At 33.5% G+C, this 228,683-nt stretch overlaps 5 protein-coding genes and 3 pseudogenes across 5 annotated transcripts; 7 read left to right on the forward strand and 1 right to left on the reverse strand.

Annotated features, from left to right (window-relative positions):
- Positions 1–7,978: 7,978 nt before the first annotated feature.
- LOC133205653 (uncharacterized) lies at positions 7,979–14,663 on the forward strand. Its single transcript, XM_061341499.1, has 5 exons — positions 7,979–8,587; positions 9,253–9,396; positions 10,041–10,158; positions 13,553–13,747; positions 14,419–14,663. The coding sequence occupies exons 1-5, from the start codon at positions 8,073–8,075 to the stop codon at positions 14,599–14,601; spliced, it is 1,155 nt and encodes a 384-aa protein (XP_061197483.1). The 5' UTR covers positions 7,979–8,072; the 3' UTR covers positions 14,602–14,663.
- Positions 14,664–23,030: 8,367 nt separating this feature from the next.
- Positions 23,031–45,071, forward strand: LOC133172403 (telomere repeats-binding bouquet formation protein 1-like). The gene is made up of 18 exons (XM_061307279.1): positions 23,031–23,058; positions 23,182–23,292; positions 24,707–24,835; positions 25,055–25,183; positions 25,861–25,921; positions 26,145–26,287; positions 26,713–26,838; positions 28,127–28,276; positions 31,488–31,619; positions 32,881–33,009; positions 34,049–34,097; positions 37,106–37,433; positions 37,683–38,196; positions 38,416–38,625; positions 38,734–38,796; positions 39,548–39,786; positions 41,747–41,968; positions 44,809–45,071. Exons 1-18 carry the CDS (start codon positions 23,031–23,033, stop codon positions 44,998–45,000), a joined length of 2,955 nt encoding a protein of 984 aa, XP_061163263.1. The 3' UTR covers positions 45,001–45,071.
- An 8,167-nt stretch (positions 45,072–53,238) lies between these two features.
- On the forward strand, positions 53,239–98,959 carry LOC133171800 (sodium- and chloride-dependent glycine transporter 2-like). The gene is made up of 14 exons (XM_061306603.1): positions 53,239–53,342; positions 86,082–86,283; positions 87,989–88,120; positions 88,752–89,097; positions 93,879–94,011; positions 94,187–94,321; positions 94,473–94,576; positions 94,839–94,969; positions 95,060–95,172; positions 95,333–95,464; positions 95,996–96,095; positions 96,198–96,298; positions 96,913–97,080; positions 98,381–98,959. The coding sequence occupies exons 2-14, from the start codon at positions 86,109–86,111 to the stop codon at positions 98,534–98,536; spliced, it is 1,926 nt and encodes a 641-aa protein (XP_061162587.1). The 5' UTR covers positions 53,239–53,342; positions 86,082–86,108; the 3' UTR covers positions 98,537–98,959.
- A 1,648-nt stretch (positions 98,960–100,607) lies between these two features.
- Positions 100,608–101,910, reverse strand: LOC133171701 (uncharacterized). The gene is made up of 2 exons (XM_061306489.1): positions 101,589–101,910; positions 100,608–101,435 (listed from the first exon to the last, which is right to left on the reverse strand). The coding sequence occupies exons 1-2, from the start codon at positions 101,899–101,901 to the stop codon at positions 100,633–100,635; spliced, it is 1,116 nt and encodes a 371-aa protein (XP_061162473.1). The 5' UTR covers positions 101,902–101,910; the 3' UTR covers positions 100,608–100,632.
- Positions 101,911–128,028: 26,118 nt separating this feature from the next.
- LOC133171802 (sodium- and chloride-dependent glycine transporter 2-like) lies at positions 128,029–141,010 on the forward strand (annotated as a pseudogene).
- A 14,614-nt stretch (positions 141,011–155,624) lies between these two features.
- Positions 155,625–161,858, forward strand: LOC133172412 (sodium- and chloride-dependent glycine transporter 2-like). Its single transcript, XM_061307291.1, has 9 exons — positions 155,625–155,659; positions 159,664–159,796; positions 159,984–160,118; positions 160,270–160,373; positions 160,644–160,774; positions 160,864–160,976; positions 161,138–161,269; positions 161,566–161,665; positions 161,797–161,858. Exons 1-9 carry the CDS (start codon positions 155,625–155,627, stop codon positions 161,856–161,858), a joined length of 945 nt encoding a protein of 314 aa, XP_061163275.1.
- A 19,924-nt stretch (positions 161,859–181,782) lies between these two features.
- LOC133172415 (sodium-dependent proline transporter-like) lies at positions 181,783–195,719 on the forward strand (annotated as a pseudogene).
- Positions 195,720–211,052: 15,333 nt separating this feature from the next.
- On the forward strand, positions 211,053–224,812 carry LOC133171801 (sodium-dependent proline transporter-like; annotated as a pseudogene).
- The last annotated feature ends 3,871 nt before the right edge of the window (positions 224,813–228,683 follow it).

Below are 228,683 nucleotides of genomic sequence, written 5' to 3' on the forward strand. Positions count from 1 at the left end.
AAGTGTGAATTAAATAGCCATTTTTGTAGATGTGATTCGTACAAAAATAATTCCGTAATTCTTGGAAAAGAGTATTAGGTATAAGTTATGCTTTTCGATATTTTTTGTCTATATTTATCGTTTGTATTCTAAATTTCGACCGTATCTGAAGATGATCACTATGTGTGGTTTTCCACTGAAGCAGCCATTTGCTGGCTCATTAGGTGTCTGCCACGAACAGTGGGTACATGTATATCGTACACTCCTTGACTAAGAATTTGTAACAATCATTCATGTAGATGTCACATCTAATTAATCAAAAACCTTGATCAAGTCCAATGTTCCTCAGCATAGAGTTTAGATCAAGGTACGAGATGGATCAGAGTTTTGCTGTATGATTATAGATTTTTCCACTACACTGAATATTACGGTGGTACATTTAGGACACGTAATTATTTTTTTTTTAAGATACCAGGAAATATTTATCTCGTGAAAGCGAAAAATTATCTCATGAAAACGACATAATATCTCGTGAAAACGACTTATTTTCTAGTTTTAACGACATAATATCTCGTTTTAACGACATAATATCTCGTGAAAATAACATAATATCTCGTGAAAACGACTTATTTTCTCGTTTTAACGACATAATATCTCGTGAAAACAACATATTAACTTGTGAAAACGACTTATTATCTCGTGAAAACGAAATAATATTTTGTGAAATCGACTTATTTTCTCCTTTTCACGAGATATTATCTCGTGAAAACGAGATATAATGTCATGAAAACGACTTATTATCTCGTGGAAACGAGAAATTATCTCGTGAAAACGAGATATAATCTTGTGTGAATTAAATTTTAGAAAATCACATTATTTCCCAAAATTGATTATTTTTCCCCAATTTCACTTACATACTTATAATATATGGATCGTGCTTTCTTTCATAACCAAGTATTTTTCTGCAGCTAGATTTGAGAAACTATTTCTACTGGTATATTGTATTGTTAGCTACATTAATCAATATCCTTCTGACAAGACAATGTGCTATCCTGAAATACTTATTATTGCCTTTTCAAATCTATTTGTTAGTGATTGAGATAGATGACAATAAATATGTTAATATAATGTTATATATTATCAAATAAAAGTTGCATTGAGCATGTACTAAGTTACACATCCATAGTTACATTAAAATTATACATTATTATATTGTATAACCCTGTACAACTTCAATCAAAATTTCCCCTATACCTGAGCTTAAGATACAGGTCAAGTTTGAGTTTCATTCCTGTTGATCAAATTAAAAAGAGTTATGACCATATTTGCCATTTTTTTTCAAACTGTTTTACATAACATACATTTGCTGAATATCAACGTTGGTTTGGATCTAGTCTCCTTAATGCGACATTTTTTTTTATCTAGGAGCTGTAGTTTTTGTATTCTAAAATTTCTAAATGTTTTTTAAATGATCTTTGAAACCAAAATGAAAGCATTCCTTAATGACATCCTCTCTTGTACACTCTTCATCCGTATTTGACAACGAATAGCAAAATACTAAATCAGGTTGTTTAATGTATGTAAAAAAATTTAAAGTCGAAAAAATATGTCGTTTTCACGAGATAATATGTCGTTTTCACGAGATAATATGTCGTTTTTACGAGATATTACCTCGTTTTCACGAGATAATATGTCGTTTTCACGACATAATATCTCGTTTTCACGAGATAATATCTCGTGAAAACGACATATTATCTCGTGAAAACGAGATAATATCTCGTGAAAACGACATATTATCTCGTGAAAACGAGATAATATGTCGTTTTCACGAGATAATATGTCGTTTTCACGAGATAATAAGTCGTTTTCACGAGATAAAAAAAATTTTCCTGGTATATTCAAAAAAATAATTACGTGTCCTAAAAGTACCACCGTAGAATGTGAAAAACCCGATTCTTCATAAAAAAGGATAATTTGTAAAAATATGTCGACATTAGTATGAAGATGTTTATGAGGTTACCAGGTTCCCTTTTAAAGCTTTGTTCCGGTCTGTCGTCTTGTCTGAAGCTACTGAAGTAATTTGATGTAGTGTGTCTTGCCCGGGTAAAGAAAACAAAATTTGTTTATCTATCAGAAGGTGTCATTCATACAGAGGTTTGAACTGGGTGAACTTCCATGCGGAAAAGTACACGAAAATTGCAGGCGTAGGAAAATAATGAGCGTATCAATAATTATTCAATTATAAGATCATTAATCGAATCATGAATATGTTGAAGATATTGCTTATTAAATTGTTGTTTCTCTCTCTAAAAAAAAGATTTAATTATTGAATCAACAATGTCATTTATTCAATTGAAGGGAGGAATAATTAATTATTTATTGAGCGCATTAATTGAAAAGACGCGCACAATTTATTTCAATTTAAGAGCGTAATAATTTATTTGATGCGCGCAATAAATGAATGAATTGCTGTCTTCGATGGAATTAGTGGGTATTAATACAATTGTTATCATTAATTTAATTAATGGGAGCATGTGCGCATCAATTAAGGATTGTAGATGTCATTAATTATTGAAGAGGTATTGGTATTCAATTGAATTGCGCGCTTCAAACGAATTGAGGATATCTTCAAATAATCAAAGATATGTTCAATTTATTTCAATTATTCAAGTTTACATTAATTTGGCACTTCGTTTATCCATACGAGAAATACCTGAAGTTTTAATCAAATACATACAAGGTACAATGTATATGTTGTAGTAGTTATAAATTATTGCAGGACTAGTACAGTTATTGCTCCCTTATTGTTTTAGATTTCAGACACCTTCCGTGTAGTTATTTCTTTGAAAATCAAACAAAGAAACTGTAATTATTTTCTCGAAAGTTCAATTGCCCCTTGTTGTATTCATGAAATGTGACCATGCTCAAAAGGCAATTTAAACAATACAAATTGTGAGCAGAATAAATACGACCTCTAAAAATAGAAGTGAGATCCGGAGCCTAGAGAGGTAAGAATCCCCTGTCGACTGATCACATCTGCCGTGTGCTCGTCGATCGTCATTGTATCGACCATAGAACTTGCGATATGATGTCTTTAAACGAGACTGTTGGTATTCTTGTTTCATCAACTTGTTTGTTGATAGCTTGCCTCGTTTTGTTCGGACGTAGAGCATGCTCTTGCATATTAAATATCAACTGGGAGACATAAACAGATGTGCAGTTGATATAATAAGCATAAAATTGCTACTTAAGTAAGGGAAGTTGAAAACAGAAAGTTGAAGTCATCACGTTTATCATAAAGTTTAGTTGTAAGTTTGTCATCAGTATCCAAATAGGAAACAGTTTTGTCTGTCTTTGGCGTCCATTATTTCAAAGGGAAACATCGAATCAACGTAGGAATGAAAATAGATATTGTTAAATTGATAAAATCGTCGATATATCTAAATGTCGAATTGAAGGCCACAGCAAGGAACTTCTTCTCTTAATGTTGAAGTTTTTAAATAAATTCTGCTTCAGAAGTTTGCTAATAATGGGACACAATTAGAACCCATGGGAAATCCAACAGATAGTTGGAAGACCTGTTCCCCGAAAACTACATAGATATTGCCAATGAGAAACTCAAAGATCTTTTTTTCAACCTCGGAGCACTTGTGTGTATAGAATCTGAATGTTTTTAACAAAATAAATTTGCAGATGACCTATAACAAGGTATGCAAATTTACGAGTTCCATTTTTATTGAAGAAGCAGATGACAAAGAGCCTGACCTTTAATCTATCGTTGGAAAGCTTGTGTAAAATGTTGAAAAGCCGCACGTTTAGATGGTAATGATTTTGGTAAATTTTTGCGATTTCAAATTTTCTAAACGTTCCTTTGAGTTTTTTTTAAATGTACATCTGATTAACATTATTTTTCGAATAAATTGTTGTACAGTACTTCTCAAGTTATATGATTTGTTATGTTAGAAATATGACACATTTGGTGAAACACATATTGAAATGCTGAATTAGAAAAGATAAATTAGAGGTAACCTCTAGAAGTAAAATATTGCGATGCAATAATTTGTCTGATTTTTTTCCTTTTATCAAATCTTCCTTGGAAGACGGTTAACAGAGTTGAAGTATTTTATAGTCTTCGAACTATGCACTTCCTCTCTTTTGTGATTGGTAGAAATTGCATGATGTAAACATTTTCAGTTATTTCATTGGTTGAAATGCTGTTCAGAGCAAAGAAAATAATTTTCTGTGATCTAATTTTCTACGACTTAACAATTTTTCAAGATTTTCAATCTTAAAAAAAAATTCAACAGAACGAACCGAGGAAAATGGCAATTATTGAGTCTAAATAACACTTTAATTTATAGAGCAATTATTATAAAGCGTTTCTATATTTTTATTGTAATCAGAAACGTTCTTTATCACATGCAAGCATTACAGCTTCAGTGTATTATTGTTTCACACCGTCTGTCTATTTTCGTTCAACTAGACACTTGGCTGTCTCCGTAAACCAGCAGAGTCAGAGTTTACGAGACAGCCCAGCGTCTGATTGAACGATACTAGTCTTTCCTATGGTTGGGCTAATGTCGGTAAAAAGCTGAAGGAGAAATACAAAGCCAAGAAATGCTCAAGAATTCGGCCTGATAGGTGTAGGTCAAATTCGTGTTTAAGGTTGTTGCAAAAGACGGCAAAGCTTTTTGAAAAAGCACTGCTTGTTAATAATCTTTACTCCAGTTTGCTATAAACCGTCTTCTTTTGAATTGTAGTATTAAAACTTTTTTAACTTGTCCAATTGTTATTTTGTTATTTCTAAATTCATTTCAAATCTTATATATCATTAGTTTGAAGAAAAACGTCATTAAGCTATCACTTGCATAAGATGTTTATGTCTCCCAACTTACTCATTATTCAAGAACATGTCTGAGTATGATCAATTTTAAAACTAAGGCAGGCTACTGACAAATAAATTGATGTTACAGGCATTTCAACAAGCTCGTTTAAAGTCAGCATTTCGTAAATTCTATGGTCGATATAATGACCTTGTCAGCAAATACAATCTAATTAAAGTAGATGTTTCGAATCCGCAAACGCCTCTCAAACAGGCGCTTGGTAGCGGATTCGGAACATCTAATTTTAATTAGATTGTAGCAAATGTAACCTATTATTTGGTTGTATTTTTTCTGACATAGTTCATACCAATTGTTAAGCCTTTGTTTTTATAAATTTAAATATTCCATCTACCTGATCAATACATATAGGGCTCACGCCGGGTGTGATCGATCGACACTGGATGCTTACTCCTCCTTATGCTCCTAGGCACCTGATACCACCCCCGGGGTTTTATGCTCTATTCACAGATTCGTATTGTTGTAGATTTTTTTGTTTGTTATTTTTACCTTTTTCACAGTACCAAAGTAAATTTATCAGAAAAACATCCAGGGTCAACATGGAGCCACGAAGGGTAACACCGTCGCAAGCCACAAGTCTTTTTGTCCATTCTGTTTGTGGAAATGATAAATATGGACACAGAAAACCTTCGCTGGCTACGATGAGTAACACTGTTGTAACACCATTTGGTCTAGAGTGGCATAGGAAATAATGTAGTGAATCAAGACCATTCCTTCAATATTATGCCTAAATTAGTTAAAGTTTATTTCATTGTTGGTATTTATTAGTAGAAACGTTCGTTCCTCCAGTCTATTATAAAGAACAAGGAACATTCCTATAATTCATCTGCCATATTATACCACCTACAATATTATACCATCTACTATATTATACCATCTACCATATTAAACCAGCAGTTGGGATCCTCAGGATAAGAGTTTCGGTCCAAAAATATTATTTTGAATAACCTTAATCATACATTAAAATTACATACCACTGTGAGTTATATCATGTAAATTTTGAATTTACTACGTGCATGGAGGTAAATGCAAAATTTACAACATGACAATTAGTTATCATGTTGTAAATGTTGTATTTACCTCCGTGCAACTAGTGAATTCAAAATTTACAATCTCTACCAAGAGTTATCGTTCCCGCTCCGCTCCACTTGTAGCGAAGCGTAATACGCCATCTGGTGAGAGATTGCAAAATTTACAGCATAATAGTTATATGGCTACCAAAAGTTTAACCTTTGCTATAAGTTGCCATACGGGGACATGTTTTGTTTTGGTTTTTTGCTGAATGTAGACGTTAATCACTCTCTACCATCGGCTCATACATTCACCTCTGTCGTTGACTCGCGTATATCACAGTGATAAGCACGAGAAATAGTGCATGCGTTTGTTTTAATTCATTATAATTAAATGCCTGCACTAATGTTCCTCTTTTAAGGTAGATATTTACTAAGTATATCTAGAACTATTAATTAAATTTGAAATAATCCTTTGAATGTCATGTTTTTTTACGTTATGTCAAAAATCTTGACGTGTATTGCAGAGGTGTCTGAGAGAGGAACGAACGACAACTCTGCATAGGAGATTGGACGTTAATGACAAACTTACAAACAAACGGGGTGATTTCTGCTTTTCGTCCCCCCCCCCCTCACATATTTATGTACATGTAATATTCCACTATCACATGCATATGGTGTCTATATGTTCCTAAATGGTTCGGTAATTAAACAGAAGCATGTTCAGTTTTTGTAACCGAAGCATGAGGCTATCTGTACCTTTACAGTTCAACATTAAAAAAATGTTAAAGATTAATTGTTAAGATATGTACCTTTCAAACACTCTTGTTTTAGCAATTTCGCAATTTTATGACCTTATAATTAATATAGTTTACAAATACAGTCTATTGTAGGGTCGAATTTTGAATGGCTTGTTTCATACCAATTGTTACATGTATGCCATTAATTGTTTTCCAATTTTAACTACTGTAACAGATTACTCCATTTACACGAGTACTCACAGCGGGATGCTTACTTGTCCTTGATCACCTGATCCCACCTTTGGTGTTTTCAGTGTTCTGTGTATTTCCTTGGTCTCCATTTGTATTTCTTATATATGAATTATGAAATCGGAGACATAAATATTATTGTCTCTGATGAAAATGATCACTGTGCATTCGAGGATCTAGAAAGGGGAGGGGTCCGGACCCCCCCCCTCCCCCGAATTGCACAATTGACCCATGAGATCAAGCATACTCAGTAATTGTAAAATACAAGCAGGGGTCTATACTAGTATATAGGTCCCTAATAGTAAATTACCATGTAATGAAATAATTATGAAAATGTGTTATACATTTAAATGAACAAAAATATACTCTGTATAAAGTCATTTACCCCATAGGCACTCCCCATCTTAATTGTTAAAAAATATACATCAACTATATTATAAACAGTAGATATATATTTTTTAACAATTAAGCTGGGGAGTGCCTATGATTTACCCGAGGATGACCCACTAATAGATGAGCATGTTAAGGCAGCACTAGCGTTTTGATATAAATAAAGATAAATTAAAATAAAAATTAAATAAGTCAAGAAATGTTTTATAAAAACTAATAGTATAAAAGCACATTTTCAGACATTGATCTCTTTTCGGAAAATGAGTTATTCTATGTAAAAATAACGAAAAAAACCGACCTTGGAACCTCCCCCCCCCCCCCCCAGGCACTCCCCATCTTAATTGTTAAAAAATATATATCTACTATATTATAAACATAACAAGTTTCATGCCTTGTTATGTTTATAGTATAGTAGATATATATTTTTTAATGTTCAATTAAGCTGGGGAGTGTCTATGTCCCCCCCCCCCTACCCCGGAAAAACGGACCCCTCTTAAAATTGTATCTGAAGAAAATTGACTAAGAAGTTTGTCAGCATTAAACACCATCTCCTATGAATATTTTTTTGTTTTGTTTTGTTTTTGCTTGTCAAAAAAAAAAGTTAAGAAGAATATTTATCAATAATATACATCGGGATCGAAAGCCAGAAAATTAAAAGAACAAAAACAAAAAGTGAAAAACAAAACACGCAGATTCGACAGTCGGACAGAAGCGACAGTTATTTTCGCAGAAACTAAAGAAGATGTAGGCCTATTCAAATAAAGTGAGTTCTTCTGGATAATTTTATTCTCCATCTAATCAAGATGGCAAACAAAGAAGCGGGTGTTACTTCTTCAACAAATGTTGGATCTCTGAAAAGAAAATTTAGCAATTCGGAGGAGGAATGTAATAATAAACGGGAAGGTGAACCGAGTCTATCTATTTTGAACTTAGATATTCCGTCAATTTCAAAAGACTGGGATGATCAGCTTTTACTGAACTTGCATGTAGAGGTGGTTCCGGGGGTTTTCACACCGTATGTTGTTTTTTCATCATATCCCGATTTCCTGGAAAATCAGAAGAACAAAAGAAGTGAACTTATAGCCATGATGAACGACGCACTCTCGGAGCGGAAAATTTTGCTAGATTGCTATAATCATGCAATGGAAAATATAATAAATCTTGATTATGAACATATTGACCATGTTCCAGTCTACAGAGTAAAGGAACTATATGAAAACACAAAGACCCTGAATAAATTGGCATGGAGGGATTGGAAGAAGCAGTTGACAGAGAGTGATTTTAAAACCATCAGGGGATTAAAAGAAAAATGTAGAAGGTGATCTTCGGTTGTAACTGTCCTCAGAGTCTTAACGCATCTTTTAATCCTGGCCCCACCCCACCCCAAAAAAAAATATTCTCAAGAAACCAAATACATATTTTACAATTTTAAAGGTACATTGAAAATTCAATTAAGAAATAATTCCTGCATCAAAGCAAGGCCATAACTAGACTAAAATTTTTAGTGAGACAAGAGATCTGGGACCACCCAAGTCACAATTGGGTCCAGGGAAGTGTCCTGATGGTGCTTCTTAGGGGGAGGGGGTCTAGAAACCTGGGTTTTAGCGAATCAAAAACTTAATATTTGAAAGTTTTCATGTTTTGAATTATCTTTACATGTCTTCGAAACAATAATGAAACACCCGGTGAAATGATTGATTTACAGAAATTGAAACGAAAGTTGAACAGTTATTGAAAGCATTAATTTATTACAAAGACACATATAATGAATTAAAGATCAAAGTAAAACTTTATAACTTTCCAGAAAACTCTAAAATTTTAGTGAGGCATTTGCCTCACTTGCCTTAATGGTAGTTAAGGCCTTGCAAAGGAATTTACCCCAATAGTTGAGATTTTGTTGGCAAATAAAAACCGAGTCTGAGGGCAAGGTTTTTATTTGCCAAAAAAATCACAAGATTGAGGGGCCTCTTGTTTTTAATTCAGACTACAGCAAAAAGTGAATGATTTTCTATGGCAGCTCCTGTACATAGTAGATAGAAGACAGCTTCCAGAGCCAGAAGAATTATCAGAGGGAATGTTTCAAGAGCTTTTTATGAGATTTGCTAGAATATTTGAATTGGGTCTAGTGTAAGTCATGAAAATTACTTAAATACTTAAGGACATTAGCAAGGTTCCTGGTTTTCCTATAGCATTTTTCAAGAACTCTTGAGTAGGTGTAATGGTAATAAACATGTTATATTCTGGTACATGTAACCCACTAAGCCACCCTGTCTTTTTAAATTTTGTCAAATCAATGTTTTCACTGTACAATGCTAAATGCATTTCCTATGTAAAATGTTTATAAAAAGGAGTTACATAATTTTTCATCATAAGATTTCTCTAAAACCCATTTATTTCATAAAGTTTATGTATATATTATTGTATCCTCATTTCCTATGACATGTACTGACTTTATTGGTTTTCACAGTGTAGAGAATTCTTCACTGGAGATCACTCTTAATCACAGTTTTATAAGTGAAAGAACCCATGAATTAAGCCTCTTTTCTCCGGATAACCGTGACTTGCCAATGTCCTTAAGATGAGAAGCCATATTCTTTGCATACAAAACTGGTATAAAGTACCTTCATTGACAGCATATTGCTATTATATATGATAATAATTATATAAATTTATCTTTTTTTACTTTACCATACATTTATTTACATCTGATATGATTTCATGTTTTTCTCCTGATTTTGTTGTAAATATTCACATGATTTATTTGTGTCTAGAGGTGCACCGAATGTTGGATGTTACACTTTTAAAGTCAATGGTAAAGAGATTTCCTCAGTCCCTGATGCTTTGGTCATCAATCCGTGTAAAAAGAATTCACTGCTGGCAGTTGTTAAGGTACCACATAACATCCAAATAAAAATCTTTAAATGATCTTATAGTGATAATATCACTAATACATTGATTCTTTGAAAATCTTCTTCTCTGCTCCTGGGTATTTAGCAGACAAACAATTAAGTGCATGGATCTTATAAGCAATGTGTTTCTTCCAAAACTGTGAAATCCATGGCCCCAGGGTCAGGGGATAGGCTTTAATATGATCCTGAATGTAAATTTTACTCTGCTTTAAGAAAAGTTATTCCCCTTGGTAATTTACCTCTGATTGTAATTAATGTAATTGATAGGTACATGTAAATTGAATAAAATAATTATTTCTGAGGGAGAGGAGGGTGATGGGATTGCTGATTATATATTATCACCAGACTATTGAACTGTTATTTAGTTAGTCTGTCCTCATTGTCTTATATTTTCATCTATCAGTTTATTTTGTTTTATTTAAAAGCAAATGTTGTATAAATTGTCATTCCATGGATCCTATACAGGATTGTATTATACTCAGGTGACCGTAAAGAACCTTGGGCCTCTTGTCTTCAATATCATGAAATAAGTAGATATTGTTATGATTTGTCTTTGTTATGGTGTCCGGATAGGGCCATTTGCAAAAGCTCAGCAGCACATTCAGAAAAACATGCCATCTCGCTAACACACAACACGCCATCACAATTATACAAAACACGTCATCGCACTTATACACAACACGCCGTCGCTCTAACACGCCATCATGCTAACGCAACTTAACACGCTGTCGCACAACTCACTAACACAACTTTGTGACAGCGCGATGGCGAGTCATGTGTTAGCACGACGGCATGTTGTGTGTTAGCCCGACAGCATGTCATGCGAACTTGTGCTAGCGTGTCGGTGTGTTGTTCAATGATGTGTTAGCGCAATGGCATGTTGTGTGTTAGCGTGACGGAGTGTTGTGTGTCAGTACGCGCTTTTGAGCTTTTGCAAATGGCCCTATCAGGACACCATACTTTGTTTATGTAGTTTTATTAGATTTATTTTGAAAATGATAGAAGTTACATTGAAAGAAATTTCATTATCTTGTGTGTTTTTAGCTCACCTGAGCCGAAGGCTCAAGTGAGCTTTTCTGATCAAAGAGTGTCCGGAGTCCGTTTGTCGTCTGTAAACTATACATTTTTGACTTCTTCTCAAGAACCACAGGGCCAATTTTAACCAAACTTACCGTAAAGCATCCTTGGGTGAAGGGGATTTAAATTTGTTGACAGGAAGTGCTTCGCCCTCTTTCAAGGGAAGATAATTAAGAATTTGTGAGAATTTGGTGGCATTTTTAAAAAATCTTCTTTTCAAGAACCATTGGGCAAGAAAAGAAACTGATGTGGAAGCTTCATTACATACTCTAGATTCAAGTTTGTTCATATCATAACCCCTGGGGGCAGGGTGGGGCAACAAGAGGGTGTCGAAGTTTTACATAGGAATATATAGGAAATGTCTTTAAAAATCTTCTTCTCGAGAATAGCAAAGCCATGATTAGTCATAATATAAAAGAAGTATCCTCAGGTAGTGTAGATTCAAGTTTGTTCCAATCATGACCCCTGGGGGTAGGGCAGGATCACAACAGGGGGGTCAAAGTTTACCGTAGGAAATATCTTTAAAAATCTTCTTTTCAAGAACAGCTAAGTCATTATTAGACATATTAATAAAGAAGTATCCTCAAGTAGTGTAGATTCAATTTTGTTCAAATCATGACCCCTGGGGGTAGGACGGGGCCACAACAGTGAGTCAAGGTTTACATAGGAATATATAGGTGTAATGATTAAAGGGTATTTGAGTATAATGCATTGAAGACTTCAAATAGTGGAATGACCTGACAACTCTTAGAATGGACTAGCCTAAGGGAATATATGGCAAAGCTTTGGGAAAGTCAGGCATTTAGAAGGTAGCTGAAGAAGTTGGATAGTGACTCAGCAATAAAGAAGTTAAGGTATTCCATCCTAATAGCAAAAGATTCAGTGAAATTGAATACATAACAGATGTGTAGGTGTTGAATACTGAGTATATTTAGACATAATTCCCATTTATTACTATTAGCATGTAAGGTCTGATGTGTCCTAATTTATGACCTTGAATTTTGGTAAGAGTAATCTCCTGTTTTTAATTATTAAAAAAAAAATAAATTTTAAAAAACTTATCTGTTAAAAAAAAATTGTTTTCAATTGTCATTCTATTTCTAATGTGTTTTAGTGCATTTTTCCACTACAGTATTTATTGATATTCTTATTTGAATTTTTATTTTTAAAACATTGCTCTATAGACTTCAATGCAATCTTTATCAAGTACTTATTGCGTAGTTAATTACATTTTTGAAACTTTTTCTTAGTAAATCCTTTTCAACTGTAAATATCAGAGTATTATGTATGTGATGGACATTTAAGGATAGAGGATGGAAAACCTTAAGGGTAAAAGCAAAATAAAAGTATGAAAGTTATAAACACCAGTGACAAGTATCTTAGGGAATTGATGTTAAGCTCTGGATGTAGTAAATCTGAAGAAGATTAAGATGACTCGTTCTTATCTATCAATGGGAACCTAGGGGAGAAACACGGTGCAAGCAGTACCTTACCCATTCCCCATCTCCAGATAGAGAAAATTTAAATATTGTGTGATATACCCTCGGACAGAGCTGTCTTAATAATCATTCAAATCATTAACTTGGACAGAGTAAAAGGAAAACCTATATATCCCTTGTAAGAATCTGATCATACACGTTACTTGGGAAATTTATGTCTTTGAAATCTTCTTCTCAAGAACAATTAAGCCATTATTAGTCATATTTATACAGAAGCAATTGTAGAATTAAGTTTGTTCAAATTATGGGCCCCCAGGGGTTAGGGGCACAACAGAGGGTCAAAGTTTTGCATAATAATATCTTGAAAAAATCTTCTGTTCAAGAGCAGCAAAGCTTTGATTAGTCATATTATTATAGAATCATCATCAGGTAGTTTAGATTCAGATTTGTTCAAACTTACGGTGGATAGGGCGGGGCCACATTTAGCAATCAGAGATTTACATAGGAATACATAGGGAAAACAATCTTTGAAATTCTTCTGTTTAAGAACAGCAAAGCCATGATTAGTAATATTGATACAGAAGCCTCCTGAGGTAGTGTAAATTTAAGTCCCCCCTTTAAAACTTTTCAATACTGAACTGAGTTCTGCTTCTTCCTAACCACTGTGCTCAGGCGAGCTTTGTGGCCAATGGGCCTTTTTGTTTTTTGTCTTTGACCAATACAAGTCTGAATACAATATATGTAAATAAGTTACTAAGATGTGTAAAATTCTTGTCTCAACCAAGGTTGTACCTTCGTCATTGATTAAGTATATGTAAACTTCTATCTGTTTATGTTGATTTTCAAAATTCATTGAAGGTTACAAAGACTTATAAGAAAGAAATTGATTTAGAAGCACAGAAAAAGATGAGAAAGGTCATCAAAGTGCAAAACCCAACTGAGCATGTGGACACTAATTTGAAATGCCAGCACATTGGAGATATACTCTCAGTTCTACGGTGTTCCTTGTTTGGACCAACTGGAATGTTTGGTTTTGTAGTTCAAGCAACAGAAGTTAGTTAATATAATTCCACTTTTTTTTCAACTTTATACAGTTTGGTACCAATAGTTGCTTTATACAAAGAGTTAATTAAAAGATTGAAGACACAAGTTGTGAAAAAAAGAACAGTTTGCTTAATTTTATATGGATAACCCCCCCTCCCCCCAAAGAAAAGGGGGTAAACTGTTTAACCCTTGTGTGTCTGTCTATCTGTCCCTAACAAATTTTTGTCACAGATTTCTCAGCAACTACACATATTCTTTGTAGATGCTTGAAACTCTTTGTTTTGGCATGCCATGTGATGGGATTAATTTTTGTATGAATCAGATGTCAAATTCCTGTTCATCTCTTTCTGTACATTTTTGTTCACAGTTTTCTCAGCAAATACTCTGAAATCGCAGATGCTTGAAATTTTAGCACACTCTTTCTGTAGGCATGCCATGTGGCGGGATTCATCTTTGTACGAATCCAATGTCAACTTCCTGCATCTGTCCATACAAAATTTCCCTCACAGTTTTCTCAGCAACTACTCATGCTTGAAATTTTAGCACACTCTTTGTTTAGGTGACTGAACTGGTGTATATTCACATGAGAATGTATATTCACATCAGAGTGGGGGTATTACTAGAAAGCATTGGCTCACAGTCTTCTTGTTACATAATCTTTTTTATCTGTTTATTTACAGGTAACTGTTGTAGCTTTTGCGACAGATAAAAATTACATCCAGTATATCAAAACAGGACTATTCCCTGAACAAGACTGTGCCACAGTAAAATACAGTGAGAAGTGTAATATTTTGTCAAAGAAAGGAAGACATAAACTTGTGAAGACTTTTCTTGATATGGCAACTCTGATGAAATACATGTAAATTATTGCCTGTGGTTTATTTACAATTACTATAATGTTCAACATACCACTTTTATTAAATTTCAATGTGATATAAAACTGTTTTTATGCATTAATCCAAAGTGATCTTACAAACCTGCTAAGGAAACGTGTGATTCAATATTGGATCATAACAGGAGCTACAGAAGATAAACCCATTCATGTCAGAATTCCATTGTATCCGACTACCTGATGTTGTGCCTTTATATTCCTATGTTGAATTATGCCCCCCTTCAAAGAAGGGAGTGCATATTGCTTTGCTGCTGTCTGCCGGTCTGTTTGTTGGTCCACCAACAGTTTCCGTTCATTTTCTTCACAGAGGTTGCACATACTGATATAAAATTTGGTCAAGTTATGGTCTACTCATGTTTTCTCACTTTGACCTTGATGAAGAAAGGGGTCAAGGTCAAAATTTTGGTGCAGTGCATCTTGTATCAATGTCTTCTTACTATGTTCCAAGTTTGAAATCCTAATATTAAAGGGTTCTCAGGTTATGGCTTGGACTCTATTTTGATGTAAAGGATTGACCTTGACCTTATAAATTGGATCAAAGCCAAAAGTTTTGGTGGTGTGCATCCCTCCTTCATACCACCTCTGCATACTCCAAGTTTGAAGTCTTTATAAAAAGGATTCTTAAGTTATCAATCTGTTGATAATTCTGATAATCAGTTATGAAAAAATTCTGATTGCCTATCACTAATATATACTGTATAGCAGGATTTTTTTAGCAGGGTGCTAATTAAAGCTTATTTATTTGGTTTTGAAGCAGTCACCTAAAATTTTAATCAGTAAATTTGCACCCTTAAGTTATGGATGGGTATTGCCAAAAATTTTGTATCGTGATATATCACAATTTTTTCACGAATATCACGATAATATTGTGATATTTCTACACTGAATTTTTACTACAATTTCAAATGAATTTTAATAATATTTCTTACAAATACGCTGTAAAACATAACTTCACTTTTTTTCATTTTTATTTATATAATATAAATCATGTATGGATGCTGTAGTTTCACTTTTTTCAACATTTTTTAGACTTCCTGTAAGTTTTATTTAATAGTTCAAAGAAAGAAATGAATAATTTCTGGAATTTATAATTATGTACCAAATACGGGTATTTTAGTCTCTGTACCTCCGTATCACGCAATAAAAAATCACGATTTACCGGTATACCGATATAATTTAATTTTGTTTGTATTCTAGCCTCTGATTGGTTAATATCCAAAAGGAACACAAATTATTTCTGTATAACCTGGTTTGGTATGGGGACACACCCCCTTGACAATCAGCTGAATCATCTGTATCCATACAATCCTCTCGTTTCCAGTCCTCGGGATTCATGGAAAATTCCAGATTTAATAAATGTACCTTTAATTTCAAACAATGATTCGATCTTACCACATGTAACCAAACAACATGGCTGCTAGGCCTATGTATCAGTTTTTACCTCCCCTCGATTCCCATCACTTCCGTTACTTCCGTTACTATGGTTGTATTATTGAGCGGCAAATTTGAACTAATAAAAAGTAACGAAATTTTACACCCATAGTTATTTAATGATTTTAAAATTAAATTATAAGGAATGACTCTAATTCTTGGCCAAATTATTCGAGTATAACCTGGTTTGGGTCAGTTTACGCTGTTTTATAATCCGCTTAACGAAAAGTTAACTTTGATCTGTATGCTGTTTAACAATGTATCTTTCAACTGGTATTAATTTTACTCAAACTTTTGTGTGAATTGGTATCAAATGTAGATTACACGTACTGAAAACTCATCTAAAAGATGAACTTTCTTTCTTTTAAAACATCATTGAACTGTGTGTCCGCCAAAAAAAAAGTTCAGAAAAAATTATTGACATACCTTTGAGCAAGCAAAATGCCAAATTTGCCACTATATGATATATATATATATATATATATATATATATATATATATATATATATATATATATATATATATATATATATATATATATATATATATATTGAACTTCGGTATTTGGAACACTGATATCTTGTATACCCTGGATTGGAAGTCCCAACCCCTTATCTTTTAAGTATTTTAACCTGGATATCTCGGAGTTTTTTCTCGGTCAAATTGAGTTTGAGATAACAAGGTTTGACTTTATATACTAATCCATGTATTCTTCTTTTTTGGTATCATTTGTCCTTCACATTATCTATGATTTAAAGGGGATTGTCAATTGCTTCCATCTCGAATCTCCAATTTGATAATTAGCAAATAATTTAAAAGTCCCATAACGATAAAAATTTCAATCGATTAAATTTTTGAAAAATAATCTCACTTCAGATTATTCTCTTTGGCAATTTCTAGTTTGTGTTGTAGCAACTTCAAAACATATGATGCATTTATCTACCTTTATATTTAATCTCGCTGTTTAACCTATAACGAATTCAGAAGTTACCACTGAGATTTTTAAGAACTATAGTAGTTTATAAACATGCATAACTAATAATGAAATAACAAAGAGGAAAACTTTATTGTAAACTTAACCTTGTCCAAATGTACTTAATGAAGAAAACCATGTATATTAAATCTTTTTAAATCTGTTGAAAACTTATCTAAGAGTACTGGGGTACATACAAACTAGATCAAAATAGGTAGCAATAGTGTAACTGCCAATGTAATTAACACAAAAAACCGAATAAAAATTACTTCATTTCATAAAATACAAGCATTGTTATTCTAAAAGTCATCAGATTCATTATAAAATTCCAGTATCACTCCATATTTGAATTAGTTCACTTATTGGCCATCTTTGTACAGAAGGGAATCAGTAGCACAATCTTTCAGAGACTTTGAATATACATCCCATTTACTTGCAACAAGTTGTCTAAAATTTGATTGACACCTTTCAAATAAGTAAGATTTTGCCTTATTAAATCCAGAACAAAACATTCTGTAATGTAACACCATCCAAAGTATGCACTATTACCCCGGGTATGAGTTTCACCCAGGAGAGTTATCTGGACAATCTAAATTGAATTTAAAAAAAATTGGATTGCTACAGAGAAGAATATCGTTATCTGAGTCAGACATTATTATCTGAACCTTTTCTGGAGAAATCACAATATTTAGCACCAAGTGGTTCGAAAACTCGGGTGTCCAATGAAAAAACAATCGTCTGTGCAATGGCTCGAGTGAACGCGTGCGCTGGTGTTTCTAGTTGGAGTTCCATTTTCCCATCAGGAGATTCATCATCACTCTGGATATCTAAAATTATATAAGATACAAACTGGTCAAAAGTTATATACATGTACATGCATGTTTAATAATAAAATGAAACAGAAAATGATCATGTGTTACATTTATATCACTCTTGGAAAATCTAAACTAATAAAACTTTTATTTCAAACCCTCAGTTTAAAGAAACAAGGATACTGAATACAGAAATGCTTTGAAAAAGAAGGAGAGAAATCAATGCATCTGAAAAATGACAGGAAATAAAGCTGGGAATTTCAGTTATCTTCAAATTTAATTGTTCTAGTGAAGAGATGATCATCAAAATCAACTAGAGGACATCATTAACACTGTGGTAAAATGAAGTCTGATAAAGATATAGACTCTTCTGATTAGAATATGATAAAGAGCTACATGTGATATTTGCCCCCACAAAAGTCAAATTTTAAAAATTTCTTGAAATGTGCTGAATTGTATGTATGTATATATTGTTTGAAAAATCTAAATTAACAAAAAATATTATAGTTTCGAAGTAGGTTATTGACAATTTTTGTTTCTGTGATGTCACAATGTATTATTTTTTGAGGAAGGGGAAAAATGGACAATTTTTTTTTTTTAAATTTTTACTATAAAATTTATAGAGCATAGATCTACTCCAGAACAATTTTCACACATTTCATTGATATTATCATTCTACACATTATATTAAAACATCATGCGCGGATCTAGAAGGGGGGGGGAGGTCCGGACCCCCCCCCCCCCGGAATTTGCAGAGGTATTGAAAGTATATCCCCCACCCCCGGAAAAACGTGGACCCCACCATCACGAAATAGACATTTTTCACGTCGGGAAAAAGGATCCCCCTTTTTTCTTGCTTGTCAAGAAATTTTGTGTGGTTTGAAACGTTCGGGGAAGTAGTTTAGGTTTTTTTGTTTTTGTTTTTCTGCTTGTCATTAATTTCTTTCATAAGAGAAATCTAAAATGGCTTCCTGTCTAGGGTTGGATACCGTTAAGGATGAAACGGTACGATACCATACCGGTATTTTTAAAACGATACGGTATTTTTAACGATACGGTACTATACCTCGATGAATGAGAATGAGGGCTCGTTTTATAACAAATGTGCTTTCACCAATCTTCAACCATTCAATGATATAATCTAAAATGAGCCTATAAACTATGTTATATTTCAATCTTTTAATAAATCATCAACAAAACAATTAATTGAATCTCAAACAAATTAATCTAACTAGATACAGCTGACCGCTTCACCCGGTTGCCACTTGCCAGGACTAGTTTGATCGCACTTTACGACAAAACATTAAAAATGGATAGAGATGCACATCACATTTTTGCGACATTTTGCATTTTCTATTTACAATTATTATCAGTTTTTATAAATGAAATTAAAACACGATTAATGTGAATGTTTTTTTTTTATTTTTAAATACACTAGACAAAATTGCTAACGCACCACCTAAATAAATTAACATTTTTCTTTTCAAAACTTGTTTATGAGGTTTTTGATATATAATTATGTTACTTTAGTATAAAATGAGACATTTAAATCCTTTAACTGATAAATAACAACAATGTTTACTGAAGCGTAACCACTTCATAGAAAAAATTAAAATCACATTCATACTTATTTGGTGGAATTAATTTCAATTTTTTTCTTTGTGGTTGTGTTCTTTATGTTTGTACTAATTAAAAACTCAGAAAAAAGTTACACCGTATGCGGCGTTTGACTCTAGAAGAGCGTGCTAAGGCAGCCAGTATGGTGTCTGCAGGGGGGTCCTTTGAAGAAATTTGTAAAAAATTAAAAGAATTAAATGATTATGAATTTCTCTGGTGAAAAATTGTTGAAAATGAATTAACGATCATAAAAATGTTTAAAATAGATATCGACGGCATTAAGTGAGCACCACACAATAATATCAAGATTGTTCCACAAAATTGGGGCAACCGGAAGTTGGGTGGATTTGGTAGGGACACCAAGGCACTGGATGACTACTAAGCGATATGGTTGTCAATCAGGGTATATCATTTGATTTTTAAGTGGAAACTGCTCCCATCGCAACGTCACGGACCACCATCGGAAATCACCAACTTCATATCTTGGCAAAAACGGTGCCAAGTACACGTCGGGAAATTGGTTTTCGGACAAGAAGGTCCTTTAAGGTCTTGACATGACACCAAGACATTTTTCAGTCCAACTGTTTTGGAAAAGATGGCATATTTTATATACTAGTACCAATCAGGAAAATGATCAATTCACAAATAAGAATAATAAGTGGTGCGTTAGCAATTTTGTCTAGTGTATATGTATTGATTTACCTCGAATATCGGCAGTCAAAAGCAAGTATCGTACTAAGCATCCATTTCGTTAAATAGCCTACCCTTTCAATGCGCGGAGAATTTTATTTTAGCGAGTCTGGAATCTCTTTCTTAAAAATCATTTTGAATGTATTAAAATGTTTCAAAGATTGAGAAATACCGTTATTAGTACCGGTATTAAATGAAACGGTATTTTACCGGTATTTTTGAAGTAACTATTCGGTACGGTATTGGTACCGAGTACCGGTATCCAACCCTATTCCTGTCTGATATGCGCGATATACATCTTTCGAACGATAGAGACAGGCAATACCAGTCTAAAGAGAAATCCCGTCCTTTAACACGGTCTTCGTTTTCTTTTATATCTTAGAACTTCATATCGACAAAGACGTCTGTAAGTGAAAAGCTCTGTGTCCCATTGCATATTCTCTAGCTTGAGCAAGGCGTCAAATAATATATATAGATAACATACGCCAACAGTAGGCTGTAACATACGGAAGCGTATTAGGGCTGCAGCAGTATCTTTTATTAATTTGTTTTAACAAATTACTAATTTGTTATAATAAATTATCAATTTGTTATAACAAATTATCAATTTGTTATAACAAATTATCAATTTGTTAAAACAAATTACTAATTTGTTGTAACAGATTACTAATTTGTTATAACAAATTATCAATTTGATATAACAAATAATCAATTTGATATAACAAATTATCAATTTGATATAACAAATAACTAATTTGTTATAACAGATTAGTAATTTGTTATAACAGATTAGTAATTTGTTATAACAAATTAATAATTTGATATAACAAATTATCAATTTGATATAACAAATTATTAATTTGATAAAACAAATTATTAATTTGTTATAACAGATTACTAATTTGATCTAACAGATTAATGATTTGTTTTAACAAATTAATAATTTGATATAACAAATTGGTAATTTTATATAAATTTAGTAATTTGTTATAACAAATAAGTAATTTGATTTAACAAATTACTATTTTTGACAAAATATGAAGGTGTATACAGATCTACGGAAGCCAGATCAGATCAGAAATCTTATTTTTATTTGGTTTTATGTAAACGTAAAGCATAAGCTTTGGAGAGCTTTTGATCACTATATTAATATGGATTTAGATCAATTAGCAACTTAGATTAAAGCACTTTATTTTTGGTTTTATTCTTACCGAAATTGCAGGGTTTTTTTTTTAAATTTTGTTTTGTTTTGTTGTTGCTTTTTGAATAAATGTCTCTGGTAGACAATTAAAAGAAATGGTTGCATCCCAGAGATTATGTAGAGGAAATACAGAATGTTGGATCCTTCATATTGAGAAAAAATTGAAGTTCCGGACAATTAAATATGATTTCAACGTCGTCCATTCAAATTAACACTTTTTTCCAAAGTCAACGAAGGGGTCAAAAGGGGAGATGACCTATTTTTTTCCTTCTTTACACGTGAAATATTTTGTGTGTATTGTTATAACAAATTATATTGCTTAACGATTTCTTGTAAAATACATGAGTAGTCCCACATAAGGCAACCAGGATACAAATTACAAATGTATTTGAAGAAACAACTGTCAAAGTTTTCAGCCAATAATAAGTTATGAAGGCTTAAGTGGGACTTCAACGGCTTTTTCCAAAAGGCACGTATTTTGATTATAAAAATTACATACATACATGAAAAAAATAACACAAATTATCTGATTCCAAATTTTAGCAAGTACTACCCACTCAAGAATATTGTTTATTTTCGCTCTCAGAGAAGGATATTACAGAGTGTTTATCATTTTTTTCTGTGATAAATCTACAAATTCATTTTTGTCAATGTTGCCCTTACTGCCCCCATGTAAACTGGGGCCAAGGAGGTTCACCAGAGGAGCAGATTCAGGTTTTTGTATTAGGAACGATGGTTTAGTTTAAAATGTATTGATTATAAATAAACTGGATTGAACAGTAGGCATAAATGCCTATAATACTCTCCCCATTTGTCCAAGTACATATATGCATAAAATGTAATGGTACATTCAAAAATTGAAAAGCAGTACGTAAAGTAGATCATCATTTGGTACATGTATATAATGAATCGAGGGGGGGGGGGGCACGGAAGGACAAAATTCAATTAGAGCTCCTAAGAATAAGCAATGAGGAACCAAAGAATTTGATACATTGTATCTTTATAACAATAATGTTTGACAGTGAAAACTCAAAGTGCAAAAAGATGTAAATCCAGTTTAACATATTAGCCAAAAGCTGTAGCTGCAGAGCTTATATATTTATTGTTTTCAAAAATCCAACTTATAATAAGATTTCTGATCTGATCTGGCTTCCATAGATCTGTATACACCTTCACTTTATCAAAAATAGTAATTTGTAAAAACAAATTACTAATTTGTTATAACAAATTAGTAATCTGTTATAACAAATTACTAATCTGTTATATCAAATTATTAATTTGTTATAACAAATTGATAATTTGTTTAAACAAATTAAAAAAAGATACTGCTGCGGCCTTAATACGCTTCCGTAGTAACATGATTGACCTGTGAGACAATATGCCAGAGATCGAGTGAGACCGCGCTCACATCTACTTTCAGTTTCTATTTCGAAACAACAGTCGTAACTTCTCGGGCATTTAGTTAAACAGATTATGTCGTCTGCAGTTGATTTGTTTGTACATAATAAAGCGATTTAGATTTATGTGAATATTGCCACTCTTTAACGCTAACATATTTTCTGCCTCTCCATACTCATTATATTTAATAACTTTTCATAACGAGGTTTCTTTTTCATTAATCTTATTCAAACTAATGCGTAATTTTTTTCCCCCACTGCATTTTCCAGACGAAGAATATGATGGACGAAGGGCGTCACGAAAACGGCAAGTATTGTACAATTCAAGTGAAATGCTTCTTTGTTGTTTCATCACGGATTTTATTTATTTATTATTTTATCATTTAGCTTTATTGATTTTGTGAGTGATCATCTATGATTTGTTTCACAGAAGTCAGAACTGATGTGAAGTTACTGCTAGACTGTTTGAAATGCCAAGTCAACAATCCTACTGCAGTAAAACAGGCCCTTCTAACACTTTCTTCGATTTTCAGTGCTTGTGGTAAGTATACACCCAATCTATTCTGCACTGGAAAACAAAGCCGGAATCGGATCTAGAGACTTTTCCAGTAGTGGGAGCTGGTACTCAACTAACTCAAAAAGAAAAGAAAAATAAAGACAAAAAATGCTCTTGTTTGTAATGGAAGGGGGTGGGGGTTTGGATCAGTCTTATTGCATGTTATACAAAATAACCTCCTTCCTTCATTTGCATGTTCCTCCCTCATATGCAAATTCCTCTCAACTTATTTCTAGAAGGTCCAGAATCATTCTTAGGTTTACTTGGATAGTGTATATAAAAATTGATAAAAATGAAAATCTTTTAAGAAGGTTGGTCTAGACTCCCCACCCCACCCCACCCCAACCCAACAAGGATTAATTGGCTTAATTATGGAAAATCCTTTAATTTTGATATGTGTTTTCTATATGCATGCCTTTTGACATGGGTTTGAATAATGAGTGCAAGGATGTAAAGTCAGCCCATGATTTTGTCAATGAAGGTTTAATGAAATAAAAGTGCCTAAAGTACAAAAAAGATCCAGCAGGCTCCTTTCAAATTTCAAGGTCACATGTATTGATTAACAAAGTAAACAAATGTCAAACTAAACTTTGGATCCCCTCCCCTAGGAATTATAGTGATCATTCCCTCCTAAGGTCTGAAAAAAAAATAATACCTACATCAAGTAATTAAAGATGTTTTTTCTTGGTGAATGATGTCCAAAAGCTTTTTGTATAGCATACATGTAAAAAAAAATTTTTTTAGCTTTTTTATACCCCCACTTGAAAAGGGGAGTATATAGTGATGGGGTGTTCCTCCGTCTGTATGAGCATCTGTCTGTCCATCTAGCTGTTTGTCTGTCCTCCATCTGTCTGTCCATTACACTTTGGGGACCCATGTCTTATCTGCAGCTCCTCCTATACCACTGAATAAAATTTTAGACATTCACAGAATCTTAATTACAATCATAATACAATTGTGCACCTCTTATTTTACTTTTTGACACATTTCTGGAGTTTCCCATAGCAAAACATGACACTGCCATTCTTTCTATAGAATTGGGGGTACCCATCTCTTATTTGCTACTCTCCCTATACCACTGATTAAAATCTAATGAAACTTTCACAGAATCCTTATTACATAGTGTCATTGCATGTGCACATCCTTTTTACATTTTGACTGGACAGATATTTGAGCTTTCTCATAGCAAAATATGGACTTTGCCATTATACTGATGTTGGAGCGGGGTGTATCATTTTGCGAGTTCAGTGCTCACATACAGTGCCTCTACTTTAATTTGTGAATTACAGTGTATACTATAAATACTTATTTGTTTGCTAGTACAGTATATTGTAAAAGTAAATGTTCACAAGGATGTTCACAAGATTTGAAATTTAAGATAAATGTTAATTTTTTTCAGATTTTATCAAAGAATATTTTAAAGACATTGGGGGTCTTACATTCCTCATAGATCTTCTCACATCCATAGAAAATCCTGAAGTTCAGGAAAGAGCATTCTTTTGTCTTGGCTGTGCAATTGAAAGAAATGGTAAATCTGATCTTGCATTAATTTTCAAAAGAATGAAAGAATTTTATTCTTGTATGATTATAATAATAATCATAATTTTTAACTCTGTTGAATTCACCATTTTTCTTCCAAAAATTGTATATCAGAATAATAGGTACCAAAATATTTCAGTTAATAATTGGTTATTAAACATTACATGTAGTTCTAATATTCATGAAATATTTTGAACCTTCCTTTCAGTTTTTTGTCAGAAATCAGTTACTTCCAGCACTGTTTTCAAATTCATTCAGACAATATTGTCAAGAGGTTCTACTGCCAAATTAAAGCAAACAGCAACATTCTTTCTCATAAATCTTGTGGCAAATAATGGTAAGTTTAAAATTATATTGCACATTTAAATTTTGATTAAATCATAATTATAAGATTGTTAAAATATTGATATACAACTTTTTCTTGTAAAACACTTGCATGACTTTTCAGCTGATTCTGCATGGAATTCTTCAGATGCTTCTTTATGACATTTTACAGAGGCAAATTTAGAAATGTCTTAGTCTTCTTACACTTAATTTGCCATTTCTGACTAGTACACCTGCAGATTGATTTGGGGGGGGGGGCATAATTTTGCTACTGGTTAGGAAAATATCAGGGTTTTTTTATTAAATGAAAAAAAAAAAATCTCAGAAAATTTCAGATTTACATTAAATTTTTATCCCTTGTGATATTTATAAGGATTTACAAATTTATAATCCACCCGAGTGATGGGAAATTGTTTTCCAACTTTAAAAAGCCTTTTTGAGGAAGGAAAAAAACTTAACAGCTTTTCCAGTTAACAGTTTGGTTAAGGGCAAATAAGTTTAAATTCATTGTAACATATAAACATAAGGGGAAAAAATAGGTTGAAAATTTTCTAATATGCTTTAAAATCATGATGGGCAATACTGAGTTTCATTTCTGGCTCATTTCATTGTAACAGCAATATGATACGAAGACATTGTTACTCTTGAGATTGAATTGTTGTAAATACATTTCATATATATATATTTCAGGGGAAGGCCAAGTCTTGGTGAAACAAAGTCAGTGCCTTTCTACTCTAATGGATTTATTATGGTACATGTAAAAAGATATCTTTTCTGTATGTTGCAGATTCTGAAGTGACCTTGGGCAACTATTTATTGCATACCAATTTTTATTACATCTGCTTGTTAATATATAAAATTTTAATTGGTTTAGAATAACTCAAAAGAAAAAAAATTCAGAGTTGATTGTGTCAGAGAATAGGTATTTCAACCTAAGAATCCTAAATTTTGAGTTTTGCTTTGGATATTTGTAGTAAAGCATTGCCAAAAGATATGAGAGCTGAAGGCAGAGATGAGACTGGTTTTGATTGGTTTGATGATTCAGGACCTACTAGCATAGAATTGTGGACCAGTGTGGTCAACGCATTATGTGTCAGTATCAACAATCCACAGAATGGTAAATATACATACATAGCAGTAACATTGTGAGATATTAATCTAGCATTTTTATGTTTGCTCTTTAGTACATGGCAATAGTACAGAGATATTTCAGTTTTGTCCATCTTGGGCCACTATTTGAAATTTTCTATTGTGAAAAACGCATGAATTTTCACATTACTGATTTGAATTTAATGACGTCTTTGGCATGTGCTTGCCTAATTAAAAAGCTATCGTAATTAATTTAAGATGCTAAGGTATGCAAACAAACAGAAAGTGTTCTGATTTGCTGGTGACACATAAAGATATAATAAAAAAAGTAAACAGGAAAAAACACCGAACAGTTTTGATAGGATATTTACTTAAGTAGTTCAATATTGATTGATTATAGTGAAAAATTAATTGGTCTCACATATTTTAAATTTCATACATTTTTATCTTCAGAGGAAAACCAGAAAGCATGTGGTTTGCAAGTTCCATTCATTTTTAAACTTCTTAAGCAGAATAGAGGGATTCCTTCTCTGACAAGACCTTTGATGTTCCTTCTTGGATTCATTGTGTCTAACAATAGTGAGTGTCAAATTACTGTATTTCTTCTTCTACTTTGTAATTAATTAATGTAAAAGTCTTTGACAAAGGTGAGATTAAAAAGACTTGTACTTGTGAGCAACTTAAGATTTTAGTTTTTTTTCTTCAAAATCGTATCATAAACAATGACACCACATCCTTTTTTATTTGTAATCAATATTTATTTGAATTTTATCAACATACAATATGAAATTGATCAGATCTGCGGGTAATGCAAGCATAGCAGGGAATGCTTACGTTAATGCAACTGGTCCTAAGCTCCATAGCAGTTTTATGTGTTCCCGATTCTTGCACTGATTTTTTTTCCTATTTTATTTACTAGTTCCTATCAATACTATGTAGTTATGCATGATTTTTGATGAAATATACAGTGTATCTTCTAATAGTTTCTTTTAAACTGAACTTAAAACAATTTGAAGAATTCAAAGAATTTCAAAGTCATAGGGATGGTTAAAGTCAGAAAAAATCAGAAAATCATAACACAGTTGAATTCTTTTTGCCAATATTTTTGTTTTGTAAAGTTTGATCAAAATATCTTGAAAAAACGAGTCAAGGTCACAGGGAAGGTCAAGGCCAGAAAATTTTGTAAAGTGGAATAGTTCTCATCAATATATATCAATGGATGAGTTTAGGAGAAAAGCAAGGTCAAGGTCATTGGGCAGGTAGTTCTTACCAATATGTATCTTTTTATAAAGTTTGATTTAAAATATCTTGAAAAAAAAATGAAACCAAGATCAAAGGGAAGGTCAAAGAAAATATTGACAAAGTTGTTCTCTTCAATGTATCAGTGTATGAAATTGATAAATATACACATGTATCATGAAGAGTTATTTAAGGTCATAGGGAAGGTCAAGGTAAGAAAATTTTTAACATAATTGAATAGTTCTGATCAATATAAGTTTTAATAAAAAAATATCTTAAAAAATTTCTTTGAAACTGAGCTAAACATGAATTGAGAAAAAGTGGGGTAAAGGTTGTGGGGATGGTCAAAGTCACAAAATCTTGACAAATTTGAGTTGTTTTTATTAATATATATCAGTGTATGAGTTTTGGAATGTCGGTAAAAAATTATGACAGTTGAATAGCTCTCACCAATATGTATCAGTGTATGAAGTTTGTATCTTGTATCTTTCTTTGAAACTGAGCTAACCCCATGAAAAGTGTGACAGATTAAAAGAGAGAAGGATGGAAAGATGAGTTGAAGATGGACATGACAAACACTCTATGCCCTGGCCATATTCACTGCAAATTTTTTAAAAATATTTTCAAGGGTCCAACCAGGATCAAGTACGCAGATGTGGGGGACTTGATGTTTTGTGCCTAGAGCTACAGGATCAGTATTATCATTCAAATGATCCAGAACTATTAAAGGATGTTATTCAGATTATCACTACCATAGATTCCTGCATTGCTGATAATGGTAATTTATGGCACGCCAATTTCACAAAAATTAGCGAAACTTAGTTTCACAGTTGATAAACTAGGTTTATCGACTGTAAATTATAGTTTACAAACCGTAAACTATAGTAAACGATTCGTTAACTATAGTTTTCATCTGTAAAACTATATTTAACGGTTGTTAACTATAGTTTACGAATGCTAATCTAAGTTTATCTGTCTGTAATTAAACGTTAACAATAGATTTTGTTGATAAACATAGATTCACATCTGTAAACTATAATTTACAATCGTGAACTATAGTTAAGAGTTGTTAATCATAGTTTCACAAATCGTGAAACTATATTTATCAGATAAACTATGTTTTACATTCAAGTTAACCATAGATTTCGGTTGTAAACTATAGTTAACTGTCATTTATACTCACAAACTATATTTAACAGACGTAAACTATACTTATCGATCGTAAACTATAGTTTTGAGAGCTAAACTATGATTCACATTTGCCAATCATAGTTTATCGTAATAAACTATAATTCACACTCGTAAACTATAGTTAAGAGTTGTTAAATATAGTTTATGTATCTAAACACCTGTTAACTGTTAACGATAGTTTTCAATTCGAAATTTCGCGTCACCAATCGCGAGAAGCAATAATGAGGTATAGGTTTTATCAGTGCGGAGAATATTAAGGACACGTGTTGGGCATTATCTAAAGCAAAGACCGAGTTATATATAATCAATATTACTTTCTCTATTTAAGGACACACGCAACGTAGTTTGAACTTTATTGTCTTTTTCCCTGGAGTTGAAGAGTTCCAATGCTTAAAGGAACTGTGTGCTACATTTTAATGTCTATATATGCTGCTGTACACTTCCTCTAAAACAAGTTTGAATGAACAAAACATCTAGAATATATGTTTAGTAATTTTTGTATATTTTTCTTTGAATTATATAAGAATTTTCATTAATAAATATCTTTTCAAAACCCCTGGTAATGCATGCTGATTTTTTGTCTACGAACATCTGATGGCTCTATAATCTTAAATTAAGAATATCTTGAAAAATTATCAGTAGGTAAGGTACGTTGCGTATGTCCTTAAACAGGATTAATTGTATTTATTTTAAAATGTCATGTATATATACATTTCCTATGGGGAAATTTTTAGAAATATGATAAAAGTTTAATTTTTTAAAAGACAGAATATTACAAGATTTTTGCTCAAGCAGAGGAGGGTGAAGCGCGTTTTACAATGTGCCAAGCATCTTCCCGCCACATCTCATCACCAAAACAAAGAAACTGAAAGAGAGGAAATGCAGTGGTGGATATAGATAGGGTTGTGGGGGTTTCAACGTCCTCCTTTGAATTTAAGAGAGAGAGAATGAGAGAGAAGTCCCAAATATTTGTTGTGTTTGTTCCTTGAAAGGCCACTTTTATTTATGTATGAAGAAAATTCGGTTGTTGAAAAATAAATTCCGCGCCTGCAATGTTACATGTACTGTGTTATGTCTTTATTTACAGATGAATATAAGATATACATGTATTTCATTAATGACAGATCACGCATTTCGGTCTCTATTTTTCTCTTTTAAATCAAAAAAATAAAATTTTAATCAATAATTTTCCAGTCATTTTTCTTTTTATTTCCAACTAGATTTGCTTTAAAATAATAGAACATTTACTTATAACGCCAACAAGAAATATACATGCATTATATTTAACAACAATTGTCGTTACATAGCAAAATCTTATAATGCTGTAACTAGGATTAGCCGATCTATAATTTACAAAAAAAAAATATTGTTAACTATAGTTTTGATCGTAAACTATGGTTTAGAGTCGTAAAATCTAGTTTCACAGAAAATTGTGCATCTCCGATACAAAATAAGAGATTCTGTTCCTAAACTGTGTTTCTCAAGTGTAAAACTATGTTTATCGCATTTTTGTGAATTTGGCGCTTCGTATGTCTGTAAAGTATACTTTACAAAGGCTAAACTATAATTTACATTTGTTAAGTATAGTTTAGAGTTGTAAATCATAGTTTACAAATCGTGAAACTATATTTATCAGATAAACTATATTTTGCAGTAGCAAATGATTGTTTTCCGTGTTAATTATAGTTTACGCTTGTGAAACATAGATTATCGTGTAAACTATAGTTTACATATGTGAAATATAGATTATCATCATTAACTATAGTTTACGGTCTGTAAACTATAGTTTACAGTCGATAACCCTAGTTTATCAACTGTGAAACTATGATTAGCTCATTTTTGTGAATTTGGCGTGCCATAGTAATTTAAGCTATGCGATGAAAATATTTTCACTTAAAAAAGGGAAGAAAATTTCTGAACAGGAAGATTTGCCTGCATTTAATATTTAAAAATGGATTGGTATAATGGAATGCAAGCATTTTTGTCAATGAACAAATTATATACCTGCCTTTCAGCTACATACCACCCCCCCCCCCCCCCTAAAAAAAAGGAAAGAAGAAAGGAAAAAAAACCTTAATTGATCTGCATATTTAGCCATAAATTTATTTTTCATCAATGTTACTTTGATATACTGCCCATAATATTGCATAAATATTGCATGTAGTTGAGTGTAACATTGAAAATTTTCACCCCAAGAAAACCTTTGTCAACCAAGACGCAGCCGAGGTTGACAATGAGTTTCGAGGGGTGAAAATTTTTAATGTTACACTCAACTACATGCAATATTTAATATACAGGGTTGTCCCTAAGTATTGAAAAAGCAGGGAATATATAAAAAGTAGAAGGGGATTTTGGGTTCCATCCCTAACATAGTTTTGAGGGGGAATAACAGAATAACCGGGGGTTCGTCATTATAGGCGGGGAAATTCCCCGGCCCCCGGGTCTTAGGGACAACCCTGTTATATTATGCTGAATGTTTTCTACAAATACAAATAACAGTGAGTCTTGTGCACATAAATTCTGCGCAGGCAATATTTTTTGGAATATCACCCGTTGTCAAGCTATGTTGACTGTTGCTATGCTGGAGGGCGTGGCTTCATCATTGAGCGGGTAATAGTGTTTTTTAACAAGTGTTTCTCAACAAATCAGATTCAACTAATTTACATGAAAGTATAATATCTACATATATAGATATTATATAGATACTACATATATATACATATATATCTATATACACACATGTATATATATCTTTTTGTGTATTTGTTTAAGTAATATTTTTGAATTTGTTTCTGTAGAAGAAAGTGCAAAAGAGCTAGGACAAGCAGGAGTCATTCAAATTTTAGCAGGTGTCATACATAATGAAAAATTGGGTATTGGAGAAAGAATTAAAGTGACTATAACTCTAGGTCATGCAATTGAACACTCAGGTAAATAAAAATGCATATTTCTAAACAAACACTTGCATTTTTGAACCCACCTCAGTGAAGTTGGGGGGAGCTTATATAATACCCAAAGCGTCAGTGTCGGCCTCCCAGGTTAGAGTTTTGAAGCAGATTTCTTTTCAAATATACTTCTATGTCCTATATTAATCAGAGATGCATGGACGATGCATTTAGTATGTTTCATTGCACCAGTCAAGGTTTAAGATGCTGCAATTTTGGCTAAAGAATGACCTGATTAATGTTTTGGAGCAGGTTAAAGTTTTTGGAGCAGGTCTCGTTTCCAGTTAAGAGTACGCCCTACATTGACCAAATATGCATGGATGATACATCTAGGGATGCACACTACCAGGCTTGCTTTTGATGCTGGATCTGACCTACATTTTCCAGATGAGTTACCAAGTTTTATGTTTTTGGAGTAGGTTCATTCTGAAGTACTTGTAACAGTACATTGACCAAACTTGCATGAATGATACATCTAAGGATGCAAAACTAGTGGAGATGCTTCTGATGCTGGATCTGACATACATTTTCCGGGCAAAGTTTTCAGAGCAGTTTCATTCTAAGGTTACTACTATTAGGCCCATATATGTATATGCTAACCAACTTTGCATTGATAATACATTTATTGATGCACACTACCAGAGTTACTTTGGATGTGGGATTTGACCTAGCTACTTTTTCCAAATGAGTGACTACCCAGTAGGTTAAAGTTCTTGGAGCAGGTCCATTATCAAGAGACTATAAGACCTACCTGAACCAAACTTGCATGGATGATGCATCAAAGGGATGCAGACTACCAGAGTGACTTCAGATGCAGGATTTGATCTACATTTCCCTGAGTGATTAGGTTAAAGTTTTTGGAGCAGGTCCATTACTAAGAAATGCTGGATTTGACTTACATTTTCCAGATGACTGACCAGGTCAAAGTTTTTGGAGCAGACTTATTCCATTGTAACTTCAAGCCCTAGATAGACCAAACTTGCTTCAGATGCTGGGTTTGACTTACATTTTCTGGATGAGTGACTAGTTTTAAGTTTTTAGATTCCATTCCCAAGTAACTGCAAGCTCTCCCAGACCAAAATTGCATATTGCATCTAGGGTGTTGAGGTGAGCTCTGTAATCTATGATTGCCTATGCTATATATTGTGATTGCTACCACTTCTTAGAATACTTCATGAAGTCACTAGCTAATTAGTTTTGCAAAATACACAAGTTGGCCCAATCTTATAATTTACTTCTTTTTCAGTATCAAATAGAAGTCTTTTCCTTGAAGCTAAAAATGGTCTCCAGGACTTAATTCATATTTTAACTACATGTGAAAATGAAGAACTGACGAAGGCAATAAAATATGTGTTGCAGGTTACTGTCCAGAAAGGTATTTACAAGTATATCATTGTTTCTTATACATTTAATGATTTTAACAATTAACATCCAACATTGAGCCCTTACTGTGGCCCTTAGTCAAGCTTTCCCCAAGAAGCCATTTTCTTAATAAAATTAAATACATGAGGATTAGCCCTTATGCATCTTAATTTGACAGTTTTTTTTTTAGAATTGTGTCTTTAAAAAATCCACTTTAAATTGTTTTCCTTCTGTATTTTCTGTAATTCAAAGTGTAATCCCTTTTAGTGCATCATCAGTTCCCTTGGGTCATATTTTATATTATCGTACATACGTGCATGTATTTTGTGTTAAAAAAGAATTCTTGAAGAAAGTACACGTTTGTGCATTCCAAGCAAAATTTCTCTACTTCTTAAAAATGTAATTTATCTTTTGAGGTTTTTTGCACAGTCAATCCTAAACAGTTAGCAAGCATTCCTACATGTATATATATGGTTTAGGTTATACTGGGCAATGACTTCACCAAATATGTAAAATTCCTGTCCATTGGTAACAGTGAATTTAGGGTAGGGCTAAATTAATTGACATACAGTTGAAGAAGAGAAGATTACCCCCGGCTTTGTAACAAAACTTTATGTGATTATAAGCAGTGTTTTATTTTTCTGTTCGAGACTTCAGATCTGTTTTGTGGCTTTATGTAGGCACTTTAGATAATGGTTTTAACAAACTGTGACTAATAATAGGTAGGAGGAAATTTTTTCTTAAAAAGAGAGAATTTCTGAAGAGCAGTCAAGCTACAAGTTGTTAAACTTTTTTCTACAATATCTGTATCAATTAATTGTGAATTCAAAATTGTTCATATTATGGACCTTTCGGTTGGATATGGATATGTTAACTTTAAGCTTTACAAAGAAGTAGATAAGAAAAAAGATTAGATGACATGCCTCATAACAGATAATCAGGAGACTGTTAAGGCTCTGTGGCCTCTACCATATGCCCCTGGAGGTATTCATCCTGTACATACATCTCATAACTATTGTCACCACTAAAAATTTTTTTTGGTTTCCTTTTAGACACCAATTCAGATGAAGAGGAATGGAATCAAGAAATAACGAACAAAAAGTAAGTGTAAGAGTTTATCAAACTTATAAAATTAATATTTTGTAATGCTTAAAGTAGGTCATATTTAAACTACTGGTAATACCCATGTTACAACTCTGATGTAATGGAAAGCAAGGAAGGTATATCAAGGGAAACACCTAATTCAATTTCTAACATAATTAACCATAAGAAAAATAGATCGTGTGAGGAAGATGTACCAAAAACTGATTGAAAAGGCAAACTAGAATGGTAAATGCAGAGAAGCTAGTAACAACTTGCAATATCATTAACAAAATATGAAAGGAAATTCTTTAGCTCCTCTTGACCAAATGGAAATGTCAGAGCTTACTGTGAAATCACAAATTTTTTACGGTGGGGGGTGGGGGGTGGAGGGGGGTCCTTGTTTCTGTTGTATGAAGAAATGAACTAATTCATGTCTTCTATAAAATGTTGGAATTTTAAACTAATGTTTTATATTTCTTCATCAGCCAATAAATCAAATTCCCTCAAATCAATATTTTTTTCTCAAACCCCACAAAAATTGGCCATCCAAGTTTAATTTTAGGAGCAAGTCTTATTGATAATTCTGTTGAAGATAGACAAGGCTCCGGCCAAGACCATCAACTGAGAGTAGACTTAAGTCAAAATTAATATCTGAAATTTAGATTTCAATTTCTTAATCTTTATTTAACAAATATCTTCAAGAAGTTTCATGTTTGATAAATATTCTAGTAAAAATATGTTAAAATTTTTGTTCCATTTTAGAAATTATTTCAAAAATATACTAATTTGAAATTTTGACTTTCTTAGTTCTCAGTTTATGGTCCTGCGGCCAGGTTAAATTTTTTGGAGCAGGTCCATTCCCCATTAATTTATTAATTATCCCTACCATGTTAGACCAAATTCATGGATGATGCATCTAGGGATGCATATCACCAGACACGTTTCAGATGCTCGATCTGACCTACATTTTCAGATGATTGAATAGGTTCAAGTTATAGAGATCCATCATCAAGTAAATTTAAGCTCTTTCTTAAAAGAACAAAAATCTCACAAGGGTGATGTATCGAGGAATCCATATTACCAGACATCCTTCATATGCTGCATGTGACTGACCTACAGTGTCTGCATATTTTAAAGATCAAGTTTGTTTTAGAGCAGGTTTATTATCAAGTAACTGTAAGTCTTATATCTATGCCACATTTAAGCCGATGATCGGATGACCAAATTTTTCTTGTCGGCTGAAAAACATGGCCGACACTGGTATTAGAAGACACAGAGCAGTCACATTAATTCATAGGAACACTGATGATTTAAAAGTTTAAATATTTATAAGCCAGCCAATCATCATTCCAACATTGAGCGCTAAGCCACAGTTTAATTTTCATCATTGGCAGATGTTTAGAAAACCAATACCTAAATGTTGACCAACCGACTTAACAAACTGTGGATGGTTGGACAATGATTGATGGTTGGGCGATCTATCCCATATTGCTTCAACTGAAGAAATTGGCCACCAACGCAGAAAAAAAATTATAACTGGGCCCTATGGACACAAAATTGGTCGACTAATGAAAAAGGAGGTCAAAATCATGCAGGCAAGACAATAGCTCCTGAACTGCTGACTGTCACCTGAAGAATCTTATTTTACTTCAGAACACTTTGACTGGTCCTCTTTGGAAATATGACTTGGGTTTTACCTGGTCCAAACTTTCATTTTATGATGTTTATCAAAGGTGTAAGTGTTCAAAAGAAAAAAAAAGGGAAGGGATATGAAATCAGTTGACCTTTCTCTTATACCACATGAATGTCGGGTTTAGGCCTTAGAAAAAAATATGTTATTTTACTATTACATTCTAAAGAAAAATGAGTTGGGTAGGTAGGATTTTATTTTTATTTTCATTTTCACATTTGCCCACTTGTGAAGTTCAATTTTTCTTGCTGCATAATCCTTCTTTTCCATCTACCCCACAGCTCTTGCTAAGTTGTAGGGAACATAGTAGGTATAAAATGTAAGGAAAAGGTATGGGGATGCAATTTCTGAATTGTATGTCAAAAAGAAGCATTTGGGTGAGTGCATAGATTTAGGGTTGGTCAGGTAAACATTTATGCCCCCTTGAAAAAAGGGGCCATATTGCTTTGCACCTGTCAGTTGGTACACCAAATGATCACTCAATAACTTCAGAACCCTTTGCTTGATGGACACCAAACTTGGTACACAGGTCTCCCTGAGGAGTATATGAGCATCCTATTGATTTTGAAATCTCAAGGTCAAAAGTCAAGGGTCAAATTACTCTCGACATAGGCAAATGTCCATTCAATGTCTTGAATACCTTTTGCTTGATAGACATTAATCTTAATACATTGTACATTGGTTCCCCTTAAAAAAGTTAATGACCTATATTAATTTTGAGGTTACAAGGTCAAAGATCAAGGTCAAACTGGACAAAGGTAGATATTAACTACTCAATATTTTGAAAACCCTTTGCTTGGCAGACATGAGACTTGGTACATTGGTTTCCCTTAAGTATTAGATGATGCCTATTGATTATGAGGTTACTAGGTCAATGGTCAAGGATCAAACAACATAGAAAAATACTGTCAGCTCAGTATATTGAGAATCGCTTGCTTTTTGTCAAATGGTACTCTTTTAGAAGTAACGGTAACCTACCCCTAATTATATTGAGGCCTGATAGTCACAGAGATCGAACTCAGTATTACCAGGTTTGTTTGCCCCAGATTAGTAGATAACTAATTTTTTTCCCTATCATACAGACATTCCAAGTTTAAAGTGGTATTTTTAACAGTGCCACATGAGGGTTGGGGATGTATATGTTTCTCAAACATTTCTTGCTTTTCTTAGGCCTTAACACCTGAAACCCATTTATCAATTGAACAAATATTTAATGCTGATATCTGATTGTTTTTATAGCTTAAAAAAGAAGTCCAGCAAGAAAACTTTTATTTGAAAAATTGTCAGTTTTATAATGCATTTTTTTATTCATGATTTTTTTTTTTCATTTTTACAGAAGTATAGGAGAAAATATACTGAAAACAGTAAATGAATTAGCAAATCATCTGAAATCCATAGAAAAAGAGAAGGAGCTTGGTGGACATCTTCCTACAATAATCCACACAGCCCAATATAACAAAAACTTTGATGAATGTCCATCAACTCAAGATTTTGTTTATACCCAACCAACACTGACATTTCAGAATCCTAATCTTCTTTATCTTGGCAACAGTGTATGCAAAGATGCGAACAATAATTCAAGTGCATTTCAAATATCAGATGATTGGAAGCAGCAGCTCAGCTTAACTCCTTTTGAAAAACATTTGATTTCTGAGCTTCAAAAGGTAACATTCACAAGCATGAATAGACAATAAATATTTCATGTAACCATTTTCAATGTATTTATAGGGAGTGTCCTCAAGGGGTAGAAATCCTATTAGGACAGTTCTAGTTGAATACAGTGTCCTATACCATGTTTTGTGATAATAAGTTGAGAAAGGTTTCTCTGCTGTTCGAAAGGTAACATATATTAATCTTTAAATGGAAGAAGTGGTTATTTTTATTTCAATAAATAGTTTGTAACACTTTCACAGGAAAGATTAAAGAACTCTGACCAGACTATAAGGAACCACATTGCATGTGAACCAGACAAACAAAAGTTGGTATTTGAAAGAAAGGAGCAAGTTCATGAAGCATGCACATGTACAGCATTGGAAGCAGAACCAGGAACCCACAATTACCATAATGATGACACAGAACATAGGAATTCTGGTTGTACTTCCAAAATTCATGTTTCAAATACTAGATCATTATCATCAAACTCTTCTACAAAAAGTTATGATGTGGACCTAACCAAAATGACTGATGGTAAAGAAACTAAATGTACTACAGTTGATGGGAAAATTCCATTGAGCGAAGGGATTTTCAAAGTTCCAACATGCCCCCCACCAAAAACGCAAGCTAGGTGCTTTAGACAGGTTCAATCTGAACCTCTCTGTTTTCCTGAGGCTCAAGGTGATACAAGTTTTGTAGAGAGTGATGCTGGATTCTCTGATATCCAGTCAGAGTTTGACTGTAAACTTTTATCTGGAGCTGCAGATCATAAAGGTATAAAATCAGTGTCAAATCTTACAGTGTGTTTTAGGTATAACATCATGATGAATGTTTACTGATAATGCAATACAAATGTATTTCTAATTCTCCATGTTGCCCTACCTGAGTAAATCAAAAATGTGTTATGAATACACATGTACTTTAACTAACATCTTATATTATCTCATATATTTGAAGTTGTTGAGAAATAATCTGTAATTGATATATCCTTAGATGGAAGAATGAACCCTCAGGCAACACCTGTGAGACAGATTTCTGTGTTTCCAGTTGAAAGATCAAATCAGCAGGCATATAAAACACCCGAGTACCAGTACTCTCAGAGAAATACAAGCAACTGTAGTAGAAACTTTCTTACAACACCTACATGTAGTGTCAAATCAGTCAGAAGTACATTATCTAGTTTAAAGCAAGACAAAACATCAGGTAACATCAGAGCATATTTTTTGTAATACTTTACATTCTGAGGTACCCGGTACTTCAATCTGTATTGCAATTATAAAGGTTAAAAATTAAAAACTTTTTTACTTGCAGGAACTGATTGTAGTAGACAAATACTACACTCCAAAAATTCCAGATTAAAGATGAGTTGCATAGGTTAGTGAGTGAAATAAATCATACTAATGAAGGTATACATTGTGCATGAATTTAATTTCAAGTAGAAGTTTTCAACTCAGGAAAATGCCAGTGGGTGTTATATTTCACCTCACATCTTGTTTTAAGATCATTTGAATATGGTGTGATCAGCTTGTTATCATTTTTCACAGAGACATATATCCATAAACTTTTGTACATCTTTGACATATGTTCTCAAGAAACACCAATTTAGCTAAACTTGCCTCAAATCATCTTTGGTTTGGGGAAATTTATAAATTTGTTCATGTGAAGGGTCTAGCCCCTTTTCAAACAGATATAAGTAAGAAAGAAAATAGAGTTGAATTACTTTAGAACTCTTTCTAGAACTACTAAACTAAGAATTTAAAAACAATATGTTCAAGCTTCAATACATATTTTGTGGACTAAAATCTGTTCAACCATGGTCAAGTCGTGATAGGTATGAGATATGTATTGTTGCAATGGACAGTCTTCAAATTTATTTTTCATAACTGCAAGTCTACAGATAATCAGATATATGTAAAGCTTATTGTAGACACATGTAGTGTAGTTTCAAGATTGTTTTCAACATTGTTCAGAACATGGCCTGTGAGGCTGGATGGGGCTATTAATTAGGCTCATATAGGAAGAAAACCAAAACTTGTTTGAAAGAAGTTGGCACATACTGATACTCAGTTGACTGTTAAGGCCCTTGAGTCTCTTGCCTAAACAAAGAATATGATATAACTTCCAGGGTGTACTGGAACTGATTGCAGTGATGATACACTGCTGAACAGCAGAACACTCAACATTGTACTAGAGACTAATCCATACACCTGTCAGGTTCACCGCCAGGTACGGAATATTGAGAGAAGTTATATACAGAAAGTCAAACAGCAACAGAGAGAAAGACCAATCTACAGTTATAATAAACAGGATCATCCAACAAATGAGAAACCATCCTATGATTTCAGCAGTGAATCTGAGGCAGAGGTACTTCAGTATTAATTAGAGACTTGGAGATAATCACAGAATTGTCAGTTATATATTTGGTTACAATTAAGATGAAAGAGCCTCTACCAAAATTATGAAATTAATGAGCACACTGACAGGATCTAGGGTTCACGCACTGGATTTAGGCTTTGAGTATGAGGGGGAGGGTGGGGGAAAATGCATCATGTTTTATAAAATCTATCAGGCAGAAACATTTTGCATAATTGTTGTAAGTGAGTGAGGAGGAAGCTTTCTACCGAAACTGAAATTCATGACCTGTTGGCCAATGATTCAGGCCATAGGATTGGGCTAAGTTGATCACGCATTAAAAATGCATTATATTTTTTACAAATTTTTTATGTAGTAGACAAACTGTTGACATGATTACACTAATTTACACATAGTTTTTGAAGTTCAGGGTTGGGGTTTCGGGCTTTGTGGTTGTTCTAAGTTGATCTTGTTTGGAAATGTGTATTTATATATGTCTTTGAAATTCCTTCTTCCAGACATCTAGCAAAATGTTTTCCTTCTGTTGTAAGCCCTAAAATTGAACTATCATGATGTAAAATAATAATGGAAAGACTTACCTTTTACTTTCCAAAAAGCATTGAATTATTAACCTGGTATTGTATAAACAATTGTATTAAATTGATAAACCCAACCTTCCTGCAAATGGTATTAGAGGAATTTGGTAATCTTAGAAGAATTGAAGGTCATTTGAACATGAGAAGGTCACTGATAGGAAAAAAAAATGAATTTTGAGGGGTTATAACTCAGTAACACCAAAAACTTCTGAAATATATTGTGATAAAAAAAAATTGCAATTTTTTTTGCCATAAATTTGTAAGAGAACAACATGTATATAAAAATATTAGTGGTTTATGAAAATAGGATACTCAGATGACCACCATGATCCATGGATCTCTTGATTATTATACTTCCCACTTGTAAAATGGGGTGGGCTGGGGGATGGGATAGGATGGGGTATAGTGATGGGTGTGTCTGTCCATCCGTCCTTCCTTTACGCTTTGGAGTGCCCATCTCTTATCCACAACTCCTTATAGACCACTGAATGAGACTTTCACAGAATCTTTACTATATTTTACTTTTTGATTGGACACATATTTCAGGTTTCCCATAGCCAAACATTGACACTGCCACTCTTTCCATAATATAGGGGGTATCCACTATATCTCTTATCCACAACTCCTCCTATACCACTGAATAAAACATAACAATACTTTCACAGAATCTTTATTACATAGTGCCATTGTTCCTTTCCTAATTTACTTTTTCATTGGACACATATTTTTTATGTTTCCAATAGCAAAACAGGACACTACCATTCTTTCTATATTATTGGGGGTACCTATTTCTTATCTGCAACTCCTGTACCACTGATTAAAATTTAATGAAATTTTCACAGAATCTTTATTATATCAGGGGCTGACAAATAGATTTTTAGGCACTTGTCCAAGGGCAAGTGCATGGTCAAAATTCATCTGCCCTACATGAATATTTGCTTGCCCCACCATCAAGACCATAAAGTAATACTGTATATATTTATATATAGTTTGAAAAATAGGAAGACAAATACTGAGTAGATCATGCAAGCCCCTGTGTCTAGCTTTATTTCTATGACTTACATATGGATTCAATTATTTAAAGTCACTTGTCCACAGGCAAGTGGTTGATAAAATTTCACTTGCCCACCCTTAAAATTCACTAGTCCCAGGCGTCGGGCAATGGGATTTGTCATCCCCTGATTATATATTGCCATTGTGTACCTCCTACTTATGTTTCGATGGGACAGATATTTAAGCTTTCTCATAGTAAAAATTGGACTTTACCATTTTACTCATATTGGAGTGTGGGTATATATTTTTGTGAGTTCACTGCTCACAATGCTTCTAGTTTTACCTGGACTTGCTTGTCAGATTTCATTTTGTTTTGTTGATAGGTGTCAGCTCCAGATACAATCGAGAGCAGGAACAGTATTGTACAGACTCTAAAGCCGGTAAGAAAAAGAAGACACAGGGTGCCTTACAGTGCAGAAGAAGTCAATAACTTGCTCGAAGGAGTAGACAAGATAGGAAAATTTTGGGGACAAATTCTTGCAACGTACAAATTTCATCCTTCCAGGACTGCAGTGGATTTAATGGAAAAATTCAAAAGAGTATCAGTAAGGTTCCCTTCACACTGGATTAAGACTCTGCAAAGCTTTCCATGACCTCCAAAATCTATTTTATTGTGAAGGAAATGTGGAAAAATTAGAAAAAAAAACCTTCCTGTACTAATTAAGGCAATCATGACACTGCTCCATCTTAATATGTTGGAAATGGGGGGGGGGGGGGGTCTCCATGTTTTATACATTTTAAGGATATTTTCCTGTGCTTGAGTCACATTCTGTATAATAATAGCTGGTACATTCCCACTACAATGTCACTTATAATGAACATGCCTTGCACTGAGACTGCAATTGAGTAACCTTGTACAACCTTTAATCAGAATTGTTGTAGCTCTTCCACTATCTATCACACAAAATGGTCATCCCAGCTAGTGCATTCTTAATACAATCCTGAACACCTCTCCAGGACTCTGAAAGACCTTTGAAATTTGTGATCTAGCTAGAGTTTAAAGTTTTAGCACATTTTAGTATTACTGGTATATTTTATTTCATTACCACAGTAAAATTTCACAACATTCTTTATGTACATTGTTTATAGAAAAAATGAAGGACTATACATCCTGGTTAAGTTACACCAGATAAACCTTAAGGTCTGATGACACGTTGCTCAAATATCTGTTTTGTACCTCTTCATAATATACAATAATTTATCATAATTATCATTATTTTGTGATTTACACTGTTTTCAAAATGTCTAAGTAGATAAAGACACCAAAAAATTGTGATATGGGCAATGTTAGAGATCTCCAAAAAGGATTATTTAGTAAATAACATTCTCTGTTATCTTGCACAAATACCTGGTAAGGTACCTTAATTTTTTGTGAGGAAACTTATTAAAGTAGCAATACTTCAATGACAAATTCTTGGAAAAAATTATTGAGGATCATGTCGTCTGACCTTAAGCAGCTTAGTTTACAATATATATTTTAATACATACATGTAATTTTATTCACAAAAAGTGAATGGGATTTGGCAGCAGCTAGGGAAAGCCTATTTTAGTCCTCTCCCTAACAATATTTAATCCATCTTGTGTCCAAATGACAATTTTTATTGTTACAGTAGTGAACTCCACCACATGACTTTATTGTAATATAATGATGATGCCACAATTGAATCTGTCTTAAGTTAACCCACTATAAGTTTATGAGTTTACCTAATCCTTTATGAACCACAAACTAAGTTAACCCATATTTACCTTTTGTAGCCTTAATCTTTATCAAGGGACTTGTTCTAGCAATATATTATCTAAAGTATGTCTTGCACAATAAGTTCAGAAGTTTTCTTCTTGAGGATAACTGTCATTTATATGAGGGATGATTTGAAAGTTTCGAGACTGTCTTCATTCTATTAAAAATGATGTATTTTTAGTTCACCTGAGCCAAATTGAGACTCAAATGAGCCACAGGAGTTCGCGTACCCATCAATTTTACTAAAACTTTCAGTAAAATAAAAAAAAAAAGTATGTAACACCTATATTAATAACAAAAGGGTGTATAACACAAGGATGTTATTATTATAGGTGTTACATACTTTTTTTATTTACTGAAAATTTCAGTGAAATTGATAGTACGCGAACTCCGGTGAATGAGCTTACATGTATCTGATTGAAATTTGTCCATTGTATGTGGTGTTGTAAACTTTTCACATTTTTGACTTCATCAGAACCACTAGGTTCAATTTTAAACAAATTTGCCACAAAGCTTCCTTGGGCGAAGGGGACTCAAGTTTGTTCAAATGAAAAGCCTTGTACTCTTTCAAGGGGAGATTATCAAGGATTCATGGAATTTGGGTTTGTTGTTAAAAAATCTTCTCAAGATCCACTGGGCCAGAAAAGATGAAACACTCGGGTAACCTATTGCTATCTTTTCAGCCGTCTTCATGGGATGTATATCATGCAATAACATTTGAACATTTTCAGCTTCTTCTCTTGAACCACTGTACCAATTTAAATTAATTTTGGCACATTAGCATGTATGGGTGAAGGGGAACAAAAATTGCGAATTTCATGGTCCCTGCCCCCTTGAGCCTAAGGGCTAAAACCATCAAAATTAATGCAATCTTTTAAAATCTTCTTTACTCCTGGACATCTAGCAGACAAACTGTTGTCATGATTGTAATAAGCATTGAGTCCTTAACCAATATTGTGAAATTATTGGCTCCAGGTTCAGGGGTTCTGGTGTTAGAGTGCTGTATAGACCATATAATGAAAATGAATAAATTCTTTAAAAATCTTCCTCTCTCTCCCTGTATATTTTGCACACAAACTTAGTTCATAGATATGAGCAAGGGTGAGCGTGGAGTTAAGGAATTAAGATAGGGCTCTATTAATTTTATAGTGAAAATACATTAATTCAGTTTAAAATCTTTTTCTTTTCTTTTGAGTACATGTATTTAGCAGAGAAACCAGTTCTTTTTTTTCAAATTATATGAACCCATGGATTAAGGTTGGGCTAAAAAATTCTACATAAAGTATGTATGCAGGGAAAAAATCTCTTCCAGAATAGCAAACCCATGTTAATATATTGATATTGAAGCATCCCAGTCTTGTTTGGATTGAACTTTGATTAAATCATAGCCCCTTATGGGGTAGTTTTTGGTCCACAATTTTAAAGAAATTAAAGAGGGAAATCTAAAAAAAAAAATCTGCTGATGAAGAACAACAGGGCCAAAATGACTCGGGTGAGCACTGTGGCCTATGGGCCAGTTGTTTCTGTTTTATAACAAAATTTAGGAACATGAATAAATGGTAGAAAGTTTGAGCAATATTTGACATTTCAATTATAGTATAATTGAATCAGCTGCACCAAAAATACATTAAATATTATGATTTTCAGAAATCGAAAGAATTTTCAAAGAACAAAGGGAGTTTAAGGAAATTTCCATTTTCAATGTGTGAAGAAAGAAGGCTTCTAAAAGGTGTCAAACAATTTGGGTACAGTTGGAAGACCATCCTTCAATCCTACAAATTTGCAAGTTTTAGAACAACAGAGGACTTACGAAACAAATGGAGAACTTTAAATGCATAACCTCTATTGCAATTACTCCATCTTTTACTGCTTACCAGCAATAAATGTAGGTATAGTATTGGTGACTACAATTTGGACATTTATATGTATTGTCTTTGTGTCACACAAACTATTTATTTACATGTTGTTATTTATTTTATTGAACAACGTTATCTATATGTTGTAAAATAAAAAAATGCAGAAATATATTTAATTTTTTTATCTTTAGAAAAGTTATGAAAAAATATTTATTGACCAGTTGTTTTAATTTTTAAAATTACATGGCAGATGACTCCAGTCATTTGAAGGATCACATACTGGAATGTTAGTTTACAATCAGTGGCAAATTGTACATTGTATATACCCGGGAAACGAAAGTGTTTATTAACCAAACAACATTACAGACGTTCAGATCGACAAAGCATGAAGTTGCACAAGGCAGGCCCGTAGAACGCGGGGGGTGGGGTTGTTATGACTTTATAGTAAATCTTCATTTAGATGCTGGTTCCCTCTTTTTTTGATGTCGTAAGGTCAAGCACTGGCAAATTGCAGGATTTTGATACACCCTACAGAATAGGATTTTGGAGTTTGGTGGACAGTTCACGTTTTTTTTTTTTAGTTTCTTTTTCTTGTTTTTGGTTTTTTGTTTGTTTTTGTTTTTTTAGGCAGATTTTTTTTAAAGGTTGCCCCCCCCCCCCTTTAAAACCGTCGCTACGGGCCTATAAGGGGAGGATTTAACCTTATCCAAAATTTGGGAATACTATTCAAAAGAAAAAAAAAGGTCAGGTAATCTTTGTAACTAATAATATTAATAAAAAGTTAATTCATGAACGTTAAAATCTAATAAATTTATTCTGATTCACCCCTCCCCTTGGAATTTTCAGAGTTATCAATGGTGTAACTAAAAAAATCACTAGAAAAATGCTGTAAAAAGAAATGGATTGTTATATCGAGAGTTGGCAAGATCTTCTCAAAGCGTTTAATGTCGCTCATTAGTGATGAAGATTGTGTAGATTCAGCGGTTATGTAGTTCTCCTTCCTATGAAACTTCTGAATGATCAGGAGAGCGAAGTATCTTTAGAACGTTAAGGTATCAGCAGTTAAGAAATTAAAAAATTACAAATGCCCACAAAAATGTCTTTAAATTCACAAAGCAATGAACATTTACCCATGATATTTCTTCAGAAGTAATCATAGTTAATCATATTATATAGGGAAAATTATCAAAACTCAAATATATTTCAGGAAATGCGAATGAAAGCACAAGCTATGCATGTTCTAATTGCGAATTATCAACAAATATATTTTAGAAAAAAATATTGGTGTCCAGGCATTCAGAGAAAATTGCATGTTTTTTAGTTCTTTTATTTACATCAATTCTTATATAACGTATAGTGCAAAAAATCTTGAGCTAGTTTTCTAATACAAAATCATATCATGCTTAAAAGCATCGGTATCTAAGGTTAGATTAAAGGAATTTTGACTTCTCTAAAATGTATTGATTTTTGTACTTTTATGGGGTACAAATGTCAATTTTTAACAGCACAGTTTATAAGACTTCAAAGAACCTTGAATCATCTTGAGATGAATTAAATGAGAATTGTTGCATGAAAACATTTCAATTTCAAGCTTCATTTCGAGACTTATAAAATAAAATAGTATTGAATTTTAAGTTATTCTTCCTGGCTGAGTAGTGGATTTCCTCAATTGATTTCCGAATTAATGAGTTGCAGTCGATTTATTTGGTTCAGTATGCCTCAGTCATATTTTAACCTATGATTTTTTTGTTGTTTGATGGACCGAAAAACATGCTCGGTCGACATGAAAATCGAGCAACACACAGCAGCTGTCAAAGAACCGATGATCTTTGACGAAGTAAAAGTTTACAAATCGGTCTATCAAAGTCCCAGTCATCCAGCGCCGGGCCGCTGACTGTTTTCGTTGTCAATTGATAATGAGTTGGGCAACCATTGATAGACTGTTCTCAACTGACCATTGACTAAATGTCTAATTTTTGTGTTGGTTTCTTTTTTTCCCCCTTTTTTTTGGGGGGGGGGGGGTATATTCTTCCACCATTTTGTAAAGTTTGTACGATTGTTTACCTCAGAGGAAGCCCCCCCCCCCCCCCCCCCCGAAAAAATGTGAATAAGGACCATGCCTAGAAAAACTATTTCAGTAGAGGTTAGAGAAAAACTGGCCACTATACCTCCTTAAAAAATGAGAGAAAGTGCAAATATGGAAGCATTCCAGAAAGTCATCACTGGAATTTACACAAGAGGCCCACAGGCCTTCACGGTCACCGGAGTATGATTCAACTTGGTCATGTAATGACAATTTAACCATTAGAAGATGTTTAAGAAAAAAAATTCATATATTCATTTTCACTACTAGTATATGATAAATAGAACCCGGCCCTAATCCAAGAACCCCGATCGAGGGGGCATAAATTTTAAAATTTTGAAAAAAGGCACACATGCTCATTATAACTAAGCGCTTAGTTAGTCTGCTAAAATAAAAGCAGAGAAACAAATTTTTAAAGAATCCCTGCATTTTCACAACATGATCAATCGAGCCCCGCCCTAACTGCAGAACCATAGAGGAAGGGACCATAAATCTCACAGTTTTGGAAAAGGCATCCTTGTTTATCATGGCCATTTACTTAGTTTGTCTGTTAAGTACCCAGAATAGGAAAATAATTTCTATGATATAATACATGTTCATCACATGATCAATAGAACCCTGCCCTTACTGCAGAACCCCTAATAAAGGGGCCAAATTTTGAAAGGGGTACCCTTGCTCATCATAACCATGAATTTAGTTTGCTAAATATTCTAGTGCAGAGAAGAATTTCAGAGAATTAATTCATTTTCACTGTAAGATTAAAAGCGCTACCCTAACTCCAGAATCTCTGACCCAGAATTTATGAATTTCACAGTTTTGGAATAGCAACCTTGCTCATAACTATGCACTTAGTTTGTCTGCTAAATTCCCAGAAGCTGAGAAAGTTTTCAAAGAATTAATGTATTTTCACTATATGATTAGTAGAACCCCACGCTAAACACCAAATCCCTGACCCAGGGGCCATTAATTACAATAGGATCTACAAGAGCTCCACCCAAAATATCAAGACCCCTGATCCTGGGGCAATGAATTTCACAATTTTGATAGAGGGCTTAATGCTTATTTTTGAAGATTGCATTAATTTTGATTGTTTTGTCCCCACCCCTCAGGGGGCAGAGACCATGAAATTCACAATTTTTCCCCTTTGCCCATGGATGCTATATACCAAATTGGTTTAGCGGTTCTGGAGAAGCTTAAAATGTTCAAATGTAAACAGACGACAAACGAAAGCAGATAGCAATATGTCTCCTGAGTGGTGACGTATACTGAAATGTAATGGTTGCTGATGCAGTCAGCCTGGCGAGAAGCGGGTGCTTCTCAAACGATAGACGGTAGATTGTCGATGCAATCGTGTTACTGTAAGCTGACAGTCGGTCAATAAATTACAATTGCTCAATAGATCGGCGGACTTATGCCCGACTTTCGGCCGATCATCGGTGTCTGTCATTCGATGTTTAGGAGCCTCAAACATCTAAAAAGTTGGCTGACTCACCGGACTGTCTGTCGATTGTCGTGCTGTGAATAGTTGTCAGTCGCTAGACTTTATACAAACGATCATCACAACTCAAGATATCAGACACCGATGGGAAAAAAAATTATAATTTTGGCCCGACGAACACACAAATGGTCGGTTGACAGGAAAAAAATCCGAAAGCGGCCAAGACGACAGCCGACGGTCTCCAGAAAGTGGCATGAAAAGTCCCATTTTTGCCTCCAAAACCATCGGCCACTGGTTGGTTTTGGAAATGTGACAGAGGCATTATCCTCAGGACAAAGGAAATAGGTACATTCTTTTTCTTGCAGAGTCAAATCGGTAACAAGAAACCATAGCATTGCCAAGCATAGAGACAGAAAGAGTCACAGACTTGTTGATAGAAATCTCCTGGTTAGGAATACCGGGAGAAATGTTAACGTCTCCCATGAAAGATGTATATATGTAAGTATAATTTCATTTCTATGAAGCAGTGGACAACTACACTTTACCCACATTTTTTAATTGATTAGTTAAAATATTTAATTGCACATAAAAGCATATCTTGAAATAACTTTTTGCAGAGAAGCTTTAAGACTGGAATAAGTGTCGAAATGCTGTTCTCTTTCCTTAACAGAGATTCCACAGGAAAGCCTGGATTTTTCTCTTGAATTAGTCTATAGAAAGTTAGTACGAGGTCCTACAATGTATGTCTATTTAAAAAGAATTTTGTATCAAGGAAATGGGGATTCCTGTAGTATAAACAACGTACCAGTATGTGTTAAATCTAAAAGATATATTACAGTCAATGGTTCAACTGGCATAAGAAAACCTTGAAAAATCTGCTTCCACATACAAGAATTACGACAAGAAATACAAAGGAATCTGTAAAGGTAGGTGAACCTGCCCTTATTTTAATGCCTACAGACAACATAAAATAGCCGCCAATGGAAAAGTCCTTTTGAAGACTGAGGATTTGAAGAAAAATAAATCGCTTAGACTATCAGATGAAAATGATGATGCTACACTGACTATAGACATGTATGATGTATCCAACAATTGATGGAGAAATATTAAATTTGTCGCTATGATACTTAGCAAATGCGAAACTAAGATATGCTGCCTTTTTAGCTGGAAATCAGTATATGCAGTAGGGCTTAGTAGAATGTCTGTATCCAGAGGGACCCCAAGAAATAACATAGGTGGGATTAAGTGTCTAGGATTAGTAAGCAGAAATGTAGAGTAATGTAATATATATATATATATATATATATATATATATATATATATATATATATATATATATATATATATATACCCCCAAACATTTGGTATGAAACACGTCAATCAAATACGACCCAAGGACAGGTTGTTTTTGCAAACAAGGTCATTATTGCTACCATAGAATTATACATATGTATGTATATATACCAAAGCCCTAACAATTGGTATGAAATGTCAATCAAAATACGACCCTAGGACAGCTGCAGGTTGTTTTTTCAAACAAGGTCATTATTGCTACCAAAGAATTGCGAAATGCTGACTTTGAATGCGAGTATTGAAAGCCTGTTCCTGTTTAAAAATTGATCGTACTCGGAACATGCTCTTGCGTAAGTTGACGATGGAAAAACTTAAGTAAACATGTAAGTCGTTTGTTCTATAGGCCTAGTTTAGTTTTTAGTTGGCCATTGAAACGTTTATAGACAGTAAAACATCCAAATATAAAACAGATGTACCAGACTCTGTAGTGTCTTTTATTTGAATTCACTGCCTTTGAGTCTATGACTCAAGTGCGCTTTTCAGATCAAAGAATGTCCAGCATCCGTCTGTGTGTCTGTACACTTTCCAATTTTCGACTTATTCTCAAGAACCACTGAGCCAATTCCAACCAAACATGCTACAAAGCATCCTTTGGTAAAGGGGATTCAAGTGTATTCAAATGAAGGAATATCCCCTATTTCAAGAAGAAATAATGAAAAATTAATGAAAATTTAGTGACATCTTTTAAAAATCTCCTTTTTAAGAACCACTGTGCCAGAAAATATGAAAATGTTTGTGAAAGTTCCATTACATAGTGTAGCTTCATGTTTGTTCAATCATTACCTCTGGGAGTAGGGTGGAGCCAATAGGAGTTCAAAGTTTAACATAGGAATATAGAAGAAAAAATCTTCTCAAGAACAGCAGAAGATAATGAAAAATTAATAAAAATTTAGTGGCATCTTTTAAAAATCTTCTTTTTAAGAACAAGTGGGCCAGAAAATACGAAAATTTTTGTGAAAGTTCCATTACATAGTGTAGCTTCAAGTTTGTTCAAATCAACACTTCCGGAAGTAGGGTGGAGCCACAATACGAGTTCAAAGTTTAACATAGGAATATAGAGGAAAAATCTTCTCAAGAACAGCAAAACCAGGATTAGTCATATTTATATGGAATCATCCCAGGAGTGTAGATTCAGATTTGTTCAAATCATGGCTGGGGGAGGGGGGGGGGGAGGAAATCAAAGTTTCATAGGAATATATAGGAAAAGATCTTTAAAAATCTTCTTCTCCAGAACAGCAAAGTCTTGATTAATCTTATTAATGGACAAGCGTTCTCTCAGGTAGTGTAGATTCAAATCATGTCCCGGAGAAAGGGGAGGGGGAGCAACAATAGGCGTTCAAAGTTTTACATAGGAATATAAAGAAAAAGACCGTAAAAAAATTCTGATTAAAAGCAAAATCATTATTAGTCATATTTACATGACTATGTAAGCATCCTTTGGTTCAAGTTCAGATCAGGATCCTCAGGAATACATGTAGGCTGAGGCTATAATAGGGGATCAAAGTTTTACAAGAGAGTGTATTTCTAGAGTGGCAAGAGTACTGTTTAATAGGCTTAGGCTACAATAGGAAGATTTTTTGAGAGTGGCAAGACCACACAAAATCATATTTATGGAAAAAACATTCTTTTGTTCTGTGGAATCATTTTTTTTTAAATATGAGCCCTGGGGTTAGGGTAGGACCGATCCATATTTTATAGAATGCATTTGACCGGAAAAAAATCTATCTCCAGGTTGGAAGGACCATGTTGATTGTGTTGCATTCCAATGTTGTGTGAATTAAACATTGATTAAATCATAGCTCCATAGGGCTAGCTTTTGGTCCACAATATGGAGTCAAATTTTTCATAAAACTAAAGAGGGGATTTTTGATTGAAAAATCTGCTGAAGAACAGAGCCAAAGTGACTCTGTGAGCGTTCTGGCCCATGGGCCTCTTGTTATTGAAGATGCAGTTGTCTATGATGTCAATATGTCTTGTCTTTAATTTTTCATGAGGAACAGTTATATAAAGCGTACAAAAGCGCACAAAAACCATACGTTTTGGTGCTTTTGATTTTGTGATTCAAAATTTTCTTAAAGTTCTTTGAAGTATTTTAGTATCAGCATTTGATTTACACCACTTCTTGATTATTTTGTAGAGCAGTGCGTCTAAAGTTTCTCTTCACAACCATGATGAGTAAAGATAGGGGCTTCGAGGACCATTTACTTGATCCTGCAAAGTATCTTTGTAAGGATTTTTATGAAGCGTTTGAATCCAGTATAGGTACAGTAATTCAAATCCACATCCACTATTATTATCATGGTTCGTTTTGGTTCTGTTCACAGTGTCTGATTTCCTCTTTGCATGACTTTCGGCAAGTTGTTCTGGACGCCCGAACTGACGTTTGCCCTGTGGGTTTTCTGGGGGTGTGTCCAATCCATCGCCACTTCCTACGGGATATTTGCTGAGATATTGTTTCTTGGTTTGTTGCTTTCCACATGTTTTTGTTGTTTATCATTTATTTCTGGCCACCTGATGTTTATCATGTGGCGGAGACAGCTGATTGTGAAGGATAAGTTTCAAATCCGCTGTCGTTGATATGAATGTTCAAAGTATTTAAAACCGAAACCAGATTTTGAAGAATTTCATCCTATGTAAGGTAACTGTGAGAAAAAGTTAGAGTTCCAGATTTTTGGATGAAAGCCAAATTCTTCTGAAAATGCGCCTCACAAACAAAGACTATATTGTAACGGGCTTTAACACCTGGACCATAACATATTGTTCAGGTAGTCTGTCTAAGTCTTTAATCACTTCCAGTTTACTGAAAACGAAAGGATAGATGGTTTGCATTTTGCCTTTTAATCGTTTAATTATCTTGAGAGTGCGATGGTTACGGTCCGCACACGGTTTTGTGACAAACACTAGAGAAACAGACAGCAGAACATGTTTCTACACAATATCATATTATAGTCTGACATGATTAATAGGCAAATATTATTATGCATATCAAATTGAGTAATCTCGGTTCACCTGTGATATTCATTTTCAAAAGATTTTAAAACGAAGATTAGCCACAGTGTAGATATAACCTTTTAGCATCGTCGGATACCCACGGCTGATCTCGTGTTTTATTCATCAGATGATGTATGTAAAAGACTAAATCAGCCGTGTGTATCCGATAATGGCATTTTGATTGTGTTTATTTAAATTGTTCTTAACCTGTTCTTTTTTTACAACATAAAATATGTATGGCATGTTTCTGCACGTCTCTTTGTACATATAGTACTAACTTTTTCATGACCTCTATTTTTTTTACAACAAGATTCTAAAGCATGTTTCTGCACGTCTCTTTGTACCTAAGAGGGATGATGTGAAGTGCTTTGATTTTAGTGCTCATACGCATAAAAATAGTCACCGTTCATTAATAGCTATAGGAATTCTTTTAATTCTCATAGCGTAGTACCACCGAAAGGTAAGTGGAAAATTGTTTCCTGATTGTTCCAATTAAATTTTGTGAGACAACATGTGCATAATGTGTTTTAGGGAAGATTTTGCATTCATTAATTTTTGCTCTCGACGTCGTAATGTAAGATACAAGTATTCTAATTAATCATAACAAACACATCATTTACCTTACTAAGCTTTGGTAAATTACTTTAAAACTGTGAAATTATTTTGAAGTGTGTTTGGTCAAAATTGAAATAAGTACCAACCCCACGCGAAAAGCTGTCTGCGATTTTTGTAATTAAAAAAAACTATGTGCAGTGAAAACTAAGATATCGCCAGTAGTGTATGCTACGCATGATTCATATTCATTTCATTATGCATTATTTTTAGCATGCATGTTTTGATGATTAACTTTTTGGCTCACCTGAGCCGAAGGCTCAAGTGAGCTTTTCTGATCAAAGAGTGTCCGGTGTCCGTCTGTAGTCCGTAAACTTTTCACATTTTCGTCTTCCTCTCAAGAACCACTGGGCCAATTTCAACCACACTTGCCACAAAGCATCCTTGGGTGAAGCGGATTTAAGTTTGTTCACAGGAAGTGCCGCGCCCTCTTTCAAGGGGAGACAATTAAGAATTCGTGAAAATTTGGTGGCATTTAAAACTCTTCTTCTCAAGAACCATTGGGCAAGAAAAGATGAAACTTATGTGAAAGCTTCATTTCATACTCTAGATTCAAGTTTGTTCATATCATGACCCCCGGGGGTAGGGCGGGACCGCAAGAAGGGGTCGAAATTTTACATATAAATAATAGGAAATGTCTTTAAAATCTTCTTCTCTAGAACAGCAAAGTCATGATTAGTCATATTATAATAGAAATATCCTCATGTATTGTAGATTCAAGTTTGTTCAAATCATGACCCCTGAGGGTAGGGCGGGGCCACAACAGTGGGTCAAAGTTTTACATAGGAATATATAGATGTAATGGTCAAGGGACATTTGAGTAAATCGCATTGAAGACCTCTAATAATGGAATGACCTGACAACCCTTGGAATGGACTAGCCAAACCAAAGGGCTTTGGAAAAGTCAGGCATTCAGAAACTAGCTGAAGAAGTTGGATTTTGAATCAGCAATAAAGAAGGTATTCCATACCTAATAGCAACAGATTCAATTAAATTGAATACGTAACAGATGTGAAGGTGTTGAATACTCAGTGTATATAGACATAATTCAAATTTATTACAATTAGCATGTACTGGCGGGATGTGTCCTAATTTATGACCTTGAATTTTGGTAAGAGTTATCTCCCTCTGTTTAATTAATTAAAAAAAATCAATTTTAGAAAAAAACTTACCTGGTAAAAGAAATCGTTTTCAATATTGTCATTCTATTTCTAATGTTTAATGCATCTTTCCACCGCAGTATTTATTGATATTCTTATTATTTGAATTTTTTTTTTTAAAATTCGCTTGTCCCCATAGACTTCAATGCAATCTTTGTTAATTAATTACTGCTAAGTTAATTACATTTTGGAAACTTTTTCTTGGTAAATCATTTTCTACTGTAAAATGCCTTTACATAAGAAATGTCTGTAAAATCTTCTTCTCAAGAACAATAAAGCCATTATTAGTCATATTTATGCAGAAGCAACCTTAGGTATTGTAGAACCAAGCTTGTTCAAATCATGGGGGCACAACAGAGGGTCAAAGTTTTGCATAAGAAAATAGAAGAATGATTGTTTGATTTGTTTTACATCCCGTTCGAGAATTTTTCACTCATAAAAGGACTTCACCATATACCGGTGAAGGGCTTCAAACTTAGACCTTTACTCGGCACTCAGGGCCATTGAGTTGTGAGGGTTCTTTATCGTGCCAACGCCTACCGTGACACGGGGCCTGGGTTTTTAAGGTTTCATCCGAAGGACCCGCAACTTTCACTTCAAAGTGTCGAGCGCTTGGCGAAGGAACAGTTGCTACCTATTTTTTATCGACTTGGGTCAGTCGCGGCCGTGATTTGAACACACGACCTTCCGATCACGGAGCAAGTGCTCTACGACTGAACTACTATGACCTTGGAAACATAGGGAAAATCTTTAAAATTCTTCTGTATAGTACAGCAAAGCCATGATTAGTAATATTGATATGGAAGCATCCTGAGGTAGTGTAACCCCCCTTCAATACTGAACTGATTTCTGCTTCTCCCTGAGCTCAAGGGAGTGATGTGGCCCATGGACCTCTTGTTTAAATTGTACATTTTCAATTAACAGTATTATAAAAATAATGTAAAAACTGGTTCAAATACATAATATACAAACAACATAATTGTGATGCTGAAAGTTCCAAAATATTTGCTTCTTTATAAATATGTTTGAATTGTGAATATCAGGGAAACCATTTTACATTAGAAGTACAATAAGGAAAAAGCCTGAATATACATACATGAGAAAGAGTTATTGCCCTTAGCAACACTTTTTAAAGATTGAATAATTGATTAAATAAAAGAAAATATTCAAATTTTTTTTATTCTTTTACTAAGCAATATTTGTTATTACAACCATTGAAAGACATTCTTCTAAAAGATATGTGTCAATTGGGTATGGATTTAAGGATGTACAATACACCTACCCCAAAAATTTCCTGTCGTTTCATTTTCGTTATTTTTGTATATCTTATACATGACGATATCTACTATGTGTATGTACATTTTGGTCAAAATCGTTCGAGCCGAATTTGGACAGGAAGTTCCTAAAATTACCCCCCTTTGGCTGATCACGAGTACAAAAAAATTTCAACCAACTAACTATAAAATCCCTTATTTTAAAATATTTAACGTTAGCCTAGCTGTGAAAATTTGCCGAATCGTTCGTTTAACTATTAAACACACAAACAAAGTGAATTTGTAGAGGTACACTTCGAGAAAAACGATTTTGAAGAATTTAAACTGAAAAACTATGGTTCATTTTTGCATTGAAAATGGGTGATTTTCAAATGAAATATTTTTTAAAAGAAAAAATCTGTCGTTTAATTTTGAAAGAAATAATTACTTCTTGTAACTGGTGATCAAAATGTTCTTGATAATTTTTTGAAAATTTTTTAAACGACGCGTTTTGAATTTATAGCGGAAAATATCTCCTCCCCCTCTCTCCGTAAGTTAAGGTTCTCACAGCGTCTTTCAGACTTGAGACGAAAGCAGTGCTATGAATCTACAAATACAGATAAAAATTCCCAGCTGGAAAATATCTTTTACTTTAAAAATGTAATGTACGTTATATTTATCACAAATATAAAACTTTACATCTGCATTTAAATGAAGATGAATAAGCAATTTATGAAATTTTAAGACCCCCCCCTCCTCCATTATTCTCTGCAATGCAGGACATTCGAGCTTGAACATCGGTTACGTCTGCATAATAAATATATATAATTGGAATATTGAACTCCTAAAGTAATTTCCTTCATTCCTGTATACAGAATAAATATTGACTACTAATATTTTTTGTTATTATAAATATTTTTTTTTTTATATTTATATTTAGTAAAACTATTTTTTCTATGGACCACGTGTCCGGTTTGGAGTTCATGCATACAGGTGCAGATTCAAACCTTTATATGACTTCTACTTGCATTGAATATTATTTTTTAAGTGAACCAACAGTGGTGTATGTACAACTCTCTTGTAATGAAAATGGAATATAGGTACGTATAGGTTTTAAATTATTTCTGTTTTCAAACGAGAGTGTGCCCCCCCCCCCCCCGATACTGTATCCTTCTGTTGTTTCAATAAATGGAAATGATGTATTCGTCCATATTAACTTCAGTTGTACCAAACTGTAAATTATTTATCAATATAAAAATTATTCATGTGCGTGAATCATCTACAATGGTATCATCTACATTGGTATCAATCGTTTTGTTTTGAAATGCGAACTGAAACTGTTTACAGTAAAAGATTTTCTCAATGGGGTGCAACCGTTGTATTAATTTCAATAAATAATTTTTCACTGTTGATACTTACTTTAATTTGTATAAACTTCAGTTCTTGTGTTCCTTGCAACACACTGTAAATGTATCTGTGTATTTGTGAGGGACCCCCCCCCCCCCCATAATTCTTCGGAAAACAGGAGGAATAACTCAGCTCAGGGGAGGAAAGACATACACCTCTACATTTTTAGAGTTGTTTCTCTTTGATCAGTGACCTTCTGAAAACGGTTACTCTTTTTCATTTTTTTTTCAAAGAGAAGAAAAGCAAGAAAATGTTTATTTTCGTAATATGATAATATTGAGACATACCGGTAATATTTATTCTCAATGTTATGCGGTCGATTGTAACGGGAAAAAGCAATGTAGAGTAGCATTAGCATTTTTAGATTAAAACATTGCCTTTGTGTATATCATAAATACAATATTAAAGAATTAATTAACTAAATTGAAATTAAAGTAGGAACCTGTCTTTTTTTCTTTTTTATGGAGGGGGAGATTTATTGCAATTGCGCAAATGATCAAGGATAGAATTTGGTATTCCTAAAGAAACCACAATAAAAACCTTTATTCTATTTATTTTACATTAATTACATCGGGATCGTATCGCTCATCATTTTGACGCTTCGTAATTAACGTTAAATTTAACGTTATGTTAAACGTTTTATTGAAATCCCAGGAGTTATCTCCCCCAATGTGTTGTACGTCTTTAAATTAACTAGTGCTAATTGTAACCGGAACCGTTACAGATGTTCCCCAAACGGCTCCCCAATCCCTTATGATGCCCCATTCCCTACAAGCTTCAATAAATTAGACAATACTTTTGTAATATAGATGGACACTTTATTTTTAAGGGTATTTCATTGGAAAACTACTCCGATATAGCCATATGGGTATAAGCCAATCAAATTTCAGCGCATGTGCTTGCACATGTTTTCTACATTTTTCACATTAATTTTCTTATAGTGTCTCACAATACATACATTTGTGTTAAATATCAAAGAATCTCATTGAAAAATAAGAGAGATGTAACCCTTTAAGTATTAGCCAATCAGAATTCAGCATATGAGCATGCATGGCCTTGCATTCAATTTTGATAGTATCATAATGTAGGAGCTCTATGTGCCTGTCCATGTCGTAAATTTCATCCTGTTTTGTTGAAAACCAAGGGAGTTATAGACATTTAAAGTTTCAACCAATCAGATTGCAGCACACCTGCATGCGCGTGTTTTCAAGAAATATCCTATATAACATGTTGTACCACCTTATAGTATATACTTATATTCTAAATTTCAAAGTATTTTGTCAAAAAAAAAAGGAAATTATTGAGATTTTTGTATCAGCCAATCAGAGAAGAGCTCACGTTCATGCGCATGAGTTCACGCTAATTTGACCATGTTATCTTGTCTAGACTACTAATATATCTTTATTTTGAGTTTCAAAGTAATTCATCAAGAAATATAAAAGTTACGGCTTCATCAAGTATATCAGTCATTTCACTCATTGCACGCGCTCGCACGTGCATGCATGTGCGCGCAAAATGACCTTCGTTCCGAACACCTACACAACATGCCTATTAACCCTAAAAAGGTTTCATGTCAATCGGATGAGTGGTTCTATGAGAACACTCCCGGACAAAAAAGTACCGGAGAAGAAAGTAGAAAAAAAGAATAATAATAATAACTAGAAACTCATTGCGAGCAATGAGAGGTCTTCCGTCCGATTTTGAAAATAAAAATGTAAATTCAAGCTGAAAAAGTGACACTCTGGAGATTTAACCCTGGTCGTCAGCGTGAGATTCCAACGTGCTAACCATTACGCCATTTCAACTCCCACTTCAAAGTGAAATTGACAAATATCAAGAGTTTGGATTTATCAGTTCGAAAACAAAATATTTATTTAGTATTTTGAAAGGAGGCTCTCTTAACACTACAAATAATACAGAAAAATATTGAAGTTGAAAAATTTTATTTTTTAAATTCACTTCCGGAAGCGACCCGAACTAACGACGACGCATGAAAAGGTCCCTTCGCCAATCTAGAAATCATGTTCTATCATCTCTAACAAAAAAAAACACCACTCAACATCATTTATAAAGTTGAAAACGTAAATTTAAGCAAACAAATTCGGGATTAAACCCAGATCAATATGGAAGACACTACACCAGTGCAATTTTACCAGCCATCATCGATGTTTACTTTGTATCATTGCCTGAAGTAACGAGCGTCGGGGAGGTTAAAAGTTTTTTTTTATATAGTGCGGAATTATAAAATGAGAGCTAGCTAGCCAAACGAAGAGTCACGATACATTATGTCACGAGTAAATCTTCACGCCTTTTCTTTGAAATGTATGTTCTATTGAATGGTCTCCATTCTCATATATATTATTGTATGTACCGTGCAAATTACTCATTTTATTGCATTTGGAGGTCAGATTATTTATGTTTTCAATGACAGATTATCCATTTCATAACCTGAAAGATCCAAAAATTCCTTCATATTTCATTGATCCTTATGGTAGTTTCGTTCAACAAGACGCTCGGATGTCTCCGTAAACTCCAACCTGCCAATCGGCAATCCTCGACTGACTCCGCTACGCTCCATACAAACCTCGGAAGTGATTGGTGGAGAAATATGCATCATATCGATTACATTTCTCCGCCGGAAACTGCCTTGTAACTCATTTTCTATTTTACTTTGCATAACGTTCTTCAAACATTTTTTTCTCTTGTCTAATTCTTCCTTGAATATTGGCTTTGATCACAGCATCATGTAAGTAGTCTTTGAAAGCAAAACATAGTGTTGGGCGTGCTTGAAAGTAACTCAGACTTCAAAGGTAAAACATTTGGAGGAATTTCAAATAAGATCCCATGACTGTATCAGCAACATGGTAGAACACCATTGACGTCCGAGGTTAGTGTGCGAGGAACGAGCCAACCGAGAAGCTCCGAGTGCCGACCTGCTCGTCGCAGTTTGCGAAGACAGCCGCCATTTTGGACCCGCTTCAAATTTTAAAATGCGAATATCTAGAGTTTAGATTGATCAATTTGAAAACAAATTATATATTAAGCATTTTCAGAAGTGCCTCTATTAACACTACTACTATCACAGGAAAATATTGAAAATCAAAAAAGTTTTAAAAAATCAACTTTTTAAATTTGCATCTGGTAACGACCGGAAGTAATGACGACGAACGAAAAGTCACGTCCTGGCAAGTATTTATCACGATCTATAATCCCTGAAAGTTTCACATTGAGATCTTTTACCGTTCTTGAGATTATCCGTGGACAAAATGTCATTTTTAAATTCAGAAAATGGTCCGTAACTTGGCACCGGAAGTAAATTTCCAAATTTTCTCTCGGATAAAATAACTTCAGTTTACAACACATTGTTCCTGCAAATTTCATGTAAATCCATCAAGTAGTCTTCGAGAAATCGCGTGCACAAAATTAGATGGGCGGAAAAATAATAATAACTAGAAACTCATTACTAGTAATGAGAAGGTCTTCCGTTATACTACTTCCTGTTTGCATCAACATGTCTTTTCCAACGTCGGTATTAGCCTAAAACTTATGTAGAAACAAAATAACTTAAAAAAATTACTTTTTTGCTTCGTTTCATGTCACGACCGGAAGTAATGACGACACACGATTTTTACACGATGCAAATGAACTGATGACTGACTATAAGTCCTGAAATTTTTAGACTTCAGTCTATTATTGTTGCCGAACAATTGTGAGAACAAATTCTAATTTTGAGGACAAGAAAACACATGACCGGAAGTGAACTGAATAAAAATCTCTGAATTTTCTCTTGACTTTTGCAGTATCTACAACATATGTAAAAATTATTTCAAATACTTATATATAAGTGATATTTATGAGAAAGTTAAACCACGAAAAAACGTAGTTTATCTCTTAAGACCGGAAGTTTAAAGTTTTTGTTTCCGGTAGAATCTAACATATTTCAAAACAGCAAAAGATTAGCAATAAAGTGATGCAAGTTTTAATTTTAAAAGTAAAAGTTGAAATTTTCGATTTCTTTGATCACTTCCTGTGACGACCGGAAGTGACGGCTTACGCGTTTAACCCTATTTGTTTTGCCTACTCACCAAGGTTTATTACTCCTATTAGTTTAGTGTCTTAATCTCATGCCGTTTCTGAGATCTCTCTGAAATAATTTTTACTTTTGAGGACAAGAAAACACGCGACCGGAAGTGAATTTTACTAAGATATTTCACGTCACACTAGACATCTGCAGTCTCAATAACATATATTAAAATCATTTAAAGAATTCTATCTATAGGTGATATGTATGGGAAAAATTAAAAACACTATTATGTAGTTTTTCTCATATAACCGGAAGTTGTCGTTTTTTGTTTCCGGTGAGACCAACACATATCGTAACTGTGAAAAAGATACAATTATATGATTCAAGTCTTATTCCAAAAGAGAAAAGTTGAAAATTTTGATTTCTTTGATCACTTCCTGTGACGACCGGAAGTGACGGATGACGCTCTTAACCCAAATGGTTTTGTCTACTCCTCAAGGTCTAATACTCCTATAAGTTTGGTGTCTAAATCTCTTACCGTTTCTGAGATATCACTGGGACAAATTCTCATTTTGCGGACATTTAAACGCGCGACCGGAAGTGAATTTTACAAAGATATTTGACGTTACTCTAGACATTTGCAGTCTTGATAACATATTCAAAAATCAGTTCAAATACATTATCTATAAAAAATATTTATGGGAAAGTAAAATACTCAAATTATGCAGTTTTTCGCTTATAGCCGGAAGTTGACGTTTTTGTTTCCGGTGGGACCAACATATTTCGAAACTACAAATAAGATGCAATAATGTGATGCAAAAAAAGATTCAAAAAAGAAAAGTTAAAAATTTCGATTTCTTTAATCACTTCCTGTGACGACCGGAAGTGACGGCTGACGCTCTTAACCCAAATGGATTTGCCTACTCCTCAAGATCTATTACTCATATAAGTTTGGTGTCTTAATCTTTTACCGTTTCTGAGATATGACTCGGACAAAATATTTTTGAAAAAAAAGGAAATCGGACATATCTGACGACCGGAAGTGAATTTTGAAAAATATAAAACATGATTTTATAGGTATTTTCATTCTCTATCATCCCTGTAAATTTCAAGAAAATCCGTCCAGCCATCTCTGAGAAATCGTGAAAAATAGAAAAGGAAAAAAAAAAAAATAATAATAATAAAAAGAAAAAACAGTAGAATCACTATAAGGTCTTCCGTCTGAAACGGAAGACCTTAATAAAAAGAAAAAACAGTAGAATCACTATAAGGTCTTCCGTCTGAAACGGAAGACCTTAATAATAAACAGTACAATCACTATAAGGTCTTCCGTCTGAAACGGAAGACCTTAATAACAGAATGCCGTATAAGGTTCACGTCAAAACATGGCTGACGCAAAACAATTCCTGAATTTTCCCCTTCAATTCGAGCATTTCTGCGTTGGACAGGGCTGATGGTTGTTTATGAGATGATAAACTATGTGTAAACTTTCTTAGTTTAGCGGAATCATGAACATTTTCGGCGTGATGAATAATTTGTTTACAGTAGTGATGAGGCTTTCGCGCACCTGCAGGAGCGGATCCAAGGATTTACAAATTAATAAAATTTAATAGAAATGAAGTTTTAATACTTTTAAATATTATTTAATGAAATTATTAATATGCAAGTAATAGATATACAAGAAGACGGCTAATGAATGCAGCTGACAATCACTACTTTCTAAAGATAAATTAATTCTAAATAAAATAATTATAAATTCTATAGACAAAACAGAAGAAGAATGAATGGTAGCAAAATATCAAACCACATCAGGGGAACTGAATTTTATTAATGAACCTCTTAAGAAGTTCCTTATAAGTTGTATATTTTATATCTGCCTATTCCACCTGGCTACTTCGAGGGGGGGGGGGGGGGTCTTGAACATAAACATGTAAATGCCCTTTATTTTGTACAAAGAATTAAGCCTTATCATTTTGAAAACTTCAAGAAGAGTTGCTTGTGATATGAAGGTCAAGGTCATTTTATTTAGAATCCAAAACATAAAAGCGAAATTTGCATTCATTACAATAAAAGAGAAGGGGGGGGGGGTCTGTAAAGATGACAATGGGGCAGATAAAATGCACACACATGATATATATCATATACAACCAGTTTTATTTAATATAAACTCATTTCCATGGCAACAGGAAGGTTTTTCTGGCCTATCCCAATCACCAGGTAGGTGTTACCTCTACACCTTCTCCTACGTGAATGAGCTCTGAGCAGTCCCCGCAAACTATATATACCGGGAAAAAGTCAATATTTCGTAGTGTTTAAGAAACGTTGGTCCTACGTTTACGGAATTTCTAAGGTATTTAAAGATATTAAATTCCTTCTTAATCCTATCAAGAAACTGGTAATACGTAAAAGCTTCAAAGAGGGGACTTTACGTACCCTATGAATATTACTGAAAAAAGAAGTTAGAAAGACGAAGAAATTGAAAAAATCGATTTTTTAATCCACTTTCTGTGACGACCGGAAGTATTGACGACGGAAAAAATGTTCATGGTGACATCTACAAGTCATTATCTATGATATCTGACAGAGTTAACTTTCATATGTTAAGCTGTTCTAAAGAAATGGAGCGGACAAAGTCCTATACAAAATTTCGTCTATACAATAATATTAAGAATACTAGAAACTCATTACTAGTAATGAGAAGGTCTTCCGTTATACTACTTCCTGTTTGCATCAACATGTCTTTTCCAACGTCGGTATTAGCCTAAAATTTATGTAGAAACAAACTAACTGAAAAAATTAATTTTTTGCTTCGTTTCCTGTCACGACCGGAAGTAATGACGACACACGATATTTACACGATGCAAATGAACTGATGACTGACTATAAGTCCTGAAAGTTTTAGACTTCAGTCTATTATTGTTGCCGAACAAATGTGAGAACAAATTCTAATTTTGAGGACAGGAAAACACACGACCAGAAGTGAACTGAATAAAAATCTCTGAATTTTCTCTTGACTTTTGCAGTATCTACAGTATATGTAAAAAACATTTCAAATACTTATATTTAAGTGATATTTATGAGAAAGTTAAACCACGAAAAAACGTAGTTTATCTCTTAAGACCGGAAGTTTTACGTTTTTGTTTCCGATAGAATCTAACATATTTCAAAACAGCGAAAGAGAAGCAATAAAGTGATGCAAGTTTTAATTTAAAAAAAAAAGTTGAAATGTTTGATCACTTCCTGTGACGACCGGATGTGACGGCTTACGCGTTTAACCCTATTTGTTTTGCCTACTCACCAAGGTTTATTACTCCTATAAGTTTAGTGTCTTAATCTCATGTCGTTTCCGAGATCTTTCTGAAATAAGTTTTCATTTTGAGGACAAGAAAACACGCGACCGGAAGTGAATTTTACTAAGATATTTCACGTCACTCTAGACATCTGCAGTCTCAATAACATATATAAAAATCATTTAAAGAACTTTATCTATAGGCGATATGAATGGGAAAATTAAATACCCTTTTATGTAGTTTTTTCTCTTATAACCGGAAGTTGTCGTTTTTGTTTCCGGTGGGACCAACACATATCGTAACTGTGAAAAAGATACAATTATATGATGCAAATCTTATTCCAAAAGAGAAAAGTTGAAATTTTTTATTTCTTTGATCACTTCCTGTGACGACCGGAAGTGACGACTGACGCTCTTAACCCAAATGGTTTTGTCTACTCCTCAAGGTCTAATACTCCTATAAGTTTGGTGTCTAAATCTCTTACCGTTTTTGAGATATCACTGGGACAAGTTCTCATTTTGCGGACATTTAAACGCGCGACCGGAAGTGAATTTTACAAAGATATTTGACGTTACTCTAGACATTTGCAGTCTTGATAACATATTCAAAAATCAGTTCAAATACATTACCTATAAAAAATATTTATGGGAAAGTAAAATACTCAAATTATGCAGTTTTTCGCTTATAGCCGGAAGTTGACGTTTTTGTTTCCGGTGGGACCAACATATTTCGAAACTACAAATAAGATGCAATAATGTGATGCAAAAAAAGATTCAAAAAAGAAAAGTTGAAATTTTCGATTTCTTTGATCACTTCCTGTGACAACCGGAAGTGACGGCTGACGCTCTTAACCCAAATGGATTTGCCTACTCCTCAAGATCTATTACTCATGTAAGTTTGGTGTCTTAATCTCTTACCGTTTCTGAGATATGACTCGGACAAAATATTTCTGAAAAAAACGGAAATCGGACATATCTGACGACCGGAAGTGAATTTTGAAAAAATTCAAAGATACATTTGTAGGTATTTTCATTCTCTATTATCCCTGAAAATTTCAAGAAAATCCGTCCAGCCATCTCTGAGAAATCGTGAAAAATAGAAAAGGAAAAAAAAAAAAAATAATAATAATAATAAAAAGAAAAAACAGTAGAATCACTATAAGGTCTTCCGACTGAAACGGAAGACCTTAATGAGAAACAGTAGAATCACTATAAGGTCTTCCGTGAAGACGGAAGACCTTAACTAGAAACTCATTGCGAGCAATGAGAGGTCTTCCGTCCGATTTTGAAAATAAAAACATAAATTCAAGCTGAAAAAGTGAAAGAAATTCAGACACTCTGGAGATTTAACCCTGGTCGACAGCGTGAAAATCCAACGCGCTGACCATTAACCATTCACTTTTTTGCATCACTTCCTGTCACGACAACAAGATTTTCTCGTGATTCAAATAAACTGATGACTGACTATCAGTCTTGAAGTTTAAGACTTCAGTCGTTTACTGTTCCTGAGCAATATTGTGAGAACAAATTCTAATTTTGAGGACAGGTAAACACGCGACCGGAAGTGAATTTTATAAAAAATCTCTGACGTTTCTCTGTACATTTGCAGTATCTACAAAATGCATAAAAACATTTCAAGACCTTTATCGATAAGCAATATTTATGAGAAAGTTAAATATCGAAATAACGTAGTTTATCACCTAAAACCGGAAGTTGACGTTTTTGTTTCCGGTGGAATCTAACATGTTTCAAAACAGCGAAAGAGATGCAATAAAGTGATGCAAACTTTGATTTAAAAAAGAAAAATTAAAATTTTTTGATTTCTTTGATCACTTCCTGTGACGACCGGATGTTACGACGGACGCGTTTTACCAAAATGGTTTTGCCTACTCCTCAAGGTCTGCTACTCATAAGAATTTGGTGTTTTAATCTTGTACCTGTTTTTGAGATCTCGCTCAGACATTTTTCATTTTGAGGACAGAAAAACACGCGACCGGAAGTGAATTTTTGAAAGATATCTAAGATTACTCTAGACCTTTGCAGTCTGAATAACATATTTAAAATTCATTTCAAATACGTTATCTATAAAGAATATTTTTAGGAAAGTAAAATACTCAAATTTTGTAGTTTTTCTCTTATAACCGGAAGTTGTCGTTTTTGTTTCCGGTGGGACCAACATCTTTGGAATCTGCGAAAAAGATGCAATAAAGTGTTGCAATATTTAATCTAAAAAAGAAAAGTTGAAATTTTCGATTTCTTTGATCACTTCCTGTGACGACCGGAAGTGACGGCTGACGCTCTGAACCCAAGTGGTTTTTGCTACATCTTAAGGTCTGTTGCTCATTTAAGTTTGGTGTCTTAATCCCTTACCGTTTCCGAGATCTTGCTCCGACAACTTCTCATTTTGAGGACAAAAAAACACGCAACCGGAAGTGAATTTTACAAAAATATTTGACGTTACTCTAGACATTTGCAGTCTGAATAACATGTTTAAAATTCATTTCAAATACTTTATCTACAAAAGATATTAATTGGAAAGAAAAATACTCAAATTATGTAGTTTTTCTCTTATAACCGGAAGTTGACGTTTTTTTTCCGGTGGGACCAACATATTTCGAAACTACACAAAAGATACAATAATGTGATATAGGAATTAATTCAAAAAAGGAAAGTTGAAATTTTACGATTTTTTCGATCACTTCTGTACACGACCGGAAGTGCCGACGACGAACGAAAAGGTGCCCTCTCCAATCTAGAAATCATGTTCTATCATCTCTAACAAGTCTCCAGTTCATATCTTTAGCCATTCTTGAGAACACTCACGGACAAAATTGCATTTTAAAATCAGGAAATTGCCCATAACTTGGAACTGGAACCGAATTTACCAAAAACGGAATTTTATATAAAATTCATATCAAGACCTTTTACCCCTGAAAATTTCAAAGAAATTCATTGAATAGTTTTCGAGAAATCGCGTGCACAAAATTTTGTCTAAAAAAAAAAAAAGAATAATAATAATAACTAGAAACTCATTGCGAGCAATGAGAGGTCTTCCGTCCGATTTTGAAAGTAAAAACGTAAATTCAAGCTAAAAAGGTGATAAAAGAAATTCAGACACTCTGGAGATTTAACCCTGGTTGTCAGGGTGAAAATCCAACGTGCTAATCATTAACCATTCACTTTTTTGCATCACTTCCTGTCACGACCGGAAGTAACGGCGATACAAGATTTCCTCGCAATTCAATTAAACTGATGACTGACTATCAGTTCTGAAAGTTTTAGACTTCAGTCGTTTACTGTTGCCGAGCAATATTGTGAGAATAAATTCTAATTCTGAGGACAGGTAAACACGCGACCGGAAGTGAATTTTATAAAAAAATCTCTGACGTTTCTCTGTACATTTGCAGTATCTACAAAATGCATAAAAACATTTCAAGACCTTTATCGATAAGCAATATTTATGAGAAAGTTAAATATCGAAATAACGTAGTTTATCACCTAAAACCGGAAGTTGACGTTTTTGTTTCCGGTGGAATCTAACATGTTTCAAAACAGCGAAAGAGATGCAATAAAGTGATGCAAACTTTGATTTAAAAAAGAAAAATTAAAATTTTTTGATTTCTTTGATCACTTCCTGTGACGACCGGATGTTACGACGGACGCGTTTTACCAAAATGGTTTTGCCTACTCCTCAAGGTCTGCTACTCATAAGAATTTGGTGTTTTAATCTTGTACCTGTTTTTGAGATCTCGCTCAGACATTTTTCATTTTGAGGACAGAAAAACACGCGACCGGAAGTGAATTTTTGAAAGATATCTAAGATTACTCTAGACCTTTGCAGTCTGAATAACATATTTAAAATTCATTTCAAATACGTTATCTATAAAGAATATTTTTAGGAAAGTAAAATACTCAAATTTTGTAGTTTTTCTCTTATAACCGGAAGTTGTCGTTTTTGTTTCCGGTGGGACCAACATCTTTGGAATCTGCGAAAAAGATGCAATAAAGTGTTGCAATATTTAATCTAAAAAAGAAAAGTTGAAATTTTCGATTTCTTTGATCACTTCCTGTGACGACCGGAAGTGACGGCTGACGCTCTGAACCCAAGTGGTTTTTGCTACATCTTAAGGTCTGTTGCTCATTTAAGTTTGGTGTCTTAATCCCTTACCGTTTCCGAGATCTTGCTCCGACAACTTCTCATTTTGAGGACAAAAAAACACGCAACCGGAAGTGAATTTTACAAAAATATTTGACGTTACTCTAGACATTTGCAGTCTGAATAACATGTTTAAAATTCATTTCAAATACTTTATCTACAAAAGATATTAATTGGAAAGAAAAATACTCAAATTATGTAGTTTTTCTCTTATAACCGGAAGTTGACGTTTTTTTTCCGGTGGGACCAACATATTTCGAAACTACACAAAAGATACAATAATGTGATATAGGAATTAATTCAAAAAAGGAAAGTTGAAATTTTACGATTTTTTCGATCACTTCTGTACACGACCGGAAGTGCCGACGACGAACGAAAAGGCGATTCCACAAATTTAGAAGTCACGTTCTATGCTCTCCAATAAGTCTCCAGTTCATATCTTTAACCATTCTTGAGAACATTCGCGGACAACATTCCATTTAAAAATCAGGAAATTGCCCGTGACTTGGAACCAGAATGGAATTTTCCAAATTTTCCTTGTGATGAACAAACTTCATACAATGACTAATTTTTCCTGAAAGTTTCACGTAAAACCACTGAATAGTTTTCGAGAAAACGCCTGCACAAAATGTGGTAAAAAAAATAATATAATAATAATAATAACTAGATGCGTTTCTTGTTGCTAGGGCAACAAGTGGTCTTCCGACCGAACTTTTCTCCAGATCGCTGTGCTACCTCAGTTCATTTAATACTTTATTGAAGGTATTTTTGTCTGCGTTTATGTAACACAGTCTTTCAACATAGATCATGCTTATTAAAGGATTTCTGTAGAATCTCTGTTAAAAAAGCTTTAAAAAATAAGCAAAACTATCATACATGTCTTCACAGAGAAAAATATCATTTACGACTGAAAAAAGAGAGAAACAATCTCCCGCCCGAGCATGATTCGAACCCGCAACAATACGTGAAAGTTTGGATCGGTCATATCTTTGCAATAAATGCATCAATCAAAATGATAAAAACATACATAGAACTCTTAGAAGACTCTCTATTAACCCTGTAAATCCCAGAGAAAAATATTGAAAAACAAAGAAGTTACAAATTTAATATTTTTGAATTCACTTCCGCTTGCGACCGGAAGTACGAACGACGAAAAATAATGGTCGATCAACATATCTACATTTGATGCTCTATCACCTCAGCAAGTTTCATATTCACATCTTATCATATATATCGAAAGACCTTAATAATAACTACATGTAGTAAACTAATTGTTCAGAGAACAATTAGAGGCCTTTCCTCCTTTTTAAGTGTTTTCATGTCATTTAGGCTGAAAAAAAAGAAAAATGCAAAAAAAAAAAAAAAAAAAAAAAAAAAAAAAAAATCCTCCTCCAGCTGGGATCGAACTCAAAACCCTTGGTTTGAAAGGCAGGTGCGCTAACCACTGCGCTACACATTCCGATAAAATTGGGTAAGTTAATTGTTTAAGACTATATAATAAATACAATAATAATAAATATTTTTAGAATCGGTAGGGGAAGAAAGAAGTTCCGTAAAAGGAAATAGTTCCCGAACTTGCAAGAAGTATATAAAATAACAAGGGACGGGCTGCGTGAGAAAACGTTAACACTGTTCCCTAATGAAAATGTATTAATGGACTGTAGCCCGATTCATCGATATTGTGAGCATGCTGAATTTTTTGAAAATAGCTTTGTTGTAAGCTTAAAAGATCGGGTTCGGATTTTAACATTTCAGTCGGATTTTAACATTTCTGACTGAATATCCTGAAATAAATACGAAACATTTAAATAAGTATTTCTTTTGGTTAAATTAAATATGTGTAGCACAAATTAAACTCCCAACATGCATTTTTAGAAGGGAAACACGACAATGAAAGCGAGAATTGTTTTTAATATACCGAAAATCGCTATTTCTGGAAACTGATTAATTCTAAATAAAAATCAAATAAATTCCAAATGTAAAAGAAAGAGAGAATGCTTGGTATTAAAATGTCGTATCATATCAGGAAAATCGAATGCTATTAACGACATCTGAAGAAATAGCCGATAAAAGGTTTAGATCATTTCTTCGTTCACCTGCACTGTAATTTCAAACACAACAGAACTTGTAGTTTTTGCCGTGAAAATTCATGACTTCTATAAACTTATAAGACTCACCGTAAAACTCTCAAGAAAGTTTCTCTGAGGTCTATACTACATTTGTACCAAATATGGTGTCGATCCGAGGTCTGGTTTAAATTTTACAGAAATATTCTACGTTGTTGTTGATGTGATTTTTTTTTTAAGGAGGGAGGGGGGTGAATTATTTATTTTATGCCTCTTTTAAACTGAGAATTTTAACTACTTCCACATCTGTAAGCCTGATTGTGACCTTTGGGTCAAGGTCAAAGGTCAAGGTCATTACCAAAAAAAAAAAACAACAACAACAAACAAACAAAAACAAAAACAAAACAAACAAAAAAAACAGTAAATCTTTACTTTCTATGTTTTTAACTGATACTGGAGCTGGATGTATGTCCTTACTTTTCATTTGACCCAATGTCAAAGTCAAAGGTCAAGGTCAAAGTTCAAGGTCATTTGGTAAATTGCTATATTTTACACATATATAAGGAATTTCTTATGTTTTTAAATGACCTTGACCTTTGACCTTGACCTATATTTCAAGGTCAAAGTCAAATATGCCGATGCAGTTGGTCCCATGTCTCTAGGATACACCGTTTTAAAAAAAAAGTTCATTAAATGTAAGCAGCGTAAACTTTCAGGGGCAGTAACTCATACAAGGGACCAAAGAATGCTTTTGCAATGATAGAATGAAGAGAGTGCTAAATGAGTCGAAAACACCGATGAAGGTTTGGAATCTCTACGGTTTACGGTTTCGGAGGAGTAGCGATAACAAGGTTTTATTGCAAAAGGGGTGACAACTTTTGAATGGGTCGAGCTTTGGGGACAAGTATGAAATCCTTAAAATAGTTTTAGAAGGACATATTAAAGATGCAAAGATATTCAGTATATGTCGAAAGGTTTTCTACAGAATCTCTGAAAAAAAGCTTTTAAAAATCAGCAAAAACTACCATACATGTTTTCAAAGAGAGAGAGAGAAGTCATTAGCAACTGAAAAAAGAGAGAAACAAAGAAAAAAAATTAACTGCCTCCAGCAGGATTCGAACCCCAGACAGTGGGACAAAGTTTAGATCGGTCATATCTTTGCAATAAATGCACGCATCAAAATATTGAATACATATTTAGAATTCTTGTAAGACACTCTATAAACCCTGTAAATCCTAAAGAAAAATATTGAAAAACAAAAAAGTTGCAAATTTAACATTTTTGAATTCACTTCCGTTCGCGACCGGAAGTATGAACGACGAAAAATAAAGGTCGATCACCATATCTCCATTTGATGTTCTATCAAGTCAGTGAGTTTCAATTTCATATCTTTAGCAGTTCTCGAGAAAATTAACGGACAAAATTCCATTTTAAAAAAATACAATTTTCCCCAAAAATCGCGAAGGGAAGTGAATTTCAAAAAAGTGAGGGACACCCCTGGAGATATATTCATGATGCATCTTCCTTGCAAAAATCTTTTAAATTGAACTATGCATAGCTGAGATATGGCCTGTACTATGAAAAAAAGAATAATAATAATAATAGAAAACAGACGGAAAACAATAAGGTCTTCCGAAGGAAGTCGGAAGACCTTAACTAGAAACTCATTGCGAGCAATGAGAGGTCTTCCGTCCGATTTTGAAAAAAAAAATCGTAAATTCAAGCTGAAAAAGTGATTTAAAAAAATCAGACACTCTGAAGATTTAACCCTGGTCGTCAGCGTGAAAATCCAACGCGCTAACAATTATGCCATATGGACTCCCGCTTCAAAATGAAAATGACGAATATCTAGAGTTTGGATTTATCAATTCGAAAACAAATTATATATTAAGTATTTTGAAAAGAGGCTCTCTTAATCCTACAAATATTAAAGAAAAATATTGAAGTTGAAAAAATCGATTTTTAAAATTCGCTTCAGGTAGCGACCGGAACTAACGACGACGCACAAAAGGCCCCTTCGCCAATCTAGAAATCATGTTCTATTATCTCTTACAAGTTTCCAGCTCATATCTTTAGCCATTCTTGAGAACACTCACGGAAAAAGATACATTTTAAAATCTCCGCTATTAGAGAAATTGATTCCTCACTCATAACACTATCTGTATTACGTTGTGCATTCCTTTTAACTCCTCCATACATTAAATACTATAAAACGTAAATTGTTTGTAAAAATATATTGCGTAATTCGAACAGAAAATTATACCAGATATCATTTCAAAGATACAGTATTATATTTCAGCTAAAAAATGGTACAAAAAAATTAAGACTTTTTTGGGATTGAGTTCAGGTCGCCCGCGTGAAAATTGAACACGCTTACCATTACGCTAGTGAGACCATTTTTTATAAGAGTCTCTATTATCCCTAGTAAAATCATTAAAAAATATTGAGAAACAAAAAAGTTGAAATAATCGACTTTTTTAATTCGCTTCCGGTAGCGACCGGAACTATTGACGACGCACAAAAAGGCAATTCTGCAAATCTAGAAGTCACGTTATACGCTCTCCAATAAGTCTCCAGTTCATATCTTTAGCCGTTCTTTAGATATACTGCGAAAAAATTCCATTTAAAAATCAGGAAATTGCCCTTAACATGGAACCGGAAGTGAATTTTTCCAAAATTCTTTCAAATGTAACAATGACTTTTTAAAACACATTATCCCTGAAAGTTTGACGAAAAACCACTGAATAGTTCTCGAGATATCGTGTGCACAATACTTGTCTAGAAATATTAAAAATAATTGTAATATTTATTATCAATTTTCAAACAAATTATATATTATGCATTCTGAAAAGAGTCTCTATTAAACCCTACTAATATCATTGAAATATATTGAAAAACAAAAAAGTTGAAAAATTCGACTTTTTTAATTCGCTTCCTGTAGCGACCGGAAGTAGTGACGACGCACGAAAGGGTGATTCTGGTAATTTAAGAGACATGTTCTATAATCTCTAATAAGTCTCCAGTTCATACCTTTAGTCGTTCTTTAGATACGCCGCGGACAAAATTCCATTTAAAAATCAGGAATTTGCCCATAATTTGGAACCGGAAGCGAATTTTCCAAATTTTACTTGTGATGAATAAAGTTCATATGATGACTCATTTTTTGTGAAAGTTTCATTGAAAACTACTGAATAGTTCTCGAGATATGTCGTGCACAATATTTGTCTAAAAAATATTAAAAATAATTCTGATATTTATTATCAATTTTCAAACTAATTATATATTATGCATTCTGAAAAGAGTCTCTATTAACCCTACAAATATCATCGAAATATATTGAAAAACAAAAAAGTTGAAAAATTCGACTTTTTTAATTCGCTTCCGGTAGCGACCGGAAGTAGTGACGACGCACGAAAGGGCGATTCTGGTAATCTAAGACACATGTTCTATAATCTCTAATAAGTCTCCAGTTCATACCTTTAGTCGTTTTCAAGATACGCCGCGGACAAAATTCCATTTAAAAATCAGGAATTTGCCCATAATTTGGAACCGGAAGCGAATTTTCCAAATTTTACTTGTGATGAACAAAGTTTATATGATAACTCATTTTTTATGAAAGTTTCATTGAAAACTACTGAATACTTTTTGAGAAATCGCGTGCACAAAATTTGGTCAAAAAAAAAAGAATAATAATAACTAGAAACTCATTACTAGTAATGAGAAGGTCTTCCGTTATACGACTTCCTGTTTGCATCAACATGTCTTTTCCAACGTCGGTATTAGCCTAAAACTTATGTAGAAACAAAATAATTAAAAAAATTACTTTTTTGCTTCGTTTCCTGTCACAACCGGAAGTAATGACGACACATGATCTTTACACGATGCAAATGAACTGATGACTGACTATAAGTCCTGAAAGTTTTAGACTTCAGTATATTATTGTTGCCGAACAAATGTGAGAACAAATTCTAATTTTGAGGACAGGAAAACACACGACCGGAAGTGAACTGAATAAAAATCTCTGAATTTTCTCTTGACGTTTGCAGTATCTACAACATATGTTAAAAAACATTTCAAATACTTATATATAAGTGATATTTATGAGAAAGTTAAACCACGAAATAACGTAGCTTATCTCTTAAGACCGGAAGTTTAAAGTTTTCGTTTCCGATAGAATCTAACATATTTCAAAACAGCGAAAGAGAAGCAATAAAGTGATGCAAGTTTTAATTTTAAAAAGAAAAGTTGAATTTTTTTATTTCTTTGATCACTTCCTGTGACGACCGGAAGTGACGGCTTACGCGTTTAACCCTATATGTTTTGCCTACTCACCAAGGTTTATTACTCCTGTAAGTTTAGTGTCTTTAATCTCATGTCGTTTCCGAGATCTTTCTGAAATAAGTTTTCATTTTGAGGACAAGAAAACACGCGACCGGAAGTGAATTTTACTAAGATATTTCACGTCACTCTAGACATCTGTAGTCTCAATAACATATATAAAAATCATTTAAAGAACTCTATCTATAGGCGATATGTATGGGAAAATTAAATACTCTTTTATGTAGTTTTTCTCTTATAACCGGAAGTTGTCGTTTTTGTTTCCGGTGGGACTAAAACATATCAAAACTGTGAGAAAGATACAATTACATGATGCAAGTTTCATTCCAAAAGAGAAAAGTTGAAATTTTTTATTTCTTTGATCACTTCCTGTGACGACCGGAAGTGACGAATGACGCTCTTAACCCAAATGGTTTTGTCTACTCCTTAAGGTCTAATACTCCTATAAGTTTGGTGTCTAAATCTCTTACCCTTTCTTAGATCTCACTCGGACAAGTTCTCATTTTGCGGACATTTAAACGCGCGACCGGAAGTGAATTTTACAAAGATATTTGACGTTACTCTAGATTTTTGCAGTCTTGATAGCATATTCAAAACTCATTTCAAATACTTTATCTATAAAAAATATCTATGGGAAAGTAAAATACTCAAATTATGCAGTTTTTTGCTTATAGCCGGAAGTTGACGTTTTTGTTTCCGGTGGGATCAACATATTTCGAATCTACAAATAAGATGCAACAATGTGATCAAAGAAAAAAATCAAAAAAGAAAAGTTGAAAATTTCGATTTCTTTGATCACTTCCTGTGACGACCGGAAGTGATGGCTGACGCTCTTAACCCAAATGGATTTGTCTACTCCTCAAGATCTATTACTCATATAAGTTTGGTGTCTTAATCTTTTACCGTTTTTGAGATATGACTCGGACAAAATATTTTTGAAAAAAACGGAAATCGGACATATCTGACGACCGGACGACCGAAATGAAAGATACATTTGTAGGTATTTTCATTCTCTAATATCCCTGAAAATTTCAAGAAAATCCGTCCAGCCATCTCTGAGAAATCGTCCGAAAAGAAAAGGAGAAAAAAATAATAATAATAAAAAGAAAAAGAAGAAACAGTAGAATCACTATAAGGTCTTCCGTCTGAAACGGAAGACCTTAATAAGAAACAGTAGAATCACTATAAGGTCTTCCGTGAAGACGGAAGACCTTAACTAGAAACTCATTACTAGTAATGAAAAGGTCTTCCGTTATACCACTTCCTGTTTGCATCAACATGTCTTTTCCAACGTCGGTATTAGCCTGAAACTTATGTAAAAACAAAATAACTTAAAAAATACTTTTTTGCTTCGTTTCTTGTCACGACCGGAAGTAATGACGACACACGATTTTTACACGAAGCAAATGAACTGATGACTGACTATAAGTCCTGAAAGTTATAGACTTCAGTCTTTTACTGTTGCCGAACAATTGTGAGAAAAAATTCTAATTTTGAGGACAAGAAAACACACGACCGGAAGTGAACTGAATAAAAATCTCTGAATTTTCTCTTGACTTTTGCAGTATCTACAGCATATGTAAAAAACATTTCAAATACTTACTCGTATCTATAAGTGATATTTATGAGAAAGTTAAACCAAGAAATAACGTAGTTTATCTCCTAAAACCGGAAGTTTAAAGTTTTTTTTTCCGGTGGAATCTAACATATTTCAAAACAGCGAAAGGGAAGCAAGAAAGTGAGGAAAGTTTTAATTTTAAAAAGAAAAGTTGAAATTTTCGATTTCTTCGGTCACTTCCTGTGATGACCGGAAGTGACGGCTGGCGCTTTTAACCCTATGTGTTTTGCCTTCTCACCAAGTTTTATTACTCCTATAAGTTTAGTGTCTTACTTTCATGCCGTTTCCGAGATATCGCTGAAATAACTTTTCATTTTGAGGACAAGAAAACACGAGACCGGAAGTGAACTTTACTAAGATATTTCACGTCACTCTAGACATCTGCAGTCTCAATAACATATATAAAAATCATTTAAAGAACTCTATCTATAAGCGATATGTTGGGGAAAATTCAAAACCCCTATTATGTAGTTTTTCTCTTATAACCGGAAGTTGTCGTTTTTTGTTTCCGGTGGGACCAACACATATCGTAACTGTGAAAAAGATACAGTTATATGATGCAAGTCTTATTCCAAAAGAGAAAAGTTGAAATTTTTTATTTCTTTGATCACTTCCTGTGACGACCGGAAGTGACGAATGACGCTCTTAACCCAAATGGTTTTGTCTTCTCCTCAAGGTCTAATACTCCTATAAGTTTGGTGTCTTAATCTCTTACAATTTCTGAGATCTCACTCGGACAAGTTCTCATTTTGCGGACATTTAATCGCGCGACCGGAAGTGAATTTTACAAAGATATTTGACGTTACTCTAGACATTTGCAGTCTTGATAACATATTCAAAAATCAGTTCAAATACGTTATATATAAAAAATAATTTTGGGAAAGTAAAATACTCAAATTATGCAGTTTTTCGCTTATAGCTGGAAGTTGACATTTTTGTTTCCGGTGGGACCAAAATATTTCGATTCTACACATAAGATGCAACAATGTGATGAAAGAAAAAAAATCAAAAAAAAGAAAGTTGAAAATTTTGATTTCTTTGATCTCTTCCTGTGACGACCGGAAGTGACGACTGACGGATTTAAACATATTCTGCAAACATACTTGTCATGATCTATTACCCTGAAAGTTTGAGGTTTTAATCTTTTACCGTTTCTGAGATATCGTCCGGACATGATCTCTTTTGAAAAAACGGAAATAGGACATATCTGACGACCGGAAGTGACTTTTGCAAAATCCTTAAAAATGTTTTTAGTTTATTTTATTTGTCATAATCCCTGAAAGTTTCAAGAAAATCCATTGAGCCATCTCTGAGAAATCGCTTGGACAAAAAAACGGGAAAAAAATAATAATAATAAACAATACAATCACTATAAGGTCTTCCGACTGAAACGGAAGACCTTAACTAAAAACTCATTGCGAGCAATGAGAGGTCTTCCGTCCGATTTTGAAAATAAAAACGTAAATTCAATTAAGCTGAAAAGGTGATAAAAAATATTCAGACACTCTAGAGATTTAACCCTGGTTGTCAGCGTGAAAATCCAACGTGCTTACCATTAAACATTCACTTTTTTGCATCACTTCCTGTCACGACCGGAAGTAACGGCGATATAAGATTTCCTCGCGATTCAAATAAACTGATGACTGACTACCAGTTCTGAAAGTTTTAGACTTCAGTCGTTTACTGTTGCCGAGCAATATTGTGAGAACTAATTATAATTCTGAGGACAGGTAAACACGCGACCGGAAGTGAATTTTATAAAAAAAAAATCTCTGAAGTTTCTCTATACATTTGCAGTATCTACAAAATGCATTAAAACATTTCAAGTACTTTATCGATAAGCAATATTCATGAGAAAGTTAAATATCGAAATAACGTAGTTTATCACCTAAAACCGGAAGTTGACGTTTTTGTTTCCGGTGGAATCTTACATATTTCAAAACAGCAAAAGAGATGCAATTAAGTGATGCAAACTGTAATTTAAGAAAGAGAAGTTAAAATTTTTGATTTCTTTGATCACTTCCTGTGACGACCGGAAGTTACGACGGACGCGTTTAACCAAAATGGTTTTGCCTACTCCTCAAGGTCTGCTACTCATAAAAATTTGGTGTTTTAATCTTTTACCTGTTTTTGAGATCTCGCTCAGACAATTTTTCATTTTGAGGACAGAAAAACACGTGACCGGAAGTGAATTTTTGAAAGATATTTGAGGTTACTTCAGACCTTTGCAGTCTAAATAACATATTTAAAATTCATTTCAAATACGTCATCTATAAAGAATATTTATAGGAAAGCAAAATACTCAAATTTTGTAGTTTTTCTCTTATAACCGGAAGTTGTCGTTTTTGTTTCCGGTGGGACCAACATCTTTCGAATCTGCGAAAAAGATGCGATAAAGTGATGCAATTTTTAAATAAAAAAAGAAAAGTTGAAATTTTCGATTTCTTTTATCACTTCCTGTGACGACCGGAAGTGACGGCTGACGCTCTGAACCCAAGTGGTTTTGGCTACATCTTAAGGTCTGTTGCTCATATAAGTCTGGTGTCTTAATCTCTTACCGTTTCCGAGCTATTGATCAGGCAACTTCTCATTTTGAGGACAGGAAAACACGCGACCGGAAGTGAATTTTTGAAAGATATTTGACGTTACTCTAGATATTTTAAAATCATTCCAAATACTTTATCTACAAAAGATATTAATGGGAAAGAAAAATACTCAAATTATGTAGTTTTTCTCTTATAACCGAAAGTTGACGTTTCTGTTTCCGGTGGGACGAACATATTTCAAAACTACAAAAGAGATGCCATAATGTGATGTAAGAATTGATTTAAAAAAGGAAAGTTGAAATTTAACGATTTCTTTGATCACTTCCGTAAGCGACCGGAAGTGCCGACGACGAACGAAAAGGTCCCCTCTCCAATCTAGAAATCATGTTCTATCATCTCTAACAAGTCTCCAGTTAATATCTTAAGCCATTCTTGAGAACACTCAAGGACAAAATTTCATTTTAAAATCAGGAAATTGTCCATAACTTGGAACTGGAACCGAATTTACCAAAAAACGGAATTTTATATAAAATTCATATAAAGACCTTTTATCCCTGAAAATTTCAAGGAAATTCATTGAATAGTTTTCGAGAAATCGCGTGCACAAAATTTTGTCTTAAAAAAAAGAATAATAATAATAACTAGATGAGACCTCGTTGCGAGCAACGAGTAGATCTTCCGTTAGATTTGGGAAATTTTGATTACAAGAAAGTAGAATAACTTCAAATGAAAAAAATATTCATATCAATTCTTCAAAATATGCTTAACAACACATGAAAGAGTAAAATCTATCAATTTCAAACAACTTCCGGTCTTTTATATTCACTTCCGATATGACCGGAAGTACTCAAAATGACTTTTAACTCCTCACTGAGTGTGGAGGAGTCATCCCTCAAAGTTTCGAAGAAAAATGAGCATTTTCTCGTCTACTTCCGGTTTGGAAGAAATAACTTCCGATGGAAATAGTATGACTTGAAACAGTCTATTTGTCTCTATTATCTCTATTGTAAGCATTTAAAAAATAAAAAAATAAAAATTTGCCTTTTTTTAAACTACTTCCGGTGGACAACGGACGTCACGGCAACATACACTAATCAAAAAATTCAAATTTACTTGTCACAATCTATCATCCCTGAAAGTTTCAAGACTCAATCTCAAAGCGTTTTTGAGAACACTTTCGGACAAAATGCAACTTTAAAAAAAGAAAATTGGCCGTATATCGCGACCGGAAGTGACGACGGCAAAATAAAAAAAAAACACCCTAAGATCAGATGATTTGCCATCATTGCTGAAAGTTTCATGAAAATGTATGGAGGCGTTCTCGAGAAATCGTCTGCACAAAATCGGTAAGAAAAAAAAAATAATAGTGGAAAAGAAACAACAGAATCAGTAGAAGGTCTTCCGTTGGAAACGGAAAACCTTAATAAGAAACAATAGAATCACTATAAGGTCTTCCGTGGAGACGGAAGACCTTAATAAGAAACAATAGAATCACTATAAGGTCTTCCGTGGAGACGGAAGACCTTAATAATAAGAAGAAACAGAGGAAAAACAATATGTTCCCAAACTTCGTTTGGGGAACATAATAACAGTTTTTGCAAAAACCTATGACATCACAGGAGGGTGGAAAGACCTTAAACAGATGCACAGAATTTCGTTAAACTTTGCAGATATTTAGGACACAGTGTGTAGATGTGCGTATTGCCAGGAAATTCGAATTCCCTTGTTTTTGCCCTTAGAGTTTTGGCTATTATTGAAGAAACTTTCCAGCTAGGTAATAAGGAAATCCACTGGAATTAGCTTTTTAAATGAAATTTTATGTGAAATATTTTATGACCTTAAAAGACCCCTATTGATTGTGAGATCAAAATATTAATGATTCAACACACGCACAAAAGAAATCTTGGAAAGAAGTACACAAGAAGTTCTCAACACCCCTTTTCCTCCCCTACACTTCAAATTAGTGCTTTGCCTTAAATAATTTTATAAGTACAGTATATAAACAAATTTATATGACTGCATCCTAATTTTGTTTCCATCAATAATTGTCATACGTTGGACATGGACTTACACTCATTAACAAATCGAAATCACTGAGGAAATTAATTAACAGTTTGTCAGCGTAATTTCTGCACTGAATTTTCTGAAACTCTGTAGGTATTAATTCAGACATAATGTGTAGATTTGTATATTACCAAGAAATTTTGATTCCATTATTTATCTAGAAACTTCAGCCCAATTACATTTGTAACATATAAAGAACTGAATGTCCTTATTTTCAAGAATTTTTTATGTGATGATTTTTGCAAGTAATGCCCCTTTTTGAATAAAGTGGCAAGTTGTCGAGGCAACTTAAATGGTGGCATATTTTGCTCACTAATTTTATATTATTATGTCGTCACAGCATGCATATTATAACTTCCAACTTAACGAAATGAAATATGTCGATATACAATTTATTTATGTAGACATGCAGTTAACATTCAACTTATTTTAGGCCAGTTTGTCAATAGTATGTAATGGGGGGAAGACTTCATTGATTGATTGATTGTATGTTGTTTAACGTCCCATCCGATAATTTTCACTCATATAGGACGTCACAGTATGCCGTGAAGGGCTTCAAATTTAGACCTATACTCAGCACTTAGGGCCATTGAGCAGTGAGGATTCCTTATCGTGCCAAGCCTACTGTGACACGGGACCTCCGTTTTTAAGGTCTCATCCGAAAGACCTGTGGCTTTCACTTCTAGTGCAATCGATATTATTATTTATTTATTTATTTATTATTTATACATCCTATCGCATTTCATGTATAACATATAATACAAAATATTACTTAATGGCATTGTATGGCGGTTTTTATAGATTACATATATCAAGTACAATATAATAATTATAATGACTTCATGGAGAATTACCATATTAGAAAAAGCTTTTTCTCAATTTAAAAGCATAATGGGTATATTTCCCTAAATTACAGAGTTCATGGACATTGTGAACACCTAATAATTGTACAAATTTAAAAACAGATGGCTTTTGCCAGTAATATATCTTGATATATTTTTTTTCGAAGCTTTTTCAAAATGTGGACAAATTAAAAGAAAGGGATATTCATCCTCTACTTCACTTTTACACATTCTACACATTCTACTCTCCCTAAGTATTTTTTATGTCTTTCTGTCTAAATTTCCAGATTATGAGATAAAAGCCTAAGAAAAACTGTCTATTATATGTTTGTAAATATTACATTTTGATTAATAATTGATTTCTTCCATTAGATTTTGAACACACATGTCAGTCAATCTTTGTTTTATAATTAAGAGAAAAATTCTACAACTTGCTCTATCTTGTTCACATCACAGATATCCTAACCCAATTTCATACAATTTTTGTTTAATAAAAAAGATTCAATTTTTCTTACTGCTTTTCATTCTGTCACAGTTATCACATAGTTCATAATAACAGTTTTTTATTATACAATTTTCAGTAACTAAAACCTTGAACTAGAATTTGAACACACACAATCGAGTAATTTTCATAGGTAGCCTTCCAGTTTTTAAATACAGTGAAGAAGAGTTTGTGTTTTTCCTCACACCTAAAACAGATTTTATAAACTCCAACTGCACTTTTTCTACGTCGCTAGCATTATGACTATCCAAACCTCACAACCATAGTTTAAAATAATTGTTACATAGGTGTCAAAAAGTGACAAAATGGTTTCTGTATTAAGACACATACTTTTAACTTTTGATTTTAATGCAAACATGGCCTTCCATCCTTGGGATGCTAGTTGCTTTTGTGTACAATTGTAATTACCATTAGTATTCAGTAACACACCCAGGTGAACAAACTTATCAACAAGTTCAATTGGGTGCCCATTAATATTCCATTTTTCTGTTGGCTTGATTTTACCTCCGTTTCTAAAAATAACAATTTTTGTTTTCTACACTAACAGAAAGATACCTGCGAGTTGTGTATTCGTATAATGTATCAGTTACTACCTATGTTTACGTCTTAGGTTTGACGCGGCGCGGCGAAAGCTTGAAGTTTTGGGCTTATTACCGGAGAAAACGTCTCCTGTCTACTAATAATTTTCCTCTTATCTTGTAACGATTTCTGTGAGCATTTTCACGTACTTAACTGCCTATTTTCAGAACCTGAGGATTGGATTACCATAAATTTTCTATCATCTTCGTATGTAACGATATATATATATATATATATATATATATATATATATATATATATATATATATATATATATATATATATATATATATATATATGGGATATATACGAGATAATCAAGTAATTTACACATTTGTTCTGAAATTGAGCCCTTTACAATATTAATTACAGACTAATTCCATCAGATACTCATTCAATGTTCAATTAAATTTATTTTGATAAGTCTTGTAAGTTTTGTACTCTTCACGCCTTTTAGCATCCTCGCAAGCCAGGGGTCCTGAGTCAACACGTTGCCGTTGGACCTCTGGCATATTTCATTCAATATTTGTGGGCTGACTGTAGCGGCGTCTTCCGGAAAAATTACAAATCTTGATTGTTTTTCTTATCTCTCAACCAATCACATTAAGCCATTCTATGATAAACAACTTGTAACACGTGCATTTGATGTGTCAACTGAATCCTTGTCTAAGTATTTATGAAAGCTCATCATTTGATCGGTGCTTCTCAATGAGAGAAGCAAGCCCACGATTATTGAATGAAATATGCCAGGGGTCCAACGGCAACGTGTTGACTCAGGACCCCTGGCTTGCGAGGATGGCCTTTTAGACATTCTTAGAAGGTTTTCATTTAATCTAAATTTATTAATCACAGTACTTCTTTTTATGAAATCTGTAAAACACCGAATATTCGAATCTTATATATATATATATATATATATATATATATATATATATATATATATATATATATATATATATATATATATATATATATATATATATATATATATATATATATATCTATCTATCTATCTATCTATCTATCTATCTATATATATATATATAGTGAATATAAATAAGTTTCATCATTTCAACAAAAAAGTTAATAAGTATGTTGTATGTGAAGAATCCTTTACACCCCAGATTTTGTAACATACAAAATACTGTTAATACACTTAAGTTTACCGAAATTATTTCATCCTCAAATTTTAAATCTTTAAAGTCTCTGTAAGTCAATATAAAAAATAAACGATGCAGTCTGTCCTCCATAATTTTTATGTCTTCATTTCTTTCCTTTCTGTTTTCATTGCATGTTTGTTGATATATATTATGCCTCTCTTTTAAGTTATTGTATCATATATTTAGCATGTATTCATTTTTTCACGTTTGAACTATGACGACTTATTATATAAACTGTACCTCGTGTACCATTGGTTTTGGTATGAGTATAATGAATGAACTTGAAGAAAAAAAAGTTGCTTGACAACATACACAAGTGATTTGTTAACATAAATAAAGTGCATGCCAACTTAGTTAATATGATTTAAGTTGCTTGTCAAACACTTAGAAATTGAATCTTGTGAATTTATTTTATATTTATTTATTTTTGATTTTCTTTATTATTATTGTTTTTTTTTTAATTTCAGAAGAAAAATTCAAGAGTGGCGAAAATACTTTTGCTATTCTCTTGCTATACCCTTCAACTCAACATTTAGATACATCGACTACATTTTATCAATTAGCAATAATTACTTTAATTTAATCAGTATTTTATTATGAAAAGTCAATTTATTATAATACAAGCAAAATCTGCTGTGTGCTGTTTGTCATGATCGGTAATACAATAATTACTTTCATTCATATGTCCACTCGATATTTCCCAGTGAACTCGAAATAAAAGACAGTATAGAATCTACCACATCTGTTTTACATTTGGAGTTTTACTGACTATAGATGAATGGGAAACTAATAATTGTATGATAAACGATATGACTTCAGCTTTTCCATCGTCAACTTCCCTTATTTATGTAGCATTTCATCAACTTTATTTGGTGTTTTTATCTCCCAACTGATTTAATACGCTAGAACATGCTCTGAATTTGATCAATTTTTAATACGAGGCAATTAAAGCTACTGACAAATAAGTCGATGTTACATTGATTTCAACAACCCTGTTTTAAGTCAGCTTTTTGCAAATTCTACGGTCGTTATAATGACCTTGTTTGTAAATACATCCTATCGTTGGGTCGTATTTTGTCTCACATGTTTCGAACATTTGTTACGTCATTGTCTTTGTACTAAATTTGACTACGATTACAACGTCTACACGCTCAATGGGATATATCGAATGAAATATAAATGAAAATAATTATTGATAATTGATAAAGCGTCATCAAAATACCTAATTATCGAAATGAAGGCCACAACAAGAGATTCTTTTTCTGCTTCATATGAATACACAAAAAAGGTCTGCTTATAATTAATGGGGCACAATTAGTACTAATGGGATTTCAAATAGATCATTGGAAAACTTCGTCCCCAAGACTACATAGATTTTATCAAACATCTTTTTGTAATTGAATTTTTTATTTAATCAAAAACAACGATATCAAATTTGTATGATATAAAATCTTTGTAAACACAGTACATAGAGTAAATACTCTAATTCAAATCATTATTATATTATATGTTCGAACAGCTTTTGCCAAAAACTTTATAAGCAATAGGTCTTTGTTGCTATAAATCTTACTTTATATCATCAGGCCATACACGAAGAAAATTTTGCCATCATGGATATACAAGACAATCCGTCGTCATTATTAGAATCAGAAGCGGATGATTCTAGTTCCCAGGACCGACCGGTTTGGAGTCGAAAAATAGAATACCTTTTATCTCTATTAGGTTACAGCGTGGGACTGGGTAATATCTGGAGATTCCCATATCTTTGTATGAGAAATGGAGGAGGTATGTATTCTATGCATGTAAGAAACCACTGGTCGTAATCTTCACCTTTTTCATGCTCAAAGAGAAACTTCATTCCCCTCAAAAAGTTTAATGAAATAATGGAATCACCTTGTCTGTCCGTCTATATGACATCGAAGGGAAGTTATGTTCAGTGTCCAGCTTATTTCCAGGGATGTCCATTCCAAACTGCCGTCTTCCCGCAACTAGGAGTACGTAGTTTGAAGCATGCTGTAAATGCTTCATCTGACCTACAACATTTGCTTTACTGACTTTGCTTAAGCTAGTCTTTTTCTTTTTTTCTGCAAGTGGTATCCAAAATACATTTAATTATATAGTCCATTTACGGATCTGTTTTTCGATATAAAAACCAAGCATATACACTTAATTTCCATCGGATTGAAACGTTCAACTTTCATTTATATATGACGGTAAAAGGTGTGGTTGATGATTTTAAAGAATTTGACTGTGTGAAAGTGGACGAGACTTTTTCTTTTTTGGGGGTGGGGATGGGGGGTTGCCTCCCTTCCCTTTTTGATAAAGGTTGCTACGGGTCTGTCTTGTGTTTATTATTATATCTCTCCACTATGATCCTCGAGAAAATAAATCACTTGTCACTGACTGTGTACAGAAATATTTCTGGCTGAATAATTTCTGCCTTGCCGCTTTAAGATTGATCGACCCAATATATTTCTGTAGACATTCAGTAACAAAGTTAATAAGTAAAACTGGTGTTTGTATATGGTATGATTAGAGGCTAATATCACTCAGACATTTTATGCTAAAATTGATTGATTGATTTAATTAAGGACATTTTTTGGACACATTTCTAGCTTAGGCCAATTTAAAATAATGTTTGTTTTCCCTCACCCGACTTAGGATGAAAAAATTGGGTCGGTAGGTAGGTGGGAAATGTTTTTCTCCAGAAAATTTCAACATCAATGCTAGATTTTCAAAATATATTTTGCGGAATGCATAAAAAATGTTTCCTGGAGATTGAAAAAATTTTTAAGTCGGGCCATTTGTAGCCAGTCGGTCGGGAGAGGGCAACAAAACGATTTTTTAAAGGTGGCCTTATCCCAAGTGATAAAAAAAACCTTCTCACTGTCTTTAAATGTTTTTCACCGTTTGCTTGCATTGGATACTTCATCTGACTATATTTTAAGTGACTCGGATGAAGGATCTTTACAGAACTTAATTTTTTATTTTAACGAAATTAATGTTGGTCTGTTGATGTTTTGATCATGTTGGAGTTATTAGTTCTCCAAGGGCAACTCTATTTTTTAACTTATTTAAAAGTTATCAATTGACATATAAAACTAATGCGTCTGTCATAAAAAAAGTGTAATAAAAGTTTCTGAACAGGAAAATCTTAGCTCAATTCTTCGTGATTGTGATTAAGCATTAAGATAATATTACAATACATATAAGAACTGTAAAACAACTTTTCTTTGGAGTGCGACTAAATTCTGCGAAAACTGGGAGATTGTAAGAGTTGCTAGTTTTAAAGTATTAAAACGAATGTTTCCTGCTTAGTAGTGAAGCTATTAAAAATTTTAACATGCAAATCTTCGTTGACGTGTGACGAAATGGCGAACAAAGAAGCTCTGAAAGAACTAAAAAAAAAAAAATAAATAAACAGAAAACACATGTGAAAAGCGATAAAATAATACAATAGTACATGTATATTGCAATTTGTAAATTTCAGGTGCCTTTTTGGTTCCGTTTTTTATCTTGCTGTTCACCAGCGGAGTTCCTCTTTACTTCTTGGAAGTGTCTCTTGGTCAGTTTACTGGAAAAAGCCCCATTGTAGTATGGTCCATCTCTCCCTTATTCAAAGGTACTGTTACATTTTTATGTTTCAATTCAAAAGATCCACATTTTCATGTTTTAATATTGCTCAGCATCTATCTGTCAATGCTTAAAGCATTCTAGTGAAATTAATTTGACTCTCCTCAAGAACGATGACCTGTTTTTTTAGTGAGAAATTATATTCTGAAGAAAGATCGGGCAGCTTTACTATTAATATCTCCTATGTGGAAACGTTCCAAATTTCTTTTTTATACAGTAAATTTTCCAACCAATACATATAGTGTCTGTGTTGTTCTTATCAATAGTGAAAATTACTAGTACTTTATATAAAATAAAATCAGAGAAGCATATTGAATGAATCAAAAGTTAAAAAAAATAATTTTCCTTTGATCTTTAAAACAAACAAATGTACCATAGAGTTTTTCATTGTTCTTTCAATATATTGATAGCTTTTTCGTTATACCAGTTTTTCCCTTGAAGTATGTTTATGGTCAATCATAAGATCTTTTAAGAGCGAAGGACCCTATCGTCACTTTTCTGTAAAGATAATTTTCTACCAAAAGATGAAGATAAAAATTAAAATTCAAAGTAGATTTAAAAAGCAAATCATTGTTAAGATATTGATTTTATAAAGGAAAGTTTGAGACTTTGTATTTCAGGGCTTGGATGGCTGATGATGACGATCTCCTTTTTGGTGGCTTGGTACTTCAACTTAGTCATTGCTTGGGTTCTCTATTATTTTGTCCATGCTTTCTTCCCCAAGATCCCATGGGCTACGTGTGATAATTGGTGGAACACAGAGCAATGCATCGTCAGCCACAAAGATAGACTTAGAATAAACAATTCTTTTACAACAACGAACCAATCCACAACATCGGCTATTTTCAATGAAACTGAATCCCTTTCCACTGTTAATACTTCCTATGGTGGTCAGAATTTAACATACAACACGACGTCTGGTGGTCAGAATTTAACATATAATACGGCAGCATATGAATTTTGGCAGTATGTTCACGATTGTGTTCAATATTAATGTCAATATTAATGCGAGTCGATATCAAACGCTTATTATATGGTGATAGAACCAAAAATGTTCTCATTTCAGTTTTGTGTACAACATGTGAGTATCAACGAAAACTTTAAAAAAATCCAACATTTTTATGAATGCATCTTGTTGACCTAGAACACTAGTCTATACCATCTTCTCTATATAAACTATCTTGAGATATTTGCAGCTAAGGTGTCGATTGCAGTATTTTGCAGCGACAAAATTACCCGTTCTCTCCCAGGACTGTGCAATCAGAAGCTTTAGTGCTGTTCTGGAGAAAAATCCAAAAGTATGAAATCATAAACTCGTGGCATATTCTAGAAGTGGTGTTAATCAGATATGGATTCTCAAAAACACTCCAAAGAACTTTCAGATAATTTAAAATATTTAAAATCACCTAATTTTTCAAAAGTCAGTTAACATCAAAACATAGGACTTTTCTTCACTTAATACGACCAATCCTCACGATAAATTAAAAACTGGGCGTTTTGATGTTATAGACAACTGCTTTTTCAATAAAAACGAACTCAGAAATTTTATCTTGTGATTGGTAATAAACAAAATTACTTTGTTAAAAATCACTCTGATTCTACACACCAGTGCTCTGAAGTTGATATTAAAAAGATACCGGAGATCCTCATTGACAACATCTATGTAATCATCGGAGACCAAGTCTTCCAACAAACTTTGGAAATTGTGATAGCCACTAATTGTGGGTCCTTTGTAACCAGTCGGTTTTTTAAAGAAGATTTATTAAAAAAACTCCTAAATGAGAAGAGGAAAACACTTGCTGTGGTCTTCAACTACACATTCAGATATATCGACGACGTTTTATCAATTAACAATAGTTAACAATAGTCACTCCATTGATATTCCAATCGATATATCCCAGTAAACTCGAAATAAAAGATATCACAGAGTCTGCCACACCTGTTCAATATTAGGATATTTTACTGACTATAGACGATAAGGGCCAACTAACAACTAAATTGTATGACAAACGAGATGACTTCAGCTTTTCCATGATCAACTTTCCTTATTTATGTAATTATATTCCGCTATCACATGTATATGGTGTTTAAGTCTCCCAACTTATTAGAAAACAAATTTTTAAACCAAGGCAGACTATTGATAAATAGGTTGATGTGACAGGGATTTCAACAACATAGTTGAAAGTTAACATTTGGTAAATTCTACAGTCGTTATATAATGACCTTGTTAGCAAACATAACAATACTTACGTCATATTTTGGCTGACATGATTCATACAAATTGTTAGGTCTTCGTTTTAAATTTGACTAAGGAATATTACGTCTGCCTGATCAATACATAAGGCTCACGGCGGTCGACATGGAAAACTTTCTTCTCCTAGGCACATGATCCTACTTCTGAAATCTACGGGGGTCCGTGTTTTATGCCCAGCTCACAGATTTGAATTGTTTGTAGATTTATTTAGATCGATCACTGTTCGTTATCTTAACCTTTTCACCTCAATCAATTAAAGGGCTATATCTATAATTCTGGAAGACCTATAGTTTAAATATAAGCTTCCTGTAATAGGTACAATTCTTGAGAAGCATAATTATCAGTTTTTAAATAAAATGTTATATGCTATTATGAAAGTAGTCCCAGCCACATGCCAATATGTTAAAAATAGAACCTGTAAAAGGTAGGGAGTCCACCACATGATCGTTTAGGCAATTTTCAGAACCCACCACATCCCATTTATACCCCCCCCCCCCCGCCAGTGTGCGTAACAACATCCTTGGGAGACTTAAGACTTCCTATTCAATATTTGACCGGTCACGGTAGCCTGGTGGTAGCGCGCTCGCTTCGTGATCGGGAGGCCCGGGTTCGATTCTCGTTCACCGCGCCGCGTCAAACCTAAGACGTAATCATAGGTAGTGGCTGTTCCTTCGCCAAGCGCCCGGCACTAGAAGTGAAAGTCTCGGGTCTTTCGGACGAGACCTTAAAAACCAAGGCCCCGTGTCACGGTAGGCATTTGCACGATAAAGAACCCTCACTGCTCAATGGCCCTAAGTGCCGAGTATAGGTCTAAATTTGAAGCCCTTCACTGGCATACGGTGGCGTCTCTGTAAGAGTGAAAAATTCTTGAATGGGACGTTAACAACATACAATCAATCAATCAATAATATTTATATGAATTCTTTTGTTAAACTCTTTTCAGCAAAATAAAAAGGGTGCATCTCATGAACCCCCTCTCTGGATCGGCCCTTGAAAACAATCGTGATTAAATTAAGGCATTTTGCCCTGACGACCTGTTTAAAGATGTACACGCTATAACTTGCGTCAGTTAAAAATAAAGTTGGAAATTGATTTATTTTGTTTACCAAATAAAGTTACGAAATTTTTGTAAATTACACAATTGGAAATGAACGCATTATAAAGATCTCAAATTATAATTATTTATTATCCTACTAGGAAAGTTATGCCTCTATTTCAAATCATGCATCATGTGACACTGTCACTACTTTTAGATTGATAAACAAAATTGGCGTCACGAAAACGAGGTAGGCTGTTTGGTATACAAAATAACTTTTGAAATGGATGGCATACGTTTTATGCTTAAAGATACTTATCTTTGAAAACAACCAGTATTAACCATCTACTCTGTAATGACAGATATTAAGTTTTATTCAAATCGTAATCAAAATGCGACGTACCTCGTTGTCTATGATTTCCCGCAGACATGCGTGTCTATATACTGTTTACGCACTTCCTTCATCAATATTCATGAACAGGTTGAATTCTTCCTTGCAGATGTTGCTTAATTGTTTTGTAATAACAAAGACTTATTTAGTAAATTTTGTGGAAAGTAATTATTCTTTATTACACATCATGTTTCTCAAATCATTTAATCATTTTGTTTCACATAAAAAGTCGCGTGTATATCTTTAAAACTACAATATGTTTTTCAGAACAAATCTTCCACAAATGATATAAAAATGTAATTATTCAGTGTCTCTGTCAATATCAAATCAAGGTCAACCGTGATGGTTTCATTTAATGTATTTCACTCTGATTTAATTAACTATCTGTGAATATTTTATATATTTGTACTTGATCAACAATAACGGGGCTAAATAAAACAGTAAACAAAACTGTGGACACAGACGGACAAACAGACTACATTAATTTATAGACAGAATTTTTACTTCAAAATCCAGCCAAATATCAATTTTTCATTAAAAAAAAGTATCATTATCTTTCATTCTATAGATTTAAATTACATTTGACTCGAATAATACAACAATGAAATAAGTAATCATAATCTTACACTTACCTCATACTAATTACAGAACACTTGGAGACATGTAGATGGATAGGCAGACATCCATCAGTTTTCGAACCAATTTTATTTCAATAGTATGATGGATGTGAGTGAAATATGTGCCAAATGAGACATTATGATAAAATACATATTCCCAGTAAAAAAGATAAGAAAATTGAATTTAATGAAGGATATGATTTGACAAAGGGGAAAAACACGAACTCCTAAAAAAATGAAGTTAGGTCAGGTGCCTTCGAGGAACAAGCACCCTTTCATGTCCACCGTGAACCTTCCCTACTGACCAGGTAAACGGAGTAATCTGTTGTCAAAACTAGTATAAAATGGTCTAACAATTAGTAAGACATACTAAGTATGTACGTCAAAATTCCACACAAGGACAGGTTTTATTAATAAAGACCATAGGATTTTCGAAATCGGACTTTAAACAAGACTTATGAAAGTCCTGTTGTCAGTAGCCTGTCCCTATGTTAACTCGGAACATGCTCTGACATACCGAATAAGTTCAGATACATAAACACCATATGTGGGTTATTTTGGAATATTACTGCATAGAAAAGCTGAAGTCATCACGTTTGTCGTGTAGTGTAGTTAGTTTCCCAAAAGATTTATAGTCGGTAAAACATCCAAATGTGAAAGACTGTATTGTCTTTTATTTCGAATTAATGGGATATATCGATTCGACATATGATTAAAAATATATAATAAATTGATATAACATCTTCGATATATGAAATTGTCGAATTGAAGGCAAAATAAAAGTTTTCTTTTTCTAATGTAGATGTTTAGAACTAACTCTGCTTCGTTAACATATAAAACAGGTCATCTAATTAAGGAGCATAATTTGTGCACGTTGAAATTCCAGCAGATTGTTGGAAGACCTTTTCTCCAACCACTATATAGGTACTGTCGAAGAGGATCTCAAGCATCTATTCATTTAATGTCAGAATTCCGGTATATGGAATCGGAATGAATTTTAAGGATTAACTCTGTAGAATACCTATCACAAGATATGACAATTTCGGAATTAAAGTTTTTATTGAAAGAGCATTTGTATAGGATATCAAGAAAATGAAACAAGGAGCCTTGTCCAAGACATTCAATTATACAATAATATACAACAAAAGTCGTGTGTAGTTCGACACGAAGTTGTGCAGTCTTGCTTGTGTAATATGCAATCATCTACAAAATACTGCAAGGAACAACCAAACTGACCATATTTCAAGATGTTGTTTCTTTGAAAGGTGCCTTAAGTCAGTGTTCAAATGTAAGCAAGAAGTATTATTTTTATATGAGTCTCACTTGTCTGCACACAAAATTGGACTCTGAAGTTTCTTTTTAAAAATCAAGAAAAAAATTTGTTAAAAACATTACTTTTTTTCCAATCATTTTCTTGTTATTCATATTTCTCAAACCATTTAATTGTAGATATAATGTTCTTAGACGATCAGATGGCATAGAGTATCCGGGTTCCGTTCAGTGGCATCTCGTTTTGGTTCTGCTTGCTTCCTGGATGTTGACATTTGCATGCCTTATTAAAGGTATACATTCAGTTGGAAAGGTGAGTTCGACTTGCATTAAGATGCTTTCAATTTTTGTATGCTTTCTTTTTTTTCTTTTGATTGCAATATGAAAGTTATTATCGGAGGAAAAAATTATCAGTTTAAAATAGTGAATAATGAGTTCAAAATTTTATCAAGATGCTGATTGGAGAAAATACTGATTTTTTCACTTAGGTTGTGTATGTGACGGTTATTTTTCCGTATGTACTATTGACAATTCTCCTAATACGTGGTGTGACTCTAGATGGTGCAATCGATGGGATACTTTTCTACCTAAACCCAGACTTCACAAAACTTCTACATTTTCAAGTAAGAAATATGTGTCTTAATTTAATAAAGGAGAACATTTGATAAAATAAAACACTTTTTTGAAGATTTTAAAATCATTCTTAAATTGATTGAAAAGACATGATATGTACTTAAATGTAAAATATGTCTTTTCAAACGTATTTATATTCAGGTGTGGCTAGAAGCAGGTTTGCAGGTTTTCTTTTCTCTCGGTCCTGCTTGGGGAGGACTCATCACAATGTCAAGTTACAATAAGTTTAACAACAAGTGCATTCAGTAAGTAATCTGTGTTACAGTTTAGGAACTTAAATCAACCTGAAATACATTAAATATGATATTGCATGTGCTTTTTAACACAGCAGGACTTTATTTTCAAAGGGGGACTATTGTCCTTAAATAAGAACCATTGATTTATCTTTATTACCAAAGGGGTAAAACTTTAATACAAAAGGACTATATTTTTATATTAATTAGAGTACAATTTCCTTACAATAGGACTAATATGTTGTTACTTTGTTTATTTACCATTCTCCATTAGGGACGCTTGGTATGGTACTTTGGCCGATGGTCTGACAAGTTTCTACGCTGGATTTGTTGTCTTCTCCATCTTAGGTTTCATGGCCAAAGACGTTGGTGTGACAATGGAAGAAATTTCAAACTTTTCAACAGGTGGGTTTAGAAAAGTAGAGTTTTCATCAAAGCAATGACCTTTAATGACCTTCGTAATGCAGATTAATAAATATGTCGCTCTCCATTCAGGACCTGGACTAGTATTTGTGGCGTACCCAGAAGTTATAACGAAACTCCCGATGCCACATCTGTGGGGGGTCCTGTTTTTCCTCATGTTGATAACTGTTGGAGTTGACACCCAGGTGACTGAACAGAATGTTTACTAAATCCGCAGATCAAGATCGTATTAGGGTTATTTCTTATACAAAAATCTCGAGTGGAATATATTTTCGCAAAATGTATTTTTTGCTCAAAAGCAAACTGATGGAGATATATTAATTGTTAAGTCAATTTCAATTTCAGTTTGGAATGTTTGAGACGGTTGCAAGTGGACTAGCAGACAAATATCCCAAGCAGTTGAGCTCTCGGAAAATCTTGACAACGGCCATTTTGTGTCTTTTTCTCTTTGTCTTAGGAATTCCACTCACAACTAATGTAAGTTTTAAGTCAGTCAAACAAGTTTATTTGCATTATTACTTGCATATCTTCACTTTTTGATTAGGACTCATTGATTCAAATGCTGATTGGGATACAAGCACAAGTGTTTTTTTATACTTTAGAAAATATATATATTGAGCCTATTTGAAATTTGCAAAATATATATGTTAAATATAAATAGTATCTCTCAGTAATTATCCCTCTGTTTCTTTTCTTTAAGGAGGTATATATGTCTTCCAGTTAATAGACTGTTATGTTGCCACTTTCTGTAACCCCTCTATATTTTTTTATTTAGGGAGGTATATATGTCTTCCAGTAAATAGACTGTTATGTTGCCACTTTCTGTAACACCTCTATATTTTTTTCTTTAGGGAGGTATATATGTCTTCCAGTTAATAGACTGTTATGTTGCCACTTTCTGTAACCCCTCTGTATCTTTTCTTTAGGGAGGTATATATATGTCTTAAATTCCAGTTAATTGTCTGTTATGTTGCCACTTTCTGTAACTCTTCTATATCTTTTCTTTAGGGAGGTATATATGTCTTCCAGTTAGTAGACTGGTACGTTGCCACTTTCTGTATCTCATTTGCATCATTCCTAGAATGTGTCATTATATCATGGATCTATGGTAAGTATTACATGAATACAATTTTTTTTAGAAAGGGGATTACTGTAAAAAAAAACATTCTTGCTATCATTAACAACTAAGAATAATAACATGATTTAACAGGAGCTGAACGTTTCAGTCGAGATGTAGAGCTGATGATAGGAAGACCTATCCCCCTCACCATGAGGATAAGCTGGTGCATTATCACCCCTTTATTCATGATGGTAAAAATTAGCATGGCTTTTAATATATTTACTTAACAGAGATCAGCAAAATAATGAATTATTGTGGGGGAAAAAATTTGCCAGATGACAAAATTTTATGAAGTATCTACATGTTATTCATGTCCAATGCAACACAAATTATAAGAGAGCATAGATGACGGACTCTCTCTATATTTGCTTGTGTACTTATGCAATGTTTGCAAGTGGAATAGCATCATGTCATATTTATTTGTCAGAGAGAACAGTAGAACTCTAACCTAGTGTTTCAACTCCTTGTCCTCTTGTTACGTTACCTCCTGGGAAATATCTAGCAGCTTTGTTACACTTTAAAACCGATATTTTTTTATATTCTGTCAAATTAAGATTTTAAACTATACTTAAGACATAGCAAAGCATTTGAATCCTGACTTGGAGAGATCAAGTTTGTGGAATTTCATGAAATACATGTATCTGGACACATATTGAATACAAGTAATCATTTGTACGAAGATTTTAGATTTTTTTTCGGATTTCTTTGTGATAAAATATTTTTTTTACGAAAAACTTACGGTTAGTAGGTTTACAATGACTTCATGAGTACATACATATTTGTTATTTGTTTTTTCCTTGTCAAGGTTTTATTTCTGATGTCAATGATTATGTATGCCCCACCAAACTCAGCTAGTTATACGTATCCAGAATTCGCCATTGGAATCGGCCAATTTTTCGCCATACTCCCTCTGTTACCAATACCAGTGCTGATGATTTGGGAAATCCTGCGAACAAAAGGTTCACTCATTCAGGTAACATGGAATTCAAAGCCCATAATAATGGACACTTTTTAAAAATTAATCATCTGTAGGCTTAATATCTTTGAATTTACATTAACAAAACCATGCAGTACAGATACATATATCAGGGTCCTCCATCAGCTGTTTTACTGTGTCGGGGCCGACACAGTAAAATTTTCCCCAACATAGTAACAATTCAAATTTTATGCGTGCGACACAGTAAAAATTTTGCGACACAGTAAGATCCCTGATAATCAGAAAATCCGAACATAAATTTTCTATAACTGAAACTTTAATCAAACAAATCTACCGTCTTTCAATTTTTAATGCAGAGCATTTGATTATCTCTTAATTAGGGCACATTGTCTTGCTTCACCTTGCATTATCAATTATGTCCTAGACCCTCGCTGAATTTTACGCATGAAGGACAAAGGCAAATCATGTGTTTTCACACTTCCATGTAACCGTATAATTGCTAAATGCATTTTTAAATATTATTTAAATTTATATATATTAAATATATTTCTTCACTTCAGAAACACGTCTCTAGAATAATGATGGTACTGTGAGTCAAACATCATAACGTAAATTAATTGATGTGCATGTATTGTTGAAGAATACAAATATCAAGGTTTAATATTTACAACTTGTAAATACTTATACAAGTATATTATATAAGTATTTTTCTTAGAATCGTATTTTTTTTTAAAGTTGTGGTGTGTGTGTGGGGGGGGGGGGGGGAGGGGGGGAGGGGGGGTGTTCATGCAGTTTGTTTGTGTTAAAGTATGTACATTATTATATATAATTGGAGACATTCTAATTGTTTTCAATATCCATTTATTATTTTTTTTATTAATATGTACGATCATACCATTTGTGTAAAGAATAAGTGACTCAAAATAGTTGTGTGTAGTTGTATGCTTGTGTAATTATAATGAATAGTGGTTCAGTTGCGAATTTGATCGCGAATATACCGCATATATATATGGGGCTTGGCGAAAAGTCTGCAACACAGTAAATTTTCAAATGATGGAGAACCCTGCATATATACATGTATATAATGATTTTTCAAGCTTCACGATGTGTCATTCATTTAATTTATATATGAATATTCATTTTCAAATATCAAAATATGACGTAATCTTCTTGGAAGTAAATAGATGCTAGAATCTAATAGCACTAGTCAAAGGGACAAGAGATACGTTTGTGATGTCTGCAATATTAAATTTTATAAGAAATCCAATCTTACTAGTCATAACAACTTCATTTCTTTTCAAAAGCTTATTTTCATTTTTTTTCTTTTCATATTCAGAGAATAAAGGCTCTTGTACGCCCGGATTCCAGCTGGGGACCTAACAGTAAACGTCACTGGCAGACGTACAAAATGTATGAATATAAGGGTGGACTAATAAACAGAATGAAAGTGAATCTACTAGGAGATAGTAAACATTCTGATGTTGGAAACTGAAATAGAACTTGCATTGTACTCTCAGGAACCTATAAACAATAATGGACGTTGTTTTTTTTTTAAATTAGTTTCAATTCACCCAAATCAATTTAGGTTACTTTTACTATCTATATCCGTCCGTCGTTGTGCGGCATCGAAACAACAAATCCGAATAAATTTTGCTGATAGTATCTATCGTATCGGTAACCTCTTTTCCTCCCGGTGCCTGAAAGATGTGGTCGAAACCATTAAAATGAATACAGTTCGTAGAAATTTTCTTCTTTACTCATAAGCATCAAACAAATGGCATAATTGAAATACGTAATGAGCCCTCTACCAATGTTGTAAAATTCATATCCCCAACTGAGTGCAGAGCTTGGGTCTTATGGCAGAATTACGTAACAAGCAAATTTTGTCAATCAAAATAAAGTATTAGATATGTAATATGTATTCTCTTTAAGCACACTACGTTTTATTTTTTGTAAATGTCTTAATTTTTTCATAGTTTAACGGTATCTTAACAATTGTGTCAAATTTACATTAGTTTTTATATTTGATGTAAATCATTTCTTTGTTGTCAGACAGGTGTAAATCAATTATTAATGCATACACCTGCAGGGGTGGGGTAATTGATAAAAGTAATTGTAATTGAGTGTAATTAATTACATTTTTCAAAGTAATTGGAAGTAATTTGTAATTGACCATTTTTCAATTACTTGTAATTGAATATGATTAATTACAATGAAAAAAATATGTAATTTCAATTACTTTTCAATTACATTTCAATTACTTTACATAATACATGTACACAATATGTTTATTTAATAGGGAAATATTTTCAACGCAGTCACATTTAACAGTTATTTTAATTTATTCAAAGAAGCCCTTCTGTTTTAGGCTCACCTGAGCCGAAGGCTCAAGTGAGCTTTTCTGATCAAAGAGTGTCCGGCGTCTGTCTGTCGTCTGAAGTCCGTAAACTTTTCACATTTTCGACTTCTTCTCAAGAACCACAGGGCCAATTTCAACCAAACTTTCCAGAAAGCATCCTTGGGTGAAGGGGATTAATGTTTGTTCATAGGAAGTGCTGTGCCCCCTTTCAAGGGGAGATAATTAAGAATTCGTGAAAATTTGGTGGCATCTTTTAAAAATCTTCTTCTCAAGAACTACTGGACAAGAAAAGATGAAACTTATGTGAAAGCTTCATTACATACTGTAAATTTAAGTTTGTTCATACTATGACCCGAGGGGGTAGGGTTGGACCGCAAGAGGGGGTCGAAGTTTTACATAGGAATATATAGGAAATGTCTTTAAAAATCTTCTTCTTAAGAACAGCAAAGCTATGATTAGTCATATTATAATAGAAGTATCCTCAGGTAGTCTAGATTCAAGTTTGTTCAAATCAAGGCAGGGCCTCAACAGGGGGTTAAAGTTTTACATAGTTTTATATATGTGTTAAGGAGCATTGATTAAAACGCATTGAAGACCTCAAATAATAGAATGACCTGATAACCCTTGGAATGGACTAGCCAGACTAAAGGGTATATATGGCAAAGCTTTGGGAAAGTCAGGCATTCAGAAGGTAGCTGAAGAAGTCGGATGCTGAAACAGCAATAAAGAAGTTAAGGTATTCCATCCCTAATAGCAACAAAGTCAATGAAACTGAATACATAACAGATGTGTAGGTGTTTAAGGGGATTGGCAACGTTTCTTGTTTATGGACAGGATTATCCAGTAATCTATAACAGATTACTAATGTGCTTTTACATACAATAACTGACTCAACCAGCATACCTTTCCATGCCATTAATTTCAAAATTGCTCAACATATACGTTTGTCATTTAATATTGGTTTCAATATAAATTAAGAAATAAGTTGATATCATTATTTGTGAAGGAGCAAATTTTGATTAAGTAAGATATGTAATTAACAATGATATGATACACATTATTGTATGTTAATTTTATATGGTATCCTGATAAAAATGAAATATTTACCAATATTTACAAGGATAATGTACCTCTTTATGCATCTCTTTACTATTTATAAGTTACTGCCCTTTGTTTCACTTTCTTCAATTATTTAAAAAAATAAATAAAGGCCGTTGTAAATTGCCCATTTAATTACTCATGCTTTTAAGGTAAACACAAAGGTTTCCAATGATTTTCTTATTGCATGTCACCCTTGCTTTGCCTTCATTTGTTCTCTCAGAGAGCAGCTGGAACACACCATTTTCCGAGTCTCTTTTATAAGCCAATAAAAGGTGTGATAAAGAAAGTCCAGACTTTGCAATACTTGTCATCATCAATTTGGAAATGACAGTATTGTCCACTAAGCATATTAGTGATGAACTGTTCTTCTGTACTCTCTCATGATATTGAATAACATTGATGTATGAGTCAAGTGAAAAACTGTGTTGAAGAAAGAGATCCTCTGAGAAGGTCTGAGAATTTACAAGTTGTAGGAGAGATTTTGCATCAGATGCTGCATCATGTGCACAGTAGTATGTTTGAAGGAGACATTTTACCAAATCAGTCTGTTTGTAAGAGGAGAGTCCGGGCACACTTTTCCTAAACAGTGGAAGAGTATCAACAAATGCTTGAATAACTTTCCCGGCACCATCCTTAAGTTTGTTTCCTATTAACGCACGGCAAAAGACATTTGCATCAAATCTAGCATTATGAGCCATTAACACTATGGGCTTGTGAATTGTAGACAACCAATGCAAAATGTTCCGAAGTCCTTCACTTGGGGATGTTGCTTGAACTGGTTGACCTTCCTTATACATCTGGTTCCCAGCAACAGTAAGACCAGTCAAAGCGAAAGCACTAGTTGAAATTCGTTTGGAAGGTAGAAGATACTCGCTGAAACTGTGTTCGTCAGTGTATGCCGCCCCAATTTGAGTGATTTCACAATCTTGAGCTGTGAAGTACAGAAATTTTTTTTACACATAAGTCTATTAATATATCGTGCATATATTTGTATTTGCTTAGAAAAAATTCTTGAAATAATTAAAATAAGATTAATTTCTAATACCTTCAATTGCAATACATGTAGTTTTATTACAAAACATACCAAGTCCAGTAGTTTCCAAATCAAATGACACATATGCATAATCCATTCCAAGTTTCAGTACTGTGCAGGTTGGTTCAGTTGTAGGTGGTGGTATTTCGCAAACATCATCACTACATATGTTGTTATTCATGTCAACACCAGTTTCATAAGATATTCCTTCTCTTACTTCACAAGTTTTCTGATGATTAATTTGTTGCTCCTTTTTCTCTCTCCTCCTTTTGAACTCCACTGTGCTTTCTCTTTCTTTTGCCTTCTCTCTCTTTTTGTCATAATCCTTTGAAATTTTTTTTGTAATTTCTCCAGGAGATAGCATCACAGATTGACACACCTGCAATGAATACAATATATATATATATATATATATATATATATATATATATATATATATATATATATATATATATATATATATATATATATATATATATATATCAATTCAATGGAATTTTCAAAAAAAAAAAATAATGTAAAATGTCATATAATTGTGGTTTTATTTTTACTTATTTCAAAAAAACTTACTTCAGAAACATATCCATAACCCAAGTTTTTTTTTTTGTGCAATGGCGGCTGCAACTCGGTAGTCATTACTCTGTGATCCAGAATAGAAGTTCGATTTAGGAGCCTTGCTGGAAACTGTATTGTTGAGACTCTCGTTAGGCTGAGAACTACCTAAATAGGTTAACTTATCAGCATCACTTGCGTATTTATTCAGCAAATCCATAAGGGAAATCTTTAAATTTCCATCACAAAGGTACCTGCTGTAGGGAAGATTTTTGGGCTTGTACTTCAGTGGATTCTGCAAATATCCACACCACGAACCACAATATGAATGGTCTCCAAATACATGTTTGCCTAGTGCCAATAAATTTGTCTTCATTTTATCCGCATCTTCTTGATGTTGTGATACACAGTATCGAAAACATTTCGATAAATGTGCAATTGTTTTTGGTGTGAGCTCCTTGAAATTCTTTGCTTTCCTGAAGTCATAAAGTTTATTTGTAAAGTCCTTGAGCAGATGGTTTCTGTCACATTGCTTTTTTAGGTCTGCTTTCACTTCTGCACAGGCTCTAGAAATTGTTGTTGAGTCATTGTCCATGATGATCGTTCCAACACTTACATCATTTCTTTCCAGATTTTTCAACATGGAAATACACATGTCTGCTTCCATAGCCTTGGAACTACCTTCCCAGTTCTTTCTACAATCATGGTCTTCCACACTGCACCCCTTCTTTGTTGCAAGGTCACACTTTCTACGGTATTTATTCCTAGTCGAAAATGCAATACATTTCCCAGTTTTCTTTCAAATAAAAGAGGCATGGCCTAAAAAATATATATATATAAACAAATTAACCATAAAATCCTATAAAGCTTATTATCAGGGAAACAAAATATGTCTGATTCAATTATTTATTACTTCAATCAATTTTTTTTAATTTTGAAAATGCTAAAAAACTTTATAAGCATATGCAAATATTCTATACTACCTGAAAAACTACATGTATATATTTACATTTCTTATAATTAAAAGTCTTCACAAATAGGAATTCAATTCATTTCCTCATGAACTCACATGAATGAACATGAATACTTCAATGGAATAAAAAAAAATAGAGAGAAATCTTTTTTTCACAAAAATAATCATTCAAAGCACATAATCTGTGACTAGTCATCAGATACGGTAAATAATATAAATATAAGAAATTAATATATTATTTGATAAGTCCTGAGGTACATGAACTACAAAGCTTCACGTCTGCGTATATTTATCATGAAGCACTAATGCATTCATGAAAATTGAAAGTATGAAGCATTACAGATATAATACATGAATTCTTAAAAATTAAATTTTCATTTCTTATAAATGTTTTTATCCAGAATCACAGATTGTTATATATTATAGAGTCAAATTATAAATGTGAAGTTCTTTATTTTGTAAAAAATTACCAGATAGACTACTGTAAGATTTCCAAGATCCACGTTTTTGCCAGCCACCATCAAATGATGCGGATACAGGAGACTCTCTGAAGTACAAGAAATAATGTATTATAATGTAGACAGTGTACAAATTTACATGTATATCTTGTCGGTGTAACAGAAATATCCTATTTTGTGCAATTGTCCATTATTATTGATACATGTAATGAAAAAAAAAATTATTCCATAATTTACATGATATTTGGATAAGTATACATTTCACTTTATATAAATCTCTCAAAAATTTGTTGTTTTTTTTTTGTATTACTCTGTTAATTCTCTTTCTCTAACAGCAGCATCAGAACAACTGGAACTAGAACTGTCCAAAAGGGACAAATACCCCCCGCTGGGTTTTTCAGAGAAAGTACCAAATCACTAATGTTTTCTAGATGTGAGAGGTGTTCACAATTTCCTTAAACATTTACAGTGAAAATTTAATTACTCATTATACATTTTTATACGTCCGTCTTACGACGGGACGTATTATGTTATAGCGTTCATGTTCGTCCGTCCATTAGCTTTTTCATGTCCGGCTCATAACTTTAATACTATTAGGCCTAGAATTATCAAACTTTGTCAGCTGATACATCTAGGGTAGAAGGTGTGTCGCACATTAAAACCAGGTCGCTCTGACATTTAATAAAGACGCTATGGCCAAATATGGAAAAATCATAACTAGAAAACCATTAGACTTAGAATCAAAAAACTATGTCTTTTAACTTTTAAATTACACAATCCCAAAAGATGTCAGAGTGTGGCAGTATCTTTATTAAAAAAGTTTTAAATCAAGAAAATACTACTCTTATTTTTTTCATTGTTCTTTACAGCAATCTGTAACAACAAAAATTCCACCTCTCCCATGGGTGTAATGATCAGGCACTGGTCGAGGAAAATTTTGATAGCAGAAAATTGCATGTCAAATTAGAGATAAATTAATGAGTTTAGTGTGAGGAGATAACTGGCAGAGCATCTCTGATCAAGCACATCTACATCTCTTGGGAAATGGGCAAAAGGAATCAGTCTCTTAATTAATTGCTTTTGTTGTATTGAATTGTTCTTGTTGGCTAGTCTTACTTTCAAGATAAATTTGATGTAATTAAAACTAATTTGATATTGTATATAATAATTAAAACTTATATGATATTCTATAATATAATTTAAACTAATTATTTATTGTACATTTTTTATTTGAATTTTTATATCTTTACAACAAATTGCAGACTGCCTTGTCTCGCTAAGATGTCATTTGAACAATTGAATCTAAACTGTTTATGATAATTTAACAATATTTGATGGGCGTATCATACTGTGGTGGGGCACTTTATTTAATGAATGAAACTAAGGTGCAGCCTCATAAAACATCAACACTAATAATTACAATGTTTTTTTATTACATTGAAAAAATAGTTTGCAACTATCTGCCATCTTTGTGAGACATGACACACTGCAAATTGATTGTTGAAAAACAAAATATCATAATTAATTATACAAAATCAAATTGATTTTAATACCTTTATTTCAAACTCATTTTAAAAATAAAAGGCTGGTTTTAGTAACTATGTATTTTGACAGACATAAATTACAATTAAGAGACTTAGACAACAGAGATCTTTATTTCTTTCTGCCCAATTCCCCTGAGACATAGATAAGACCTGCTTGATCAGAGATGCCCTAACAGCTTCCCACACTGAACTCATTAATTAATCTTTAACTGGATGCATGTCCACTCATTACTCCCAGGGGACAAATGGATTTACACTATCTGCTGTGTAATGTAAAAACTGTTTTTAATACTTTGTGTTTTTTTTTTATAGTTCTAATGAGTAGTTTTAAGCTGTAGTTCACATTTTTGTACAGATGTTCTAGATTCTATGTCTCAAACCTTAGACATGAACCCAAAATGACTAAGTCAATAAAAATTAAAAAAAAAAAAAACACCTGTAAAATGCAGAAAAATTATCAAATAATGTTGAAAATACCAGGTGCACATCTTCATATGGTAAATAATAAGTGTACAAATTTTCATACAAATCTATGCAATAGTCTCTGGGAACAGATCCAGACAAAACCACAAAATAAAAATGAAAAAAACACCTGTAAAATGCAAAATAATTATCCAATCATAATGAAAATACCAGGTGCACACCTTCATATGGTGAATAATAAGTGTACAAATTTTCAGACAAATCCTTCCAAAAGTTTCCAAGAAATGGTCCGGACAAAATCTCGTCTACAGACAGACGGACAGACAGACGGACATGCTGATTCCAATATACCCCCCCTAAACTTCGTTTGCGGGGGGTATAATGAGCAATTTCCTCTACAGCCTGACCTATTTCCCTCTCTCTTTTCTTGAGTGTTGTTTTGGAACAAGGGGGTATGTTCAGTGTAGACAATAGGTTGGATACTTTCCTTTCCCCTATACCACTGTGTAGCATACCTGAATTGCAAAACAACAAGTATGAAAAAAAATTCTGGAGTATTTTAAAAAAAAAAACATATTGTGCCATTATTTAAAATATATATTATTCCAAGGTATGTCAAACTAACATCTACATTAACATAGAATTATATATTTCTTGAGAAACATTGTTATACATTATACTGCACCTAAAGCTAACTTTGTGTTAACATCCCAAGTTTTTCTCCCCCACTGAGATTCCTTGGGCGCACTATGTCTTTTTCCCGTTGGCACAACTGTCTTTCCATCACACAGTTGACACCTGATGGTCAGTAAGCTGCCCAACCCGTAACGTATCTCATGCACTATATTTGTAATGTTTAAAGGTATAGTTGAATGGCAGACTGAACAACCTTCACAGAGTTTGTCTACAAGAAACCCCAACTCCACTATTGGTCTACCCTGCCTCCAACTGGTCCCCGTTTCACATTCATTCTCTCCATCTACTTCATCTAAACAATATTACATAAAGTATTACTATCTTCTGTCTTATTAGCACTGTTTGGTGATCCATTTATCGAGGCTTGGTCTCCATTATCGTCTTCAAATAATGACACTGGCTCATCGACATCGGGATTCTCAAGATTTTCATGACTTGTAGGTCTTGAAGAATACGAATGATCATTCACAATCTTTGTAACATTGTTTTCTATAAAGCAATCGATTCTTTTTTTCTTGGATTCTGATATATATCTACCTGTAGAAGCAGATCGGTATCGCTTTAGTTAGAATAATCTAACTGTGTCTCGGGACAGGCCCTCACCACAGTTAGAATGCCTCCCATATACCCGTAATGTAGCAGAAAATTGCAGAATCGCTTCGAAACGATTTTGGAGAAAATTAATGAAGTTGCATTGAAAATAACTGTCAAATTAATCATAACAAACCTTTTTGAGACTGTAAATACCTTTCATCTAAAAATTTAATCCATATAATGGAAGAATTCAACACTTTTTCATCAACGTTTTTTTACTCGTTTCAAATTTACACACCATGTTGACTACTGTTGAAGCCTTTAGTTCAGAGTGATATCCTCCTTTACATGATTTATGACAAATCCACAGTATACATATCAATATTTCATATTGGAATATTTAATATTTATTTAATATTTATCCCATAAAACATATTACATGTTTGAAGAATTGCAATATTAGTTAAATATTGACTACAATAGATATAATATGACAGTATACATCTGATGTAAAATAATTATTTTTATATATAAATCTCATCAAAATTCATATTCCAGCTTATATCTTCATTATAAACATGATAGACAAACTCAAAAAATATCATTTGGATTTCTTTATTTGTATATTCCCCTTTACCGATAATATAAACAAGTGTTGTTGTTTACAAGTCAACCAGAGTTACCGTACTTGCGATAGGTCGTCTGAGAGAACATAGACATATAAATAGTTCCCCATACCGAGCTTAAAAAATACACTTTAAAACTTCTTTTTGTAAAACTTTTTTGTGTATTTTATATATTTAAGACATGATTAATCAGAATATCACATCAATTTTGTTGTATATAGCCCATATATTTGTAAGTCTTCCCTAGGTCTTCCGTAGGTCTTCAATTACCTGTAGGTCTTCAATTAGGTAGGCCGTGTTGACATTCGGAACTCTCGGGATTTTTCTTAGTAAATGCACTGAGTTAGAGTTATCTCCCGTATTTTCTTTGCTGGACACAGACTACCAATTATTTTGCTATACATTCCTTTATAATGTAAAAATTAATTTAAAAAATCACACCGGCTCAACTTACCTGAAACTTGGCATAGAGTAACAACAATTCAAGTCCAAACATTTTTCAGGCTCTCGGGAAAATTCATAGTCTGCAAGTCCTGCTATGGCATCGCAAATAACCCCTACCCTGCTTATTTCACTTTTCCTTCGAGGAAAGGGTAAACATGGGCCTCTTTACACCCTTCCTACTACGCGCTTAAAAGCAAAATTTCCCATTATTATCAATTTTATAATTTTTTTCAGACCCTCTCCTTTCCATCTATGCCCAAAAATAACCCCATTCCACCCCATATTCATCCCAAAGAATTTTTAAGAAAAAACCTCTATTTTTTAAACTGGCACTACTTGCGTGCTCAATGAAATAGGGGTAAAATTAGTAGTCTGTAACCTGCTACATTGAGAATACACGGAAGGCATTCTATCGTTAAACCGGGTCCGTAGGACATTTATCATTTTAACGATAAAACATTCTATCTAGTATCGCTTCATCGTGTGTTATGAAACGTTCGACATGTTGTTTACCTCAGAAACACACATTTCTACTCTCCACAACGCTGAAGATTTCGTATTACGGGAGATCACTCCCAATTGAAAATAATTCAAGGACGATAACTGTAAATCATTGTGTACAAAAGAGAAAATGCAAATACAGAATTTTTGAACCTGGATTGCTTCGTTGCCAATGTCCTTAATACTCAGTATATTTAGACATAATTCCCATTTATTACTATTAGCATGTAAGGGTGGGATGTGTCCTAATTAATGACCTTGAATTTTGGTAAGGGTTATCTCCCTCTGTTTTTAATTAATAAAAAAAAATAAAAAAAGAAAACTTATCTGGCCAAAAAAAAGTCGTTTTCAATTGTCATTCTATTTCTAATGTTTTAATGCATCTTTCCACCACAGCATTTATTTATATTCTTATTATTTGAATTTTTATTTTTAAAAAATCGCTTGTCCTCATAGACTTCAATGCAATCTTTGTTAATTAATCACTGCTTAATTAACATTTTTGAAACTTTCTCCTGCTAATTAATCCTTTTCTACTGTGAAATACTTGTACATAGGAAATATCTTTAAAATCTTCTTCTCAAGAACAACTAAGCCATCATTAGTCACATCTATACAGAAGCAAACTTAGGTATTGTAGAATCAAGTTTGTTCAGATCATGGGGCACAACAGAGGGTCAATTAAATTTTGCATGAGAAAAAAATAAAGGAATCATCTTGAAAAAATTTTTTGCTCAAGAACAGGAAAGCCATGATTAGTCATATTATTATAGAAGCATCCTCAGGTAGTGTAGATTCAAATTTGTTCAAATTTAGGGTAGGGCCACAATGAGAGATCAGAGTTTTACATAGGAAAACATAGGATTGATTGATTGTATGTATGTTGTTTTACGTCCTGTTCGAAAACTTTTCAGTCATATAGAGACTTCACCATATACCGGTGAAGTGCTTCAAATTTAGACCTTTACTCGGCACTTAGGACCGTGAGGGAGCTTTATCGTGCCTACGCCTCCCGTGACATGGGGCCTCGGTTATTAAGGTCCCATCCGAAGGACCCGCAACTTTTACAGTTGCTACCTATTTTTTTATCGACTTAGGTCAGTCGCGGCCGGGGCTCAAATCCACTACCTTCCGATCACGGAGCGAGAGCTCTACAGAATGAGCTATCGTGACGGTGGAAAACATAGGGAAAAATCTTTAAAATTCTTCTGTTTAAGAATAGCAAAGCCAATATTAGTCATATTTGTATGGAAGCATCCTGAGGTAGTGTAAATTAAAATCCCCCCTCCCCCGTTCAATACTAAACTGATTTCTGCTTCTTCCTAGCCAATGAGCTCAGGTGAGCAATGTGGCCCATGGGCCTCTTGTTCAAAATCTTAAACTCTTTTATATCTCAATAAAAGAATTTGATATATTGGCTTTTTTTTTTTTTTTTTTTTTTTTTTAAATTAGTTTGTTTTATAATTATAATGCACATAAAGCATTAATACTGGTTAATTGTTTATTAAAATATTTGTTCTACCTCTGATTGGTATAGACATGGAACATTTCAATTTTTTGTTCCTTGATAATCAAAAAAGAATAGAAAATAATTTAATGTGTCATTAAGACCTGCCTTATTGCCCTCCAACTCCAAGCTGTAAATTGCTATCAAAACAATCCTCCATTTAATATAATTTTATACCATGCTTTGTTTAAATTCAAAGTTATGACCATTAGAGATGATTTACTAAATACTATTTAGAATGTTCTACTATTTATATACATAGAAAAGAAATAAATATTGAATCACTATTTTAACTTTTAAACAGATCTTTATATACATGTATGCATTTGGTATCTGAAATAGTTATTACATAAAGAAGTATTTGTCAACATTTGCAAACATGACAGGCACCTGACATTATTAATTTTAAATACCCACCTACCTTAAATTTACATGTATTTGTTCTTCAAGATTTTTGAAAATGAAACAAAAGTAATTGAAATGTATTTAATTACATTCTTCAAAGTAATTGAGAGTAATTAATTACATTTGTAAAAATCAATGTTATTGTAATTGAAAGTAAGTGAAAAAATTTTCAGTGTATTTGAAACTATTTAAATACATTTCAAAGTAATTGACCCCAACTCTGTACACCTGGTGTCAAACCTGAATACCTTATTAGCTCAAGTAAAAAATGAGTCCCTTTAGCGAAATGTAGTCTCAACTTTTGGTCAATTATCATTACGCATTTATTGCCATTTGCGGTGTTGCCTTAACATTTGAACATTTTCAGCTTCTGTCCTTGAACAGCTTAACCAATTAAAATATAAAGCATATGGACATTCTTAACTCCAGAGTGGGCAAATTGAATGATTTTATTACAACAGATGAATTCTTAACAAATGTTAAACAACGTAATGCCGCTGCTGAATGTGAAAATAACGATATTGAAACTTTTTTTGAGAATGTAAACATTCCTTTTGACAGGATTGTTCAAGATTTTTTCAAATAATAACTTTGGTTATAAGATGATAGATTTTTGTATAAATAATAATGTGTATATTGTTAATGGTCGCGTAGGTAGCGATAGACATATAGGAGCACTCACTTGTAAAAATACTAGTACAGTCGATTATGTTAAAACAAGTATGGAAATGTTCAAATTGTTCAGAAAGTTTCAGTATCTAACCCACATACTAAATTTAGCGGAAGTTCTTGCGTATCAATTGATTGTTTGTTGTTTAACGTCCCTCTCCAGAATTTTTCATTCATCTGGAGACGCCTCTCGCGTATCGAAGCGTGTAAACAAACCTAGAGAAGAACGAGTTTCTGTTAAATTGCAAGGTATGCATGATTTTGGACACAAAAAGATGATGAATTAACATATTTATCATTCAGTATATCCTGCTTGCATTAAGATTGTATGAATTTGTAAGTAGAAATTTAAAAAACGCAATCGTTTGTTCACATATTGTCATATGCATGTAACATTTGTACGTTTTCTATAGTCCACAAGAGATGTGATTATTTCCTGAAATGGTAAATATTGAAAATTAAGATGCAGAACAATGTCATGTAGGTTTCGGAGTTTTAAATTTAATTGTTAAGGTTGAAAATTACACAATATAAAATACCTCTGCCTTTGTAATCACTGTATGCGTCGTTTCAAACGAGAAAGTTCGAATGATATTGTTCGTTCCTAAAATAAACGCAAGTTCACTGGCATGTAATTCAACAAACAAGAGATTCACAAGTCTTGACGATCAGCTGAGTACCACAATCCACACATACATTTAACCTTACAGTCAGGGAGTTTCATACTTTCATTAAAACTTTTGGCGTCTAAATTTGAAAAGAATTAAACAATATTAATATTTGTCAATAAAAGGTTAAACATACACACACACACCCACCCTCACACACACACACACACACACACACACCCTTACACACAGACACACACAATAATAAAAAAAAAATAAAACTGTGAACTCACGACGGACTTCGACAGATGGGAACAAAATTGCAATAGGTCAAATTGGTAACTCAGGTTTTTAAAAATGTTTTATTAATAATGTTTTGCTAAAACAAATGCACGATTATTATAATTTTTTTAAATTTCTTAAGGATGGATGATTTATATTAGAGGCAGTTGAGGAGTCATCAGAAGTAGAATAATGCATCATTGAAATACGTCCTCATACAGCACTAAAAGAAAACATGATCTCATAAGGCAGAGAGGCACCATACATGAGTACAGGCTGAAATATAACAGACTACTTCTGTTTGTTCATGCGATCAATATGTAAAAATATACACGTCGCAACAAGGTTTAACGCTGCATGAATTTGGTCCGTTGATTAGGTCATCAAATTGTAAACTTAAGCTTTGAACTGAACTTTTTTCCGAATAATAAATTTCTGAATTATAAATTTGCCTTGGTGTTTCATTTCATTTGGAATGATTCTTGCTCTTTGTTGTGCAGTCATTTTCAGAATTACTACCCAATTTCAATGACAGTAATGTGAGAAAAAAAACTTTGCCAGTCCCTTTTCTCATTTTATTTAATTTTTTTTAGAAAAGCATTACCCCTGGAGTATTTTCTGGAAAAAAAAAAAACAAACAAGATGTGTTCGTGAAACACTGATGCCTCCGTATGACAGCTTATGGCGAAAGTTAAAGTTTCTCAAAAGTCAAACTCCAAGGACAAGGTCAAGAGATCAAAAATTATTTCCCAAAGAAAGGACTTGCGTCAATGGATATACCTGGTAAATATGAAAGCCCAAGCACCACCATTCAAACGTTATGGTCAAAGATAATGTTTCTAAAAGTGGGTCAAACTCCAAGGTCAAAAGGTCAAAATTAATGGTACGCAGGGACTGACCTTGTAATAAGAAATACAGATACAAAATATAAAAGTCTTAGCACCAACTGTTCAAAAGTTATGGCAAAGAATAAAGTTTTTAAAAAGTACGTCAAATTCCAAGGTCAAGGTCAAAAGGTAAAATTGTGGGTATCCAAGGAAGGTCTTGTCACAAGGAACATACCTTTGAAATTTGAAAGCCCTTGTACTAACTTTTCAAAAGTTATGGCCAAGGTTAAAGTTTTTAAAAATAGGTCATACTATAAGATCAAGGTCAAAAATATTTAAACCAATGGAAAGTTCTTGTCACAGTGAATATACATGTCAGATATGAAAGCCCTAGCACAAACTGTTCAAAAGTTATGGCCAAGGTTAAAGTTAGGTAATTTTCTGCAAAAGTGTGTCAAACTCCAAGGTCAAGAGGTCAGATATGTTAGTACCCAAAGGAAAGTCTTGTCACAAGGAATACATATGTGAAATATGAAAGCGATGGCTCCAACCAATCAAAAGTTATGAGCAATGTTAAAGTTTTTCCGGACAAACAGATAAACAGAGAGACAGACAGACGGACGGACAGGGCAAAAACTATATACCCCCGAACCTAAAAATAATGCCATTAATTTTTTGTTTGCAAATCTAGGTCAATTCTTTCTTTGCTAATCTTTTCCAAACATTGTTTCATTTCAGCAATAAAGACATAAATTCTCGTAATATTAAGTTTTTTGTTTTGTTTTAAACACGAAACAATTTTGAATTTGAAACATTGAAATTCGGAAACCTATTGAATCAACAACAATTAAAGTTACATAATGAGTCAAAATCATGTGCTTCTTTTAAGATAATTGTATCATAAAACAAATGATTTATGTAAAATATGAATAAAGCGAAGTTTTGACAACTCAACCGCACTGTAAAGCAAGAAAAGAACTGCAAATTGTAAGTGCCGGAAAAGCAAAGTTGTATCTATCGCTTAGTTGTTATCGTCAATGTAAACAATGTCAAGGTCACTTGACTTTTATTCTTAGCGTGAAACTTGTAAACAACATTGAATTGGAGCAAGCAAAAGTGAGGAATAAGTTCTGATCATCTTTATTGAAGATTGTATCAAAATTATTCGGTTATCTGACGTTATCTATGGAATTGACACCATGGTAAATTCTTCAACTTTTCTGCGCATGCGAACAAGGAAAAGGAAGAGGTGAAGCAATATTTTTGTGTTGGGGCAAACAAAAATTATTTTTACTTTTATTTTTCTCTTTAAAAGTAGATTTTTAGGTTCTGAAACCTGTAATTTTCTAAAACCCAATATCTTCAAGAATTGAACAAAATTTGCATGTGTCATGCAAACTTCTGCTTTTGTCAATTTTCCCTATTTCCGTCACGGTGTCTCTTTAAAAGAGCAAATAGCAATCGAAACTTTCCGACCTCTGACGGGAAGACCCGAGATGATGTAATTGGAGCAAATAGAGGCAAATGTACTGTATGAGCGACATCAGAAGAAAAAAAACTTTCAATGGACATTTCGTCAAGTTTTGTTGCATGTATACTGCCTTTTTACAGTATAGTAATGTATGCCTCATAACTGTAAATGAAGACTGTGGTTTTTTTTTTTATTTGATGAATAGGGGCCTAAATAACGCGAAAAGATTTGAACAATCGTTCAGACATTGAAAGTAAAATATAACAGTTGTTAACTGAAACTTCCTAATACAATTGTAACTTTTTGAAGCTCATTTTCCGATTATTTGATTACTGGAAGGTAGTATTTTCTTTTTAATTTTTTCATATATCTTTCATTTTTTTTATTTTCTTTCTCGATATTCATGATATCGATGTAGCATTACCGTAATGCTCTATCAAGCGCCAAAACTGTTTTGCAGTTTTATAAGAAATAAACCCCTTATATTCATAAATATCAAATCATGTCTAATTTTATCCTTTTTTCGCAAGAGAAAACAGTCTAAACACAAGCGAAAGTGATATTTTAATTTGAAGTCATGTAAATGAGAATGACTATGTGATCAATTTCTTGTTTTAAAGTGGCAGTAGTAACACAAAAAAGAAGGTTGGAAGCATTTTATCATTTGTCGATTACTGAAAGAACCCCCCCCCCCCCAGAATTTATCCTAGAACTTTTCAGTTAAGAACGCACCTAATTTACCAACGACTCGCACAATGAAAATACTGTCCCGCACAATGACATTACAGTAAATATCGAACGACGGATACAGTCGCATTTTGATTAAAGCAGTAAAATTAAGGATAATCCAATCATAACTAGGAATAAATTACGTTTGAATACCCCAATACATGTACTTATATTGCTCATTATTTGATACAATTATTACCGAAATGGGATGAACTTCAAGGCCATAATATATGTTTTCAAGTCTTTGTACAACTACACTGCACTACGTTTTGCATTGTGTTAAAAAGCGAAGCTGCGTATTGATAAAATTGTGTTTCCTAGGGAACCTTTCATCATATATCTATGCGTTTTAATACACAATACATTTATATACTTAACATATCTTCGAATAATTGCCGGATTATTTTCATAACCTCATGACTGCATCATGTTGTCAACCAAGAAACGCAACAACTTCAGATTTTTTTACTATATGGGTTAGATACTGTGAGTTTAGTTTTTAGTTGCCCATTGAAATGTCTATAGACAGTAAAACATCAAAATATAAAACAGACGAAGCAGACTCTGTAGTGTCGTGTCTTTTTTATTCGAATTCACTGGATATATCGAGTCAACTTATGAATGATAATGTCTATCGTTAATTATTAACACGTCGTCGATGTATCTTACTGTCGAATCGAAGGCTACAGCAAAAGTTTTCTTCTCAAGTAGAAGTTTTTGAATAAATTCTGCTTTGTATGATTATTAAAACACTTCGGTTAACAGAGGAGCACAATTAGTGCCCGTCGAAATTCAAACAAATTGTTGGAAGATCTGGCTCCGGGGCCATAAAACTCAGACGAGTTCCTTTTAGATCTCAGTATTACTTTTACAAAAGGAATACATAGTGGAAAAGTGAGACTGAGATCAAAAGTGAGCTCGTCTAAGTTTTATGGCCCCGGAACCAGGTCTCTAAACACATCATATCAGATATCGTTAATGAGGAACTTCGGCAAACTTTTAAATATCAACATCAGAATACTTGTGTGTAAAATCGTAATGATTTTTAACAATGTAACTTTGTAAGATTAAAAAATTTCCGAGTTCATTTTTAGCTCACTTGAGCCTTTGACTCAAGTGAGCTTTTCTGATCAAAGAATGTCCAGCATCCGTCTGTGTGTCTGTACACATTTCTCATTTTCGACTTCTCAAGAACCACTGAGCAAATTCCAACCAAACATGCTACAAAGCATCCTTGGGTGAAGGGGATCCAAGTGTATTCAAATGAAGGACCATCCCCTATTTCAAGGAGAGATAATGAAAAATTAGTGAAAATTTAGTGGCATCTTTTAAAAATCTTCTTTTTAAGAACCACTGGGCCAGAAAATATGATTTTTTTTGTGAAAGTTCCATTACATAGTGTTGCTTCAAGTTTGTTCAAATTATCACCTCTGGGAGTAGGGTGGAGCCACAATAGGAGTTCAATGTTTAACATAGGAATATAGAGGAAAAAAATCTTCTCAAGAACAGCAAAGCCAGGATTAGTCTTATTTATATGGAATCATTCCCAGGAGTGTAGATTCAGTTTTTTTTTCAAATCTTGGCCGGGGGGGGGGGGGGACAAAAACTAAATCAAAGTTTCATAGGAATATATAGGGAAACATCTTTAAAAATATTTTTCTCCCGAACAGCAAAGCCCTGATTAATCTTATTAATACACAAGCATCCTCTCAGATAGTGTAGATTCCAATTATGTCCAAAAGAAAGGGGAGGGGGGAGCAACAATAGGCGTTCGAAGTTTTACATAGGACTATATATGAAAAAAAAATCGTAAAACTTTTTATGATTAACAGCAAAACCATCATTAGTCATATTTACATGTCTGTGTTATAGCATCCTTTGGTTCAAGTTCAGATCAGGATCCTCAGAAATACATTGAGGCTGAGGCTTTAATAGGGGATCAAAATTTTCAAGTGAGTATATTAGAATTTTTTTCTGGAGTGGCAAGAGCACTGATTAATAGGCTATGGTTACAATAGGGGATCAGAATTTTACAATAGGAAGATTTTTTAATAGTGGCAAGACCGCACAAAATCATATTTATGTGCAAAACATTCCTTTGTTGTGTAGAATCGTTTTTTCTAAAAATATGAGCCTTGGGGTTAATGTTAAGCCAATCCATATTTTATAGAATGCATTTGACCGGAAAAAAATCTCCAGATTTGAAGGGTCATGTTGATCGTGTTGCATTTAAACCTTGTGTGAATTCAACTTTGATTGAATCATAGCTAGGTTTTGGTCCACAATATGGAATCAAATTTTTCATAAAACTAAAGAGGGGATTTTTGATTGAAAAATCTGCTGAAGAACAGCAGGGTCATAGTGACTCAGAGTGAGCGTTCTGGCCCATGGGCCTCTTGTTATTGAAGTTGCAGTTGTCTATGATGTCAAAATGTCTGGTCTTTAATTTTTCTTGAGTAACAGTTATATAAAGCTTACGAAAGTCATACGTTTTGGTGCTATTAATATTGGAGAAAAAATTGCGATTTTAAATTTTCCAAAAGTATTTTAGTATCAACATTTGATTTACATCACTTCTTGATTATTTTGTAGAGCAGACCGTCTGAAGTTTCTCTTCACAATCATGATGATAAAAATAGGGGCTTCGAGGAACATTTACTGGATCCTGTAAAGTATCTTTGTAAGGATTTTTATGAAGCTTTTGAATCCAGTAAAGATACAGTTTCTCAAATCCACTATTATCATCATGGTTCCTTTTGGATCCTGGTGGAACATAGTGCCTCAGGAACAGTCCTCTAGCGCACTCTTTTTTTGAGCAGCCTTTTTCAGTTGTCCTCAGCTATGTCCACAGTGTTTTATTTCCTCTTTGCGTGACTTTCGGCAAATTGTCCTGGACGCCCGACCCGACGTTTGCCCTGCAGATTTTCTGAGGGTGTGCCCAATCCACTTCCTATGGGCTCTTTGTTGAGTGATCGTTTCTTGGTTTGTTGCTTTCCACAGGTTCTTGTTTATCATTTCTGGCCACCTGATGTTTAGCTTATGGCGCAGACATCTGATTGTGAAGGTCAAGTTTCAAATCCATTATCTTTGACATGAATGTTCAAACTATTTAAAACCAGAACCAGATTTTGAAGAATTTCATCCTTTGTAAGGTAACTGTGAGAGTAAATTGAATTTCCAGATTTTGGATGAAAGCCAAGTTCTTCTGAAAATGCACATTACAAACAAAGATTATTTTTTAACGGGCTTTAACACCTGAATCATAACTTATTGTTCAGGAAGTCTGTCTAATTCTTTAAACACTTCCAGTTTACTGAAAATGAAAGAATAGATGATTTGCATTTTGCCTTTTAATCATTATATCATTATCATATGAGGGTGCAATGGTTACGGTCCGCACATAAAACAAACACTAGAGAAACAGACAGCATGACATGTATCTACTTAATAACATTTTATAGTCTGACATGATTAATAGGCTATTATCACGCATATCAAATTGAGTAATCTCGGTTCACTTATGATATTCATTTTAAAAAGATTTAAAAGGAAAATTAGCCACAATTAAGATATCGCCTTTTACCATCGTTGAATACCCACGGCTGATCTCGTGTTTTATTCATCAATTGATGTGTGTAAAAGACTAAATCAGCCATGTGTATTCGATATTGACATTTTGATTGTGTTTATGCAATGTTCTTGACCTGTTCTTTTCTATAGCATAAAATGTGTATGACATGTTTCTGCACATCTCTCTACATAACTAACTTTTTCATTACCTCTACCTTATTCAAGATTCTAAAGCATGTTTCTGCACGTCTCTCTGTACCTTAGAGGGATAATGTGAAGTGCATTGATTTCAGTAATCATACGCATAAAAATAGTCACCGTTCATTAATAGCTATTGGAATTCTTTTAATTCTCATATCGTAGTACCACCAAAAGGTAAGTGGAAAATTGTTTCCTGATTGTTCCAATTAAGTTTTCTTTTGAGAGACAACACATGCAAAGTGTGTTTTAGGAAGATTTTGCACTCATTTATTTTTGCTCTCGACGTCGTAATGTAAGATACAAGTATTCTAATTAATCATAACAAAAACATCATGACTGTCAGGGTAGCTCAGTCGGTAGAGCGCTCGCTCCGTGATCGGAAGGTCGTGTGTTCGAATCACGGCCGCGACTGACCTAAGTCGATAAAAAATAGATAGCAACTGTTCCTTCGCCAAGCGCTCGGCACTTTGAAGTGAAAGTTGCGGGTCCTTCGAATGAGACCTTAAAAACCGAGGCCCCGTGTCACGGTAGGCGTTGGCACGATAAAGAACCCTCACTGCTCAATGTCTCTGAGTGCCGAGTAAAGGTCTAAATTTGAAGCCCTTCACTGGTGTATGGTGACGTCTCTATATGAGTGAAAAATTCTCGAACGGGACTTAAAACAACATACAATCAATCAGTCAATCAAAAAGTCATTTACTTTAGTGAGCTAAATATGGTAAATTACTTTAAAACTGTGAAATTATTTTGAAGTGTGTTTGGTCAAAATTGAAATAAGTACCAAACGCAAAAAGCTGTCTGCGATTTTTTGTAATAAAAAATAAACTGTGTGCAGTGAAAACTAAGATATCGCCAGTAGTGTATTTATGCCACTTAGATTCATATTCATTTCATTATGCATTATTTTTAGGATGCAGGTTTTTGATGATTAACTTTTTAGCTCACCTGAGCCGAAGGCTCTAGTGAGCTTTTCAGATCAAAGAGTCTGTAGTCCGTTAACTTTTCACATTTTCGTCCTCTCAAGAACCACTGGGCCAGTTTCAAGCAAACTTGCCACAAAGCATCCTTGGTTGAAGGGGATTTTTCCTCTTGTTCATAGGAAGTGCCGCGCCTTTTTTCAAGGGGAGACCATTAAGAATTCGTGAAAATTTGGTGGCATCATTTAAAAATCTTCTCAAGAACCACTGGGCAAGAAAAGATGAAACGTATGTAAAAGCTTCATTTTATACTGAAGATTCAAGTTTGTTCTTATTATGACCCCCGGGGTAGGGCGGGGCCGCAAGAAGGGGTCGAAGTTTTACATAGGAATATATAAGAAATGTCTTTAGAAGTTTTCTTCTCTACAACAGCAAAGCCATGATTAGTCATATCATAATAGAAGTATCCTCAGGTACAATGTAGTGTAGATTCAAGTCTGTTCAAATCATGACCCCTGGGGTTAGGGCGGGTCCACAACAGTGGGTCAAAGTTTTACATAGGAATATATAGGTGTGATGGTTAAGGGGCATTTGAGTAAAACGCATTGTTCAAGACCTCTAATAATGGAATGACCTGACAACCCTTGGAATGGACTTTCCAAACCAAAGAGTCTACAGTATAAGGTAAAGCTTTGGGAAAGTCAGGCATTAAGAAGGGAGCTGAAGAAGTTGGATAATGAATTAACAATAAAGAAGTTAAGGTATTCCATCCTAATAGCAACGGATTTAATTAAATTGAATAAGTAACAGATGTGAAGGTGTTGAATACTCAATATATTTAGACATAATTCCCATTTATTACTATTAGCATGTAAAGGTTGGATGTGTCCTACTTTATGACCTTGAATTCTGGTAAGAGTTATCTCCCTCTGTTTTAAATTAATAAAAAAAATTCAATTAAAAACTTATCTGGTAAAAAAATCGTTTTCAATTGTCATTTTATTTCTAATGTTTTAATGCATCTTTCCAACACAGTATTTATTGGCTATAACATTTGACCCTTTGACCTTGACCTACGAGTTTGACCTACTTTTGAAAAACTTTAACATTGGCCATATCTTTTGAAGGTTAGAGCTAGGGCTTTCATTCTTCACATATGCAATCCTTGTGAAAAGATCTTCCTTTAGCTACCAACAATTATAGCCCATTGACCTTGACCTTGGAGTTTGACCTACTTTTGGAAAACTTTAACCTTGGCCATAACTTTTGAACAGTTGGTGCTAGGGCTTTCATTCTTCACATGTGTAATCCTTGTGACAAAACCTTCCTTAAACACCCAATTTTTTGTTAACGCCCCCAAAATCATTAAAAAAAAAGCTTCTGATTTGATTAAAGGGCCAGCTACAAAGGCTACCTGATAATCTGAGTTTGCATGTTTTGAAAACAATTACCTGGTCACGCGTCAAACGCTTTCATGTACCGCGTGAAAGGTCGCTTTGTATACACTATGGTTAAAAAAAAAAATCATGTCGCTGTTATATTGGTTGATAATTTTATTTATAAAAAATAATTGAGAGTAGATTAGTCAGTGACTTCGTGATTTTTTTTTTCAATCTCACTGCTGTTTTGTTCTTGGTAGCGATATGACGTCCAAGATAACTGTAGAACTTTTCGAAGAAAAATTAGCGGATATTCAAGATCCGGAAAGAGAAGAAGTTTCTGTACCAGCACAGACCGGTAATTCTTCCGAACCCCTTATTCGACCCGTGCCTTGATTTTAAGAATTACGTAATGCCTTTGTCGACCTTGAACTTGGGTACACAGAAACTTAATTCGCCGTAATTGGAAACAATCGATCCCCTCCCCCACCATTTGAAAATTATAACAAGATGCAATGGATTAAATAAGAAAAGATATTTATACTAATATAAATAAAGTATCTTGTATCTAAAGCCATGAATTACGAAAGATTCTTTTTATATCCAAATCTGTAAACAGGGCATAAAAACACGGACCCTCGGAAATGGCGAATATTTGGACACCATTGTTCGCCAGAACAGTAAATAATCGTGGTAAATGTTCACACAATAAGTGGAATCTATTTTTTTCAATATTCACAATTAGTATTTTATAATAATTTCTTTTATTTGCGATTAAAATATTGATATGATTGCCTTGTAGTTTTTACCTGCAATTTTTTTTTTCTTTTTTTTTTTTTTTAGTTTTACGATTTTTAAAAAAGATATTTCTTTTTAATTTTTTTCTTCTTCAAAAGATATCGACGAAAACGCTAAGTCTACAAATTTTATATTTCAGTACATAATTAATTTTAAATATTTTCACTCAAAATTATGCACAAAACGCGTAATGTTGACCTGATTACCAAAAGCCGGACTTCCTGTGTAATGCAGCGTGTATAGGGTTTTTTGAGTATTGGGGCTCTCCAGGTAAATAACACCAGTACTACCAAGACCACTCCCCCTCCTCAGGTAACCGTACGGTAAAAAAATTGGGTCTTTAAGATACCAACAATTATAGTCCATTTACCGAGACCTTTGCGGTTGACCTACTTTTGGAAAACTTTAACCTTGGCCATTTCTTTTGAACAGTTGGTTCTAGGGCTTTCATAATTCATACATGCAATCCTTGTGACAAGACCTTACTTTGGATACAAACAACTTTGACCCTTTGACCGAGACTTTCGAGTTTGACCTTCTTTTGAAAATCTTTAACCTTGGCCATATCTTTTAAACAGTTGGTGCTAGGACTTTCATATTTCACATGTGTATTTCTTGTGAGAAGGCCTTTCCTTAGGCACCATTATTTTTTACCATTTGTCCTTGACCTTGATGTTTGACTTACTTAGGAAAAAATTTAACTTTTTCCATATCTTTTCAATGGTTACTTCTAGGGCTTTCATATTTCACAGGTATATTTCTCGGTACAAGACCTCACTTTGGGTACCAGTATATTTGATTTGCATTTGAGAAAGTTTAATCTTTATAAGTGTCATACGGGGGCATCAGTGTTTCATAAACACATCTTGTTTCACGTTTGAACTATGACGACTTATTATATAAACTGTACCTCGTGTATCACTGTTGTTAGTGTGAGTGTAATGAATGAACTTGAAGAAAAATTTACGAAAGCCCAGAATGCTCGTTCGAGATTCGAAATACGAGATTCGAAATTCGAGATTCAAGATCCAAACTAACCAATCAAAAGGCGGTTTAAGATTCAATTACTCCCCTTTGCTAAGTTTTGACCTTCAAGAAATCGTTGAATATATTCAAACCGAAGAGGTCATTTGATTATATTACAATGCAAGAAAGAGTGTTATATATATATATATATCAGAACGAAATTAAAAAAAAATATTGAGTTTTTGGTCTGCAAAATATGCTTAAATTTATATTAAAACTCTATAAAAATTATAATAGATTTATATCAAGAATATCTATATCGTATTATCTACTTTGTTTACACGTTTGATGGCATAATAATAAATATTCTTAATCGGATTCAAAGAGCAAATATGGGGGGGGGGGTGTTATTGTAGTCGATGAGAATTATAAGTGTTCAATAAAACAAGTGACTGGTAATTAATAATAATTAATTGAGTAATACGGGTTTCAAAGTGGATATAGTTTGTGACAAGGTATTAGAAAGTGACCAGTGACTTATACGGGTTTTCAAAGTTAAGTGTGCAATAAAAAAAGTGACTAGCGATTAATGATAAATAAGGTGTCAATCTTGTGATGCATGGGCAGAATAATTATATATTCGATAATTATTTATAAGGATACCGCTCGGGTCTCGCAAAATACATAACCAATCAATACACAAGTTCCAATACATGATTTAATGGCCATAGAGAAAAAAAAGATATATAAGTATTTAATAATGATAAAAAATTAATTATTCTAACAAAATAATGGACCCTCTATACACCTTTAGGACTTTGAAAAAATCATATAGCCTTAAGGAGTACGTATTAAAATTACTTAGTTCATGTATGCCTTTTTAGTGCACACAGGAAATCTTGAAAGACATCGTAGTAGTGATAAAGAAAAATCGCGTCTGCTTTCCCAATGGCATATATACTCCATATGTTGCCTACACATCATTTTGATGTAAAAATATATATATATATATATATATTTATACATGTATTTGGTTGAAAAATCGAGGAAAGTTGATCATAAATCTTATTTATTTACCAGTATTTTTTTCATCAAATGCAATAAAAGTATTTCTAGCAATCCACATTTTTATGCCTATCCAATTTTTACAGCATACAAAACTTCTGATTTAAATCTGAAATTGAAATGTTACCTTGAAGTCGATATCAGACTATTAAAAAATGACAGCAACAGGAGTGTACGATTAGGACAGGGAATAGAAATTAGGAAATATGTTTGGGTTAATAGGAATTCAATTAAAAAACTTTTTTGAAAATATATTTAGATTATTCAGTAAAGAAGTTTCCATAATTTCCAAGCACTGTGTAAGGATTTTAAAATTTCTCAATTTTATTAAGAGTGGTCATGAAGATTTTAATTTCCGTATTATAAAAATATGATTAAGTGATTTATAATTATATTCACTGGGAAAATGACAATGTGTCTCCAAGATCGCAGAAAGTGGTCCTCCGAACCCCCCCCCCCCTTCTATTGAGAGGGGCGACTCCCTCCTGCCTATCCGCAATTCGGCAATGATGCGCTTAAGGTGAAATCTGTGACTTCACATTAGCCTACACATTAGCAGAAAGGAATATACGCCACTGTTTTTCAATACATACTAAGGCTTTGAATACTTGAATAAGTTAAAGATTATTCAATGATTTCTTGATAGTAAAAACTTAATAAAGGGGAGTAATCAAATATTGAATCCGCCTTTTAATTGTTTAGTTTGGGTCTTGAATCTCGAAACTCGAATTCTGAATCTCGTATTTCGAAACTCGAATCTCGAATGAGCCTTCTGAGCTTTCGTAAAAATGAGTTGCTTGTGGGATGTTAACATAAATAAAGTGCATGCAAACTTAATTAATATGATTTAAGTTGCTTGTCAAACATTTAGAAATTTAATCTTGCGAATTTATTTTCTATTTATTTATTTTTAATTATGTCTCCCCTTCCAGGGGAGACATATTGTTTTTGTCGATTTTCTTATTCTTCTTCTTCTTCATCCAAATTTTGTCTAGGCCGTAACTTTAATATCCTTTGACATTAAGACTTCAAACTTGGAACATAGATAGATGACATTGAGAAGGAGTGCTAGCCACCAACATTTTTGACCTTGACCTATTTATAAGGTCAAGGTCAATCTTTTACATCAAAATAGAGTTCAGCCCATAACTTGAGATCCCTTTGATATTAAGACTTCAAACTTGTAACATAGGAAGAAGACCTGAGGCAAAATGCACTGCATTAGAATTTTGACCTTGACCCCTTTCTGCCTTCAAGGTCAAGTAGTGAAAAAACACGATGTGACCATAACTTGAGAACCTTTTGACATTAAGACTTCAAACTTGGAACATGCAGAGGTGGTATAAAGGAGGGATGCATGCCACCAAAATTTTTGACCTTGATTCAATTATTATAATGTCAAGGTCAATCTTTCACATCAAAATAGAGTTCAAGCCATAGCTTGAGTACCCTTTGATATTACGACTTCAAACTTGTAACAGAGAAAGAAGACATTGATACAAGATGCAACACACCAAAATTTTTGACCTTGACCTCTTTCTTCCTCAAGGTCAAATAGGAAAAAACTTGATTAGACCATTACTTAAGAATCCTTTGTTATATGGACTTCAGACATGGAACACGCAGCTATGTTAAGGCTTCCCGAAGCTTTAAATGCGCTCAAAACATAATATGTCATTGCGAGGTCGGTTTTGGTTTTAATTTATAAGTGTTGAACTTTAGTACTTCCAATTTATATAAAGGGTTCCCTCGGCTATATATGACCGTATTTGTTACGATATCACATGACTGTTGATCACGTGACGGTCATTTATAATTTTTTGAAGCGTTCCATATAAAACGCTTCGGCGCAGCTGATTAACACGATAATTATTAACATTTTGTTATATAAATAAACTCATCGTGTCCTTGTGTATCCGAAATGTGCTTGGGAAAAGTCATGGTATTAATTGGGTACAAAATATTTCCTGGGAAATTCAACTTTCCTACAAATTTGAGGGTATTTTTCACACAATATCGTAATCTGTATTAAAACAAAGCCAACACACATTTTTCCCAAGCAAGATTCAGTTAGAGAACAACCTCTTCTTACAGATTTCCACAAAAATTCTCAGATTAATCCTCATTAATCACCTGCGCCAGACTCTTTTATACACACAAAATAAATTCTACCTCCAACCACGGGTATAAAACAGAGTACATTTCAAAAGTATATTTTCATAAGCATTTTGAACATGCTGAATTTCAATCAAGGATAAGTAAGCGCTGTATTTTTAAAATATTCGGACATATAAGACTTAAAAAACCTTTAACGACCCGTGAATTTTGCAAAAGCTATCTAGCATTTTACATGCAAGTTGAAATAAAGTGTAAAGTTCATGACACTCTCCCCATCATAACACCTCAAGTTTGCAGTGACTTGACGTCATTTTCCATTATGACGTCATATTTTGGTAGTTCAGAGATGTGAAGGCACAGAGTGCACTGTGATATTCTACGGGAAGCCTTAACCTACCTGCGCATGCAGAAGTGGTATGAAGGAGGGATGCATGCCACCAAAATTTTTGACCTTGATTCAATTATTATAATGTCAAGGTTAATCTTTTACATCAAAATAGAGTCCAGGCATTAGCTTGAGTACCTTTTGATATTAGGACTTCAGACTTGTAACATAGAAAGAAGACATTGTTACAAGATGCAACGCTTCAAAATTTTGACCTTGACCCCTTTCTTCAAGGTCAAATAGAGAAAACATGACTATACCATAACTTGAGAACCCTGACATTAAGACTTTAAACTTGGAACATGAAGAGGTGGTAAAGAGGAAGGGTGAATGGCAACATTTTTTTCACCTTGACCTATTAATAAAGTCAAGGTCAATCGTTTACATGAAAATATAGTCTAGGTAATAACTTGAGAACTTTTTGACATTAGGATTTCAACTTAGAACAAGGAAAGATTGAGACTAAATGTACTGCATCAAAATATTTGACGTTGACCACTTTCTTCAAGGTCAAATTAAGAAAAACACGACCAGACCATTACTTGAGATCCGTTTGACATGAAGACTTGAAATTTTGTACACAGAATTTGAGTTGAGATGCACTGCATTATTATTTTTGACCCTGATCATATATTTGCACTCGTTTATGTTGGTAAAGAAGGGGAGAAATATGTTTTTTTTGTAAAAAACAAAAAACAATACCCACTAGTTTTCTTTCTTATTATTGTTTTTTGAGTGTCAAGAAGAAAAATTCAAGAGTGGCGAAAATACTTTTGCTATTTATTGCTATACACTTCAACTCAACATTTAGATATATCGACTACGTTTTATCAATTAGCAATAATTACTTTAATTTAATCAGTATTTTATTATGTAAAGTCAATTTATTATAATAAGCAAAATGCGCTGTGTGTTCTTTGTCATGATTGGTAATACAATAATTACTTTCATTCATATGTCCACTCGATATATCCCAGTGATCTGGAAATAAAAGATAGAGTCTGTCACATCTGTTTCACATTTGGAGTTTTACTGACTATAGATGATAATGGGAAACTAATAATTGTGTGATCAACGCAATGACTTCAGCTTTTCCATTGTCAACTTCCCTTATTTATGTAGCAATATTCCAGATTATTCCTACATCACCTGCATATGGTGTTTATGTCTCCCAACTGATTTAATACGCTAGAGCATGCTCTGAATACGATCAATTTTTAATACGAGGCAATTAAAGCTACTGACAAATTAGTCGATGTTACATGGATTTCAACGACCTTGTTTACAGTCAGCTTTCTGCAAATTCTACGGTCGTTATAATGACCTTGTTTGTAAATACAACCTATCGTTGGGTCGTATTTTGTCTCACATGTTTCTAACATTTGTTAGGTCATTACCTTTGTACTAAATTTGACTATGATTACAACGTCTACATGCTCAATGGGATATATCGAATGAAATATAAATGAAAATAATTATTGATAATTGATAAAGCATCAGCAATACTGTATACCTAATTGTCGAAATGAAGGCCACAACAAGAGATTCTTTTTCTGCTTCATATGAATACAACAACGGGTCTTCTAATAATTGGACACAATTAGTAATCATTGGATTTTAAACAGATCATTGGAAAACTACGTCCCCAAGACTACATAGATTTTGTCAAGCATCTTTTTGTTATTGAATTTACATGCAGTATTTTTTTATGTTATCAATTTTCGCCATGTTCGCGGAAGGACAAAAACAATGATATCAAATTTGTATGAAATAAAACCTTTGTAAACACAGTACATAGAGTAAATACTCTAATTAACGGATTCAAATCATTGTATTATTTGTTCGAACAGCGGCTACCATGGAGATACAAGAAAATCCGTCGTCATTATTAGAATCAGAAGCGGATGATTCTAGTTCCCGAGACCGACCGGTTTGGAGTCGGAAAATAGAATATCTTTTATCTCTATTTGGTTACAGCGTGGGACTGGGTAATATCTGGAGATTCCCATATCTTTGTATGAGAAATGGAGGAGGTATGTATTCTATGCATGTAAGAAATCACTGTTCGTTATCTTCAACTTTTTCATTCTCAAAGAGATAATGAAGTTTTAATTTACCTCTGCAAAAAGTTTAATGAAATAATGGAATCACCTTTTCTGTCCGTCTGTAAGACATCGAAGGGAGGTTATGGTCAGTGTCCGGCTTATTTCCAGGGATGTCCATTCCAAACTGCAGTCTTGGCGCAACTAGCAGTACGTAGTTTGAAGCATGCTGTAAATGCTTCATCTGACCTACAACTTTTGCTTTACTGATTTTGCTTAAGTTATCGTCTTTTTCTTCAAGTGGTATCCAAAATACACATTTAAACATATGGTCCATCTACAGATGGCTAGTCTGATACATGAATGTAATTCTGCACCTAACCTACATCTTATTGTTCCTGATGAAGAACCACTTTTTAAATCTGTTTTTTTTTATATAAAACCATACGTATACACTTATTTTCTATCGGATTGAAACGTTGCACTTTCATTGATTTATGACGGTAAAAGGTGAGGTTGATAATTTTTAAGAATTTGACTGTGTGAAAGTGGACGAGACTCGAAAGGCTAGTCAGGGTCTTGGGACACTTAAAATAAACAGAATTGAAATGATTATGCTGAATTCAGTCACCTTGATCATCACTTCCCATAGTACTATGTGTCAGGGGAACCTTCCACTGTTTAAAAAAATCGCCTTTTGCTGTAGATTATACGTATATCATTCAAATATCGTGCAACCCCTAGCTCCACTTTTTGTTTGAGAGAGGTGGAAGTTTGCCATGTTAACGTTATTGCATTGAAAATTGTCAAAAATTTAAAGGAAGAATTTACCCACTCCCGAATTTTGACAGTTAATATCCCCCCTTTTTGTCGGTTTTTTTTTTTTGGAAGGGGGGGGGGAGATGCCTCCCTTCTTTTTTTGAAAAAGGTTGCTAAGGGCCTGCCTTGTGTTTATCATTATATCTCTCCACTTGAGAAGATAAATCACTTGTTACTGACTGTGTACAGAAATATATCGGGTTGAATCATCTCTGCCTTGCCGTTTTTAAGATTGATCGACCCGATATATTTTTGTAGACAGTCAATAATACCTAATAACCTAATAAGTAAAACTGGTGGATGTATTTGATATGATTTAGAGATTAAAATCACTCAGACATTTTATGCTAAAATTAATTGATTGAATGATTTTAATTTAGGACAATTTTGGACATATTTCTAGCTTAGGCCAAATTTCAAATAATGTTTGCTTGCTCTCTCCAGACTTAGGATGAAAAATTAGGTCGGTAGGTAGGTGGGAAATTTTTTTCTCCAGAAAATTTCAACATCAATGCTGGATTTTCAAAACATATTTTGCGGAATGCATAAAAAATGTTTCCTGGAGATTAAAAAAAGTTTTAAGTCGGGCTATTTGTAGCCAGTCGGTCGGAAGAGCAACAAAATGATTTTTTAAAGGTGGTCTTATCGCAAATGATACAAAAAAAATCATCATTCACACTGTCTTTAAATATTTTTTGCCGTCTGCTTGCATTGGATACTTCACCTGATTATATTTTAAGTGACTCGGTTGAAGGATCTTTACATAGCTTAATTTTTAGGTCACCTGAGTCACTCAGGTGATCTATTGCTATCTGTTTTTGTCCGTCGTCGTGCGATGTGCGTTAACATTTGAACATTTTCAGCTTCTTCTCTGAAACCGCTCAACCAATTTCAACCAAATTTGGCATTTAGCATCTATGGGTGAAGGGGAACAAAAGGGCGGGGCTATATAGATCATATAGTGAAAGTGCATTATTTCTTTGAAAATCTTCTTCTCTGCTCCTGGGTATTAAATAAAGTAACTAAGTACATAGTTATAAAAAGCAAGAGTGCCTCATCCAAAATTGTGAATTTCATGGCCCCAGGGTCAGGAGTTCTGGTGTTAGGGCGGGGCTCTTTTGACTATATAGTGAAAATGCATTATTTCTATGAAAATCTTCTTCTCTGCTCCTAGGTATTAAATAAACTAACTAAGTACATAGTTATGATGAACAAGAGTGCCTCATCCTAAATTGTGAATTTCATGGCCCCAGGGTCAGGGGTTCTGGTGTTAGGGCGGGGCTTTATTGATTATATTGTGAAAATGCATTATTTCTATGAAAATCTTCTTATTGCACCTGGGTATTAAATAAACTAACTAAGTACATAGTTATGATGAGGAAGAATGCCTTCTAAAATTGTGAATTTCATGGCCCCAGGGTCAGGGGTTCTGGTGTTAGGGCGGTGCTTTATTGATTATATAGTGAAAATGCATTATTTCTATGAAAATCTTCTTATCTGCTCCTGGGTATTTAATAAACTAACTAAGTACATAGTTATGATGAGGAAGAATGCCTCTTCCAAAATTATAGTTTTAAAGAGCAAGAGTGCCTTATTCAAGATTGTGAATTTCATGGCCCCAGGGTCAGGGGTTCTGGTGTTAGGGTGGGGCTATATAGATCATATAGTGAAAATGCATTATTTCTTTGAAAATCTTCTCTGCTCCTAGATATTAAATAAACTAACTAAGTACATAGTTATGATGAGCAAGAATGCCTTCTAAAATTGTGAATTTCATGGCCCCAGGGTCAGGGGTTCTGGTGTTAGGGCGGTGCTTTATTGATTATATAGTGAAAATGCATTATTTCTATGAAAATCTTCTTATCTGCTCCTGGGTATTAAATAAACTAACTAAGTACATAGTTATGATGAGGAAGAATGCCTCTTCCAAAATTATAGTTTTAAAGAGCAAGAGTGCCTTATTCAAGATTGTGAATTTCATGGCCCCAGGGTTAGGGGTCTGGTGTTAGGGTGGGGCTATATAGATCATATAGTGAAAGTGCATTAGTTCTTTGAAAATCTTCTTCTCTGCTCCTAGGTATTAAATAAACTAACTAAGTACATTGTTATGATATGCAAGGATGCTTCTTCCAAAATTGTGATTTTCATGGCCCAATGGTCAAGGGCTCTGCTGAAAGGGGGGGGGCTCTATTGATTATATAGTGAAAAAGCAAAATTTCTTTGAAAATAATCCTTTCTGCTTCTGGTTAAAAAGCAAAGAAGCTATGTGTATACTTATGATGAGAAAGAGTGCTTCTCTCAGAGTAGTGAATTGCATGAGCCCTGGGTCAGATGTGCTGGCGTAACTTAGGGTGGGGATCTTGATAATATAGTGAAAATGCATTAATTCTATTTAATAATCCTGTCTGCTCCTGAGTGTTAAGCAGATAAACAAAGTGATTACTTATTTTGAGCAAACTTCTGGTCCCAGGGTCAGAGGCTGTGGTGTTTCTCGGTGGGGAGGGGAGCTCTATTGATAATATAGTGAATCTGTAGTAAAAATGCATTATTTCCTTAAAAATCTTCTCTGCACCTGGGCATGTCAGAGGCAAAAAGTGTAAATGGTTTAATAAGGAAGGGTATTTTTTACCAGATTTTTGAACATCGGGACCTGGCCAGGGCTCTATTAATTTGTATTCTTCTGAGAGGAGTTATTCCCCTTTGCCATTTACTTTTGATAATTAATCACTGTAAATAATGTACTTGAAAGGTAAATAGAATAAGAGAATTATGCAAGAATTTTTATTGTATAATACAAAAAGTACTTTCATAGTTTTAATGATCAGTTAGACTTTTGAGTTATTAATAAATAAAAATGAGACAAAAATAACTTGTCTTATTAAATGTTCATCAAAGACCAAGAGAGGCCAATGTAAGAGATTTGAACAAGGAATTAAATTAGTATAGAAGCACTGATAGATTGTTAATATACTGTATGGTGATTGAGTGATGATGGGGAACAGATTAGAACCTAAATTATGAACTGTTACTGAATGCTAGACTAATTATTTTGTTGATCCTGATCATCCTATTTTTCTTGCTTTTGGGCAACAAAGCTTCACCTTTCAGTTCATTTTATACTCTATGGATCCTCTAAATTGTTGTATTATACTTAGGTGACCGTTAAGGCCCTTGGGCCTCTTGTTTACATGACGAAATTAATGTTGGTCCATCTGTTGATGTTTCGATTATGCCTGTGTTGGAGTTATTAGTTCTCAAAGGGCAACTCTATTTTTATTAATTGACATATAAAACTAATACATCTGTCATAAAAAAAGTGTAATAAACGTTTCTAAACAGGAAAATCTTAGCTCAAATTCTTCGTGAGTATGATAAAGCATGAAGACCATATTACTGTACATATAAGAACTGTAAAACAACTTTCTTTCAAGTGCGACTGAATTCTGCAAAAACTGGGAGATTGTAAGAGTTGCTAGTTTGAATGTATTAAGGTGGCAGAGGATAGCTTTTTTAATGCTAAACATGTGCAGAGCGGGTACACATATACATGCGATCCATAAAAACATGTACATGGGGACAGTTTTCCAGGGGCTAATTAATTACACTTCATATGCCCATGGCTCACAAATTATGTCAACAAATTACAGTAATCTGCCTATTAGAGTGCACATGTATCAAAAATGCACCTGGAGACTACCCAAATTTTGGCTTGTTTTTCCAAGATTTGGGCCTCAGTCGCACCCATACAACCCACCCCAGGCCCGAGCGAGCAGTATAAAACACCCAGTAGTCTGTAAATCAATGCATGCCCTAATGAAAATTCACCAATTGATATGGGGCCATTCACCTTTCCTCTGAGATACACTCCTTCTTCTAAGGCCTACTGCCTTTCAGCTGAATTTCCTCTGCAACTGACCACGTGTCTTAGTTTCGCATTTACAACTCTGTATATGATAAGTGTCACAGTGACACCTACATGTTGCACATCATTTTTTTCAGCAAGCACTCTCCTACACTGCAAATGTGTCCCATAATTATTCTAATCATTTTTCTACATAAAATATCACATCAAACAGGGGATATCTCAGTTTTTTTAAGAAATTTGACCGGTCTTTAGTACGAAACTATCCCCTGCCACCTAAAACGAATGTTTCATGCTTTATTAGTAGTGAAACTATTACAAATTTTAAAATGCAAATAGTCGATGACACGTAAAATGACGAAATGGCGTACAAAGAAGCTCCTAAAGAACTAAAAAAAAAATAAATAAACAGAAAACATAAATGAAAAGCGATAAAATAATACAATAGTCATGTATATTGCAATTTGTAAATTTCAGGTGCCTTTTTGGTTCCGTTTTTTATCTTGCTGTTCACCAGCGGAGTTCCTCTTTACTTCTTGGAAGTTTCTCTTGGTCAGTTTACTGGAAGAAGCCCTCTTGTAGTATGGTCCATTTCTCCCTTATTCAAAGGTATTGTTACATTTTTTTTTTGGTTTCAATTCAACAGATCCACAATTTCATGTTTAAATATTACCCAGCATCTATCTGTCAATGCTTAAAGCATTTTAGTGAAATTAATTTGACTGTGTTCAAGAACGATGACCTGTTTTTCAGTGAGAAATTATATTCTGAAGAAAGGTCGGCCAGCTTTACTATTAATATCTCCTATGTGGGAGCGTTTTAAATTTCTTTTTTATACTGTAAATTTTCCTACCCATACGTATAGTGTCTGTCTTGATCCCTTCAATATTGAGAAAATCACTAGTACTTTATATAAAATAATATCATAGAAGCATATTGAATGTAACAAAAAATCAAAAAATTGACCTTTAAAATAAACAAATGTACCACAGAGTGTTTCATTGTTCTTTGACTATATCACAGGTTTTTCGTAATACCAGTGTTTCCTTTGAAGAATGTTTATGGTCAATTTTAAAGTCTTCTAAGAACGAAGGACCCTACCGTCATTTTTCTACCAAAAGATGGAGATAAAAATTAAATTCCAAGTAGATTTATTAAACGGTGTAAAAAGCAAATCATTGTTAAGATATATTTCATAAAGGAAAATTTGAGACTTTGTATTTCAGGCCTTGGATGGCTGATGATGACGATCTCCTTTCTGGTGGCCTGGTACTTCAGCTTAGTCATTGCTTGGGTTCTCTATTATTTTGTCCATGCTTTCTTCCCCAAGATCCCATGGGCTACGTGTGATAATTGGTGGAACACAGAGCAATGCATCGTCAGCCACAAAGATAGACTTAGCCTAAACGATTCTTTAACAACAACGAACCAATCTACAACAGCGGCTACTTTCAATGAAAGTGAATTCCTTTCCACTTTTAATACTTCCTATGGTGGTCAGGATTTAACATACAACACCACCTATGGTGGTCAGAATTTAACATATAATACGGCAGCATATGAATTTTGGCAGTATGTTCACGATTGTGTTTAATATTAATGTCAGTATTAATGCGAGTCGATAATCAAATTGCATATTATATGGTGATAGAACCAAAAATGTTCTCATTTCTATTTTGTGTACAACATGTGCCTCTCAATGAAAATTAAAAAAAAAATCCAACATTTTTATAAATGCATCTTGCTGACCTAGAACACTAGTATATGCCATCTTCTCTATGTAAACAATCTTGAGATATTTGCAGCTTATGTGTCGATTGCAGTATTTTGCAGCTACAAAATTGCATGTCCTCTTCCAGTGTTTCCCAAAATATATGATACCATTTACGTCTCCCAACTTATTCGAATACAAATAATTTTTAAACCGAGGCAAACTTTTGATAGATAAGTTGATGTGACTTGGGATTTCAACAACCTCGTTGAAAGTCAGCATTTGGTATATTCTACGGTCGTTATAATGACCTTGTTAGCAAATATAACGATCATTAGGTCGTATTTTGGCTGACATGCTTCATACAAATGGTTAGGTCTTCGTTTTTAAATTTGACTAAGGATTATTACCTCTGCCTGATCAATACATAAGGCTCACGGCGGATGTGACCTGTCGACGTGGAAAACTTACTTCTCCTAGGCACATGATCCTACTTCTGAAATTTACGGGGATCTGTGTTTTAAGCCCTGTTCACAGATTTGAATTGTTTGTAGATTTTTTAGATTGATCACTATTCGATATCGTAACCTTTTTCATCTCAATCAATTAAAGGGCTATAACTTTCATTGTGGAAGACCTATAGTTTAAATATAAGAAAACTGTAATAGGTACAATTCTTTAGAAGCATACTTATCAGTTTAATAATAAAATGTTATATGTAATGATGAAAGTAGTCCCGGCCACATGCCAATAATTAAAAAAAATAACCTGTGAAAGGGAGGGGGTCCAGCACATGATCGTTTAGGCAATTTTCAGAACCCACCACATCCCATTTATACCCCCCTTGCCAGTTTATGTAACAACATCTTTGGGAGACGTGAGAACAGTTTTAAGACTTCCTATTCAGTAATATTTGTATGAATTCTTTTGTTGATCTCTTATCAGCAAAATAAAAGGGGCGCATCCCATGACCCCCCTTCCTTGACCCGCCCTTGAAAACAAGTGTAATTAAAGGCATTTTGCCCTGACGACCTGTTTAAAGCTACAATATGATTATCAGAACAAGTCTTCCACAAATGATATAAAGATGTGTAAATATCAGTGTTTCTGTCAAATATCAAGTCAAGGTCATCCCTGATGGTTTCATTTAATGTATTTCACTCTGATTTAATTAACTACCTGTGAATATTTTGTATATTTGTACTTGATCAACAATAACGGGGCTAAATAAAACAGTAAACAAAACTGTGGACACAGACGGACAAACGGACTACATTGATTTATAGACAGAATTTTCCTTCGAAATCCAGCCAAATATTAATTTTTCATATAAAAAAGTACCATTATATTTCCTTCTCTAGATATAAATTACATTTGACTGGAATAATACAACAATGAAATAAGTAATCCTAATCATCTCATTAAGATCTAACATTTACCTCATACCTTATTACAGAACACTTGGAGACATGCAGATGGATAGGCAGACTTCAATCAGTGTTGGAACAATTTTATTTCACTAGTATGATGGATGTGAGTGAAATATGTCCCAAATGAGACATTATGATAAAATATATTTTCCCAATCTAAATGATAAGAAAATTGAATTTAATGAACGATACGATTCGAGAAAGGGGAAAGATAGTAAGTAAGATCAGGTGCCTTCGAGGAAGAAGCACCCTTTCATGTCCACCGTGAGCCTTCCCTATTGACCAGGTAAACGGAGTAATTTGTAGTCAAAATAAGTATGAAAACGGTCTAACAATTGGTGTGACATATGTCAAAATTCCACACAAGGACAGGTTTTATTTATAAGAACCACAGAATTTTCGAAATATGACTTTAAACAAGACTTATGAAAGCCCTGTAGTCAGAAGCCTGTACCCATTTTTACTCGGAACATGCTCTTACGTACCGAATAAGTTGAGATATATAAACACCATATGAAGGTAATTTTGGAATATTACTGCATAAATAGAAGTTGACGATGGAAAAGCTGAAGTCATCAAGTATAGTGTAATTTTTCATAAGCATTTATAGTCAGTAAAACATGCAAATGTGAAAGACTGTAGTGTCTTTTATTTCGAATTTACTGGCATATATCGAATCGACATGTGAATGAAATGAATATAATTAATGGATATAACATCGTCGATATATCAAATTGTCGAATTGAAGGCAAAAACAAAGAGTTTTGTTTTTCTAATGTAGATGTTTTAGAACTAACTCTGCTTCGTAAAGATATAAAACAGGTCATCTAATTAAGGAGAATAGTTTGTGTCCATCGGAATTCCAGCAGACTGTTGGATAATCTTTTCTCCAACCACTAAGGTACTGTCGATAAGGATCTCCAGCATCTATTCATTTAATGTCAGAGTTCTGATATATGGAATCAGAATGAATTTTAAGAACTAACTCTGTAGATTGCCTATCACAAGATATGACAATTTCCGAATTAAAGTTTTTTATTGAAAAAGCATGTGTATACGATATCAATAAAATGAAACAAGGAGCCTTACTCATGACATTCAATTATTCAATAATATACAACAAAAGTCGTGTGTAGTTCGATCCGAAGTTGTGCAGTCTTGCTTGAGTAATATGCAATCATCTACAAAATACTGCAAGGAACAACCAACCTGACTATATCTCAAGATGTTGCTCCTTTGAAAGGTGCCTTAAGTCAGTGTTCAAATGTAAGCAAGAAGTATTATTTTTATTTGAGTCTCACTTGTCTGCACAAAAAATGGGATTCTGAAGTTGTTTTTTTTAAATCAAGAAAAATTTTTGTCAAAAACATCACTTTTTTCCAATCATTTTCTTGTTATTCATATTTCTCGAACCATTTAATTGTAGATATAATGTTCTTAGACGATCAGATGGCATTGAGTATCCGGGTTCTGTTCAGTGGCATCTCGTTTTGGTTCTGCTTGCTTCCTGGATATTGACATTTGCATGCCTTATTAAAGGTATACATTCAGTTGGAAAGGTGAGTTCGAATTGCATTAAGATGCGTCCAATTTTTGTATGCTTTCTTTTCTTTCTTTTTGTTGTTGTTGTTGTTGTTGTCTTTTGAATGTAATATGAAAGTTATTATCAGAGGAAAAAATTATCAGTTTAAAATAGTGAATAATGAGTTCAAAATTTTATCAAGATGCTGGTTGGAGAAAATCCTGATTTTTTTTTTTTTTTTACATAGGTTGTGTATGTGACGGTTATTTTTCCGTATATACTATTGACAATTCTCATTATACGTGGTGTAACTCTAGATGGTGCAATTGATGGGATACTTTTCTACCTAAGCCCAGACTTCACAAAACTTCTACATTTTCAAGTAAGAAATATGTGTCTTTATTCGATAAAGGAGAACATTTAAAAAAATAAAACACTTTTTTGAAGATTTTAAAATCATTCTTTAATTGATTGAAAAGACATGATATGTACTTAAATGTAAAATATGTCTTTTCAAACAAATTTATATTCAGGTGTGGCTAGAAGCAGGTCTGCAGGTTTTCTTTTCTCTCGGTCCTGCTTGGGGAGGACTCATCACAATGTCAAGTTACAATAAGTTTAACAACAAGTGCATTCAGTAAGTAATCTGTCTTACAGTTTAGGAACTTAAATCAATCTGAAATACATTTAATATGATATTGCATGTGCTCTTTTATCACAGTATGACTTTATTTTCAAAGGAGGACTATTGTCCTTAAAGAAGAACCATTTATTTATCTTTATTACCTAAGGGGTAAAACTTAATGAAAAATACAAAAGGTCTATATTTCCACATTAATTAGATTACAATTTCCTTACAATAGGACTAAGATGTTATTACTTTGTTTATTTACCGTTCTCCATTAGGGACGCTTGGTATGGTACTTTGGCCGATGGTCTGACAAGTTTCTACGCTGGATTTGTTGTCTTCTCCATCTTAGGTTTCATGGCCAAAGACGTCGGAATGACAATGGAAGAAATTTCAAACTTTTCAACAGGTGGGTTTAGAAAAGTAGAGTTTTCAGCAAAGCAATGACATTTAATGTCTTTCCTATGCAGATTAACGAATATTTCGTTCTCCATTCAGGACCTGGACTTGTATTTGTGGCATATCCAGAAGTTATTACGAAACTTCCGATGCCACATCTGTGGGGGATCCTGTTTTTCCTCATGTTGATAACTGTTGGAGTTGACAGCCAGGTGACTGAACAGAATGTTTACTAAATCCCCAGATCAAGATCTGATTAGGGGTTATTTTTTGTACAAAAATCTCGAGTGGAATAAATATTAGCAAAATGTATTTTTTGCCCACAAGCAAGTTGATGGAGATATATTTATTGTTAAGTCAATTTCAGTTTGGAATGTTTGAGACGGTTGCAAGTGGACTAGCAGACAAATATCCCAAGCAGTTGAGCTCTCGGAAAATCTTGACAACGGCCATTTTGTGTCTTTTTCTCTTTGTCTTAGGAATTCCATTCACAACTAATGTAAGTTTTAAACAGTCAAACAAGTTTATTTGCATTATTACTTGCATATCTTCACTTTTTGATTAGGACTCATTGATTCAAATGCTGATTGGGATACAAGCACAAGTGTTTTTTTTATACTTTAGAAAATATATATCTTGGGCCTATTTGAAATTTGCAAAATATATATGTTAAATATAAATATTATCTCTCAGTAATTACCCCGCTGTATCTTTTCTTTAAGGAGGTATATATGTCTTCCAGTAAATAGACTGGTATGTTGCCACTTTCTGTATCTCCTCTATATTTTGTCTTTAGGGAGGTATATATGTCTTCCAGTTAGTAGACTGGTACGTTGCCACTTTCTGTATCTCATTTGCATCATTCCTAGAATGTGTCATTATATCATGGATTTATGGTAAGTATAACATGAATACAAAATCTTTTTAAAAAGGGGATTACTGTAAGAAAAACTTTCTTGCTATCATTAACAACTAATTAATAATTATGATTTAACAGGAGCTGAACGATTCAGTCGAGATGTAGAGCTGATGATAGGAAGACCTGTTCCCCTCGCCATGAGGATAAGCTGGTGCATTATCACCCCTTTATTCATGATGGTAAAAATTAGCATGGCTTTTAATATATTTACTTAACATCAGCAAAATAATGAATTGTTGTGGAAAAAAAAACTTGCCAGATGACAAATTTTTATGAATTATCTACGTTATTCATGTCCAATGCAACACAAATTATAAGAGAGTATAGATGATGGACTCCCTCTATATTTGCTTGTGTACTTATGTAATGTTTGATAGTGGAATAGCATCATGTCATATTCATTTGTTAGAGAGAATAGCAGAACTGTAACCTATTGTATTAACTCCTTGTCCTCTGTTACGTTACCTCCTGGGAAATGTCTAGCAGCTGTGTTACACATTTAAACCGATATTTTTTATATTCTGTCAAGATAAGATTTTAAACTATACTTAAGACATAGCAAAGCATTTGAATCCTGACTTGGACAAGTCAAGTTTGTAGAATTTCATGAAATATCTGGATATTGAATTTAAGTAATCATCTGTACCAAGATTTAAGATTTTTTTTTTCAGATTTCTTTGTGATAGAATATTTTTTTACGAAAAACTTACGGTTAGTAGGTTTACTATGACTTTATGAGTACTTACATATATTTTATTTGTTTTTTTTCTTGTCAAGGTTTTATTTCTGATGTCAGTGATTATGTATGCCCCACCAAACTCAGCTAGTTATACGTATCCAGAATTCGCCATTGGAATCGGTCAGTTTTTCCCATACTCCCTCTGTTACCAATACCAGTACTGATGATTTGGGAAATACTGCGAACAAAAGGTTCACTCATTCAGGTAACATGGAATCCAAAGTCCGTAATAATGGACACTTTTCTTAAATTAATTATCTGTAGGCTTGATACCTTTGAATTTACATTTTCAAAACCATGCAGTACATATACATATATACATGTATATCCTGATTTTTCAAACTCCACGATGTGTCATTCATTTAATTTATATATAAATATTCATTTTTAAATATCAAAATATGACGTAATCTTCTTGGAAGTAAATAGATGCTAGAATCTAAGAGCACTAGTCAAAGGTACAAAGTATATGTTTGTGATGTTTGCAATATTAAATTTAATAAGAAATCCAATCTTACTAGACATAACAACCTCATTTTCTTTTAAAAAGCTTATTTTAATTTTTTTTCTTTTCATATTCAGAGAATAAAGGCTCTTGTTCGCCCGGATTCTAGCTGGGGACCTAACAGTAAACGTCACTGGCAGACGTACAAAATGTATGAATATAAGGGTGGACTAATAAACAGAATGAAAGTGAATCTACTAGGAGATAGTAAACTTTCTGATGTTGGAAACTGAAATAGGAGAACTTACATTGTACTCTTAGGAACCTATAAACAATAATGTACGTTGGGTTTTTTTTTAAATTAGTTTTAGTTCACCCAAATCAATTTAGGTTACTTTTACAATCTTTTTCAGTCCGTGGTTGTGCGGCATTGAAACAACAAATCCGAATAAATTTTGGTGATAGAATCTATTTAATTCATTCCTCTCTTCTTCCCGGTGCCTTAAGGATTTGGCCGAAACCATAAAAATGAATACAATTCGTAGAAATTTTCTTCTTTACTCATAAGCATCAAACAAACGGCATAATTGAAATGCATAATGAGCTCATTACCAATGTTGTAAAATTCATATCCCCAACTGAGTGCAGGGCTTAGATCCCAAAGCAGAATTATGTAACAACCAAATTTTGTTAATCAAAATAAAGTGTTAGATGTGTAATATGTATTTTCTTGAAGCACATTACGTTTTATTTTTATTATTATTTTTTTTTTTTTTATAAATGTCTTAATTTTTTCATAATTCAACGGTATCTTAACAATTGTAAGATCTTAATCCAATTGTGTCAAATTTACGTTAGTTTTTATATTTGATGTAAATCATTTCTTTGTTGTCAGACAGGTGTAATGAATTATTAATGCATACACCTGCAGGGATGGGGTAATTGATAACAGTAATTGTAATTGAGTGTAATTAATTACATTTCTCAAAGTAATTGGAAGTAATTTGTAATTGACCATTTTTCAATTACTTGTAATTGAATATAATTAATTACAATGAAAAAAAAATCATGTAATTTCAATTACTTTTCAATTACATTTCAATTACTTTACATAATACATATTATGTGTATTTAATTGGAAAATATTTCCAACACAGTAACATTTTACAATTTTATTTTATTCAAAGAAGCCCTTCGCAGCTATGTTAAGGCTGTCCGAAGGCTTAATATGCATTAGATATATGCTATTTTATTTTGAGCTATGTTTTGATTTCTGTTTGTAATCTATGTATACTTATACAGTTAAGTTTTAAAGAGAGTTGAATAAGGTATTATAAAAAAGCATTTTTGGGATGTCACATGACTGTGTTGATCACGTGACGAACACTTATAATTTTTCTTAAATGTTGCACAAAAATCGCATTGGCACAAGTAAAAACAAAATTATTGTGAACGGCTTGTTACATAAATCAAATAAACGTATTCTTGGGTATATATAAAGTGCTGGGGGCAAATCTGAATTTTATTTCTTTAGAAAATATTTAACGAGAAATTCAACTTACCCACATATAAGGGGTCCTTTTCCACTCTTCATTGCAATTTATACAAAATGGGATAAATTATATACAATCCCCCAGCAAAATTCAGTTAGGGCCCTGTCACACCAAGCTGCGTCCACACGGAGTTATTACGGCGTTGTTAAATCTTTAAGATCGCAGTGGAATCGCAAGGAAATTGCACAAATTTCTGTAAAATTTTCACAATGTGAAGATGTCACGGCGTCCCTACGGCGACCCAGGCGTTTCTACGGCGTTCTCGCGGCGTTCCCACGGAGATCTCTTCGCGATTGACTGCGCTTCCGGGGAGCTTTTACGGCGTGTTAGGAGTTGTCACCTCGCGTTCATGGCGTTCTCACTGCGCTCGCTGCGTTCACAATACGTTCACAATGCGTTCTTCACTATGGATATATATTCAGACGGAGTGTAACACATTTTTTAAAAGATTCATGACGAAAAGACTTCTACTTATGCCAAGAAATATTCTTTCATTAAAAATGGTCTATTTGAATAATTTAGTACTAAATTATTGATAGTTTTATTTTTAAAACCCTTCTATTTTCCAATTATATCAATTCAGATGTGTTTTTATCTTTCCTTTGATTTTATTATGAATGTAAAAAAGAACACACACTGAATTCGAAAAGTTGTTATAAAATTTAAGTAATTCCACCGCAACTCCACTACCACAACAGAACAAGTTCTGGTGTAATTTTTATTTCCCAATTCTACTCCCATGCTTCTGGTCAGGAGTGCAACAAATACGTTAGAATTATTGCTGATCAAATATGAGGCCATTGCTCTTGTTTTCTGAGCTGGCTGACAACGCTCTAACAACGCCTTGAAAGCGCATTGTGATCGCCAATGGACGCGGTAGAAACGTCAAGGGAGCGCAATGATCGCAGTGACAACTCCTTGTTGTCGCTGTGTAATTGCAGTCTAAAAATTACAAGACAATCAATCTCATTAGAAGCGCCGTAAAAGCGCGATAGATCTCCAAGGACTCCGCGAGGTCTCCTTGGAAGCGCAGTCTACTATCACTGCGTTCATGTGCGTCTTCACGGCGTGCGTACGGAGCTCCCAGTGCGTTGTTGGAGATCTCACCGCGCTGCTACGGCGATCATACTACGTTTCTACTGCGTTCTTATTAGACCGCGATCACACGGCGCGTACTTTGTGCATGTCCAAAGTGCGCGCCGTCCCCTGGCGTTCTAGGAGACACTAAGCGACCCTACCGCGTTCAGTGGAGATCTCGCCGCGATGTCACGAGACTCTACTGCGCTCACCTCGGCGTTTCGCATTTTTTATGGACGCCGTGCGATCGCCGCGAGGACGCAGTCCCGGTGTGACAGGGGTTTTAGAGGACATATTTCTCTAGTAGATTCAAACAGAATATCTTCAGTTAATCCTTATTATTCACTTTCCCGTCTAATACATATAATATTTATAAATTCTAACTCTGTCTACGAACGTGTAATGGGGAGCATTTCACATTCTTTTTTGTAATTGTTTGAATACGTACATGTTAGACAAGAAAAAGGAATAACGATATTATACTGCAAATATTCACCATCATAACAGCCTTAAAACAACAATCCAGACACATGAATTAAACATCAACGTAAAAAAAAATTCTACATATGATGTGAAAGGAATGTGAAAGTTATGGCACTTTCCCCGTCATGTCTGCTCAAATTTGCAGTGACTTGACGTCATATGCCTTTATGACGTCATATCTAGGTAGTTCAGAGAAGTTACTACGGCTGGTACACTGTGACATTCTTAGAAAAGCCTTATCCTAGCCGCGTTCTGTTCTAAGCTCACCTGAGCCGAAGGCTCAAGTGAGCTTTTCTGATCAAAGAGTGTCCGGCGTCCGTCTGCAGTCCGTAAACTTTTCACATTTTCGATTTCTTCTCAAGAACCACTGGGCCAATTTCAACCAAACTTTCCACAAAGAATCCTTTGGTATAGGGGAATAAAGTTTGTTCACAGGAAGTGCTGCGCCCCCTTTCAAGGGGAGATAATTTAGAATTCGTGAAAATTTGGTGGCATCTTTTAAAAATCTTCTTCTCAAGAACCACTGGACAAGAAAAGATGAAACTTAAGTGAAAGCTTCATTACATACTTTAGATTAACGTTTGTTCAAACCATGACCCGAGGGGGTAGGGCAGGGCCGCAAGAGGGGGTCGAAGTTTTACATAGGAATATATAAGGGATGTCTTTAAAAATCTTCTTCAGAACAGCAAAGCCCTGATTAGTCATATTATAATAGAAGTATCCTCAGGTAGTGTAGATTCAAATTTGTTCCAATCATGACCCCTGGGGGTAGGGTAGGGCCACAACAGGGGATTAAAGTTTTACATAGTTTTATATATGTGTTAAGGATTATTTGAGTAAAACGCATTGAAGACATCAAATAATGGAGTGACCTGACAACCCTTTGAATGGACTAGCCAAACTAAAGGGTATATAAGGCAAAGCTTTGGGAAAGTCAGGCATTCAGAAGGTAGCTGAAGAAGTCAGATGCTGAATCAGCAATAAAGAAGTTAAGGTATTCCATCACTAATAGCAACGGAGTCAATGAAATTGAATACATAACAGATGTGTAGGTGTTTAATACTCAGTATATTTAGCTATAATTCCCATTTATTACTATTAGCATGTAAGGGTGGGATGTGTCCTAATTAATGACCTTGGTAAGGGTTATCTTATTTTAAAAAAAACTTATCTGGCCAAAAAAAGTCGTTTTCAATTGTCATTCTATTTCTAATGTTTTAATGCATCTTTCCACCACAGTATTTATTGATATATTATTATATATATTATTCAATAAATGAATTTGATATATTGGCTTGTTTTTAAAAAATATTAGTATATTTTATACTTATAATGCACAAAAAGCATTAATACTAGGTTATTGTTTATCAAAATATTTGTTCTAACTCTCATTGGTGTAGACATGGAACATTTCAATTTTTTGTTCCTTGATTATCAAAAAAGAATAGAAAATAATTTAATGTGTCATTAAGACCTGCCTTATTGCCCTCCAACTACAAGCTGTAAAATTGCTATCAAAACAACCCTCCATTTAATATAATTTTATACCATGCTTTGTTTAAATTAAAAGTTATGACCATTAGAGATGATTTACTAAATACTATTTTAGAATGTTCTGCTGTTTATATACATGTACTTCAGAAAAGAAATAAATATTTAATCACTATTTTCACTTTTAAACAGATCTTTATATACATGTATGCATTTGGTATCTGAAAAAGCTATTACATAAAGGAAGTATTATTTGTCAACATTTGTAAACATGACAGGCACCTGACATTATTTATTTTAATCCCCCCCCCCCCCTACTTTAATTTTTAAATGTATTTGTTCTTTAAGAATTTTGAAAATGAAACAAAGTAATAGAAATGTATTTAATTACATTCTTCAAAGTAATTGAGAGTTATTAATTACATTTGTAAAAATCAATGTAATTGTAATGAAAGTAATTGACAAATTTTTCAATGTATTTGAAAGTATTTAAATACATTTCAAAGTAAGTGACCTCAACCCTGTACACCTGGTGTCAAACCTGAATACCTTATTAGCTCAAGTTGAGTCCCTTTAGCGAAATGTAGTCTCAACTTTTGGTCAATTATCATTACGCATTCATTGCCATTTGCGGTGTTGCCTTAACATTTGAACATTTTCAGCTTCTGCCCTTGAACAGCTTAAGGCCCTTTTACAATTGGCGCACGAGCACTTTACAACACTTTGCGATCGGAATTTTTTAGCTTCGCACGAGATCTCGCATACGTTGCACGATGTCTTGCATTCGTTGCATGCGTTTTAGTGGTCGCATCAAGTCTCCTCAAAATAGGGGACATGCACACTATTCAGACGCGACCAAATGCGATCCAAATTATCGCAATGCAACGCACGAACATTAGTACGAACGTCTTACAACGTTTTTTGTACTCGTAAGAGTGATGCACGATTTTTAAAGGACGTAAGATGAATCGCAGCTGTCTATGTGTGTGTTTTGCGACCATGAGACTGTTGCTCAACGTGTCTCATGTAACTATCATTGCACGATTTATCAGCTTCAATTTGACATGCAAAAATTATTTGTATACACCATATATATTATATACATGTATATACACCAATACGATATCAAACCGCCGAAACACTTTACTGTCATAACAATACAGTCAATAATTAATTACGCACATTCTAAACGATAACATTAGAAGAAATAAGAATCAAAGTACTGAAAGTACCACTACGAGTTGATGGTATTGATTATATAATGTTTGAATGATTTTAGGTCTCTAGTCCATATATGGATTATGTGATATTTTGTGCAATGATGAAAACTATCACTTTAAAATCTTTTCTTTTTGTTATCTTTGAGAATTAAAATTATATCATTTTATTTACACATTTTCCATCATGTATATTTATTTTTTTTTAATATTTACTGGAATGTATAATAATTTATCACAAATCGAACCTTTAAACATAGAAAACAAATAATACTAGATAGTTTCGGGATTTTTCATAAAATGACAATGTAGCTTGCATTTAAAGTAATTTGTATTTTTACAAAATATTAAAGACACCATCATGGAAATGGTTACAGAGCACAGACTATCATCATTAAAACTACAGAGGACAGTTTATGGGCACTCGATATCATTTGACAGAAATAAATATCAAGAGACTAGAAACTTCAAATAGAGAAAAATGGCACAACTGTTGTAGAATCGTATTACAGTATTAAAACAAGTCCTAAATAGACCAAAAACAAAAAACAAAAACAAACAAACAAAAAAAAAACAAAAAAAACAAACAAAAACAAACAAACAAACAAAAACAAATAAAAGAAAAACTTTAAACACACATATCTAAAAGTAATTGGCCAAACCTACAAAAGTATTACAAGTAGGGAATTGCTCATTGAATATTTCACTGCTTTCTTAAATTGACAAACAATTTGACATTTTCAAAGCACATCAATATGTTCCAGTTCTTCTGATTAAGCCAATCTTAAAATTCATATATTTTACTTTCATTTATATGTATATTTCATAATGCAATTTTATTGATTTAGTTACTATTGAAATTCGACTCCTTGTCTTTCAAAATTTACATGCACATATGATTTCAAATCTCTTGATTTAGCCACTCTTGAAATTCAATCCCCTGTCTTTTATGACCATTGATATGCGCAATAATATTCGAATTCTCTTGATTACGCTACTCTTGAAATTCAACTTGACATTTAACTGAAATGAGCATTTTATGTGTCATTTCGCTTAGTTTAGTCACTCTTGAAATATGACTACTTGGCTTTAATTGATATGCACATATTATATATCATTTCTCTAGGTTGGTTTAGCCTTCCTTGAAATTCAACTACATGTGCATTTGTACTTGACTTTCATTGATACATGTATGCACGTTGAAAAATTTCAATTCTTTCGGTTTTTCGACTGAAGACTTTAAATTCATCACAATGGCATGATATTGACTATTAACATGATCTTTCTACTCGATCTTGAATTAATTTGATTTCTTGATCATTTCACATTTATAAATATGCAATTCATATTTAATTTATCAATAACACCCCTCTTAATTTTTTTGTTTTTGTTTTTATTTATTGCCTTCAGTACTATTAATTCACTTTATAACATGGCCAGCATCTGATAGCAAAGCACAGCTGGACATATTAAAGGAAACCACTTTCCAGTGTAGTGCCGACAAATCGAAGAAATCGAAATCTTTTATTGCTTGCACAAGAAATAAGAACTTTAATTTCAAAATTGTTTTTTAACTAGTACAGCTCATCTCTTCCATTTGAGATTAGTAGTTGATTCACTTCGACCTTCTTTACTGCAAACTTCTCGCTTTGTTTACAAACATAGGAAGTGTTCTCTGTGTTGAACGAATCATCACTAACGCGGGAAAACTGCTCTGTTCATTAGCATAGCAGCGCAAAAATTAGTTTATTTATATACCATCAGCACGTCAATCCTTTAAAAATAACCTGGTTTGTACAATGTTCAATTTTATGAATTTTGTTTAAAAAAATCTGTTTTCAAAATACTCCTCATTATATAAAAAATTTATTGATTTATAGATCAAAACTTTGCATGACAAGTCACTTTTGTTGACCGCATGTCCCTAACACTATTTTCTTTCGCGGATGGACACAAATTCCAATAAAATTAATAATAAATATTTATGTTTATAAACACTTCAAAGCATATCAAGAAACATATTCTTGTTCTGTAGATTATGAAAACTGTAAATAAACTAATATCATACAAGAACCCGTACGCAAAATACTCAAACGAAAATGTGATTAGTTTCGATACATTGGGGAATCCCTTACAAGTCACATAACATGAGTTGATACCATCAACTCGTAAAAATCGCAGCACTGTGTCGGGTTCTCTCAATTTAGAATTGCGTGGCTGTTCGCTGTTGCCTAAATGCACTCGAACGAGTATTTGTACCATGATCGCACGAGCGCCGAACGTCCAATCGCATTGGCGCACGTTCAATCGTCCGATCACCTGATCACTCGCGCGATCCTATGGCATTATCTTACAACACTCGCTTTCATTGTATATCAGTCGCATATAGACGCAAGATATATCACTTTTTTCGTTCGCACGAATATTTTGTCGCGTCTGCTCGTGCGCCAATTGTGAAAAGGCCTTTAACCAATTAAAGTATAAAGCATCTATGGACATTTTAACTCCATTAATTCTTAACAAATGTTAAACAATGTAATGCTGTTGCTGAATGTGAGAATAACGATATTGGAACTTTTTTTTGAGAATGTAAACATTCCTCTTGAGAGGATTGTTCAACATTTTTCAAATAATAACTTTGGTTATAAGATGATAGATTTTTGTATAAATAATAATGTGTATATTGTTAATGGTCGCGTAGGTAGCGATAGACATATAGGAGCACTCACTTGTAAAAATACTAGTGCAGTCGATTATGTTTTAACAAGTATGGAAATGTTCAAATTGTTCAGAAAGTTTCAGTATCTAACCCACATACTAAATTTAGCAGAAGTTCTTGCGTATCGAAGCGTGTAAACAAACCTAGAGAAGAACGAGTTCCTGTAAAATTGCAAGGTAGGCATGATTTTTGACACAAAAAGATGATGAATTAACTAATTATCATTCAGCATATCCCGCTGAATAAGTGTCAATTGCTTGCATTAAAATTGTATGAATAAGTAAGTAGAAATTTAAAAAAACGCAATCGTTTGCTCACATATTTTCACATGCATGTAACATTTGTTCGTTTTTTTTTAATAGTCCACAAGATATGTAATGATTTCCTGAAATGGTAAATATTGAAAATTCAGATACAGAACAATGTCGTGTAGGTTTCGGAGTTTTATATTTAAATGTTAAGGTTTAAAATTATACAATTTAAAATACCTCTGTCTTTGTAATCACTGTAATCTCGTTTCAAACGAGAATGTTCGAATGGTATTGTTCGTTCCTAAAATAAACGCAAGTTCACTGGCATGTAATTCAACAAACAAGAGATTCACAAGTCTTGACGGTCACCAGAGTACCACAGTCCATACATACATTTAACCTTACATTCAGGGAGTTTTTTCTCTATTTGCTCAATCTCATCTCATCTTTTACTTTCATTAAAACTTGATTTTGGCGTCTAAATTTGAATAGAAATAAACAATATTAATTGTTGTCAATAAAAGGTTAAACACACACACATACAAAACACACTCACACACACACATAAAATAAATCAAAACAAAAAAAATAAATAAATAAATAAAATAAAAGAGAAAAATAAACAAAACCAAAAAATAAAAACAAAAATAAAACTGTGAACACGACGGACGTCGACAGACGGGAACCAAATTGCAATAGGTCAAATTGGTCACTCAGGTTTTTAAAAATGTTTTATTAACAATGTTTTGCTAAAACAAATGCACGATTATTATAATTTTTTTTTTAGATTTCTTAATGATGGATGATTTATATTAGAGGCAGTTGAGGAGTCATCAGAAGTAGAATACATCATTGAAATACGTCCTCATACAGCACTAAAAGAAAACATGATCTCAAAAGGCAGAAATGCACCATACGTCAGTACAGGCTGTAATATAACAGACTACTTCTGTTTGTTCATGCGATCAATATGTAGAAATATTAGGGATGTCAATTTTATTCGGACAGCTTAGTCGAATAGTCGGAGGCTTTAATCGAACGATAGTCGAATGTTCGTTCAAATTTTCACTATTTATCTTTTATAGACTAGTTGTACAATATTTAACCTACATTGTACGCTATCACCATTATAACGAATTTCTAAATCGTAAACATTTACGTAGTACAATAAATACTGTACCTCTAAATTTATCCAATGTATTTGATTTTAAAATTAATGTAATATTTACTGCACATTTTATCAAATGCAGGATATCGAACGCTCGCATTTGTCCTTTCTTTTCATAACGATATTACATTTTGTACATACATACCCGTTAATTGAAACCATTTCTACGTATCGTGTCAGTGACCTTTGACTGGTAAACAATTGAAGTGTGCCTGTTTTAAAAACAGAGAGAGCTTGCGATAAATTTCAATTAAGAGATTTTGTACAAATAATCAATACAATCTTGAAATGACTGCATGATATTAATATTAAAAAGAAACACCATTAAATTAATTAATAATTACGCTCATAACTGTCCCCGAATTTACATGTATTTACAATTTTGTAACAGCTGTTTAATTATTTTTATAAATAGTTGCATTAAGTCAGATCTTATGGAATTGCAGGTTGAAACTTTATAATTTGAATCTACAAAACCAAACAATTCTTGAACATCCTCTCCATTTGCAACAATAAGGGGTAGACAATCCTTGATAACCATGTTTGTGATAGCAACATTTTTCTTTCCGGCTCTGCTTTTTTGGCATGTTTGCGGAGCACTTACTTAAGAAAAGTCTCACTTAAAAACTGTATTTACTACATGTATGTTTGACGGATTCGGTATATGATATATCATATTTGATGTTCCACTGCAGAGTACAAGTTCAGTTTCACATAACCTTGATAACGTAATTTTAACTTTTTTTCCATCATGACATCTTTTAAAGTATACCAAAACTGTATATTTTGGAGGCATATTTGCCGAACATAAATCGACATACAGATAATTTCCTTTTAGCAGTTAAACCATACCCGAGTTTACTTACGAGAACATTGATCTGAATATAAATGAAATGGACGAATCCAAGTTTATTACCTTGAATTAAAAATTACTATTAGGTAACACATTTTTAACGAATAACCGAACAAAGAAATTTTAGTCGATAGTCGGTTTGATCGAACTATAGTCGAGTACTCGAATATTCGTTGACATCCCTAAAAAATATACACGTCGCAACAAGGTTTAACGCTGCATGAATTTGGTCCGTTAATTAGGTCATCAAATTGTAAACTTAAGCTTTGAACTGAACTTTTTTCCGAATAAAAAATTTCTGAATTATAAATTTGCCTTGGTGTTTCATTTCATTTGGAATGATTCTTGCTCTTTGTTTTGCAGTCATTTTCAGAATTACTACCCAATTTCAATGACAGTAATGTAAGAAAATAAACTTTGCCAGTCCATTTTTCATTTTATTTAATTATTTTTAGAAAAGCATTACCCCTGGAGTATTTTCTGAAAAAAAAAAAATGTGTTTGTGAAACACTGATGCCCCCATATGACAGCTTATGGCGTAAGTTAAAGTTTCTCAAAAGTCAAGGACAAGGTTCAAGAGATCAAAAATTATTTCTCAAAGAAAGGACTTGCATTAATGGATATACCTGGTAAATATGAAAGCCCAAGCACCACCATTCAAAAGTTATGGTCAAAGATAATGTTTTCTATAAGTGGGTCAAACTCCAAGGTCAAAAGGTCAAAATTAATGGTACGCAGGAGATGACCTTGTAATAAGAAATACAGATACAAAATATAAAAGTCTTAGCACCAACTGTTCAAAAGTTATGGCAAATAATAAAGTTTTTCAAAAGTACGTCAAACTCCAAGGTCAAGGTCAAAAGGTAAAATTGTGGGTATCCAAGGAAGGTCTTGTCACAAGGAACATACCTTTGAAATTTGAAAGCCCTTGTACTAACTGTTCAAAAGTTATGGCCAAGGTTAAAGTTTTTTAAAAGTTGGTCAAGCTTTAAGATCAAGGTCAAAAATATTTAAACCCATGGAAAGTTCTTGTCACAATGAATATACATGTCAGATATGAAAGCCCTAGCACCAACTGTTCAAAAGTTATGGCCAAGGTTAAAGTTGGGTAATTTTCTGCAAAAGTGGGTCAAACTCCAAGGTCAAGAGGTCAGATATGTTAGTACCCAAAGGAAAGTCTTGTCACAAGGAATACATATGTGAAATATGAAAGTGATAGCTCCAACCAATCAAAAGTTATGAGCAATGTTAAAGTTTTTGCGGACAAACAGATAAACAGACAGACAGACAGGGCAAAAATTTTAATTTACCTCTGCAAAAAGTTTAATGAAATAATGGAATCACCTTGTCTGTCCGTCTGTAAGACATCGAAGGGAGGTTATGGTCAGTGTTCGGCTTATTTCCAGGGATGCAGTCTTGGCGCAACTAGCTGTACGTAGTTTGAAACATGCTGTAAATGCTCCATCTGACCTGCAACTTTTGCTATATACTGACTTTGCTTAAGTTATCGTCTTTTTCTACAATTGGTATCCAAAATACATTTACACATATGGTCCATCTACAGATGGCTAGTCTGATATATGAATGTAATTCTGCACCTAACCTACATCTTGTTGTTCCTGATGAAGAACCACTTTTTAAATCTGTTTTGTTATATAAAACCAAACGTATACACTTATTTTCTATCGGATTGAAACGTTGCACTTTCATTGATTTATGACGGTAAAAGGTAAGGTTAATAATTTTAAAGAATTTGACTGTGTGAAAGTAAACGAGACTCGATAGGCTAGCCAGGATCTTGGGACACTTAAACAGAATTAAAATATTTATGCTGAATTCAGTCACCTTGATCATCACTTCCCATAGTACTATGGGTCGGGGTAACCTTCCACTGTTTAAAAATTCGTTTTTTGCTGTAGATTATACACGTACATCATTCAAATGTCGTACAACCTCTAACTCCTATTTTTGTTACAGAGAGGTTGAAGTTTGCCATGTTAACATTATTGCATAGAAAATTGTCAAAAATTTACAGGAAGAATTTACCCACTCCCGAGTTTTGACGATTAATATCCCCCCTTTTGTCGTTTTTTGGAGTTGGGGGGTGCCTCCCTTCCCTTTTTGATAAAGGTTGCTACGGGCGTGCCTTGTCTTTATCATTATATCTCTCCACTATGATCCTCAAGAAAATAAATCACTTATTAGGTTTGTTACTGACTGTGTACAGAAATATATCGGGTTGAATAATCTCTGCCTTCCCGTTTTTAAGATTGATCGACCCGATATATTTTCCGATAAATTCTGCGAAAACTGGGAGATTGTAAGAGTTGCTAGTTTTAAAGTATTAATACGAATGTTTCATGCTTAATTAGTAGTGAAGCTATTACAATTTTTAAAATGCAAATCGTTGATGACGCGTAAAATGACGAAATGGCGTACAAAGAAGCTCCTAAAGAACTAAAAAAAATAATAAACAGAAAACATAAATGAAAATCGGTAAAATAATACAATTTGTAAATTTCAGGTGCCTTTTTGGTTTCGTTTTTTATCTTGCTGTTCACCAGTGGAGTTCCTCTTTACTTCTTGGAAGTTTCTCTTGGTCAGTTTACTGGAAAAAGCCCCCTTGTAGTATGGTCCATTTCTCCCTTATTCAAAGGTATTGTTGCATTTTTTGTTTCAATTCAACAGATCCACAAGTTCATGTTTAAATATTACTCAGCATCTATCTGCCAATGCTTAAAGCATTCTAATGAAATTAATTTGATTGTGTTCAAGAACGATGACCTGTTTTTTAGTGAGAAATTATATTCTGAAGAAAGGTCGGGAAACTTTACTATTAATATCTCCTATGTGGGAGTGTTCTAAATTTCATTTTTTATACAGTAAATTTTCCTATCAATACATATAGTGTCTGTCTTGTTTTCTTCGATATTGAGGAAAATTGATAGTACTTTATATAAAATAATATCATAGAATCATATTGAATGTAACAAAAAATCAAAAAATTGACCTTTAAAATAAACAAATGTACCACAGAGTTTTTCATTGTTCTTTGACTATATCACAGCTTTTTCGTAATACCAGTGTTTCCCTTGAAGAATGTTTATGATCAATTTTAAGGCCTTCTAAGAACGAAGGACCCTACCGTCATTTTTTTTACCAAAAGATGGAGATAAGAATTAAATTCCAAGTAGATTTCTTAAACGGGGTAAAAAGCAAATCATTGTTAAGATATTATAAAGGAAAGTTTGAGACTTTGTGTTTCAGGCCTTGGATGGCTGATGATGACGATCTCCTTTCTGGTGGCCTGGTACTTCAGCTTAGTCATTGCTTGGGTTCTCTATTATTTTGTCCATGATTTCTTCCCCAAGATCCCATGGGCTACGTGTGATAATTGGTGGAACACAGAGCAATGCATCGTCAGCAACAAAGATAGACTACGAATAAACAATTCTTTTACAACAACGAACCAATCCACAACAGCGGTTACTTTCAATGAAACTGAATTCCTTTCCACTTTCAATACTTCCTATGTTGGTCAGAATTTAACAGACAACACGACGTATGGTGGTCAGAATTTAACATATAATACGGCAGCATATTAATTTTGGAAGTATGTTCACGATTGTGTTTAATATTAATGTTAGTATTAATGCGAGTTGATATCAAAACGCATATTATATGGCGGTAGAACCAAAAATGTTCTCATTTCAATTTTGTGTACAACATGTGAGTCTCAACGAAAATTTAACAAAAAATCCAACATTTTTGTAAATGCATCTTGCTGACCTAGATGACTAGTCTATGCCATCTTCTCTATGTAACCCATCTTGAGATATTTGCAGCTTAAAAGTCGATTGCAGTATTTTGCAGCTACAAAATATTGCATGTCCTCTACCAGGACTGTGCAGTCAATATATATATATATATATATATATATATATATATATATATATATATATATATATATATATATATATATATATATATATATATATATATATATATAATTTCAAAAATAAAATGAAGAACCGGTACAGTTTTGCTGGGTGTATTAAAAATAGAAATCCAAAAAATCACAAAATATTTTCTGCAAGCGCTTGAAATCGCCATGTTAGGCTCTTCAGGCAGTTATACAAATGTCAGGTAGGTTACCTGGTAACGTCCAAAAGCAAAAGTTCATTGTGACGTCATAATAGATCAAGGTAGCGTAAAGTTGCCGTATTAGATAATGTACAAATATTGCATTAACTTGAACACATAATATGCGTAAAATCTTACAATATGTTATATAATAATGCATCATTTTCGATTAAGCTTTGGTTTAAAGAGTTTGATAAAGTAGTCCTCTTTGGCCAAACGTAGATTTTCATTTTCATTGGGAAGTTTATAAAAAGGGAAAATCTTAAATATTCCTTTGCCGCATTTTGCAAAACGTTCACAACATGGTGTATTACGCACACTAGGGTCTTTAATTTGTTGTTTCTGTACACGAACCCGGGCATTTAGTTTTCCCGTTTGTCCAATATAGAATTCTTTGCACGTCGAACAGATTGCACAGTAGATAACGTTTTCGGATTTACAGTTCATTGGTGAATTGGTTCTAATTTCCATTCCTGATTTAAGTTGGATTCTATTTCCCTCTTCTAAATATGTACACGTTCCGCATCTTGGATCTCCGCATTTTTTAATGGTTAGAATTTCCTCCTGTGTAGTAAAACGGGCCTTGGTTAACAATTTTTTAAGATTGGGTGCCTGTCGTCGACTATTGATAATATCATTTGGTTGTGTTAAACTTTTCATATTTTCCGATTGTTCTAAAATTGGGTAGAATCTTTTAGCGTCCATAAGGATATTTCTGTTTCGTGGGTTATGGGTCACATATATATTATATGTATATATATATATATATATATATATATATATATATATATATATATATATATATATATATATATATATATATATATATATATATATATATATATATATATATATATATATGTATATATATGTGTATATATATATATATATATATATATATATATATATATATATATATATATATATATATATATATATATATATATATATATATATATATATATATATATATATGGGTCACATATATTATATATATATATATATAATATAATATATATGGGGCCTGGTTTCCGAAGACTATATATATATATATATATATATATATATATATATATATATATATATATATATATATATATATATATATATATATATATATATATATATATATAGTCTTCGGAAACCAGGCCCCAGGATTATGAAACAGACTTAGACTTAAGTCAAAATTTCAATCATCTATAAAATGTTTAAAACTTGTTAAACGAAACTCTTAATTTTCATATGACAGTAGATTGATGATGCAGTTTTGGAAAGCATTTTCATTTTGGACTTCTTAATTTCTAAATACCTTCAACACAATATACATTTTTTGACCTAAGCTTAAGATGCTTCATGATTCCAGGGCCAGGTCTTCCAACAAACTGTTGGAAATTGCGACGGGCACTAATTGTTGGTCCTTTATTAGCCAGTCGGTTTAATATGAAGAAGAATTTATTTAAAAACTCCTACATGAGAAGAGGAAAGCACTTGCTGTGGCCTTCAACTCCACATTCAGATATATCTGATATATTCGATATATCGAATTTTTTTTTTCAATTAACAAAAGTTCCTTCCATTCGTATGTCCAATCGATATATCCCAGTGAACTCGAAATAAAAGGTACCACAAAGTCTGCCACACCTGTTCAATATTAGGATGTTTTACTGACTATAGACGATAAGGGCCAACTAACAATTAATTGTATGACAAACGAGATGACTTTAGCTTTTCCATCATTAACTTTCCTTAATCTTGTAATTATATTTCGCTATCACATGTATATGGTGTTTACGTCTACCAGCTTATTCGAGTACAATCAATTTTTAAACCGAGGCAGATAAGTTGATGTGACAGGAATTTCAACAACCTCGTTGAAAGTCAGCATTTGGTAAATTCTGCGGTCGTTTTAATGAGCTTGTTAGCAAATATAACGATCATTAGGTCGTATTTTTTGCTGACATGCTTCATACAAATGGCTAGGTCTTCGTTTTTAAATTTGACTAAGGATTATTACGTCTACCTGATCAATACATAAGGCTCACGGCGGATGTGACCGGTCGACGTGGAAAACTTACTTCTCCTAGGCACATGATCCTACTTCTGAAATTTACGGGGATCCGTGTTTTATGCCCTGTTCACAGATTTGAATTGTTTGTAGATTTTTTTAGATCGATCACTGTTCGTTATCGTAACCTTTTTCACCTCAATCCATTAAATGGCTATAACTTTAATTGTGGAAGACCTATAGTTTAAATATAAGCTAACTGTAATAGGTACAATTCTTTAGAAGCATACTTATCAATTTAATAATAAAATGTTGTATGTTATTATGGAAGTAGTCCCGGCCACATGCCAATATGTTAAAAATAGAACCTGTAAAAGGTAGGGGGTCCACCACATGATCGTTTGGGCAGTTTTCAGAACCCACCACATCCCATTTATACCCTCTTGCCAGTATACGTAACAACATCCTTGGGAGACGTGAGAACAGTTTTAAGACTTCCTCTTCAGTAATATTTGTATGAATTCTTTTGTTGATCTCATATCAGCAAAATAAAAGGGGCGCATCCCATGAACCCCCTTTCTTGATCCGCCCTTGAAAACAAGTGTAATTAAACGCATTTTGCCCTGACGACCTGTTTAAAGCTGCAATATGATTATCAGAAAAAGGCGTCCACAAATGATATAAAGATGTGTAAATATCAAGTGTCTCTGTCAAATATCAAGTCAAGGTCATCCCTGATGGTTTCATTTAATGTATTTCACTCTGATTTAACTATTTATGAAGATGTAATATTTTGTATACTTGTACTTGATCAACAATAATGGGGCTAAATAAAACAGTAAACAAAACTGTGGACACAGACGGACAAGCAGACTATATTGATTTATAGACAGAATTTTCTTTCGAAATCCAGCCAAATATTAATTTTCCATATAAAAAAAGTATCATTATATTTCCTTCTCTAGAGATAAATTACATTTGACTCGAATAATACAACAATGAAATAAGTAATCCTAATCATCTAATTAAGATCTTACATTTACCCCATACTAATTACAGAACACTTGGAGACATGCAGATGGATAGGCAGACATCAATCAGTTTTCCTACTAATTTTATTTTAGTAGTATGATGGATGTGAGTGAAATGTGTCACAAATGAGACATTATGATAAAATATTTTTTCCCAATCAAAATGATAAGAAAATCGAATTTAATGAGCGATACGATTCGATAAAGGGGAAAGACACGAATTCCTAAAAAAAAAAAAAAAAGAAGATCAGGTGCCTTCGAGGAACAAGCACCCTTTCATGTCCACCGTGAGCCTTCCCTATTGACCAGGTAAACGGAGTATTGTAGTCAAAAATAGTATAAAAACGGTTTAACAATTGGTATGACATATATCAAATTCCACCCAAGGACAGGTTCTATTCATAAAGACCACAGAATTTTCGAAATCTAACTTTAAACAAGACTTATGAAAGCCCTGTTGTCAGAAGCCTGTTTACTCGGAACATGCTGTTACGTACCGAATATGTTGAGATATATAAACACCATGTGTAGGTTATTTTGGAATATTACTGCATAAATAGAAGTTGACGATGGAAAAGCTGAAATCATCACGTATAGTGTAGTTGTTGGTTTTTCATAAGCATTTGTAGTCAGAAAAACATGCAAATGTGATAGACTGTAGTGTATTTTATTTCGAATTTACTGGGAAATATCGAATCGACAAATCCATAAAATGAATATGATTAATTGATATAACATCGTCGATATATCAAATCGCCAAATTGAAGGCAAAAACAAATAGTTTTGTTTTTCTAATGTAGATGTTTTAGAACTAACTCTGCTTCGTAAAGATATAAAACAGGTCATCTAATTAAGGAGTATAGTTAGTGTCCATCGAAATTCCAGCAGATTGTTGGAAGACCTTTTCTCCAACCACTACGGTTTTCAATCATTTTCTTGTTATTCACATTTCTCGAACCATTTAATTGTAGATATAATGTTCTTAGACGATCAGATGGCATTGAGTATCCGGGTTCCGTTCAGTGGTATCTCGTTTTGGTTCTGCTTGCTTCCTGGATATTGACATTTACATGCCTTATTAAAAGTATACATTCAGTTGGAAAGGTGAGTTCGACTTGTATTAAGATGCTTCCAATTTTTTGTATTTTTTTTTTTTTTTTTTTTTTGGTTTTCTTTTGATTGTAATATGAAAGTTATTATCAGAGAAAAATCATCAGTTTAAAATAGTGAATAATGAGTTCAAAATTTTATCAAGATATTGATTGGAGAAAATCCTGATTTTTACACATAGGTTGTGTATGTGACGGTTATTTTTCCGTATATACTATTGACAATTCTCTTAATACGTGGTGTGACTCTGGATGGTGCAATTGATGGGATACTTTTCTACCTAAGCCCAGACTTTACAAAACTTCTACATTTTCAAGTAAGAAATATATATCTTAATTCAATAAAGGAGAACATTTAATTAGATAAAACACTTTTATGAAGGTTTTAAAATCATTCTTTAATTAATAGAAAAGACAAGGTATGTACGTAAATGTAAAATATGTCTTTTCAAACGTATTTATATTCAGGTGGGGCTAGAAGCAGGTCTGCAGGTTTTCTATTCTCTTGGTCCTGCTTGGGGAGGACTCATCACAATGTCAAGTTACAATAAGTTTAACAACAAGTGCATTCAGTAAGTAATCTGTGTTACAGTTTACGAACTTAAATCAATCTGAAATACATTAAATATGATATTGCATGTGCTCTTTTAACACAGTAGGACTTTATTTTCAAAGGAGGACTATTTTTAAATAAGAACCATTTATTTATCACAGATTACTTACTAAGGGGTAAAACTTAAAGAAAAATACAAAAGGTCTATATTTCCACATTAATTATATTACAATTTTCTTACAATAGGACTAATATGTTATTACTTTGTTTATTTACCGTTCTTCATTAGGAACGCTTGGTGTGGTACTTTGGCCGATGGTCTGACACGTTTCTACGCTGGATTTGTTGTCTTCTCCATCTTAGGTTTTATGGCCAAAGACGTTGGAATGACAATGGAAGAAATTTCAAACTTTTCAACAGGTGGGTTTAGAAAAGTAGAGTTTTCAGCAAAGCAATGATCTTTAATGACTTCCCTATACAGATTAATAAATATTTCGTTCTCTATTCAGGACCTGGACTAGTATTTGTGGCGTATCCAGAAGTTATTACGAAACTTCCGATGCCACATCTGTGGGGGATCCTGTTTTTCCTCATGTTGATAACTGTTGGAGTTGACACCCAGGTGACTGAACAGAATGTTTACTGAATCCACAGATCACGATCTTATTAGGGGTTATTTCTTATACAAAAATCTCGAGTGGAATAAATATTCGCAAAATGTTTTTTTTTTTTTTGCCCAAAAGCAAGTTGATGGAGATATACGAATTGTTAAATCAATTTCAGTTTGGAATGTTTGAGACGGTTGCAAGTGGTCTAGCAGACAAATATCCCAAGCAGTTGAGCTCTCGGAAAATCTTGACCACGGCCATTTTGTGCCTTTTTCTCTTTGTCTTAGGAATTCCATACACAACTAATGTAAGTTTTAAACAGTCAAACAAGTTTGTTTGCACTTCTACTTGCATATCTTCACTTTTTGATTAGGATTCATTGATTCAAATGCTGATTGGGATACAAGCACAAGTGTTTTTTTTATACTTTAGAAAATATATATCTTGAGCCTATTTGAAATTTGCAAAATATATATGTTAAATATAATAGTATCTCTCAGTAATTATCCCTCTGTTTCATTTCTTTAAGGAGGTATATATGTCTTCCAATAAATAGACTGTTATGTTGCCAATTTCTGTAACCCCTCTTTATCTTTTCTGTAGGGAGGTATATATGTCTTCCAGTTAGTAGACTGGTACGTTGCCACTTTCTGTATCTCATTTTCATCATTCCTAGAATGTATCATTATATCATGGATTTATGGTAAGTATAACATGAATACAAAATCTTTTTAAAAAGGAGTTTACTGTAAAAAAAAAAAAAAAAAAAAAAAAAAAAAAAAAAAAAATTCTTGCTATCATTAACAACTAGCGAATAATTACATGATTTATCAGGAGCTGAACGATTCAGTCGAGATGTAGAGCTGATGATAGGAAGACCTATCCCCCTCGCCTGAGGATAAGCTGGTGCATTATCACCCCTTTTTTCATGATGGTAATAATTAACATGGCTTTTAATATATTTACTTAACAGAGATCAGCAAAAAAAAAAATGAATTGTTGTGGGGAAAAAACTTGCCAGATGACAAAATTTTATGAATTATCTACGTTATTCATGTCCAATGCAACACAAATTATAAGAGAGCATAGATGACGGACTCCCTCTATATTTGCTTGTGTACTTTTGTAATGTTTGCAAGTGGAATAGCATCATGTCATATTCATTTGTTAGAGAGAAAAGCAGAGCTGTAACCTACTGTTTTAACTCCCTGTTCTCTTGTTACGTTACCCCCTGGGAAATATCTAGCAGCTGTGTTACACATTAAAACCGATATTTTTTTTATATTCTGTCAAGTTAAGATCTTAAACTATACTTAAGACATAGCAAAGCATTTGAATCCTGACTTGGAATGGTCAAGTTTGTGGAATTTCATGAAATATCTGGACACATATTGAATAGAAGTAATCATTTGTACGAAGATTTTAGAATTTTTTTTCAGATTTCTTTGTGATTTTTTACGAAAAACTTACGGTTAGTAGGTTTACTATGACTTTATTAGTACTTATATATTTTTTATTGGGTTTTCTTCCTTGTCAAGGTTTTATTTCTGATGTCCATGATTATGTATGCCCCACCAAACTCAGCTAGTTATACGTATCCAGAATTCGCCATTGGAATCGGTCAGTTTTTGGCCATACTCCCTCTGTTACCAATACCAGTACTGATGATTTAGGAAATCCTGCGAACAAAAGGTTCACTCATTCAGGTAACATGGAATCCAAAGTCCGTAATAATGGACACTTTTCTTAGATTAATTATCTGTAGGCTTAATATCTTTGAATTTACATTAACAAAACCATGCAGTACAGATACATATATACATGTATATCCTGATTTTTCAAACTTCACGATGTGTCATTCATTTAATTTATATATAAATATTCATTTTTAAATATCAAAATGTGATGTAATCTTCTTGGAAGTAAATAAGTGCTAGAATCTAAGAGCACTAGTCAAAGGTACAAAATATATGTTTGTGATGTTTGCCATATTTGATTTTATAAGAAATCCAATCTTACTAGACATAACAACCTCATTTTCTTTTAAAAAGCTTATTTTAATTTTTTTCTTTTCATATTCAGAGAATAAAGGCTCTTGTTCTCCCGGATCCTAGCTGGGGACCTAACAGTAAGCGTCACTGGCAGACGTACAAAATGTATGAATATAAGGGTGGACTAATAAACAGAATGAAAGTGAATCTACTAGGAGATAGTAAACATTCTGATGTTGGAAATTGAAATAGGAGAACTTGCATTGTACTCTTAGGAACCTATAAACAATAATGTATGTTGTTTCTTTTTTAAATTTGTTTTAATTCACCCAAATCAATTTAGGTTACTTTTACTATCTATATCCGTCCGTGGTTGTGCGGCATTGAAACAACAAATCCGAATAAATTTTGCTGATAGTATCTATCGTGTCGGTATTTTATTCATATTTTTTCTTCCTCCCGGTGCCTGAAAGATGTGGCCGAAGCCATAACAATTAAGACAATTCGTAGAAATTTTCTTTTTTACTCATAGGCATTAAACAAACGGCATAATTGAAATACGTAATGAACCCTAGCTCTACCAATGTTGTAAAATTCATATACCACACTGAGTGCAGAGCTTAGGTCTGAAAGGCAAAGTTAAATAACAACCAAATTTTGTCAATCAAAATAAAGTATTAGATATGTAATATGTATTTTCTTTAAGCACATTACGTTTTATTTTTTTTGTAAATGTCCTAATTTTTTCATAGTTCAACGCTATCTTAACGTTTGTAAGATCTTAATCTTATTGTATCTAATTTACGTTAGATTTTATATTTGATGTTAATCATTTCTTTGTTGTCAGACAGTGTAAATCAATTATTAATACATACACTGGTGTCAAACTTGAATACCTTATTAGCTCAAGTTGAGTCCCATTAGCGAAATGTAGTCTCTACTTTTGGTCAATTATCATTACGCATTAATTGCCATTTGCGGTGTTGCCCTAACATTTGAACATTTTCAGCTTCTGCCCTTGAACAGCTTAACCAATTAAAGTATAAAGCATCTATGGACATTTTAACTCCAGAGTGGGCAAATTGAAAGATTTTATTACAAAGGATGAATTCTTAACAAATGTTAAACAATGTAATGCTGTGGCTGAAATTGAAAATAACGATATTGAAACTTATTTTGAGAATGTAAACATTCCTCTTGACAGGATTGTTCAAGATTTTTCAAATAATAACTTTGGTTATATAAGATGATAGATTTTTGTATAAATAATAATGTGTATATTGCTAATGGTCGCGTAGGTAGTGATAGACATGTAGGAGCACTCACTTGTAAAAATACTGGTACAGTCGATTATGTTTTAACAAGTATGGAAATGTTCAAATTGTTCAGAAAGTTTGATATCCTAGATTTTTGTCAAATTTATTCCGACGTACATAACCATGTTTCATTTAGCATTTTCGAGCAAAATATAGCTGTATATAACCAATCACATGTGACGCTTTGGTCGAACGACAAAGCAGACGATTTTCGTGAGACCACTGACCAGTTTTCTTTAAAAAGTATTTAACAGGAACTGTTAAATTTAATAACTTCAAATAATTTAATCAAGAAAGTATCAATAATGTTATGTCAAGAATGTGTGATACATTTTTCAATGCTGCTGAAAAATCATTCGGAAGAAAAAATTACCGAACCTAAAATGTAAAGAAAAAAGATAAACCATGGTTTAACAATAACTTTAGAAAATTCATTTAGCAAAGCGCGCAAAAAAATGGAAACACAACGAGTGAAAATAAAGTACAAAATAAGACAAAAATAGTCCCATCCAGATAATCTGCGGTAAATCGGTTTAATTATTAAAATATTTTTGTGTGAAAGATCATAAATATTCATAATAATTATATCGGTTATATTCTAATATAAATATTTGTACAAAACAATAAATGCAAATTACTTTATAATGAATATTCACAAACATTTTGATTAAATTTAGTTTTGAAGGGATAAAACATTAAATAAAACCTATGTATACATCTAAAATAACAACACATTTGTACATATTAGGTCGACAGGTCGACAGGTTGACAGGTCAAGAGGTCGACAGGTTGGCAGGTCGACAAGTTGACAGGTCGACAGGTAAACATGTCAACAGGTTGACAGGTAGACAGGTCGACAGATTTTCTATAATTCAAATAATGTCTCAAAACCAAAATGCCCCACTTAATAATCGGTTCTTTTAGTTACAATACTGAATCTAATACTAATATTAATATTACTAATACAATGTATTAGTAATAAGTAATATTACCTACAAGTATCATTTTTTTACCAATCTATGATCTTATGATTGCCATTTGCCGTCAACATCATCCACACGTTGAAATACTGTTTGCAGAGAACATTTTGTGAATTTTTCAGAAACAAACAACCAAATCACCTTAACAATTTGTATAAAGCGCAGTTCTATATATGTCTATCTGTCAACATCTGCCAACCTGTGAACCTCTCGACCTTTCAACCACATACAGTAATAGTACTGTCAACCCTTTGACCTGTCAACCAGATATAATAGTACGTGTATTACCAATTGCACTTTTATGATTTCGAAATACACAGTAAAAATAATATCAACTTGTCGACCTGTGGACCAGATAAAATAGCACGATATTAACAAATGTACTTATATGACTTCGAAATACAGAGTAATAGTAGTGTCAACCTGTCGACCTGTCAACCAGATATAATGGCACTTTTATTGACAAATGTACTTATATGACCTCGAAATACACAGTAATAGAAGTGTCAACTTGTCGACCTGTCAACCCGACGACTTGTCAATCAGATATAATAGTACGTTTATTAACAATTGCACTTTTATTATTTCGAAATACACCGTAATAGTAATGTCAACCTGTCGACCTTTCTACCTGTCAACCTGTCGAGAAGATATAATAGCACGTTTATTAACAATTGCACTTTTATGATTTCGAAATACACAGTAATAGTAGTGTCAACCTGTCGACCTGTCAACCAGATATAATAGCACATTGATCAACAGATATACTTATATGACTTCGAAAAAGACAGTAATAGTAGTGTCAACCAATTGCACTTTTATGATTTCGAAATACACAGTAAAAATAATGTCAACCTGTCGACCTGTCAACCTGTCGAACATTAACTGGCAAAATAGGAAATATGCAGCTTACGTCATTTCCATCTGTCGCAGTCAAACACTTGATGATATACAATGAAATGGGTGGGTACAATTTGACACGGACGTCTGCGAAAACAGTGGATTGAAATTGCAATTCGAAATTCATTTTCAATCCACCTGAGCTATTTTTCGCAAAGTTATAATGTATGATCGAAACGACAAATAATTTCAGTTCCCAAATGCGTATAGTTTGAAATTAATGTATAACAATTTTCTATTTTGAGGACAAACAAAAGTTATAGAAGATATAGCTATATGTATATTATTTTAGGGGGAAGACCATTTGATTCTAGAAGTTGGGGGGGGGGGGGGCGGCTGGCAAATTTTGTCGAATCAGATTATTTATGGTTATGTCTCACAAGAAAGAATATATTAAATATTTGTAGGATGACAAAAGACATTATTTTCTTCTTCACTGAAAAAAATTTGAAATTCAATTTCAATCCATCTGAGCTGTGTTCAAACCTTAAGTGTTAATGTATGATTCAAAAGACAAATAAATTCAATTCCCAAATACATATTGTTTGAAATTCATATTTATATGAGTTTTTTAGCCTATAATTTTAAGGACACGTCAAAGTCCTAGAATACAGAGATTATTTTTTCAGGGGACGGCCATTTGATTCTAGAAAGGGGGGGGGTGTCAAAAATTGTCGAGTCAGATCATGCCTTCACATGAAGAAAATATTAATTTCTAGGATGACAAGAGCTTTTATTTTTTAGTTTTTTCTTCTCTGAAAAATGTTTGACAAACAAAAACAGGGAGGGGTTGTCCAAACTAAAATTAAACGTTCTTATTCATTTCCAAGATCGTTTAGCCCCCCCCCCCCCTCCAACCACCCTACACACACATACCAAACAGAAATCAAATATTTGTCCCTTTATATTTCTTTAAAAACATGGGATAAAAATTTTGATTTATATATATTTCAAATTATTTGTCTTCTGTGTCAATCAGTAACACCGTGCGTTCTAGCGTAGCTGAGGTGGATTGAAAATGAATTTCGAATTGCAATTTCAATCCAATGTTTTCGCAGACGTCCGTGCCGATTTGTACCCGCCAATTTCATCGTCTATCATTAAAATGTTTTGAGTGTAACAGATGAAAATGACGTAAGCTGCAGATTTCCAATTTTGCCAGTTAATGTTCCGCGGTCTTAGGTAGATGGAATGGTACTCAAAAAAATGAAAGATTTTGTAGATTATGCGATAGTAATCAGATAAGAGATGAATATCATTATAGTTTAGAATGTAGTGCTTTAAACCAACTGAGGAAAAAACATTGAACCAAAAATGTTGTTCTAAGCCAAACACTATGAAGTTTTGTGAATTCATGTGCCAAAATGATGTTGATTCTTTGAATAAATTATGTAAATTTATCCTTAAAATTGATAGTATGGTCTGTTCTCCCTCGCTAGCTTAATTAATCTCACCTTTTGCTTGACCCACTTAAATAGAATTATTATTTAACACTGTTCACTGAGGTGCATATATATTATATGTATATATGTTTTTATATGTTGATGCACCTCAGTGAACAGTGTTAAGTATTGGAAAAGTTATGCAAATTTTTGTTGATTGTCAAAAAATCATACATGGAAATAATTGATTTGAATCTTAACATGATATTTTGTACTGTTTATTATACATGTATTTTATCCTTTTCTATGTGTTTGTATCTTTTCCTACCTCGACTCTACAATGTATGTTTGTACATTTATGAGAATAAAACCATTGTCATTGTCACGTACCATTTACATGGTTTTGAGTAAATAAATTGAATTGAATTGACAAAAGGGAACAAGGGAAGAAACGACAAAAATAGGGTGGGGTCATTAAAAAATCCTCTTCTCAAGAACCACTGGACTTTCGATACGTGTAAACAAACCCAGAGAAGAACGAGTTCCTGTTAAATTGCAAGGTAGGCATGGTTTTTGACACAAAAAGATGATGAATTAACGTTATTATCATTAGCATATCCCGCTGAATAAGTGTCAATTGCTTGCATTAAAATTGTATGAATTTGTAAGTAGAAATTTTAAAAACGCAATCGTTTGCTCACATATTTTCACATGCGTGTAACATTTCAGACCTGTTTACCCATATTGCTGCCTCTCAGGAATTTTTATTAGATTTGTCAGTGAGATTTGGCATTTGCCAGTAAGATTTCACGTTCCATTGATTTTACATATATTAATAGAGAACAACTACATTTCTGATTACCCAAACATGGTTTAATAACAAAGAAAATCATAGTTAACAAACCACCGCGTTTTGGCAACCCGACATCACTTAAGTGCTTGAAATCTTTCTCTTTTTATAGCGATTAAAAAGCAAGTCTAAACTTACTAAGACAAATCATAAGGAAAACTAATTGCTAAAATCCAAACAAACGGATTTCCGATTGCCATATTTTCATAATAGCAAAACGTGAGACGTATTTTGGACTCAAAATCCGTATAAAATACGGCGAAATCGTAAGAGTAAATAGATCTGACATTTGTACGTATTTTATAGTCAACAAGAGATGTAATTATTTCCTGAAATGGTAAATATTAAAAATTAAGATACAAAACAATGTCATGTAGGTTTTGGAGTGCTATATTTAAATGTTATGGTTTGAAACTGACATTGTAATCACTGTATGCGTCGTTTCAAACGAGAAGTTCGAATTGCATTGTTCGTTCCTAAAACAAACGCAAGTTCACTGGCATGTAATTCAACAAACAAGAGATTCACAAGTCTTGACGGTCACCTGAGTACTACAGTCCATACATTTAACCTTACACTCAGGGAGTTTCATACTTTCATAAAAACTTAATTTTGGCGTCTAAATTTGAAAAGAATTAAACAATATTAATAGTTGTCAATAAAAGGTTAAACACACATACACACACACACACATGCAAAACACGCGCACACACACAAAAATAAACAAATCTTCGATTATCATGCCATTATTTTTTTTGTTTGCAAATCTAGATCAATTCTTTGCTGAGGAACGGATGTTAATCTTGTCAATACATTGTTTCATTTCAGGAAAAAAATACATAAATTCTCGTAATATTCAATGTTTTTATGTTTTGTTTTAAACAAGAAACAGTTTTGAATTTGAAACATTGAAATTCGCAAACCTATTGAATGAACAACAATTAAGAGAGCAAATAGCAATCGAAACTTTCCGATCTCTGACGGAAAGACCCGAGATGATCTAATTGGAGCAAATAGAGGCAAATGTACTGTACGAGCGATATCAGAACAAAAAAAAAAAAAAAACTTTCAATGCATGGACATTGTCAAGTTTTGTTGTATGTACACTGCCTTTTTAGAGTACAGTAATGTATGCCTCATAACTGTGCATGAAGATTGTTTTTTTTTAATTTGATGAATAGGGGCCTAAATAACGCGAAAAGATTTGAACAATCGTTCAGACATTGAAAGTAAAATGTAACTGTTGTTAACTGAAACTTCCTAATACATTTGTAACTTTTTGAAGCTCATTTTGGTGACTGGAAGGTAGTATTTTCTTTTTAATTTTTTCATATATCTTTCACTTTTTTTATTTTCTTTCTCGATATTCATGATGTCGATGTAGCATAACCGTAACGCTCTATTAAGCGCCATCTACACCAATAAGAACACTTTGAGTGAGCTTCTTTTTCGTACATGACCAATACGCAGCACAGTTAAGGCTACAAAAAGGGGGCGGAGCCTAATTTGTACGGGAAAAATTAACTATGACATCATACAAAACCAACAATTCCTAAAAATACCACAAAATGAGGTGATTTACTATTTTAATCTTTAGGAGACCATCAAACTACATCAAAACTTACTATAACATGCTGTTTTGTCGTTGGTTAAATCCCACATAACAAGGTATAAATAAGTCACTGATCGCAATGCACTTGTCGATGTGACGTCATTTCGTAAAACTTGACGCAGTTTGTATGCAGTTAGAGGCGGATCAAGTAATATTTTTTCAACGAAAAATGTATTCTTTACTTAAATAAAATATTATTTACAGATATTTCATAGGCCATTAACTTGGATTTAATGTCTTCTTTACGATTTTATTAAAATATTTTTCGTCTATTTTTTCGTATATTTCCTATTTAATTGACACTGCCGTATATTTGTATGCAAGTACATCAGAGGGTAATGTGAGGGTCTTAATAAATCGATCTAATGCAAGGGCTTACACTCAATGGATCAAAGTAAGCCTTTACAAATCAACTCTAGAAGTATTAAGGTAAAAGTGCTGCGATCCTGATGAAATCTTGAAAATAATTTAATTACATCTATATTTAATGCCATTGACCAGCAAAAAATACAGCATTCGGTCATACAAATACGATTTTAAAAATGAAATAGCAGAATCTAGGTAGGATAGCAGCACTTTTCAGAAACTACAATGCGTGTTGAAAATATTTTTAAACTAAACTTAGAATTTTAACTTGGTTATGCCCTTGCACTAGTGAGATTCAAAGGTGACCTCAATACTGCAAGTAAATGTGCTTAAATCACGTGACTGCCGCATCACGTGTCAAGTCTAAATATAAAATCTAATCCTCCTCAATATGTAGTTATCAACCATAATTACAATTGTCCGATATAAGTAATGTACTAAAAAAAATCGCCATCCTGATTATGAATATATTTTTAATCACAAAAAATTGGTGATATTTCCATTGCTCACCTTAACTGTACTGCGTATTTAATCTAAGTTTTATTCATTTGGAAGGTCTCGAAATGTTCAAATACTGAAATATTTATTTCATTAACATCCGTTACCTTGATAATATAAAATGAATTATTTTTTCGAGATAGTAGCTTTTTTGACACAACACCGCTACCAATGCAATTAATATCGTTGTTATGAATGTTATGTGTTACTATAGTATGTGTACAAACATCTGCTTCGGCAAATACCATATATATGATCTGATAATCGCATATATTTTGGCCCAGGTTTCTTATTTTAAAAAATTTGGCATACCTTTCAAAATATGTAGTTGCGATTGTGGTGTATCTCTGTATGAAAATCCACTAAGTAAGTAAGTGCCTATTATCTGAAAACCCCAGTTTAATAATATCCGTTTCGGGAAAAAAGGGGGTGTTGAATAGTAACGTTTGTTAAAGGTAACTTTTATTAACGAAATATCAGATTGTTGACTATTTTTCCTACATTTTTGATTTATTCAATTTGAAAATCAGTTACACACAGAGCCATACAGCTATCCAGTCTGACATATAGGAAGGTTCAGTTAAAATATCGTTTGCACATAGAAAAAAAGGTAACGCTTGTTAATTATAAATCTTATGACAGTGGAAAGAATCACACTGATGATCGCCTTTTGGACAATAAAACAACAGTACAGCAAAAAAAATGGTATACTTAAATACATATAACATAGTCAATTAGTAATCTTTCAATTAAATTGAAACTGATGAATTTTCGTTTCTACCTAAATTCTTATCATTCATTCATTCATTTATTCTCTCAAAAACCATATGAATGGTACAAGAGGTGCATATATACATATTTACAATAATTATGGACGAGCAGAGATTACAGGAGGACAGACAGTGTCACAAATTTTGATGATAAATATACACAATTTTCTTAAGAATGCTGGGTCAGTATTTGTCATTAAATTACAGAATTTTATAATATTTGGATGTACATAGTATTTCTTTAACAGAAAATCTTTTCGAATATTACAAAATACATTACATTTCAGTAAGTAATAAAATTCGCCTCCAATTTGATTATTATTACCTAATTTAAATAGCACACTCATTTCTTTCAACATTTTTCCATCTACCCACCTCTATGGGAAGACGATGGTTACTTGTTCTGAATTTTGAAAAGATATTTCTAAATTTTCTTGGTAAAATAGTTAAGTACTTTTCACATTCAAACTTTGTTTTAAAAAGTCTATATGTAATATCATTACTGGAATTATTCATATAACTATACCATTTTTGTAAAAATTGGTCTTTAAGCTTTTGGTTTATTGCAGTCGCAATCCATTTAACACTATGAAAATTTTGATCATTCCAAACATTACATAGTCCTGCAGTGTTAAGAATATTCTGTATGCAAGACATCCATGGATTATTGATTCCATTTTTGGTATATTTATTATAAAGATGTAAATAAATAATTCTACAGATCTTATTCCCATTTCCATGTAACAGATTTCCCCAGAAAGATATCATTCTTGTATAAAGGCGTACGTACATCGGGTAACGTCCAGTCTCCCCCTATACCATAAAACTCGGTGTACTAGATTTTAGGTTTAAAATATATTTCAAAAATCTTAAATGTAGACGTTCAATAATATCAATATTTTCAAATCCCCATATTTCGCACCCATATAACAAAACAGGAACAACAACTTTATCGAACAGATCTAGCTGACAATCAAAAGGTAGATTATATAAACGAATTTTTCTTATAAAGCCGTACATTGCCTTTTGTGCTTGATTACATAAGTGTTACTAAACCTTTGAAAATGACCCTGATCTTGAGAATAAAATACCTAAGTAATTGAAATCTTTAACAGTTTCTAAAACATCGTTTTTGTATTTAAATGTATGCTTGGGTGATAGTCCCTTTGAAAAAAAAAAAACAATTTTTGTTTTATTAACATTAACATGGAGTGTCCATGTTTTACAATATGCAGAAAATTCATTTAATGCATGTTGTAGATCATTTGCAGTTTCAGACAAAATAACAGTATCATCTGCATAAAATAATATAAACAGTTTGATAAAAACAGTAAGATCATATCGGAAGATAAGGTCTTGTAACGCTTGTTAATGCTTTCTTAGCGACTAGATTTGATCAATCTTTTAAAAGAAAGAAATTGAAAATTGATATTTACTTTTGCCTCTGTAAGTAGAGGGTTGAATTATGTTAATGATTTTTTTTTTTTTTACAAGTTTCTATATCGGAAAAAAAGGTCCCTAGTTATTATAAGCCTATTTAGCGTCGACACCTGAAAAACACGGTTATGTCCATATTTTGGCACTTGATATGATTTGATGCATCACTTAAATAAAGGGAGATGTTTTGTAGTTTTATAAGAAATATACCCGCTTATATTCATTTATCGCAAATCATGTCTAATTTTATCCCTTTTCAAGAGACAGTGATATTTTAATTTGGAGTCATGTAAATGAGAATGACCATGTGATCAATTTCTTTTTTCTTTTTTTTTAATTCTTTATTTTTGTTTTACACATTCTGCCATTTCATACAACATATGTTTAAAAGAATCTACAGAGGTGTAGTTTTTTTTTATTTTAGAGAGAAAGAGAGAGAGAGAGAGAGAGAGAGAGAGAGAGAGAGAGAAAGGAGGAGAGAGAAAGAGTTGGAGGAGGAGAAAAAAGGGTTGCATGCATTGTTTTAAATTTACATTAGTAACACACAAAAGAAGGTCGGAAGCATTTTATCATTTCTCGATTACTGAAAGAAAAAAAAACAGAATTTATCCTAGAACTTTTCAGTTAAGAACGCACCTAATTTACCAATGACTAGTACAATGAAAATACTGTCCCGCACAACGACACATACAGTAAATATTGAACGACGGATACAGTCGCATTTTGATATAAGCAGTAAAATTAAGTATAATCAAATCATAACTAGGAATAAATTACGTTTGAATACCCCGATACTTATATTTCTCATTATTTGATACAATTATTACCGAAATGGAATGAATTTCAAGGCCATCATAATATATCTTTTCAAGTCTTTGTACAACTACACTGCACTGCGTTTTGCATTGTGTTAAAAAGCAAAGCTGCGTATTGATAAAATTGTTTCCTAGGGAACCTTTCATCGTATATCTATGCGTTTGAATACACATTTATATACTTAAAATATTTTCGTAAAAATGCCGGCTTATTTTCATAACCTCATGACTGCATGCATCATGTCGTCAACCAAGAAACGCAACAACTTCAGGTTTTTTTAGTATGTGGGTTAGATACTGTGAGTTTAGTTTTTAGTTGCTCATTGAAACGTCTATAGACAGTAAAACATCCAAATATAAAACAGACGTAGCAGACTCTGTAGTGTCGTGTTTTTTAACTCGAATTCACTGGATATATCGAGTCAACTTATGAATGATAATGTCTATTGTTACTTATTAACACGTCGTCGATATATCTAACTGTCGAATCGAAGGCTACAACAAAAGTTTTCTTCTCAAGTAGAAGGTTTTGAATAAATTCTGCATTTTGTGATTATTAAAACACTTCGGCTAACAGAGGAGCACAATTAGTGTCCGTCGAAATTCAAAAAAATTGTTGGAAGATCTGGTCTCTAAACACTTCATATCAGATATCGTTAAAGAGGAACTCCGGCAACCTTTTAAATATCATCATCAGAATACTTGTGTGCAAAATCGTAATGATTTTTAACAATGTAACTTTGTAAGATTTAAAAATTTCCGAGTTCATTTTAGCTCACTTGAGCCTTTGACTCAGGTGAGCTTTTCTGATCAAAGAATGTCCAGCATCCGTCTGTGTGTCTGTGCACTTTTCCCATTTCGACTTCTCAAGAACCACTGAACCAATTCCAACCAAACGTGCTACAAAGCATCCTTGGGTAAAGGCGATTCAAGTGTATTCAAATGAAGGACCATCCCCTATTTCAAGGAGAGATAATGAAAAATTAATGAAAATTTAGTGGCATCTTTTAAAAATCTTCTTTTAAAGAACCACTGGGCCAGAAAATATGAAAATTTTTGTGAAAGTTCCATTACATAGTGTAGCTTCAAGTTTGTTCAAATCATCAACTTTGGGAGTAGGGTGGAGCCACAATAAGCCAGGATTAGGCATATTTATATGGAATCATTCCCAAGAGTGTAGATTCAGGTTTGTTCAAATCTTGGCCCGGGGGGGGGGGGGGGGGTGCAAAAAGGAAATAAAAGTTTCATAGGAACACATAGAAAAACAAATTTAAAAATATTCTTCTCCTGAACAGCAAAGACATGATGAATTTTATTAATACAGAAGCATCCTCTCAGGTAGTGTAGATTCAAATCATGTCCAAGAGAAAGGGGGGGGGGGAGAAGCAACAATAGGCGTTCAAAGTTTTACATAGGAATATATATGAAAAAATCGTAATTTTTTTTATGATTAAGGTCATACGTAACGTATCTTACCTACTGATATTTTTTCAAGATATTCTTAATTGAAGATTACAGTGCCATCAGATGTTCATACACAAAAAATCAGCATGCATTACGAGGGGTTTTGAAAAGATAACAATTGATGAAAATTCTTGTATAATTCAAAGAAAAATATACAAAAAATACTGTAGCACACAGTTCCTTTAAGTAGTGGAACTCTTCAATTTCAGGGAAAAAGACAATAAAATTCAAACTACGTTGCGTATGTCCTTAACAGCAGAACCATTATTAGTCATATTGAACATGTCTGTGTTAGCATCCATTGGTTCAAGTTCAGATCAGGATCCTCAGGAATACATTGAGGCTGAGGCTTTAATAGGGGATCAAAGTTTTACAAGAGAGTATATTAAAGGAATTTTTTTCTAGAGTGGCAATAGCACTGTTTAATAGGCTAAAGCTACAACAGGGGATCAAAGTTTTACAATAGGAAGATTTTTTGATAGTGGCAAGACCACACAAAATCATATTTATGGGCAAAACATCTCTTTGTTGTGTGGAATCGTTTTTTTTTTTAATATGAGCCCTGGCCGGTAAATGTTAGGCCAATCCATATTTTATAGAAAGCATTTGACCTGAAAAAATCTCCAGATTTGAAAGGCCATGTTGATTGTGTTGCATTCCAATGTTGTGTGAATTCCACATTGATTAAACCATAGCTAGGTTTTTGTCCACAATATGGAGTCAAATTTTTCATAAAAATAAAAAGGGGATTTTCAATTGAAAAATCTGCTGAAGAACAGCAGGGCCTTCGTGACTCTGTGGACGTTCTGGCCCATGGGCCTCTCGTTATTGAAGATGCAGTTGTTTATTATGTCAAAATGTCTGGTCTTTTATTATTTGTGAGGAACAGTTATATAAAGCGTACAAAAGTCATACGTTTTGGTGCTATTCAGTTTGGAGAAAAAAATCGCGATTTTAAATTTTCTAAAAGTTCTTTAAAGTATTTTAGTATCAGCATTTGATTTACATCACTTCTTGATTATTTTGTAGAGCAGAGCGTCTGAAGTTTCTCTTCACAATCATGATGATAAAAATAGGGGCTTCGAGGAACATTTACTGAATCCTGCTAAGTATCTTTGTAAGGATTTTTATGAAGCTTTTGAATCCAGTATAGGTACAGTTACTCAAATCCACTATTATCATCATGATTCCTTTTGGTTCCTGGTGGAACATAGTGCCTCAGCAACAGTCATCTAGCACACACTTTTTTAGGAGCTTTTTTCAGTTGTCCCCAGCTATGTCCACAGTATCTTATTTCCTCTTTGCGTGACTTTCGGCAAGTTGTCCTGGACGCCCGACCCGACGTTTGTCCTGCAGGTTTTCTGAGAGTGTGCCCAATCTACTTGCACTTCCTACGGGCTCTTTGCTGAGTGATCGTTTCTTGGTTTGTTGCTTTCCACAGGTTCTTGTTGTTTATCATTTCTGGCCACCTAATGTTTAGCATGTGGCGCAGACATCTGATTGTGAAGGATAGTTTCAAATTCACTATTGTTGACATGAATGTTCAAACTATTTAAAACCGAAACCAGATTTTGAAAAGTTTCATCTTTTGTAAGGTAACTGTGAGATTAAGTTGGATTTCCAGATTGTGGATGATAGCCAAGTTCTGATGAAAATGCACCTTACAATCAAAAACTATTTTGTAACGGGCTTTAACACCTGAATCTTAACATATTGTTCAGGAAGTCTGTCTAATTCTTTAATCACTTCCAGTTTACTGAAAATGAAAGGATAGATGGTTTGCATTTTGCCTTTTAATCGTTTAATTATCTTGAGAGTGCGATGGTTACGGTCCGCACACGGTTTTGTGACAAACATTAGAGAAACAGACAGCATGACATGTATCTACAGAAAATCATATTATAGTGTGACATGATTAATAGGCAAATATTATCATGCATATCAAATTGAATAATCTCGGTTCACTTATGATATTCATTTTAAAAAGATTTTAAAACGAAAATTAGCCACAGTTGAGATATCGCCTTTTACCATCGTCGGATACCCACGGCTGATCTCGTGTTTTATTCATCAGATGATGTATGTAAAAGACTAAATCAGCCATGTGTATCCGAAAATGACATTTTGATTGTGTTTATGCAATGTTCTTGACCTGTTCCTTTTTAAAGCATAAAATGTCTATGACATTTTTCTGCACGTCTCTCTGTACCTTAGAGGGATGATGTGAACTGCATTGATTTTAGTGCTCATACGCATAAAAATAGTCACAGTTCATAGCTATTTGAATTCTTTTAATTCTCATATCGTAGTACCACCAAAAGGTAAGTGGAAAATTGTTTCCTGATTATTCCAATTAAGTTTTCTTTTGAGAGACAACACATGTATAGTGTGTTTTAGGAAGATTTTGCACTCATTTATTTTTACGACGTCGTAATGTAAGATACAAGTATTCTAATTAATCATAACAAAAACGTCATGACCGTCACGGTAGCTTAGTCGGTGATCGGAAGGTCGTCTGTTCGAATCACGGCTGCGACTGACCTAAGTCGATAAAAAATAGGTAGGAACTGTTCCTTCGCCAAGAGCTCAGCTCTTTGAAGTGAAAGTTATGGGTCCTTCGAATGAGACCTTAAAAACCGAGGCCCCGTGTCACGGTAGGCGTTGGCACGATAAAGAACCCTCACTGCTCAATGTCCCTGAGTGCCGAGTAAAGGTCTAAATTTGAAGCCCTTCACTGGTGTATGGTGACGTCTCTATATGAGTGAAAAATTCTCGAACGGGACGTAAAACAACATACAATCAATCAGTCAATCAAAAACGTCATTTACTTTACTAAGCTAAATATGGTAAACTACTTTTAAACTGTGAAATTATTTTGAAGTTTGTTTGGTCAAAATTGAAATAAGTACCAAACGCGAAAAGCTGTCTGCGATTTTTTGTAATAAAAAATAAACTGTGTGCATTGAAAACTAAGATATCGCCAGTAGTGTATTTATGCCACTTAGATTCATATTCATTTCATTATGCATTATTTTAAGGATGCATGTTTTTGATGATTAACTTTTTAGCTCACCTGAGCCGAAGGTGATCAAAGAGTGTCCGGTGTCCGTCTGTAGTCCGTAAACTTTTCACATTTTCGTCCTCTGAAGAACCACTGGGCCAATTTCAAGCAAACTTGCCACAAAGCATTCTTGGTTGAAGGGAATTTTTCCTCTTGTTCACAGGAAGTGCCGCGTCTTTTTTCAAGGGGAGACAATTAAGAATTCGTGAAAATTTGGTGGCATCATTTAAAAATCTTCTTCTCAAGAACCACTCCCCTTTGCTAAGTTTTGAACTTCAAGAAATCGTTGAATATATTCAAACCGAAGAGGTCATTTGATTATATTACAATGCAAGAAAGAGTGTTATATATATCAGAACGAAATAAAAAAAAATATTGGGTTTTTGGTCTGCAAAATATGCTTAAATTTATATTAAAACTTTTTTAAAAATTATAATAGATTTATATCAGGAATATCTATATCGTATTATCTACTTTGTTTACACGTTTGATGTCATAATAATAAATATTGTTAATTGGATTCAAAGAGCAAATGGGGGGGGGGGGGGGGGGTTATTGTAGTCGATGAGAATTATAAGTGTTCAATAAAACAAGTGACTGGTAATTAATAATAATTAATAAAGTAATACGGGTTTCAAAGTGGATATAGTTTGTGACAAGGTATTAGAAAGTGATCAGTGACTTATACGGGTTTTCAAAGTTAAGTGTACAATAAAACAAGTGACTAGCGATTAATGATAATTAGTAATACGGGTTTCAAAGGGTTTAACGGGTTTTATCGGTAAAAAATATAAGAGGAATGAAGGGGGGGGGGACACGCGCCCAGGGTCCTATGGCTATGTTGTTTGTTTTATTACAACGGTAGACAAGTGTTCGGTTATCAACATTCAGTGTCAATCTTGCGATGCATGGGCAGAATAATTATATATTCGATAATTATTTATAAGGAAACCGCTCGGGTCTCGCAAGATACATAACCAATCAATACACAAGTTCCAATACATGATTTAATGGCCATAGAGAAAAAAAGATATAGAAGTATTTAATAATGATAAAAAATTAATTATTCTAACAAAACAATGGACCCTCTATACACCTTTAGGACTTTGCAAAAATCGTATAACTTAAAGGAGTACATAATAAAATTACTTAGTTCACGTATGCCTTTTTAGCGCACCCAGGAAATCTCAAAAGACATCGTAGTAGTGATAAAGAAAAATCGCGTCTGCTTTCCAAATGGCGTATATATTCCATATGTTGCCTACACATCATTTTGATGTTAAAAAAAATATTATTTATACATGTATTTGGTTGAAAAATGGAGGAAAGTTGATCATAAATCTTATTTATTTACGAGTATTTTTTCATCAAATGCAATAAAAGTATTTCTAGCAATCCACATTTTTATGCCTATCCAATTTTTACAGCATACAAAACTTCTGATTTAAATCTAAAATTGAAATGTTACCTTGAGGTCGATATCAGACTATTAAAAAATGATAGCAACAGGAGTCTGCGATTAGGACAGGGAATAGAAATTAGGAAATATGTTTTGGTTAATAGGAAGTCAATTAAAAAACTTTTTTGAAATTATATTTAGATAATTCAGTAAAGAAGTTTCCATAATTTCCAAGCACTATGTAAGGATTTTAAAATTTCTCCATTTTATTAAGAGTGGTCATGAAGATTTTAATTTCTGTATCATAAAAATATGTTTAAATGATTTATAATTATATTCACTGGGAAAATGACAATATGTCTCCAAGATCGCAGAAAGTGGTCCTCCGAACCCCCCTCCCCTCTATATTAAGAGGGGCGACTCCCTCCTTGTCTATCCGCAATTCGGCAATGATGCGCTTTAGGTGAAATCTGTGACTTCACATTAGCCTACACATTAGCAGAAAGGAATATACGCCACTGTTTCCCAATACATACTAAGGCTTTGAATACTTGAATTAGTTAAAGATTATTCAATGAATTCTTGATAGTGAAAACTTAATAAAGGGGAGTAATCAAATATTGAATCCGCCTTTTGATTATTTAGTTTGGATCTTGAATCTCGAAGCTCGAATTCTGAATCTCGTATTTCGAAACTCGAATCTCGAATGAGCCTTCTGGACTTTCATAAAAATGAGTTGCTTGTGGTATGTTAACATAAATAAAGTGCATGGCAACTTAAATAATATGAATTAAATTTAATCTTGAGAATTTATTTTCTATTTATTTATTTTTAATTTTCTTTATTATTGTTGTTTTTTGAGTGTCAAGAAGAAAAAATCAAGAGTGGCGAAAATACTTTTGCTATTTTTTGCTATACACTTCAACTCAACATTTAGATATATCGACTACGTTTAATCAATTAGCAATAATTACTTTAATTTTATCAGTATTTTATTATGTAAAGTCAATTTATTATAATACAAGCAAAATGCGCTGTGAGCTCTTTGTCATGATTGGTAATACAATAATTACTTTCATTCATGTGTCCACTCGATATATCCCAGTGAGCTCGAAATAAAAGATAGAGTTTGTCACATCTGTTTCACATTTGGAGTTTTACTGACTATAGATGATAATGGGAAACTAATAATTGTATGGTAAACGCAATGACTTCAGCTTTTCCATTGTCAACTTCCTTTATTTATGTGGCAATATTCCAGATTATTCCTACATCACCTGCATAGGGTGTTTATGTCTCCCAACTAATTTAATACGCTAGAGCATGCTCTGAATACGATCAATTTCTAATACGAGGGAATTTAAGCTACTGACAAATAAGTCGATGTTACATGGATTTCAACAACCTTGTTTAAAGTCAGCTTTCTGCAAATTCTACGGTCGTTATAATGACCTTGTTTGTAAATACACCCTATCGTTGGGTCGTATTTTGTCTCACATCTTTCGAACATTTGTTACGTCATTGTCTTTGTACTAAATTTGACTACGATTACAACGTCTACACGCTCAATGGGATATATCGAATAAAATATAAATGAAAATAATTATTGATAATGATAAAGCGTCATCAATTTACCTAATTGTCGAAATGAAGGCCACAACAAGAGATTCTTTTCCTGCTTCATAGGAATACAATAACAGGTCTTCTAATACTAGGGCACAATGAGTACTCATGGGATTTCAAGCAGATCATTGGAAAACTTCGTCCCCAAGACTAAATAGATTTTGTCAAGCATCTTTTTGTAATTGAATTTACATGCAGTATTTTTTATGTAATCAATTTTCGCCATGTTTGCGGAAGGGCAAAAACAACGATATCAAATTTGTATGAAATAAAACCTTTCAAACCACAGTACATAGAGTAAATACTCTAATTAACGGATTCAAATCATTGTATTATTTGTTCGAACAGCGGCTACCATGGATATACAAGACAATCCGTCGTCATTATTAGAATCAGAAGCGGATGATTCTAGTTCCCGAGACCGACCGGTTTGGAATCGGAAAATAGAATATCTTTTATCTCTATTTGGTTACACCGTGGGACTGGCTAATATCTGGAGATTTCCATATCTTTGTATGAGAAATGGAGGAGGTATGTATTCTATGCATGTAAGAAATCATTGTTCGTTATCTTCAACTTTTTCATTCTGAAAGAGATAATGAAGTTTTAATTTACCTCTACAAAAAGTTTAATGAAATAATGGAATCACCTTGTCTGTCCGTCTGTAAGACATCGAAGGGAGGTTATGGTCAGTGTCCGGCTTATTTCCAGGGATGTCCATTCCAAACTGCAGTCTTGGCGCAACTAGCAGTACGTAGTTTGAAACATGCTGTAAATGCTCCATCTGACCTACAACTTTTGCTTTACTGACTTTGCTTAAGTTATCGTCTTATTCTACAATTGGTATCTAAAATACATTTAAACATATGGTCCATCTACAGATGGCTAGTCTGATACATGAATGTAATTCTGCACCTAACCTACATCTTATTGTTTCTGATAAAGAACCACTTTTTAAAATCTGTTTTTTTAAATATAAAACCAAACGTATACACTTATTTTCTGTCGGATTGAAACGTTGCACTTTCATTCATTTATGACGGTAAAAGGTGAGGTTGATACTTCTAAAGAATTTGACTGTGTGAACGTGGACGAGACTCGATAGGCTTGTCAGTTTTGGAACACTTAAAATAAACTGAATTAAAATGATTATGCTGAATTCAGTCACCTTGATCATCACTTCCCATAGTACTATGTGTCAGGGGAACCTTCCACACTGTTTAAAAAATCGTATGTTGCTGTAGATTATACGTACATCATTCAAATATCGTGCAACCCCTAACTCCACTTTTTGTTGCAGAGAGGTGGAAGTTTGCCATGTTAACGTTATTGCATTGAAAATTGTCAAAAAGGAAGAATTTACCAACTCCCGAGTTTTGACAGTTAATATCCCCCCTTTTTTGTCGGTTTTTTTTTTTTTGGAGGGGGGGGGGAGATGCCTCCCTTCTTTTTTTGAAAAAGGTTGCTACGGGCCTGCCTTGTGTTTATCATTATATCTCTCCAATATGATCCTCGACAAGATAAATCACTTGTTACTGACTGTGTACAGAAATATATCGGGTTAAATAATCTCTGCCTTGTCGTTTTTAGCTCACCTGAGCTGAAAGCTCAAGTGAGCTTTTCTGATCACCCGTTGTCCGTCGTCCGTCCGTCCGTCTGTAAACTTTTCACATTTTCAACTTCTTCTCAAGAACCACTGGGCCAATTTTAACCAAACTTGGTACAAAGTATCCCTGGGAGAAGGGAAGATTAAATTGTTAAAATAAAGGGCCAAGTCCCCTTACAAGGGGAGATAAACAAGAAAAGACAAAAATAGGGTGGGGTCATTAAAAAAAATTCTTCTTAAGAACCACTGGGCCAGAAAAGCTGAAATTTACATGGAAGCATCCTGGGATAGTGTAGATTCTAAATTGTTAAAATCAGGACCCCGGGGGTAGGGCAGGGCCACAATAGGGAATCCAAGTTTTACATTGAAATATATAGGAAAAATCTTTAAAAATCTTCTTCTCAAGAACCACTGGGCGAGAAAAACTGAAACTTATGTGGGAGCATCCTTGGGTAGTGTAGATTCTAAATTGTTCAAACAGGACCCCCCGGGGTGGGGCGGGGACTTAATAGGTATTACAGGGGGGGGTGAAATCTGGAAAAGAACAGCATGGCCAAAATTACTCAGGTGAGCGATGTGGCCCATGGGCCTCTTGTTAAGATTGAACGACGTGTTATTTTTTTGTAGACAGTCAGTAAAAAACCTAACAAGTAAAACTGATGCATGTTTTTGATATGATTTAGAGATTAAAGTCACTCAGACATTTTATGCTAAAATTAAATGATTGAATGATTTTAATTTAGGACAATTTTGGACACATTTCTAGCTTAGGCCAAATTTAAAATAATGTTTGTTTGACCTCTCCCTACTTAGGATGAAAAATTAGGTCGGTAGGTAGGTAGGGAATTTTTTTTCTCCAGAAAATTTCAACATCAGTGCTGGATTTTCAAAACATATTTGGCGGAATGCATAAAAACTGTTTCCTGGAGATTAAAAAAAGTTTTAAGTCGGGTCATTTATAGCCAGTCGCTCGGGAGAGGGCAACAAAACGATTTTTTAAAAGTGGCCTTATCGCAAGTGATAAAAAAAAACATCCTTCATACTGTCTTTAAATGTTTTTTCCCGTTTGCTTGCATTGGATACTTCATTTGACTATATTTTAAGTGACAGGGTTGAAGGATCTTTACATAGCTTAATTTTTTACATGACAAAATTAATGTTGGACCATCTGTTGATGTTTTGATTATGCCCGTGTTGGAGTTATTAGTTCTCAAAGGGCAACTCTATTTTTTTAAATCTTATTTAAAAGTTATCGATTGACATATAAAACTAATGCATCAGTCATAAAAAAAAGTGTATTAAACGTTTTTAAACAGGAAAATCTTAGCTCAAATTCTTCGTGAGTATGATAAAGCATGAAAACCATATTACTGTACATATAAGAACTGCAAAACAACTTTCTTTGGAGTGCGACTAAATTCTGCAAAAACTGGGAGATTGTAAGAGTTGCTAGTTTTAAAGTATTAAAACGAATGTTTTATGCTTAATTAGTAGTGACGCGTAAAATGGCGAAATGGCGTACAAAGAAACCCCTAAAGAACTAAAAAATAAACAGAAAAATAAATGAAAAGCGATAAAATAATACAATAGTACATGTATATTGCAATTTGTAAATTTCAGGTGCCTTTTTGGTTCCGTTTTTTATCTTGCTGTTCACCAGCGGAGTTCCTCTTTACTTCTTGGAAGTTTCTCTTGGTCAGTTTACTGGAAAAAGCCCCCTTGTAGTATGGTCCATTTCTCCCTTATTCAAAGGTACTGTTACATTTTTTTTTGTTTCAATTCAACAGATCCACAAGTTCATGTTTAAATATTACTCAGCATCTATCTGCCAATGCTTAAAGCATTCTAGTGAAATTAATTTGACTGTGTTCAAGAACGATGACCTGTTTTTAGTGAGAAATTATATTCTGAAGAAAGGTCGGGCAACTTTACTATTAATATCTTCTATGTGGGAGCGTTCTAAATTTCTTTTTTATACTGTAAATTTTCCTACCAATACATACTGTGTCTGTCTTATTCTCTTCGATATTGAGAAAATTACTAGTACTTTATATAAAAGAATATCATTGAAGCATATTGAATGTATAAAAAATTATAAGGTCTTCTAAAATCGAAGGACCCTACCGTCATTTTTCTACCAAAAGATGGAGATAAAAATTATATTCCAAGCAGAATTATTAAACGGGGTAAAAAGCAAATCATTGTTAAGATATAAATTTTATCAAGGAAAATTTGAGACTCTGTATTTCAGGCCTTGGATGGCTGATGATGACGATCTCCTTTTTGGTGGCTTGGTACTTCAACTTAGTCATTGCTTGGGTTCTCTATCATTTTGTCCATGCTTTCTTCCCCAAGATCCCATGGGCTACGTGTGATAATTGGTGGAACACAGAGCAATGCATCGTCAGCCACAAAGATAGACTACGAATAAACAATTCTTTTACAACAACGAACCAATCTACAACAGCGGCTACTTTCAATGAACCTGAATTCCTTTCCACTTTTAATACTTCCTATGGTGGTCAGAATTTAACATACAACACCACCTATGGTGGTCAGAATTTAACATATAATACGGCAGCATATGAATTTTGGCAGTATGTTCACGATTATGTTTAATATTAATGTCAGTATTAATGCGAGTCGATATCAAAACGCATTTTATATGGTGATAGAACCAAAAATGTTCTCATTTCAATTTTGTGTACAACATGTGAGTCTCAACGAAAACTCCAACATTTTTATGAATGCATCTTGCTGACCTAGAACACTAGTCTATGCCATCTTCTCAATGTAAACAATCTTGAGATATTTGCAGCTTAAGTGTCGATTGCAGTATTTTGCAGCTACAAAATTTTATGTCCTCTTCCAGGACTGTGCAGTCAGAATATATATATATATATATATATATATATATATATATATATATATATATATATATATATATATATATATATATATAGTCTTCAGAGACCAGGCCAGGATTATGAAACAGACTTAGACTTAAGTCAAAATTTCAATCATCTATAAAATGTTTAATACTTGTTAAAGGAAACACTTTACATATGACAGTAGATTGATGATGCAATTTTGGTTAGCATTTTCATTTTGGACTTCTTGATTTCTAAATAATTTCAGCGGCATATACATTTTCAGCTCACCTGAGCCGAAAGGTCAAGTGAGCTTTTCTGATCACATTTTGTCCGTCGTCCGTCTGTCCGTCTGTCCGTCTGTCTGTCTGTCCGTCCGTCTGTAAACTTCTCACATTTTCAACTTCTTCTCAAGAACCACTGGGCCAATTTCAACCAAACTTGTTACAAAGCATCCTTGGGTAAAGGGGATTCAAGTTTGTTCAAATGAAGGGCCACGCCCTCTTTCAAGGGGAGATAATTAAGAATTAGTGAAAATTTGGTGGTATCTTTTAAAAATCTTCTTCTCAAGAACCACTGGTCTGTAAAAGTTGAAACTTATGTGAGACCTTCATTACATATTGTAGATTCAAGTTTGTTCAAATCATGACCCCCTGGTGTAGGGTGGGGCCACAATGGGGGATCAAAGTTTTACATAGGAATAAATAGGAACAAATCTTTAAAAATCTTCTACTCAAGAAAAACTAAGCCACGATTAGTCATATTGATATGGAATCATCCTCAGGTAGTGCAGATTCAAGTTTGTTCAAATCATGATCCCCGGGGGCAGGGTGGGGCCACAATGGGGGATCAAAGTTTTACAGAGAAATATGTAGGAAAAAACTTGAAATTGTTTTTCTCAAGAAAACAAAGCTACAATTAGTCAAATTTATATGGAATCATCCTCAGGTAGTGCAGATTCAAGTTTGTTCAAATCATGACCCCCGGGGGTAAGGTGGGGCCACAATGGGGGATCAAAGTTTTACATAGAAATATGTAGGAAAAATCTTGAAATTGTTTTTCTCAAGAACATCAAAACTACCATTAGTCATATTGATGTGGAATCATCCTCAGATAGTGTAGATTAAAGTTTGTACAAATCATGACCCCCAGGTTTAGGTGGGGCCACAATGGGGGATCAAAGTTTTACAGAGAAATATATAGAAAAAAATCTTCTTCTCAAGAACAACAAAGTCACAATTTGTCATATTGATGTGGATTCATCCTCAGGTAGACTAGTGCAGATTCAAGTTTGTATCAAATCATGACCCCTGGGGATAGGGTGGGGCCACAATGGGCAATCAAAGTTTTACATAGGAATGTACAGAAAAAAAAACTTGAAAAATCTTCTTCTCAAGGACAGCAAAGCCTTAAGTCATATTGATATGGAAGCATTCTCAGATAGTGTAGATTTAACTTTGTTCGAATCATGACCCCCAGGGTTAGGGTGGGGCCACAATGGGGGATCAACATTTTACATAGGAATATGTAGGAAAAACCTGTGAAAATCTTCTTCTCAAGAACAGCAAAGTCATGTTTTGTCATATTGATATGGAAGCATCCTCAGGTAGTGTAGATTCAAGTTTGTTCAAATCATGACCCCTGGGGGTAGGGTGGGGCCACAATGGGGGATCATAGTTTTATATAGGAATATATAGGTAAAACAACTTGAAAAATCTTCTTCTTAGGAACAGCGAAGCCAAGTTTTGTCATATTGATATGGAAGCATCCTCAGGTAGTGTAGATTCAAGTTTGTTCAAATCATACCCCTGGGGGTAGGTTGAGGCCACAATGGAGGATCATAGTTTTATAAAGGAATATATAGGTAAAAAAACTTGAAAAATCTTCTTCTCAGGAACAGCGAAGCCATGTTTTGTCATATTGATATGGAAGCATCTTCAGGTAGTGTAGATTCAAGTTTGTTCAAATCATATCCCCCAGGGATAGGGTGGGGCCACAATGTGGGATCAAATTTTTACATAGGAATATATAGGAAAAAATCTTTTCAACAAGAAAAGCCATCTTTAGTCATATTGATATGGAAGCATCCTCAGGTAGTGTAGATTCAAGTTTGTTCAAATGATGGAGGGGGGGGGGGGTGTAGGGAGGGTCCACAATGGGGGATCAAATTTTTAGCTCACCTGAGCTGAAAGCTCAAGTGAGCTTTTCTGATCACCCGTTGTCCGTCGTCCGTCCGTCCGTCTGTCTGTCCGTCCGTCTGTAAACTTTTCACATTTTCAACCACTGGGCCAATTTTAACCAAACTTGGTACAAAGTATCCTTGGGTGAAGGGGAGTTGAAATTGTTAAAATAAAGGGCCAAGTCCCCTAACAAGGGGTGATAATCAAGAAAAGACAAAAATTGGTGGGGTCATTAAAAAATCTTCTTCTCAAGAACCACTGGGCCAAAAAAGCTGAAACTCATGTGGAAGCATCCTGGGATAGTGTAGATTTTAAATTGTTAAAATCATGACCCCCGGGGGTAGGGCGGGGACACAATAGGCAATCCAAGTGTTACATTGAAATATATAGGGAAAATCTTTAAAAATCTTCTTCTCAAGAACCACTAGGCCAGAAAAACTGAAACTTATGTGGAAGCATCCTGGGGGTAGTGGAGATTCTAAATTGTTAAAATCATGACCCCCGGGGGTAGGGTGGGGCCACAATAGGGAATCCAAGTTTTACATTGAAATATAAAGGAAAAATCTTTAAAAATCTTCTTCTCAAGAACCACTAGGCCAGAAAAACTGAAACTTATGTGGAAGCATCCTGGGATAGTGTAGATTTTAAATTGTTAAAATCATGACCCCCGGGTGTAGGGCGGGGCCACAATAGGGAATCCAAGTTTTACATTGAAATATGTAAGAAAAATCTTGAAAAATCTTCTCAAGAACAACTGGGCCAGAAAAAGTGAAACTTATGTGGGAGCATCCTGGGGTAGTGTAGATGCTAAATTGTAAAAATCACGTCCCCCCAGGGGTAAGGCGGGGCCACAATAGGGAATCCAAGTTTTACATTGAAATATGTAAGAAAAATCTTGAAAAATCTTCTTCTCAAGAACAACTGGGCCAGAAAAACTGAAACTTATGTGGAAGCATCCTGGGGTAGTGTAGATTCTAAATTGTTAAAATCATGACCCCCGGGGGTAGGGCGGGACCACAATAAGTATTACAAGGGAGGAAATCTGGTTAAGAACAGCATGGCCAAAGTTACTCAGGTGAGCGATGTGGCCCATGGGCCTCTTGTTTGACTTAAGCTTAAGATGCTTCATGATCCCGGGGCTAGATCTTCCAACAAACTGTTGGAAATTGCGCTGTGCATTAATTGTGGTTTCTCTATTAGCCAGTCGGTTTAATATGAAGAAGAATTTATTCGAAAACTCCTACATGAGAAGAGGAAAACACTTGCTGTGGCCTTCAACTCCACATTCAGATATATCGACGACGTTTTATCAATTAACAATAGTTAATAATAGTTCCTTCCATTCATATGACTAATCGATATATCCCAGTAAACTCGAAATAAAAGATATCACAGAGTCTGCCACACCTGTTCAATATTAGGATGTTTTACTGACTATAGACGATAAGGGCCAACTAACAACTAAATTGTATGACAAACGAGATGACTTCAGCTTTCCCATCATCAACTTTCCTTATTTATGTAATTATATTCCGCTATCACTTGTATATGGTGTTTACGTCTCCCAACTTATTCGAGTACAATCAATTTTTAAACCGAGGCAGACTTTTGATAGATAAGTTGATGTGACAGGGATTTCAACAACCTCGTTGAAAGTCAGCATTTGGTAAATTCTACGATCGTTATAATGACCTTGTTAGCAAATTTAACGATCATTAGGTCGTGTTTTGGATGACATGCTTCGTACAAATGGTTAGGTCTTTGTTCTTAAATTTGACTAAGGATTATTACGTCTGCCTGATCAATACATAAGGCTCACGGCGGATGTGACCGGTCAACGTGGAAAACTTTCTTCTCCTAGGCACATGATCCTACTTCTGAAATTTACGGGGATCCGTGTTTTATGCCCTGTTCACAGATTTGAATTGTTTGTAGATCTTTTTAGATCGATCACTGTTCGTTATCGTAACCTTTTTCACCTCAATCAATTAAAGGGCTAACTTTAATTGTGGAAGACGTATAGTTTAAATATAAGCTTACTATAATAGGTACAATTCTTTAGAAGCATACTTTTCATTTTTTTTTAACATAAAATGCTATATGCTATTATGAAAGTAGTCCCAGCCACATGCCATTATGTTAAAATTAGAACCTGTAAAAGGTAGGGGGTCCACCACATGATCGTTTAGGCAGCTTTCAGAACCCACCACATCCCATTTATACCCCCCCCCCCTTGCCAGTGTGCGTAACAACATCCTTGGGAGACTTGAAAACAGTTTTAAGACTTCTTATTCAGTAATATTTGTATGATTTTTTAGCTCTTATCAGCAAAATAAAAGGGGCACGCATCCAATGAACCCCGTCTCTGGATCCGCCCTTGAAAACAAGTTTGATTAAAAGCATTTTGCCCTGACGACCTGTTTAAAGTTATAATTTGATTATCAGAACAAGTTTTCCATAAATGATATAAAGATGTGAAAATATCCAGCGTCTCTGTCAAAACTGTGGACACAGAAGGACAAACAGACTACATTGATTTATAGACAGAATTTTCCTTCGAAATCCAGTCAAATATTAATTTTTCTTATAAAAAAGTACCATTATGTTTCCTTCTCTAGATATAAATTACATTTGACTCGAATAATATAACAATGAAATAAGTAATCATAATCTTCTCATTAAGATCTTACACTTACCTCATACCTTATTATAGAACACTTGGAGACATGCAGATGGATAGGCAGACATCAATCAGTTTTCGAACCAATTTTATTTCACTAGTATGATGAATGTGAGTGAAATATGTCCCAAATGAGACATTATGATAAAATATATTTTCCCAATCAAAATGATAAGAAAATTGAATTTAATGAACGATACGATTTAAGAAAGGGGTGAGACACAAACTCCTAAAAGAAGAAGTAAGATCAGGTGTTTTCGAGGAACAAGCATCCTTTCATGTTCACCGTGAGCCTTCCCTATTGACCAGGTAAACGGAGTAATTTGTAGTCAAAATAAGTATAAAAACCGTCTAAAAATTGGCATGACATATGTCAAATTCCACCCAAGGACAGGTTCTATTTAAAAGGACCACAGAATTTTCGAAATCTGACTTTAAACAACACTTATGAAAGCCATGTTGTCAGAAGCCTGTCCCCATTTTTACTCGGAACATCCTCGGGCTCTTACGTGCCGAATAAGTTGAGATATATAAACACCGTATGTAGGTAATTTTGGAATATTATTGCATAAATAGAAGTTGACGATGGAAAACCTGAAGTCATCACGTATAGTGTAGTTGTTGGTTTTTCATAAGCATTTGTAGTCAGTAAAACATGCAAATGTGAAAGACTGTAGTGTCTTTTATTTCGAATTTACTGGGATATAATGAATCTACATGTGAATAAAATGAATATAATTAATTGATATAACATCGTCGATATATCAAATTGTCGAATTGAAGGCAAAAACAAAGAGTTTTGTTTTTCTAATGTAGATGTTTTAGAACTAACTCTGCTTCGTAAAGATATAAAACAGGTCATCTAATTAAGGAGCATAGTTTGTGTCCCTCGAAATTCCAGCAGATTGTTGGAAGACCTTTTCTCCAACCACTACGGTACTGTCGATAAGGATCTCCAGCATCTATTCATTTAATGTCAGAGGTCTGGTATGTGGAATCAGAATGAATTTTAAGGATTAACTCTGTAGATTGCCTATCACAAGATATGACAATTTCCGAATTAAAGTTTTTATTGAAAAAGCATTTGTATACGACATCAAGAAAATGAAACAAGGAGCCTTGCCCAAAACATTCAATTATATAATAATATACAACAAAAGTCGTGTGTAGTTCGACCCGAAGTTGTGCAGTCTCGCTTGTGTAATATGCAATCGTCTACAAAATACTGCAAGGAACAACCAACCTGACTATATCTCAAAATGTTTCTCCTTTGAAAGGTGCCTTAAGTCAGTGTTCAAATGTAAGCAAGAAATATTTTTTGTTATTTGAGTTTCACTTGTCTGCACACAAAATTGGACTCTGAAGTCTTTCTTTTAAAAAATCAAGAATTTTTTTTGTTAAAAACATTACTTTTTTCAATCAATTTCTTGTTATTCACATTTCTCGAACCATTTATTTGTAGATATAATGTTCTTAGACGATCAGATGGCATAGAGTATCCGGGTTCCGTTCAGTGGCATCTCGTTTTGGTTCTGCTTGCTTCCTGGATATTGACATTTGCATGCCTTATGAAAGGTATACATTCAGTTGGAAAGGTGAGTTCGACTTGCATTAAAATGCTTCCAATTTTTGTAAGCTTTCTTTCTTTTTTTTTTTTTTTTGTTTTCTTTTGATTGTAATATAAAAGTTATTATCAGAGGGAAAAAATATCAGTTTAAAATAGTGAACAATGAGTTCAAAATTTTATTAAGATGGTGATTGGAGAAAATCCTGATTTTTTCACATAGGTGGTGTATGTGACGGTTATTTTCCCGTACATACTATTGACAATTCTCCTAATACGTGGTGTGACTCTAGATGGTGCAATTGATGGGATACTTTTCTACCTAAGCCCAGACTTCACAAAACTTCTACATTTTCAAGTAAGAACTATGTGTCTTAATTCAATAAAGGAGAACATTTAAAATAAAACACTTTTATGAAGACTTTAAAATCATTCTTTAATTGATTGAAAAGACATGATATGTACTTAAATGTAAAATATGTCTTTTCAAACGAATTTATATTCAGGTGTGGCTAGAAGCAGGTCTGCAGGTTTTTCTTTTCTCTTGGTCCTCCTTGGGGAGGACTCATCACAATGTCAAGTTACAATAAGTTTAACAACAAGTGCATTCAGTAAGTAATCTGTGTTACAGTTTACGAACTTAAATCAATCTGAAATACAATAAATATGATATTGCACGTGCTCTTTTAACACAGTAGGACTTTATTTTCAAAGGAGGACCATTGTCCTTAAATAAGAACCATTGATTTATCTTTATTACCTAAGGGGTAAAACTTTATTACAAAAGGACTATATTTTTATATTAATTAGATTATAATTTCCTTACAATAGGACTAATATGTTATTACTTTGTTTATTTACCGTTCTCCATTAGGGACGCTTGGTATGCTACTTTGGCCGATGGTCTGACAAGTTTCTACGCTGGATTTGTTGTCTTCTCCATCTTAGGTTTCATGGCCAAAGACGTTGGAATGACAATGGAAGAAATTTCAAACTTTTCAACAGGTGGGTTTAGAAAAGTAGAGTTTTCAGCAAAGCAATGACCTTTAATGTCTTTCCTATGCAGATTAATGAATATTTCGTTCTCCATTCAGGACCTGGACTTGTATTTGTGGCATATCCAGAAGTTATTACGAAACTTCCGATGCCACATCTGTGGGGGATCCTGTTTTTCCTCATGTTGATAACTGTTGGAGTTGACAGCCAGGTGACTGAACAGAATGTTTACTAAATCCCCAGATCAAGATCTGATTAGGGGTTATTTTTTGTACAAAAATCTCGAGTGGAATAAATATTCGCAAAATGTATTTTTTGCCCACAAGCAAGTTGATGGAGATATATTTATTGTTAAGTCAATTTCAGTTTGGAATGTTTGAGACGGTTGCAAGTGGACTAGCAGACAAATATCCCAAGCAGTTGAGCTCTCGGAAAATCTTGACCACGGCCATTTTGTGTCTTTTTCTCTTTGTCTTAGGAATTCCATTCACAACTAATGTAAGTTTTAAACAGTCAAACAAGTTTATTTACATTATTACTTGCATATCTTTACTTTTTGATTAGGACTCATTGATTCAAATGCTGATTGGGATACAAGCACAATTTTTTTTTATACTTTAGAAAATATATATCTTGGGCCTATTTGAAATTTGCAAAATATGTATGTTGGATATAAATATTATCTCTCAGTAATTATCCCGCTGTATCTTTTCTTTAAGGAGGTATATATGTCTTCCAGTAAATAGACTGGTATGTTGCCACTTTCTGTATCCCCTCTATATTTTGTCTTTAGGGAGGTATATATGTCTTCCAGTTAGTAGACTGGTACGTTGCCACTTTCTGTATCTCATTTGCATCATTCATAGAATGTGTCATTATATCATGGATCTATGGTAAGTATTACATGAATACAAAATCTTTTTAAAAAGGGGATTACTGTAAGAAAAACTTTCTTGCTATCATTAACAACTAATTAATAATTATGATTTAACAGGAGCTGAACGATTCAGTCGAGATGTAGAGCTGATGATAGGAAGACCTGTTCCCCTCGCCATGAGGATAAGCTGGTGCATTATCACCCCTTTATTCATGATGGTAAAAATTAGCATGGCTTTTAATATATTTACTTAACATCAGCAAAATAATGAATTGTTGTGGAAAAAAAAACTTGCCAGATGACAAAATTTTATGAATTATCTACGTTATTCATGTCCAATGCAACACAAATTATAAGAGAGTATAGATGATGGACTCCCTCTATATTTGCTTGTGTACTTGTGTAATGTTTGATAGTGGAATAGCATCATGTCACATTCATTTGTTATAAAGAATAGCAGAACTGTAACCTATTGTATTAACTCCTTGTCCTCTTGTTACGTTACCTCCTGGGAAATATCTAGCAGCTGTGTTACACATTTAAACCGATATTTTTTATATTCTGTCAAGATAAGATTTTAAACTGTACTTAAGACATAGCAAAGCATTTGAATCCTGACCTGGACAAGTCAAGTTTGTAGAATTTTATGAAATATCTAGATATTGAATTCAAGTAATCATCTGTACCAAGATTTAAGAATTTTTTTTTTCAGATTTCTTTGTGATAGAATAATTTTTTACGAAAAACTTACGGTTAGTAGGTTTACTATGACTTTATGAGTACTTACGTATTTTTTATTTGTTTTTTTTTTCTTGTCAAGGTTTTATTTCTGATGTCAGTGATTATGTATGCCCCACCAAACTCAGCTAGTTATACGTATCCAGAATTCGCCATTGGAATCGGTCAGTTTTTCGCCATACTCCCTCTGTTACCAATACCAGTACTGATGATTTGGGAAATCCTGCGAACAAAAGGTTCACTCATTCAGGTAACATGGAATCCAAAGTCCGTAATAATGGACACTTTTCTTAAATTAATTTTCTTTAGGCTTAATACCTTTGACTTTACATTTTCAAAACCATGCAGTACAGATACATATATACATGTATATCCTGATTTTTCAAACTTCACGATGTGTCATTCATTTAATTTATATATAAATATTCATTTTTAAATATCAAAATATGACGTAATCTTCTTGGAAGTAAATAGATGCTAGAATCTAAGAGCACTAGTCAAAGGTACAAAGTATATGTTTGTGATGTTTGCAATATTAAATTTAATAAGAAATCCAATCTTACTAGACATAACAACCTCATTTTCTTTTAAAAGGCTTATTTTAATTATTTTCTTTTCATATTCAGAGAATAAAGGCTCTTGTTCGCCCGGATTCTAGCTGGGGACCTAACAGTAAACGTCACTGGCAGACGTACAAAATGTATGAATATAGGGGTGGACTAATAAACAGAATGAAAGTGAATCTACTAGGAGATAGTAAACTTTCTGATGTTGGAAACTGAAATAAGAGAACTTACATTGTACTCTTAGGAACCTATAAACAATAATGTACGTTGGGTTCTTTTAAAATTAGTTTTAATTCACCCAAATCAATTTAGGTTACTTTTACAATCTTTTTCAGTCCGTGGTTGTGCGGCATTGAAACAACAAATCCGAATAAATTTTGGTGATAGAATCTATTTAATTCATTCTTCTCTTCTTCCCGGTGCCTTAAGGATTTGGCCGAAACCATAAAAATGAATACAATTCGTAGAAATTTTCTTCTTTACTCATAAGCATCAAACAAACGGCATAATTGAAATACATAATGAGCTCATTACCAATGTTGTAAAATTCATATCCCCAACTGAGTGCAGGGCTTAGGTCCCAAAGCAGAATTATGTAACAACCAAATTTTTTTAATCAAAATAAAGTGTTAGATGTGTAATATGTATTTTCTTGAAGCACATTTTTAATTATTTTTTTTTATAAATGTCTTAATTTTTTCATAATTCAACGGTATCTTAACAATTGTAAGATCTTAATCCAATTGTGTCAAATTAACGTTAGTTTTTATATTTGATGTAAATCATTTCTTTGTTGTCAGACAGGTGTAAATCAATTATTAATGCATACACCTGCAGGGATGGGGTAATTGATAAAAGTAATTGTAATTGAGTGTAATTAATTACATTTCTCAAAGTAATTGGAAGTAATTTGTAATTGACCATTTTTCAATTACTTGTAATTGAATATAATTAATTACAATGAAAAAAAATATCATGTAATTTCAATTACTTTTCAATTACATTTCAATTACTTTACATAATACATATTATGTGTATTTAATTGGAAAATATTTCCAACACAGTAACATTTTACAATTTTATTTTATTCAAAGAAGCCCTTCGCAGCTATGTTAAGGCTTTCCGAAGGCTTAATATGCATTAGATATATGCTATTTTATTTTGAGCTATGTTTTGATTTCTGCTTGTTATCTATGTATACTTATACAGTTAAGTTGTAAAGAGAGTTGAATAAGGTATTATAAAAAGCATTTTTGGGATGTCACATGACTGTGTTGATCACGTGACGAACACTTATAATTTTTCTTAAATGTTGCACAAAAATCGCATTGGCACAAGTAAAAACAAAATTATTGTGAACGGCTTGTTACATAAATCAAATAAACGTATTCTTGGGTATATATAAAGTGCTGGGGGCAAATCTGAATTTTATTTCTTTAGAAAATATTTAACGAGAAATTCAACTTACCCACATATAAGGGGCCCTTTTCCACTCTTCATCGCAATTTATACAAAATGGGATAAATTATATACAATCCCCCAGCAAAATTCAGTTAGAGGACATATTTCTCTAGTAGATTCAAACAGAATATCTTCAGTTAATCCTTATTATTCACTTTCCCGTCTAATATATATAATATTTATAAATTCTAACTCTGTTCACGGACGTGTAAGGGGGAGCATTTCACATTCTTTTTTGTAATTGTTTGAATACGTACATGTTAGACAAGAAAAAGGAATAACGATATTATACTGCAAATATTCACCATCATAACAGCCTTAAAACAACAATCCAGACACATGAATTAAACATCAACGTAAAAAAAATTCTACATATGATGTGAAAGGAATGTGAACGTTATGACACTTTCCCCGTCATGTCTGCTCAAATTTGCAGTGACTTGACGTCATATGCCTTTATGACGTCATATCTAGGTAGTTCAGAGAAGTTACTACGGCAGGTACACTGTGACATTCTTAGAAAAGCCTTTTATCCTAGCCGCGTTCTGTTTTTAGCTCACCTGAGCCGAAGGCTCAAGTGAGCTTTTCTGATCAAAGAGTGTCCGGCGTCCGTCTGTCGTCTGCAGTCCGTAAACTTTTCACATTTTCGATTTCTTCTCAAGAACCACTGGGCCAATTTCAACCAAACTTGCCACAAAGCATCCTTGGGTATAGGGGAATAAAGTTTGTTCACAGGAAGTGCTGCGCCCCCTTTCAAGGGGAGATAATTAAGAATTCGTGAAAATTTGGTGGCATCTTTTAAAAATCTTCTTCTCAAGAACCACTGGACATGAAAAAGATGAAACTTAAGTGAAAGCTTCATTACATACTGTAGATTAACGTTTGTTCAAACCATGAACCAAGGGGGTAGGGCAGGGCCGCAAGAGGGGGTCGAAGTTTTACATAGGAATATATAGGGGATGTCTTTAAAAATCTTCTTCAGAACAGCAAAGCCCTGATTAGTCATATTATAATAGAAGTATCCTCAGGTAGTGTAGATTCAAATTTGTTCCAATCATGACCCCTGGGGGTAGGGCAGGGCCACAACAGGGGATTAAAGTTTTACATAGTTTTATATATGTGTTAAGAATTATTTGAGTAAAACGCATTGAAGACATCAAATAATGGAGTGACCTGACAACCCTTTGAATGGACTAGCCAAACTAAAGGGTATATAAGGCAAAGCTTTGGGAAAGTCAGGCATTCAGAAGGTAGCTGAAGAAGTCAGATGCTGAATCAGCAATAAAGAAGTTAAGGTATTCCATCACTAATAGCAACGGAGTCAATGAAATTGAATACATAACAGATGTGTAGGTGTTTAATACTCAGTATATTTAGATATAATTCCCATTTATTACTATTAGCATGTAAGGGTGGGATGTGTCCTAATTAATGACCTTGGATTTTGGTAAGGGTTATCTTATTTTAAAAAAACTTATCTGGACAAAAAAAGTCGTTTTCAATTGTCATTCTATTTCTAATGTTTTAATGCATCTTTCCACCACAGTATCTATTGATATATTATTATATATATTATTCAATAAATGAATTTGATATATTGGCTTGTTTATAAAAAATATTAGTATATTTTATACTTATAATGCACAAAAAGCATTAATACTAGTTTATTGTTTATCAAAATATTTGTTCTAAATCTCATTGGTGTAGACATGAAACATTTCAATTTTTTGTTCCTTGATTATCAAAAAAGAATAGAAAATAATTTAATGTGTCATTAAGACCTGCCTTATTGCCCTTCAACTACAAGCTGTAAAATTGCTATCAAAACAGCCCTCCATTTAACATAATTTTACCATGCTTTGTTTAAATTAAAAGTTATGACCATTAGAGATGATTTACTAAATACTATTTTAGAATGTTCTGCTATTTATATACATGTACTTCAGAAAAGAAATAAATATTTAATCACTATTTTCACTTTTAAACAGATCTTTATATACATGTATGCATTTGGTATCTGAAAAAGCTATTACATAAAGGAAGTATTATTTGTCAACATTTGTAAACATGACAGGCACCTGACATTATTTATTTTAATCCTCCCCCCTACTTTAATTTTTAAATGTATTTGTTCTTTAAGAATTTTGAAAATGAAACAAAGTAATAGAAATGTATTTAATTACATTCTTCAAAGTAATTGAGAGTTATTAATTACATTTGTAAAAATCAATGTAATTGTAATGCAAGTAATTGACAAATTTTTCAATGTATTTGAAAGTATTTAATACATTTCAAAGTAAGTGACCTCAACCCTGTACACCTGGTGTCAAACCTGAATACCTTATTAGCTCAAGTTGAGTCCCTTTAGCGAAATGTAGTCTCAACTTTTGGTCAATTATCATTACGCATTCATTGCCATTAGCGGTGTTGCCTTAACATTTGAACATTTTCAACTTCTGCCCTTGAACAGCTTAAGGCCCTTTCATAATTGGCGCACGAGCACTTTACAACACTTTGCGATCGGAATTTTTTAGCTTCGCACGAGATCTCGCATACGTTGCACGATGTCTTGCATTCGTTGCATGCGTTTTAGTGGTCGCATCAAGTCTCCTCAAAATAGGGGACATGCACACTATTCAGACGCGACCAAATGCGATCCAAATTATCGCAATGCAACGCACGAACATTAGTACGAACGTCTTACAACGTTTTTTGTACTTGTAAGAGTGATGCACGATTTTTAAAGGACGTAAGATGAATCGCAGCTGTCTATGTGTGTGTTTTGCGACCATGAGACTGTTGCTCAACGTGTCTCATGTAACTATCAATGCACAATTTATCAGCTTCAATTTGACATGCAAAAATTATTTGTATACACCATATATATTATATACATGTATATACACCAATACGATATCAAACCGCCGAAACACTTTACTGTCATTACAATACAGTCAATAATTAATTACGCACATTCTAAACGATAACATTAGAAGAAATAAGAATCAAAGTACTGAAAGTACCACTACGAGTTGATGGTATTGATTATATAATGTTTGAATGATTTTAGGTCTCTAGTCCATATATGGATTATGTGATATTTTGTGCAATGATGAAAACTATCACTTTAAAATCTTTTCTTTTTGTTATCTTTGAGAATTAAAATTATATCATTTTATTTACACATTTTCCATCATGTATATTTATTTTTTTTTTAATATTTACTGGAATGTATAATAATTTATCACAAATCGAACCTTTAAACATAGAAAACAAATAATACTAGATAATTTCGGGATTTTTCATAAAATGACAATGTAGCTTGCATTTAAAGTAATTTGTATTTTTACAAAATATTAAAGACACCATCATGAAAATGGTTACAGAGCACAGACTATCATCATTAAAACTACAGAGGACAGTTTATGGGCACTCGATATCATTTGACAGAAATAAATATCAAGACACTAGAAACTTCAAATAGACAAAAATGGCACAACTGTTGTAGAATCGTATTACAGTATTAAAACAAGTCCTAAATAGACCAAAAACAAAAAACAAAAACAAACAAACAAAACAAAACAAAAACAAACAAACAAACAAAAACAAACAAACAAACAAACAAACAAAAACAAATACAAGAAAAAACTTTAAACACACATATCTCAAAGTAATTGGCCAAACCTACAAAAGTATTACAAGTAGGGAATTGCTCATTGAATATTTTCACTGCTTTCTTAAATTGACAAACAATTTGACATTTTCAAAGCACATCAATATGTTCCAATTCTCCTGATTAAGCCAGTCTTAAAATTCATATATTTTACTTTCATTTATATGTATATTTCATAATTCAATTTTCTTGATTTAGTTACTATTGAAATTCGACTCCTTGTCTTTCAAAATTTACATGCACATATGATTTCAAATCTCTTGATTTAGCCACTCTTGAAATTCAATCCCCTGTCTTTTATGACCATTGATATGCGCAATAATATTCTAATTCTCTTGATTACGCTACTCTTGAAATTCAACTTCTTGACATTTAACTGAAATGAGCATTTTATGTGTCATTTCGCTTAGTTTAGTCACTCTTGAAATATAACTACTTGGCTTTAATTGATATGCACATATTATATATCATTTCTCTAGGTTGGTTTAGCCTTTCTTGAAATTCAACTACATGTGCATTTGTACTTGACTTTCATTGATACATGTATGCACGTTGAAAAATTTCAATTCTTTCGGTTTTTCGACTGAAGACTTTAAATTCATCACAATGGCATGATATTGACTATTTACATGATCTTTCTACTCGATCTTGAATTAATTTGATTTCTTGATCATTTCACATTTATAAATATGCATTTCACATTTAACATTCCACATTTAATTTATCAATAACACCCCACTTAATTTTTTTGTTTTTGTTTTTATTTATTGCCTTCAGTACTATTACTTCACTTTATAACATGGCCAGCATCTGATAGCAAAGCACAGCTGGACATATTAAAGGAAACCACTTTCCAGTGTAGTGCCGACAAATCGAAGAAATCGAAATCTTTTATTGCTTGCACAAGAAATAAGAACTTTAATTTCAAAATTGTTTTTTAACTAGTACAGCTCATCTCTTCCATTTGAGATTAGTAGTTGATTCACTTCGACCTTCTTTACTGCAAACTTCTCGCTTTGTTCACAAACATAGGAAGTGTTCTCTGTGTTGAACGAATCATCACTAACGCGGGAAAACTGCTCTGTTCATTAGCATAGCAGCGCAAAAATTAGTTTGTTTATATACCATCAGCACGTCAATCCTTTAAAAATAACCTGGTTTGTACAATGTTCAATTTTATGAATTTTGTTTTAAAAAATCTGTTTTCAAAATACTCCTCATTATATAAAAAATTTATTGATTTATAGATCAAAACTTTGCATGACAAGTCACTTTTGTTGACCGCATGTCCCTAACACTATTTTCTTTCGCGGATGGACACAAATTCCAATAAAATTAATAATAAATATTTATGTTTATAAACACTTCAAAGCATATCAAGAAACATATTCTTGTTCTGTAGATTATGAAAACTGTAAATAAACCAATATTATACAAGAACCCGTACGCAAAATACTCAAACGAAAATGTGATTAGTTTCGATACATTGGGGAATCCCTTACAAGTCACATAACATGAGTTGATACCATCAATCGTAAAAATCGCAGCACTGTGTCGGGTTCTCTCAATTTAGAATTGCGTGGCTGTTCGCTGTTGCCTAAATGCACTCGAACGAGTATTTGTACCATGATCGCACGAGCGCCGCACGTCCAATCGCATTGGCGCACGTTCAATCGTCCGATCACCTGATCACTCGCGCGATCCTATGGCATTATCTTACAACACTCGCTTTCATTGTATATCAGTCGCATATAGACGCAAGATATATCGCATTTTTCGTTCGCACGAATATTTTGTCGCGTCTGCTCGTGCGCCAATTGTGAAAGGGCCTTTAACCAATTAAAGTATAAAGCATCTATGGACATTTTAACTCCATTAATTCTTAACAAATGTTAAACAATGTAATGCTGTTGCTGAATGTGAGAATAACGATATTGGAACTTTTTTTTGAGAATGTAAACATTCCTCTTGAGAGGATTGTTCAACATTTTTCAAATAATAACTTTGGTTATAAGATGATAGATTTTTGTATAAATAATAATGTGTATATTGTTAATGGTCGCGTAGGTAGCGATAGACATATAGGAGCACTCGCTTGTAAAAATACTAGTACAGTCGATTATGTTTTAACAAGTATAGAAATGTTCAAATTATTCAGAATGTTTCAGTATCTAACCCACATACTAAATTTAGCAGAACCAAGAGAAGAACGAGTTCCTGTGAAATTGCAAGGTAGGCATGATTTTTGATACAAAGAGATGATGAATTAACTAATTATTATTCAGCATATCCCACTGAATAAGTGTCAATTGCTTGCATTAAAATTGTATGAACTAGTAGGTAGAAGTTTAAAAAACGCAATCGTTTGCTCACATATTTTCACATGCATGTAACAATTGTACGTTTTTTTTAATAGTCCACAAGATATGTAATGATTTCCTGAAATGGTAAATATTGAAAATTAAGATACAGAACAATGTCGTGTAGGTTTCGGAGTTTTATATTTAAATGTTAAGGTTTAAAATTACACAATTTAAAATACCTCTGTCTTTGTAATCACTGTAATCTCGTTTCAAACGAGAATGTTCGAATGGTATTGTTCGTTCCTAAAATAAACGCAAGTTCACTGGCATGTAATTCAACAAACAAGAGATTCACAAGTCTTGACGGTCACCAGAGAACCACAGTCCATGCATACATTTAACCTTACACTCAGGGAGTTTTTTTTCTCTATTTGCTCCAATTACATCATCTCATCTTTTACTTTCATTAAAACTTGATTTTGGCGTCTAAATTTCAAAAGAATTAAACAATATTTTTTGTTGTCAATACAAGGTTAAACACACACACATACAAAACACACTCACACACACACATCAAATAAATAAAAACTAAACAAAAAAAAAATAAAAGAGAAAAAGAAACAAAACCAAAAAAATAAAAACAAAAATAAAACTGTGAACACGACGGACGTCCACAGACGGGAACCAAATTGCAGTAAGTCAGATTGGTAACTCAGGTTTTCAAAAATGTTTTATTAACAATGTTTTGCTAAATCAAATGCACGATTAATAAATTTTTTTTTTAGATTTCTTAATGAAGGATGATTTATATTAGAGGCAGATGAGGAGTCATCAGAAGTAGAATAATGCATCATTTGAGACGTCCTCGTACATCACTAAAAGAAAACATGATCTCAAAAGGCAGAAACGCACCATACATCAGTACAGGCTGTAATATAACAGACTACTTCTGTTTGTTCATGCAATCAATATATAAAAATATACACGTCGCAACAAGGTTTAACGCTGCATGAACTTGGTCCCTTGATTAGGTCATCAAATTGTAAACTTAAGCTTTGAATTTTTCCGAATAATAAATTTCTGAATTATGAATTTGCCTTGGTGTTTCATTTGGAATGATTCTTGCTCTTTGTTGTGCAGTCATTTTCAGAATTACCACCCAATTTCAATGACAGTAATGTAAGAAAAAAAAAATTGCCAGTCCATTTTTCATTTTATTTTTTTTTTTAGAAAAGCATTTCCCCTGGAGTATTTTCTGAAAAAAAAAAACAAGATGTGTTTGTGAAACAGTGATGCCCCCGTATGACAGCTTATGGCGAAAGTTAAAGTTTCTCAAAAGCAAGACAAACTCCAAGGACAAGGTCAAGAGATCAAAAATTATTTCCCAAAGAAAGGACTTGCGTCAATGGATATACCTGGTAAATATGAAAGTCCAAGCACCACCATTCAAAAGTTATGGTCAAAGATAATGTTTTCTAAAAGTAGGTCAAAATCCAAGGTCAAAAGGTCAAAATTAATGGTACGCAGGAGATGACCTTGTAATAAGAAATACAGATTCAAAATATAAAAGTCTAAGCACTAACTGTTCAAAAGTTATGGCAAATAATAAAGTTGTTCAAAAGTACGTCAAACTCCAAGGTCAAAAGGTAAAATTGTGGGTATCCAAGGAAGGTCTTGTCACAAGGAACATACCTTTGAAATTTGAAAGCCCTTGTACTAACTGTTCAAAAGTTATGGCCAAGGTTAAAGTTTTTTAAAAGTTGGTCAAACTATGAGATCAAGGTCAAAAATATTTAAACCCATGGAAGGTTCTTGTTACAATGAATATACATGTCAGATATGAAAGCCCTAGCACCAACTGTTCAAAAGTTATGGCCAAGGTTGAAGTTGGGTAATTTTCTGCAAAAGTGGGTCAAACTCCAAGGTCAAGAGGTCAAATATGTTGGTACTCAAAGGAAAGTCTTGTCACAAGGAATACATATGTGAAATATGAAAGTGATAGCTCCAGCCAATCAAAAGTTATGAGCAATGTTAAAGTTTTTGCGGACAAACAAACAGATAAACAGACAGACAGACGGACGGACAGGGCAAAAACTACCCCCGAATCTAAAAATAATGCCGTTAATTTTTTGTTTGCGAATCTAGGTCAATTCTTTACTGAGGAACGGATGCTAATCTTTTCCAAACATTGTTTCATTTCAGCAATAAAGACATAAATTCTCGTAATATTAATTTTTTTGTTTTGTTTTAAACACGAAACAATTTTGAATTTGAAACATTGAAATTCGGAAACCTATTGAATCAACACAATTAAAGTTACATAATGAGTCAAAATCATGTGCTTCTTTTAAGATAATTGTATCATTAAACAAATGATTTATGTGAAATATGAATAAAGCGAAATTTTGACAACTCAACTGCATTGTAAAGCAAGAAAAGAACTGCAAATTGGAAGAACCGGAAAAGCAAAGTTGTATCTATCGCTAAGTTGTTATCGTCAATGTCAACAATGTCAAGGTCACTTGACTTTTATTCTTAGCGTGAAACTTGTAAACAACATTGAATTGGAGCAAGCAAAAGTGAGGAATAAGGTATGATCATCTTTATTGAAGATTGTATCAAAATTATTCGGTTATCTGACGTTTATATCTATGGAATTGACACCATGGTAAATTCCTCAACTTTTCTACGCATGCGTACAAGGAAAAGGAAGAAGTGAAGCAATATTTTTGTGTTGGGGCAAACAAAAATTATTTTTACTTTTATTTTTCTCAAAGAAGATTTTTTAGGTTCTGAAACCTGTAATTTTCTGAAACCCAATATTTTCAAGAATTAAACAAAATTTGCATGTGTCATGCAGAATTCTACTTTTGTCAATTTTCCCTTTTTCCGTCATGGTGTCTCTTTAAGAGAGCAAATAACAATCGAGACTTTCCGACCTCTGACGGAAAGACCCGAGATGATGTAATTGGAGCAAATAGAGGCAAATGAACTGTATGAGCGACATCAGAAGAAAAAAAAATTTCAATGGACATTTCATCAAGTTTTGTTTCATGTATACTGCCTTTTTAGAGTATAGTAATGTATGCCTCATTACTGTAAATGAAGACTGTTTTTTTTTTAATTTGATGAATAGGGGCCTAAATAACGTGAAAAGATTTGAACAATTGTTCAGACATTGAAAGTAAAATATAACAGTTGTTAACTGAAACTTCCTAATACATTTGTAACTTTTTGAAGCTCATTTTCCGATTATTTGATGACTGGAAGGTAGTATTTTCTTTTTAATTTTTTCATATATCTTTCACTTTTTTATTTTCTTTCTCGATATTCATGATATCGATGTAGCATTACCGTAATGCTCTATCAAGCGCCAAAACTGTTTTGCAGTTTTATAAGAAATAAACCCCTTATATTCATAAATATCAAATCATGTCTAATTTTATCCTTTTTTCGCAAGAGAAAACAGTCTAAACACAAGCGAAAGTGATATTTTAATTTGAAGTCATGTAAATGAGAATGACTATGTGATCAATTTCTTGTTTTAAAGTGGCAGTAGTAACACAAAAAAAGAAGGTTGGAAGCATTTTATCATTTGTCGATTACTGAAAGAAAAAAAACCCCAGAATTTATCCTAGAACTTTTCAGTTAAGAACGCACCTAATTTACCAACGACTCGCACAATGAAAATACTTTCCCGCACAATGACATTATAGTAAATATCGAACGACGGATACAGTCGCATTTTGATTAAAGCAGTAAAATTAAGGATAATCCAATCATAACTAGGAATAAATTACGTTTGAATACCCCAATACATGTACTTATATTGCTCATTATTTGATACAATTATTACCGAAATGGGATGAACTTCAAGGCCATAATATATATTTTCAAGTCTTTGTACAACTACACTGCACTACGTTTTGCATTGTGTTAAAAAGCGAAGCTGCGTATTGATAAATTGTGTTTTCTAGGGAACCTTTTTATCATATATCTATGCGTTTTAATACACAATACATTTATATACTTAACATATCTTCGAATAATTGCCAGATTATTTTCATAATCTCATGACTGCATCATGTTGTCAACCAAGAAACGCAACAACTTCAGATTTTTTTACTATATGGGTTAGATACTGTGAGTTTAGTTTTTAGTTGCCCATTGAAATGTCTATAGACAGTAAAACATCCAAATATAAAACAGACGAAGCAGACTCTGTAGTGTCGTGTTTCTCTTTATTCGAATTTACTGGATATATCGAGTCAACTTATGAATGATAATGTCTATCGTTAATTATTAACACGTCGTCGATGTATCTTACTGTCGAATCGAAGGCTACAGCAAAAGTTTTCTTCTCAAGTAGAAGTTTTTGAATAAATTCTGCTTTGTATGATTATTAAAACACTTCGGCTAACAGAGGAGCACAATTAGTGCCCGTCGAAATTCAAACACATTGTTGGAAGATCTGGCTCCGGGGCCATAAAACTTAGACGAGTTCCTTTTAGATCTCAGTTTTACTTTTACAAAAGGAATATATAGTGGAAAAGTGAGACTGAGATCAAAGGTGAGCTCGTCTTAGTTTTATGGCCCCGGAACCAGGTCTCTAAACACATCATATCAGATATCGTTAATGAGGAACTTCGGCAACCTTTTAAATATCAACATCAGAATACTTGTGTGTAAAATCGTAATGATTTTTAACAATGTAACTTTGTAAGATTCAAAAATTTCTGAGTTCATTTTTAGCTCAGTTGAGCCTTTGACTCAAGTGAGCTTTTCTGATCAAAGAATGTCCAGCATCCGTCTGTGTGTCTGTACACATTTCTCATTTTCGACTTCTCAAGAACCACTAAGCAAATTCCAACCAAACATGCTACAAAGCATCCTTGGGTGAAGGGGATCCAAGTGTATTCAAATGAAGGACCATCCCCTATTTCAAGGAGAGATAATGAAAAATTAACGAAATTTAGTGGCATCTTTTAAAAATCTTCTTTTAAAGAACCACTGGGCCAGAAAATATGATTTTTTTTGTGAAAGTTCCATTACATAGTGTTGCTTCAAGTTTGTTCAAATTATCACCTCTGGGAGTAGGGTGGAGCCACAATAGGAGTTCAATGTTTAACATAGGAATATAGAGGAAAAAAATCTTCTCAAGAACAGCAAAGCCAGGATTAGTCATATTTATATGGAATCATTCCCAGGAGTGAAGATTCAGGTTTTTTTTCAAATCTTGGCCGGGGGGGGGGGGGGGACAAAAAGTAAATCAAAGTTTCATAGGAATATATAGGGAAATATCTTTAAAAATATTCTTCTCCCGAACAGCAAAGCCCTGATTAATCTTATTAATACACAAGCATCCTCTCAGATAGTGTAGATTCCAATTATGTCCAAAAGAAAGGGGAGGGGGGAGCAACAATAGGCGTTCGAAGTTTTACATAGGACTATATATGAAAAAAAAATCGTAAAACTTTTTATGATTAACAGCAAAACCATTATTAGTCATATTTACATGTCTGTGTTATAGCATCCTTTGGTTCAAGTTCAGATCAGGATCCTCAGAAATACATTGAGGCTGAGGCTTTAATAGGAGATCAAAATTTTCAAGTGAGTATATTAGAATTTTTTTTCTGGAGTGGCAAGAGCGCTGATTAATAGGCTATGGTTACAATAAGGGATCAGAATTTTACAATAGGAAGATTTTTTAATAGTGGTAAGACCGCACAGAATCATATTTATGTGCAAAACATTCCTTTGTTGTGTAGAATCGTTTTCTCTAAAAATATGAGCCCTTGGGTTAATGTTAAGCCAATCCATATTTTATAGAATGCATTTGACCGGAAAAAAATCTCCAGATTTGAAGGGTCATGTTGATCGTGTTGCATTTAAACCTTGTGTGAATTCAACTTTGATTGAATCATAGCTAGGTTTTGGTCCACAATATGGAATCAAATTTTTCATAAAACTAAAGAGGGGATTTTTGATTGAAAAATCTGCTGAAGAACAGCAGGGTCATAGTGACTCAGAGTGAGCGTTCTGGCCCATGGGCCTCTTGTTATTGAAGTTGCAGTTGTCTATGATGTCAAAATGTCTGGTCTTTAATTTTTCTTGAGGAACAGTTATATAAAGCGTACGAAAGTCATACGTTTTGGTGCTATTAATATTGGAGAAAAAATTGCGATTTTAAATTTTCCAAAAGTATTTTAGTATCAACATTTGATTTACATCACTTCTTGATTATTTTGTAGAGCAGAGCGTCTGAAGTTTCTCTTCACAATCATGATGATAAAAATATGGGCTTCCAGGAACATTTACTGGATCCTGTAAAGTATCTTTGTAAGGATTTTTATGAAGCTTTTGAATCCAGTAAAGATACAGTTACTCAAATCCACTATTATCATCATGGTTCCTTTTGGATCCTGGTGGAACATAGTGCCTCAGGAACAGTCCTCTAGCGCACTCTTTTTTTTGAGCAGCCTTTTTCAGTTGTCCTCAGCTATGTCCACAGTGTTTTATTTCCTCTTTGTCTGACTTTCGGTAAATTGTCCTGGACGCCCGACCCGACGTTTGCCCTGCAGATTTTCTGAGGGTGTGCCCAATCCACTTCCTATGGGCTCTTTGTTGAGTGATCGTTTCTTGGTTTGTTGCTTTCCACAGGTTCTTGTTTATCATTTCTGGCCACCTGATGTTTAGCATGTGGCGCAGACATCTGATTATGAAGGTCAAGTTTCAAATCCATTATCTTTGACATAAATGTTCAAACTATTTAAAACCAGAACCAGATTTTGAAGAATTTCATCCTTTGTAAGGTAACTGTGAGAGTAAATTGAATTTCCAGATTTTGGATGAAAGCCAAGTTCTTCTGAAAATGCACATTACAAACAAAGATTATTTTTTAACGGGCTTTAACACCTGAATCATAACATATTGTTCAGGAAGTCTGTCTAATTCTTTAAACACTTCCAGTTTACTGAAAATGAAAGAATAGATAATTTGCATTTTGCCTTTTAATCATTATATCATTATCATATGAGGGTGCAATGGTTACGGTCCGCACATAAACAAACACTAGAGAAACAGACAGCATGACATGTATCTACTTAATAACATTTTATAGTCTGACATGATTAATAGGCTATTATCACGCATATCAAATTGAGTAATCTCGGTTCACTTATGATATTCATTGAAAAAAGATTTTAAAACGAAAATTAGCCACAATTAAGATATCGCCTTTTACCATCGTTGAATACCCACGGCTGATCTCGTGTTTTATTCATCAATTGATGTGTGTAAAAGACTAAATCAGCCATGTGTATTCGATATTGACATTTTGATTGTGTTTATGCAATGTTCTTGACCTGTTCTTTTCTATAGCATAAAATGTGTATGACATGTTTCTGCACATCTCTCTACTTAACTAACTTTTCCATTACCTCTACCTTATTCAAGATTCTAAAGCATGTTTCTGCACGTCTCTCTGTACCTTAGAGGGATAATGTGAAGTGCATTGATTTCAGTAATCATACGCATAAAAATAGTCACCGTTCATTAATAGCTATTGGAATTCTTTTAATTCTCATATCGTAGTACCACCAAAAGGTAAGTGGAAAATTGTTTCCTGATTGTTCCAATTAAGTTTTCTTAATATATGTAAATATGACTAATAATGGTTTTGCTGTTAATCATAAAAAGTTTTACGATTTTTCTTTCATAAATGAAAATAATTATTGATAATTGATAAAACATCAACAATACTGTATACCTAATTGTCGAAATGAAGGCCACAACAAGAGATTCTTTTTCTGCTTCATATGAATACAACAACGGGTCTTCTAATAATGGGACACAATTAGTAATCATGGGATTTTAAACAGATCATTGGAAAACTACGTCCCCAAGACTACATAGATTTTGTCAAGCATCTTTTTGTAATTGAATTTACATGCAGTATTTTTTATGTTATCAATTTTCGCCATGTTCACGGAAGGACAAAAACAATGATATCAAATTTGTATGAAATAAAACCTTTGTAAACACAGTACATAGAGTAAATACTCTAATTAACGGATTCAAATCATTGTATTATTTGTTCGAACAGCGGCTACCATGGATATACAAGACAATCCGTCGTCATTATTAGAATCAGAAGCGGATGATTCTAGTTCCCGAGACCGACCGGTTTGGAGTCGGAAAATAGAGTATCTTTTATCTCTATTTGGTTACAGCGTGGGACTGGGTAATATCTGGAGATTTCCATATCTTTGTATGAGAAATGGAGGAGGTATGTATTCTTTGCATGTAAGAAATCACTGTTCGTTATCTTCAACTTTTTCATTCTGAAAGAGATAATGAAGTTTTAATTTACCTCTGCAAAAAGTTTAATGAAATAATGGAATCACCTTGTCTGTCCGTCTGTAAGACATCGCAGGGAGGTTATGGTCAGTGTCCGGCATATTTCCAGGGATGTCCATTCGAACTGCAGGCTTGGCGCAACTAGCAGTACGTAGTTTGAAGCATGCTGTAAATGCTTCATCTGACCTACAACTCTTGCTTTACTGACTTTGCTTAAGTTATCGTCTTTTTCTACAAGTGGTATCCAAAATACACATTTAAACATATGGTCCATCTACAGATGGCTAGTCTGATACATGAATGTAATTCTGCACCTAATCTACATTTTATTGTTCCTGATGAAGAACCACTTTTTAAATCTGTTTTTTTTTATATATAAAACCATACGTATACGTATACTTATTTTCTATCGGATTGAAACGTTGCACTTTCATTGATTTATGACGGTAAAAGGTGAGGTTGATAATTTTAAAGAATTTGACTGTGTGAAAGTGGACGAGACTCGAAAGGCTAGTCAGGGTCTTGGGACACTTAAAATAAACAGAATTGAAATGATTATGCTGAATTCAGTCACCTTGATCATCACTTCCCATAGTACTATGTGTCAGGGGAACCTTCCACTGTTTAAAAAAATCGCCTATTGCTGTAGATTATACGTATATCATTCAAATATCGTGCAACCCCTAGCTCCACTTTTTGTTTCAGAGAGGTGGAAGTTTGCCATGTTAACTTTATTGCATTGAAAATTGTCAAAAATTTAAAGGAAGAATTTACCCATTCCCGAATTTTGACAGTTAATATCCCCCCTTTTTGTCGTTTTTTTTTTTGGAAGGGGGGATGCCTCCCTTCTTTTTTTGAAAAAGGTTGCTAAGGGCCTGCCTTGTGTTTATCATTATATCTCTCCACTTGAGAAGATAAATCACTTGTTACTGACTGTGTACAGAAATATATCGGGTTGAATCATCTCTGCCTTGCCGTTTTTAAGATTGATCGACCCGATATATTTTTGTAGACAGTCAATAATACCTAATAAGTAAAACTGGTGCATGTATTTGATATGATTTAGAGATTTAAATCACTCAGACATTTTATGCTAAAATTAAATGATTGAATGATTTTAATTTAGGACAATTTTGGACATATTTCTAGCTTAGGCCAAATTTCAAATAATGTTTGCTTGCCCTCTCCCGACTTAGGATGAAAAATTAGGTCGGTAGGTAGGTGGGAAATTTTTTTCTCCAGAAAATTTCAACATCAATGCTGGATTTTCAAAACATATTTTGCGGAATGCATAAAAAATGTTTCCTGGAGATTAAAAAAAGTTTTAAGTCGGGCTATTTGTAGCCAGTCGGTCGGGAGAGCAACAAAATGATTATTTAAAGGTGGTCTTATCGCAAATGATAAAAAAAAAATCATCATTCACACTGTCTTTAAATATTTTTTGCCGTCTGCTTGCATTGGATACTTCACCTGACTATATTTTAAGTGACTCGGTTGAAGGATCTTTGCATAGCTTAATTTTTAGGTCACCTGAGTCACTCACGTGATCTATTGCTATCTGTTTTTGTCCGTCGTCGTGCGACGTGCGTCGTGCGATGTGCGTTAACATTTGAACATTATCAGCTTCTTCTCTGAAACCGCTCAACCAATTTCAACCAAATCTGGCATTTAGCATCTATGGGTGAAGGGGAACAAACGGGCGGGGCTATATAGATCATATAGTGAAAATGCATTATTTCTTTGAAAATCTTCTTCTCTGCTCCTGGGTATTAAATAAAGTAACTAAGTACATAGTTATAAAAAGCAAGAGTGCCTCATCCAAAATTGTGAATTTCATGGCCCCAGGGTCAGGAGTTCTGGTGTTAGGGCGGGGCTCTTTTGATTATATAGTGAAAATGCATTATTTCTATGAAAATCTTCTTCTCTGCTCCTAGGTATTAAATAAACTAACTAAGTACATAGTTATGATGAGGAAGAATGCCTCTTCCAAAATTGTGAATTTCATGGCCCCAGGGTCAGGGGTTCTGGTGTTAGGGTGGGGCTATATAGATCATATAGTGAAAGTGCATTAGTTCTTTGAAAATCTTCTTCTCTGCTCCTGGGAATTAAATAAACTAACTTAGTATATAGTTATGAAGAGCAAGAGAGCCTCATCTAAAATTGTGAATTTCATGGCCCCAGGGTTAGGGGTTCGCGTGTTAGGGCGGGGCTCTATTAATTATATAGTGAAAATGCATTATTTCTATGAAAATCTTCTTATCTGCTCCTGGGTATTAAATAAACTAACTAAGTACATAGTTATGATGAGGAAGAATGCCTCTTCCAAAATTGTGATTTTCATGGCCCCAGGGTCAGGGGTTCTGGTGTTAGGGTGGGGCTATATAGATCATATAGTGAAAGTGCATTAGTTCTTTGAAAATCTTCTTCTCTGCTCCTAGGTATTAATAAACTAACTAAGTACATTGTTATGATATGCAAGGATGCTTCTTCCAAAATTGTGATTTTCATGGCCAAATGGTCAAGGGCTCTGCTGAAAGGGGGGGGGGGGGGCTCTATTGATTATATAGTGAAAAAGCAAAATTTCTTTGAAAATATTCCTTTCTGCTTCTGGTTAAAAAAGCAAAGAAGCTATGTGTATACTTATGATGAGAAAGAGTGCTTCTCTCAGAGTAGTGAATTGCATGAGCCCTGGGTCAGATGTGCTGGCGTAACTTAGGATGGGGATCTTGATAATATAGTGAAAATGCATTAATTCTATTTAATAATCCTGTCTGTTCCTTAGTGTTAAGCAGATAAACAAAGTGATTACTTATTTTGAGCAAACTTCTGGTCCCAGGGTCAGAGGCTGTGGTGTTTTTCGGTGGGGAGGGAAGCTCTATTGATAATATAGTGAATCTGTAGTAAAAATGCATTATTTCCTTAAAAATCTTCTCTGCACCTGGGCATGTCAGAGGCAAAAAGTGTAAATGGTTTAATAAGGAAGGGTATTTTTTACCAGATTTTTGAACATCTGGACCTGGCCAGGGCTCTATTAATTTGTATTCTTCTGAGAGGAGTTATTCCCCTTTGCAATTTACTTTTGATAATTAATCACTGTATATAATGTACTTGAAAAGTTAAAAGAATAAGAGAATTATGCAAGAATTTTTATTGTATAATACAAAAAGTACTTTCATAGTTTTAATGATCAGTTAGACTTTTGAGTTATTAATAAATAAAAATGAGACAAAAATAACTTGTCTTATTAAATGTTCATCAAAGACCAAGAGAGGCCAATGTAAGAGATTTGAACAAGGAATTAAATTAGTATAGAAGCACTGATAGATTGTTAATATACTGTATGGTGATTGGTGATGATGGGGAACAGATTAGAACCTAAATTATGAACTGTTACTGAATGCTAGACTAATTATTTTGTTGATCCTGATCATCCTATTTTTCTTGCTTTTGGGCAACAAAGCTTCACCTTTCAGTTCATTTTATACTCTATGGATCCTCTAAATTGTTGTATTATACTTAGGTGACCGTTAAGGCCCTTGGGCCTCTTGTTTACATGACGAAATTAATGTTGGTCCATCTGTTGATGTTTCGATTATGCCTGTGTTGGAGTTATTAGTTTTCAAAGGGCAACTCTATTTTTATCAATTGACATATAAAACTAATACATCTGTCATAAAAAAAAGTGTAATAAACGTTTCTAAACAGGAAAATCTTAGCTCAAATTCTTCGTGAGTATGATAAAGCATGAAGACCATATTACTGTACATATAAGAACTGTAAAACAACTTTCTTTCAAGTGCGACTAAATTCTGCAAAAACTGGGAGATTGTAAGAGTTGCTAGTTTGAATGTATTAAGGTGACAGAGGATAGCTTTTTTAATTCTAAACATGTGCAGAGCGGGTACACATATACATGCGATCCATAAAAACATGTACATGGGGACAGTTTTCCAGGGGCTAATTAATTACACTTCATATGCCCATGGCTCACAAATTATGTCAACAAATTACAGTAATCTGCCTATTAGAGTGCACATGTATCAAAAATGCACCTGGAGACTACCCAAATTTTGGCTTGTTTTTCCAAGATTTGGGCCTCAGTCGCACCCATACAACCCACCCCAGGCCCGAGCGAGCAGGATAAAACACCCAGTAGTCTGTAAATCAATGCATGCCCTAATGAAAATTCACCAATTGATATGGGGCCATTCACCTTCCCTCTGAGATACACTCCTTCTTCTAAGGCCTACTGCCTTTCAGCTGAATTTCCTCTGCAACTGACCACGTGTCTTAGTTTCGCATTTACAACTCTGCATATGATAAGTGTCACAGTGACACCTACATGTTGCACATCATTTTTTTCAGCAAGCACTCTGCTACACTGCAAATGTGTCCCATAATTATTCTAATCATTTTTCTACATAAAATATCACATCAAACAGGGGATATCTCAGTTTTTTAAGAAATTTGACCGGTCTTTTGTACGAAACTATCCCCTGCCACCTAAAACGAATGTTTCATGCTTAATTAGTAGTGAAACTATTACAAATTTTAAAATGCAAAAAGTCGATGACACGTAAAATGACGAAATGGCGTACAATGAAGCTCCTAAAGAATTAAAAAAAAAATAAATAAATAAACAGAAAACATAAATGAAAAGCGATAAAATAATACAATAGTACATGTATATTGCAATTTGTAAATTTCAGGTGCCTTTTTGGTTCCGTTTTTTATCTTGCTGTTCACCAGCGGAGTTCCTCTTTACTTCTTGGAAGTTTCTCTTGGTCAGTTTACTGGAAGAAGCCCTCTTGTAGTATGGTCCATTTCTCCCTTATTCAAAGGTATTGTTACATTTTTTTCTTTTTGGTTTCAATTCAACAGATCCACAATTTCATGTTTAAATATTACCCAGCATCTATCTGTCAATGCTTAAAGCATTTTAGTGAAATTAATTTGACTGTGTTCAAGAACGATGACCTGTTTTTCAGTGAGAAATTATATTCTGAAGAAAGGTCGGCCAGCTTTACTATTAATATCTCCTATGTGGGAGCGTTTTAAATTTCTTTTTTATACTGTAAATTTTCCAACCAATACGTATAGTGTCTGTCTTGATCCCTTCAATATTGAGAAAATCACTAGTACTTTATATAAAATAATATCATAGAAGCATATTGAATGTAACAAAAAATCAAAAAATTGACCTTTAAAATAAACAAATGTACCACAGAGTGTTTCATTGTTCTTTGACTATATCACAGCTTTTTCGTAATTCCAGTGTTTCCCTTGAAGAATGTTTATGGTCAATTTTAAAGTCTTCTAAGAACGAGGGACCCTACCGTTATTTTTCTACCAAAAGATGGAGATAAAAATTAAATTCCAAGTAGATTTATTAAAAGGTGTAAGAAGCAAATCAATGTTAAGATATATTTCATAAAGGAAAATTTGAGACTTTGTGTTTCAGGCCTTGGATGGCTGATGATGACGATCTCCTTTCTGGTGGCCTAGTACTTCAGCTTAGTCATTGCTTGGGTTCTCTATTATTTTGTCCATGCTTTCTTCCCCAAGATCCCATGGGCTACGTGTGATAATTGGTGGAACACAGAGCAATGCATCGTCAGCCACAAAGATAGACTTAGCCTAAACGATTCTTTAACAACAACGAACCAATCTACAACAGCGGCTACTTTCAATGAAAGTGAATTCCTTTCCACTTTTAATACTTCCTATGGTGGTCAGGATTTAACATACAACACCACCTATGGTGGTCAGAATTTAACATATAACACGGCAGCATATGAATTTTGGCAGTATGTTCACGATTGTGTTTAATATTAATGTCAGTATTAATGCGAGTCGATAATCAAATTGCATATTATATGGTGATAGAACCAAAAATGTTCTCATTTCTGTTTTGTGTACAACATGTGCCTCTCAATGAAAATTTAAAAAAAAATCCAACATTTTTATAAATGCATCTTGCTGACCTAGAACACTAGTCTATGCCATCTTCTCTATGTAAACAATCTTGAGATATTTGCAGCTTATGTGTCGATTGCAGTATTTTGCAGCTACAAAATTGCATGTCCTCTTCCAGTGTTTCCCAAAATATATGATACCATTTACGTCTCCCAACTTATTCGAATACAAATAATTTTTAAACCGAGGCAGACTTTTGATAGATAAGTTGATGTGACAGGGATTTCAACAACCTCGTTGAAAGTCAGCATTTGGTATATTCTACGGTCGTTATAATGACCTTGTTAGCAAATATAACGATCATTAGGTCGTATTTTGGCTGACATGCTTCATACAAATGGTTAGGTCTTCGTTTTTAAATTTGACTAAGGATTATTACCTCTGCCTGATCAATACATAAGGCTCACGGCGGATGTGACCTGTCGACGTGGAAAACTTACTTCTCCTAGGCACATGATCCTACTTCTGAAATTTACGGGGATCTGTGTTTTAAGCCCTGTTCACAGATTTGAATTGTTTGTAGATTTTTTAGATTGATCAATGTTCGATATCGTAACCTTTTTCATCTCAATCAATTAAAGGGCTATAACTTTCATTGTGGAACACCTAAAGTTTAAATATAGGAAAACTGTAATAGGTACAATTCTTTAGAAGCATACTTATCAGTTTAATAATAAAATGTTATATGTAATGATGAAAGTAGTCCCGGCCACATGCCAATAATTTAAAAAAAATAACCTGTGAAAGGGAGGGGGTCCAGCACATGATCGTTTAGGCAGGTTTCAGAACCCACCACATCCCATTTATACCCCCCTTGCCAGTTTATGTAACAACATCTTTGGTAGACGTGAGAACAGTTTTAAGACTTCCTATTCAGTAATTTTTTTATGAATTCTTTTGTTGATCTCTTATCAGCAAAATAAAAGGGGCGCATCCCATGAACCCCCTTCCTTGACCCGCCCTTGAAAACAAGTGTAATTAAAGGCATTTTGCCCTGACGACCTGTTTAAAGCTACAATATGATTATCATAACAAGTCTTCCACAAATGATATAAAAATGTGTAAATATCCAGTGTTTCTGTCAAATATCAAGTCAAGGTCATCCCTGATGGTTTCATTTAATGTATTTCACTCTGATTTAACTATCTATGAAGATGTAATATTTTATGTACTTGATCAACAATAATGGGGCTAAATAAAACAGTAAACAAAACTGTGGACACAGACGGGCAAACAGACTACATTGATTTATAGACAAATATTAATTTTTCATATAAAAAAGTACCATTATATTTTCTTCTCTAGATATAAATTACATTTGACTCGAATAATACAACAATGAAATAAGTAATCCTAATCATCTCATTAAGATCTTACATTTACCCCATACTAATTACAGAACACTTGGAGACATGCAGATGGATAGGCAGACATCAATCAGTTTTCGAACCAATTTTATTTCACTAGTATGATGGATGTGAGTGAAATATGTCCCAAATGAGACATTATCATAAAATATATTTTCCCAATCTAAATGATAAGAAAATTGAATTTAATGAACGATACGATTCGAGAAAGGGGAAAGATAGTAAGTAAGATCAGGTGCCTTCGAGGAAGAAGCACCCTTTCATGTCCACCGTGAGCCTTCCCTATTGACCAGGTAAACGGAGTAATTTGTAGTCAAAATAAGTATGAAAACGGTCTAACAATTGGTGTGACATATGTCAAAATTCCACACAAGGACAGGTTTTATTTATAAGCATCACAGAATTTTCGAAATCTGACTTTAAACAAGAATTATGAAAGCCCTGTAGTCAGAAGCCTGTACCCATTTTTACTCGGAACATGCTCTTACGTACCGAATAAGTTGAGATATATAAACACCATATGAAGGTAATTTTGGAATATTACTGCATAAATAGAAGTTGACGATGGAAAAGCTGAAGTCATCACGTATAGTGTAATTTTTCATAAGCATTTGTAGTCAGTAAAACATGCAAATGTGAAAGACTGTAGTGTCTTTTATTTCGAATTTACTGGTATATATCGAATTGACATGTGAATGAAATGAATATAATTAATGGATATAACATCGTCGATATATCAAATTGTCGAATTGAAGGCAAAAACAAAGAGTTTCGTTTTTCTAATGTAGATGTTTTAGAACTAACTCTGCTTCGTAAAGATATAAAACAGGTCATCTAATTAAGGAGAATAGTTTGTGTCCATCGAAATTCCAGCAGACTGTTGGATAATCTTTTCTCCAACCACTACGGTACTGTCAATAAGGATCTCCAGGATCTTTTCATTTAATGTCAGAGTTCTGATATATGGAATCAGAATGAATTTTAAGAATTAACTCTGTAGATTGCCTATCACAAGATATGACAATTTCCGAATTAAAGATTTTTATTGAAAAAGCATGTGTATACGATATCAATAAAATGAAACAAGGAGCCTTACTCATGACATTCAATTATTCAATAATATACAACAAAAGTCGTGTGTAGTTCGATCCGAAGTTGTGCAGTCTTGCTTGTGTAATATGCAATCATCTACAAAATACTGCAAGGAACAACCAACCTGACTATATCTCAAGATGTTGCTCCTTTGAAAGGTGTCTTAAGTCAGTGTTCAAATATAAGCAAGAAGTATTATTTTTATTTGAGTCTCACTTGTCTGCACACAAAATTGGACTCTGAAGTTTTTTTTTTAAAAAATCAAGAAAATTTTTTGTCAAAAACATTACTTTTTTTCAATCATTTTCTTGTTATTCATATTTCTCGAACCATTTAATTGTAGATATAATGTTCTTAGACGATCAGATGGCATTGAGTATCCGGGTTCCGTTCAGTGGCATCTCGTTTTGGTTCTGCTTGCTTCCTGGATATTGACATTTGCATGCCTTATTAAAGGTATACATTCAGTTGGAAAGGTGAGTTCAAATTGCATCAAGATGCTTCCAATTTTTGTATGCTTTCTTATCTTTCTTTTTGTTGTTGTTGTTGTTGTTGTCTTTTGAATGTAGTATGAAAGTTATTATCAGAGGAAAAAATTATCAGTTTAAAATAGTGAATAATGAGTTCAAAATTTTATCAAGATGCTGATTGGAGAAAATCCTGATTTTTTTTTTACATAGGTTGTGTATGTGACGGTTATTTTTCCGTATATACTATTGACAATTCTCCTTATACGTGGTGTGACTCTAGATGGTGCAATCGATGGGATACTTTTCTACCTAAGCCCAGACTTCACAAAACTTCTACATTTTCAAGTAAGAAATATGTGTCTTTATTCAATAAAGGAGAACATTTAAAAAAATAAAACACTTTTTTGAAGATTTTAAAAGACATGATATGTACTTAAATGTAAAATATGTCTTTTCAAACATATTTATATTGAGGTGTGGCTAGAAGCAGGTCTGCAGGTTTTCTTTTCTCTTGGTCCTGCTTGGGGAGGACTCATCACAATGTCAAGTTACAATAAGTTTAACAACAAGTGCATTCAGTAAGTAATCTGTGTTACAGTTTAGGAACTTAAATCAATCTGAAATACCGTAAATATGATATTGCATGTGCTCTTTTATCACAGTAGGACTTTATTTTCAAAGGAGGACTATTGTCCTAAATAAGAACCATTTATTTATCTTTATTACCTAAGGGGTAAAACTTAATGAAAAATACAAAAGGTCTATATTTCCACATTAATTATATTACAATTTCCTTACAATAGGACTAATATGTTATTATTTTGTTTATTTACCGTTCTCCATTAGGGACGCTTGGTATGGTACTTTGGCCGATGGTCTGACAAGTTTCTACGCTGGATTTGTTGTCTTCTCCATCTTAGGTTTCATGGCCAAAGACGTTGGAATGACAATGGAAGAAATTTCAAACTTTTCAACAGGTGGGTTTAGAAAAGTAGAGTTTCCAGCAAAGCGATGACCTTTAATGACTTTCCTATGCAGATTAATAAATATTTCGTTCTCCATTCAGGACCTGGACTAGTATTTGTGGCGTATCCAGAAGTTATTACGAAACTCCCGATGCCACATCTGTGGGGGGTCCTGTTTTTCCTCATGTTGATAACTGTCGGAGTTGACAGCCAGGTGACTGAACAGATTTTTTGCTTAATCCATAAATCAAGATCTTATAAGGGGTTTATTTCTTATACAAAAGTCTCGAGTGGAATAAATATTCACAAAATGTATTTTTTGCCCAAAAGCAAGTTGATGTATTTCTGGAGATTTATTAATTGTTAAATCAATTTCAGTTTGGAATGTTTGAAACGGTTGCAAGTGGACTAGCAGACAAATATCCTAAGCAGTTGAGCTCTCGGAAAATCTTAACTACGGCCATTTTGTGTCATTTTCTCTTTGTGTTAGGAATTCCATTCACAACTAACGTAAGTTTTTAAACAAACAAGTTTACTTGCATTATTACTTGCATATCCTCACTTTTTGGTTAGGACTCATTGATTCAAAGGCTGATTGGGATACAAGCAAAATTGATTTTTATACCTTAGAAAATATATATCTTGAGCCAATTTGAAATTTGCTATATATATATGATAAATATAATAGTATCTCTCCATAAATAACCCCTCTATATCTTTTCTTCAGGGAGGTATATATGTCTTCCAGTTAATAGACTGTTATGTTGCCACTTTCTATAACCCCTCTATATCTTTTTTATTGGGAGGTATATATGTCTTCCAATTAATAGACTGTTATGTTGCCACTTTCTGTAATCCCTCTAAATCTTTTCTTCAGGGAGGTATATATGTCTTCCATTTAAGAGACTGTACTGTTGCCACTTTCTGTAACCCCGATGTATTTTTATAGAGGTATATATGTGTTCCAGTTAGTAGACTGTTATGTTGCCACTTTCTGTAATCCCTCTAAATCTTTTCTTCAGGGAGGTATATATGTCTTCCATTTAAGAGACTGTACTGTTGCCACTTTCTGTAACCCCGATGTATTTTTAGAGAGGTATACAGTGTATATGTCTTCCAGTTAGTAGACTGTTATGTTGCCACTTCCTGTAACCCCTCTATATCTTTCCTTTAGGGAGGTATGTATGTCTTCCAGTTAATTGTCTGTTATGCTGCCACTTTCTGTAACTCCTTTATATCTTTTCTTTAGGGAGGTATATATGTCTTCCAGTTAGTAGACTGGTACGTTGCCACTTTCTGTATCTCATTTGCAACATTCCTAGAATGTGTCATTATATCATGGATCTATGGTAAGTATTACATGAATACAAATTGTTTTTAAAAAGATGATTACAGTAAAAAAAAAAAACTTCTCTTGCTATCATTAACAACTAATGAATAATTACATGATTTAACAGGAGCTGAACGTTTCAGTCGAGATGTAGAGCTGATGATAGGAAGACCTGTCCCCCTCGCCATGAGGATAAGCTGGTGTTTTATCACCCCTTTATTCATGATGGTAAAGATTAGCATGGTTATTAATATATTTACTTAACAGAGATAAGCAAAATATTGAAATGTTGTGGGGGAAAAACTTACCACATGTCAAAATTTTATGGGGAGTCTACATGTTATTCATGTCCAATTCAACACAAATTATAAGACAGCATAGGTGACAGTTGGACTCCCTCTATATTTGCTCGTGTACTTATGCAATGTTTGCTAGTGGAATAGCATCATGTCACATTCATTTGTTATAAAGAATAGCAGAACTGTAACCTATTGTATTAACTCCTTGTCCTCTTGTTACGTTACATGTACCTCCTGGGAAATATCTAGCAGCTGTGTTACTCTTTTGAAAACGATATTTTTATATTCTGTCAAGTCAAGATTTTTAAAGTTACTTTTACTTAAGACATAGCAAAGCATTTGAATCCTGATTTGGATAGGTCAAATTTATGGAATTTCTATGTGTGGTTTTCCTTGTCAAGGTTTTATTTCTGATGTCAGTGATTATGTATGCCCCACCAAACTCAGCTAGTTATACGTATCCAGAATTCGCCATTGGAATCGGTCAATTTTTCGCCATACTCCCTCTGTTACCAATACCAGTACTGATGATTTGGGAAATCTTGCGAACAAAAGGTTCACTCATTCAGGTAACATGGAATTCAAAGCCCATAATAATGGACACTTTTTTTATTAATTATCTGTAGGCATAATACCTTTGAATTTACATTTTCAAAACCATGCAGTTTAGATACATATATACACGTATACCCTGATTTTTCAAACTTCATGATGTGTCATTCATTTAATTTATATATGAATATTCATTTTTAAATATCAAAATATGACGTAATCTTCTTGAAAGTAAATAGATGCTAGAATTTAATAGCACTAGTCAAAGGGACAATGGAAATGTTTGTGATGTCTGCAATATTAAACTTTATAAGAAATTCAATCTTACTAGTCATTTTCTTTTAAAAGACTTATTTTCATTTTTTTTCTTTTCATATTCAGAGAATAAAGGCTCTTGCTCGCCCGGATTCTAGCTGGGGACCTAACAGTAAGCGTCACTGGCAGACGTACAAAATGTATGAATATAAGGGTGGACTAATAAACAGAATGAAAGTGAATCTACTGGGAGATAGTAAACATTCTGATGTTGGAAACTGAAATAAGAGAACTTGCATTGTACTCTTAGGAACCTATAAACAATAATGCATGTTGTTGTTTTTAAATTAGTTTTAATTCATCCAAATCAATTTAGGTTACTTTTACTATCTATTTCCGTCCGTGGTTGTGAAGCAGTGAAACAACAATCCGAATAAATTTTGGTGATAATATCTGTCGTATCGGTAATTTATTCCTCTCTTCCTCCCGGTGCATGAGGGATGTGGTCAAAACCATAAAAAGAAATACAATTCGTAGAAATATTCTTCTTTACTCAGAAGCATCAAACAAATGGCATGATTGAAATACGTAAGATAATCAAGAAAAGACAAAATAGGGTGGGGTCATTAAAAAATCTTCTCAAGAACCACTGGGCCAGAAAAGCTGTAACTTACATGGAAGCATTCTGGAGTAGTGAAGATTCTAAATTATTCAAATCTTGACCGCCCAGGAGTAGGGTGGGGCCACAATGGGGAATCAAAGTTTTACATCGAAATATATAGGAAAAATCTTCTTCTCAAGAACCACTGGGTCAGACAAGCTGAATCGTACAATGAAGCATCCTGGGGTAGTGTAGATTTTTAATTGTTCAAATTATGACCCCCGGGGATAGAATGGGCAATAATACGTATTACAAAGGGAAAATCTGGTGAAGAACAGCAGGGCCAAAGTTACTCAGATGAGCGTTGTGGCCCACGGGCCTCTTGTTTCAAGATGTAAATATTTACGACTAGCAAGAGTTTTGAAATGATGTGTATCACTTCAATGAGTGTGCTCAAAAACTAACGAATATTTCAATTTCATTTTCTTATCCTCTATTTATATGTATGGTTATTTTATATATTTTAAATATTTTAGTACATATGTAGTTCTTGTTTAATATGAATTTCCATATATTTCTTCCTAGTTCACTTGATTTATTTTATATTTTATTTTTCAAAGGAACATTTAATTTAGTTTTATTTTTTCAATTATTTTTTTAATATAATAAATCATATGTTTTTACGCTTTTTTGATATGGTTATTTTATTTATCACGTTTATTTATTCTTTTTTTTTTACAATATGCAAGTAAAATAATGGAATGTTTAGTAGAGAAACATCACAAATTATTTGGTCTGGGTAGGTTTATCACCCGAGGTCGCTTGGTGCCTACCTACCATTCAGTCTATATTAAATAAATTTATTATCCCGAAGAGCCTTAAAGGAATGAAGTATATATTTTTTCAGAAATTTATTGAATTTATTAAACTGTAAGAAATTATTAAAACACCGAATCATTTTAACACTTATTTCCTTTTTATATTGATATTAACCACATGGCCTGTGATATATGGTACAAATCTGCAATTGGATGGATTACGGAAATAACGAACAGTAATCAAGCTCAAAAGTCTATTGAAACAATAAAAATCGGGAGCAGAGTAAGAGGTGGGATCATGTGCCATGAAGGAGTAAGCATCCCCTGTCTACCGGTCACATCCGCCGTATGCTCCTTGTTATGATCGGGCAAACGAAAAATCCGTAGACAACTCAAGTGTTTAAGTAATGGCCTAACAATTAGCATGAAAAATGTTAGTCAGCATTCGGCTTAAACTTAGAACTTGCGAAATGATGATTTTAAATGAGACTGTTGTTATTCTTGTTTCATCAGCTTGTTTGTCAATAGCTTGCCTCGTTTTAGAAATTGTTCGTATCTGGAGCATGCTCTTGCATATCGAATGAACTGGGAAATGTTAACCCCATACGCAGGTGATAAGGTAATATTGCTACATAAGTAACGGAAGTTGACGATAGAAAAGTTGAATTCATCACGTTCATCATAAATTTTTGTTGTCAGGTTACCAATACCGTCTTTTTCTAGTAAAATATCCAAATATGAAACAGATGTGTCAGACTGTGGTACCTTTTATTTCAAGTTAACTGGGATACATCAAGTCGACATATGAATTGAAGTAACTATTGTTAATTGATAATACGTTGTAGATATATCTATATGTCGAGTTGAAGGCCAGGGCAAGTATCTTCTTTTTCTTATGTATAAGATTTTGAACAAATTCTGCTATATATGAATATAAAAAAAAGCTGCTAATAACGGGGCGCAATTAGTACGCATGGAAATTCCAACAGATTGTTGGAAGACCTGATCTCCAAAAACTACATAGATATTGTCAATCAGAAACTCAAGCATCTTTTTAATATCTACCTTAGAGTACTTGTGTTTACAATCAGAACTCTTTTTAACAAAATAAGTTTGTAAATGACCAATGACAAGGTAAGTAAATTTACGAGACGCAACACTTTCAAATGTAATATTTACCTGACGACACCTTGAAACATTCACGGATGAACACGTTTTCCTTTCTTTTTGAAAAGAATTGTCGAATAAAACGTCTATTTGATTTAATTTGGAATAAAGTCTAATATTTCATTGCAATTTGTGGTGCATTCAACAATTTTGGTTTCAATGCGGTTGAGAGAGCTTGACTCGTGTCATGCTTGCACTTATTGATAACTTTTCCCGTGTTGCTTTTAAGAGAAGATTCTGACTTATGGGTAGACACAGACATACTGTCAAGACTTGAGAAATTATTCACATCCAAAACGATTGTGTTTATTGCTCACAAAGAAATATTCTCGTAGATATTTCTCATACTTCTCATACTTGCCTGCTTACAAATATTTGGTATACGTAGTATCTTTGCAAGAGTATTCTTTCCAATCGGTTGTTTGCTGTACCTGATATCATGTCACATATCTTCACATTTCATCAGAGCAAGTGAGTAGGAGAACACAAAAGGTTTTCCTGAAACATGTATTTATACTCTGTTTTATTAAAGTTAGATTCTTCAGGATAATTAAACTTTCATGGGCTGTTTATTAGGGAGACATCACAAATTATATGGTATGAATAAGGTTGTACTCCTTGTCATGATCGGACATACGGAAAAATCCGTAGACAATTCAGTGTGATAATAATGGTTTAACAGTCTGTACAAAAAACGCCAGTCAACATTCAATTCAACTTAAAGATAGATTGTATTTGCTAACAATGTCCCTGTATCGACCATAGAATTTGCGAAATAATGATTTTATACGAGAATGTTGATATCATTGTATCATCAACTTATTTGCCAACATCTTGCCTCGTTTTAGAAATTGTTCGTGAGAAGAACAAACTCTTGCGTATCGAATCAACTGGAAGACATAAACTCCATATGCAGGTGATAATGGTGTAAATAAGGGAAGTTGAAGATAGAAAAGTTAAGTCATCACGTTTAACATTACGTTTAGTTGTTAGTTTACATGCCATTGATGCCTTTATCTAGTAAAATATCCGAATATGAAAGGGATCTATTGAATCAACGTAGGAATAAAAATGAATATTGTTAATGGATAAAACTTCGTCGAAATCTCTTATGTCGAAGTGAAGGCCACAGCTAGCAAGAGACTTCTTTTTTTCATGTAAAAAGTTTTTGAATAAATTCTGCTTCTTCATGATTAAGGTCTGCTAATAACGGGGTGCAATTAGTACCCATGGAAAGTCCAACAGATTGTTGGAAAACCTGATCTTAAAAACTCGTTATTTTAGACAGAGTCTGACATAGTCTTCGACAAAAACATATGACAGTCCATAATCAGTATAATTTTAGTTAAATATTCATTTAGATATTGTCGCCCGCGTGGCGCAGTGGTTAAAGCGTCTGCTCTACAGTCGCGGAGTAAGGAGTTGATACGTCGCGGGTTCGAATCCCATTGCGGGACGTGGAGACCGGTCCTTCGGATGAGACCGTATAAACCGAGGTCCCGTGTCTCAGTAAGTGTTGGCACGAAAAAGATCCCTCACTGCTCAATGGCCCTGAGTGCCGAGTATAGGTCAAAATTTGTAGCCCTCCACCGGCAAGTGGTAGCGTCTCCATATGAGTGAAAAATTCTCGAGAGGGACGTTAAACAACAAACAGTCAATCAATCATTTAGATATTTTGCAAAGCAACATTTCATACACAGTGAATTGAGTCATTTAGAAGGAAATGTTATATCAAATAACCACAGTCTATGTAGTAAAAACGATATAATTCATAACGAAACCTACAGAGACCACATAGCGAGAGTTCTGGTTAACTACAACGTTTTATCAATAAATAATATAGCTATTTTCATTCATATGTTGAGTCAATATATCCCAACGAACTCGAAATAAAAGGATTCAGAGATTCCGCCATATCTCTTTCATATTTGGATGCTTTACTAACTATAGGCATCAGTAACCAACTAACAATTAAACTATATGTATATGACAAACCTAATAACTTCAGCTTTTCCATCGTAAATGTCTCCTATTTATGCAGTAATATTTCAATATCAGCGGCATATAGTGTTTATGTCTCCCAAATGATTTGGTATTCAAGAGCATGTTCTGAGTACGATCAATTTTTAAAATAAGGCAGGGTACTGATGAATAAGATGATGTTAGAGGGCTTTCAATAATTTCATTTAAAATCGGCATTTTGCTAATTCTATGGTCGATATAATGACCTTGTTTGTTTGTTTCTATGTTGTTTAACGTCCCTCTCGAGAATTTTTCACTCATCTGGAGACACCACCATTTGCCGGTGAAGAGCTGCAAATTTTGTCCTATACTCGGCACTTAAGGCCACTGAGCAGTGAGGGATCTTTTTCGTGCCAGCACCTACTGCGACACGGGACCTCGGTTTATACATGTACTGTCTCATCCGAAGGACCGGTCTCCACGTCCCACAGTGGGATTCGAAGCCGCGACGTAAGGATCAACTCCTTACTT

This window comes from Saccostrea echinata, unplaced genomic scaffold, assembly GCF_033153115.1.
Source record: "Saccostrea echinata isolate AGI-Se365-2 ecotype Australia unplaced genomic scaffold, CSIRO_AGI_Sech_v1 ptg000054l, whole genome shotgun sequence".
Classification (NCBI taxonomy): Eukaryota; Metazoa; Mollusca; class Bivalvia; order Ostreida; family Ostreidae; genus Saccostrea; species Saccostrea echinata.

Excerpts from the sequence above, each read along its gene's own strand:
- LOC133171701 (XM_061306489.1), bottom strand. The coding sequence starts at position 101,901 with ATGCTATCTCCTGGAGAAATTACAAAAAAAATTTCAAAGGATTATGAC. Across the intron at positions 101,436-101,588 it reads TTTGGAAACTACTGGACTTG|CTCAAGATTGTGAAATCACT; the intron begins GTATGTTTTGTA and ends TGTACTTCACAG.
- LOC133205653 (XM_061341499.1), top strand. The coding sequence starts at position 8,073 with ATGGCAAACAAAGAAGCGGGTGTTACTTCTTCAACAAATGTTGGATCT. Across the intron at positions 8,588-9,252 it reads TTAAAAGAAAAATGTAGAAG|ACTACAGCAAAAAGTGAATG; the intron begins GTGATCTTCGGT and ends TTTTTAATTCAG. Across the intron at positions 10,159-13,552 it reads CACTGCTGGCAGTTGTTAAG|GTTACAAAGACTTATAAGAA; the intron begins GTACCACATAAC and ends AATTCATTGAAG.
- LOC133172403 (XM_061307279.1), top strand. The coding sequence starts at position 23,031 with ATGATGGACGAAGGGCGTCACGAAAACG. Across the intron at positions 25,922-26,144 it reads ACTCTAATGGATTTATTATG|TAAAGCATTGCCAAAAGATA; the intron begins GTACATGTAAAA and ends GGATATTTGTAG. Across the intron at positions 38,626-38,733 it reads AAAGCAAGACAAAACATCAG|GAACTGATTGTAGTAGACAA; the intron begins GTAACATCAGAG and ends TTTTACTTGCAG.
- LOC133171800 (XM_061306603.1), top strand. The coding sequence starts at position 86,109 with ATGGATATACAAGACAATCCGTCGTCATTATTAGAATCAGAAGCGGAT. Across the intron at positions 88,121-88,751 it reads CATCTCTCCCTTATTCAAAG|GGCTTGGATGGCTGATGATG; the intron begins GTACTGTTACAT and ends TTTGTATTTCAG. Across the intron at positions 96,299-96,912 it reads TCACCCCTTTATTCATGATG|GTTTTATTTCTGATGTCAAT; the intron begins GTAAAAATTAGC and ends TTCCTTGTCAAG.
- LOC133172412 (XM_061307291.1), top strand. The coding sequence starts at position 155,625 with ATGTTAGGCTCTTCAGGCAGTTATACAAATGTCAG. Across the intron at positions 160,775-160,863 it reads AATTTCAAACTTTTCAACAG|GACCTGGACTAGTATTTGTG; the intron begins GTGGGTTTAGAA and ends TTCTCTATTCAG. Across the intron at positions 161,666-161,796 it reads CATTATATCATGGATTTATG|GAGCTGAACGATTCAGTCGA; the intron begins GTAAGTATAACA and ends ATGATTTATCAG.